Consider the following 232,500-nt stretch of genomic DNA (forward strand, 5'->3'; position numbering starts at 1 on the left):
GAGTGTTAGACGTGCACGTGACACACTAGAGTGTTAGTCGTGCACGAGACGCTCCAGAGTGTTAGACGTGCACGAGACACACTAGAGTGTTAGACGTGCACGTGACACACTAGAGTGTTAGTCGTGCACGAGACACACTAGAGTGTTAGACGTGCACGAGACACACTAGAGTGTTAGACGTGCACGTGACACACTAGAGTGTTAGTCGTGCACGAGACACACTAGAGTGTTAGACGTGCACGAGACACACTAGAGTGTTAGACGTGCACGAGACAGACTAGAGTGTTAGACGTGCACGAGACGCTCCAGAGTGTTAGTCGTGCACGAGACACACTAGAGTGTTAGACGTGCACGAGACACACTAGAGTGTTAGACGTGCACGAGACAGACTAGAGTGTTAGTCGTGCACGAGACGCTCCAGAGTGTTAGTCGTGCACGAGACACACTAGAGTGTTAGACGTGCACGAGACGCTCCAGAGTGTTAGTCGTGCACGAGACGCTCCAGAGTGTTAGACGTGCACGAGACACACTAGAGTGTTAGACGTGCACGAGACGCTCCAGAGTGTTAGTCGTGCACGAGACGCTCCAGAGTGTTAGACGTGCACGAGACACACTAGAGTGTTAGACGTGCACGTGACACACTAGAGTGTTAGTCGTGCACGAGACACACTAGAGTGTTAGACGTGCACGAGACACACTAGAGTGTTAGTCGTGCACGAGACACACTAGAGTGTTAGACGTGCACGAGACACACTAGAGTGTTAGTCGTGCACGAGACACACTAGAGTGTTAGACGTGCACGAGACACACTAGAGTGTTAGTCGTGCACGAGACACACTAGAGTGTTAGACGTGCACGAGACACACTAGAGTGTTAGTCGTGCACGAGACACACTAGAGTGTTAGTCGTGCACGAGACGCTCCAGAGTGTTAGTCGTGCACGAGACGCTCCAGAGTGTTAGTCGTGCACGAGACGCTCCAGAGTGTTAGTCGTGCACGAGACGCTCCAGAGTGTTAGTCGTGCACGAGACACACTAGAGTGTTAGACGTGCACGAGACACACTAGAGTGTTAGACGTGCACGAGACACACTAGAGTGTTAGACGTGCACGAGACACACTAGAGTGTTAGACGTGCACGAGACGCTCCAGAGTGTTAGTCGTGCACGAGACACACTAGAGTGTTAGAAGTGCACGAGACACACTAGAGTGTTAGACGTGCACGAGACGCTCCAGAGTGTTAGACGTGCACGAGACACACTAGAGTGTTAGTCGTGCACGAGACACACTAGAGTGTTAGGCGTGCACGAGACACACTAGAGTGTTAGACGTGCACGAGACACACTAGAGTGTTAGACGTGCACGAGACACACTAGAGTGTTAGACGTGCACGAGACACACTAGAGTGTTAGACGTGCACGAGACACACTAGAGTGTTAGACGTGCACGAGACACACTAGAGTGTTAGACGTGCACGAGACGCTCCAGAGTGTTAGACGTGCACGAGACACACTAGAGTGTTAGACGTGCACGAGACGCTCCAGAGTGTTAGACGTGCACGAGACACACTAGAGTGTTAGACGTGCACGAGACACACTAGAGTGTTAGACGTGCACGAGACACACTAGAGTGTTAGACGTGCACGAGACGCTCCAGAGTGTTAGTCGTGCACGAGACACACTAGAGTGTTAGACGTGCACGAGACACACTAGAGTGTTAGTCGTGCACGAGACGCTCCAGAGTGTTAGTCGTGCACGAGACGCTCCAGAGTGTTAGACGTGCACGAGACGCTCCAGAGTGTTAGACGTGCACGAGACACACTAGAGTGTTAGACGTGCACGAGACACACTAGAGTGTTAGTCGTGCACGAGACACACTAGAGTGTTAGTCGTGCACGAGACGCTCCAGAGTGTTAGACGTGCACGAGACACACTAGAGTGTTAGTCGTGCACGAGACACACTAGAGTGTTAGACGTGCACGAGACACACTAGAGTGTTAGACGTGCACGAGACGCTCCAGAGTGTTAGACGTGCACGAGACACACTAGAGTGTTAGTCGTGCACGAGACACACTAGAGTGTTAGACGTGCACGAGACGCTCCAGAGTGTTAGACGTGCACGAGACGCTCCAGAGTGTTAGACGTGCACGAGACGCTCCAGAGTGTTAGACGTGCACGAGACGCTCCAGAGTGTTAGACGTGCACGAGACGCTCCAGAGTGTTAGACGTGCACGAGACGCACTAGAGTGTTAGTCGTGCACGAGACACACTAGAGTGTTAGACGTGCACGAGACGCTCCAGAGTGTTAGACGTGCACGAGACGCTCCAGAGTGTTAGACGTGCACGAGACGCTCCAGAGTGTTAGACGTGCACGAGACGCTCCAGAGTGTTAGACGTGCACGAGACGCACTAGAGTGTTAGACGTGCACGAGACACACTAGAGTGTTAGACGTGCACGAGACGCTCCAGAGTGTTAGTCGTGCACGAGACGCTCCAGAGTGTTAGTCGTGCACGAGACGCTCCAGAGTGTTAGTCGTGCACGAGACGCTCCAGAGTGTTAGTCGTGCACGAGACGCTCCAGAGTGTTAGTCGTGCACGAGACGCTCCAGAGTGTTAGACGTGCACGAGACGCTCCAGAGTGTTAGACGTGCACGAGACGCTCCAGAGTGTTAGTCGAGCACGAGACGCTCCAGAGTGTTAGTCGTGCACGAGACGCTCCAGAGTGTTAGACGTGCACGAGACGCTCCAGAGTGTGAGTCGTGCACGAGACGCTCCAGAGTGTTAGTCGTGCACGAGACGCTCCAGAGTGTTAGTCGTGCACGAGACGCTCCAGAGTGTTAGTCGTGCACGAGACGCTCCAGAGTGTTAGTCGTGCACGAGACGCTCCAGAGTGTTAGTCGTGCACGAGACGCTCCAGAGTGTTAGACGTGCACGAGACGCTCCAGAGTGTTAGTCGTGCACGAGACGCTCCAGAGTGTTAGACGTGCACGAGACGCTCCAGAGTGTTAGTCGTGCACGAGACGCTCCAGAGTGTTAGACGTGCACGAGACACACTAGAGTGTTAGTCGTGCACGAGACACACTAGAGTGTTAGACGTGCACGAGACGCTCCAGAGTGTTAGTCGTGCACGAGACACACTAGAGTGTTAGACGTGCACGAGACGCTCCAGAGTGTTAGTCGTGCACGAGACACACTAGAGTGTTAGTCGTGCACGAGACGCTCCAGAGTGTTAGTCGTGCACGAGACGCTCCAGAGTGTTAGTCGTGCACGAGACGCTCCAGAGTGTTAGACGTGCACGAGACACACTAGAGTGTTAGACGTGCACGAGACGCTCCAGAGTGTTAGTCGTGCACGAGACGCTCCAGAGTGTTAGACGTGCACGAGACGCTCCAGAGTGTTAGTCGTGCACGAGACGCTCCAGAGTGTTAGACGTGCACGAGACACACTAGAGTGTTAGTCGTGCACGAGACACACTAGAGTGTTAGACGTGCACGAGACGCTCCAGAGTGTTAGTCGTGCACGAGACACACTAGAGTGTTAGACGTGCACGTGACACACTAGAGTGTTAGTCGTGCACGAGACACACTAGAGTGTTAGTCGTGCACGAGACGCTCCAGAGTGTTAGTCGTGCACGAGACACACTAGAGTGTTAGTCGTGCACGAGACGCTCCAGAGTGTTAGACGTGCACGAGACGCTCCAGAGTGTTAGACGTGCACGAGACGCTCCAGAGTGTTAGTCGTGCACGAGACGCTCCAGAGTGTTAGTCGTGCACGAGACACACTAGAGTGTTAGACGTGCACGAGACGCTCCAGAGTGTTAGTCGTGCACGAGACGCTCCAGAGTGTTAGACGTGCACGAGACGCTCCAGAGTGTTAGTCGTGCACGAGACGCTCCAGAGTGTTAGACGTGCACGAGACGCTCCAGAGTGTTAGTCGTGCACGAGACGCTCCAGAGTGTTAGACGTGCACGAGACGCTCCAGAGTGTTAGACGTGCACGAGACACACTAGAGTGTTAGTCGTGCACGAGACACACTAGAGTGTTAGACGTGCACGAGACGCTCCAGAGTGTTAGTCGTGCACGAGACACACTAGAGTGTTAGACGTGCACGTGACACACTAGAGTGTTAGTCGTGCACGAGACACACTAGAGTGTTAGTCGTGCACGAGACGCTCCAGAGTGTTAGTCGTGCACGAGACACACTAGAGTGTTAGTCGTGCACGAGACGCTCCAGAGTGTTAGACGTGCACGAGACGCTCCAGAGTGTTAGACGTGCACGAGACACACTAGAGTGTTAGTCGTGCACGAGACACACTAGAGTGTTAGACGTGCACGAGACGCTCCAGAGTGTTAGTCGTGCACGAGACGCTCCAGAGTGTTAGACGTGCACGAGACACACTAGAGTGTTAGACGTGCACGAGACGCTCCAGAGTGTTAGACGTGCACGAGACACACTAGAGTGTTAGTCGTGCACGAGACACACTAGAGTGTTAGACGTGCACGAGACGCTCCAGAGTGTTAGACGTGCACGAGACACACTAGAGTGTTAGTCGTGCACGAGACACACTAGAGTGTTAGACGTGCACGAGACGCTCCAGAGTGTTAGTCGTGCACGAGACGCTCCAGAGTGTTAGACGTGCACGAGACGCTCCAGACGCACAGACACACCTGCCACGGTTCGAAGCTGCTGATGTCGGCACAACTGTTGCCGTGAAACGGTCCTTGACCCGGAGCGCAGTGTTCAAGGTCGTGCAGAGCGTGAGCGACGGCGTACACGGCCTTGTACACGCTGAGAGGAAGACGACGTGGTTAAAGTGTTTCCTGCTTCTTCAGAAGATCAACTGAGATGGTCAACAGGGAGGGGCTCAGCAGAACAGCTGCTCCTCAGAAAGAACAGAAACTAGAGAGATCTACAGTCATGTTGGGAGGAAGACACGGGGCAGACCCAGAACTCACAGAAGGAGAAGAGATCTTAAAACTGGTCTAGGGTCAGCTCTGTTTCCTCAGAAGGATGTTCCTTCAAGGGCTACGACCTTCAGCCTGAACCATTTTAAACCAACATTAACTACATTGAACCGTACAAACCTGTAGGTGACGCGCAGCTGCGACACGTCAGAGTAGGTGTTGTTCAGTTGAGCCAGAAGTTCTTGACCTGAGCAGAGACCAGCAGGAGTTCCTCTCGATCCTCTGGACCCGTTCATCTCCTCGGCTCTTTTCAGAGCTTTACCGTAGTCCAGAGTGCAGTTGAACATCTGAGGATCAGAGGAACATTCTTGGAACATCAGAGGAACATCTGAGGAACATTCTTGGAACATCTGAGGAACATTCATGGCACATTTGAGGATCAGAGGAACATTCTTGGAACATCAGAGGAACATCTGAGGAACATTCTTGGAACATCTGAGGAACATTCATGGAACATTTGAGGATCAGAGGAACATTCTTGGAACATCAGAGGAACATCTGAGGAACATTCTTGCAACATCTGAGGAACATTCATGGAACATTTGAGGATCAGAGGAACATTCTTGGAACATCAGAGGAACATTCTGGGAACATCTGAAGAACATTCATGGAACATCTGAGGCACATTCATGGAACATTTGAGGATCAGAGGAACATTCTGGGAACATCTCAAGAAATTTCATGGGTTCAATGAACACGTGACTCACAGTTTCCCAGAATTCCTCTGTCAGCGCGTCAGAGTACGGGTCCAGATCCAGCAGGTGTTGCTCCAGACCAGGAATGTCAGCTCTTCTCACTCCGAAGCCCAGCGTGCCGGCCAGGACGGAGCTCACCTGGACACACAGGTGAGACGTGAGGCTGTGACCTTGAGAGGAGGATCTGGATCTCCTTCTACCCCCGGCTGGTTGATCAGAGCCGAGGTGATCCAGGCCTCGCTGGCGATCCACGTCCGGTTGGAGACGTTGTGTCGGAGGAGCTCCAGGACCAGAGGACTCAGGTCCACGTCTGAGGAGAAGACCACCACGATCTTCGCGCTGGACTTCACGACGGTCCTCACGATGCGCTGGATGGCTTCAGGTGAACTCACCTGGAGAAGAGAGCGACTGTAGTGACACCGTCCGACCACCAGGTGTCACGTGTGGGTTCGGAGCGAGACTGTGACGTCACGAGGTTTACGAGAAGAATAAAAGTTTGCGATGGAAGACGAGGCTGAAGATGGAAGTGATGACGCTGCATGTTTGTGGCGCCCCCGGTGTTAGAACAGTGGAATTACAAGTAGACTCGTGAAAACTAAAGTTCCTGATTTTCTTGACAAAAATAAAAAAACATCAAAATGTAACGTGTTGTTGCTTTAAATCAGGATATTAATGATTACGATTCAAATGTAGAAAATTTAATTATTATTATTTATTTTTTTATTGAAAGTTAAAAGCTAAATTTGATCCAATCATATATTTTTAATTATTAGCCGCTTAAATTCATCAAATGTTTAATATTGACGACAGAAAAGACCAACAAAGCACAGAATTACTGGATCAAACCTTTCAAATCATTTTGAAAAGATTTATTTTTTTATCCAATTATTAAAAAAAAAAGAAAAGTCAACCATTTAATATAGAAATGATTGAAATAAAGAAGAAACATATTTATCTTCTTGACTCGAGGAAACACTTTCATATTCCCTCCAGCACTGACCTTGGGCAGCGTCTCCGAGAAGGAGATACAAACTCCTGCTTCCTCCACCTGAGCCTTGAAGTCCTTGATGCCGTACTTGCCGTAGTCGTCGTCGGCGGCGATGGTTCCGACCCAAGTCCAGCCGAAGTGCAGCACCAGCCGAGCCATGGCCGTGGACTGGTGCTGGTCGTTGGGGATGGTCCTCAGGAAGGTGGGGAACTGGAACTTGCTGTTCAGAGCCGAGCAGGACGACGAGTAGCTGACCTTGAACGGATCACAGTTAATGTCGTTCAATACTTGATGAAAGTATACGAATCATTCGATGAATAGTTTCTGTGAAAGAAATGTTTATCAGAAACTAAACTAATGCATCAAACATTACGTCGTTCTTCTAATTCTAATAATTATCATCATCATAACGACAGTAATAATTAATCACTATTTAATTCACCATTATTTATAAACATACTAAATATTTCCAAGTACCCAGCAAAGTATAAAACATACAGTTTTTTCATTAGTAACATTAAAAATAGTAATAATAATAATAGTAGTAATAACTGATATAATAGAAATACAGTAATAATATAGATGGTAATAATTATCATCATCATAACGACAGTAATAATTAATCACTATTTAATTCACCATTATTTATAAACACACTAAATATTTCCAAGTACCCAGCAAAGTATAAAACACACAGTTTATTCATTAGTAACATTAAAAATAGTAATAATAATAATAATAGTAGTAATAACTGATATAATAGAAATACAGTAATAATATAGATGGTAATAATTATCATCATCATAACAACAGTAATAATTCATTAGTATTTAATTCATCATTATTTATAAACATAATAAATATTTCCAAGTATATTCATAATAATATACTAGTAATAATAGAAATAAAGTTATAATATAGATGGTAATAATAGTAGTAATAATAGTCATAATAGAACATAAATGAACATTTCAACAATAGTAACAATAATAACCTAAATAGTACTTATAAAAGAAATAACTTGTTTTTGTATAATTATTGATCATTAAATATATAATTGTTCATAGAAAAATAGATATTTTCACGTCAACAATAACTAAAAGGTTGAAAACTTTAAAGTTGACTTAATAATAAAATAATTATTTTAACGTAACATTAATATTACAGCGTTGACAACGTTAAAGAAAACAGTAAAGAAAACAATCTAATGTCGCACCAGTGATGGTCACTGAACTGGTCCAGGTCTGCACACGTGAACCAGGTGAGACTCACCTGAGGGAAGTAGTACAGACCCAGGATCCGGGCCGTGGCGATGGACAGGTCGGACCCTCCGGCGCCCACGAGGGCCGCCAACGGAGCTCCGGTGCCGCAGCGGTAGTTTGGCACCGCCTCGTCCTGCCCGGTCAGGTAGGTCAGCGTTCCTTCCACCGCCTTGGAGATGGTGAAGCACGAGTCGTAGATGACGTAGCCCAGCTCGGTGTCTGGCAGAAGGTCGTCCCTGGAGTTGATCTCGTTGATGGCGAACAACATGGTCTGAGTCCAGCGGAACGTCCGGAAGTTGAAGCTGAAACGACAACAGGTGTAACTCGAGAGAAACATTTGAATCAAGTTCAGTCTTTTAATGAAAATATTACATATATCTTTATAGCTTCACCAGCGACGGTTGAAGCTTCATGAAGCAGCAAGTTCTCATGATGTCACCAAGTGCTTAAAGATTAGTCAGCAGAGAGCGCCCTCTAGTGGACTGATCACAGTGACGCTCTTTTAAATCCATATAATTCAACCTTAGTTTGGAAGATAAATGTTCTCATCCTTGATCTATGTTCCTGATCACTGACATCTTTAAGGAACAATATCAACACAAACATCTACTTTAAAGAAAAGGTGTCGAGAGAAGTTTAAGTTAAATTGAGTCAAAACGCTTCATTAAAGTATTTTGCAGAGAATTGTTACAAACTAAGGTTTATTTTAATGAGTCACTGGAGACGGAGTTTCTCAGCCGCAGATGAACTGATAACACGGAGATCTAGAGTCTGATTGGTCCCTGAGGATGTTCCTGCTCCTGGAGGACTGACCAGCTTCTTCAACGTTAAAAGACGTTAAAATATTCAATTAGATCCGACGTAAATCAAAGAGTTTCATGTGATTCATGTTAAGAGAACGACTCACCCCTCGCATCCAGAAGACACGGGAAGTCTGGACGTGTTGCCGTCGTTGGAGGAGATGCGGTTGTGGATGGGAAACATTCCTCCGACCACCACCTTCTTCTTCTCCACATCTTTGTAGCCGTTCAGGTTGAACTTGGCCTTCAGCTTGCACTCAGGTGCGGCAGCAACACACCTGGAGAAGTGAGAGAGTGCGAGTCCAAGAAGAAAGTAATGGACGTCCATGACTGCAGCTGGAGGAGAGTCTGGTGGAGAGTCTGGAGGAGAGTCTGGAGGAGAGTCTGGAGGAGAGTCTGGAGGAGAGTCTGGAGGAGGGTCTGGTGGAGGGTCTGGAGGAGGGTCTGGAGGAGAGTCTGGTGGAGAGTCTGGTGGAGAGTCTGGTGGAGGGTCTGGAGGAGAGTCTGGAGGAGAGTCTGGTGGAGAGTCTGGAGGAGAGTCTGGAGGAGAGTCTGGTGGAGAGTCTGGAGGAGAGTCTGGTGGAGAGTCTGGTGGAGAGTCTGGAGGAGAGTCTGGTGGAGAGTCTGGTGGAGAGTCTGGTGGAGGGTCTGGTGGAGGGTCTGGAGGAGAGTCTGGAGGAGAGTCTGGTGGAGAGTCTGGTGGAGGGTCTGGTGGAGGGTCTGGTGGAGGGTCTGGAGGAGAGTCTGGTGGAGGGTCTGGTGGAGGGTCTGGTGGAGGGTCTGGTGGAGAGTCTGGTGGAGAGTCTGGTGGAGAGTCTGGTGGAGGGTCTGGAGGAGGGTCTGGAGGAGAGTCTGGTGGAGAGTCCGGAGAAGCAGCGACGACCTGGAGGAGGGTCTGGAGGAGAGTCTGGTCGAGGGTCTGGTGGAGAGTCTGGAGGAGAGTCCGGAGGAGAGTACGGAGAAGCAGCGACGACCTGGAGGAGGGTCTGGTGGAGAGTCTGGTGGAGAGTCCGGAGAAGCAGCGACGACCTGGAGGAGGGTCTGGAGGAGAGTCTGGTGGAGGGTCTGGTGGAGAGTCTGGAGGAGAGTCCGGAGAAGCAGCGACGACCTGGAGGAGGGTCTGGAGGAGAGTCTGGTCGAGGGTCTGGTGGAGAGTCTGGAGGAGAGTCTGGAGGAGAGTCCGGAGAAGCAGCGACGACCTGGAGGAGGGTCTGGAGGAGAGTCAGCGACCTGGAGGAGGGTCTGGAGGAGAGTCTGGTGGAGGGTCTGGTGGAGGGTCTGGAGGAGGGTCTGGAGGAGAGTCAGCGACCTGGAGGAGGGTCTGGAGGAGAGTCAGCGACCTGGAGGAGTCGGTCTGAAGCTGCTCTCAGGGGAGCTGCTGCCTCCAGGTAACCTGAGAGTGAAGGAGGGACGACGAACGAAATCACCAGGATTTGAGGAAAGATTTAAAGAATATTGTGGGAAGTTTGACTTATAAAATATAGAATAATAATATTTCCTTTTTCCTCCAAATTGAGATGAACTATTTTTCCAGCAACTATTTCTTCATGAAGAACTAAAATGATAAACCATCACCTCATCATCAGCAGCACCTGACGATGGCCTCGGGCCAAAGTTAATGAGCGTCTGCAGGTGAGAACAGGTGAGAACACGACTGTCACACTTTCAGCCTCGGGCTCCCGGGACCAGGTGAGTTCACGGGCGACTGAACTCGTCGGCGCTTGTCGCTCCGTTTCTGAAACACATCCTCGCGAAAAACATGCAACAAAAAACACGACGGTCAGAAAAGGGATCCACAGGGATCTGGATTTTTAGAATCCTGTTGATTCAAAGATGAAAGTCACATCAAGTAGCATTTTTTTAAAAACAAGATCATGAAACCTCAACACAGTAAAGATTCACATCTTTAACGCGACTCGAGTAGAAACCAGTTTGTGAGCAGAATTCTTTTAACTCATAGTTTCACTGAAGGTGGAGAAGAAAAGTATGGAACACCAGGAGGTCCATGATTGGATAATAAACAGGAAAAAGAAAATATAAATGTAGAAATACATTTAAATAGATATGAATATATTATATTTGTGAACTCCGATCGTTTACAGCTTTTCCAGAGGCAGAGTTTAACGTCCACCAAATATAAATATATAAATATAAATCCTTGTGTACAACAGGAAATGAAAGGAAACACAGAAGCGAGCAGGTGATCGTTGTCGGGATTCACTCGTTTTAAATGCAGTACATCAATCGTTTTTATACTAATGTTCTTATATTTCTTATTATTTACACTTGGACAAATAAATGTGCATTTTTATACATTTAAACTTTTGGATACATTTTTCTACATGAGAGTCTGGACAAAGCATTGCTCAACGGCTGCGAGGAAGAAAGAAAATCACATTCATTCTTAAAAAAGTATCCTTTACCAAAGTATGTTTTAAATTTTGAAATTAATTTTAACATGAAATCAATGAGAAAAATCAACCGAACAAAGAGGAAATGAATAAATAAGGTGTTTAAATATTGTATATTTCAAACCATCACCTGGTGGAAAAGTGCAGCATCTTTTATATTCCCTTCACTGTGGAGGAAGACAGACACACTTCTAACGGAACAAATTTACGATGAAAGGTTTCAACATGGAGATCTTTATTAAAGCTCATTCTTTAATGTACAAATGTCATGAGTGTTGAAACTGCATGCGATGATGTTTGAGGCACGTTACTCAAGAGGAACAAAGACTGAAGGAGACAAAAAAGCAGCTTAATCTTGTGGACATTAATCAAATCAGGTACAAAAGTGTTTTGTCGAGCAGTTCGTGGAGACATTTATTTTCTTTCTGGAACGAACGCACATGTAAAAGGCATAAAAGGAGGCCAGGATGTTGCTAAAAGAAAAGAGGCACGAAGAACGAGCGTCGATCGAAGACCTGCAGGTTCATCCCTCGAGGTAAACCTCAGCGCTTCAGAGACGTTCGTGTGACTTTGACACGAAACAAGACGACGTCTCCACGTCGAGGGCGGGAGGAAGAAACCAACGAATGTGCAAATGTGTCTGCGCGTGATTGGAAGTGACAACGACACGAGCTCCAGTGAAGCCACGAGCTCGTCCGCCAGGATTACAATATTGAAGCATGAAGGAGCAACAGGTGCTTCAGCCTCACATTAAAGATTCTATCAACAAATCAGGCACAAACTAAGTTTCCCCACAGTGTTGGTTTTGCTGCTCGCACGTCTTGATCATTAAACAGTCGTTACACACCTGACACTGATTTTGGCAAATTAAGAAGCTTCTCCACGAGACGTTTGTTCGGGTCTCAGAAGAACTAGTCGAGCTACGATGTCATAAAAACACTTTCTGCCTCACGTCTGCTCGTCCTGCAGCAAAACCTGCAGATTTGCTCTGTGATGTGATTGGTTCACTTCTCCTGGGAGAGAAAATGTTGAAAACGAGTTACATTACGACCCCCCACCCCTTGACGGACAGAAGACGAGAGAGACGATGCTCGAGCGCCGTCACCGCTCGGGTGTTGCCGGAATGTTGCGGAGAAGGAGGAGGAGCAGGAGAGCGAGGGAAGAGTGGAAGGAGGTGAAGGGAAGAGTCCACCAGCCCCCCCTCATGAGTGTCCAGTACGTCTGCACCGAGTGTGAAAGTGTGTCCAGACGGTGATGGTCTTACTCCCACTCGGTCGTTCCCGGAGGCTTGGAGGTCAGATCGAACATGACTCTGGAGATGCCGGGGATCTTCTTGATCTCGTTGACCATCTTCAGCACCACCTGCACACGTGACAAACATCTGGCTTGAGAAACACTTTACTACTCAAGGATTTTGAGTCAGACACACAAAAGAACTGAGTATTAAAACGTGTTTGGTCTTTCAGTTACTGGGGTTTTGTGGTTCAAAGATGAGGTTCAGGAGAAAATATTGATTAGCGTATTTTCCGGACGATAAGTGTCAGTTTTTCTTCATAGTTTGTCCGGGGGTGAGATTATACTCTGGAGCGACTTATGTGTGAAATTATTACCACATTATTATCAGTATATCATTTCACATGTTATTTTTACACTAAACCACCAGAGGGCGCTCTAGGCCTGTGTTGATCATTTCCACGTAGAAGAGGAAGCATCTTCTACCTCCGGAGTTAGTTAGTTGTTTAAAAGTGACACGAGGATGAAGAGTTATTTGGAGTTACACGGATGGTTTGGTAAACTAGTTAGTTATTGATGCTATAGTTCTCTGAATAACTCTTCATATGTTATGTTAACATACCAGGTTCTCACTTCATGTAACGTAACATTATTCTGTTGTTGCCTCTAGTTTTATTTTAATCTTTCAAGATCACATGTCTGTTCTTGGATTTTATCAAATCAATTTCCCCCAAAAATGGGACTGAAACTCCAGTGCGACTTATATACGTTTTTTCCTTCTTTATTATGAATTTTTTGGCTGGAGCGACTCGTGCTCCGGAGACACTTATAGTCCGGAAAATACGGTAATATGTCACAATATATTCAATCAATAACATACTTTAAGGTTTTATCTTCAGGCTTTTAAACCATGTTTTGGTTTCATCAAAAAAGTCTGTAATAATAATTTTTATCACAGCGTTTGCTCCTTCTTGTGTTGTAATTAAACTTCCGGCCTCCAGAAGGCCTTCAAAGCTTGAGGAAGAATGATGACTGAGGACGAGAGGATACAGTGAGTCCAGCAGCTTTTAAAGCTGATGTTTGGACATATTTTGGTTTGAAAACAAATGAAAGCAGTTACGACTTCATCAAGAGTCATGTGTGTAAATACTACAGAGTTGAGAAATAAAAGGTTTGTGTCAAGTCACACGTCGCAAACTCAACCATTACGCTTCTCTCAGGCTGGTTCTCTGCGAGTATAAAGCTCTACCTCTTCTGGGATGTGGTTGCCCGGCGTGGCAGGGATGCCAGTCATGAAGTCGCTGGTGATGAAGGTACGAACGACGACGGAGCGTCGACAAGATGGCTGCTTCTGAAGTGGATCCCGGTCAAAGTGCAGGGGGGTCAGGATGATGGGCATCTGGCTGATCTTTCCAGAGAAGCCTGGAAGTTTGTTTTCAAAAGCATGAACACGAAGCACACACACTTGAAAGAACACTCCCTGATGTGGCCACCAGGTGGCAGAATCTCTGAAACTATATTGTTTCTTACTGTCCCTAAACAAAAAAAGAATATTCAGACTGATGCAGTTCTGAAAACAAATCAGAATAACCTCCATTATTTTGTTCAACAGAAAATTCAACTACGGCCCTGATCGCTGGTGAGAGATGTACAACCTACTGGTGTCAGGAGAGAAAGAATGAGGCAATAAAATCTCTATCATTGTTGGTTAACTTCAGATGTTCAGCTTGTGCAGAAGAAAATGTTTGACATAATAATTCATTTTCACTTCAGCCTGTTCAAGGATCAAGTCACAGAGTCTGTGTGGTTTTGGAAAATATGCAACTTTTCAAGAGGAAAGTATTTCATTTACGCGCCTCAGTGTCAACACTCACCAGACGCTCTGAGAATAGAGTGAGCGACGAAGTCCGCCTGCCGCAGCGTGCTCAGGACGCCTTTGGTCAGGAAGGTGGGCGTGATGTCTGTGGGCGGCTCCTTCACGTGGGACCCGAACACATACACCACTCTGCAGGTGAAGAACCAAAGAGTGCATAAGATGGCTTCGGACTTCATGAGTGAACGAGTGCTGACCTGTTGATGGAGTGACACATTCGTGGGATGAGTCTGGCCAGGAACATGAGCGACTCCCACTGCGGGGATTCTTTGCTGGTCACGCCACAAACATAACTGTAGGAGCGACAGTCGCCCTGTGACACACAAACCAGGTTTTTTATAAATACATGCGTTTGTCGTCTCTGGCTCCAGGTTTGTGGTCGATGCCAGATTTAAAAGTGGCTTTAAACAGGAAGTCACAGAACACACCCAGCACAGACGTCTGCTGACTCAGACAGGAAAGCAGTCGTCGCTCTAAATACGACAACACAAAACATCTCCATAGAAAACAACCTGAGGTCGTCACATGAACAGGAAGATCTGGAGCTCAATGAAGCAGCAGGTGCAGCTACAAAAGTATGTGTCACTAATATTGAATTGATACGGATGAGATCATGTAGTTTTACACGAATTAAGTCAAACTCTGGCTAAATTTGATCGATGCTTTGACAAACACGAGGAAAAACAGAAGATGTAGTTTTGTCACACGAGCAGGAAATGCAAGCTCAGCTGGATTTACCAGTTTTAGAACCATTTTTGCAAAACATGTTGTTTGATAAAACATCATCGGTGGTGACAGTGAATTATTTATCATCTTGAATTCTACAAATGTAATACATGAACTGACGACAGTACGGCAGCGAGAAGGAGAGGCAGGAGTACCTGGACACCGACGGTCTTGATGGGGAGCAGGAAGGCATTGAGTGACTGGAGGCTGGTGATCTGCATGAGCTTCTCTTCTTCATCGTCTGATAAACAAGACTTGACTCTCTGCAGCAAGGCATGAGGCTGCAGACAAAACGTCACAATGAATCAAACAGGATCCGTCAGGAAAAGTCACTGATCATCTTCGCAATAAAAGATTATTAACAATCCTGTTCTAGGAACGTGGCTTTACTTGGAGATGGACTTGAGTATTTTTTTTAAAAGAAAAAAAAGGCACTTGTTAAGAATCCCATAAGTAAATGAAATGACGCCTGACCTTCTTGACACTGGCTGAGAAGTCTGCGACGATCTTCAGGATGTTGTTGGTTTCAGCAAAGTCCTTGCAGATGTACGGCTCCTCGGCACAAATCACTCTGATGGACAGACCAGGACCTGAGAGCAGAGGAGAGGTTTAAGACTCGTGACATCAAACAAGAGTTTCTTGACGCACATACCGGGGAACGGGTGTCGAGACACGATCTCCTCTGGCAGACCCAGCTCCCGACCCAACGCCCTGACTTCATCTTTGTGGAAATCTTTCAGCGGTTCGATGACTTTTCCCTGGAAGAGAAAGTAGAAGAGCACGATCAGCACGATCAGCAACATGCATTTCAAAGGCAGGATTTGTTAGCAACAAACCAAACGATTTGCTACACAAGGATGAAATAATGATTTGACAAACGTATCAGGGGCGTCAAACTCAATTACAATAAGTGAGGGTTTCAAACTAAATATATTTCTTTCAAACAGGTGTTTTGATATCCTTTCAGGCTCAATGCATCTTCAATAACCGTTTGTCCTCCTTCACCAATCACTCCCTTAAGATCCCTTTCCTTCTGATTTGAAGTCTCAGTGTTTAAGATAAGAGATGAAGAATTGGATGTCAAACAATTATACAGAAGGTCAAGATATCAACATAAACGTTAATATACGTTTATTTATTAAACAAAGGACATGAGAAAATATGAATCAAGGTCTACTTGAATTCTTCAGCTTCACAAGTCAATATAATAAAAAACGATCCCTTTGACAAGAAGAAATGATTGACATCATTACCTCATCTCTGAGTTTCCTGATGAGCTCCGTGTCATTGTGGTGCGTCTTGATGACCTCGGCTTTGCCGCTGGCGATATGCGAGGCACTCTCGATAAGATCAGGCCTCAAGGTTCCCTGAGCCAAGAAAACTTCCTCCGGCTTTAGATTCATCTCCCCGATCACTTCATTAGCCACCTGTCAATCAACCAGTCGTTGAGACGATCATGTCCAGCAGAATTAAATGCTTAAAGAAGCTTAAAGAATAGGTTATAAATATCAGAGCCAAATGAAACTGGACTCACATTAACGAAAGTATCTCCGATGATTTTTCTTTTCTCCTCTGGGTTGGTGGTCATGTTGAGGGTTTTGCTAATGCGTTTCCGAGGTGTTTGGTCTTCATCAGAGATGGGGAGTGTCGTCGTTCCGTTGTAGAAAGTGTGCGCTGCGTTGACCACTGAAGAGAAACAAACCATCAACTCACGTTCCTCAATTAAATCATTCTTCAACCAGGACGGAGAAGTGACCTTTGAGTTTGATGCCGAGCTTCGTGAGAGCTTCTTCTACGCTCTGGCTCTCCTTCTTCCTCATGAAGCCGTTGTCGATGTGAACCGCGATCACCTGGTCCTGGTTGAGTGACTTGTTCAGAAGAGCTGTGCAAACTGTGGAGTCGACGCCGCCGCTCAGCAAAACCTGCGCAGCAGAAATCTTTGTTGAGACGTTCACTTCCTGAGGCTAAATAAATACATTACAGAATCTATGGATAAAAAAAAGAAATGGACTATATTCAATATCAGTCAATATTCTGATTTTGAAGAGTTGAACCATTTAAGCATTTAATTATTTTTTAGAATAATTGAATTTAATAATTTGCACATAGAAAGGCTTATTTTGTTGAATTGTCTAATTCAATATGTTCTAATTTGTAGTCTTTTAAATTCAAAAGAAAAATCTGTTGGTGCCGACAGACATCAGCAAGAGAACAAAACTACTCATTCAACCTCTCAATAAACAGATTATGCAATTATTAAAACAATATGCAGTGTTTAAAAAGCATTTCAATAAAAAGATTCAAAGTTCTAACATTTTAAATTTAACGTTCAATATTCTGACGACACTGATATACTTCCATAATTCATTCACTCAATTGATCGCGACACCTCGGCTCAGGTCAGTATTTGAGATTTTCACAGTGTTTGAATAATCATTTAAATGTTGAGACAAAGCTTTCAATCTCATTTGTTCCTAAAGATCTCTCTGGAGATGAAATCCAGTTTAAAGTCACCTTGGGACCAAAGCCAAGTAGCACATTTGAGGGAAAGCAATTAAATCGGTGCTTCTTCATGAAAGGACTTCAGCGCTCTTGCTTGTTGGACTTTTAAAGTATATATTTTATTGAGTATTGTTTTGATTGTTGAAGCGCTTTGTGACCCTGGTCTGGAAAAACGCTATATAAATACAAATTACTTACTTCTAAAAACGAAATGACATTATTGAAAACTGATTTTTACTCACCAGGACTTTCGAATCGCCGACTTTTTCTCTGATTTCGTCGATGCAAGCTTGTTGACGGTTCACCACGGTAAAGTTGCTCGTGCATCCGGCTATTTCGAAGAGGAAATTACGCAGCATCTCCATCCCTCGCTCCGTCAGGTCGACCTCCGGGTGAAACTGTGTCCCGTACAGCTTCTTCTGTTCGTTGGCAATCCCTGGTCGGTCGTGAACATTCGTTAGTGCTTACAAAATTTAAATAATAGTAATTTTTGAAACTGGGACGCTCACCTGCAATGATGTTTCCTGATTGGGCAACTACTTTAAAACCATCTGCCACTTTATCGACACTGTCCCCGTGAGTCAGAAGAACCAGCTCCTCTCTCTGAAGGCCCCTGGATCATCACAATATTAGAGTCATTTAAACAAGTCAGTCTGTTAACCTTTAAACTCGTTACCTGTAAAGAGAACACGTGTTGTCCAGGCCGATACTAAACACTCCGTCCTCTCTGACAGACTTCTTGTGAACCGTCCCACCAAAGACCTTATTCATCATCTGTGGAGCAGAAAGTCATGAGATTTAAGTGTCATCTTTGTCCAGGATACATTTAAATACATTAAAGTTTTAATATGCATGAATTCCCTTAACAATTGAAAACTTTTTTCTATCGAACAACAATCGGTAAAGAAGGCTGTGAGTCATGACGACGCCGGAGCTTCACCCTCTGATGTGGTGAGAAGTGTGTTGGGAACAGACGGCAGCAGGTTTTTAATCTGCAGCTTGTCTGGGAAAGATTGTGTCTCACAGTCGCTGAGAATGTGCCCTTGAAGGCAGTGAAGGAATCACAGACGAGGCAGTGAGGACAGAACGACAAGAATACTCCATGTTTGAACAACTAGCGTCACTGATGATTATATTTGAGTCACTGAGGAAAAAAAATCACCTGCATGCCGTAGCAGATTCCAAGGACTGGTTTGCCGATGGTGAATATAGCCGGGTCGAACCATGGTGCGTCTTCGGCATAGACGGAGGCAGGTCCACCAGAGATGATGATGGCCCTGTGGAGCAGAAGGTAGCCAAGGGTCATCAAGTTCATATCAAGTGTCAAGTGTGGAGAACAAAGTCATTTGTCTCAGAAGTAGATTCATGTTCACATGCAAGGGTTTGAAATAAGGTACAGATTCTAGATGCCAACAATTGTTACAGAGTTCTAACAAGAGTAAAACTTGATGCGACTTGAAAAATGTGAAGGACTTTAGTGTTTGAGGAAAAAGAAAAAAAGAGATAAATCAAGTTAAACGTGCATCAAGATTGAAAAGACAAAATCTTTATCGACTGATGAAATACTTTGGCTCCTTGTGTGAAGATCTTGTCATTCTTACCTGTAACCTTGTTCTCGGAGAGCGAAGGCCGGCGTCTCCAGCGGCAGAATCTCAGAGCGAACACACAGTTCTCGGACCCGCCTGTCAATCACCTTCCCGTACTGGGCGCCTGCATCCAGGATCGCCACGGCACCTTCACACGAGCCATTCTGCTGTGCGCTGATCTCCAGCTGGACACATTCAACAATATAGTTAATCCAGTGTTGAAGGGAAGCAACAAGAAAACAGACTTCTTAAGTCAATTTATAACTCATGGCCTCCGAGCTCTTCACCTCTAACATGCCCCTGAAAATTCAATAAGGACTAACCTAGTTATGGACAATTCTCGAACCACTTAAATCAGAATCACATGAATCTCACATGTTAAATTCAAGGAAACCTTGACAAATCCATTTCAAAGTCATTGAAGGTGAACAGAGACTTTTGTTCTGTTGATTTGTTACAGTGAAGCAGCTGAAAACCCAAACATTCAGTTTACAACCTTGAAAGAGGCTTTAAATGCCAACTTGATCGGTAGATAAAACAGAAACAATAACGTAGTTGAAACGTCGATCGAGTGAGTAGAGAGTGTCGGACAGAAGCATATTCAGCTTGAAAAGTACACTTAAAATTCGAATAACAGTATTGCTTTTCTGAATATACTCGTAGAACTTTGACACATTCGTCTTGCAGGTTAAACTTCATAACACAATATGGTCGTTTATAAGTGAACAATGAAGATGATTTTCCTTAAACCCTGGGGTTACTTTTCTTCTACATTAGGGCTAAATAACCTTTTTTTCCTCACGGACCAGTTAAATGTCTGCATTATTTTCACAGACCGACCCTTCAGTCAATTACAAACAAAAGAAACCATAAAGAGTAGGTTTTTTTCCACTCATTTTCACTAGTTTACAGGTTTATTTTTCCAAGTCATTTTGACAAAAGTGACTTGATGTGTCCAGAGTTACATGATAATGTTCTGAAAAATACCATCTTTCCTCAAAACAAAAGAGCTTCCAGACAGAAATAATCATTTGTCTTTCTGTGTTAACATTATTCTCATTTATCATTCATGGCTGAAACTAACCTCAAACGACAGTTAAACAGAGTTATGTGGAATGTTTTTATGATGCTTTCTTTAGAGAAGTGGAGTCGAATGACGGTTAACAACAATGTTTAGACTTTTAACATGAATTAGTTTTAACTTAACATGGAAACATTAGTGTAAAAAAAGCAACATGACTCCACGTGTTTTACGAAGCCTTTAAACACGTATACATTATTGTTAGCTCGATGATAAACACGAACTTTAACAAGTAATACTTGTAATAAATCACATATTAATGTTTGGTTGAACATGTTTCTCTCGGCTCATGGTGTTTGACAGGTGCTGGTTTTGCCAATAACGTCCATAATAACAGAAAAAGCCTCTCAATAAAAACCTTTCAAACGCCATTTAAATGTTAAATCGGTGGATTTAATAGTAAGTTAGCCTGGGTTAAGCTAACTATATCGCAGGCGAGCAAACGGCATCAACACAAATGCGTGTTAGCATCAGGCTAACTAGCGGGTAGCACCGGCTAAGTTGCGTGTTAGCTTGTTAGCTCGCTAGCTTGTTAGCTCGTTAGCCGGAGCTCCTGGAGGATCTGAGCTCAAACCCACGCGGGGTCTCGAGTCGACATGTCCGGGGAGGATGTGTCGGTGAGACGGAGGCGGACGAGCGGGTATCGCAACACGACCGGTTCTCGCCGCCGGTGCCTCGAGATCCACGTGTGTCGTGCGGCAGAGACGAGGGTAACCGCGGCTACACTCCGGTGTCTCTCCGGTAACGTTTGTCGAACTTTCGCCCGAGAAGAGTCTCTTCAGGCGGCCTTGAGCCGCGCGTCACCCGGTGTACTGACCTTGCCCTCGCCGTTGCACAGAGCCATGGAGGACCAGCGGGTGGAGGAATGTCCTCTTGATCCGAGTCTCTGCGAGGAGTGAGTCCTCCACACACACACACACACACTCTCTCTCTCACACACACACCGCTAGTTAGCAGCACTAACTAGTGACGAGCGCGAGCCGCTGTGAGAGCGTCTGAGAAGTTAGTGACTCTTGAGTCTGGAGGAGGAACCAGGTTAGTGAGTTAATGTGGAGGAGGAACCAAGTTAGTGAGTTAATGTGGAGGAGGAACCAAGTTAGTGAGTTAATGTGGAGGAGGAACCAAGTTAGTGAGTTAATGTGGAGGAGGAACCAAGTCAGTGAGTTAATGTGGAGGAGGAACCAAGTTAGTGAGTTAATGTGGAGGAGGAACCAAGTCAGTGAGTTAACATCTCATGAGACTCGTTAGAAGAACCACTTCTTTAAAGATTCTTCAAACTCTGTCATTAATGTTGCTCTTGATGAGCTTTGATGCTCAATGTTCTCGCTTTTATAGTCAATCATTTGAAATCTTATATGACTGTCATGATGGACTGGTTTATAATAATAATAATAATAATAATAATAATAATAATAATAATCAGTGTTTCTTCAACGAGAAAAGTCACACAAGTGAGTAACAAACTCCACAGTTTTAACAATAAACACAACCTTAGGCAACAATTCAAGATGTTTAAATTCTATTGTTGTATGAAGATGAACATTTCAACTCTTATAGTTAAAAAAAAAGAAGTAATTATATTTGTCAAAATCCAGTTAAAGCAAGAGTGTTTTCATTAAAACTATTCTGATCATTACATGTCATTTCTGTAAATCAAAATAAACTTAAAAGGTATTTATCAAAATATACATGTTATCTTTAGTGAATCTAAATGAACATGTGGCTCTAGATTTTATTCATTAAGTGATTTAATCTGTAATAATGAATTGGTCTAAGATTTTACTCTGATTCTCTAATATTCATCAGTTTACTTTTGGTTGAGCTGGTTTAAAAGTCTTCATCTGACTAGACTGACTGTTTTAAACATATTAACAATACAATACTTTCTTAATTCAACTGTCAAAGTCTCTACAAGACACTTCAGTTAAGTTATGAAAAACAAAGATAGAAGTAACTTTATTTTTTGGGCAGTTTTATTTCCATCACATGCTCCTGGTTTAAATGGTGTGTGTTGTCACATGCTGTGTGTGTGTAAGCAGCTTCACATGCAGACCACGAGCGCGATGTTATCAATTACTACCAAATTAATCAATTTAATTGGTGCATCGTGACCTTCTTCCTGTCACAGTTACACTCACAGTTAGACTCACAGTTAGACTCACAGTTAGACTCACAGTTAGACTCACAGTTAGACTCACAGTTAGACTCACATCTAGACTCACAGTTAGACTCACATCTAGACTCACAGTTAGACTCACAGTTACACTCACCGTTAGACTCACAGTTACACTCACAGTTAGACTCACAGTTAGACTCACAGTTAGACTCACATCTAGACTCACAGTTAGACTCACAGTTAGGCTCACATCTAGACTCACAGTTAGACTCACAGTTAGACTCACAGTTAGACTCACATCTAGTCTCACAGTTAGACTCACATCTAGACTCACAGTTAGACTCACAGTTACACTCACAGTTAGACTCACAGTTACACTCACATCTAGACTCACCGTTAGACTCACAGTTAGACTCACAGTTAGACTCACAGTTACACTCACAGTTACACTCACAGTTTCACTCACAGTTAGACTCACAGTTAGACTCACCGTTAGACTCACAGTTAGACTCACATCTAGACTCACAGTTACACTCACAGTTAGACTCACAGTTAGACTCACAGTTTCACTCACAGTTAGACTCACAGTTAGACTCACCGTTAGACTCACCGTTAGACTCACAGTTAGACTCACAGTTAGACTCACAGTTAGACTCACAGTTACACTCACAGTTTCACTCACAGTTAGACTCACAGTTAGACTCACCGTTAGACTCACCGTTAGACTCACATCTAGACTCACAGTTACACTCACAGTTAGACTCACAGTTAGACTCACAGTTTCACTCACAGTTAGACTCACAGTTAGACTCACAGTTTCACTCACAGTTAGACTCACAGTTAGACTCACAGTTAGACTCACCGTTAGACTCACATCTAGACTCACTGTTTCAGACACAGTTAGACTCATAGTTAGACTCACAGTTAGACTCACATCTAGACTCACAGTTAGACTCACAGTTAGACTCACAGTTACACTCACAGTTAGACTCACAGTTAGACTCACATCTAGACTCACAGTTAGACTCACAGTTAGACTCACAGTTAGACTCACATCTAGACTCACAGTTACACTCACAGTTAGACTCACAGTTAGACTCACAGTTTCACTCACAGTTAGACTCACAGTTAGACTCACCGTTAGACTCACATCTAGACTCACTGTTACACTCACAGTTAGACTCATAGTTAGACTCACAGTTAGACTCACAGTTACACTCACAGTTAGACTCACAGTTAGACTCACAGTTAGACTCACATCTAGACTCACAGTTAGACTCACAGTTACACTCACAGTTACACTCACATCTAGACTCACCGTCAGACTCACCGTTAGACTCACCGTTAGACTCACCGTTAGACTCACAGTTACACTCACAGTTAGACTCACAGTTACACTCACATCTAGACTCACCGTTAGACTCACAGTTAGACTCACAGTTAGACTCACAGTTACACTCACAGTTACACTCACAGTTTCACTCACAGTTAGACTCACAGTTAGACTCACCGTTAGACTCACAGTTAGACTCACATCTAGACTCACAGTTACACTCACAGTTAGACTCACAGTTAGACTCACAGTTTCACTCACAGTTAGACTCACAGTTAGACTCACCGTTAGACTCACAGTTAGACTCACAGTTAGACTCACAGTTAGACTCACAGTTAGACTCACAGTTACACTCACAGTTTCACTCACAGTTAGACTCACAGTTAGACTCACCGTTAGACTCACAGTTAGACTCACATCTAGACTCACAGTTACACTCACAGTTAGACTCACAGTTAGACTCACAGTTTCACTCACAGTTAGACTCACAGTTAGACTCACCGTTAGACTCACATCTAGACTCACTGTTACACTCACAGTTAGACTCATAGTTAGACTCACAGTTAGACTCACATCTAGACTCACAGTTAGACTCACATCTAGACTCACAGTTAGACTCACAGTTACACTCACCGTTAGACTCACAGTTACACTCACAGTTAGACTCACAGTTAGACTCACAGTTAGACTCACATCTAGACTCACATCTAGACTCACAGTTAGACTCACATCTAGACTCACAGTTAGACTCACAGTTAGACTCACAGTTAGACTCACATCTAGTCTCACAGTTAGACTCACATCTAGACTCACAGTTAGACTCACAGTTACACTCACAGTTAGACTCACAGTTACACTCACATCTAGACTCACCGTTAGACTCACAGTTAGACTCACAGTTAGACTCACAGTTACACTCACAGTTACACTCACAGTTTCACTCACAGTTAGACTCACAGTTAGACTCACCGTTAGACTCACAGTTAGACTCACATCTAGACTCACAGTTACACTCACAGTTAGACTCACAGTTAGACTCACAGTTTCACTCACAGTTAGACTCACAGTTAGACTCACCGTTAGACTCACCGTTAGACTCACAGTTAGACTCACAGTTAGACTCACAGTTAGACTCACAGTTACACTCACAGTTTCACTCACAGTTAGACTCACAGTTAGACTCACCGTTAGACTCACCGTTAGACTCAAATCTAGACTCACAGTTACACTCACAGTTAGACTCACAGTTAGACTCACAGTTTCACTCACAGTTAGACTCACAGTTAGACTCACCGTTAGACTCACATCTAGACTCACTGTTTCAGACACAGTTAGACTCATAGTTAGACTCACAGTTAGACTCACATCTAGACTCACAGTTAGACTCACAGTTAGACTCACAGTTACACTCACAGTTAGACTCACAGTTAGACTCACATCTAGACTCACAGTTAGACTCACAGTTAGACTCACAGTTAGACTCACATCTAGACTCACAGTTACACTCACAGTTAGACTCACAGTTAGACTCACAGTTTCACTCACAGTTAGACTCACAGTTAGACTCACCGTTAGACTCACATCTAGACTCACTGTTACACTCACAGTTAGACTCATAGTTAGACTCACAGTTAGACTCACAGTTACACTCACAGTTAGACTCACAGTTAGACTCACAGTTAGACTCACATCTAGACTCACAGTTAGACTCACAGTTAGACTCACATCTAGACTCACAGTTAGACTCACAGTTAGACTCACAGTTAGACTCACATCTAGTCTCACAGTTAGACTCACATCTAGACTCACAGTTAGACTCACAGTTAGACTCACAGTTACACTCACAGTTACACTCACATCTAGACTCACCGTCAGACTCACCGTTAGACTCACCGTTAGACTCACCGTTAGACTCACAGTTACACTCACAGTTAGACTCACAGTTACACTCACATCTAGACTCACCGTTAGACTCACAGTTAGACTCACAGTTAGACTCACAGTTACACTCACAGTTACACTCACAGTTTCACTCACAGTTAGACTCACAGTTAGACTCACCGTTAGACTCACAGTTAGACTCACATCTAGACTCACAGTTACACTCACAGTTAGACTCACAGTTAGACTCACAGTTTCACTCACAGTTAGACTCACAGTTAGACTCACCGTTAGACTCACAGTTAGACTCACAGTTAGACTCACAGTTAGACTCACAGTTAGACTCACAGTTACACTCACAGTTTCACTCACAGTTAGACTCACAGTTAGACTCACCGTTAGACTCACAGTTAGACTCACATCTAGACTCACAGTTACACTCACAGTTAGACTCACAGTTAGACTCACAGTTTCACTCACAGTTAGACTCACAGTTAGACTCACCGTTAGACTCACATCTAGACTCACTGTTACACTCACAGTTAGACTCATAGTTAGACTCACAGTTAGACTCACAGTTAGACTCACATCTAGACTCACAGTTAGACTCACAGTTAGACTCACAGTTAGACTCACATCTAGACTCACAGTTACACTCACAGTTAGACTCACAGTTAGACTCACAGTTTCACTCACAGTTAGACTCACAGTTAGACTCACCGTTAGACTCACATCTAGACTCACTGTTACACTCACAGTTAGACTCATAGTTAGACTCACAGTTAGACTCACAGTTAGACTCACATCTAGACTCACAGTTAGACTCACAGTTAGACTCACAGTTAGACTCACATCTAGACTCACAGTTACACTCACAGTTAGACTCATAGTTAGACTCACAGTTAGACTCACAGTTAGACTCACATCTAGACTCACAGTTAGACTCACAGTTAGACTCACAGTTAGACTCACATCTAGACTCACAGTTACACTCACAGTTACACTCACAGTTTCACTCACAGTTAGACTCACAGTTAGACTCACCGTTAGACTCACAGTTAGACTCACATCTAGACTCACAGTTACACTCACAGTTAGACTCACAGTTAGACTCACAGTTTCACTCACAGTTAGACTCACAGTTAGACTCACCGTTAGACTCACAGTTAGACTCACAGTTAGACTCACAGTTAGACTCACAGTTAGACTCACAGTTACACTCACAGTTTCACTCACAGTTAGACTCACAGTTAGACTCACCGTTAGACTCACAGTTAGACTCACATCTAGACTCACAGTTACACTCACAGTTAGACTCACAGTTAGACTCACAGTTTCACTCACAGTTAGACTCACAGTTAGACTCACCGTTAGACTCACATCTAGACTCACAGTTACACTCACAGTTAGACTCACAGTTAGACTCACAGTTTCACTCACAGTTAGACTCACAGTTAGACTCATAGTTAGACTCACAGTTAGACTCACATCTAGACTCACAGTTAGACTCACAGTTAGACTCACAGTTACACTCACAGTTAGACTCACAGTTAGACTCACATCTAGACTCACAGTTAGACTCACAGTTAGACTCACAGTTAGACTCACATCTAGACTCACAGTTACACTCACAGTTAGACTCACAGTTAGACTCACAGTTTCACTCACAGTTAGACTCACAGTTAGACTCACCGTTAGACTCACATCTAGACTCACTGTTACACTCACAGTTAGACTCATAGTTAGACTCACAGTTAGACTCACATCTAGACTCACAGTTAGACTCACAGTTAGACTCACAGTTACACTCACAGTTAGACTCACAGTTAGACTCACATCTAGACTCACAGTTAGACTCACAGTTAGACTCACAGTTAGACTCACAGTTAGACTCACAGTTAGACTCACATCTAGACTCACAGTTAGACTGACAGTTAGACTCACCGTTAGACTCACAGTTAGACTCACAGTTAGACTCACAGTTACACTCACAGTTAGACTCACATCTAGACTCACAGTTAGACTCACAGTTAGACTCACAGTTAGACTCACAGTTAGACTCACAGTTAGACTCACATCTAGACTCACAGTTAGACTCACCGTTAGACTCACAGTTACACTCACAGTTAGACTCACATCTAGACTCACAGTTAGACTCACAGTTAGACTCACAGTTACACTCACAGTTAGACTCACAGTTACACTCACAGTTACACTCACAGTTAGACTCACAGTTACACTCACAGTTACACTCACATCTAGACTCACAGTTAGACTCACAGTTAGACTCACAGTTACACTCACAGTTAGACTCACAGTTTCACTCACAGTTAGACTCACATCTAGACTCACAGTTAGACTCACAGTTGACTCACAGTTAGACTCACAGTTAGACTCACAGTTAGACTCACAGTTACACTCACAGTTACACTCACAGTTACACTCACAGTTAGACTCACAGTTAGACTCACAGTTACACTCACAGTTTCACTCACAGTTAGACTCACATCTAGACTCACAGTTAGACTCACAGTTACACTCACATCTAGACTCACCGTTAGACTCACAGTTAGACTCACAGTTAGACTCACAGTTACACTCACAGTTAGACTCACAGTTACAGTCACATCTAGACTCACCGTTAGACTCACAGTTAGACTCACAGTTACACTCACATCTAGACTCACCGTTAGACTCACAGTTAGACTCACAGTTACACTCACAGTTACACTCACAGTTAGACTCACAGTTAGACTCACATTGAGACTCACAGTTAGACTCACAGTTACACTCACATCTAGACTCACCGTTAGACTCACCGTTAGACTCACCGTTAGACTCACAGTTACACTCACAGTTAGACTCACAGTTACACTCACATCTAGACTCACCGTGAGACTCACCGTTAGACTCACCGTTATACTCACAGTTAGACTCACAGTTAGACTCACAGTTAGACTCACAGTTAGACTCACAGTTAGACTCACATCTAGACTCACAGTTAGACTCACAGTTAGACTCACAGTTACACTCACAGTTACACTCACAGTTAGACTCACATCTAGACTCACAGTTAGACTCACAGTTAGACTCACAGTTAGACTCACAGTTAGACTCACCGTTAGACTCACATCTAGACTCACTGTTACACTCACAGTTAGACTCATAGTTAGACTCACAGTTAGACTCACAGTTACACTCACAGTTACACTCACAGTTAGACTCACAGTTAGACTCACATCTAGACTCACAGTTAGACTCACAGTTAGACTCACATCTAGACTCACAGTTAGACTCACAGTTAGACTCACAGTTAGACTCACATCTAGTCTCACAGTTAGACTCACATCTAGACTCACAGTTAGACTCACAGTTAGACTCACAGTTACACTCACAGTTACACTCACATCTAGACTCACCGTCAGACTCACCGTTAGACTCACCGTTAGACTCACCGTTAGACTCACAGTTACACTCACAGTTAGACTCACAGTTACACTCACATCTAGACTCACCGTTAGACTCACAGTTAGACTCACAGTTAGACTCACAGTTACACTCACAGTTACACTCACAGTTTCACTCACAGTTAGACTCACAGTTAGACTCACCGTTAGACTCACAGTTAGACTCACATCTAGACTCACAGTTACACTCACAGTTAGACTCACAGTTAGACTCACAGTTTCACTCACAGTTAGACTCACAGTTAGACTCACCGTTAGACTCACAGTTAGACTCACAGTTAGACTCACAGTTAGACTCACAGTTAGACTCACAGTTACACTCACAGTTTCACTCACAGTTAGACTCACAGTTAGACTCACCGTTAGACTCACAGTTAGACTCACATCTAGACTCACAGTTACACTCACAGTTAGACTCACAGTTAGACTCACAGTTTCACTCACAGTTAGACTCACAGTTAGACTCACCGTTAGACTCACATCTAGACTCACTGTTACACTCACAGTTAGACTCATAGTTAGACTCACAGTTAGACTCACATCTAGACTCACAGTTAGACTCACAGTTAGACTCACAGTTAGACTCACAGTTAGACTCACATCTAGACTCACAGTTAGACTCACAGTTAGACTCACAGTTAGACTCACAGTTAGACTCACATCTAGACTCACAGTTAGACTCACAGTTAGACTCACCGTTAGACTCACAGTTAGACTCACAGTTAGACTCACAGTTACACTCACAGTTAGACTCACATCTAGACTCACAGTTAGACTCACAGTTAGACTCACAGTTAGACTCACAGTTAGACTCACAGTTAGACTCACATCTAGACTCACAGTTAGACTCACCGTTAGACTCACAGTTACACTCACAGTTAGACTCACATCTAGACTCACAGTTAGACTCACAGTTAGACTCACAGTTACACTCACAGTTAGACTCACAGTTACACTCACAGTTACACTCACAGTTACACTCACAGTTACACTCACAGTTACACTCACATCTAGACTCACAGTTAGACTCACAGTTAGACTCACAGTTACACTCACAGTTAGACTCACAGTTTCACTCACAGTTAGACTCACATCTAGACTCACAGTTAGACTCACAGTTACACTCACAGTTACACTCACAGTTAGACTCACAGTTATACTCACAGTTAGACTCACAGTTACACTCACAGTTACACTCACAGTTAGACTCACAGTTAGACTCACATTGAGACTCACAGTTAGACTCACAGTTACACTCACATCTAGACTCACAGTTAGACTCACAGTTAGACTCACAGTTAGACTCACAGTTACACTCACAGTTAGACTCACAGTTAGACTCACAGTTAGACTCACCGTTACACTCACAGTTACACTCACAGTTAGACTCACAGTTAGACTCACATTGAGACTCACAGTTAGACTCACAGTTACACTCACATCTAGACTCACAGTTAGACTCACAGTTAGACTCACAGTTAGACTCACAGTTACACTCACATCTAGACTCACAGTTAGACTCACAGTTAGACTCACAGTTAGACTCACATCTAGAATCACAGTTAGACTCACAGTTACACTCACATCTAGACTCACCGTTAGACTCACCGTTAGACTCACAGTTAGACTCACAGTTAGACTCACAGTTAGACTCACAGTTAGACTCACAGTTAGACTCACATCTAGACTCACAGTTAGACTCACAGTTAGACTCACAGTTACACTCACAGTTACACTCACAGTTAGACTCACATCTAGACTCACAGTTAGACTCACAGTTAGACTCACAGTTAGACTCACAGTTAGACTCACCGTTAGACTCACATCTAGACTCACTGTTACACTCACAGTTAGACTCATAGTTAGACTCACAGTTAGACTCACAGTTACACTCACAGTTAGACTCACAGTTAGACTCACAGTTAGACTCACATCTAGACTCACAGTTAGACTCACAGTTAGACTCACATCTAGACTCACAGTTAGACTCACAGTTAGACTCACAGTTAGACTCACATCTAGTCTCACAGTTAGACTCACATCTAGACTCACAGTTAGACTCACAGTTAGACTCACAGTTACACTCACAGTTACACTCACATCTAGACTCACCGTCAGACTCACCGTTAGACTCACCGTTAGACTCACCGTTAGACTCACAGTTACACTCACAGTTAGACTCACAGTTACACTCACATCTAGACTCACCGTTAGACTCACAGTTAGACTCACAGTTAGACTCACAGTTACACTCACAGTTACACTCACAGTTTCACTCACAGTTAGACTCACAGTTAGACTCACCGTTAGACTCACAGTTAGACTCACATCTAGACTCACAGTTACACTCACAGTTAGACTCACAGTTAGACTCACAGTTTCACTCACAGTTAGACTCACAGTTAGACTCACCGTTAGACTCACAGTTAGACTCACAGTTAGACTCACAGTTAGACTCACAGTTAGACTCACAGTTACACTCACAGTTTCACTCACAGTTAGACTCACAGTTAGACTCACCGTTAGACTCACAGTTAGACTCACATCTAGACTCACAGTTACACTCACAGTTAGACTCACAGTTAGACTCACAGTTTCACTCACAGTTAGACTCACAGTTAGACTCACCGTTAGACTCACATCTAGACTCACTGTTACACTCACAGTTAGACTCATAGTTAGACTCACAGTTAGACTCACATCTAGACTCACAGTTAGACTCACAGTTAGACTCACAGTTACACTCACAGTTAGACTCACAGTTAGACTCACATCTAGACTCACAGTTAGACTCACAGTTAGACTCACAGTTAGACTCACAGTTAGACTCACATCTAGACTCACAGTTAGACTCACAGTTAGACTCACCGTTAGACTCACAGTTAGACTCACAGTTAGACTCACAGTTACACTCACAGTTAGACTCACATCTAGACTCACAGTTAGACTCACAGTTAGACTCACAGTTAGACTCACAGTTAGACTCACAGTTAGACTCACATCTAGACTCACAGTTAGACTCACCGTTAGACTCACAGTTACACTCACAGTTAGACTCACATCTAGACTCACAGTTAGACTCACAGTTAGACTCACAGTTACACTCACAGTTAGACTCACAGTTACACTCACAGTTACACTCACAGTTACACTCACAGTTACACTCACAGTTACACTCACATCTAGACTCACAGTTAGACTCACAGTTAGACTCACAGTTACACTCACAGTTAGACTCACAGTTTCACTCACAGTTAGACTCACATCTAGACTCACAGTTAGACTCACAGTTACACTCACAGTTACACTCACAGTTAGACTCACAGTTATACTCACAGTTAGACTCACAGTTACACTCACAGTTACACTCACAGTTAGACTCACAGTTAGACTCACATTGAGACTCACAGTTAGACTCACAGTTACACTCACATCTAGACTCACAGTTAGACTCACAGTTAGACTCACAGTTAGACTCACAGTTACACTCACAGTTAGACTCACAGTTAGACTCACAGTTAGACTCACAGTTACACTCACAGTTACACTCACAGTTAGACTCACAGTTAGACTCACATTGAGACTCACAGTTAGACTCACAGTTACACTCACATCTAGACTCACAGTTAGACTCACAGTTAGACTCACAGTTAGACTCACAGTTACACTCACATCTAGACTCACAGTTAGACTCACAGTTAGACTCACAGTTAGACTCACATCTAGAATCACAGTTAGACTCACAGTTACACTCACATCTAGACTCACCGTTAGACTCACCGTTAGACTCACAGTTAGACTCACAGTTACACTCACAGTTAGACTCACAGTTACACTCACATCTAGACTCACCGTTAGAGTCACAGTTAGACTCACAGTTAGACTCACAGTTACACTCACAGTTAGACTCACAGTTAGACTCACAGTTAGACTCACAGTTACACTCACAGTTAGACTCACAGTTAGACTCACAGTTACACTCACAGTTACACTCACAGTTAGACTCACAGTTAGACTCACAGTTACACTCACAGTTAGACTCACATCTAGACTCACAGTTAGACTCACAGTTAGACTCACAGTTACACTCACAGTTACACTCACAGTTAGACTCACAGTTAGACTCACAGTTACACTCACAGTTAGACTCACAGTTAGACTCACAGTTAGACTCACAGTTACACTCACAGTTAGACTCACCGTTAGACTCACATCTAGACTCACATCTAGACTCACAGTTAGACTCACAGTTAGACTCACCGTTAGACTCACCGTTAGACTCACATCTAGACTCACAGTTAGACTCACAGTTAGACTCACAGTTACACTCACATCTAGACTCACAGTTAGACTCACAGTTAGACTCACAGTTACACTCACAGTTAGACTCACAGTTTCACTCACAGTTAGACTCACATCTAGACTCACAGTTAGACTCACAGTTAGACTCACAGTTAGACTCACAGTTAGACTCACAGTTAGACTCACAGTTACACTCACAGTTAGACTCACAGTTACACTCACAGTTACACTCACAGTTAGACTCACAGTTAGACTCACAGTTACACTCACAGTTAGACTCACCGTTAGACTCACCGTTACTCTCACAGTTACACTCACATCTAGACTCACAGTTAGACTCACAGTTAGACTCACAGTTACACTCACAGTTACACTCACAGTTACACTCACAGTTACACTCACAGTTAGACTCACAGTTAGACTCACAGTTACACTCACAGTTTCACTCACAGTTAGACTCACATCTAGACTCACAGTTAGACTCACAGTTACACTCACATCTAGACTCACCGTTAGACTCACAGTTAGACTCACAGTTAGACTCACAGTTACACTCACAGTTAGACTCACAGTTACACTCACATCTAGACTCACCGTTAGACTCACAGTTAGACTCACAGTTAGACTCACAGTTACACTCACATCTAGACTCACCGTTAGACTCACAGTTAGACTCACAGTTACACTCACAGTTACACTCACAGTTAGACTCACAGTTAGACTCACATTGAGACTCACAGTTAGACTCACAGTTACACTCACATCTAGACTCACCGTTAGACTCACCGTTAGACTCACCGTTAGACTCACAGTTACACTCACAGTTAGACTCACAGTTACACTCACATCTAGACTCACCGTGAGACTCACAGTTAGACTCACAGTTAGACTCACAGTTACACTCACAGTTAGACTCACAGTTAGACTCACATCTAGACTCACAGTTAGACTCACAGTTAGACTCACAGTTAGACTCACAGTTAGACTCACATCTAGACTCACAGTTAGACTCACAGTTAGACTCACCGTTAGACTCACAGTTAGACTCACAGTTAGACTCACAGTTACACTCACAGTTAGACTCACATCTAGACTCACAGTTAGACTCACAGTTAGACTCACAGTTAGACTCACAGTTAGACTCACAGTTAGACTCACATCTAGACTCACAGTTAGACTCACCGTTAGACTCACAGTTACACTCACAGTTAGACTCACATCTAGACTCACAGTTAGACTCACAGTTACACTCACAGTTACACTCACAGTTAGACTCACAGTTACACTCACAGTTACACTCACAGTTAGACTCACAGTTACACTCACATCTAGACTCACAGTTAGACTCACAGTTAGACTCACAGTTACACTCACAGTTAGACTCACAGTTTCACTCACAGTTAGACTCACATCTAGACTCACAGTTAGACTCACAGTTACACTCACAGTTACACTCACAGTTAGACTCACAGTTATACTCACAGTTAGACTCACAGTTACACTCACAGTTACACTCACAGTTAGACTCACAGTTAGACTCACATTGAGACTCACAGTTAGACTCACAGTTACACTCACATCTAGACTCACAGTTAGACTCACAGTTAGACTCACAGTTAGACTCACAGTTACACTCACAGTTAGACTCACAGTTAGACTCACAGTTAGACTCACAGTTACACTCACAGTTAGACTCACAGTTAGACTCACATTGAGACTCACAGTTAGACTCACAGTTACACTCACATCTAGACTCACAGTTAGACTCACAGTTAGACTCACAGTTAGACTCACAGTTAGACTCACAGTTAGACTCACAGTTAGACTCACAGTTAGACTCACATCTAGAATCACAGTTAGACTCACAGTTACACTCACATCTAGACTCACCGTTAGACTCACCGTTAGACTCACAGTTAGACTCACAGTTACACTCACAGTTAGACTCACAGTTACACTCACATCTAGACTCACCGTTAGACTCACAGTTAGACTCACAGTTAGACTCACAGTTAGACTCACAGTTAGACTCACTGTTAGACTCACAGTTAGACTCACAGTTACACTCACAGTTAGACTCACAGTTAGACTCACAGTTACACTCACAGTTACACTCACAGTTACACTCACCGTTAGACTCACAGTTACACTCACAGTTAGACTCACATCTAGACTCACAGTTAGACTCACAGTTACACTCACAGTTAGACTCACAGTTAGACTCACAGTTACACTCACAGTTACACTCACAGTTAGACTCACAGTTAGACTCACAGTTACACTCACAGTTAGACTCACATCTAGACTCACAGTTAGACTCACAGTTAGACTCACAGTTACACTCACAGTTACACTCACAGTTAGACTCACAGTTAGACTCACAGTTACACTCACAGTTAGACTCACAGTTAGACTCACAGTTAGACTCACAGTTACACTCACAGTTAGACTCACCGTTAGACTCACATCTAGACTCACATCTAGACTCACAGTTAGACTCACAGTTAGACTCACCGTTAGACTCACCGTTAGACTCACATCTAGACTCACAGTTAGACTCACAGTTAGACTCACAGTTACACTCACATCTAGACTCACAGTTAGACTCACAGTTAGACTCACAGTTACACTCACAGTTAGACTCACAGTTTCACTCACAGTTAGACTCACATCTAGACTCACAGTTAGACTCACAGTTAGACTCACAGTTAGACTCACAGTTAGACTCACAGTTAGACTCACAGTTACACTCACAGTTAGACTCACAGTTAGACTCACAGTTACACTCACAGTTAGACTCACAGTTAGACTCACAGTTACACTCACAGTTAGACTCACCGTTAGACTCACCGTTACACTCACAGTTACACTCACATCTAGACTCACAGTTAGACTCACAGTTAGACTCACAGTTACACTCACAGTTACACTCACAGTTACACTCACAGTTACACTCACAGTTAGACTCACAGTTAGACTCACAGTTACACTCACAGTTTCACTCACAGTTAGACTCACATCTAGACTCACAGTTAGACTCACAGTTACACTCACATCTAGACTCACCGTTAGACTCACAGTTAGACTCACAGTTAGACTCACAGTTACACTCACAGTTAGACTCACAGTTACACTCACATCTAGACTCACCGTTAGACTCACAGTTAGACTCACAGTTACACTCACAGTTACACTCACATCTAGACTCACCGTTAGACTCACAGTTAGACTCACAGTTACACTCACAGTTACACTCACAGTTAGACTCACAGTTAGACTCACATTGAGACTCACAGTTAGACTCACAGTTACACTCACATCTAGACTCACCGTTAGACTCACCGTTAGACTCACCGTTAGACTCACAGTTACACTCACAGTTAGACTCACAGTTACACTCACATCTAGACTCACCGTGAGACTCACAGTTAGACTCACAGTTAGACTCACAGTTACACTCACAGTTAGACTCACAGTTAGACTCACATCTAGACTCACAGTTAGACTCACAGTTAGACTCACAGTTAGACTCACAGTTAGACTCACATCTAGACTCACAGTTAGACTCACAGTTAGACTCACCGTTAGACTCACAGTTAGACTCACAGTTAGACTCACAGTTACACTCACAGTTAGACTCACATCTAGACTCACAGTTAGACTCACAGTTAGACTCACAGTTAGACTCACAGTTAGACTCACAGTTAGACTCACATCTAGACTCACAGTTAGACTCACCGTTAGACTCACAGTTACACTCACATCTAGACTCACCGTTAGACTCACAGTTAGACTCACAGTTACACTCACAGTTACACTCACAGTTAGACTCACAGTTAGACTCACATTGAGACTCACAGTTAGACTCACAGTTACACTCACATCTAGACTCACCGTTAGACTCACCGTTAGACTCACCGTTAGACTCACAGTTACACTCACAGTTAGACTCACAGTTACACTCACATCTAGACTCACCGTGAGACTCACCGTTAGACTCACCGTTATACTCACAGTTAGACTCACAGTTAGACTCACAGTTAGACTCACAGTTAGACTCACAGTTAGACTCACATCTAGACTCACAGTTAGACTCACAGTTAGACTCACAGTTACACTCACAGTTAGACTCACATCTAGACTCACAGTTAGACTCACAGTTAGACTCACAGTTAGACTCACAGTTAGACTCACCGTTAGACTCACATCTAGACTCACTGTTACACTCACAGTTAGACTCATAGTTAGACTCACAGTTAGACTCACAGTTACACTCACAGTTAGACTCACAGTTAGACTCACAGTTAGACTCACATCTAGACTCACAGTTAGACTCACAGTTAGACTCACATCTAGACTCACAGTTAGACTCACAGTTAGACTCACAGTTAGACTCACATCTAGTCTCACAGTTAGACTCACATCTAGACTCACAGTTAGACTCACAGTTAGACTCACAGTTACACTCACAGTTACACTCACATCTAGACTCACCGTCAGACTCACCGTTAGACTCACCGTTAGACTCACCGTTAGACTCACAGTTACACTCACAGTTAGACTCACAGTTACACTCACATCTAGACTCACCGTTAGACTCACAGTTAGACTCACAGTTAGACTCACAGTTACACTCACAGTTACACTCACAGTTTCACTCACAGTTAGACTCACAGTTAGACTCACCGTTAGACTCACAGTTAGACTCACATCTAGACTCACAGTTACACTCACAGTTAGACTCACAGTTAGACTCACAGTTTCACTCACAGTTAGACTCACAGTTAGACTCACCGTTAGACTCACAGTTAGACTCACAGTTAGACTCACAGTTAGACTCACAGTTAGACTCACAGTTACACTCACAGTTTCACTCACAGTTAGACTCACAGTTAGACTCACCGTTAGACTCACAGTTAGACTCACATCTAGACTCACAGTTACACTCACAGTTAGACTCACAGTTAGACTCACAGTTTCACTCACAGTTAGACTCACAGTTAGACTCACCGTTAGACTCACATCTAGACTCACTGTTACACTCACAGTTAGACTCATAGTTAGACTCACAGTTAGACTCACATCTAGACTCACAGTTAGACTCACAGTTAGACTCACAGTTACACTCACAGTTAGACTCACAGTTAGACTCACATCTAGACTCACAGTTAGACTCACATCTAGACTCACAGTTAGACTCACAGTTAGACTCACAGTTAGACTCACAGTTAGACTCACATCTAGACTCACAGTTAGACTCACAGTTAGACTCACCGTTAGACTCACAGTTAGACTCACAGTTAGACTCACAGTTACACTCACAGTTAGACTCACATCTAGACTCACAGTTAGACTCACAGTTAGACTCACAGTTAGACTCACAGTTAGACTCACAGTTAGACTCACATCTAGACTCACAGTTAGACTCACCGTTAGACTCACAGTTACACTCACAGTTAGACTCACATCTAGACTCACAGTTAGACTCACAGTTAGACTCACAGTTACACTCACAGTTAGACTCACAGTTACACTCACAGTTACACTCACAGTTACACTCACAGTTACACTCACATCTAGACTCACAGTTAGACTCACAGTTAGACTCACAGTTACACTCACAGTTAGACTCACAGTTTCACTCACAGTTAGACTCACATCTAGACTCACAGTTAGACTCACAGTTACACTCACAGTTACACTCACAGTTAGACTCACAGTTATACTCACAGTTAGACTCACAGTTACACTCACAGTTACACTCACAGTTAGACTCACAGTTAGACTCACATTGAGACTCACAGTTAGACTCACAGTTACACTCACATCTAGACTCACAGTTAGACTCACAGTTAGACTCACAGTTAGACTCACAGTTACACTCACAGTTAGACTCACAGTTAGACTCACAGTTAGACTCACAGTTACACTCACAGTTACACTCACAGTTAGACTCACAGTTAGACTCACATTGAGACTCACAGTTAGACTCACAGTTACACTCACATCTAGACTCACAGTTAGACTCACAGTTAGACTCACAGTTAGACTCACAGTTACACTCACATCTAGACTCACAGTTAGACTCACAGTTAGACTCACAGTTAGACTCACATCTAGAATCACAGTTAGACTCACAGTTACACTCACATCTAGACTCACCGTTAGACTCACCGTTAGACTCACAGTTAGACTCACAGTTACACTCACAGTTAGACTCACAGTTACACTCACATCTAGACTCACCGTTAGACTCACAGTTAGACTCACAGTTAGACTCACAGTTACACTCACAGTTAGACTCACAGTTAGACTCACAGTTAGACTCACAGTTACACTCACAGTTAGACTCACAGTTAGACTCACAGTTACACTCACAGTTACACTCACAGTTAGACTCACAGTTAGACTCACAGTTACACTCACAGTTAGACTCACATCTAGACTCACAGTTAGACTCACAGTTAGACTCACAGTTACACTCACAGTTACACTCACAGTTAGACTCACAGTTAGACTCACAGTTACACTCACAGTTAGACTCACAGTTAGACTCACAGTTAGACTCACAGTTACACTCACAGTTAGACTCACCGTTAGACTCACATCTAGACTCACATCTAGACTCACAGTTAGACTCACAGTTAGACTCACCGTTAGACTCACCGTTAGACTCACATCTAGACTCACAGTTAGACTCACAGTTAGACTCACAGTTACACTCACATCTAGACTCACAGTTAGACTCACAGTTACACTCACAGTTAGACTCACAGTTTCACTCACAGTTAGACTCACATCTAGACTCACAGTTAGACTCACAGTTAGACTCACAGTTAGACTCACAGTTAGACTCACAGTTAGACTCACAGTTAGACTCACAGTTAGACTCACAGTTAGACTCACAGTTACACTCACAGTTAGACTCACAGTTAGACTCACAGTTACACTCACAGTTAGACTCACCGTTAGACTCACCGTTACACTCACAGTTACACTCACATCTAGACTCACAGTTAGACTCACAGTTAGACTCACAGTTACACTCACAGTTACACTCACAGTTACACTCACAGTTACACTCACAGTTAGACTCACAGTTAGACTCACAGTTACACTCACAGTTTCACTCACAGTTAGACTCACATCTAGACTCACAGTTAGACTCACAGTTACACTCACATCTAGACTCACCGTTAGACTCACAGTTAGACTCACAGTTAGACTCACAGTTACACTCACAGTTAGACTCACAGTTACACTCACATCTAGACTCACCGTTAGACTCACAGTTAGACTCACAGTTAGACTCACAGTTACACTCACATCTAGACTCACCGTTAGACTCACAGTTAGACTCACAGTTACACTCACAGTTACACTCACAGTTAGACTCACAGTTAGACTCACATTGAGACTCACAGTTAGACTCACAGTTACACTCACATCTAGACTCACCGTTAGACTCACCGTTAGACTCACCGTTAGACTCACAGTTACACTCACAGTTAGACTCACAGTTACACTCACATCTAGACTCACCGTGAGACTCACAGTTAGACTCACAGTTAGACTCACAGTTACACTCACAGTTAGACTCACAGTTAGACTCACATCTAGACTCACAGTTAGACTCACAGTTAGACTCACAGTTAGACTCACAGTTAGACTCACATCTAGACTCACAGTTAGACTCACAGTTAGACTCACCGTTAGACTCACAGTTAGACTCACAGTTAGACTCACAGTTACACTCACAGTTAGACTCACATCTAGACTCACAGTTAGACTCACAGTTAGACTCACAGTTAGACTCACAGTTAGACTCACAGTTAGACTCACATCTAGACTCACAGTTAGACTCACCGTTAGACTCACAGTTACACTCACAGTTAGACTCACATCTAGACTCACAGTTAGACTCACAGTTACACTCACAGTTACACTCACAGTTAGACTCACAGTTACACTCACAGTTACACTCACAGTTAGACTCACAGTTACACTCACATCTAGACTCACAGTTAGACTCACAGTTAGACTCACAGTTACACTCACAGTTAGACTCACAGTTTCACTCACAGTTAGACTCACATCTAGACTCACAGTTAGACTCACAGTTACACTCACAGTTACACTCACAGTTAGACTCACAGTTATACTCACAGTTAGACTCACAGTTACACTCACAGTTACACTCACAGTTAGACTCACAGTTAGACTCACAGTTACACTCACAGTTAGACTCACAGTTAGACTCACATTGAGACTCACAGTTAGACTCACAGTTACACTCACATCTAGACTCACAGTTAGACTCACAGTTAGACTCACAGTTAGACTCACAGTTACACTCACAGTTAGACTCACAGTTAGACTCACAGTTAGACTCACAGTTACACTCACAGTTACACTCACAGTTAGACTCACAGTTAGACTCACATTGAGACTCACAGTTAGACTCACAGTTACACTCACATCTAGACTCACAGTTAGACTCACAGTTAGACTCACAGTTAGACTCACAGTTAGACTCACAGTTAGACTCACAGTTAGACTCACAGTTAGACTCACAGTTAGACTCACATCTAGAATCACAGTTAGACTCACAGTTACACTCACATCTAGACTCACCGTTAGACTCACCGTTAGACTCACAGTTAGACTCACAGTTACACTCACAGTTAGACTCACAGTTACACTCACATCTAGACTCACCGTTAGACTCACAGTTAGACTCACAGTTAGACTCACAGTTACACTCACAGTTAGACTCACTGTTAGACTCACAGTTAGACTCACAGTTACACTCACAGTTAGACTCACAGTTAGACTCACAGTTACACTCACAGTTACACTCACAGTTAGACTCACAGTTAGACTCACAGTTACACTCACAGTTAGACTCACATCTAGACTCACAGTTACACTCACAGTTAGACTCACAGTTAGACTCACAGTTACACTCACAGTTAGACTCACATCTAGACTCACAGTTAGACTCACAGTTAGACTCACAGTTACACTCACAGTTACACTCACAGTTAGACTCACAGTTAGACTCACAGTTACACTCACAGTTAGACTCACAGTTAGACTCACAGTTAGACTCACAGTTACACTCACAGTTAGACTCACCGTTAGACTCACATCTAGACTCACATCTAGACTCACAGTTAGACTCACAGTTAGACTCACCGTTAGACTCACCGTTAGACTCACATCTAGACTCACAGTTAGACTCACAGTTAGACTCACAGTTACACTCACATCTAGACTCACAGTTAGACTCACAGTTAGACTCACAGTTACACTCACAGTTAGACTCACAGTTTCACTCACAGTTAGACTCACATCTAGACTCACAGTTACACTCACAGTTAGACTCACAGTTAGACTCACAGTTAGACTCACAGTTAGACTCACAGTTACACTCACAGTTAGACTCACAGTTACACTCACAGTTAGACTCACAGTTACACTCACAGTTAGACTCACCGTTAGACTCACCGTTACACTCACAGTTACACTCACATCTAGACTCACAGTTAGACTCACAGTTAGACTCACAGTTAGACTCACAGTTACACTCACAGTTACACTCACAGTTACACTCACAGTTAGACTCACAGTTAGACTCACAGTTACACTCACAGTTTCACTCACAGTTAGACTCACATCTAGACTCACAGTTAGACTCACAGTTACACTCACATCTAGACTCACCGTTAGACTCACAGTTAGACTCACAGTTAGACTCACAGTTACACTCACAGTTAGACTCACAGTTACACTCACATCTAGACTCACAGTTAGACTCACAGTTACACTCACATCTAGACTCACCGTTAGACTCACCGTTAGACTCACCGTTAGACTCACAGTTACACTCACAGTTAGACTCACAGTTACACTCACATCTAGACTCACCGTGAGACTCACCGTTAGACTCACCGTTATACTCACAGTTAGACTCACAGTTAGACTCACAGTTAGACTCACATCTAGACTCACAGTTAGACTCACAGTTAGACTCACAGTTACACTCACAGTTACACTCACAGTTAGACTCACCGTTATACTCACAGTTAGACTCACAGTTAGACTCACAGTTAGACTCACAGTTAGACTCACAGTTAGACTCACATCTAGACTCACAGTTAGACTCACAGTTAGACTCACAGTTACACTCACAGTTACACTCACAGTTAGACTCACATCTAGACTCACAGTTAGACTCACAGTTAGACTCACAGTTAGACTCACAGTTAGACTCACAATAGTGTCTTTTCTCTGTACATTAGAAGTTAGTGTTGGTTCGTCATAGAAGCTGCTGGTGAAGCAAAGATGCTTGAAACTCATTATATTTCAACTTAACATCTTTATTACTGGATACTCTTCACTGCCACGACACTGTTTACAAAACATTCTCTGGTTCTTAAACACCTCATTAGATTGACAAACACTTGAGTTAGTGTAGTTTTTAGTGACTGAATTAATATTGTCTAGATATGGAACTTCTTGTCTTGTTTGCTCTGAGACAAATACAAAATCATGAATTCCTCTTATGTGATAATGATGCTCTATTTTATCAAAAATTAATTTAGAATTGTAGACAGAAACATAATTATATTTTACAATAGCATCATCAAGGTTTGGTGCCAGAAATGTAAAGGAATTTAAATCATGTCTGAGAATATGAAAATAATTCAAAGTACTGTGAGATTATTCTTCAAAACAACAAGCTCTGACTATATTTCAAGCCTTGAGAATAAGAAACTATTTAGCCAAATATTTACTGTAATAAAAAAGAAGAATGAAATATATAAAGGCGAACAAAGAAGATGTCATTTCAAATTATTATGATTATCATTATTATGACAAAAACAGTCTCAGTGCTGAGCGGAACCAATGTTCAGTAATGTTTGTACACGTCAGCTGAATTCGCCGGACAGGTTAAGGTGTTGCACCGCATTCACTTCCGACTCTTCCTTCACGGAAAGACACGAGAAAACGTCAATTTTTTTCTATGAAAGAGGAAGAAAAGTAATATTCTGTTGTTCGTCGATTACATCGTGAATCTTTCTTGTTTTACTAAGAGTCGAGTTGAAAGCATTTATCGCCGTGAATGGTGACAGACTATGGATGTGTTTTCTCTGGACTTCACTGTCAGGTGTGTTGTGTTCACGTGTTTTCTTTCTCTATTTATTTACACGGATGGACTTTTAAACATTTGGACACTGACGCTGCCGTGTCTGCAGAACTCTGCGCTGATAAGGAAAATACATCAGACAGCTGTTGTCATGTTTGACAGCATGTTTGGGTTTATTTGTTTTTTGAAGTGTCGTCTGATGGTTTCGTTCACACAGTTACACCTATTATCACTGAAGTCTAGCAACATTGTTAACAGGCACAGAGAAGCGAAAAAGTCCGGTTCATGCTTGTGTGGAAGTGAGTCATCAGATGATCGAGTCTTGCGTAAAGTTTCCTTATCACAGTATTTAATGATTAATACAGTAAATGATCATTAGTGAGCGAGAAACAAGAACCTCAAATACATCAGGGAAGTCGACATTTTGATAATAACCTTCCTTGTTCTCCACAGATGATCTGACCCCTCGGAGCGCTCGACGCCCAGCCTGTCATGGAACACCCAGATTCCTACAAACACATGAACGGACGCCAGAGAAAACTGGCGGGCGTCTACTTTCAAAATGACGGAAGAGGAAGAAGTGACAGAGAAATAGGATCTTCAGACCCTGAAGACCAGCTGAGTCTCATCCCACAGTCGGACTCAGAAGACAGGATGCCTCCTCAGCCTGGGATTCAGGGTGAGATGGGGAACGTCTTGCTTCTCCTCTTTCTGTACGTCTTGCAGGGAATCCCTCTGGGACTGGCCGGCAGCATTCCTCTGATCCTCCAGAGCAAGAACGTCACGTACAGAGACCAGGCCTTCTTTAGCTTCGTGTTCTGGCCGTTCAGCCTCAAGCTGTTCTGGGCGCCTCTAGTGGACGCGCTTTACTTCACCAGGTTCGGTCGAAGGTGGGTTCATGTCGGTCCAAACATCTGCTCTCATGACTAACGTCCGGCGTCTGCAGGAAGTCGTGGCTGGTGCCAACCCAGTACCTGCTGGGCCTCTTCATGCTGTTCCTCTCCATGAAAGTGGACTCGCTGCTGCAGAGTGAAGGAGGTCCTGATGTCGTGACTCTCACGGCGGTTTTCTTCATGCTGGCGTTCCTGGCAGCCACGCAGGTTAGAACCCGTGACCCCCGGCAGCAGGTCCACAGCTCACGCCTCTGTGTCTCAGGATATCGCGGTGGACGGCTGGGCGCTGACCATGTTGTCCAGACAGAACGTAGGATACGCATCGACCTGCAACTCTGTGGGTCAGACGGCAGGATACTTCCTGGGCAACGTGCTCTTCCTGGCTCTGGAGTCGCCAGACTTCTGCAACAAGTACCTCAGGATGGTCCCCAGAGAGACGGGCATCGTGACCTTGTCAGGTACGAGACAGAAGAACTTATTTGTGAACAAGGTTGAATCATTAAAGCTTTAGTTAACGAGCTTTGATGGTTACTGTCCACACACTCAGGAGCGTCAAAGAAAATGTTTATTTACTAAACAATTTGGTGACAAAAAAAACAGAAAATCTCACAATCAGACTTTGAAACACTCCAGTCATCATCACTTTATTTGAATAACTGATGACAAACACAAACACACGTAAACCAGCGTTACATGAATATTCCATGTTGAAGCATCAGTTTATATGCAACGACCCGCAGACTTCCTGTTCTTCTGGGGCGTGGTCTTCCTGGTCTCTACCACCCTGGTCGCCATCTTGAAAAGAGAGAACGCTCCTCGCAGAGGAGGCAGGTCCGAGGACGAGACCGAGGGCGTCATGGAAACGTACAAGCTGCTCCTGTCAATCACCAAAATGCCGGCCGTGTTCACCTTCTGTGCGTTGCTTCTGACCGCTAAGGTAGGCCACGCCCCTCCTCCCTCACGCCTCACTTTGCGTTGGTGTCGTGACCCCCGGTTGTTCTCAGGTGGGGTTCTCTGCGGCAGACGCGGTGACGGGTCTGAAGCTGGTGGAGGCAGGTGTTCCCAAAGAGCAGCTGGCGCTGTTGGCGGTTCCCATGGTGCCTCTGCAGATCCTGCTGCCGCTGGTCATCAGTAAATACACGGCAGGACCGCGACCGCTGGACGTCTTTTACAAGGCTTTTCCCTTCAGGTGAGCTCGCCCTCATGCTCGCCCTCATGATCGCCCTCATGATCTCTCTCGCCCTCATGATCGCCCTCATGATCGCCCTCATGATCGCCCTCGCCCTCATGATCGCCCTCATGATCGCCCTCATGCTCGCCCTCATGATCGCCCTCATGATCGCCCTCATGATCTCTCTCATGCTCGCCCTCATGATCTCTCTCATGCTCGCCCTCATGATCGCCCTCATGCTCGCCCTCATGATCGCCCTCATGCTCGCCCTCATGATCGCCCTCATGCTCGCCCTCATGATCGCCCTCATGATCGCCCTCATGATCGCCCTCATGCTCGCCCTCATGCTCGCCCTCATGCTCGCCCTCATGATCGCCCTCATGATCGCCCTCATGATCGCCCTCATGATCGCCCTCATGATCGCCCTCATGCTCGCCCTCATGATCGCCCTCATGATCGCCCTCATGATCATGATCGCCCTCATGATCGCCCTCATGATCGCCCTCATGCTCGCCCTCATGATCGCCCTCATGATCGCCCTCATGATCATGATCGCCCTCATGATCGCCCTCATGATCGCCCTCATGCTCGCCCTCATGATCGCCCTCATGATCGCCCTCATGATCGCCCTCATGATCGCCCTCATGCTCGCCCTCATGATCGCCCTCATGATCGCCCTCATGATCATGATCGCCCTCATGATCGCCCTCATGATCGCCCTCATGATCGCCCTCATGATCGCCCTCATGCTCGCCCTCATGATCTCTCTCATGCTCGCCCTCATGATCGCCCTCATGCTCGCCCTCATGATCGCCCTCATGCTCGCCCTCATGCTCGCCCTCATGCTCGCCCTCATGATCGCCCTCATGATCGCCCTCATGATCATGATCGCCCTCATGATCGCCCTCATGATCGCCCTCATGATCGCCCTCATGATCGCCCTCATGATCGCCCTCATGATCGCCCTCATGATCGCCCTCATGATCGCCCTCATGCTCGCCCTCATGATCGCCCTCATGCTCGCCCTCATGATCGCCCTCATGATCGCCCTCATGATCGCCCTCATGCTCGCCCTCATGATCGCCCTCATGATCGCCCTCATGATCGCCCTCATGCTCGCCCTCATGCTCGCCCTCATGATCGCCCTCATGATCTCTCTCGCCCTCATGCTCTCCTTCACGCTCTCCCTCATAATCTCGCTAGCCCTCATGCTCACCTTCACGCTCCCTCTCTCCCTCATGCTCGCCCTCTCTCTCCCCCTCTCTCCCTCTCTCTCTCCCTCACGCTCTCCTTCACGCTCCCTCTCTCCCTCATGCTCGCCCTCTCTCTCCCCCTCTCTCCCTCTCTCTCTCCCTCACGCTCTGCTTCACGCGCTCTCTCTCCCTCCCTCTCTCCCTCATGCTCGCCCTCTCTCTCCCCCTCTCTCCCTCTCTCTCTCCCTCACGCTCTCCTTCACGCTCCCTCTCTCCCTCATGCTCGCCCTCTCTCTCCCCCTCTCTCTCTCCCTCACGCTCTGCTTCACGCTCTCTCTCTCCCTCATGCTCGCCCTCTCTCTCTCCCTCTCTCTCTCCCTCACGCTCTGCTTCACGCTCTGCTTCACGCTCTCTCTCTCCCTCATGCTCTGCTTCACGCTCTCTCTCTCCCTCATGCTCGCCCTCTCTCTCCCCCTCTCTCCCTCTCTCTCTCCCTCACGCTCTGCTTCACGCTCTCTCTCTCCCTCATGCTCTGCTTCACGCTCTCTCTCTCCCTCATGCTCGCCCTCTCTCTCTCCCTCACGCTCTGCTTCACGCTCTCTCTCTCCCTCATGCTCGCCCTCTCTCTCTCCCTCACGCTCTGCTTCACGCTCTCTCTCTCCCTCATGCTCGCCCTCTCTCTCTCCCTCACGCTCTGCTTCACGCTCTCTCTCTCCCTCATGCTCGCCCTCTCTCTCTCCCTCTCTCTCTTCCTCATGCTCGCCCTCTCTCTCTCCCTCTCTCTCTCCCTCACGCTCTCCTTCACGCTCTCTTCTTCTCCCTCATGCTCGCCCTCTCTCTCTCCCTCTCTCTCTTCCTCATGCTCGCCCTCTCTCTCTCCCTCTCTCTCTCCCTCACGCTCTCTCTCTCCCTCATGCTCTCCCTCTCTCTCTCCCTCATGCACTCCCTCTCTCTCACCCTCTCTCTCTCCCTCACGCTCTCCTTCACGCTCTCTCTCTCCCTCATGCTCTCCTTCACGCTCTCTCTCTCCCTCATGCTCTCCCTCTCTCTCACCCTCTCTCTCCCTCACGCTCTCCTTCACGCTCTCTCTCTCCCTCATGCTCTCCCTCTCTCTCTCCCTCATGCACTCCCTCTCTCTCACCCTCTCTCTCTCCCTCACGCTCTCCTTCACGCTCTCTCTCTCCCTCATGCACTCCCCCTCTCTCACCCTCTCTCTCTCCCTCACGCTCTCCTTCACGCTCTCTCTCTCCCTCATGCTCTCCCTCTCTCTCACCCTCTCTCTCTCCCTCACGCTCTCCTTCACGCTCTCTCTCTCCCTCATGCTCTCCCTCTCTCTCTCCCTCATGCACTCCCTCTCTCTCACCCTCTCTCTCTCCCTCACGCACTCTCTCTCCCTCATGCACTCTCTCTCTCTCACCCTCTCTCTCTCCCTCACGCTCTCCTTCACGCTCTATCTCTCCCTCATGCTCGCCCTCTCTCTCTCCCTCTCTCTCTTTCTCATGCTCGCCCTCTCTCCCTCTCTCTCTCTCTCTCCCTCACACTCTCCTTCACGCTCTCTCTCTCCCTCATGCTCTCCCTCTCTCTCTCCCTCATGCACTCCCTCTCTCTCTCCCTCATGCTCGCCCTCTCTCTCACCCTCTCTCTCTCCCTCATGCTCTCCTTCACGCTCTCCCTCATAATCTCGCTCGCCCTCATGCTCGCCCTCTCTCTCACCCTCTCTCTCTCCCTCACGCTCTCCTTCACGCTCTCTCTCTCCCTCATGCTCTCCCTCTCTCTCTCCCTCATGCACTCCCTCTCTCCCTCCCTCATGCTCGCCCTCTCTCTCACCCTCTCTTTCTCCCTCACGCTCTCCTTCACGCTCTCTCTCTCCCTCATGCTCTCCCTCTCTCTCTCCCTCATGCACTCCCTCTCTCTCTCCCTCATGCTCGCCCTCTCTCTCACCCTCTCTCTCTCCCTCATGCTCTCCTTCACGCTCTCTCTCTCCCTCTCTCTCTTCCTCATGCTCGCCCTCTCTCTCTCCCTCACGCTCTCCTTCACGCTCTCTCTCTCCCTCATGCTCGCCCTCTCTCTCTCCCTCTCTCTCTCCCTCACGCTCTGCTTCACGCTCTCTCTCTCCCTCATGCTCGCCCTCTCTCTCTCCCTCTCTCTCTCCCTCATGCTCGCCCTCTCTCTCTCCCTCTCTCTCTCCCTCATGCTCGCCCTCTCTCTCTCCCTCTCTCTCTTCCTCATGCTCGCCCTCTCTCTCTCCCTCACGTTCTCCTTCACGCTCTCTCTCTCCCTCTCTCTCTCCCTCATGCTCGCCCTCACGCTCCATAGATGGACACAAATCAATCAATCAATCAATCAATGGATGGATCCAGCATCTCTCTCTCCTGCTGCAGGTTGATCATCAGCCTGTTGTTTGCTCTGCTGGTCTTCTGGACTCCGAGCGTCAAACAGGACGGAGGTTTCCCGATGTATTACTTCGCTCTGGTGCTGCTGAGCTACGCCGTCCATCAGGTTTCATTCTTCTTGACACTTTTAGATCCGATTCAGTCGCTCCTGCTTCAACAGTTGATGCTCGACTCCAGAAGAATCCATGAAGTTTTCAAGAAGAAAAGTCAAGTTCTTTAAAAACATCACGTTTACGATGAAACCTTGAAACTTGAAGAAGGATTTTAAAAACATTTGTCACAGATACTGTTGGATGTTTGGTTTTAAATAGAATAAATTAAATATAAATACATAAAATCTTACGTATATAATAAAATTAAACTAAATAAATGACTCTAAAATAAAATAATTCAATTAAAATAAACTGTTCATGAAGATATGAAATAAAAGTTTCTGTTTTAACTCAACAGAAATGAAGATGGAAAGTTTTGAACTAAGAAAGTTAATTTCATACAAAAACTAGAACAAAGTACAAACTTTAAAATAACAAACATTTACTTATTATTTTATTATGTTACTCAATACTTTCTATATTCAAATACGTTCCAATTATTCAAAAATGAATATTTTTTAATTCGTAGTTTTTAACTTCAATATAAAATGTTGTTATAATAGTGAGTAAATACTGAGCATTTATTTTTAATTAAAAACAAACATTCATTCTGAAAATATTAGTTTTTTATGAAATTATTTAGAATAAAAACAAATTAAATATTTGAATATGCAAATAATGAAATGCTAAAACAACATTTGAATAAAAAATACTTTAATAAAAGTTCTAGTCTTTAAACCACGAGAACAGACTGAATGTTACGTGCTGCTGCTTCAAAGACATCCACTCGCCTGCAGGTGGCGCTCTACAGCATGTACGTGGCCTGCATGGCCTTCCACGCCAAGGTCAGCGACCCCCTGATCGGAGGCACCTACATGACGCTGCTCAACACCGTCACCAACCTGGGCGGGAACTGGCCGTCCACGCTGGCCCTGTGGCTGGTGGACCCCCTGACCCTGAAGGAGTGTCGGGGGGCGCAGGGTCAGAGCTGCGGCTCCTCGGAGGAGGTCGAGGTGAGACCGCGACCCACGGCGCCGCCGCCGCCCGGATCTTACTAACCTGTGCGTCCGCAGCTGTGCGTGAAGGAGGGCGGAGCCTGCGTGACCACGCTGGACGGATACTACGTGGAGTCGGGCGTGTGCGCCGTCCTGGGCCTGCTGTGGTGGCTGTGGCTCGGCAAGAAGATGAAGAAGCTGCAGGACCAGAGCCCGAGCGCCTGGAAGTGCAGAGTCCACTAGAGACCAGGGAACATCAGGTCTTCACTCGATCCAAGAGTCCACTAGAGACCAGGGAACATCAGATCTTCACTCGATCCAAGAGTCCACTAGAGACCAGGGAACATCAGGTCTTCACTCGATCCAAGAGTCCACTAGAGACCAGGGAACATCAGATCTTCACTCGATCCAAGAGTCCACTAGAGACCAGGGAACATCAGGTCTCAATCCAAGCCATTTCAAGCAATCATTCATGAAATCAATTCACTTCACAAAGTGACTCTTGACGTAGAAGCTCGGCTCGAGTGAACGTTCCTTCAAATTGACCTTGAACTGAGAATGAAGATGATTTTTATTTTCCTTCATTGAACTGTTACAAACTTCTTCAACTAACGCTCCTGGAAACTTCAACATAAACTTGAATATAATCTTCAAATAAACCATTTATTTCTGCATCGATTGATTTGAAAAGATTTACGTTTGTATCACCAAAGAAAAACATGTAATTAAATGTTTAAGATATTTTTCTGTGAAGAAAAACTTTCATTTCATTGATCTTTTGTTTCTTGTGGATATTTTTAATGTTTTTAAATGCTTTTAATTGGACGTTTGTTCCGTGAAGGCAACATAGAATCATGTGACATGAAGGGAAACTTGTGCCTTATGTTTGTTTGATGAAAAAACACTACATTATTACATTATTTAACTTTTGTTTTTACTTCAGATGTTGATTTGATCACATTCCTGGGATTTTACAAACTATTAATGTTTGTAAAATCAAATGAAAATATATTTTCCACTGTTTTCTTTCTGTTCATTGAATCATCGACGCATCAGTTTCAACAAAGAACAATAAAGTTGTCTGAGGTCAAAGGTTATTCTCGTTTCCACTGCTTTGTTTTACAAATTTATATTTAAATCAAACTTTACATTTAATTACAAAAAATAATTAATCAAATAATTTAAATTAAATATATTCAATTTAATTCAACGTTATTCATGATCCAGACGATGGACCGGGATGTTCTGGTCCGTTTGGATCTCAGTCCTGAGTGGGTCAGTTGGACCAGGCTCAGGGGTCAGAGGGTCACGACCTTCACGCCTCCACGTCCAGCTCCTGCAGAGATGGAAGAAGCAGCCAATCACCGTCTCAGCAGGACGGATGATTGCTGCTGTGTGTTCTTGTCTGTTGCAGCAGAGAACCACACGCTGATGGATGACGACGGATCCACTATAACAGTGTAATACGATAAACTGCAGCAGCGTCTCGGGTTGATGGTGAGAATCTCTCAGAGACACAAAACAGTTAAACAATTCTTACAATGAGATGGTAGAAACTGCTAGATCTGATTACATCAGGAAAATGGTAGCAGCAAATAAGAAAAACCCCAAAGTTTTGTTTGACACGATTAATTCTCTCGTGTCTCCTGCTCCTCAAATCACGCCTGTCTTCTGTGAAGCTGACAGCAATGATTGTTGAGATTTTTCATTGACAAAATTAAATTGATCAAAGAGAAAATCTCTCCCCCTTTGTTTGGAACCCCTGCTGTCTCTGAGCCCCTCTCCTCCTCTTGGTCATCCTTCACTGCTGTATCTTTGGGTGATATTTCAGCACTAGTGAACAAGATGAAACCCTCCTCTTGCTCAGATGACGTCCTTTCTTGTAGGCTTTTTATCAAAGTATTTGATGTAATTGGCCCCTCGGTTACCAATATGGTGAACCTCTCCCTTTCCACAGGGGTTTTTAACAATGCATTTAAACATGCCATTGTGGAGCCTCTGCTCAAAAAGCCAGTCTTAGACCCAACTGACCTCAGTAATTTCAGGCCTATTTCTAAGCTCCCTTTCTTGTCTAAGATCTTGGAGAAGGTGGTGTCTGAGCAGCTGTCTTTGTTCCTGGATCAAAGCGACATCCATGAGAAGTTTCAGTCTTGCTTCCGTAAACATCACTCTACGGAGACAGCTTTACTGAAGGTGTCCAGTGACATCATGATGTCGGCTGACTCGGGTAAATCCACTGTTCTGGTTCTCTTGGATCTGTCCTCAGCCTTTGACACAGTTGATCACCAGATCCTGCTAAGTAGACTGAGGGATGAAGTGGGACTGTCTGGGTCTGTGTTAGAATGGTTCTCATCTTACCTTTCTGAGCAGTTTTAGTGTATCTGCCAATCAAATGAGGTCTGAATCGGCAGATCTGTTCTGTGGAGTCCCTCAAGGTTCTGTTCTGGGTCCTTTATTGTTTTTGCTGTACTTGATTCCCCTCGGTAAAATCATTCAGAGATTTCCTGATGTTTCTTATCACATTTTTGCTGATGACATCCAGCTCTACTGCTCTGTTGATCCAACTGAGCTCCAGAGGCTGAACTTAGTAAATTTCTGCTAGAAATCAAACAATGAGTGAAAACACTTTACAGCTAAATGTGGACAAAACTGAAACTCTGGTGATTGTTGATGATAAGGTTCCAGGGTTGAGTCAGTACTTGGGTGACTTAGGTCGGTCTGTCAAACTGAGCCTGAGAAACCTGGGTGTTGTATTTGATAAAGACATGTCTCTTGTTCAACACTGAAGAAAACTGACCAGAAACTGTTTCCTTCAACTGAGAAAAATCTCTAAACTTAGGAAAATGTTGTCGGAACATGATCTGGATCTTATAATCCATGCGTTTGTTTCTTCTCGTCTGGACTATTGTAACAGTTTGTTTTCATGTCTTAACAAGAAGGATCGTCTCGTCTGCACTTGATTCAAAACTCTGCAGCGAGAATTCTGAGCCGCTCTAGTAGAAGAACTCACATTTCTCCGATCCTTAAAACTCTTCACTGGCTTCCAGTTTCTTTCAGGATCATTTTAAAATTCTGGTTCTTACTTTCAGATCTATTCATGGTCAGGCTCCTCCTTACATCACTGATCTGATCCAGACTTACACTCCAGCTCGGGCTCTGAGGTCTGTGGATCAGAATCTACTTATGGTTCCACGCACACGGTTCAGGACCAGAGGAGAGAAATCTTTTCAGGCTGTTGCTCCTAAGCTTTGGAACGATCTTCTCTCTCTTTGCGCTTGACGGATCTACTGACTCCTTCAAGAAACATCTGTGTTTGATGATCTACTGACTCCTTCAAGAAACATCTGTGTTTGATGATCTACTGACTCCTTCAAGAAACATCTGTGTTTGATGATCTACTGACTCCTTCAAGAAACATCTGTGTTTGATGATCTACTGACTCCTTCAAGAAACATCTGTGTTTGATGATCTACTGACTCCTTCAAGAAACATCTTAAGACTTTTCTATTTGTTCAGGCTTTTCCTTTATTTTCTAGAACTCCTGTTGTGTTATCAGTTGTATCTTGATCTTATATACTTTATTGAATATTGTTTTGATTGTTTAAGTGCTTTGTGACCCTGGTCTGGAAAAGCGCTATACAAATAAAAATTACTTACTTCCTTACAAGTTTAACTTCTGCTCGTCTTTGTTCAACAAACGAGTCAAGAAACTTTTTCAAGGTTTTATTATAATTATCTTTGACAGGAGTAAGAAATAATCCTGCTCAAGGGTCGAGTGCTGGAGGAAGAGTTCGACTCTTGCAGACCAAACTGGTTCCAGTTTCTTCTCTCGGCCAATCACAGCGCGAGTCGCTGCGACGCTGATCCTCAGAACAGCCGAGGAGTCGTTTAAAAAACAAAATGGATGCCACGTCTGCGCCGAGCCAGAAGTCACATGATTCATCGTATTAAGAGCGAGCGCTCGGCGACGTCGAGTCATCGTGTTTTCAAAAGTACTGGAGCGACTCCTCGAGTCGACGAGTCTGAAGACGTCGAGTGAACCTGTGACGTGCGTCGGTTCTAATCCCAGGTCAGGACGAGCCAAGAGTCGTCGTTTTCAGCTTAAAAAGATCAACGAAGGAGAAACCAACGGAAGAAGGAGTCCAGGCGCGCGGGTCATAGGTTCATACGTAGATGTTCGGGGCGTTTGGCGGCGACGGGGTACGCCTGCTGCTTCATGTGCGCCAGGTTGACGCCGGTCGGCTGACGGATGGGCAGCGGCGCCGACGCCTCGCCGCTGCTGGTCACGTCCATCTGCTCGCCGCCGTCCATGGCCTGGTCCGGTGTCTGCAGGACGCTCGCCGCCGCGCCGGGCAGGAGGGCGCCGCGGTGCCACGAGTCCAGGCCCGAGAACTTGTTGGGGCTGAAAACACAGAAACGTCAGCATTTCGTTCACGCACTGGACGTCCCAGCATGCATTGCAGGAATTAAAGGTTGTGTTTGTTTGTCGTGTCGTCGTCTGAAGATGAATCTTTACTGACGTCAGTGGTTTAAGAAGAAACTTAAGAAGCTCTTTGTGTAAAATAATCATTTACTACGAAAACTACTAATCAAAGTATCAAAAAATAGTTATGAACTGGTAACCTGAGGGGGGTGCGAGGACTGATGACTAAAAACAAGACTGTGATCATAGTTATGAACTGGTAACCTGAGGGGGGTGCGAGGACTGATGACTAAAAACAAGACCCTGATCATAGTTATGAACTGGTAACCTGAGGGGGGTGCGAGGACTGATGACTTAAAAGAAGAACTTGACCATAGTTATGAACTGGTAACCTGAGGGGGGTGCGAGGACTGATGACTAAAAACAAGACCGTGACCATAGTTATAAACTGGTAACCTGAGGGGGGTGCGAGGACTGATGACTAAAAAGAAGACCGTGACCATAGTTATGAACTGGTAACCTGAGGGGGGTGCGAGGACTGATGACTAAAAAGAAGACCGTGACCATAGTTATGAACTGGTAACCTGAGGGGGGTGCGAGGACTGATGACTAAAAACAAGACCGTGACCATAATTATGAACTGGTAACCTGAGGGGGGTGCAAGGACTGATGACTAAAAACAAGACCGTGACCATAGTTATGAACTGGTAACCTGAGGGGGGTGCGAGGACTGATGACTAAAAACAAGACCGTGACCATAGTTATGAACTGGTAACCTGAGGGGGGTGCGAGGACTGATGACTAAAAACAAGACCGTGATCACAGTTATGAACTGGTAACCTGAGGGGGGTGCGAGGACTGATGACTAAAAACAAGACCGTGACCATAGTTATGAACTGGTAACCTGAGGGGGGTGCGAGGACTGATGACTAAAAACAAGACCGTGACCATAGTTATGAACTGGTAACCTTAGGGGGTGCGAGGACTGATGACTAAATAGAAGACCGTGACCATAGTTATGAACTGGTAACCTGAGGGGGGTGCGAGGACTGATGACTAAAAACAAGACCGTGACCATAATTATGAACTGGTAACCTGAGGGGGGTGCAAGGACTGATGACTAAAAACAAGACCGTGACCATAGTTATGAACTGGTAACCTGAGGGGGGTGCGAGGACTGATGACTAAAAACAAGACCGTGACCATAGTTATGAACTGGTAACCTGAGGGGGGTGCGAGGACTGATGACTAAAAACAAGATCGTGATCATAGTTATGAGCTGGTAACCTGAGGGGGGTGCGAGGACTGATGACTAAAAACAAGACCGTGATCATAGTTATGAACTGGTAACCTGAGGGGGGTGCGAGGACTGATGACTAAAAACAAGACCGTGATCATAGTTATGAACTGGTAACCTGAGGGGGGTGCGAGGACTGATGACTAAAAACAAGACCGTGATCATAGTTATGAACTGGTAACCTGAGGGGGGTGCGAGGACTGATGACTAAAAACAAGACCGTGACCATAGTTATGAACTGGTAACCTGAGGGGGGTGCGAGGACTGATGACTAAAAACAAGATCGTGATCATAGTTATGAACTGGTAACCTGAGGGGGGTGCGAGGACTGATGACTAAAAACAAGACCGTGATCATAGTTATGAACTGGTAACCTGAGGGGGGTGCGAGGACTGATGACTAAAAATAATACCGTGACCATAGTTATGAACTGGTAACCTGAGGGGGGTGCGAGGACTGATGACTAAAAACAAGATCGTGATCATAGTTATGAACTGGTAACCTGAGGGGGGTGCGAGGACTGATGACTAAAAACAAGACCGTGACCATAGTTATGAACTGGTAACCTGAGGGGGGTGCGAGGACTGATGACTAAAAACAAGATCGTGATCATAGTTATGAACTGGTAACCTGAGGGGGGTGCGAGGACTGGGACTGATGACTAAAAACAAGACCGTGATCATAGTTATGAACTGGTAACCTGAGGGGGGTGCGAGGACTGATGACTAAAAACAAGACCGTGATCATAGTTATGAACTGGTAACCTGAGGGGGGTGCGAGGACTGATGACTAAAAACAAGACCGTGATCATAGTTATGAACTGGTAACCTGAGGGGGGTGCGAGGACTGATGACTAAAAACAAGACCGTGATCATAGTTATGAACTGGTAACCTGAGGGGGGTGCGAGGACTGATGACTAAAAACAAGACCGTGATCATAGTTATGAACTGGTAACCTGAGGGGGGTGCGAGGACTGCCCACGATGCGACGCGGCGAACGGATCTTTGGCTCGAAGGAGAACTTTTCTTTGATGTTGTCCAGGACCGACGGAGCCACGTAGGTGAAGCCCTGAGGAGGAACACGGGCGTGAGCACGGGCGTGAGCACGAGCGTGAGCACGGGCGTGAGCACGGGCGTGAGCACGGGCGTGAGCACGGGCGTGAGCACGGGCCTGAGCACGGGCGTGAGCACGAGCGTGAGCACGGGCGTGAGCACGGGCGTGAGCACGGGCGTGAGCACGGGCGTGAGCACGGGCGTGAGCACGGGCGTGAGCACGGGAGTGAGCACGAGCGTGAGCACGGGCGTGAGCACGGGAGTGAGCACGAGCGTGAGCACGGGCGTGAGCACGGGCGTGAGCACGAGCGTGAGCACGGGCGTGAGCACGAGCGTGAGCACGGGCGTGAGCACGAGCACCATCGACGACACAAAAGTCACACATGTTACCAGGAAGGCTTGGTTGGCGCTCTCGCTCAGCGTGGAGTCGTCAGGGCTGTCGACCGGCGTCTGACTCGTGAACTTGGAGTCGAACTGACTCACGTCTTCGGCCGATTGCTGCGAAGATCCATGAGTCATTAGTCGAAGTCAGACATGATTTCAGGCAGAAATTAAAACGTTTAAAACATTCATTTAATTATCAACAAACTAGAGATAAAACAAGATTCTACTTCATTCAAAACATCAATATTTTATCCCTTTATTTACGCATTATTCTTATATTATTCTTATTTATTACGGACTAAAAAAAAAGGTTTTAAACAAGTTCTATTTAAAGTTGAACTAGTAATGAATAATAAAACTATTACACTAACTATAACAAGCCTGGACTCACCAGGAAAGGCTTGAACGGCGGCTCCACCTTCCGAGCGAGTAACTCCTCCCAGTTGATGTGACGGAAGAAAGGATGAGTCTGAGAAGAAAAGAGTTTGTTTTCACAGACGGGTTTCAATACGTTCGTCGAATCAAAGAATCAAACACTGTTAAAACTTTAACTTTTAACACATTAAAATAATAATTACATTCAAGGATGTGTTGAATAAGTTTTGTTCTAATGATTGAATTAAGAGTTAAAATTCTAAATAATTAAAAAAAACATTTTCTAAATGAATTATTGTATAATATTTTTTAATGTCTTTTCAAATGTCACAATTATACATAAACATCTTTATATTGAATTTAGAAACATTATTTTAGAATTACAATATCAAACTATATTTGTAAAAAAAAATTGTTTTTAATGAATTAAAGAATAAATTCAAATAAAAAAAAATAAATATTCAATATTTTTAATTAATCAATGATAAAAAAACAACAACAAACTGATCTTTTGTTCGTATCGAAGCATGTTTTCATGAACTTTCAGGACAAATAAATGTTTGAACTGAAGTTCAACAGGTAAACAAATCTCACGATAACGTGGACATAAAAGACTGCACTGCACTACAAGTCCCATGATGCCCTGCAACGATCTCAGGAGCTCACCTGCACTTCGGTGGCGTCTCCGGCTCCGGCTCCCAAACGAGACGACGCGTTTCTCTTCAGCAACTGCACACAGCGAGAGACGCGTCAGACCAGGTCAGGGTCGCGAGTTCAACTCTGAGACTCACCCGCTTGAGGAGGTCTCGGGCTTCTTGCGTGAGGTAGGGCGGGAGGCTGAGCTTGCACTTGAGGATCTTGTCGATGGTCTTCTTCCGGTTCTCTCCGGTGAACGGCGGCTGCAAAGCAACAGACGTGAGAAGACGCTCGCCGGGACGACTTGTGGCTCGCACTGACCGCGCCCGTCAGCATGTCGTACATCAGCGCGCCCAGACTCCACCAGTCCACGGCCCGGTTGTGTCCGCTTCGCATCAGGATCTCCGGCGCCCTGGAGGAGGCACAGGGTCAGGTCTGGTCTTGGGGGGAACACGTGAGGAACACGGGAGGAACACGGGAGGAACACGGGAGGAACACGGGAGGAACACGGGAGGAACACGTGAGGAACACGGGAGGAACACGGGAGGAACACGGGAGGAACACGGGAGGAACACGGGAGGAACACGGGAGGAACACGGGAGGAACACTGGAGGAACACGGGGGGAACACGGGAGGAACACGGGAGGAACACGGGAGGAACACGAGAGGAACACGGGAGGAACACGGGAGGAACACGGGAGGAACACGGGAGGAACACGGGAGGAACACGGGAGGAACACGGGGGGAACACGGGAGGAACACGGGAGGAACACGGGAGGAACACGGGAGGAACACGGGAGGAACACGGGAGGAACACGGGAGGAACACGGGAGGAACACGGGAGGAACACGGGAGGAACACGGGAGGAACACGGGAGGAACACGAGAGGAACACGAGAGGAACACGGGAGGAACACGGGAGGAACACGGGAGGAACACGGGAGGAACACGGGAGGAACACGAGAGGAACACGAGAGGAACACGGGAGGAACACGAGAGGAACACGGGAGGAACACGGGAGGAACACGGGAGGAACACGGGAGGAACACGGGAGGAACACGGGAGGAACACGGGGGGAACACGGGAGGAACACGGGAGGAACACGGGAGGAACACGGGAGGAACACGGGAGGAACACGGGGGGAACACGGGGGGAACACGGGGGGAACACGGGGGAACACGAGAAGACTCACATGTACTCGATGGTGCCGCAGAAGGTGTGAGTCACAGTGCCGTCGTGAATCGACTCTTTACAGAGACCGAAGTCCGTCAACTTGACGTGTCCTGTCGACAAACGACATCTTCAAACTTTCAATATCGACTTTATATTCTGGTCCAGATCTGAAACTCTCCGACTCAATTATGTTCGAGTCATTAAAGCTGCAACAAGTCGTTGAGTTGATTGAACAGATTTGTCTCTGCCGCCCTCTAGCTTTAGACCAGTGACACTGCAATGTTGTAAAAGGTTGAATTCAGGGTCAGTTTGTCGTCGTGTTGATCGTGAGTCTCCGAGTTTCTTTCTACTGACAATATTTACGTCATTAAACCAGTTCAATTCATATGTTTTCTCATCGTAGTGAATTGAAACGAACACATGTCACGCATCAGTTTCAGTTATTTGACCAAACATCTCGTTCAGTCCCTAATGAGGTTAAACGTATTATAGTCATGTGACCAACATGTGACGTCATCAATAATTCTACTCATTGAACTCAACCATTGATCAAATATTAACTGAATGTGTGTAAAAGTTCAATGAAGGTGAAGAACAACATCGACGACAACAATAATGTGAAGGAAAACGAGTCCAAACTAAACGAGGTCAAAGGTGAAAATCCTACCTTGGCTGTTGAGCATGATGTTCTCGGGCTTCAGGTCTCTGTAGATGATGCCCTTCTGGTGCAGGTGACCCAGAGCCATGGAGATCTCAGCCAGGTAGAAACTGAACGACAGCGAGCGACTCTTAACACTGGGCAGGAAGTACAGACGGTTGTCGTGACGACTCACCAGGCCGTGTCCTCCATGAAGATGCCCTCGCGCTCCAGCTGCATGAAGAGTTCTCCTCCTGCGGACATCACACATGAAGAAGAACTCACTCACCAACATCATCATCATCATCTTCATCATCATCATCATCATCATCATCATCATCATCATCTTCAACATCAACATCAACATCATCATCATCATCATCAACATCATCTTCAACATCAACATCAACATCATCATCATCATCATCATCTTCATCATCAACATCATCATCATCATCATCAACATCAACATCAACATCATCATCATCATCATCATCTTCATCATCAACATCATCATCTTCATCATCAACATCATCATCATCATCAACATCATCTTCAACATCAACATCATCTTCATCATCAACATCATCTTCATCATCAACATCATCAACATCATCTTCATCATCAACATCATCTTCATCATCAACATCATCAACATCATCTTCATCATCAACATCAACATCATCTTCATCATCAAAATCATCATCAACATCATCAACATCAACATCATCAACATCATCATCTTCATCATCTTCATCTTCATCTTCATCAACATCTTCATCATCAACATCAACATCATCAACATCAACATCATCATCTTCATCATCTTCATCATCTTCATCTTCATCATCTTCATCAACATCATCTTCATCATCAACATCATCTTCATCATCAACATCATCTTCATCATCAACATCATCTTCATCTTCATCATCATCAACATCATCTTCATCATCATCATCAACATCTTCATCATCATCAACATCTTCATCATCATCTTCATCATCAACATCAACAGTCATCTTCATCTTCATCAACATCATCATCATCTTCATCATCAACAGTCATCTTCATCATCTTCATCAACATCATCATCTTCATCATCAACATCATCATCAACATCATCAACAACATCATCTTCATCATCAACATCAACAGTCATCTTCATCATCATCATCAACATCAACATCATCTTCATCAACATCATCTTCATCAACATCAACATCATCATCTTCATCATCATCTTCATCATCTTCATCATCATCATCATCTTCATCATCATCATCAACATCAACAGTCATCTTCATCTTCATCTTCATCGTCTTCATCAACTTCATCAACTTCATCAACATCATCATCATCATCATCATCGTCATCATCGTCATCATTGTCGTCATCGTCATCATCTTCATCGTCATCATCTTCATCATCAACATCATCTTCATCAACATCGTCATCATCGTCGTCATCTTCATCATCAACATCATCTTCATCAACATCGTCATCATCGTCAGTCCAGCACGCACCGCTCAGATACTCCAGGATGAGGTAGAGTTTTCCTCCGGTCTGGAAGGCGTAGATGAGGTCCACGATGAAGGGATGCTTCACCTCCTCCAGGATGTTCCTCTCAGCCTTGGTGTGAGCCGTGTCCTTGGCGTTACGTACAATCATAGCCTGGAAGTGAAGAAACACATTTAAACGTAAGTGAATGTTTCGAACAAACATAAAAGAACAACAGATTGAAATTATATTTTTTTTATCTGACTTTACGTGGAAGGAATTTAGTTTTTAAATATATTTATACATCGTAGATATATTTTAAACTCATGTTTGAAGATAAATCTGCGTTTAAACCTTGTTTAGTTTTAAATGTTTGTGTTTAAAGTTCTGCTCTATCATTTAAGATTGAAGACGAGACAATAAATCTAAACACTAAATATGGTATATTTTGTCTCTGAGACACTTTTTAAATAAATATAATTGTTTTATTATTATGTACAATGTTTAATATCGTCAACTAGCAACTTCACTTTAATACAAGAGTCTGTTTTCATCATTTAATTGTATTATATTTAATTAATTTTGTTTATTTAATACATTTCATTTTACTCATCTCATTATTTACAATTAAATTGTATTTTATTTCAATTAAATACTATATTTTAAAACATCACAACTATCCCCGTGTTCTTTTATTGATCTTATATTTCATTGTCATTCATATATTAATTTATAATGTATATTAAAACATCAACAATCTTTGTTTTCACATGTTTTCTGAAACAATATGATTTTAAATGTGTTGACATTCATGAAGTTATATTTGTTACTTTAAATCCTGAACTAGTGTTTCATCTGTTGGATCATTAAGAGAATCGTTCAGAGACGTCGGGTCAAGTGAGGACGTTCACACGCGTCCAGTGGGATCTGGTCCAGAGAAGATCTGGTCCAGAGAAGATCTGGTCCAGAGAAGATCTGGTCCAGAGAAGATCTGGTCCAGAGAAGATCTGGACCAGAGAAGATCTGGACCAGAGAAGATCTGGACCAGAGAAGCTCTGGTCCAGAGAAGATCTGGACCAGAGAAGATCTGGACCAGAGAAGATCTGGACCAGAGAAGATCTGGACCAGAGAAGATCTGGTCCAGAGAAGATCTGGTCCAGAGAAGATCTGGTCCAGAGAAGATCTGGTCCAGAGAAGATCACGTTCATCGAACCAAAGATCCTAAAAACGAGGCTTTAATTATTGACGAGACTATTTGCAACCTGGCGTGGATCCAGGTGTCAGCGAGGTCGTGAGGCAAGACTTGGATCAGGTGCCGAGGCTGCGGCACAGATGGCAGCGAACCAACGAGCAGAGAAATCTAACCCGCAACCTTCTTCAAGGACGGACAACGTCAGCATTTTTGTGTCGACACGTTCATCAGTGAACTCTCCCCTTCATTCACGAGATCAACTGAACAAAAGATTGAGATTTTTATTACCTTTTTTAAAACTTTCATGGCAAATATTTTTCCAGCCGCTGCGCCGACGACTTTTCGAACTTGAAAAACCTGCAGAGAAGAGAAGATGGTTCAAAGGTCAAAGGTCAAAGCCAAAAAAGGTGAGCTCACCTTCCCGTAGCCGCCTTTGCCCAGAACTCTCAGCAGCTCGAAGCACTCGGGACGAATGTTCTCCGTGCCCTGGTTCACGTTGTCCTCCGAGATCTCGATCTTCTCGCAGTCGTCCATGTTGCTGAGAAGATATTGACCTTGAATCATCGTTTCTACGACACATCAGTCGTCGACGTGAAGGAACTTACAACTCGAAGCCACTGCACTGGTCCATGATGTCGTTGATCTGGGACTGGAAAGAAATGAGACTTTTAACAACAATTATACGAGTGAGATCGATGAACATATATATTATTTATATTCTCAAGTTATTCAAGATTAAACATCAAATGAACGACATCAGATTATTATTTATATTCTTAAATTATTCAAGATTAAACATCAAATGAACGACATCAGATTATTATTTATATTCTTAAATTATTCAAGATTAAACATCAAATGAACGACATCAGATTATTATTTATATTCTTAAATTATTCAAGATTAAACATCAAATGAACGACATCAGATTATTATTTATATTCTTAAATTATTCAAGATTAAACATCAGATGAACGACAGATTATTGTTTATATTCTTAAATTATTCAAGATTAAACATCAGATGAACAACATCAGATTATTATTTATATTCTTAAATTATTCAAGATTAAGCATCAGATGAACGACAGATTATTGTTTATATTCTTAAATTATTCAAGATTAAACATCAAATGAACGACATCAGATTATTATTTATATTCTTAAATTATTCAAGATTAAACATCAGATGAACGACATCAGATTATTATTTATATTCTTAAATTATTCAAGATTAAGCATCAGATGAACGACAGATTATTGTTTATATTCTTAAATTATTCAAGATTAAACATCAAATGAACGACATCAGATTATTATTTATATTCTTAAATTATTCAAGATTAAACATCAGATGAACGACATCAGATTATTATTTATATTCTTAAATTATTCAAGATTAAACATCAGATGAACGACATCAGATTATTATTTATATTCTTAAATTATTCAAGATTAAACATCAGATGAACGACATCAGATTATTGTTTATATTCTTAAATTATTCAAGATTAAACATCAGATGAACGACAGATTATTGTTTATATTCTTAAATTATTCAAGATTAAACATCAGATGAACAACATCAGATTATTATTTATATTCTTAAATTATTCAAGATTAAGCATCAGATGAACGACAGATTATTGTTTATATTCTTAAATTATTCAAGATTAAACATCAAATGAACGACATCAGATTATTATTTATATTCTTAAATTATTCAAGATTAAACATCAGATGAACGACATCAGATTATTATTTATATTCTTAAATTATTCAAGATTAAGCATCAGATGAACGACAGATTATTGTTTATATTCTTAAATTATTCAAGATTAAACATCAAATGAACGACATCAGATTATTATTTATATTCTTAAATTATTCAAGATTAAACATCAGATGAACAACATCAGATTATTATTTATATTCTTAAATTATTCAAGATTAAACATCAGATGAACGACATCAGATTATTATTTATATTCTTAAATTATTCAAGATTAAACATCAGATGAACGACATCAGATTATTATTTATATTCTTAAATTATTCAAGATTAAACATCAGATGAACGACATCAGATTATTGTTTATATTCTTAAATTATTCAAGATTAAACATCAGATGAACGACAGATTATTGTTTATATTCTTAAATTATTCAAGATTAAACATCAGATGAACGACATCAGATTATTATTTATATTCTTAAATTATTCAAGATTAAACATCAGATGAACGACATCAGATTATTATTTATATTCTTAAATTATTCAAGATTAAACATCAAATGAACGACATCAGATTATTATTTATATTCTTAAATTATTCAAGATTAAACATCAAATGAACGACATCAGATTATTATTTATATTCTTAAATTATTCAAGATTAAACATCAGATGAACGACATCAGATTATTATTTATATTCTTAAATTATTCAAGATTAAACATCAGATGAACAACATCAGATTATTATTTATATTCTTAAATTATTCAAGATTAAACATCAGATGAACGACATCAGATTATTATTTATATTCTTAAATTATTCAAGATTAAACATCAGATGAACGACATCAGATTATTGTTTATATTCTTAAATTATTCAAGATTAAACATCAGATGAACGACAGATTATTGTTTATATTCTTAAATTATTCAAGATTAAACATCAGATGAACAACATCAGATTATTATTTATATTCTTAAATTATTCAAGATTAAGCATCAGATGAACGACATCAGATTATTATTTATATTCTTAAATTATTCAAGATTAAGCATCAGATGAACGACATCAGATTATTATTTATATTCTTAAATTATTCAAGATTAAACATCAGATGAACGACATCAGATTATTATTTATATTCTTAAATTATTCAAGATTAAGCATCAGATGAACGACAGATTATTATTTATATTCTTAAATTATTCAAGATTAAGCATCAGATGAACGACAGATTATTATTTATATTCTTAAATTATTCAAGATTAAGCATCAGATGAACGACATCAGATTATTATTTATATTCTTAAATTATTCAAGATTAAGCATCAGATGAACGACATCAGATTATTATTTATATTCTTAAATTATTCAAGATTAAGCATCAGATGAACGACATCAGATTATTATTTATATTCTTAAATTATTCAAGATTAAACATCAAATAACAAGACGTCAAACATGAACGACTGGACTAGAGTTTTGTGACAAAACTTCTCAGTCATCGAAACAACAGGAAGGTCTTTGTGCAGTTTTTCAGTCGTGAACAGAACAAAAATGTATTTACGTTTAAATAATCTCTGGTCTATAGATTATCACCGTTTTATTTTGGAAAAGGATTTTCTCGACTGTTGACGCGTGAAGATGCTTCGGTTTGTTCCGTCTTCGATATAAAACTTGACAGTCGAGTATTAATTCAACTCACAGGGAACTTTATCAAATATGAAATAAACTAAACGAAACTCACTCTCAGTACAAGTCAGTAAAGTTACAAACTTCAGTAAATGAGCCTGAAAACTAACAAGTGAAACAAACTCTACACGAGAACATCTTCTGCTGACTTCGTGTTATCGTTTCTTCTGACTTTGACTCCTGCTGTCGAGGAATCAAGTCTCTGTGATGAAGATTCTTCAAGACAGTTTGTCTCCATGAAGAAGTTCATTTGAGAAGCAACACGTGTTGATCTTCAACCTGCGTCTGTTTGACGACTTCACTGATCCGAGCAACATCTCAAGCAGGTGCTTCATGAGCGACACCACAGTTGACTATAAATACTGAGTGTTTGACGAGTAAACACGTCCAGGTCCAGTGTTGACAAGAGTCACACAGGCGCACACAGACGCACACAGACGCACACAGACGCACACAGACGCACACAGACGCACACAGACGCACACAGACGCACACTTGTGGCCAGAATGAACTGCAGCCCAAATACAAATGTGTTGCACAGAAACAAACAAATGTGTTGCACAGAAACAAATGTGTTGCACAAAAACAAATGTGTTGCACAGAAACAAATGTGTTGCACAAAAACAAATGTGTTGCACAGAAACAAATGTGTTGCACAAAAACAAATGTGTTGCACAGAAACAAATGTGTTGCACAAAAACAAATGTGTTGCACAGAAACAAATGTGTTGCACAAAAACAAATGTGTTGCACAAATACAAATGTGTTGCACAGAAACAAACAAATGTGTTGCACAGAAACAAATGTGTTGCACAAAAACAAATGTGTTGCACAGAAACAAATGTGTTGCACAGAAACAAATGTGTTGCACAAAAACAAATGTGTTGCACAGAAACAAATGTGTTGCACAAAAACAAATGTGTTGCACAAATACAAATGTGTTGCACAAAAACAAATGTGTTGCACAAAAACAAATGTGTTGCACAAAAACAAATGTGTTGCACAGAAACAAATGTGTTGCACAAAAACAAATGTGTTGCACAGAAACAAATGTGTTGCACAGAAACAAATGTGTTGCACAAAAACAAATGTGTTGCACAAATACAAATGTGTTGCACAAATACAAATGTGTTGCACAAAAACAAATGTGTTGCACAGAAACAAATGTGTTGCACAAAAACAAATGTGTTGCACAAAAACAAATGTGTTGCACAAATACAAATGTGTTGCACAAAAACAAATGTGTTGCACAAAAACAAATGTGTTGCACAGAAACAAATGTGTACAGAAACAAATGTGTTGCACAAAAACAAATGTGTTGCAAAGAAACAAATGTGTTGCACAAAAACACATGTGTTGCAAAGAAACAAATGTGTTGCAAAGAAACAAATATGTTGCACAAAAACAAATGTGTTGAAGTCTCGTCTAAACGAGATGTCATGGTTCGTTTTGACTGACAGCTCTATCGCAGGCGTCATAGCGAGGTAAACATTCTGGAGCAGAAGCTCCAGAGAAGCTCCAGAGACGCTCCTCAAAAGCTCCAGAGAAGCTCCAGAGAAGCTCCTCGGAAGCTCCAGAGAAGCTCCTCGGAAGCTCCAGAGAAGCTCCAGACACAGGCCTGAGGTTCTGCGGCTGCTCGAGGCCGCGGTGCTGACAGGCTACGATGCTAACGATGCTAACGGCTAACGCCGCTGCAAACACACTCCTCGCGGCTTCACCTCAAGTACCTCCTCGATCTCATCGTCGGAGACATTGTCCTCCGGCTGGTCCAGGTCGATGTCAAACACTCCGGCCATCGTGGCTCCTCGATTCGATCGCTCAAGACGGCAAGAGTCGCAGGAGTCTCCCACCTCATGGACACACCGCCGCCATGACCGGCTACTACACTGAGCATGCGCAGTGCGGCGCTACACAAAGGGGCGGAAACTAGAAACAATAAAACAATAATAATAACAAAAGTCAATAAACACTTTTGTTGGTGTTATAAAGTTTAATTGTCTCATTATGCATCACATGATTACATTTGTTGTATAAATGTTATTTTAAACACACGTGAATTAAAGATAAAATAAATAATTTTAGCATTTTTTTGTGTGTGTTTCTTTATGTTAAAACACAATCACAATCTACATTTGTGTTTGTTTCTCGATGTTAATCTACATTTGTGTTTGTTTCTTTATGTTAAAACACAATCACAATCTACATTTGTGTGTGTTTCTTTATGTTAATCTACATTTGTGTGTGTTTCTTTATGTTAATCTACATTTGTGTTTGTTTCTTTATGTTAATCTACATTTGTGTTTGTTTCTTTATGTTCATCTACATTTGTGTTTGTTTCTTTATGTTAATCTACATTTGTGTTTGTTTCTTTATGTTAATCTACATTTGTGTTTGTTTCTTTATGTTAATCTACATTTGTGTTTGTTTCTTTATGTTAATCTACATGTGTGTTTGTTTCTTTATGTTAATCTACATGTGTGTTTGTTTCTTTATGTTAATCTACATTTGTGTTTGTTTCTTTATGTTAATCTACATTTGTGTTTGTTTCTTTATGTTCATCTACATTTGTGTTTGTTTCTTTATGTTAATCTACATTTGTGTTTGTTTCTTTATGTTAATCTACATTTGTGTGTGTTTCTTTATGTTAATCTACATTTGTGTTTGTTTCTTTATGTTAATCTACATTTGTGTTTGTTTCTTTATGTTAATCTACATTTGTGTGTGTTTCTTTATGTTAATCTACATTTGTGTTTGTTTCTTTATGTTAATCTACATTTGTGTTTGTTTCTTTATGTTAATCTACATTTGTGTGTGTTTCTTTATGTTAATCTACATTTGTGTTTGTTTCTTTATGTTAATCTACATTTGTGTTTGTTTCTTTATGTTAATCTACATTTGTGTTTGTTTCTTTATGTTAATCTACATTTGTGTTTGTGTTAATCTACATTTGTGTGTGTTTCTTTATGTTAATCTACATTTGTGTGTGTTTCTTTATGTTAATCTACATGTGTGTTTGTTTCTTTATGTTAATCTACATTTGTGTTTGTTTCTTTATGTTAATCTACATTTGTGTGTGTTTCTTTATGTTAATCTACATTTGTGTTTGTTTCTTTATGTTAATCTACATTTGTGTGTGTTTCTTTATGTTAATCTACATTTGTGTTTGTTCCTTTATGTTAATCTACATTTGTGTTTGTTTCTTTATGTTCATCTACATTTGTGTTTGTTTCTTTATGTTAATCTACATTTGTGTTTGTTTCTTTATGTTAATCTACATTTGTGTTTGTTTCTTTATGTTAATCTACATTTGTGTTTGTTTCTTTATGTTAATCTACATTTGTGTGTGTTTCTTTATGTTAATCTACATTTGTGTTTGTTTCTTTATGTTAATCTACATTTGTGTTTGTTTCTTTATGTTAATCTACATTTGTGTTTGTTTCTTTATGTTCATCTACATTTGTGTGTGTTTCTTTATGTTAATCTACATTTGTGTTTGTTTCTTTATGTTAATCTACATTTGTGTGTGTTTCTTTATGTTAATCTACATTTGTGTTTGTTCCTTTATGTTAATCTACATTTGTGTTTGTTTCTTTATGTTCATCTACATTTGTGTTTGTTTCTTTATGTTAATCTACATTTGTGTGTGTTTCTTTATGTTAATCTACATTTGTGTTTGTTTCTTTATGTTAATCTACATTTGTGTTTGTTTCTTTATGTTAATCTACATTTGTGTGTGTTTCTTTATGTTAATCTACATTTGTGTTTGTTTCTTTATGTTAATCTACATTTGTGTTTGTTTCTTTATGTTCATCTACATTTGTGTGTGTTTCTTTATGTTAATCTACATTTGTGTTTGTTTCTTTATGTTAATCTACATTTGTGTGTGTTTCTTTATGTTAATCTACATTTGTGTTTGTTCCTTTATGTTAATCTACATTTGTGTTTGTTTCTTTATGTTCATCTACATTTGTGTTTGTTTCTTTATGTTAATCTACATTTGTGTTTGTTTCTTTATGTTCATCTACATTTGTGTGCGTTTCTTTATGTTAATCTACATTTGTGTGCGTTTCTTTATGTTCATCTACATTTGTGTGCGTTTCTTTATGTTCATCTACATTTGTGTGCGTTTCTTTATGTTAATCTACATTTGTGTTTGTTTCTTTATGTTAATCTACATTTGTGTGCGTTTCTTTATGTTAATCTACATTTGTGTTTGTTTCTTTATGTTAATCTACATTTGTGTGCGTTTCTTTATGTTAATCTACATTTGTGTGCGTTTCTTTATGTTAATCTACATTTGTGTGCGTTTCTTTATGTTCATCTACATTTGTGTGCGTTTCTTTATGTTTATCTACATTTGTGTGCGTTTCTTTATGTTAATCTACATTTGTGTTTGTTTCTTTATGTTCATCTACATTTGTGTTTGTTTCTTTATGTTAATCTACATTTATGTGCGTTTCTTTATGTTAATCTACATTTGTGTTTGTTTCTTTATGTTAATCTACATTTGTGTTTGTTTCTTTATGTTAATCTACATTTGTGTGTGTTTCTTTATGTTAATCTACATTTGTGTTTGTTTCTTTATGTTAATCTACATTTGTGTTTGTTTCTTTATGTTAATCTACATTTGTGTTTGTTTCTTTATGTTAATCTACATTTGTGTTTGTTTCTTTATGTTCATCTACATTTGTGTGTGTTTCTTTATGTTAATCTACATTTGTGTTTGTTTCTTTATGTTAATCTACATTTGTGTGTGTTTCTTTATGTTAATCTACATTTGTGTTTGTTCCTTTATGTTAATCTACATTTGTGTTTGTTTCTTTATGTTCATCTACATTTGTGTTTGTTTCTTTATGTTAATCTACATTTGTGTTTGTTTCTTTATGTTCATCTACATTTGTGTGCGTTTCTTTATGTTAATCTACATTTGTGTGCGTTTCTTTATGTTCATCTACATTTGTGTGCGTTTCTTTATGTTCATCTACATTTGTGTGCGTTTCTTTATGTTAATCTACATTTGTGTTTGTTTCTTTATGTTAATCTACATTTGTGTGCGTTTCTTTATGTTAATCTACATTTGTGTTTGTTTCTTTATGTTAATCTACATTTGTGTGCGTTTCTTTATGTTAATCTACATTTGTGTGCGTTTCTTTATGTTAATCTACATTTGTGTGCGTTTCTTTATGTTCATCTACATTTGTGTGCGTTTCTTTATGTTAATCTACATTTGTGTGCGTTTCTTTATGTTAATCTACATTTGTGTTTGTTTCTTTATGTTCATCTACATTTGTGTTTGTTTCTTTATGTTAATCTACATTTGTGTGCGTTTCTTTATGTTAATCTACATTTGTGTTTGTTTCTTTATGTTAATCTACATTTGTGTTTGTTTCTTTATGTTAATCTACATTTGTGTGTGTTTCTTTATGTTAATCTACATTTGTGTTTGTTTCTTTATGTTAATCTACATTTGTGTTTGTTTCTTTATGTTAATCTACATTTGTGTTTGTTTCTTTATGTTAATCTACATTTGTGTTTGTTTCTTTCTGTTAATCTACATTTGTGTTTGTTTCTTTATGTTAATCTACATTTGTGTGCGTTTCTTTATGTTAATCTACATTTGTGTTTGTTTCTTTATGTTAATCTACATTTGTGTTTGTTTCTTTATGTTAATCTACATTTGTGTGTGTTTCTTTCTGTTAATCTACATTTGTGTTTGTTTCTTTATGTTAATCTACATTTGTGTTTGTTTCTTTATGTTAATCTACATTTGTGTTTGTTTCTTTATGTTAATCTACATTTGTGTTTGTTTCTTTATGTTAATCTACATTTGTGTTTGTTTCTTTATGTTCATCTACATTTGTGTGTGTTTCTTTATGTTAATCTACATTTGTGTTTGTTTCTTTATGTTAATCTACATTTGTGTGTGTTTCTTTATGTTAATCTACATTTGTGTTTGTTCCTTTATGTTAATCTACATTTGTGTTTGTTTCTTTATGTTCATCTACATTTGTGTTTGTTTCTTTATGTTAATCTACATTTGTGTTTGTTTCTTTATGTTCATCTACATTTGTGTGCGTTTCTTTATGTTAATCTACATTTGTGTGCGTTTCTTTATGTTCATCTACATTTGTGTGCGTTTCTTTATGTTCATCTACATTTGTGTGCGTTTCTTTATGTTAATCTACATTTGTGTTTGTTTCTTTATGTTAATCTACATTTGTGTGCGTTTCTTTATGTTAATCTACATTTGTGTTTGTTTCTTTATGTTAATCTACATTTGTGTGCGTTTCTTTATGTTAATCTACATTTGTGTGCGTTTCTTTATGTTAATCTACATTTGTGTGCGTTTCTTTATGTTCATCTACATTTGTGTGCGTTTCTTTATGTTAATCTACATTTGTGTGCGTTTCTTTATGTTAATCTACATTTGTGTTTGTTTCTTTATGTTCATCTACATTTGTGTTTGTTTCTTTATGTTAATCTACATTTGTGTGCGTTTCTTTATGTTAATCTACATTTGTGTTTGTTTCTTTATGTTAATCTACATTTGTGTTTGTTTCTTTATGTTAATCTACATTTGTGTGTGTTTCTTTATGTTAATCTACATTTGTGTTTGTTTCTTTATGTTAATCTACATTTGTGTTTGTTTCTTTATGTTAATCTACATTTGTGTTTGTTTCTTTATGTTAATCTACATTTGTGTTTGTTTCTTTCTGTTAATCTACATTTGTGTTTGTTTCTTTATGTTAATCTACATTTGTGTTTGTTTCTTTACCTGCTGAATCTAAATAAGACAGCTTTGGATGATGAAGCTTCAGAACAGGTTCCTCTTCAAAACATCAATGACCTCATGTGACCTTGACTTCTTAGGTTTGGTAGAACTTTATTGAACACATTCATGTCAGGCTTGGATGTTTAGACACTGTGTGAACATTTGAAGACATGAATCTTCCTTCATGTGAAGCAGATGCTCGTGATGTCACTAGTTCTTCCAGGTCAAGAAGGTCAGAACAGTAACACCTGAACCAGGTGATAAAGGTGTGAAACAATGATTCAAACAAACTGACGAACCTTCAGCAGTAAAGTTGGTTTACAGTGTGAAGCTGAACGTACGTTCATAAGGTCAAACTATAACACAAGGTCATGTGGAATTATTTCAGACAACAGACTAGTTTAGTAACAAATTACTGTTTAAACGCTAAAAAATATGAATTATTATTTTGTTATTTTTGGTTAAACAGTTAAACAGTGGGCGGAGCTTAAGATCATTTTCCAATGTTAATATTTCAATGGAAAGAGAGTTTTGTACAAACACACACTGATGATACAATAGAGCCACACATCACAACAACACACACACTGATGATACAATAGAGTTACACATCACAACACACACACACACTGATGATACAATAGAGTTACACATCACAACACACACACACTGATGATACAATAGAGTCACACATCACAACAACACACACACTGATGATACAATAGAGTCACACATCACAACAACACACACACTGATGATACAATAGAGTCACACATCACAACAACACACACACTGATGATACAATAGAGTCACACATCACAACACACACACACTGATGATACAATAGAGCCACACATCACAACAACACACACACTGATGATACAATAGAGTCACACATCACAACAACACACACACTGATGATACAATAGAGTCACACATCACAACACACACACTGATGATACAATAGAGTCACACATCACAACACACACACACTGATGATACAATAGAGCCACACATCACAACAACACACACACTGATGATACAATAGTCACACATCACAACAACACACACACTGATGATACAATAGAGTCACACATCACAACACACACACACTGATGATACAATAGAGCCACACATCACAACAACACACACACTGATGATACAATAGAGTCACACATCACAACAACACACACACTGATGATACAATAGAGTCACACATCACAACACACACACACTGATGATACAATAGAGTCACACATCACAACAACACACACACTGATGATACAATAGAGTCACACATCACAACAACACACACACACTGATGATACAATAGAGTCACACATCACAACAACACACACACACTGATGATACAATAGAGTCACATATCACAACAACACACACACTGATGATACAATAGAGTTACACATCACAACAACACACACACTGATGATACAATAGAGTCACACATCACAACAACACACACACTGATGATACAATAGAGTCACACATCACAACAACACTCACACACTGATGATACAATAGAGTCACACATCACAACAACACACACACTGATGATACAATAGAGTCAGACATCACAACAACTCACACACTGATGATACAATAGAGTCACACATCACAACAACACACACACTGATGATACAATAGAGTCACATATCACAACAACACACACACTGATGATACAATAGAGTTACACATCACAACAACACACACAATGATGATACAATAGAGTCACACATCACAACAACACACACACTGATGATACAATAGAGTCACACATCACAACAACACACACTGATGATACAATAGAGTCACACATCACAACAACACACACACTGATGATACAATAGAGTCACACATCACAACACACACACACTGATGATACAATAGAGTCACACATCACAACAACACACACACTGATGATACAATAGAGTCACACATCACAACAACACACACACACTGATGATACAATAGAGTCACACATCACAACAACACACACACACTGATGATACAATAGAGTCACATATCACAACAACACACACACTGATGATACAATAGAGTCACACATCACAACAACACACACACTGATGATACAATAGAGTCACACATCACAACAACACACACACTGATGATACAATAGAGTCACACATCACAACAACACACACACTGATGATACAATAGAGTCACACATCACAACAACACACACACTGATGATACAATAGAGTCACACATCACAACAACACACACACTGATGATACAATAGAGACACACATCACAACAACACACACACACTGATGATACAATAGAGTCACACATCACAACAACACACACACTGATGATACAATAGAGTCACACATCACAACAACACTCACACACTGATGATACAATAGAGTCACACATCACAACAACACACACACTGATGATACAATAGAGTCACACATCACAACGACACACACTGATGATACAATAGAGTCACACATCACAACAACACACACACTGATGATACAATAGAGTCACATATCACAACAACACACACACTGATGATACAATAGAGTCACATATCACAACAACACACACACTGATGATACAATAGAGTCACACATCACAACAACACACACACTGATGATACAATAGAGTCACACATCACAACAACACACACACTGATGATACAATAGAGTCACACATCACAACAACACACACACTGATGATACAATAGAGTCACACATCACAACAACACACACACTGATGATACAATAGAGTCACACATCACAACAACACACACACTGATGATACAATAGAGTCACACATCACAACAACACACACACTGATGATACAATAGAGACACACATCACAACAACACACACACACTGATGATACAATAGAGTCACACATCACAACAACACACACACTGATGATACAATAGAGTCACACATCACAACAACACTCACACACTGATGATACAATAGAGTCACACATCACAACAACACACACACTGATGATACAATAGAGTCACACATCACAACGACACACACTGATGATACAATAGAGTCACACATCACAACAACACACACACTGATGATACAATAGAGTCACATATCACAACAACACACACACTGATGATACAATAGAGTCACATATCACAACAACACACACACTGATGATACAATAGAGTCACACATCACAACAACACACACACTGATGATACAATAGAGTCACACATCACAACAACACACACACTGATGATACAATAGAGTCAGACATCACAACAACACACACACTGATGATACAATAGAGTCACACATCACAACAACACACACACTGATGATACAATAGAGTCACATATCACAACAACACACACACTGATGATACAATAGAGTTACACATCACAACAACACACACACTGATGATACAATAGAGTCACACATCACAACAACACACACACTGATGATACAATAGAGTCACACATCACAACAACACACACTGATGATACAATAGAGTCACACATCACAACAACACACACACTGATGATACAATAGAGTAACACATCACAACAACACACACACACTGATGATACAATAGAGTAACACATCACAACAACACACACACACTGATGATACAATAGAGTCACACATCACAACAACACACACACACTGATGATACAATAGAGTAACACATCACAAGAACACACACACTGATGATACAATAGAGTCACACATCACAACAACACTCACACACTGATGATACAATAGAGTCACACATCACAACAACACACACACTGATGATACAATAGAGTCACACATCACAACAACACACACACACTGATGATACAATAGAGTCACACATCACAACAACACACACACTGATGATACAATAGAGTCACACATCACAACAACACACACACTGATGATACAATAGAATCACACATCACAACAACACACACACTGATGATACAATAGAGACACAAATCACAACAACACACACACACTGATGATACAATAGAGTCACACATCACAACAACACACACACACTGATGATACAATAGAGACACACATCACAACAACACACACACACTGATGATACAATAGAGTCACACATCACAACAACACACACACACTGATGATACAATAGAGTCACACATCACAACAACACACACACTGATGATACAATAGAGACACACATCACAACAACACACACACACTGATGATACAATAGAGTCACACATCACAACAACACACACACTGATGATACAATAGAGTCACACATCACAACAACACACACACACTGATGATACAATAGAGTCACACATCACAACAACACACACACTGATGATACAATAGAGTCACACATCACAACAACACACACACTGATGATACAATAGAGACACAAATCACAACAACACACACACACTGATGATACAATAGAGTCACACATCACAACAACACACACACACTGATGATACAATAGAGACACACATCACAACAACACACACACACTGATGATACAATAGAGTCACACATCACAACAACACACACACACTGATGATACAATAGAGTCACACATCACAACAACACACACACACTGATGATACAATAGAGACACACATCACAACAACACACACACACTGATGATACAATAGAGTCACACATCACAACAACACACACACACTGATGATACAATAGAGTCACACATCACAACAACACACACACTGATGATACAATAGAGACACACATCACAACAACACACACACACTGATGATACAATAGAGTCACACATCACAACAACACACACACTGATGATACAATAGAGTCACACATCACAACAACACACACACACTGATGATACAATAGAGTCACACATCACAACAACACACACACTGATGATACAATAGAGTCACACATCACAACAACACACACACTGATGATACAATAGAGACACAAATCACAACAACACACACACACTGATGATACAATAGAGTCACACATCACAACAACACACACACACTGATGATACAATAGAGACACACATCACAACAACACACACACACACTGATGATACAATAGAGTCACACATCACAACAACACACACACACTGATGATACAATAGAGTCACACATCACAACAACACACACACTGATGATACAATAGAGTCACACATCACAACATCACACACACACAGATGATACAATAGAGTCACACATCACAACAACACACACTGATGATACAATAGAGTCACACATCACAACAACACACACACACTGATGATACAATAGAGTCACACATCACAACAACACACACACTGATGATACAATAGAGTCACACATCACAACATCACACACACACAGATGATACAATAGAGTCACACATCACAACAACACACACACACTGATGATACAATAGAGACACACATCACAACAACACACACACACTGATGATACAATAGAGTCACACATCACAACAACACACACACACTGATGATACAATAGAGTCACACATCACAACAACACACACACTGATGATACAATAGAGACACACATCACAACAACACACACACACTGATGATACAATAGAGTCACACATCACAACAACACACACACTGATGATACAATAGAGTCACACATCACAACAACACACACACACTGATGATACAATAGAGTCACACATCACAACAACACACACACTGATGATACAATAGAGTCACACATCACAACAACACACACACTGATGATACAATAGAGACACAAATCACAACAACACACACACACTGATGATACAATAGAGTCACACATCACAACAACACACACACACTGATGATACAATAGAGACACACATCACAACAACACACACACACTGATGATACAATAGAGTCACACATCACAACAACACACACACACTGATGATACAATAGAGTCACACATCACAACAACACACACACTGATGATACAATAGAGTCACACATCACAACATCACACACACACAGATGATACAATAGAGTCACACATCACAACAACACACACTGATGATACAATAGAGTCACACATCACAACAACACACACACACTGATGATACAATAGAGTCACACATCACAACAACACACACACTGATGATACAATAGAGTCACACATCACAACATCACACACACACAGATGATACAATAGAGTCACACATCACAACAACACACACACACTGATGATACAATAGAGTCACACATCACAACAACACACACACACTGATGATACAATAGAGACACACATCACAACAACACACACACACTGATGATACAATAGAGTCACACATCACAACAACACACACACACTGATGATACAATAGAGTCACACATCACAACAACACACACACACTGATGATACAATAGAGTCACACATCACAACAACACACACACACTGATGATACAATAGAGACACACATCACAACAACACACACACACTGATGATACAATAGAGTCACACATCACAACAACACACACACACTGATGATACAATAGAGTCACACATCACAACAACACACACACTGATGATACAATAGAGTCACACATCACAACATCACACACACACAGATGATACAATAGAGTCACACATCACAACAACACACACTGATGATACAATAGAGTCACACATCACAACAACACACACACACTGATGATACAATAGAGTCACACATCACAACAACACACACACTGATGATACAATAGAGTCACACATCACACACACACAGATGATACAATAGAGTCACACATCACAACAACACACACACACTGATGATACAATAGAGTCACACATCACAACAACACACACACACTGATGATACAATAGAGACACACATCACAACAACACACACACACTGATGATACAATAGAGTCACACATCACAACAACACACACACACTGATGATACAATAGAGTCACACATCACAACAACACACACACTGATGATACAATAGAGACACACATCACAACAACACACACACACTGATGATACAATAGAGTCACACATCACAACAACACACACACTGATGATACAATAGAGTCACACATCACAACAACACACACACACTGATGATACAATAGAGTCACACATCACAACAACACACACACTGATGATACAATAGAGTCACACATCACAACAACACACACACTGATGATACAATAGAGACACAAATCACAACAACACACACACACTGATGATACAATAGAGTCACACATCACAACAACACACACACACTGATGATACAATAGAGACACACATCACAACAACACACACACACTGATGATACAATAGAGTCACACATCACAACAACACACACACACTGATGATACAATAGAGTCACACATCACAACAACACACACACTGATGATACAATAGAGTCACACATCACAACATCACACACACACAGATGATACAATAGAGTCACACATCACAACAACACACACACACTGATGATACAATAGAGTCACACATCACAACAACACACACACACTGATGATACAATAGAGTCACACATCACAACGACACACATACACACTTTAACACACACACACACTGATGTATGATTATTATTATTGTGATTATTATTGTTCTTGTTGTTATTAACATTATTATTATATGTATTGTGTAGTCTCTGTAGAACACACAAGAGAATATATTCTGCTGTGAATCTCACTCAATTATTCATGACATGTTGGGAAACGATGAATTAAAAAGTCAGTAGAAAAGACAACATTTATGACTGACATGTTTCACTGAACATCTCAGAGAGTTTCATATATACGACATATATATATATATATATATATATATATATATATATGACAATGTATTTCAAACTACGTCCTGCAGAGATCTATGAATGAATGAAAATATATTTACAAGAAAACAACTTTAAATACTAATTCAATATCTAGTAATGATACGATACATGGAACCAACTGAATTGATTTATTTTCTGATGACCAGGCCCTTTTATTTTGAAATCCCGCAAGAGGATGTGACGTGTCATGGCGGGGTTTGGCTCAACATCAACCTCAGAGGCGGGAACATAGTTTGGACTCAAAGACTCTTGAATGAAGATCTGGTTCTTCAGGGATGTCTGTGGTCTCGGTCCAGCTCGGTCAGTGCGGCAACCAGGTGGGCCAGGAGCTCTATGACGTCATGTGTTCCGACGCGCTCGCGGCCCAGAAGCAGAGTTACGTCACGGCGAGTTGCGACAGGTTCTTCCGGCGCGACAGACATGGAGGTAAATAACAAACATGGAGGTAAATAACAAACATGGAGGTGAATAATAAACATGGAGGTGAATAATAAACATGGAGGTAAATAACAAACATGGAGGTAAATAATAAACATGGAGGTGAATAATAAACATGGAGGTGAATAATAAACATGGAGGTAAATAACAAACATGGAGGTAAATAACAAACATGGAGGTAAATAACAAACATGGAGGTAAATAACAAACATGGAGGTAAATAACAAACATGGAGGTAAATAATAAACATGGAGGTAAATAACAAACATGGAGGTAAATAACAAACATGGAGGTAAATAATAAACATGGAGGTAAATAACAAACATGGAGGTAAATAACAAACATGGAGGTAAATAATAAACATGGAGGTAAATAACAAACATGGAGGTAAATAATAAACATGGAGGTAAATAATAAACATGGAGGTAAATAATAAACATGGAGGTAAATAATAAACATGGAGGTAAATAACAAACATGGAGGTAAATAACAGACATGGAGGTAAATAATAAACATGGAGGTAAATAACAAACATGGAGGTAAATAATAAACATGGAGGTAAATAATAAACATGGAGGTAAATAATAAACATGGAGGTAAATAACAAACATGGAGGTAAATAACAGACATGGAGGTAAATAATAAACATGGAGGTAAATAATAAACATGGAGGTAAATAACAAACATGGAGGTAAATAACAAACATGGAGGTAAATAACAAACATGGAGGTAAATAATAAACATGGAGGTAAATAATAAACATGGAGGTAAATAACAAACATGGAGGTAAATAATAAACATGGAAGTAAATAACAAACATGGAGGTAAATAACAAACATGGAGGTAAATAATAAACATGGAGGTAAATAATAAACATGGAGGTAAATAACAGACATGGAGGTAAATAATAAACATGGAGGTAAATAATAAACATGGAGGTAAATAATAAACATGGAGGTAAATAACAAACATGGAGGTAAATAACAAACATGGAGGTAAATAATAAACATGGAGGTAAATAACAAACATGGAGGTAAATAACAGACATGGAGGTAAATAACAAACATGGAGGTAAATAATAAACATGGAGGTAAATAATAAACATGGAGGTAAATAACAAACATGGAGGTAAATAATAAACATGGAGGTAAATAATGAACATGGAGGTAAATAACAAACATGGAGGTAAATAATAAACATGGAAGTAAATAACAAACATGGAGGTAAATAACAAACATGGAGGTAAATAACAAACATGGAGGTAAATAATAAACATGGAGGTAAATAACAAACATGGAGGTAAATAACAGACATGGAGGTAAATAACAAACATGGAGGTAAATAATAAACATGGAGGTAAATAATAAACATGGAGGTAAATAACAAACATGGAGGTAAATAATAAACATGGAGGTAAATAATGAACATGGAGGTAAATAACAAACATGGAGGTAAATAACAAACATGGAGGTAAATAACAAACATGGAGGTAAATAATAAACATGGAGGTAAATAACAAACATGGAGGTAAATAACAAACATGGAGGTAAATAACAAACATGGAGGTAAATAATAAACATGGAGGTAAATAACAAACATGGAGGTAAATAATAAACATGGAGGTAAATAACAAACATGGAGGTAAATAATAAACATGGAGGTAAATAACAAACATGGAGGTAAATAACAAACATGGAAGTAAATAACAAACATGGAGGTAAATAACAAACATGGAGGTAAATAATAAACATGGAGGTAAATAACAAACATGGAGGTAAATAACAAACATGGAGGTAAATAACAAACATGGAGGTAAATAACAAACATGGAGGTAAATAATAAACATGGAGGTAAATAACAAACATGGAGGTAAATAACAAACATGGAGGTAAATAATAAACATGGAGGTAAATAACAAACATGGAGGTAAATAATAAACATGGAGGTAAATAACAAACATGGAGGTAAATAATAAACATGGAGGTAAATAACAAACATGGAGGTAAATAACAAACATGGAGGTAAATAACAAACATGGAGGTAAATAACAAACATGGAGGTAAATAATAAACATGGAGGTAAATAACAAACATGGAGGTAAATAACAAACATGGAGGTAAATAATAAACATGGAGGTAAATAACAAACATGGAGGTAAATAATAAACATGGAGGTAAATAACAAACATGGAGGTAAATAATAAACATGGAGGTAAATAACAAACATGGAGGTAAATAATAAACATGGAGGTAAATAACAAACATGGAGGTAAATAACAAACATGGAAGTAAATAATAAACATGGAGGTAAATAACAAACATGGAGGTAAATAACAAACATGGAGGTAAATAATAAACATGGAGGTAAATAACAAACATGGAGGTAAATAACAAACATGGAGGTAAATAACAAACATGGAGGTAAATAATAAACATGGAGGTAAATAACAAACATGGAGGTAAATAATAAACATGGAGGTAAATAATAAACATGGAGGTAAATAACAAACATGGAGGTAAATAACAAACATGGAGGTAAATAACAAACATGGAGGTAAATAATAAACATGGAGGTAAATAACAAACATGGAGGTAAATAACAAACATGGAGGTAAATAACAAACATGGAGGTAAATAATAAACATGGAGGTAAATAACAAACATGGAGGTAAATAACAAACATGGAGGTAAATAATAAACATGGAGGTAAATAATAAACATGGAGGTAAATAACAAACATGGAGGTAAATAATAAACATGGAGGTAAATAACAAACATGGAGGTAAATAATAAACATGGAGGTAAATAACAAACAAATAATAAACATGGAGGTAAATAATAAACATGGAGGTAAATAATAAACATGGAGGTAAATAACAAACATGGAGGTAAATAATAAACATGGAGGTAAATAACAAACATGGAGGTAAATAAAAACAATGGAGGTAAATAATAAACATGGAGGTAAATAATAAACATGGAGGTAAATAACAAACATGGAGGTAAATAACAAACATGGAGGTAAATAATAAACATGGAGGTAAATAACAAACATGGAGGTAAATAACAAACATGGAGGTAAATAATAAACATGGAGGTAAATAACAAACATGGAGGTAAATAACAAACATGGAGGTAAATAACAAACATGGAGGTAAATAATAAACATGGAGGTAAATAACAAACATGGAGGTAAATAATAAACATGGAGGTAAATAATAAACATGGAGGTAAATAACAAACATGGAGGTAAATAACAAACATGGAGGTAAATACACACGTCATTACACAAACTAAAATATCGGTCGTTTCTTCACATGGACACCAGGTGGCGCTCGTGTTTTTAAATGTTCTGAAGATTCAGTTGAAGAAATAGACATTTTTTAATTCACCTTCACTGAGGTTGTTGCTGGTGAAGACTGTCCCAGCTACACAGGGACGCATCCCTAGGATAGTGAGAAGAAAGAAGGAACAGAACCTAAAAAAATGGCGAAAAAAAAAGTTTTTATGTTTTTTATATCAAAGCTAAAAAAGCTATAGTTGTTTTAATTTATATTTTAAAAATGAATTTGAGGAAAAATAACTTTTTACAAAGGAGATCGATTTAAAACAAACAATCATCTCTGGGTCCAGGTCTGGTCGCGAGGTCCGTCCTCGTGGACATGGAGCCTAAAGTCATCAACCAGAGTCTGACCCGGGCGGCGAGGTCTGGACGCTGGACCTACGGGGCCTCGTCTCACTTCAGTCAGAACCACGGCTGCGGGAACAACTGGGCCAGCGGGTGAGTGAGGGGGTCCCTGAGGGTGAGTGAGGGGGTCCCTGAGGGTGAGTGAGGGAGGCCCTGAGGGTGAGTGAGGGAGGCCCTGAGGGTGAGTGAGGGGGTCCCTGAGGAGTGAGGGAGTCCCTGAGGGTGAGTGAGGGAGTCCCTGAAAGTGAGTGAGGGAGTCCCTGAGGGTGAGTGAGGGAGGCCCTGAGGGTGAGTGAGGGAGGCCCTGAGGGTGAGTGAGGGAGTCCCTGAGGAGTGAGGGAGTCCCTGAGGGTGAGTGAGGGAGTCCCTGAGGGTGAGTGAGGGGGTCCCTGAGGAGTGAGGGAGTCCCTGAGGGTGAGTGAGGGAGTCCCTGAGGGTGAGTGAGGGAGTCCCTGAGGGTGAGTGAGGGGGTCCCTGAGGAGTGAGGGGGTCCCTGAGGAGTGAGGGAGTCCCTGAGGAGTGAGGGAGTCCCTGAGGGTGAGTGAGGGAGGCCCTGAGGGTGAGTGAGTGAGTCCCTGAGGGTGAGTGAGGGAGGCCCTGAGGGTGAGTGAGGGAGTCCCTCAGGGTGAGTGAGGGAGGCCCTGAGGGTGCGGCCCCTGAACCGGACTCTGGTTCAGGTTCTGCATGAGTGAGGGGGTCCCTGAGGGTGCGGCCCCTGAACTGGACTCTGGTTCAGGTTCTGCGTCCACGGGCCGAGACACGGAGACGCCATCGAGGACCTGGTGCGACGGGAGGTGGAACGCTGCGACAGACTGGCCGGGGTCGTGACCTTGATGAGCGTGGCGGGGGGCACGGGGTCGGGCGTGGGCACGTACGTGACGCGGCGCCTGCGGGACTCGTTCCCCGCGACCTTCGTCCTCAACCACCTGACCTGGCCCTACAGCAGCGGCGAGGTCATCCTGCAGAACTACAACTCACTGCTGACCTTGGCTCGGCTCTACCAGCTGTCGGACGCCATCGTGGTTCACGAGAACGACGTGTTGCATCAGATCTGCAGTCGACGCCTCGGCGTGCAACACGTGTCCTTCGCTCACATCAACAGAGTCATCGCACACCAGCTCGGCAGCGTCTTGCAGCCTGTGCTCTCCGCAGACTCCCTGGGAACCTGGTCCCGGAACCCCCTTGGTGAGTGTTTGAAGTGAAGCTTGATTATATACTGTATATTATAATATTATAATATTTGTATATGTGTTAGAAATTAAACTTTAATAAACAATTATATTTATATTTTCGAAACATTCTGATGTTGAAGATGTTTCTTGAAGGAGTCAGTAGATCATCAAACACAGATGTTTCTTGAAGGAGTCAGTAGATCATCAAACACACATGTTTCTTGAAGGAGTCAGTAGATCATCAAACACAGATGTTTCTTGAAGGAGTCAGTAGATCATCAAACACAGATGGTTCTTGAAGGAGTCAGTAGATCATCAAACACAGATGTTTCTTGAAGGAGTCAGTAGATCATCAAACACAGATGTTTCTTGAAGGAGTCAGTAGATCATCAAACACAGATGGTTCTTAAAGGAGTCAGTAGATCATCAAACACACATGTTTCTTGAAGGAGTCAGTAGATCATCAAACACACATGTTTCTTGAAGGAGTCAGTAGATCATCAAACACAGATGTTTCTTGAAGGAGTCAGTAGATCATCAAACACACATGTTTCTTGAAGGAGTCAGTAGATCATCAAACACAGATGGTTCTTGAAGGAGTCAGTAGATCATCAAACACAGATGTTTCTTGAAGGAGTCGGTAGATCATCAAACACAGATGTTTCTTGAAGGAGTCAGTAGATCATCAAACACAGAGATGGTTCCAAAGCTTAGGAGCAACAGTCTGGAAGGATTTCTCTCCTCTGGTCCGGAAGTTCAGGAACCATAAGTAGATTCTGATCCACAGACCTCAGAGCCCGAGCTGGGGTGTAAGTCTGGATCAGATCATGAAGGTCTGACCATGAATAGATCTGAAAGTAAGAACCAGAATTTTAAAATTATCCTGAAAGAAACTGGCAGCCAGTGAAGAGTTTGAAGGAGAAATGTGAGTTCTTCTACTAGAGCGGGTCAGAATTCTGAATCAACTGCAGGCGAGACGATCCTTCTTGTTAAGACATGAAAACAAACTGTTACAATAGTCCAGACGAGAAGAAACAAACGCATGGATTATAAGATCCAGATCATGTTCCGACAACATTTTGCTAAGTTTAGAGATTTTTCTCAGTTGAAGGAAACAGTTTCTGGTCAGTTTTCTTCAGTGATGAACAAGAGACATGTCTTTATCAAATACAACACCCAGGTTTCTCAGACTCAGTTTGACAGACCGACCTAAGTCACCCAAGTACTGACTCAACCCTGGAACCTTATCATCAACAATCACCAGAGTTTCAGTTTTGTCCACATTTAGCTTCAAAGTGTTTTCACTCATTGTTTGATTTCTAGCAACAATTGACTAAGTTCAGCCTCTGGGGCTCAGAACAGAACCTTGAGGGACTCCACACTACAGATCTGCCGATTCAGACCTCATTTGATTGGCAGATACACTGAAACAGAAATGTATGAGGAGAACCACTGGAACACAGACCCAGACAGTCTTCTTCCCTCGGTCTTCAGGATCTGGTGATCAACTGTGTCAAAGGCTGATGACAGATCCAAGAGAACCAGAACATCATGATGTCACTGGACACCTTCAGTAAAGCTGTCTCCGTAGATGTTTACGGAAGCCAGACTGAAACTTCTCATGGATGTCGCTCTGATCCAGGAACAAAGACAGCTGCTCAGACACCACCTTCTCCAAGATCTTGGACAAGAAAGGGAGCTTAGAAATAGGCCTGAAATTACTCAGGTCAGTTGGGTCTAAGCCTGGCTTTTTGAGCAGAGGCTCCACAATGGCATGTTTAAATGCATTGGGAAAAACCCCTGTTGAAAGGGAGAGGTTCACCATATTGGTAACCCAGGGGCCAATTACATCAAATACTTTGATAAAAAGCCTACAAGGAAGGACATCATCTGAGCAAGAGGAGGGTTTCATCTTGTTCACTAGTGCCGAAATATGATCCAAAGATACAGCAGTGAAGGAAGACCAAGAGGAGGAGAGGGGCTCAGAGACAGTAGGGGTTCCAAGCAAAGGGAGAGATTTTCTATTTGATCAATTTAATTTTGTCAATGAAAAATCTCTACAATGCATTGCTGTCAGCTTCACAGAAGACAGGTGTGATTTGAGGAGCAGGAGACACAAGAGAATTAATCGTGTCAAACAACCCTTTGGGGTTTTTCTTATTTGCTGGTATTCTGCTACCAGTTTTCTGATGTAATCAGATCTGGCAGTTTCCACCATCTCATTGTATGAAGACATCAGATCCCTGAGATGAAGTCTGTGCACCTCAAGTTTAGTGGACTTCCAGAGACGCTCAGTCTTTCGACAAAGTCTCTTCAGACTCAGTAGATCTTCATTTGTCCAAGGACACCGTTTTTTCTGAATTTTCAAGTTCGATTTAACAGGTGCCACTTGATCCAGTATTTCAACACAATGATCAGTGAAACAGTGAATCAAACTGTCCACGTCTGGGCAGTCATCTGTGTATATTCCTTCCTTGTAGGCTTTTTATCAAAGTATTTGATGTAATTGGCCCCTGAGTTACCAATATGGTGAACCTCTCCCTTTCCACAGGGGTTTTTCCCAATGCATTTAAACATGCCATTGTGGAGCCTCTGCTCAAAAAACCAGGCTTAGACCCAACTGACCTCAGTAATTTCAGGCCTATTTCTAAGCTCCCTTTCTTGTCCAAGATCTTGGAGAAGGTTGTGTCTGAGCAGCTGTTCTTGGATCAGAGCGACATCCATGAGAAGTTTCAGTCTGGCTTCCGTAAACATCTACGGAGACAGCTTTATTGAAGGTGTCCATATATACATATATCCATATACTTATATATATTATATACATACAGTTCTGTGCAAAAGTTCTAAGCAGATGTGAAAAAATGTAAACTAAGAATGTTTCAAAAATATAAATAATAATTGTTTGTTAAAGTTTAATTTCAACACAAAAATGAACAAACGCTGTAAAATATGCATTTTAATTGAAAATAAAACATTTTGACAGTATTATTAGTTTAACAAGGACCACGTAAATAAGTTGTTGATGAAATGTTTTGATGCTGGATCGACTGAAGCTTAACTCTGTGTCCATGGTTCTCAGGTGAGCTGGTCAGTGCTGTGGCCTGTCACCCAGAATACAAGCTGCTGAGCGTGAGTACGATTCCTCAGATCGCGAGCGCGTCTCTGGCCTTCAGCACCTTCAGCTGGCCTGCCTTGCTCAAGCGCCTGCGGCAGATGCTGGTGTCCAACGCCAAGATGGAGGAAGGTGAGTCTGAACGCGTTCTGGACCTGCTGTGTTTGACCCTTGACCCTCTGCCGCTGCAGGGGTCGCGACAGGAAGCGGCTTCAACACGTCGCTGGCGAACCTGCTGGTGCTGAGAGGACGAGACGTGTTCGACGCCGACGCAGGTGAACGTCCAGAACCGGAGTCGCCTCCTCACACTGACGTCTCTCGCCTCCAGAACCGTTTGCCGACGCGTCGCTCTACACCTCGTGGCTCCGCCCCCCCGAGGCGCTCGCCGTGTGGAAGTCGCCGCTGACCTTTGACCGCTACGAGAAGAGCGCAGCGCTGGTCAGCAACGGTCAAGCTCTGCTGCCGCAGCTGCAGCACATGCTGCGACACGCGTGGAACATGTTCGCTTCCAGGTGCAGCCTCGACTGTTATTGATCGTTTATTCATCGTTTGTTGATCGTTTGTTGATCCATGTTTTACAAATGAGACATTTAAAGATGATTCAATTATAATATTTAATGTCTACCGTTTAAAAAGTATTCAAAAGTTAAGCAAATGAGTTTCATCTAATAAAAGCATCATTGTCATCGTTCCAGAGCCTACATCCATCAATACACCAAGTTCGGGATATCAGAGGAGGACTTCCTGGAAAGCTTCACGTCTCTGGAGCAGGTGGTCTCCAGCTACAGTCGACTCGCCTGAAACCCCTGAGTTATGATCATAATCTCAGGTTCTACGTCATTTGGTGCTCCGCCCTCTAACCGCTATAGCGAAGCGGTTAGAGGGCGGAGCACCAAATGACGTAGAACAACCGTTACAATAGAATGTGTTGAAGTGTATTTAGATATGTTTGTCGTTTGAGCTTTGATGGTGTTTGTTTATTTTTATCTATTTATTACACTTTACACTCATTTGTTTGTCAACATTAAACTTTATAACAAACCATCTCTGATTTATTGTTTCAACAAATATAATCACGAGTCACTTTATTAAGATGTAAACATTCATGTTGATGATATTTTTGAACCACGTCTTATCTTGTATTAGATTAGAATTTATTGATTAGACTTAATTGATCCACGGCGAGGACATTCACACGTGCACAGAACATAAACATTCACACGTGCACAGAACATAAACATTCACACGTGCACAGAACATAAACATTCACACGTGCACAGAACATAAACATTGACACGTGCACAGAACATAAACATTCACACGTGCACACAAGAATGGACCACAATATCTGAAGTTAAGTGAGTTTAAGAGTTTATTGTAGAGTCTGACTGTGGCTTGAATGAATGAATTGTATTAATTTAATAAAGATTATAAAGATAAAGTTCTTTGTCGTTCACTCGAAACTCTGACTTCGTTCTCACGTCTGGAACCAGTTTGTCAGTAACTTCAAGTCCGTTTGAAACATTAGAACCAAAGCTTCAACTTCCTGATGTCGAGATGTTTCTTCAGTCTTTGACCATCATGTTCTCATGATGTTGTGATGAGAACCCCTGAGTTATCTATCATAATCTCAGGTTCTACGAATTGGTGCAAAGCCGTCTAACAGCTCCACTATTGTTTTACCCCGAGGCACCGCCTCGTCTTTGAGAAAGCTTAATGAACTTGCCACCCAGCAGGGGGCATTCCACTTCCTATAAAGGCGGGAAACACCCGCCGCACTTCCTCCAACTGAAAACTGAGCGAGAAGGGCGGCCGCTGGGCAACGAGGTTAGAGGGCTTTGCACCAATTCGTAGAACCTGAGATTATGATAAAGAACTCAGGGGTTCTACTTCATATTGGTGCTCCGCCCTCTAACAGCTTCGCTATTGGTTTAAACCCAAGGAGAAGCCCGACGGGATAAACATACCCCCAGCTGGACGCCGCTCCTGAAACAGCATCGCTAGGGCCCCGCCGGCCCAGGATCCAAGTCTACTGGAGCCGTGGGCCTCGAGGGGGGCACAGCAGCACTCAAAACCGTATGAGCTACTGATCCCGCCGTCACGTTGAGGAGATAGGCGTTAGGAAAGGTTGAAGTGGACGCCCAAGAAGCAACTGAGCAGATGTCCTCTGCTGCCACACCCCGCAAAAGAGCCACTGAGGCTGCCACACCACAGGTGGAATGTGCCCTAAGTCCGCTAGGAGCAGATCCACCCGCTGCTTGGTAGGCCCGGATAATGGCCGATTTCACCCAATGAGAAAACCTCTGGGAGGAGATCGCCTCACCCCGTCGGCATCTACCGTGGCAGATGAATAGGGCATCAGAGCGCCTAAACACAGCCACCCGCTGCAAGTAACAGGCCAAAGCCCTCACTGGACACAACAGGAAGTAGTTCCTGACCCGGGTCCGAGTAGGGTGGCGGATGAAAGGCCCGCAGCGTGATGGTCGCCGCCCGGAACAAAGAACTCAGAATCTTCGGGCAGAATGCTGGGTGAGGATTCAATGACACCGAAGACTCCTCGACGCCAAAGGAAAGACACTCAGGGCTAGTGGAGAGCACTAGTCGTAAGTGCCAGAAGCTGATACCTTGAAGACAAGATATCCAGTTGGACTTGGAGAAGAGGCTCGAAGGTCAGGCCTGTGAGAGAGTCCAACTGGATATCCCACTGAGGTCTGGAAGGCCTTGCAGGAGGTCGAAGCCTGCAGGCACCCCGTAAGAAACGCGCCACTAGAGGTTGGGCGCGAGCCGAAGCACCCTCAAATCCGACTTGCCTTGTCGCTATGGCTGATGCGAACACAGTCCGTCCGCTATCCAGCAAATGTTGCAGGAAAGACAGGACAGCGGTGACCAAACAGGAGCTGGGGTACAAGGACCTGTCTGCACACCAGCGGGAGAAAATTCCCCACTTTGAGGCATAAAGCCTGCGTGTCAACGGGCCCGGGCGTTCTCCAGCATGTGGAGAAAGTCCTGCTCAGCTCGTCCCGTGCAGGAGCCACACTTTGAGAGGCTGGCCCAGCACCAGGAGCGCTGTCAGAGTCCCCCCTGCCTGACACAGGGCAGCGGGGGCACAAGGGATGGCCCACTGGTCCCCGACCGCCATGCGCACCAGCTCTGGGAACCAGAGCGCCCCCGTAGAGTCTGGCGCTACCAGTATTAACCTCAGCCCCTCCCGCCTCGTCCTCCGAACTAAGGGGAGTCTTACATGGGAGACTACATTTCCCATGAGCACTTGCTGAACATGGTAAAAGTTACGGTGTTTGCAGCAGTTGATGAATGTTTTGTTTCCAGACTTTTATTGATGAATGATGATACTAATGACGTCATGAATCAGATTGTAATGAAATATGATAAAAATATAACTTTAACTTTGTTTTGCTTCTGCTTTAATAGAAGAAAACGTACATTTCAAGGGTTTATAGAACAAATGATCATTAGAGGGTTTAAAAGAAAATTGTTTCAAAGAAAATGTTTCATGTGTTGATTTGACACGTGATCCAGAAAAGAAGCGACAATAACGTTCATCTGGACTTTATTATTGTTGTTGAAGTTCCACAGCTTCAGTCAGCTCACAGACAGGTGTTGCCTAGCAACAGTCAACAGCCAACACCAGTCTGATAAGCTAGCTGACCCGGCGGGTCCTGCTCCACCTGATGCATCCCATGATGCACCTCACCGCTCACTTACCTCCAATGATTGCACGAGGCCAAGAACAGAATCAGTGATGATTGACACGGTTTTATCATTAGATCCTCAACGTACAGAGTAGGAACGCTCGTGTTCAGAGTAGGAACACGTGCACGCACACAAACACATGTTCAGAGTAGAAACACGTGCACGCACACAAACACATGTCCAGAGTAGAAACACGTGCACGCACACAAACACATGTTCAGAGTAGAAACACGTGCACGCACACAAACACATGTTCAGAGTAGGAACACGTGCACGCACACAAACACATGTCCAGAGTAGAAACACGTGCACGCACACAAACACATGTTCAGAGTAGAAACACGTGCACGCACACAAACACATGTTCAGAGTAGGAACACGTGCACGCACACAAACACATGTTCAGAGTAGAAACACGTGCACGCACACAAACACATGTTCAGCGTAGGAACACGTGCACGCACACAAACACATGTTCAGAGTAGAAACACGTGCACGCACACAAACACATGTTCAGAGTAGGAACACGTGCACACACACAAACACATGTTCAGAGTAAGAACACGTGCACGCACACAAACACATGTTCAGAGTAGGAACACGTGCACGCACACAAACACATGTTCAGAGTAGGAACACGTGCACGCACACAAACACATGTTCAGAGTAGGAACACGTGCACGCACACAAACATGTTCAGACCAACACGTATTGCTTTTCCCACCTTTTTAATCCCAGAAAACAAAGTTAAGACTAAGACGGTCTATCATGAGCGGAGCAGCCGAACCCTGCGAGAGACCAGAACACACACACACACTCATACAGACCAGAACACACAAAAACACTCGTACAGACAAGAACACACACACACACTCATACAGACCAGAACACACAAAAACACTCGTACAGACAAGAACACACACACACACTCATACAGACCAGAACACACAAAAACACTCGTACAGACAAGAACACACACACACTCGTACACACACACTCGTACACACACACTCACTCACTCACACACACTCGTACACACACACACTCACTCACACACACACACTCGTACAGACCAGAACACACACACACACACTCGTACAGACCAGAACACACACACACACACTCGTACAGACCAGAACACACTCGTACAGACCAGAACACACAAAAACACTCGTACAGACAAGAACACACACACACTCGTACACACACACACTCACTCACACACACTCGTACAGACCAGAACACACAAACACACACACACATTTCAAAATCAAGTTAAAATCAAGTGATTCGGTGCAGAAGTGGAAGTTAAGTGTGGACTCGCTTGCATAAGGCTTTGATGCACTTCAGAGCTCGAACCAGCAGGGGTCGCCATGTAACACGTCGAGATCCTCACTCGACACACACAAGCGCGCGCACACACGCACGCACACACACAAGAGTGAGATGAAGAACTACAAAAACGACACACAAACACACACCTTCAGTTAGAACACACACTGGTCTTGGAGCAGCTCGACCGTCCTTGAGAACGCATGAGGTTTGTGGTGAAGTGTGTGTTCCCGCCGCACACACACACCTAGAGTCACTCGATGTTCTGTACAAGGACGTGTCGTCATCACTTGCTCTTCTCCTCGCAGTGTTTCTGCTGCTGCAGCCTCTTGCTGTAGCTCTGAGCCGTGGAGTTGACGATGGAGACCACGAAGTAGACCACCATCACCAGGACCACCTTCTCGAAGACCCAGGACAACCAGTTCTCGTCCTGGAGGAGACACACACGAGTCACTGATGCTGCCGTCAAACCTCACACAGATGCACAACAACCTCACACAGATACACAACAACGACACACAGACACACAACAACCTCACACAGACACACAACAACGACACACAGATACACAACAACGACACACAGACACACAACAACCTCACACAGATACACAACAACGACACACAGACAAACAACAACCTCACACAGATACACAACAACGACACACAGATACACAACAACGACACACAGATACACAACAACGACACACAGACACACAACAACGACACACAGATACACAACAACGACACACAGACACACAACAACGACACACAGACACACAACAACGACACACAGACACACAACAACGACACACAGACACACAACGACACACAGACACACAACAACGACACACAGATACACAACGACACACAGATACACAACAACGACACACAGACACACAACAACGACACACAGATACACAACAACGACACACAGACACACAACAACGACACACAGACACACAACAACGACACACAGACACACAACAACGACACACAGACACACAACAACGACACACAGACACACAACAACGACACACAGACACACAACAACGACACACAGACACACAACAACGACACACAGATACACAACAACGACACACAGATACACAACAACGACACACAGATACACAACAACGACACACAGACACACAACAACGACACACAGATACACAACAACGACACACAGACACACAACAACGACACACAGACACACAACAACGACACACAGACACACAACAACGACACAACTGGAAAATGATTTCAACATCGACAGAATCAATATGAATTCATGGAGATATTTTCTATTTTATCTTCATCTGAACTCATTTGTCTATAAAACAAGAAGTTAACGACCTTTAATGAATATTTTACAAAATGCTGAAAGAAATGATTATAAAAACATTTCTCGTCACCAGACAGTAAAACAACAGAAGAGTAAAAGTAAAATAAATGTCTCAGAACAAATAAAGATCATGAACATAAATTATTATTATTATTGTTGTTGTTATTGTATAAAGTTTAGAATATTCAACTTTATACACAACTTGCAAATAGAGAAAAGTAAATATAAAATTATTGGATTCATCTTTTAAAAACAGTTTTTATACAGTAAGTTTTAAAAGTTGTCTTTTTAGTTTAAATCAGACGAGTTATGAGAATGAAGAGAAAATAAAGTTATAAAGTTATCATAACAAAGTGTGAAAACATTTTTAGAAACAACATCTTTTAAATCAACTCTTTAACAACTTGCTCTTTCATTTTCTGAACAAACATTAGTTCCATCATGAAGATCATGGACATGAACAAACATTAGTTCCATCATGAAGATCATGGAGGTGAACAAACAATAGTTCCATCATGAAGATCATGGACATGAACAAACAATAGTTCCATCATGAAGATCATGGAGGTGAACAAACAATAGTTCCATCATGAAGATCAAGGACGTGAACAAACATTAGTTCCATCATGAAGATCATGGACGTGAACAAACATTAGTTCCATCATGAAGATCATGGACGTGAACAAACAATAGTTCCATCATGAAGATCATGGACATGAACAAACATTAGTTCCATCATGAAGATCTTGATCATGGATATGAACAAACAATAGTTCCATCATGAAGATCATGGACGTGAACAAACATTAGTTCCATCATGAAGATCATGGACGTGAACAAACAATAGTTCCATCATGAAGATCATGGATATGAACAAACAATAGTTCCATCATGAAGATCATGGACGTGAACAAACATTAGTTCCATCATGAAGATCTTGATCATGGACATGAACAAACAATAGTTCCATCATGAAGATCTTGATCATGGATATGAACAAACATTAGTTCCATCATGAAGATCATGGACGTGAACAAACATTAGTTCCATCATGAAGATCTTGATCATGGATATGAACAAACATTAGTTCCATCATGAAGATCTTGATCATGGATATGAACAAACATTAGTTCCATCATGAAGATCATGGACATGAACAAACATTAGTTCCATCATGAAGATCTTGATCATGGATATGAACAAACATTAGTTCCATCATGAAGATCATGGAGGTGAACAAACATTAGTTCCATCATGAAGATCATGGACATGAACAAACATTAGTTCCATCATGAAGATCATGGAGGTGAACAAACATTAGTTCCATCATGAAGATCATGGACATGAACAAACATTAGTTCCATCATGAAGATCTTGATCATGGATATGAACAAACATTAGTTCCATCATGAAGATCATGGATATGAACAAACATTAGTTCCATCATGAAGATCATGGACGTGAACAAACATTAGTTCCATCATGAAGATCATGGACATGAACAAACATTAGTTCCATCATGAAGATCTTGATCATGGATATGAACAAACAATAGTTCCATCATGAAGATCATGGACGTGAACAAACATTAGTTCCATCATGAAGATCATGGACGTGAACAAACATTAGTTCCATCATGAAGATCATGGACGTGAACAAACATTAGTTCCATCATGAAGATCTTGATCATGGATATGAACAAACATAAGTTCCATCATGAAGATCATGGACGTGAACAAACATTAGTTCCATCATGAAGATCATGGACATGAAGAAACATTAGTTCCATCATGAAGATGTTGGAGATAAAGACTCACCGCTGGAGCGCTGCTGCCGGCGTGGTGCAGCTTGTTCCTCTGCGCCTCCAGGTAGTGACTGAAGGGCTTCTGCAGTGAAGGTCCAACTCTGGGCACAGACCTGAGAAGAAAACACAGGAGGTTCTTACCTTGTACAGATCAGAGCAGTGACTGGTCCTCACAGGAGGAGACTGAAGCTTTTATACTCTTCAGCTCTTTGTCAGAGGCTTCAACCAGGAAGTGAGTCGCCATGATGTCATCACCTTTACCAACAGTCTTCTGGGGGGGGGGCTAGATCTGGGTGTGTGATGCCCTTATAAGGACGGTGAGACCACAGAAGGTCCAAGAACTATCAGAACATCTATAGATGAAGAAAAAGGACTAACTTTCTTCGCTCTTGTCAAATGTTAGTTTGTCGACAGCAGGACAAACTCAAACGATCAGGAGTCGAGAGCATCGTCACGAGTCATCGTGGATGAATGTCATGAAGATAAGAAGGTCCAGGACGAGCCTGTGGTTCATGTTTATACTTGAAGACCAGGATGATATGACTAACAGGAACACAGGAGACACTTTGAGGAAGAGGAAACTAAATATGTTTCTTTAAACTGTCAATATTTATTGTGTTAAATGATTTACATTTAAATCTAACAAAAAAAAAAGTTTCATTGAATTGAACAAAAAAAAGAAAAGAAATTAAGGATAGAAAGAAATTATATATATTTTTAACGCATGACTGCTTTAATTTTAAAGAAAAAACTAAACATAACTATAAGTGCGATAGTTTTAAATCAACGTTGGTTGAAAATAAATGTTACAAACACATTTTAATAGACATCTCATCATTTGTGTAATAATATCTGTATTTTGTGGAAAATGGGAAACAAAAAAGTATATTAAAGCTAAAATACAAATCTTTAAAAGATGGTTTCTGGCGCCCCCATATGTCACAACGTGTTACAGCACGTTCTCTTGTTTCCATGACGATAAAGAATTTTGTGTCAGTTGTGGTTTCATTAGTGGTTCAGTGTCAAAGTCAGTAAATATGAAGCTCAATGTTGTCGAACACATGTTGTCCAGTCAAAGTTGTGTAGTTACGTTAATTGTTACAATAATAGAGACATAAGAGTCATGACTGATCAATCGTTACTGTAAATATTCAATTAAAAATATATATCGTGTCAAAATTCTTCACTGAAGTGCTTTAAATATTTAAATGATCTTGTTTAATATTAAAAGATTATTAGATTATTATCTATTGTCTTGTTTGTGTGTCGTTAATCATTAAATGTTCTAAAATGAAATAAATAACCATCTTTAATGATGACACAGTTCTGCTGTAAATTCATAAATAAATCAGTACAAACATCAAGTATTAAACTAATAACTTTCTCTAGTAATAAATATCTAATTATTTGTTAGTTTGGAGTGAATCCAAATGAATGATTAATAAATGGTTAGAAAATAATTAAGATTAAGTGATTCCCTGATCTTTATTTACAGTAACACACGACTGAGGAAATGTTTTATTTTAAGAAAGTTATTGTTGGAAAGTTTGAGTGAAACAAATACAAATCATTTAGAGTTTGTGTTAAACATAAACAATAACTTTATATAATTCATATATTTGTCTGGTTGAATAACTTCACACTCGTTTCTAGAATCTTTTAAATCTAGTCGCATCACTTTTCCTTCTGGATCAAACTTTGAAGGCCTTCAACAGAAATGACTAGATCTTGAACATATGGATCCGTGTCGATCAGAACCAACACTTGACTTCACAGTTAACACCTGTGCAGGTGAAGTCCTAAAACGAAGGCCGGAGGGAACTCACCCGATCAGCGACACCATCTGCTCCACTATGTGTTTGCTGAAGGTGATGATGACGAAGAGTTTCTGGAAGAGGGAAAAAGGTTCGGGTGAGATTTCTCTGCCGAGGCGGGAACGTTGGGAAAATGTTCCACCAACTATGATTATGAGCGTTTTGAGGGAATAAAGCGAAGATAATGACAGAACAGAAGGACACACTCGTCCTCACATGTGGTCGCGCTCCTGCTTTAACTGCACTTTCACATGAAGAAGAAAACATGAAATGATTGAGTCGCGAGAAAGGATGAGAAAACAGTTTGAGAACGAGGGATTCACCTCTGGAAACAATGACCTAAACGTGGGAACGTGAGCTTTGAGTCTACAAAGAGCTTCAGTGTGAGTTCATCCAGGCGGGGGGGAAACCACAATATTCCAGAGAGCTGATTGGTGCAGGAGAGAGTGACACACGACCCCCCGGACGAACCCAGACTGCAGGACACGTCATGTCCACCGGTTCAACATCAGAATTGTTTCATTTCCTCCTCTCGCTCCATCCTCTCCATGCCTCCTACTGATGACCCCGTCAAAGACGGTGAGATCACCGGCTGGTACCAGGGATGGAGGTTTACAATGTCAAGACTCTCAGACGGACCCTCGCAGACGAGCATTACTCACTGGCCTGGAAGTCTCAACAATGTAGTCCCTGATTAGTTTCCCATCCTGAGAGCATCGTTTAAACTCTTTTGAAAAACTCTTTCATCTCCGTTTACGTGGCCTTCATGGGCCCAAAAAACCTAAACTAGAACGAGAACAATCAGCCGAGGCGGATCACAAGTGGACTCGTCTGCTCACTGGTGGAGGCGAGTCAGTGAAGCTGAAGGAACCAAGAACATCAGGTTCAATTCACGCAACTTTTACGGACTTAGCTTGAAAAATATGGACTGTTCAGTGACGTTACATTAACGTGGGGTTAACTTTCATTTGTTCTCCATCTCAGGATGTTAAGTTGTGGGGATTCTTTGAGTTCTTATTGCAAATCCTGTTCTATTGACCATCACTGTCTGAAGGAGTTTCATTTAAATGATTAAGGTCACTCACAACATAAACCTGTAAACCAGTGAAACTAACATATACAGTGCCTTGTGAAAGTATTCGGCCCCTTGAACCTTTCAACATTTCGCCACATTTCAGGCTTCAAACATAAAGATATAAAATTTTAATTTTTTGTCATGAATCAACAACAAGTGACACAATCGTGAAGTGGAACGAAATTTATTGGATAATTTAAACTTTTTTAACAAATAAAAAACTGAAAAGTGAGGCGTGCAATATTATTCGGCTCCTTTACTTTCAGTGCAGCAAACTCACTCCAGAAGTTCAGTGAGGATCTTTGAATGATCCAATGTTGTCCTAAATGACTGATGATGATAAATAGAATGCACCTGTGTGTAATCAAGTCTCCGTATAAATGCACCTGCTCTTTGATAGTCTCAGGGTTCTGTTTAAAGAGAGAACCATGAAGACAAAGGAACACACCAGGCAGGTCCGAGATACTGTTGTGGAGAAGTTTAAAGCCGGATTTGGATACAAAAAGATTTCCCAAGCTTTAAACATCTCAAGGAGCACTGTGCAAGCAATTCTATTGAAATGCAAGGAGTATCAGACCACTGCAAATCTACCAAGACCCGGCCGTCCCTCCAAACTTTCATCTCAAACAAGGAGAAGACTGATCCGAGATGCAGCCAAGAGGCCCATGATCACTCTGGATGAACTGCAGATAACTACAGCTGAGGTGGGAGAGTCTGTCCATAGGACAACAATCAGTCGTGCACTGCACAAATCTGGCCTTTATGGAAGAGTGGCAAGAAGAAAGCCATTTCTCAAAGATATCCATAAAAAGTCTTGTTTAAAGTTTGCCACAAGCCACCTGGGAGACACACCACAAATGTGGAAGAAGGTGCTCTGGTCAGATGAAACCAGAATCGAACTTTTTGGCCACAATGCAAAACGATATGTTTGGCGTAAAAGCAACACAGCTCATCACCCTGAACACACTATCCCCACTGTCAAACATGGTGGTGGCAGCATCATGGTTTGGGCCTGCTTTTCTTCAGCAGGGACAGGGAAGATGGCTACAATTGATGGGAAGATGGATGGATCCAAATACAGGACCATTCTGGAAGAAAACCTGTTGGAGTCTGCAAAAGACCTGAGACTGGGACGGAGATTTATCTTCCAACAGGACAATGATCCAAAACATAAAGCCAAATCTACAATGGAATGGTTCACAAATAGACGTATCCAGGTGTTATAATGGCCAAGTCAAAGTCCACTTCACGATTGTGTCCCACTTGTTGTTGATTCATGACAAAAAATTAACATTTTATATCTTTATGTTTGAAGCCTGAAATGTGGCGAAATGTTGAAAGGTTCAAGGGGCCGAATACTTTCACAAGGCACTGTATTTTGACTGTTTTTATCTGAAGCTGGTAAATACAATGACGTTAAAACACCACAGGTTTCAGCGACTCCTGGTTGTGTCTCAAGAAGATATATTTGAATCATTTCATATCTTAAACTCAAGCAAACATTAGAGATGAATGATCATGTCTCATGCTTGAGCGTAAAGTTAAATAAAGTGAGTCAATGATGGATTCGTTCGATCTGAGCAGCGTCATCCTGAGTCACCAGTTCAGAGGGAATATGTTGGAGTCTATGGTGGGAGTAGTTCAGCAAAGGATGAGCAGCTTGAGCTAGAATTAACATTCCATCATCGTTCCATCATCGTTCCATCATCGTTCCATCATCGTTCCATCATCGTTGTAGCGTCTTATCTACACGTTGACTGGTCAACGTTTGTGACTCTGGTTACTGTAACAAAACCAAGTTGTTGGAACATCTGTCATAAATATTTGTCAATATATTGTTGTCATGGTTACTCTTCAGTGGCCTCTCGACAGAGTTCACTCGAGGAGACTTTATGGATCCGTCAGGAGGTCTCCGTCCACATCATGTTTACTTAACGATGTTCTACGATGGTTTCATAAAACTACTGAAGAACGAATCAGAAACTCGTCACAGTTTTAAGCGAAAGCTTCAAACCTGTATATGCATCTTGACGATGGCTTTCCCGATCAGGGTCGCGCCGAAGAAAGTCCAGAACGGAACCAGGAAATGTCCGCAGGTGATTCCAGCCAAGTCGAAGAGAGGGTTCGGGATCTGAACGATCAAAGCACTTGAGCTTCTTTCTCCAGCACATGAGTAAAGTTTTCACTTACGGAGGCACAAGCCAGGATCCCGAAGAATCCCACCTTCTGCACCATGTGTTGGACGCCCATCTTGGCTCTGGTGACGAAGTCCTACAAGAAGAAGGATCGGAAACGATACATTTAAATTAAACTATGGAGTATAAGAGCCACTAAAACAAACGTAATAAACATAATATAAACAGCTCCGATCGTGTAATAAACATAATTATACAAGTTTGATCATGTATTAAACGTAGTAATACAATGTTAAATATACGACTTGTATGGTTGTGAACTAAACGACTTTGATTTTGTAAATATTGAATAATGAAGCAAACTATCATTTCAAGAGTCACCTGATGGATTTTAAACACCAAAGTCAGGAGAAGTTTGATCTGTGTGTGGATCACGTGGTTTCACTCAAGGAGGGAAGAATCTCTAACTTATTTTCTGCTAAATAAAGACTTTATATTAAATTGACATATATATGAAGATTGATGAGTAAAGTTTAAACGTGGAACAAGAAATAATTGTACAATATTTCTTATATCCATAAACACATAATAACTTACATGAAATACTATTCTTGTAGCTGAGAATAATAACGAGCAGGTTCTTTAAAAGTAAACACAAGATATTTGAATCACATTCAGTTTGAAGAGTCATTAAGTGATCATTAAAAACATGGTGAGGTCAAAGGTGGTCGATGGTCCATGTTTTCCCCTCAGTTCTGCTGACTCAGCATGTGATCTCAGGCGTCTGCAGTCATGTGACGCTTTCCCGACAGAAAGTGTCATTCAAAGGAGGAGAGGCGAGCGGGGGGGCAGCACGGTGGGAGCCAGCGCCCCGGGGGGAGGTTCAGACCAGTTAAGCTCCGGTGACTCACACACACACACACAATTACTGGAAGCAGAAAGGGGGCGGGGCTTCAGCTAAATCACATGGCACTATAGGGGCCTATCGTGGACCAGTGGGGCCACTACTGCATACATTATGATTAAAGGAAAAACCAACACAAATCTGTTTCCCGATTGGAGGAAATTCAGAAAACACTAAAGTCAGGTTTGTTAACCTAACATAATTACTCATTTAAGATATTTATTATAACCATAACTTTAAGTGTTATTTTATTTCTAGGGTTCTTTCAGGCTGAAGATGACGCTCATTGTTGTGGAGGCAAAACAAGCCGTGCTTTAAGATCATTTCGTTCAGGATTGTTAACGGTTCTGAAATCATCTTTATCAGATCACCTGCTGAGACACATTAACATCACCAGGTATGAATGTAAGGTTAACTTCAAACTCTGACCTGTGCACTCTCAGCCTGTTCCAGCATCTCCTCAAACTCCTCGTAGTCCTCGTCTTCAGGATCAGCTCCCGACTGACGAGCAGCTCTGGCCATGAAATATGGAGGCAGCTCTCCGATGGCGGTGCCGGCGCCCTGAGACGTAAAGAACCTTCTTATTTGAGAGAAGAGAATTTGTGTACATGTGTGGTGCCTGCTCTTGACACCGTCAACAAACACCTGTGCGTTACTTCTGGTTAGACGAGCTGAACACTCACCCACATACAGGCCTCCAGGCGGACCTTTGACATGATTGACAGGAGAGAGATGCTGTCCCCGGCTCCTCCAGCCTGAGGACACACAATCTGGTCGGGATATGGAGGCTCCGGGAAGTCGATGGAACCACACTCGTACGCCGCCAGAGTGACTGATGCTATGTGAGGACCCTGAAGGAACGAGGAGAACCTTCAAGTCAACCTGTTGCTAACATACCTCAGTCTTTGTTGACCGAACAGAAACAGATGAGGCTTCATGACACAGTTCATGAGGCTTCACGACACAGATCATGAGGCTTCACGACACAGATCATGAGGCTTCACTACACAGGTCATGAGGCTTCACTACACAGGTCATGAGGCTTCACTACACAGGTCATGAGGCTTCACGACACAGGTCATGAGGCTTCATGACACAGGTCATGAGGCTTCACGACACAGGTCATGAGGCTTCACGACACAGATCATGAGGCTTCACGACACAGGTCATGAGGCTTCACTACACAGGTCATGAGGCTTCACGACACAGGTCATGAGGCTTCACGACACAGGTCATGAGGCTTCACGACACAGATCATGAGGCTTCACGACACAGATCATGAGGCTTCACTACACAGTTCATGAGGCTTCACTACACAGGTCATGAGGCTTCACGACACAGGTCATGAGGCTTCATGACACAGGTCATGAGGCTTCACGACACAGGTCATGAGGCTTCACGACACAGATCATGAGGCTTCACGACACAGGTCATGAGGCTTCACGACACAGATCATGAGGCTTCACGACACAGATCATGAGGCTTCACGAAACAGATCATGAGGCTTCACGAAACAGATAATGAGGCTTCACGAAACAGATCATGAGGCTTCAGTCAGCCGCCAGATTTCACTACCGGTAATTTAAATCAAAAAGCTAAATTATACTTTTCCAGGTATGGAGAGATACCAAAGTCTTGGAAAAAAGACCCAACAGTTGCCGAGTCATAACATTTGCTGCGATGTCTTCATGAAAAGAAAAGGTTTTCCTCGAAACACCTGGACCCAATAACCACCAGCCCACCTGTAACTACCTGCACAGCAACTCTATTTTGTGGCCTGAGGGCAGCAGACGATGATCCAGGTTTGACATGATTATAAACCAATGATGGCAAACGTTCCTTCCAAACCAGACAACACAAAAGTCTCTCATCTCAGACGCAACTTCAACGATGAGTGTGTTCAAGATAACGAGTCACATTCTATCAGATCCCCAGAGACGAGTGCAAGGCACCGTTATTGTCTTCAGAACATGTTACTTGTAAACCAACATATTTCTCTCCTTAAACACCAGACAGTTTCCTAATAGACAATTCCCGGAAGCAGGAAATAAATAATAAAAGCTATTTTAAGAATTGGATCCTAAATTTATCAAACCAGAAAGGGTAGCTTAAAAAATAAATTATTGCAGGACCTGTAATTAAATCTTGACTTTAAAAAGAACATGTGTATTGTATATTTATTTCATCTGCTCCAGTGTTCAAAGTTAATACTTCACTGGTTAAATCCTCAAATGATTAAGTACTTTAATCATTATCATGTCGTGTGTTTCTAACTCCAGTCATTGATGATGAACATAAAAACAATCATGCTAAACACATGCAGCGTAACTATAGAAAAATACAGAACCTTTACAAACAATAACCGGACCAGACTTAGAAAGTTCTGAAGGATTCCCCCAAAACCATCTCAACATGGCTTAAGAAATGGAAATATTTATTATTTTATTATTTATTTTTATTAAGTAAATTATTGAACTAAGACTTACAGATAATAAGTATGTTTTAGATCAAGTTCAAGAAGTTGGATCAGTGAGAACTGTTGATGAGAAATGTCGTCTGGTGAAGAATAAAAAAAATACTTCCTCCTGCTTGATTTACTTCCTGCTACCTTTTCTTATTTATGAATGACCTTGACTTGCATCATTTCATTCAAGGTTTCTTGAAGAATAAAACAGTTTGTTTGTCTTACGACAGCAAGTGTTTACTTCAGCCAAGATATGAATCATTTGTACAAGTGTGTCTGTCACTAAGCAACATTGAAATTTAAATAAATAAACTGAACTTATTCAAAACCTGTTCAACAAACCTTCGCAGATAAATGTTTGAGAGTTTTTTGTTTTGGTCTGAAATCACATGCTTGTGATGAAATGTGACCAAAATCAATCCATTCCTGTTAAAGCTGAATAAAGCTTTTCTATTCTATTCTATTCTAAAGTGAGAAAGTGTACATTGACACAGACCGACTGGTATTTTACTAAGAAAAACAGGAAGAACATACAAATGTAAAAGAAACTCAAGTTGTTTGTGTCGTCTTGCCACAAGTTAGAAACCAAGGGAAGTCACTCATAGTCCATCAGACTCAGAAACAACATCTCCCTCATGAACAGGAAGCCAAGACTTTTATTCAAGATGATTCAGAAACTAAGTGGATAACAAACTAAATGCTTGGAGATGGCAAGAGATGTGGAAGAGGAGAAGTTGCGTGACACATACAGTCACATGACCATGTTTTTCCCTTCTTGGACTGGAGCTAAAGCAGCTGACAAAGCAAATGTAACATCTGTTCAAGATCTAGAACAAGCAGATCATCAACTTTCAAGTCAGTCTGAAGCCTCCCTCTCTCTCTCTCTCTCTCTCTCTCTCTCTCTCTCTTGAACTTATGTGGTTTTATGTTTTATATAAAGTTTTGGTGGAGATTGTTATGATTGACTGGTTTGCAAAACCTTATCAAGCTTTTTAATATCTTTCAGCCATTTGTGTCTAACATGTTTTAATTATTATTTCATTTCAAATCATAGACTATTCATGGTCTGGAAAATAGTTTCCAAAATATTTTTAAAATTAAGAAACAAGTATAAATACATAAATATACCACATGAATGAATTGCCTTTACTTGGTGAACTTTGATGTGTCCTGGAATACTCCACAGAAATACTTATGTGTATCATTGCAGTGCAGGTTATTTTATGGTTAACAGGTTTGCCTAGAAACCTGAAAAATACTTTTAAAAATAGATGCTCCATGAGTTTCTAACCTGAACGAAAGAACAACCTTTTGTCTCAACATATAAATCATTGGTTCATTTTGAAATCAAATCCATTTGAATCAAAAATGTAATGAATAAATAGTTTATTTCACACAAGTACTTGAATAAGAGGTTTGTTTATATTATTATATTATTATTGAAATAGAAGTGATGTCTCACCAGATAAAGCAGGAAGGTGTGCAAGCCTGTCCCGAGACCCACCGAGGAAAGGATCCCCAGACCGACCCAGTAAGCGCACCAGAGGAACCTCTTTTCCAGATACTGAACCAACTGTAAAACAAACAAAACAGTCAAGATTAAACTTTGAGAAGATAATTTAAAATAAGAACAAAGAAGCAAATGATAGACTTAGATTGTATCATCTTGTTCTTTCTCTTTATTTCTTTGTTCTTGTTCTTATTTTATTTTTATTTGTTTTTTATGAAAAATTGCTGTATTTGCTGTGGATAATTGGAAAAAACAATTTCCCGAAGGAGACATATTTAGGGATCAAAGTTCTACCGAACCTAAATGACGTGGCATTAAAAACACATTATTGAATCTATGTTTTGAAAAGGAGGTTTAGCTTTTATAAGGAGGGGCAGTATTGGATCGTCACTCACTCTTCACGAGCTAAAATAAACACTGTGCTCCATAGAAAAGTCCAACATGTGGTTACAGGTCCATGGAAATAGAACTTAAGTGTTTTGTTAATGAACAGTTTGGACACAGAGCCTTCGACCCAGTGACTGGACGACCAAAGGTCACACGACAACAGATTTACCATCTCACTCGCCTTCCATGCTGTCGTTATTATCAGGATGAGATCATTAACAACCCGGTCTTACCATTTGGTGTGAACCCTCCGTGGAGTAGGCGATCGAGAACAGCGACAATATTACAAAAACTAAGAACACGGTGCCTCGTCTTTCCCAGAGCCTGGTGGAGAAGAAGAAGATCATTAAAGATCCTTCGTTCAGTGTCGTCGTTCATAAAGTCAAAGTTCATAACATTTCTTACTTAAAGGTCAACTCCTTGAGCTTGATGAAGGTCTCGAGGAGGAAGTAATGTAAAGTGGTGACCGGTCGCCGCCACAGAACGAGTGACAGACGCTCGTCCTTCTCCTTCTGACGCCGCTCTCTGGCTGAAGACTCCACTGAAACACACAAGTCTCCCTCAGAAGCCATAGAAGCCTGTGATCCACCAACATCGTTCCCAGTGACACCTGATGAATGACGAGTGACGACGTTGAGTGACTGACCTGGTGACCTGCCATTCTGTTTGTCTTTAGGTGCTCGTCTCTGGGGCTGCTCACATCGGGCTCCATTGGCTGCCATGTCCCTCACGCTCAGTGTTGAAGGCGGTCTGAAGAGGACAGAGACAACTCTTGAAGAAGTCTCGATCAGGAGATATTGCAGGTCAAAGGTCACGAAGGACTTCCTATCAGACCCTGCTCAGTGAGTAGTTTCGTGAACATTAGGACTTGTATTTGACATTGTGTGGAAATAAATCCACCAACTGTTAGCAGAAAAGCTTTGTATTCCAGCAACAGCGGTTCCTCGTTCGTGAACTTATGTCGCTGTGACGCGTCTAACCAGACAGACCAGCCTCAGCTAACCGGTTAACCTGCTAATAACCACTAGTCTCGGCGGCGGAATGACAACTTTCAAGTCGACTATGCAGCGACTTACTTGTCAATGTGGGGCTGGAGTCACTCCTTGTTGTGAAAAGGCTTTTACTGCAGTGAAAAACACAGCGTTCGAGGTAAAACAGACAGTATTTTATAAACTATAAGTGACAGTCATACCGCGTTTCCGGTCCCCGTCCGTTCTCACCCGGAAGCAAATCGTATTTCAGAATAAAATAAACCAGAAGTAAAATACCGGTTAACCTTCGCGAGAGGAATAATCTTTGGACTTCGCTCAATAATTTACTCTTTTATGTTGCTTTGCGATTATTTAAACCGCATAGAAAGACGGGTTGTCGCGTGTTCCCAATAGCAATGCCTTTATTGTGAAGTGCAGAAAGACTAAATACGTGTATCGTGGTCCAATCGGATGTTGCCAGATTTTACCAGCCTGTCAATCACGAATCTTTCCGATCTCAAGACTCACAGTAAAACCTGCATCTTCTCTTCTGATCATCTGTCAGTCACTCGTTCACTCGTCTGTTCACGCTGACACTTTTATGATCCAAAACATCAAGGAGATGACGTCATAACAGACACGTGCTCCGGCGCCAGTGACGTAGTCAAAGGTTCCCTTAGTCATAAAGTCGACGCGTCATCGATGATCTATGATTTATTTATTATGACTTTTTTAAGATTCAGGTTTAATAGATATAGAAGAGTATGTGTCCTGAAGCAACACACAAATCCTTTAATTGACTGATCCTTGAGCCCAGACCTCCTGACACTTGAGCATCAGATATAGAGATATTTAGATATAAACACTCTTTGAATCGTTATAACTTATTCAATCGATGTATTCTGACTTTTAAGTACGATTGATACAAGAGAAAGAAAAAACATTTAAATAATTTGAGATGAAAATATAAAAGAAACATAGCAAATACACTTTTAAAAGATAGAATCTACTTGAATGTTACTATAATGATGAGTTCACATCTAGGTAGAACTTTATTTAGGTAAAGTTCACATCTTGTGCTCAAACTGGCTGCAGTTCTGTTCAATACACGTTTCATATCTTGAAGAAATGGACCAACAAATATTATTTGAGCACATTCTTCTTCAATTGTTTCAGGTTTCCTGCTGTAAACTCTGTCTTTTAGAAACATTTTAACTTTTGTTTTTTTTGTTTATATTCTGTCTATTAGTTGATTATTTTTTTCATTTTGTTGGTTATTTATTTTCTTGAATGTCTTAATTTCTGTTTAAGTCTTTTATTGTTTTAAGCGTTTAATGTCTTTAATGTTTTGCATCATGTCAGACAGAACTACACTGTACGTCTCAACACATGCATCCGTCTCCACATCTGTTTTGAATCTTTCCAGACAAGTTCTCACATCACAGTGAAAGTGAGGAGGAGGTCCAACCATCTGGCTGGAGGAAGAATATATCAATATATCAACATCTCCAAACTGTTCAAAATGTGAAACGCTAGAGAAAAACAAACAATTCCCTGAAGGAGCCTCCAGAGGGATCAATAAAGTTGCATCTATCACTTCTTTCTCTCTTGTTGATGATCTGTGTCGTCAACAATGGCTCGTTCTCATCCACTCAGAGCTCACTCTTCAAAGCTCACTCTTAAGTTCGCTAAGATGCATGAAATAGTGACACGTTATGGTGCGTTTCTGTGGAACTTTCTTGTGAAGCGTCAGTACTTGTTGGAACAAACACACAAGGAGAATACAGCAGCATGTGTGCGCACTAATGGCTCCATGTTCACAGCATCTTTGTATCAGAAACTTACTTCTGTGGACATCATTCAGAATCAATTGCATAAAGAAACATTGATCCTTCGTTATCAACACAATGAATATATGTGTCTTTGCTTTATTGCAACATTGAGCAGCGAGTGCGACTCTGTAGTCACTCACTAAACCAAAAGCTTTACATTTTTCTTATAGAATATTCACATTGTTCATTTCACATTTGGAAAACAAGTAAAAACGGCGACTAATATGATAAAATGTGTTTTTCTATCAACGACGAAAGCCGTCAGAAGTCGTCAAATAAGAGCCACCGGTTCGGTCGTGTTGGTCGAGCGACTGAAACACAAACCTGCAGAGATTCTTCACGCGTGAGAACAACGAGCGTCGACAGTGGACGCGGTGAATCAAAGTGCAAAGCGAACCACACTGTCGCCGTCAGACCACGACCGGGAATCAAGGCCTGATCGGCTGAAGGAGTCATGATGAGGCTTATAAGGTCAGGTTGCTGGAAGGAACCAAAGGCACTGGTTCAGCAGATGGCTTCTTCTATTCCTGGATTGTAACCCAAGTGGCTCGTGTGGTGATGGAAGTCTGTCCACGAGTTTCTTTCACTCGTCGTAGTGTAACGACGACAGGAACTTGTCCACGTCCAGGTCGAGAGGAAAGCAGTCGACAGGTTTCTTCTTCTCCTGCGGAGGATAACAAATATTTACCACAATGAAAAAGACTAACAAAGTGTTCAAGCTGTTGATGAAATGCACGTCGATTAAATGTAATCTTGAAAGAAAATGGTTCAGGTTATAAAACTAATACATCAACTATATATAAACTAACTGTCCACTTGTGTCCCAACATCTTGGTCAACTTCAATGTTTCCTTTAGTCTGAAAGAGCCGTCATGAGGTTATAATGTTTATCTACATTCATGTTTGACTTATGCTTTACACATATAATATAATAATAAAGGTTTCACTTCATTGATCGCGAGTGAAGAAATGAAAGGAAACAAAAGTTTCTTAATACATTAGTATTGAACTTGTTTTTAAGTGTAACTGTTGCTGCACATGAATAAAAGAATAACATGACATTGATCATAAACTACATAAACCTTTATTCTTCCCACATCTGGGATATTTAAGCAAATCACATAATGTGCGTTTTCACTAGTTTACTAGTTTATTTCTTGAGTAGACTTGATTGAAAGTGTGTCAAGAATCACATGATAATGTTATTTCAGAGAAAATACACTTTGTTTCTTCAAAATCAAACATAAATTATGTTAAATATTATTTTCTACTGGTCCATGGACTGGGTCTACTGGAACTAAACTCATGCTGCTGCTTATGTTATTTTTTATTTTAGTTTCTTTATTTAGTTGAAAATCTTACATTAAAAAGATGCTGCACCAGATTTAGCAAAATGCTATTTTCCATCTTTATTCCTACGACAAACAACCATTAACGGATCTGACACATGTTTGGAACAAAAGTAACTTCATCGTAACTAATCTAATCTCAGGTTTTGTTCTGCTCAATAAAGTTCCATCCATCCATCCATCTATATATCCATCCATCCATCCATCTATATATATATATCTATCCATATATATATCTATCCATCCATCCATCCATCTATATATATATATCTATCCATATATATATCTATCCATCCATCCATCCATATATATATATATATCCATATATATATCTATCCATCCATCTATATATATCTATCTACCCATATATATATATATCCATCCATCCATCCATCTATATATATCTATCCATCCATCTATATATCCATCCATCCATCCATCTATATATATATATCTATCCATATATATATATATATCCATCCATCTATATATATCTATCCATCCATCCATCCATCCATCCATCCATCTATATATATATCCATCCATCCATCTATATATCTATCCATCCATCCATCCATCCATCTATATATCCATCCATCCATCTATATATCTATCCATCCATCCATCTATATATCCATCCATCCATCTATATATCTATCCATCCATCCATCTATATATCCATTTATATATCCATCCATTTAAATATCCATCCATCTATATATCCATCCATCCATCTATATATCCATCCATCCATCTATCAATCTATCCGTCCATCCATCCATCCATCTATATATCCATCCATCTATCCATCTATATATATATCCATCCATCCATCTATATATCCATCCATCCATACATATATCCATCTATCCATCCATCTATATATCCATCCATCCATCCATCCATCTATCCATCTATATATATATCCATCCATCCATCCATATATCCATCTATCCATCCATCTAACCATCTATCCATCATCTATATATCCATCCATCCATCCATCTATCGATCTATCCATCCATCCACTCACCCGTTCCTTCTTCTTCAGGGTGGACTTCTTGGCCTCCTTCTCTGGGGGGGGGCTGTTGGCCGGCGACGCCTGCTTCCTCTTCTTGGGGGTCTTGGAGCTGGACGGAGACTTGTCTCCGACCTCCTCCTGGCGTAAGCTGTCCTTCAGCGGCGAGCCGGTCCTGGCGATGGCGGCTCGTGACAGGATCATGAGCGTGTGCGCCGCCATGTTGATGCTGTTCTCACTGCCCGCCTCGCTGGCAGGACTGCAGCCCGGAACATCTGGGGTGTGAGGGAGCATCACGTGTTTGGGGGTTCCCTCCAAGTCTTTCCCCCTCCTGGTTCGTGAAGGAGTTCTGGGGCTGCTGAGGTTCTCCTCCGGGTGACAGGCGGTCCCCGGTGTTCGAGGGGCCGCGGGCTCGGCTCTTCTTCCTGGTCTGACGGGAGAGTTGACCCCCTGGATGTCCTGCAGCATCTCCGCCGCCTGTTTGGCCAGAGAGCTGGTCTTTGAGGGAACTTTGGCGGTCTTGGATTGAGACGTGGATAAACGAGGGCATACGTCAGGAGGGCTCGGATCCACCGGAGCCGTCGTCTGCTGCTGATCCTGTGAGCTTCCTTTCACTTCGTTCTCCTTGTTCGCCGTCACATTCGGGACGTCGTGCGTCCTCTTGTCGGGACGACCGTCCCTCAATTTGGCATTTCCTCGTTCTCCCGCGTCCTTGCTCTCGTCCTTGTCCTTCTGAGCTCCTACAGACTCGGTCTGCGAGCGAGTGCGAGGGTCCGGAGCTGCTGCTGCGTCTTCTCTCTTCTCGCTCGGCTTCCTCTCTTTAGAGGCAGATGTTCTCGCCGAGGTCTTTGCAGGAGACGACGCATCAACTTTATCGCTCACTTTGGTTTGGGAGTCACGTTTCTGAACGTTGTGTTCCTGTTTACGGGAGTTCTTCTTCTGGGGTGGCTGCGGTGGGGACGTGGTCTTCTCGGCCTGGCTCCCGAAACCTTCTCCGATCCGTGAGTCCGCGGCACACCTGACCGTCTCCACCCTCCGCTTGGGTTTGTTCCCGCTGAGGATGTTGGGCTTCAGGTGAGGCGGCGTCCGCTCGTCCTCGCTGGGTTTGACGGACCGAGGCGGAGACTTGTCAGGCGTGTTCGTCGTGGTCTGTGGTTCGACTCCAGCAGACGCATCGAAGCACAGGATTCTCCGGTGACCTGGACTCGAGTCTCTGGTGATATTCTGCTGTTTCTGTTTCGTCAAAGCACCGTGAGCTCGCTTTCCTCTCGCACGTTTGGCAGCACCTGTCAGAGAAGAGAGTGAGGTGAAGGCATCAGAACACTCGTGAAGGTCAAGAACACGACTCACCTGCAACTAATGAACCTTTGACCGGTGAAGGTTTGGGCTTTTCAGCTCTGGCTATCGGCACATGACTCTGGATGGCAACGATCTGTGAAGACAGTTATCGTTTTAAGAAAGTAATCCTACTGTTCAGCACTGAAGTCAACATAACAACTCTAACATTACACAATACTGAACATTTCCCACACAAAACACTCAGGAGGGTTGAACCCATGTGTCTCTGGCGCCCTCCACTGTTACACAAATGTAACTACAACCAGTGTTTTATTGATCGTTCCAGTTTGAGGTGAAAACATACAGTATTTTCTCCAAAGTAAGTGAGCTTTGTTTGTGAAGCTCCTTTCACAGTTAAATCAGCCTGTTTTTATCCGAAGGTGGTTACATGAGTATAATGTCGATATTAAACCGGCGCGCTGTGCAATAAGCTTGAGGCTCCTGATGTACGACATGTTACAGGTTCTGTGTTTAAATAAAATCAAACAGAAAAACAGCTCTCGGTTGTATATATTTCTGGAAACATAAGAACTCTCAGCACATAATGGAAGTTAATGGAACCATCGTCTCCGAAGCCACTGTCAGCAGTTTGATGTTCACATGATGAAAGTTAACTTAGTTTCATTGTCTAATGCAACCGTTATAACTATTGAAAAATAAAAACCAATCATCAGAGAAAGTATGAGAAAAAAGTTGTTTCTTAAATATAGTGTAAATAAGAATTGACATGTTATAGTAACAACGGTGTTCGTCAGTCAAACCAGCATCACAACATCACACTGAGGTTTTCTTCTTAGGTCTGTGGAAACTTCCTCAAGCGAATGGAACTTCATACATTACCTGGTTGGGCATCACCTGCACAGTATTCTGTCCCGTCACAGACACGGGCAGCATCATGGGCTTCCCAGGAGACGGTAAAATGAACGTAGATCCTGTGAAGTGACATTGAATCGTTGATGTTCATCTGAATCAGTCGAGTGTGTTTCAATCTCTAAGTGTCTCACCAGGAGTGAAGCCTTGAGCCAGACTCGTGCTCACGCCAAACTGACCCATCGTGGGCAGCGACGGTGCGTTTGCAGCAGGAACAAGAATCTGCCTGGTCTCCCCGTCGGCCCCGGCGGGCTCCGTGACCAGGAAGTAACTGGCTCCTGGTGCTGAAGCGCTGGATGGATCCAGGGGCAGCTGGATGATGTAGTTCTGCTGGGCCTGTGGTGCCGTGGACGCCGTCGCCGGGACGACCACACTCTGCACCTCAGAGTTCTGCAGGCCGTTGACGGCCAACGCAGCCTCGTCCAGGTGAGATCGGGCCGAGGCGGCGGGAGACTTGGCTGGAGACGACAGGTAGATGGTCGGGATCCTGTCTGCAGGGATGCTGGAGACCGCCTGGTTCAAGGCCGCGTCTGACGCCGACTCCTGCTCGTTGTTGTCGCTAATGATGATCTTCAAAGAGACGATGTTGCCAGAGTCGGCCGCTTCCTTGCTCGGGGTGTTTGGGCTTTCAGTCTTGGAGGCATCAGAAGCAGTTGGTGGAGCGACAGAGGAGGGCGGAGCAGCTGTGGAGGAGGTGGATGCAGGAGGTGCTGGTCCTTCACAGTTGGATGCTGCAGGGGAAAAAGAATCCGCTCGATCATTGACCTGATCTTGGTCTTCAGATGGTTGGACACCATCAGAAGATTGTGTCTCTGGTGGAGGAATCATCAACGATTCACTGAGAACACTTAAGGTGGATAAGTTGTCATCGTGAACATGTGAAGCCAGAGTCATGTCCTCGGAGGAAGGAAGAGGAAGTGGAGCTTCGTCGACGTCCATCTGTGACACGTCTCCTCCGGACGTCCCTGAGCTTCGCTGTCCAGGGTTTATCAACAGTTTGGCCGAACTCTTCTCAATCCTGGACGACCTTCCGCTCGTGTCCAAGAGAGTCTTCTTCAGCAGCGTCGTCGTCTTCCTGGTCTTGCGCGGCTGAACGGCTCTGGTCGCCGACGGCGACGCGTCTGGATGAGCCGGCGCTGAGAGAGAAGGAAACACTTGTTTGAAAATACACAAGTTTAAAATGAGTCCATTATTGTTTTATCATGATTTGATGTATATATTTTTAATATGAGTTTTAAACGCATACTTCATGTCCTAATATATTATGAATGTATGCATCGTTTTTACTGCTGAAGCAACTGATATTTGGGAAGAATCAAGTAACATCAACATGTTCTATGTTAGTAAACCAGTGCCATCAGAATAATTAATGGTTGAACTTGTTAAAATTATTTATAATCATTATATATGTTCCTATTTTTTAATTTAAACATTAAGCATTTTCATTTTCAATTTCTATATTGAAAGGTTTAATTTGTTTCTTTAATAATTTAATTGAAAAATGTTATTCTATTAAAAAATGAATGCATTTTTAAACATAGACTTTGATATTTTAATCCCAATAGTTCAAGAATGTTTTCCTTAATTCAATATTCATGAAGTTTTTACTTCAATATAAAATGGTAACAGTCGCACCATCAGATCATTGGGTTACCTTGAGCATTATTGTGAACTTGTTTCTCGGCCGTCGAGGCTCCAGGAGCTTCTGTGTCCTCAGGGTTCACATCTACACTCGACGCCTCATGTGTCGCTTCACAGCTGGTCGTCTTGTTCTTATCTGCAACATGTCAGGTTCAAACGTGAGGAGAAGAAAGAAGACATTGAAATCATAACAACGTTGTAGTCGTCTTTACTGTATTCAAAGAGGTCGAACAGGGCTTGAAACGCAGGGTCAGACTCTGTTTGCTCCAGGATGTCATGGATGGCATCATCGCTCATGTGGATCTCGCCCTGTGACCCACGACAAGTGTTTACAACTCTGTGAACTCTGAACTCTGTGAACTCTGTGAACTCTGTGAAGCAGTGAATCGTTACCTGCAGACCCAAGATTTCATCTATGGACGGGTCAGCTTCGATCGTGGTGGATGTTTGAGGAACCGGTTCACTACAAACCAAACAAGAATCGAGTTTAAATTCTTCCTTTCAATCAAAAACCAGAAGAAAGCTCATCAGAACGATGTCAGTACTTGGCAAGGATTTTGTTGATGTTTTGAGCAAGTTTTTCTTGAAGAGATTTGTCCCCGAGGATCTTGTCGCGGGCACTTTGGATCACCAGGTGCTGTGGAAATAGACATTTAAACTCAAGTTGTCTCTTCAACAATAAACATAATATTAGTGTATGTTTCAATGAAACAAGTGACCAAAAGTTGGCCGATGTTTTTTGAACATATCCTTCCAACTAAGCTTTTTTTAATGGTTCTTACCGGGAACTTCTCATCAGAGACTTCCTCAGGCTGAGGCGCCTCAGTGGCGTCGCCGGCAGATGTGCGAGCAGCAGTCGTTCCACCGACAGCAACACTTCTCTTCCTAGGCGTCTCCCTGTCGGTGGTCGACAGAACCCAGTTAGAATCTTGACAACGAGATCATTTACATTTGAACCTCTCATGACACCAGAACATCCAGATCCTTAATCCAACTGTACGTTTCTAATAACCCTCGTCACTCACTTCTACCCTCAATTACGAGGATGTTTATTTCCTCTGACGGTGATTATCAAGAACAAACACACGTCAACTTTCTCCAGTTTGCTACAGACACAAAATGGTGATTTTTAATAAATACAAATGAACAAACCATTTTCTCCGTCCAGGAGACATGGGACCAGGATTCATACGAGTTTCTGAAACCGAGATCTGGAGAGGAGAGTCTCCTGAAACCAGAATGAAAAGTAAATGATTTAGAAAAGTTTTTCATCCAATTCATAATAAAACATTGTTAGATCGAGACGAGATTTATTCACTTTATTACAGAAGATAATCATACGTGTCAGTAGTTGTAACGTGTTTTGTTAAGATTCTGTTGATATACTGCAAGTATCACGATACAGCGTCAACATTACTATATATAGTGATAGATAGTGATAGTGTAGTAACAAGTATATATGTGTAGTATTGTCCAGTACTTGACTCTGGTGTTGTGATAGTGTAGTAACAAGGATATATGTGTAGTATTGTCCAGTACTTGACTCTGGTGTTGTGATAGTGTAGTAACAAGTATATATGTGTAGTATTGTCCAGTACTTGACTCTGGTGTTGTGATAGTGTAGTAACAAGGATATATGTGTAGTATTGTCCAGTACTTGACTCTGGTGTTGTGATAGAGTAGTAACAAGTATATATGTGTAGTATTGTCCAGTACTTGACTCTGGTGTTGTGATAGTGTAGTAACAAGGATATATGTGTAGTATTGTCCAGTACTTGACTCTGGTGTTGTGATAGAGTAGTAACAAGTATATATGTGTAGTATTGTCCAGTACTTGACTCTGGTGTTGTGATAGTGTAGTAACACGTATATATGTGTAGTATTGTCCAGTACTTGACTCTGGTGTTGTGATAGTGTAGTAACAAGTATATATGTGTAGTATTGTCCAGTACTTGACTCTGGTGTTGTGATAGTGTAGTAACAAGTATATATGTGTAGTATTGTCCAGTACTTGACTCTGGTGTTGTGATAGTGTAGTAACAAGTATATATGTGTAGTATTGTCCAGTACTTGACTCTGGTGTTGTGATAGTGTAGTAACAAGTATATATGTGTAGTATTGTCCAGTACTTGACTCTGGTGTTGTGATAGTGTAGTAACAAGTATATATGTGTAGTATTGTCCAGTACTTGACTCTGGTGTTGTGATAGTGTAGTAACAAGTATATATGTGTAGTATTGTCCAGTACTTGACTCTGGTGTTGTGATAGTGTAGTAACAAGTATATATGTGTAGTATTGTCCAGTACTTGACTCTGGTGTTGTGATAGTGTAGTAACAAGTATATATGTGTAGTATTGTCCAGTACTTGACTCTGGTGTTGTGATAGTGTAGTAACAAGTATATATGTGTAGTATTGTCCAGTACTTGACTCTGGTGTTGTGATAGTGTAGTAACAAGTATATATGTGTAGTATTCTCCAGTACTTGACTCTGGTGTTGTGATAGTGTAGTAACAAGTATATATGTGTAGTATTGTCCAGTAATTGAGTCTGGTGTTGTGATAGTGTTGTAACAAGTATATATGTGTAGTATTGTCCAGTACTTGACTCTGGTGTTGTGATAGTGTAGTAACAAGTATATATGTGTAGTATTGTCCAGTAATTGAGTCTGGTGTTGTGATAGTGTAGTAACAAGTATACATGTGTAGTATTCTCCAGTACTTGACTCTGGTGTTGTGATAGTGTAGTAACAAGTATATATGTGTAGTATTGTCCAGTAATTGAGTCTGGTGTTGTGATAGTGTTGTAACAAGTATATATGTGTAGTATTGTCCAGTAATTGAGTCTGGTGTTGTGATAGTGTTGTAACAAGTATATATGTGTAGTATTGTCCAGTAATTGACTCTGGTGTTGTGATAGTGTTGTAACAAGTATATATGTGTAGTATTGTCCAGTAATTGACTCTGGTGTTGTGATAGTGTAGTAACAAGTATATATGTGTAGTATTGTCCAGTACTTGACTCTGGTGTTGTGATAGTGTTGTAACAAGTATATATGTGTAGTATTGTCCAGTACTTGAGTCTGGTGTTGTGATAGTGTTGTAACAAGTATATATGTGTAGTATTGTCCAGTACTTGACTCTGGTGTTGTGATAGTGTAGTAACAAGTATATATGTGTAGTATTGTCCAGTACTTGACTCTGGTGTTGTGATAGTGTAGTAACAAGTATATATGTGTAGTATTGTCCAGTACTTGACACTGGTGTTGTGATAGTGTAGTAACAAGTATATATGTGTAGTATTGTCCAGTACTTGACTCTGGTGTTGTGATAGTGTAGTAACAAGTATATATGTGTAGTATTGTCCAGTACTTGACTCTGGTGTTGTGATAGCGTAGTAACAAGTATATATGTGTAGTATTGTCCAGTACTTGACTCTGGTGTTGTGATAGTGTAGTAACACGTATATATGTGTAGTATTGTCCAGTACTTGACTCTGGTGTTGTGATAGTGTAGTAACAAGTATATATGTGTAGTATTGTCCAGTACTTGACTCTGGTGTTGTGATAGTGTAGTAACAAGTATATATGTGTAGTATTGTCCAGTACTTGACTCTGGTGTTGTAGTATTTACAGACCACATGACTCTTGATGAAGTCTTAACTACTTTCATTTGTTTTCAAACCAAAATATGTCCAAACATCAGCTTTAAAAGCTGCTGGACTCACTGTATCCTCTCGTCCTCAGTCATCACTGTAATCTCATTTTATTGTCGTTTCATGTCAATTGTAAGTAAAATATGAAAATAATGGACTTTTGTTAAACACACTACATTGAACAAGAAACCATTAAAGAATTTTGCTAAAGAATGAAATATGATTTGAAATCATAACAAATACATTAAAAAATATTTTGAAAAAATAAATGTTGTGATTAATCATTGAAAGATTTAGCAGGTTATTTTAAATAAAAAATCCAGGGGTGTCAAAATGAATCATAAGAACAACTTTAAGCAGTACAAGCTGAAAAATAAAACGATATTAAATGTCTGCTCTTCCTCACATATTGAAAGTCCACATCTGATCACTAGATCTTTATAAGTCACAATATCAACTATTTAGTTCTGAGAATCATATCAGTTTGGGCTGAAAATGAAAAGATGTTGAAACACTGACGTGGCACCAGCAGCCTGACGCTGCTGTCGCAGGGAGAACTGGTCCTGATGTTGGGGGCGGAGAAGCTCAGTGGGGTGGAGTGGCTGAGGACGCTCGGAGAACCTGGTGCTGGACACGTGATGGCGCTGCTTTCACTGAGCGTCGAGCAGATCACGGCGCTGGCGGAGGTCAAGGTCAGAGCCTGCTGTCTCACCAGGTTCGCCACGCCGACCCGCGAGCGCACTGAAGGTCACAGGGAGTCACAAGGTCATCGTGTTCCATGTTTTCACTTCAAGCCTTTGATGAACAGACTCTTGTGTCTTCAACACGTCAGACTTTATACGTTAATCACAACAATATACTTTTACTACTATTATTATTACTATGAAAGACACAAGTAATCTTTAGGATAAATCCCTGAACGATATAATATACAATCATTTCTACACAAACAAGAGAGAGAAACATCTGAGAACATCTTCAATCAGGTCTGTAACAAATCATCTCCAAACCTCTCTGGGATCCTGACGTTGCAGGCGAAGTTTGCAAAGACCTGGAGTGAAAAAAACAAAACGCTGGTTAATGAAGAACATTTCATGCAAGAAGAAAATGTAAAATCAAATATAATCATCATGACAAGTTCACAGCTTTAATTTAAGTACTTTATCTGCTTGAGTGTAAAATCCAGCTTCTTCCACAGCGAGGTCATCACGGCGGGAACTTCATGAGACGACTCTGGAAATCGATGGATTTTAAAATAAAATGTCAATATTTACAATATCCTGAAAGGTTGAAACATACAACAACACAAAAACAATGCAAATTAAACACAAGAATGTGCCTTAAATGAATAAGTTTGTGTTCCTGTTTGGATGGTTATTAAATATTGATTATGTCTTACGATAGTTTTGTATTTGGTCTGATACACCAGCTTTTTTAAACTTCCTCCTCGGAGCAAATGAACGTCCAGAGCTGGAGAAACATCAGCATGGAACGTAGAGTAACTTAGACCTGACAGGTCGTCTCCTGCCAACACTGACCAGATGATTGAGTCTCTTTGAACTCCTGGTCCAGGTGACGTAGGATGTGTTGGACACACAGACGACAGAACATTCTGACGGCAGCAGCATCACTTGTCTTATCCGTGCATTAACTCTGTTTATTAGTGGATTATTGAAGTTTGTTGTTATTTATTTGTATTTATTTTCTTGAATGTCTTAATTGATGTCTGTTTAAGTCTTCAATTGTTCATTCTTTAATGTCTGTTGTTAAGTTTTCATGTTTTGCATCGTGGGTCAGAGAACCACACTTTCATTTATGTATGTCTTAACATATGCATATTTGACAATAAAAGAACTTGAACTTGACTATCTATCCATCCATCCATCCATTTATCCATCTATCCATCCATCCTCCATCTATCATCTATCAATCCATCTATTTATCCATCCATCCTCCATCTACCATCTATCCATCCATTTATCCATCTATCCATCCATCTATCCATCTATTTATCCATCCATCCATCCATCCATCTACCATCTATCAATCCATCTATCCATGTATCTATCCATCTATCTGTCCATCTATTTATTCATCCATCCACCCTCCATCTATCAATCCATCCATCCATGGCCACGTTGATGATATCCTCAGTGTTGTGAGTCGTTTCTTCTTCTCTACAAGTTCGTTTTTCTTCCAAATCATCATCACTCGTGGACACTCACAGATGACACGACTCCTCAGTAACTGATCACTTCACTAACCTGTTAGTAACTTATCACTTCACTAACCTGCTAGTAAAAGAGTCAAACTAGAGACGAGAAACCCACCTTTAGTTTTGGTTGCCATGTACTCATTCAAGATGGTCGTGAGACCCTTTCCGAACACCGACTGTAAAGGAGACCATGAGAGTCAGTGTTGATGTTGAAGCTCCAGTGACTCCAGATCCACTCACGAACACACAGGCTGGGATGATGCCATCCTCCACAGAATACTCCAAGTATTCCTTCAGGTTCGGACTCTCGTTGATGAAGGTTCGACTGGTGGCGGTCAGTCCTTCCTCCTGCAGGTATCCTTCAGTAACACAAGTTCTTTCAGTGACTTTCATTCGTTCATGTCAGACTGGAGGTTCTAGAGCTAATGCTAATGCTAATGCTAATGTTGTCACTCACCCAACACAAGCCGCGCCACGTCTGACGGCAGCAACATGGCTGCCCCCGCAGCGCAAACCTATCTTCTTCACTGGCGTCAGCAAAGTGCGCAAAACTACTTCAAACCCATGTTTGCGGCTCTTGTTCGATAAGGTCAGCGGTATTGTTGTGAAGACGTCCACTGGCAAAAGGCGGGGAACTCAAGCACGTAGATCCCGGAAGTGTCGACAAATCTGCCGCAATGACTTCTGGTCCCTGTAGTTTAGTCTAAAAATGACACCTGCTAGTTTCTCCTAAAGGCGACTCTGAATTAAAAAAAATAAGTTATTGATTGAATCTTACAAGAAGCAAAAATCCCGAATGAACTCGGCGATAAGAAAATATATAGTTGTTGAGGTTCATTTTGGATTAATCTAAAACGCAAGAACGCATCGTTGAAATGACGCCCCGGTAGTGACGTAAATGTTCGGCGTCCGGGGCGGGAGGTTCCTGCAGAGAACAAGCGTGAAACACGTCAGGATGTCAAAGTTGGAAGTTTCGTTTTGCAGATAAGATTTGCATCCACGTGTGCGACAACATTAAGATATTATTATTATTGTTATTGTTGTTGCAGTTTGTCCTGAGGTGAGTCGAGATTCTGTGTTTGTTCGAGCTTTTAAATGAAGAATCGAGATGTAAACATTAGCTTCTCCTGAAGGTCTGAGCTTCTGACACCATGAGTCTGAGCTTCTGATCCTTCACGTCTGGCTCTTCATGACCTGAAGGTCTGAGCTTCTGATCCTTCACCAACAGTCTGGCTCTTCATGACCTGATGGTCTGAGCTTCTGATCCTTCACCAACAGTCTGGCTCTTCATGACCTGAAGGTCTGAGCTTCTGATCCTTCACCATGAGTCTGGCTCTTCATGACCTGATGGTCTGCTGCAGGGGGCTGGAGAACGACAAAGCCACGGAGAGGAAGGTAAACATGGTCATTGTTTACAAACAAAACTTGTCATGACATCACTGCGACATGGAACCATTAGATTCTACTCTGAGTCTCTCCTGAATGACTCACTTCGTATTCATTGGCCTGTGACCAATATATTCAATACTGAGTCCAGATGTAAAACTTTTGTCATTTGAATGATCCCCAGATTCTATTAAGATACTATTAAGAAACTCTGTTGTTGTTTACAAATAGGTAGGTAGAACTTTATTGATCATCAGGAGGTCTACTTTGGGAAAGCAATAAAGTTGTGTCAGAAGTGGGATCAATACAATACAATACAATACAATACAATACAATACAATACAAATGTCTTTTATAAAATGAATCATAACATTTTCTCAATTAAGTTCCTTCACTTTTTGATGTCATTCATTCGTCGTTCGGTTCACAATATTCTCAACATGCAACTCTACGACATATGAGGAAAAACTATTTGCTTATTAAACATCTTCATTAAAAGTGAGTTAAATCGTAACACGCTAACTAGCAAGTATAACTAGCTGTGCCCGGTGCTAGAACTTTTCTTTTTGAGGTTTTATCTTTGTATATTTTAAACATTAGCATCTAAAGTGAGTCAATCTCCAAATGAACGACGAACATAGATATTTGTCCAGAGAAGGATGAATGTGTTTGAACGAATCATAAACATGATGTTTCAAGCGTGTCTTGAAGAAGATGTTTTGTTGTTCATGTTGGCAACGACAGAAAGAAGCAGAACGTTTCCGGCGACTGCTTCGAACCCCAGAGATCGTGCAGGAGCTGGACAAGTGCTCGGCATCCAAAGATAAAGCCTCCAAACAGCTGACATGGGACGCAGTTTTCAGGTACTGGTTCTGGTTCTGACTCTTGAAGAAAATATGTGAAACGGTTCCTTGAATTAAAGATTCAACCCAGAAGTGTCTTCATGGTTGTAGTTGTCTATCTACACTAATAATAATAATAATGATGATGATGATGATGAATATAATGAAAACAATAATGATGATGAATGTGATGAAGGTGAAGATAATGATGATGATGATGAAGATGATGATGATGATGAAGGTGATGATAAAGATGATGATGATGAAGGTGAAGATAATGATGATGATGATGAAGATGATGATGATGATGAAGGTGAAGATAATGATGATGATGATGAAGATGAATATAATGAAAACAATAATGATGATGAATGTGATGAAGGTGAAGATAATGATGATGATGATGAAGATGATGATGATGATGAAGGTGATGATAAAGATGATGATGATGATGATTGTCAAGATGGTGATGATGATGATGATGGTCAAGATGGTGATGATGAAGATGATGATGATGATGATGAAGGTGATGAAGGTGAAGATGATGATGATGATGGTGATGATGATGATAATGAAGGAGATGATGAAGGTGATGATAAAGATGATGAGGATGGTGAAGATGATGATGATAATGAAGATGATGATGATGAAGGTGATGATAATAATGAAGATGATTATAATAATGAAGATGATGATGATGATGATGAAGATGATTATAATAAAGAAGATGATGATGAAGATGATGTGAATGAAGGTGAAAATTAGGATGATGATGATGAAGATGATTATAATAAAGAAGATGATGATGAAGATGATGTGAATGAAGATGAAAATTAGGATGATGATGATGAAGATGAAGATGATTATAATAAAGAAGATGATGATGAAGATGATGTGAATGAAGATGAAAATTAGGATGATGATGATGATGATGATGAAGATGATTATAATAATGAAGATGATGATGATGATGAAGATGATGTGAATGAAGATGAAAATGATGACGATGATGATGAAGACGATAATAATGAAGATGATGATAATAATGATATTTGGTTCATCTCTTCAAGGTTCTTGCAGCGCTACATCCAAAAAGAGACGGAGAACATGCAGTCTGGCAGATCCAATGTTGCGTCAACAACGTTGTCCACGCGGCAGAAGAAGATGGCAGACTTGTGTAGTTTGGTCAAATACTTCATCCGCTGTGCAAACAAACGTAAGAAAACCTGTCAATATTCTTCTTAAGAATCCCATCATGAATGTTACCGGTGTCTGCAGGTGGACCTCGGCTGAAGTGTAGTGAACTTGTGAAGCACGTGATGGAGATTCTGCAGAACTCGTACACGTGCTCGGCGTACGGGCAGGACTACAGCAGCCTCCTGCTGAAGGACGTGCTGTCCATCAGGAAGTACTGGTGTGACATCAGCTCCCAGCACTGGAAAAGTCAGTGGATCAGGTTCTTGGTTCAAAACCGTCAGTGGATCTGATGATCAGGTTCTCTTGCAGGTCTTCTGGATCTGTACTGCAGCTTGTTGGTGTCTTCATCCACATCCATCAACCGTGTGTTGGCGAGCAGAGTCGTGCTCAGGCTGGTGAGCGGCTGCTGCGAGCAGACGGACGCAGACAACGACTCCATGTTCCGCTTCTTCTCTGCTGTGTTGACGAACGCCAGGTGAGTCTCCTCGACCCCCCCCCTCGTGAACTGAGGGTTGTCTTCATCTTCAAGGCAGGAGAAGCACCTGAGCGTGGTGGAGCATCTGGTCTCGGCTCTCAACGTCTTCCTGAGATCTTCGGCCGTGAACCGTCGGATGAAGGTGTGTCGTCTGGGAGAGGAGCTGCTGCCTCCCCTGGTGTCCGTGTGGGCAGATATGAGGCCCAGCTCGTCCCTGAAGGAGGAGATCATCCACTTCTTCAGCCTCCAGATGTGTGTCCACCACCCGGGAGGAGCCAGGACTCAAGACAACGGTGAGGTTATGGTTGTTTGATGGTCTGACCCGGACCTGGAGCAACTCGCTTGACTCCATCTTTGAAACCTCATGAACACTTTAAAACTCACCTTTAATCATTATATATATTATTGATAGTTACGAGTTCAAATCTACATGTTGTTAAAGATCTTTTTTATCATGTTTTATTCATGTTCATGGTGTTGTCTTATATTTTTCATATTGTTTTTATGGTTTTATTGAAGTTAAACATTACACAATGTATTTAAAAGCTATGAATCTGTCTTAACGCTTTTACTTCAACAAAGAATAGAAATCAGATCTGGTTTAAAGTCACGTTTTACTAGTTCAAGGGAAAAAGAAAAACACACAGAACTACTTGGATGCATGAAAGTGGTTGAAATATAATAATGATAATATTAATAACATAATATGATAACATTATTCATAATATTATAATATTATTCATGGTAACATAATGTGATAATATTATTCATGATAACATAATTATAATATTATTCATGATAACATCATATGATAATATTATTCATGGTAACAATAATATGATAATATTATTCATGATAACATAATAATATGATATTATTCATGATAACATAATATTGTAATATTATTCATGGTAACAATAATATGATAATATTATTCATGCTAACAATAATATTGTAATATTATTCATGGTAACAGTAATATGATAATATTATTCATGATAACATCATATTATAATATTATTCATAGTAATAATAATATGATAATATCATTCATGATAACATAATAATATGATATTATTCATGATAACATAATATCGTAATATTATTCATGCTAACAATAATATGATAATAATATTTTGATAACATAATATTATAATATTATTCATGGTAACAATATTAGCTCATTGTTTTCAGACATATTAACAATTTTCTGATGTTTTTAATTAAAGCATATTTTAAAATGTCCTTTTATTTATAACATTTTAAAATTCTCCATTATATTTATTGAATTCTTCGTCCCTTGACGGCCTCGTACGACACTTGATTATACATGGAGGCCCCTGAGCGTCACCAGCCCTGGTTAACTTGAACAAACAAGAATGAATCTAAATCAAATGATGAGAACAAATGATTCCACGTCTGCAGGTGTTGAAGACCATCTGGATCAAGCAGTCATTTGAAGGTTAAAACAAGCTGCAGTTTTGTGCTTTCATTCTCGCTCTTGTGTACAGTGTGTTGTTGTGTAGATCTCTGAGCTCATGGGAACCAGAATATTGTTGGAAGAGTTTGAATGAAACAAGTGTGTTAATGAGTTGCTCGTTAAGATAAATTAAAGGTTGTTATAAAAAAATACTGCAAATCATAAAACACAAGAACGTGTCACTAAAATATTCTGATGCCACTGATACAATTATAATTATAATAATAATAATACATTTGATTTAAGAGCGTCTTTAAGAAAACTGAAGGTCGCTTCACAAAAATAATATTACAATAAAAGCAGGAGTTGGAGGATGAAAGCACATAATAAAACAAGGTGGTAGCAGCAGATGTTATGAAAGTGCTGAAGCTAACACTGAGTCTGTGATGCTGATGTTCTCAGGCGCTCACGCTGACGACTGGACGCGGTGGCGAGGACAACTCTACGGTCTGTACGATGCTTTGGTGCGAGAGATCAGCAACATCGGCAGCAGAGGGAAGTACGTGACGGGAACACGGCACTTCGCGCTGAAGGAAAACATCGTGCGCGTCACTGCAGACATCTGTCACCAGGTGAGTCTTTACCTGCACAACATCTGTCACCAGGTGAGTCTTTACCTGCACAACATCTGTCACCAGGTGAGTCTTTACCTGCACAACATCTGTCACCAGGTGAGTCTTTACCTGGTGACAGATGTCTGCAACTCGTATCAAGACGCTTTCTCTCCTCCAGCTCTTCACCAACCCTGACGAGAGTCACTTCTCACAAGTCACTCCGACAACTCAGATGTCCAGTCCGTCACTGGGAGCGGCGAGCAAGCGGCGCCGGGTTGAAGTGGGCTGGGAGGTTCTTCTGGACCACCTGCTGCCCCAGCAGAGCGACTTCGACATCATACCCTGGTAACTATGTCTATGACAGTCTCTGGTTCAATGCAAGTTGAAAACGAATACGAGCTGCCGTCCTTCTCAACAAGCCTCTCAGTAACAGTGATCTAAACACCTCTCGCAATGCTTTGCCGCCCAGCCGAGCCAACACAGCTGTGGATGTATAATTTAAATACATTATTGTATCGACCAATCAGCCGTCACTAAATACAGCAGTGTGTAGAAAGGCATTATGGGAGTTCAGTGTTTTGTGGGCACCATAGTTAAGGTGGGTGTGGTCAGTGACCAGTAAAGTGTCAGTAAAGCCCTATTCGCACGGGTAAGTATTACCTGTGGACCTCTGTTTTATAAGCGATGTTTGTAAAATAGTCATTTTTACTGCCATTACCTGGAGATAAAGATGTAAAAAGCAGTTACTGAAAGATAAAGTTAGTGTCATCAAGCGTTCTTCGTTTAGAGAAGATAAAGTGAACAACCGTTTATTTTCTTTCGTTTGTCAACTTGTGCAGACGCTCAACAGAGGGAGCGCTGCCCGGCACATAAATGTGCCCCAACATTGTTCTTACAGAAGAGACACTGTTACAGTAGTGGAGCCGAGTGTATTCGTGTTGGAAACAACGAGGCTGGAACTTAGTTTGTAGCTGTGCAGCGCGTACATCTTCTTTACTGTCGTCATGTGGAACAACAACAAACTCGATCAACTTCCCTTTCAACCCCTTCAAAATAAAATGGCGGAAGTTAATAGATCACGATGGCGAGTGCATAGAAGTGCGTTACAGTGGCCTTGATGCCGCATTCAGAATTACAAACACAGACATGCGGATTCACACGGGACTGTGTTTGGTGAATTACAGAAGGTCGTTCGCGGCGGAATTACTACATTACAAATCCCAGACATGTCTCATTCGCACGGGATTAAAACTCAGAGATTCTCCGTAATTATTACAAATGACCAGAGGTCCTCAGGTAACACTTCTCCCCTGCAGGGCTTAAGTGTTTATCTGCTGTTCAAATGAATGTTGGCGTGAACACAGATGATGTTCCTGCAGCTTCATGATAGACATGTGGTGCTGTGAGAAAATAACAAAACAAGAATCGTGAGACGTGAACAAGGATGTGACGACGGTTCTCGTGTCTCAGGCTTCAGATCACGGCTCAGATCATCTCCCAACATCCGTCCATGATCCCGGCCAAAGATCTGGCGAAGCTCCTGTCCATGTTGCAGCAGCTTCTCGCCGAGCAGCGCCGCGGAGAGAGAGGTCCGTACGTGATGCGCTGTCTGATGGTGGTGAGCAGGTGTCGGGCTCGGGGGGTCAGCACTGAGCTGGGTCGACTCTGGGCTCGAGTCTGGACTGTAGCTCTGCGTGGTGTCAGCTCCCCCCAGACCGAGGCCCTGAGTCTGGACCTCCTGGCTTCCATCGCCCAGGGTGGACTGATCGCTGTGGACCGAGAGTTCTGGAAACTCTTCACTGGATCTGCCTGTAAACCATCCCAGTGAGTTTGACTGATCTTTCGTAGGAAAACTGAATGAATTGAACCTTTATTGCATTTTTATTTTCTAGTATTGAATTATTTTTAAAATAATTATAGTCAGTAATTTATATTTTGAAAGTTTGCATTATTTTACAATTGTATTTTAATAATTAAAAGGGTAATAAATAATTAATAAATATTTTAAATTTTTATAAATATTTTTCCAATTATTAAAATTAAATGATAAAAAAAACTTTTAAAAACCGTTTTGAACTGAATTATTGGATTTTTTTCTTAAGTTAAATGAATGGTTTTGTTGAACATAGAGTTTAATGTTCATACAAATCAAAAATAAATTGTCTTCGTTATGTTTTAGTTCCATATAAAAATAGTGTCTCTATTAAACCAACATGTTATATTGAATTTAAAAGGAAAACAAATGAAAAGTATTACATTTACAAATGTCATTTTAAATGATTGTAATAAGAATATCAAAGAAAATGGGGTTTGTAACCTGTAACTTTTGAATGAAATGATTAAAATAAGATATTTTGCTCGTGCTGCAGCTTGAAACTCCTTCTCTTCTAACACAGGAGTGCAGCTCATTGTCTGGCTCAGGCTCTGCTCTCGTCTCCGGTCCCTAAGAGTCTCGGTCCGAGCTGGACCCACATGGACTCTCCTGAAGGATCCGGATCCCTGAACGTCAAAGAGACTCTGGTCTCCTGGCTGCTGATGTCGGATCAGAACGACGACACCGAGGACAGATCCAAACCTCACCCTGTGATCTGCAGGTTAGTAAAGGTCGAGACAGTGATCGACCTTTAGTTTGACCTTTAGTTTGACCTTCATCGATCGTTCGTTCTTTCTGTTCCTTCCTTTCAGAGATTTCTCCAACAATCTGATCGCAAACATTCTGGTCTCACTCACCTTCAAAGACACCAGGGCCGGTCTACGAGTTCTGTTGGGCCCAGAAGACGTTGGCAGGTGAGTCCATGAGAACATATTCTAATGACCGAAAATTCTCCCATTAATTATTATTATCGTTTTATTATTTGTTACCGAGCAGATTCATTCGTCTTTGTCAACCAATCACAGACAAAATAGATTTCAGACATAAATTCCTTTGTTTTCTTGCGCTTAAACATTCCTAAAAGAATTCCTAATGTACCTTGCTGGTTTGAGACCTTGGCTCCTGCTAAGGCTTGAGGGATGTTTTAGGATTATCACTGGAAAAAAGCCATATGTCAGTGTTTTGAGGTATTTTTATTAAAAGTGCTGGATTGGATTAAATCATTTACTTTCTTTTTATTTTGTGTTTCACCTCAAGAATCGTCTTCATTTCCTGCTGTTCAAGTGTAAGACATGTACAAACATGGATGAATAAACTTCATTTATGAAATTATATTTTATTAAATCAATATTTCATGAACAAAAATGTTGTTCAATGTTAAATATTGTCAAATTAGCATCTTAACTTTTACACATGTTTCATCAGAGTGACTTATTCTGATGTTTTATTTCATTGATGTTATTTAATATTTTATTTGAAGCCCCACAATACTTCCTGTTTCTTCACAATACAACAAACCTTTTCTATTTCTGATCCTAAATAAAATAATCTTATTTGAAAATAAAGCTGAAAATTGGGTAAGAATTGATTTTGAATCAGTTTTTCAAACAAAGGAAAATATTCCATTTGTTAAACTGAGAAGAAACGTGTGATTCATGATTGACTTTGACTCAGAAACAGAAGAGTTCTTATGATGATTCATGTTTCCATTTTCCTTCCAGCTCCGCGGATCAGGAACGTCCTGAAGACAAAGAAACCGTGACTGAGATGGAGAACCTCTACCTGCGCTTCAGCTTCGACGCCTCCATCAGACGCACCGAGGACGAGGTGAAGAAACCGACTTCGACTGGACAGTTCGCTGTCGTCCCTGATCTCAGAGAGAAGCTGCAGCGAACGCTGGAGAGTGTTGCTGACCAGCTGCTCAACTGCTACGGTCCTGAAGTGAGTGGTGTGTGTGTGTGTGTGTGTGTGTGTGCGTGTGTGTGTGTGTGTGTGTGTGTGTGTGTGTGATGTCATCTCACCGGTGTCCTCTCAGTCTCAGAACTCTCCCCCAGACTGCCTGGTGCGCTGCATCACTCTGCTCACAGGAGTTCTAGCAGGTGACGTGTTCACTGGCATCAGGACTCAGGACGACGCCTGTCGCTCGCCTCTCTTCAGTAAAGCTAAGGTGACTTGGAATCATCGACACACACATGATGGAAGTAAAAAAAAGAAATAATCAAAAGTGTTGTTAATTCATATTAAAATGTTATTTTTACCAAGATATTCTCCAAACAGTATATATATATATGTGTGTGTATATATGTGTATATATATATATATATATATATATATATATATACATTCCTTGAGTATTTTTTTTAAACTAGTCTTCACTTCTCTGATGATAAGTTAAGGTTTACTCCTTTCACTAAAGTGTTCATCTATGTTTTAGTTATTACAAAGACACTGTTTCTTTAAATAACATAATAGACGGTAGATAACATTAACCAAACCCTTGCAGGATCCAAGGCCTCAAGTATGTTTCCACACCATTTATTAATTTGCTGGATTGACAGTTTGAAATCGAGCATCTTAAGCAGCCTGTGATGATGTTCTTCTTCTTCTTCTTCTTCTTCTTCTTCTTCTTCTTCTTCTTCTTCCAGGCTCTGGTCCAGGAGCTGAGCGGCTTCGTTTCCACCGTCAAACTCACCGTCAACGACGACAGGACTCTGGACGCTCTGAAGTCCGTTATGAGAAAATGTACCTCTGTGGCCTCGGCACAGAAGAGGAACGAGGTGACATAGACTCTTCTTCTTCTTCTTCTTCTTCACTGCCGTCACATCCTCCTCGACTCACCCATGAGTCTGGAACACTGTCGCCCTCAGGAGAACGTTGCTTCCATCTCCTCAAGTCTTCTGATGCGGATCCTGCCGTCCTGCCTCCTCGCCGAGCTGGCAGAGATCACCAAACTGCTGGTGAGAGCCACGAGTAGCCATTTCAAAATAAGAGCGTCCTTCAAACCATTCTTCTCGGCAGGTGAGCAGTGCCAAGAAGGTGAGTGTTCTGGACGAGGACGAGCACATGGATGAAGACCTGGAAGTGAGCAGGACGCAGCATGACGACGACCTCTTCGATGACGACGAGGCGTCTCACAGTAAAGAAGCGGTGGTGAAGAAGAAGAAAGGAAACGACCTTGAAGCGCCTTGTGGGCCGGGTGAGTATTCACTGAATGTTTAGACGTGAAGTCCCAGAACCTTTTCAGTGACCAGTGACTGACCTTCACATAAACTTAGTAAAAATGAACCATTTACAGTTTGTGTTTCTGTCATTTTCCCTCGTTTAGAGGTTTATTCTTCAACTAAAGTTCAACGATCATCTTTACTGTGTGGTTCCACTGATGCAGCTCATTTGGATGAAAACACTGATTTAATCCTTAAAATATCCTCAAGTCAACGTTGGACCATCTTTGATTCTTGCAGGCGCCAAGAGTCTCTTGGCAGGCGATCATCTGGCGCCTCAGGATCAGGCCGTCCTCGCCGTCCTGGAGTTCCTGTGTGCGTGCGGTTCTGTGCGCGACGAGCCCGGACGACTCTTCACGCCTCAGGAGGTGCGGCGGCGCCTCCTGGTGCTGGTGCTGCAGCCGGACCTGAGCAGAGCCCTCCATCTCCACATGGTGAGAGACTTCCTGTCGTTGTTGCTTGTTTCAAAGGTCTTGAACTCGTCTCCGCCTCAAGTACCTCGTCCTGTTGAAGAAGCTTCCGGCCGAAGACACTCTCGCTCCCGAGGAGTTCGACTCTCTTCTGAAACCTCTGGCGTAAGTCTTCGTGATCTGGTTCGTGTTTTGCATCCTAAGTATCTTCACCTGCTGCGTCCTCAGGGACCTGTGCTCTCTGTACCGTCAAGACCAGGAGGTTTGTGCCGCCGTCCTGCTGGCTTTACTTCCTGCCATCAGAAGTCTGGGCGCCACTCGCCACTCGCCGCAGGACATGAAGCACGTTCAGGGGTCGCTGCTGCAAGTGCTGTCGGGGTTTTGGTTCGTTTCTCTCCTTCTAATCATTCTTTCCTGCTTTATCAGTTAATATTGACATTTCATTTGAACTTAAAATGTAACATTTTAAATGACACTTTCCACAAGTTTGTTTTAAAGCATTTTAAATAAAACGATTTAGTTTGAAACGTTAAAAAAAATAAAAGAATTAAATATATGTATATTTTCGTAGTTTTATTATAATGTTGGGATTTATTTAAAGCATTCATTTCTTTCAATTACATTTGTTTTTGTTTATTTATATGTTAATATTTGGTGGCACTTGCATTTTTATATGGAATTAAAAGTTTAACTTCTACAATCATTATTATTCCATGTTCACACGTCATCTTTGTTTCAGTTTCCTGAGCCGGTCGGGGCGATGTGTGGCGTCCGTTCGAGCTGCTCTGGTGAGATGTCTCGTCGGCCTCCAGGAGGTGAGTCGTGGTCCGTGGTCACTCTGATGGATCACATTTCTACGAGAAACCCTCTGATCCAATAGAAACACATTCATTCGTAGTCTCATGAAAAGCGGCTGCAGTCCCTCCTGACTGTAACAAGAAAGAGGATCCCTACTCTCTGCGTCTGTCCCAGGGCCTCCTCCTAGAATGTGGACATTGTTATAACCTCGTCACACATTTTCAGATGAACCGTTTAAATGCAGCTCACAGGAATTCATCTCTGCTGAAGTTAGATTTTATTTTCTGATGAGATAATATACTTCCATATGTCAGGAACATGGAAATCATTCTCTGGAACTCTTCTTCTACCACGTCAGGCGGATCCTAGCGGTCAGTGGGCGTCGCTGGACCTGAGAGGATCTGACTCTGAACATGGAACTCCAGTGTCCAACATTCTTCCGTCGCATCTCGCGGACGCCGACCACAGAGTCCGTTTGCTCGTGGCCACGTCCGTGGAGAGGTGAGGGACCCGTGAGTGTAGATGTTCTTTTTCCTATGTTCTCCTCTCATGGCTTCAGGTTGTTCGTGGAGTCGAGGCTGGACGGCTGCGGCAGGAAGGAGATGCTGCCGCTCCGACAGCAGCAGGCGGCGTTTGAGAACATCTACCTGAAGGCCCAGGAGGGGATGAGACCACCGGTGGGTTCATGACACGTCTGTGGTCCTGGCGAGAGCTCGCGGCTGATGATCCCTCACTCGCACAGAGAGGCGAGGAGGCGGACGAGAAGTTCAACAGGAAGGTGGCGCTGTTGAGGAGCGTGTCCACCGTGCTGTGCTGCAGCGCCGTCTGCGAGAAGCAGGCGCTGTTCGCTCTGCTGCAGTCGTACAAGGAGAACGACATCGAGGAGCAGCTCATCAAGAAGGTGGTGTTCATTCGTGAGTCCTCTTCTTCTTCTGAACACGTGTGTGTGTGTGTGTGCGTGTGTGTGTGCGCAGGTGTTGTGCAGTGTGTCGTCCACGCTGGGCTACAGGAGTGTGACGCTGTTCATCAGCTCTCATCTGGACTATCTGGTGAAGGAATGGCTGAAGCAGAGAGAGTCGGACGATCGCTACACACTTGGATCCTTCCCCATCTCTCTGCTGGACCACAGCACTGTGAAGGAGTACTACAGGTGAGGCAGGTGGGCAGGTGGACCTGGACCAGGAGGAGCGTCTTCAAAACAAAGAGGACACTGTATAGAAAAGAGGTTTTTTAAGGGGTGTTTTTAAAAGTTAAAATCACATTTTTAAGTCTTAAAAGAAACTTAATCAGCCCTGATTTTGTTTATAAACGATGAATAAATGCATCTAAAGCATTTCACAAAAAAATGATCATCTGAAATCATCTCCTCAAACAAGGGATGTTGTTCGATAGTACATCTTGTCTTTCAATTCTGTAATGTAAGGATATAATCAATGTCTAAACAAAAAGATAAAAAGTTACAAGTATGTGGTGTTCGAACCCATGTCCTCAAGATCAAACATGTTGTTCTTTACCAATTACACCTTCTGGAAACATGGTTATAGGTTAATAACAGTTAAATATTCCTGTATTTAGACCAGTTCCTGTCAAAGGTCCTGATGATAGAGCTGTGAGTTCATTCATATTTTACATCTTAACAATTAAATGAACAGCATTTAAAGATGTTTTTGTTGAAATTAAACCTCCGGCCTCTAGATGGCAGCAGTCATTATGTTCTACGCAGCTAAAGGAAGAATGAAATCCCATAAAATCCTGGCGATGACTGAGGACGAGAGGATACAGGCGACTCCGGCAGATTTTAAAGCTGATGTTTGGAAATGTTTTGTTTTCAGTTCTATTAGTTAAAAAATAGAATCACAAGACGTCACAGAAGTTCAGTGTTGCTGAAGCAAAGACTCGTACGTGACACGAACAGAACTTAAACCATTATTTTCAAGCAGATTCTCAAAGGATGATATCTTTCAGCTCCTGCTACCAAGTCCTGGTGCCGCACCTGGTCTTCCTGGACGACTTCGAGCAGGTGCGCTCCATCGGCAGGTGTCTGGAGAAGGACTGGAAGGAGCTCTTGGCAGATTGTTTCCCGAAGATCATGGTCAACATCCTGCCGTACTTCGCTGTGACGGAGCAGGACGCCGACGTGGTCCGGCACCGAGAGAAGGCCCACCGGGTCTACGAGCTGCTCAAGGACGCCGACTGTCTGGGCAAACAGGTACGTCAGCCAAAACATTATGACCAGTTCTATCAAGAGTGCTCCAAGGATGACAAACTCACAAGACTCACACTTTTATTCCATGTTCATCACAGGAAGTGACATTTAAGTCTTGAAATGTCTTTATTGTCTCCTTGTTTGGTCCCATTTAACAAACTCTTAAATCGCGTCCTTTTAACTTTAGTTTTACATTCATTTGATGTTTTTGTTAAATTGTTGACGGAATATTTCTTTCTTATCTTCAACACCGACGTCTTGATAGGTCGTTTGAGCGTGAACATCAATCTGGTGTTTGTCGTGTCACGTAGAGAACCTGCAGAAACACTTGCTCTTCACAACAATAACCAGAGTTAAGATAAACATGTTGAGTTTAGTGAGAAAACGTGCAAAAAGTGAATTCTAAAGGCTCAAAAGTCAAAGTTTGTTCATTTAAATGTGTTCAACTGTTTCGATGTATCTTCTCATGTTGCTTATGTAACAATCTTACCACGATGATAACGTGTTTTTCATTCATTACACGGTAAAAACCCGGGATTTAAGATAATTGTCAGATACTTAAAGTGTTTTTAATCTCAAAATCATTTTTCTTTGACACTTATTGATCCATGAAAGTAAAATAATCCACTTCTTGCTGTGAATATAATGCTGACAACAGTGGATGGATGGATGGATGGATGGATGGATGGATGGATGGATATATAGATGGATGAATGGATGGATGGATGGATATATGGATGGATGGATGGATGGATGGATGGATGTATAGATGGATGGATATATAGATGGATGGATGGATATATGGATGTATGGATGTATAAATAGATGGATGGATGGATGGATGTATAAATAGATGGATAGATGGATGGATGGATACGTGGATGGATAGATGGATGAATGGATGGATGTATAAATAGATGGATGGATGGATGGACAGATGATACGTCACAGGTTTGAAAAAACATCTTCAAATCTTCTCAGCGCATCGACCGTCTGATCCACGACAATCTGCCCGACATCGTGGTTGAGCTTCTGCTGACTCTGTATGAAGGACCTGCTGGACCTGCTGGACCTGCTGGACCTGCTGGACCTGGAGACCTGAGGCAGTTTGTCGGGTCAGTTACAAGTGTGTGAGTCACAAGTGTGTGAGTCACAAGTGTGTGAGTCACAGGTGTGTGAGTCACAAGTGTGTGAGTCACAAGTCACAGGTGTGTGAGTCACAGGTGTGTGAGTCACAAGTGTGTGAGTCACAAGTCACAGGTGTGTGAGTCACAGGTGTGTGAGTCACAGGTGTGTGAGTCACAGGTGTGTGAGTCACAAGTGTGTGAGTCACAAGTGTGAGTCACAAGTGTGTGAGTCACAAGTGTGAGTCACAAGTGTGTGAGTCACAAGTGTGTGAGTCACAAGTGTGTGAGTCACAGGTGTGTGAGTAACAGGTGTGTGAGTCACAGGTGTGTGAGTCACAAGTGTGTGAGTCACAAGTGTGTGAGTCACAGGTGTGTGAGTAACAGGTGTGTGAGTCACAGGTGTGTGAGTCACAAGTGTGTGAGTCACAAGTGTGTGAGTCACAAGTGTGTGAGTCACAAGTGTGCGAGTCACAAGTGTGCGAGTAACAAGTGTGCGAGTAACAAGTGTGCGAGTAACAAGTGTGCGAGTAACAAGTGTGCGAGTAACAAGTGTGCGAGTAACAAGTGTGCGAGTCACAAGTGTGCGAGTCACAAGTGTGCGAGTCACAGGTGTGTGAGTCACAGGTGTGTGAGTCACAGGTGTGTGAGTCACAGGTGTGTGAGTCACAAGTGTGTGAGTCACAAGTGTGTGAGTCACAAGTGTGTGAGTAACAAGTGTGTGAGTAACAAGTGTGTGAGTAACAAGTGTGTGAGTAACAAGTGTGTGAGTAACAAGTGTGTGAGTCACAAGTGTCTTGTGTGAGTCACAAGTGTGCGAGTCCAAAGTGTGCGAGTCACAAGTGTGCGAGTCACAAGTGTGCGAGTCACAAGTGTGCGAGTCACAAGTGTGCAAGTAACGAGTCACAAGTGTGCGAGTCACAAGTGTGCGAGTCACAAGTGTGTGAGTCACAAGTGTGTGAGTAACAAGTCACAACTGTGCGAGTCACAATTGTGTGAGTAACAAGTCACAAGTGTGCAAGTCACAAGTGTGCGAGTAACAAGTCACAAGTGTGCGAGTCACAAGTGTGCGAGTCACAAGTGTGCGAGTCACAAGTGTGTGAGTAACAAGTCACAAGTGTGCGAGTCACAAGTGTGTGATTCATTGAAGCTCACGTTAAGTCCATCGGTCCCTCAGGGAACTGGACCCGGTACCAAACCCTCCGTACTTCAGCGCCGCCGTGATCAAGGCCACCATGGACTACCTCAGCAAGTGTCACAGCGCCAACAAATCATTGGTGGCCATTTTGTCCAAGACTCCGGTACCTTTGAGCAGATTGACGGGTGTGGTTTGTGTGTTTGACGTGTGTCGTGTGTGTAGATGTCCATCCAGAGGATTCTTCTGGCCGTGTGCGAGAAAACTGCAGAAACCACCAACAGATACGAACGTCATCGAATCCTCATGATGTATCATCTGTTCGTGCGTCTGCTGCTGCAGGAGGTCAAGGACGGTCTGGGAGGAGCCTGGGCGTATGTGCTGAGAGACGTCATCTACACACTCGTGCACCAGCTCAACACCAGGTACACACTCGTCTACACACTCGTGCACCAGCTCAACACCAGGTACACACTCTTCTACACACTCGTGCACCAGCTCAACACCAGGTACACACTCGTCTACACACTCGTGCACCAGCTCAACACCAGGTACACACTCGTCTACACACTCGTCTACACACTCGTGCACCAGCTCAACACCAGGTACACACTCGTCTACACACTCGTGCACCAGCTCAACACCAGGTACACACTCGTCTACACACTCGTCTACACACTCGTGCACCAGCTCAACACCAGGTACACACTCGTCTACACACTCGTGCACCAGCTCAACACCAGGTACACACTCGTCTACACACTCGTGCACCAGCTCAACACAAGGTACACACTCGTCTACACACTCGTCTACACACTCGTCTACACACCCGTCTACACACCCGTCTACACACTCGTCTACACACTCGTCTACACACCCGTCTACACACTCGTCTACACACTCGTGCACCAGGTCAACACAAGGTACACACTCTTCTACACACTCGTGCACCAGCTCAACACAAGGTACACACTCGTCTAAACACTCATCAACTTCATCTACACACTCGTGCACCAGCTCAACCGCAGGTACACAAGCACAGACCTACACACATAGAAAACACGCACCTACACATGTGCATATATATATATATATACATACACACACGCACACAGACCTACACACACGCACGCACACACACACACACATCTACACAATCACAAACGGCCACTCTCACACACTCACACACACACTCTCACACACACACACACACTCACACTCACACTCACACTCTCTCACACACACACACACACTCACACACACACACACTCACACTCTCTCACACACACACACACTCACACTCACTCACAAACACACACACTCACACTCACACTCACACTCTCTCACACACACACACTCACACTCTCTCACAAACACACTCTCTCACACACACACACACACACACTCACACACACTCACACACTCACACACACACACACACACACACACACACACACACACACACACACACACACACTTACCTAAACCCTAGTGACCGTGACCCTCAGGTATGTTCCTCCTCAGGTGTGTCCAGAGAGACGAGGTGTGGCTCAGGACTCTCAGGCTCTGCTGCGACCTGTTGAACTGTGTGTGTCGAGCAGCTCTGCAGTTCTGTGATGACGCGCTAGACTGCCACCTACAGGTCATTGTTGGGACTCTCACGGCTCAGGTGATCAGCTGGCCTGCAGTGTCACAGCAGGTAAGAAACTCACATAGAAAATACATATAAATATATACATACATTTACGATTACAATATATTTTGAATAATAACAATGTTCACTCGATTTTATGTCATCATTTCTGAATTGAATCTGTTTTTTTAACTTCATGTAGCATTTATTTAATGGTCACTCCTTTAATTGAACATTTCTTATTCAAATAGACATTTAAATGTTTTAAGTATTCAATTATTTTGAAATGATTGCTTTAAATAATGTATATTAAAAGATTTAATTTATTATTATACCAACATTTTATGAACTTAAAAGACTTTGAATTAAAAAATATATAATTTTGAATAATTGTAATTAATTCAATTAAACAATATTAAAAGAAAACTTGTTTTTAAAAAAATAAATAAAAAATAATATATTATAAATAACAAAATTAAATTTCATTTGAATCATTTCTGTGTTGATAGTTTAATTTTATTGAATTCAAACTTTGAATGTAGAAATTTACTGAAAAAAGAAATGAAAACATTAAAATAAAGTGTCAACACGTGAAATGTTTAATCAAACGTTCATAATTATGATGTCACTCAAATATGACCTTCAAATGTTTTGGTCGAAGGTCGTTTGTAGACGTTCGACCAAAACCTTTGTAGTTCTGTCTCTAGAACTGGTTCTTCTTTAGGTCCAATGATGGAGCAGAAGCACATACACCTGCCAAGGAGCTCCTTCCACCCGTTTATGAGAATAAATGAAGATTCGTTAATGAGTCTCAGTCGTGTCTCAGCCTGACGGCAGCTGAACCTGCGCCTCAGTGAAGGTCGTCTCCAGTAATATATATGTTTTCAGGATCTCACCTGAGTTTTGTTGCAGTTAAAATCATCTTTAGCTAGAACTCTCTGGAACACAGAAGTTTCACCATGTTTTGAATGTTGATCTGAAGGTCGTTCACTATCATCCACGTGTTCTTCTCCAGGTTCTCCATCTGTTGCACTTCCTCGTCATCGACAATCAGGACAAACTGAAAGAAGCCATTTCTCTCCTGGAGCCGTTTCCGGACCTTCCTGAGTTCAAGGAGCTGCGATCGCAACAGAACCTGCTCAAGTACAACGACCGGACCTTCAGCCTCAGAGAGGTATGAAGGTCGTGACCTCATGTTTGTTGGGATTCAACTGACTCTGGTCTCGACCTCCAGGAAAATGACTCCATAACCACATGTTTGAAGGAAAATAATGCGACAGAAAGTCTGGAAACAGACCAGAATTGAAGTAAAACAAAGTTTCAAGAAAAGATTCTAAGACGTCAGAATTAAAATGATATCATCTAATGTAATCTAATGTAATCTAATGTAATCTAATGTAATCTAATGTAATCTAACGTAATCTAACGTAATCTAATGTAATCTAATGTAATCTAATGTAATCTAACGTAATCTAATGTAATCTAACGTAATCTAATGTAATCTAATGTAATCTAATGTAATCTAATGTAATCTAACATAATCTAATATTAGATCACATATTACATTACAATAGATAACAACATTTGAAATGTTCAATTCAAATGTTGAGGCTATTTTGAAGCATTGAATACTTTTTTAACAAACTAAACTCAATAATTAGTATTTTTTGAAAGGTTGACTTTCAAAAAATAATTGAATGTAAAAGAAATGAAAGATTTTTTTGATGTTGTTGTAACATTAATTATTCAAAATATATTTATGTATTCAAAGCTGATCAATTAAAAATAAAAATGTATATCTATGTGTAAAAGAAATTCATTCATTTTGAAAAAATGTTTATTATATTGTTTCTCTTAATGAATGTGTTTTGTTATTATTATTATCATTAGTATTGATGTCACGACTGCTGTCCTTTAATGACGAGTGAAAACATAGAACTATGAAAGAAAACGATCAAATAATGAATATATTGATGATCAATAACAGCTGCTCTACTGTGTTGTCAGGAGATCTCTCACTTCCTGTCCATCCAGTCATGTGACTCGCTGCCGCTGACCAGGCTGGAGGGCGTGAGGCAGCTGAGCAGGAAGCTGCACGACCACAAGGATCAGGTCCGGGATCTGCTCCGCGAGTGTCAAGGTGGGAGAACCTGAACCGGTGCTGGAGTCCTGGTCCTAACCGTGTCTCCTTCAGTGGACTCCAGCGACAGCGTCCTGGTCAAGCTGGTCCTGAACCTGCTGCGGCTCTGCAAGCTGGCGCTGAACCACCCTGGAGGAGCCGACGTCTTAGGTAGAGCGCCTGTTGCTGCGTGGTCCTGGTGTCCTGACCGTGGTCTCCTCACAGAGGCAGCAGGCCGGTGTCTGGGCGAGCTGGGCCCGGTCAACTTCCCCACCATCGCGCTGCTTCACGGCAGGAACCGGCTGCACAAGAAGGCCTCGTCTCTCTTCTCCTGCCCGGAGCTGCAGCGTCTCTTCGTGGTCCTCAGCTGCATGAACGACGCTCTCACGGACCCCAGGTGGGTCCAGGCACAGCCTCACCTGCAGCAACATCTCATCTTCTCCTGATGCTTCCAGCGTCGAGGTGAGACGAGCAGCCGCTCAGTGCCTGAAGAACATTCTGGCCTCAGCGTCTGGTGTCAACTTCTGGGAGCAGCACAAGGACAACAGAGATCCCATGCTGGCCTATCTTAACCTGTTCAGGAGAGCCAAGACGAAGGTGCTTCATCATCATCTTCATCATCTTCATCATCTTCAGCTTCATCTCCATCATCATCATCTTCATCATCTTATGTTCATCATCATCATCTTCATCATCTTCAGCTTCATCTCCATCATCATCATCTTCATCATCTTATGTTCATCATCATCATCTTCATCATCTTCAGCTTCATCTTCATCATCTTCATCATCTTCAGCTTCATCTCATCATCATCATCTTCATCATCTTATGTTCATCTTCATCATCTTCATCATCTTCAGCTTCATCTCATCATCATCATCTTCATCATCTTATGTTCATCATCATCATCTTCATCATCTTCAGCTTCATCTCCATCATCATCATCTTATGTTCATCATCATCATCATCATCATCTTCATCTTTATCATCATCTTACGTTCATCATCTTCATCATCTTATGTTCATCATCATCATCATCATCATCTTCATCTTTATCATCATCTTACGTTCATCATCTTCATCATCATCATCATCATCTTCATCATCGTCTTCATCATCATCTTACGTTCATCATCATCATCGTCGTCTTCATCCTTATCTTCATCTTCAGCTTCATCTTCAACTTCATCTCCATCATCATCATCTTCATCTTATGTTCATCATCTTCATCTTATGTTCATCATCTTCATCTTCATCATCATCATCATCTTCATCTTATGTTCATCATCTTCATCATCATCTTCATCATCTTCATCATCCTCCTTCATCTTACCTACATCATTATCATCATCTTCATCATCTTCATCATCTTCATCTTCCTCAACTTCATCATCATCTTCATCATCATCATCTTCCTCAACTTCATCATCATCATCATCTTCATCATCATCACACATCCATCAATCGTTTGAGGTGTGAGATTGAGTGACAGGTTGCTCCTCTGTGTAGGTGGAGTCCGTCACTGTGGAGGAAAGTTCTGAAGCTGCAGAGAAGCTTCGAAGTCCTGAGTTCTGGATTCCTCAGGGTCGGGGTCACAAGACTTGGCTGAAGTCTCTGTGCTGCTCTCTGCTGGACGGAGCAGTGAAGTGCGAGGCTCTGCTCCTCTGCAGACCCTTGTGTCTGGTAAGAACCGGATCGTGTGTCGACGGAGATGATTGACGTATAGAAGTTGTTTCTTGTTATTTAATCACAAATAAAAAAGAAAATCCTTCCAAATAAAAGTGGCTTCAACAGGAACAAATACTTTTTTTCTTCCATTTCAAAGAATAAATCATTTTAATTAAAAACAAAAAGGTCCTGAATAAAAAATTAAAAAATCAATAGAACAATTACTATTAATTAAAGCTTCAAATCAAAATAACAAACATTCAAATAAAAGTTACTTCATTAGGAACTAATAACACATTTTTTTATGGAAACTGTTTTATTTTATTGGAGTAACTTTTATTGTGTTTTAGCCATTTATAGTAGAACATTAGAGTCTTTTCTATTTTATTGAAGACATTTTTCTTATTCAAATTTTGTTGATTTCTTTTTATATATAAATATATATACAGTATATGTGTATACAATACAATTTTTTTCTGATGTAAATGATTTTGATTGAAGCAACTTTGCTTTTTGATTGACAGTATTATTAATAATATATTTTTGTGATTAAAGCAACTATTGTTTTGATTTATAAAAAATGTTTGATTGAGTGTGTGCGTGTGTGTGTGTGTGTGTGTGTGTGCGTGTGTGTGTGTGTGTGTGTGTCTGCAGGTGAGTGTGGACTGCTGCCAGAAACTGCTGCCACTCATCGTCCACTCCGTCCTGCTGGACGACTCGGGCGGATCTTGGCGGCAGCTTCTCTCGTCTCGCATCCAGGACTTCTTCAGCTTCTGCTCGCGCAGCGCTCAAGCTAGCAGCCGCTCGGCCACGCCCCTCACGCCGGCCACGCCCCTCGCGCCGGCCACGCCCCTCACGCCCGACGCAGGTGGAACATGGTTCGCTTGTAGCTCACGACGTGAGGATCTCAAGATTCTCAACATGTTCCAGAGTCCGACGCTGCCCGTCCCGGCCTGTTGGACACGACTTCTCTGCGGACTCTGCTGACGGTGGTGGACTACCTGCGACACCAGCCCCGCCCATCGGACGCCAGCAGGTGAGTATCTTCTGTACGTGGATGAAAGTCTCTCGTTGACCGTCCTCGTCCCTCAGAGACGCCCCCGGGACCGTGTGCGAGTCCAACTTCTGGCTGGAGCTCAACTACCTGGAGGTGGCCAAAGCCGCTCAGTCCTGCTCGGCCCACTTCACCGCGCTGCTCTACAGCGAGCTCTACGTGGACAAGATCAAGGCCAACATGGAGGCCGACACCAGGTGAACGTCCAGCGACGAGAACGTTTAACAACCTTTGACATTTTCTTCAATCGTTACATGGAAATCCAACATGTTCACTATTAAAGGAAACCAGCACATAAACAACAACAATTACAAATATATATTATAAAATATACTATTCTTTTATTTTCAACATTTTCTAAATTTAAACCACATTTTTCCAGCACTTTTTAATGAAACAAATCTTCTTCAATATGTAACATTTGGTCGTATTATTATTATTATTGTTTAATCTGCACGAGACCTGATGTCTCAGATATAAATAGCTGAGGCTTCGATTACGACACTTCCACTGACTCTACAGTAGGTGGCAGCAGAAGGTGTTTTTATTTCCTTCTTTCTAGTATTAAATGGTGCAAAGAAGGTCATTGTAAAAAAGTCCACTGCAAGTGTGTTGTGTATTTACTTTTACGACCAGAATAGATCAATTAAGATATTGTTGAAATAAAATTAATAAAAAAGTTAATTTAAAGTATTTCTTAACGTTCCTGCTCTGATCCGTGTCTTCAAGTTTTTAAGTTCAACCTTTGAACCCTTTGAGTCGTCACCAGTCGCCAGTTGTTCCTCAGACTGTTCCAGTGAAAGGTTCTTAACCAGAGACTCTTCGTCTCCGTCCCAGAGGGAGGTCCAGAACGTCCCGGAGGATCCATTTTGAGGAGAGCAGCCAGAACTTCACCATCTCCAGCCTGACGGAGAAGAGCGTGGAAGACACGAGCATCAGTCTGCAGGTCTGACTTCAGACAGAAAAGATGTTTATTTAAATGTTAGTTAAGATCAATGTGTTGTTCTGTGAGAGCAGGAGCTGCTGATCGACGTGTACAGAAGCATCGGTGAACCCGACTCTCTCTACGGCTGTGGTGGAGAGACCATGACGAGTCCTCTGACCAGGTGCTTCAAACCAACCATTGATGGGTTTCTGTCTCTCATCGTCTGAACACACACACATGTGGTCGTAGCTGAGTGTGTTGTCTGTACACACCAGTACCAACCATGATGGCACTGGTTCTGGTTCTGGTGCTAAATACTAGACCAGAAAGACAAGCAAAGGACATGTGATTTTACAAGATAGGTTTCTTTGTTTCTTCTGTGGAACTCAATCAGAATCTTCTGTGTGGTCTTCGTTCATCGTCTAGGATTCGAACCTATGAGCACGAGGCCATGTGGGGCAGAGCTCTGGTGACGTACGACTTGAATTCTTCTCTTCCTGAAGTCACGAGACAAGTTGGGATCGTGGAGGTCAGTGTTCAGTTCATGACGAGTTAAAACAAACCTCGAGTTAAAACAATCGTCGAGTTAAAACAAACCTCGAGTTAAAACAAACCTCGAGTTAAAACAAACCTCGAGTTAAAACAATCGTCGAGTTAAACCAAACCTCGAGTTAAAACAAACCTCGAGTTAAAACAAACCTCGAGTTAAAACAAACCTCGAGTTAAAACAAACGTTGAGTTAAAACAAACCTCGAGTTAAAACAAACCTTGAGTTAAAACAAACGTTGAGTTAAAACAAACCTCGAGTTAAAACAAACCTCGAGTTAAAAGAAACCTTGAGTTAAAACAAACCTCGAGTTAAAACAAACCTCGAGTTAAAACAAACCTCGAGTTAAAACAAACGTTGAGTTAAAACAAACCTCGAGTTAAAACAAACCTCGAGTTAAAACAAACCTCGAGTTAAAACAAACCTCGAGTTAAAACAAACCTCGAGTTAAAACAATCCTCGAGTTAAAACAAACCTCGAGTTAAAACAAACGTTGAGTTAAAACAAACCTCGAGTTAAAACAAACCTCGAGTTAAAACAAACCTTGAGTTAAAACAAACCTCGAGTTAAAAGAAACCTTGAGTTAAAACAAACCTCGAGTTAAAAGAAACCTTGAGTTAAAACAAACGTTGAGTTAAAACAAACCTCGAGTTAAAACAAACCTCGAGTTAAAACAAACCTCGAGTTAAAACAAACCTCGAGTTAAAAGAAACCTTGAGTTAAAACAAACCTCGAGTTAAAACAAACCTCGAGTTAAAACAAACCTTGAGTTAAAACAAACCTCGAGTTAAAACAAACCTCGAGTTAAAACAAACCTCGAGTTAAAACAAACCTTGAGTTAAAACAAACCTTGAGTTAAAACAAACCTTGAGTTAAAACAAACCTCGAGTTAAAACAAACCTTGAGTTAAAACAAACCTCGAGTTAAAAGAAACCTTGAGTTAAAACAAACCTCGAGTTAAAACAAACGTTGAGTTAAAACAAACCTCGAGTTAAAACAAACCTTGAGTTAAAACAAACCTCGAGTTAAAACAAACGTTGAGTTAAAACAAACGTTGAGTTAAAACAAACCTCGAGTTAAAACAAACCTCGAGTTAAAACAAACCTCGAGTTAAAACAAACCTTGAGTTAAAACAAACCTTGAGTTAAAACAAACCTTGAGTTAAAACAAACCTCGAGTTAAAACAAACCTTGAGTTAAAACAAACCTTGAGTTAAAACAAACCTTGAGTTAAAACAAACCTCGAGTTAAAACAAACCTCGAGTTAAAACAAACCTTGAGTTAAAACAAACCTTGAGTTAAAACAAACCTTGAGTTAATATGGCGACAAAACTTCAGTAACAAGTTCAAATAAAAAGCTTTTCTGAGTTTGTGTCAAGAACGTGATATGATCGCGATCAACGACATGTTGAACAAACATATATTGAGTTTCTTTTAAATCATTATTCGTAGAAAAACTACAACACAGTTACATGATGAACATCAGCTTAAATCATTTCAACAGAAGGATCTTTGTCTTTACAAGAGAATAAATACAATCAAAATGTTTATTTTGAATGTTTTAAATCAATAAAGTGCTGTTGATTATCGATCATATGAAACACAGGAACGTTGTTGATCAAAGTCTCAAAAGAAAGTCACTTAAGTTAAGAGTTGATCAAAAACATCAAGAACATCTCAACTGGTGAATTAAAAGTACTAGTCATAGTAGTAACTAGTAGTTTCACTAGTGAGTGTACGTATAGAGCCTTGATCTTCTTACGACCTCCAGTCAAGACATTGTAAAACTCTGTTTGAATGTCCAGGATCTTCTCTCTTACCTGCTCTGGTCCAACAGGGTCTGCAGAACTTCGGCCTGAGCGGCGTCCTGACCACCTACATGCGGGGCCTGGAGAGCGAAGGTGTGGACTGGGGGGCCGAGCTGAGGGAGCTTCGCTTCCAGGCCGCCTGGAGAAACTCTCAGTGGGACTGCGATGTGCTGGATCGGTAAATCTAGTCCTGGCCAGATGTTGAACGTGTAGCTCAGTAGCTTCTGTTGCTCCAGGAGCGAGAGGTCCAAGCCAGGGATCCACGAGTCGGTGTTCCTCGCCCTGCAAGCGTTACGGGACAAAGAGCCGACCACGTTCGATGACGCGTTGACTCGGACTCGGTGAGTGAGATGGACTTGTGTGTCGTCGATCTTCATGACTCCAGGGTCGACTCCCGCAGGAGAGCTGAGGTGGAGCAGGTGTGTGGAGGGAGGCTGGAGGCCGTCTCCTCGCTGTACCCGACGCTCAGGAACCTGCAGAGCCTCAGCGAGCTGGAGAGCATCAAAGCCCTCTTCTCCAGGTAAAGCTGCTGCTGGACCTGTTGCCATGACTGGAGCCTCATGACTCTTCTCCAGACCCTTCTCAGAGCTTCTCCTGAAGGACGTGTGTCATCAGTGGAGGCAGCACTCGCTGCTGCTCGTGGACAGCGACTTCCTGTTGGTGGAGCCCATCCTGGCCGTTCGCTCCGTCGCCATAACGACCCTGATGTCCAGGATGTCCGACCCGGACGGCGTCCAGCACCTCAGCTCCATGTTCACCGAGCACCTGCTGGACCTCTGCCGGGCGGCGCTGAAGGCCGGGAACACCCAGGTGTGTTTCTCTCCTCCTGGTTCTGTGAAGCAACTCTTGACCTGGTCCATGTCCAGCTGGCAGAACGGGCCGTGTTCCAGATGAAGACGCAGGACGTCGGACCGGCCTGGACGTCAGCGCCGGTGTCTCCGTGGCAACTGGAGGAGGTGCGGGTGTTCTGGGCCAAGGGTGAGCAGGGTCTGGCTCTCGGTCTCCTGAGGCAGATGACGCATCGCCTGGAAGAAAAGGTGAACGTGGATCTTCATCGATCATCTGATCATCTGATCACAAAACTATTGTCTTCTCAAAAACACTTCATGTAGCATTAAGCTAACGTTAGCGCGACATATTTATCTCACACTTCAGTCAAACTTCCACATATAAGAACCTGAATCGCTCAATGGTGAGGAATGATGTTTGGATAGAAGGTCCTGCTGTCTCCAGCCACATGTAGAGCTTCAGTAGAAGATGAACAAGAGACGCAGACGAACAACAAAGTGGATCCAGAACAAACGATTAAAACAAAGCGCGGAGTCACGGGGCGTTTATTCGCCGCTTCAAGTCAAACGAAATACAAGCTTTACGATCGTGACCGGACACACTTTTTGTACAGGTCAGTAGTCGCGGAGAAAAGGTCCCGATCTGTAGAAACATCGCTATATTTAAGGAACATTTCCCGCCCAGGGGGTCGTCCTTTCCGGCCAAATGGTCCTTTCAAGTTCCCTGTGTCACGATCCCCTATTGAGAGACATCCTGATTTGTTTTCTTGTAATCTAATCATTCAAGTCTTCTCGGGCGAGGGTTATCTTCTCTTCCGTCTTTTATCCCCCCTTTCACAGGTGTGTCTTCGTTCTTTGATCTACGATTTAAGGTGTGATTTGCAGATAAACAGATCAATAACTGGTGTCGTATCTAATTCTGATCCGAGCTTGTCTTGAACCAGTGGATCAGTCTGAGTGGATGTTGATGTGAATGTAAAGTCAAACGTTTAAACTCTTAGATCAAGCAGTATTTTATACTTTATATTTGGATTATCTTTTAGCATTAAGTTAAGTATGGCGTATACGTATAAGTGTATAATAATTTTAATCTAACACGATGTATTCGTAATCAATGTTTCTCTCAGTGAAGAAACGATGATGACTCCAAGTGTCTTGGTCTCGCAGGTGGACTTCAACCCCGCCCTGGCCCCGGTCTACACCGAGTGTCTCCGGCTGTGTGGGAACTGGCTCGCTGAGACCTGCCTGGAGAGTCCTGGAGTCATCCTGGAGAAGTACCTGGAGAGGGTGAGATGGAAGCCTCCTCCTCTGGACGAGGTTCGATTCTGGTTCATCTTCTCAGGCCGTGGAGGTGATCGAGGAGGACTCGGAGAGGCAGGACTCGCGGCTGCAGGGTCAGCGTACTGAAGCCTTCCTGTCTCTGGCTCGCTTCTCCGACGCTCAGTACCAGAGCATCGACAAATACATGAACTCCTCGGAGTTTGAGAACAAGCATGCTCTCCTGGAGAAGGCCAAGGAGGAGGTGGACCTGATGAAGCAGCGTGAAGTCCGGTCCAACAGGTCAGTCCTGGAGCCACTCGCTGTACATGACTCCTTCTGTGACTCCTTCTGCGACTCCTTCTGCGACTCCTTCTGTGACTCCTTCTGTGACTCCTTCTGTGACTCCTTCAGTGACTCCTCCTGTGACTCCTCCTGTGACTCCTCCTGTGACTCCTTCTGCGACTCCTTCTGTGACTCCTTCTGCGACTCCTTCTGTGACTCCTTCAGTGACTCCTTCAGTGACTCCTTCTGTGACTCCTTCTGTGACTCCTTCTGTGACTCCTTCAGTGACTCCTTCTGTGACTCCTTCTGTGACTCCTTCTGTGACTCCTTCTGTGACTCCTTCAGTGACTCCTTCAGTGACTCCTTCAGTGACTCCTTCAGTGACTCCTTCAGTGACTCCTTCAGTGACTCCTTCAGTGACTCCTTCTGTGACTCCTTCTGTAACTCCTTCAGTGACTCCTTCAGTGACTCCTTCAGTGACTCCTTCAGTGACTCCTTCTGTGACTCCTTCTGTGACTCCTTCTGTGACTCCTTCTGTGACTCCTTCAGTGACTCCTTCTGTGACTCCTTCTGTGACTCCTTCAGTGACTCCTTCAGTGACTCCTTCTGTGACTCCTTCTGCGATGACTCCTCCTGTGACTTCTTCAGTGACTCCTTCAGTGACTCCTTCTGCGACTCCTTCACTGACTCCTCCTGTGACTCCTTCTGCGACTCCTTCACTGACTCCTCCTGTGACTCCTCCTGTGACTCCTCCTGTGACTCCTCCTGTGACTCCTTCTGTGACTCCTTCAGTGACTCCTTCTGTGACTCCTTCTGTGACTCCTCCTGTGACTCCTCCTGTGACTCCTCCTGTGACTCCTTCTGCGATGACTCCTTCACTGACTCCTTCTGTGACTCCTTCTGTGACTCCTTCAGTGACTCCTCCTGTGACTCCTCCTGTGACTCCTTCTGCGATGACTCCTCAGGTACACAGTGAAGGTCCAGAAGGAGCTGGAGTTGGACCAGAAGGCTCTGTCCAACCTGCAGGCCGACCGCCAGCGCTTCCTGATCAAGGCGGTCCAGAACTACATGCAGTGCCTGCAGGAGGGCGAGGAGCACGACTGCTGTGTGTTCCGTCTGGCGTCGCTGTGGCTGGAGAACGCAGACGTGAAGGAGGTGAACGACTCCATGAAGGTTGGAAGATCAGCATCATCTGGAAGAACCACTGCTTGACCGAGTCTCTCGTGCAGGACGGCGTGGAGAAGATCCCGTCCTACAAGTTCCTGCCGCTCATGTATCAGCTCGCGGCTCGCATGGGAACCAAGATGGCCGCCGGGTCTTCTGAGGACGTGGGCTTTCATGACGTGTTGACTGAGGTGAAGATCTGTGTGGATGATGCTGGTCTGAGGGGTCATTCATCTCAACATGAGTCACCACAGTTAGCCACAAGCTAAGCTAGCAACTGAACTAAAGTTTACATTCACTGTCTTTCAAAGTTGAAAAATACTATATAAATATATATGTATATATATATATATATATATATATACATATATATACACACGTACACACACACACACTCACACTCGCACACGCACGCACACACGTACACACGTACACACACACGCATACACACACACATACACACACTCACACACACACACATACACACTCACACACGTACACACTCACACTCACACACACACGTACACACATACACACGTACACACACATACACACTCACACACGTACACACTCACACTCACACTCACACACACACGTACACACATACACACGTACTCACACACACTCACACTCGCACACGCACGCACACACGTACACACGTACACACACACACGCATACACACACACATACACACTCACACACTCACACTCACACACACACGTACACACATACACACATACACACGTACACACACATACACACATACACACACGTACACACACATACACACATACACACACGTACACACATACACACATACACACATATACACACATATACACACATACACACACATATACACATATACACACATATACACACATACACACACATATACACACATACACACATACACACACACACGTATACACACACGTACACATATGTACACATACGTACACATACACACATACACACATACGCGCACACACGCACACACATACACACATACACACATACACACATACACACATACACACATACACACATACACACACATACACACATACACACATACACACATACACACATACACACACATACACACATACACACATACGCGCACACGCGCACACACGCACACACGTACACACATACACACATACACACATACACACATACAGTATATAAACACTATTTTACCACCAAAAATGTGGAATAAATCGTGTCAAATGGTGTGGGAGCTTGAGACTTTGGCTCCGACCAGACTTTACGTGACGTCCTCAGCTTTCTGTGATTTAAGTAAGAAAGTAATTTATATTTATATAGTACTTTTCCAGACCAGGGTCACAAAGCGCTTAAACAATCAAAACAATACTCAATAAAGTCTATACTTCTTAAAGAAACTGTGCATTTGTAAAAGCTCACAGAAGGGTTTGTCTGTGATGTCAAGTCATTGATTTATGTGTGGTTAAAAGTATCACAATTTAAAATATGTGAATGAAAGAAAGGATACTTCAGTATCAAGTTGTTCACCTTGAAGGAACATGACCATCATGACCTTGAACCTGCAGCTCCTCAGCCGAGCGTGTCTGGATCATCCTCACCACACGCTCTTCAGCGTCTTCGCTCTGGTCAACGCCAACAAAGACGAGAGCGTCTCGAGGTCGCGTCCGGCGAGGAGCGCTCCGGCGCAGTCGCCCTTTGACCTGGTGAGCCGGTCACGACCTTGACGGACACGAGTGTCTGGTGAGACGAGGCTTCTTCTGTGTGCAGGAGAGAACGAGTGTCGCGCAGAAGATCATCCACTCGGTGAAGAAGAAGAGAAGCAACATGATCCGAGGGATGGAGCGACTCTGTGACGCTTACATCGCTCTGGCCTACATGGACGTCAGTCGACACAAGACGGAGAAGAGTGAGTCCACACACACACACACACACACGCACACACACACACACACACACACACACACACTCACACACTCACACACACACACACACACACACACACACACTCACTCACACACTCACACACACACACTCACACACTCACACACACACACACACTCACACACTCACACACACACACACACACACACACACACTCACTCACACACTCACACACACACACACACACTCACACACACACACACACACACTCACACACTCACTCACACACTCACACACACACACACACACTCACACACACACACACACACTCACACACTCACTCACACACACACACACTCACACTCACACGCTCGCTCGCTCGCTCGCACACACGCACACACATACGCACACATACGCACACATACACACATACGCACACACGCACACATACACACATACGCATACACACACACACACACACACGTACACACTCACACTCACACACACGTACACACACACACACACACACACACACACGTACACACTCACACACACGTACACACTCACACACACGTACACACACACACACACACGTACACACTCACACACACGTACACACACACACACACACACACACGTACACACTCACACACACGTTCACACACACGCACACACTCACACACACGCACACACACACACGTACACACGTACACACACACACACACACACACACACTTACACACTCACACGTACACACGTACACACACACACACACACACGCACGCACACTCTCACACGCGCACACACACGCGCACACACACACACGCGCACGCACTCACACGCGCACGCACTCACACACACGCGCACACACTCACACACACGCGCACACACTCGCGCACACTCACACACACGCACACTCACACACACGCACACACACGCACACTCACACTCACACACACGCACACTCACACACACGCACACACACGCACACTCACACACGCACACACGCACACACGTACACACACACGTACACACACATACACACACGCACACACGTACACACGCACGCACGCACACACACACACGTACGCACGCACACACACGCACGCACACACGTGCACACACGTGCACACACACGCACGCACACACGTGCACACACGTGCACACACACGCACACACGTACACACGCACATACGCGTACACACGCACACACGCGTACACACGCACACACGCACACACGCACACACGCACACACACACGTACACACGTACACACATACACACACACCCCCACACATACACACATATACACACATACACACACATACACACACATACACACATACACACATATACACACACACACACGTATACACACACGTACACATATACACACTCACACACATACACACATATACACACACACACACACTCGCTCACACACACGCTCACACACACGCACACACGCACACACACACCCCCACACACACACTCGCACGCACACACACACACACGCGCACACACTCACACACACGCGCACACACTCACACACACTCGCACACACGCACACTCACACACACGCACACACACGCACACTCACACACACGCACACACACGCACACTCACACACACGCACACACACACACTCACACACACGCACACACACACACTCACACACACGCACACACGTACACACACGTATACACACACGCACACACGTACACACACACACACGTACACACACACACGTACGCACGCACACACACGCACGCACACACGTGCACACACGTGCACACACGTACACACGCACACACACGCACACACACACGTACACACATACACACATATACACACACCCCCCCACATACACACATACACACACACGTACACACATACACACACACGTACACACATACACACATATACACACATACACACATATACACACATACACACATACACACATATACACACACACACGTATACACACACGTACACATATACACACTCACACACATATACACACACACACGTATACACGCACGTACACATATACACACACACACACACACTCGCTCACACACACGCTCACACACACGCACACACACACACACACCCCCACACACACACTCGCACACACGCACACACACTCACACACACACACACACACACACTCGCACACACACACGTACACACACACACACACGCACACACACATACACACATACACACACGCACACACGTACACACGCACACACACGTACGCACACACACACACACACACACACGCACGCACACACGTACACACGTACACACGTACACATACACACGTACACACGTACACACACACACACATACACACATACGCACACATACACAGACACAGACGCACACATACACAGACACAGACACACACACACACACACACGTACACACACACGTACACACACACGTACACACACACATACACACGTACACACACACATACACACACATACGCACACATACACACATACGCACATACGCACACATACACACAAACGCACACACACTTGTTCCATGTAGTGAAGAAAACTCATCTGTTGTGTTGAAACTAGAAGCTCTTCCCATCCCTGCTGATCAACCCATCTTGAAGATCAAAGACCTGGAGGACGTTTCTATCCCGACCTTAGAGATCAAGGTGAGTGTATAGTGATAGTGTAGTATATATTATATATATAAGTACTTGACTCTGGTGTTGTAGTATTTTCAGACCACATGACTCTTGATGAAGTTGTAACTTCTTTAATTTGTTTTCAAACCAAAATATGTCCAAACATCAGCTTTAAAAGCTGCTGGACTCACTGTATCCTCTCGTCCTCAGTCATCATTTTTCCATTAGCTGTGGAGGACGTAACGACTGCTGCCATCTAGAGCCTGGAAGTGTTTATTACAACACGAAACTGAACAAACGATATGGATATTTGAACGTTATTTGTAAATAAAAACATATTATTTTATACACTATAGAAAAATCAACCCCAAAAATATGATGTTAAAGCCCAAAAAAATATGAATATTTAATGTTATTTATTCTTTACAGTAACATCATAAACTAGTGTAACGATATTTCCTTAAACACCTACTTTTGATACGTTCGTGTTCAGACACTAAATGTTTTCTTCCAAACAGGTCGATCCCTCTGGTTGCTATGACGACCTGGTCACTCTGAGGTCCTTCACCCCCCGCTATCATCTCGCCGGAGGAGTGAACCTGCCCAAGATCATCGACTGTGTGGGTTCAGATGGAAGGAGCAGAAGACAACTGGTCAAGGTGTGTGTAGGTGTGTGTGTGTGTGTGTGTAGGTGTGTGTGTGTGTGTGTTCCTTTGAAGCTGGCGACTGTCGTGTGTGATTAACAAGCTTCACTCTCTGGACAGAACGAGGTCATAGGTCACAGTTTGTCTTGTGTTCATAATTAATCCAGGATTGTTTGTGGGATTACAAATGTACTTTCACACTCTTTGAAAGGAGAACATTCTTGAGTGTGTGTGTGTGTGTGTGTGTGTGTGTGTGTGTGTGTGAGTGTGTGTGTGTGTGTGAGTGTGTGTGTGTGTTTACTGAAACACTCAGGAGTCTCTTAAAAGCTAATCATTGGTCAATACACACTTAAGCTTAAACGATCCTTGATTTCTATCCAAACATTTTCTTTGTATGATTCATGTTATATTATTATATTATATTATTATGTTATTATATTATGATATTATATTATTATATTGTTATATTATTGTATTATTATATTATTATATTATTATATTATTGTATTATTGTATTATTATATTATTGTATTATTATATTATTATATTATTGTATTATTGTATTATTATATTATTGTATTATTATATTATTATATTATTATATTATTATGTTAGTGTTTCCCTTGTGATGACACGACAATAATGTCAATGTTCTGACGACAACTACTTCACTAACAACATGTTTATAATATGTATCAAGTATTTACAAATACATAAACATACAAATACTAACTAAAGACCAGTCGTTCAGTTCAATCCATGTCTTTGTGATTGATTGACACTTGGACTCTTGTCTTGATGTTTTATATTTGTAAACTTGTAACTAACTTTAACAGTTTTAGTCTCATTAGAGTTTAATTTAATATCATTGTTTGATTCTTCTTGACACGAGTTAAATCATCACAATATTAATTTAACTTTTCAAATGTTTCAACTGTTATTAAGCGTTTTTGTTGTTCTTTTCAAGCATTGAATCTTGAAATATGTGAAAATGAATTTTACTTTTGTATACACAGATGTTGCTGTAATAGTAAGTAAATAAGTAAGTGTTTTAAATTTAAATTAGTATTTATAGAGCACTTTTCCAGACCAGGGTCACAAAGAACTTAAACAATCAGAACAATATTCAATAAAATATATACTTAAAAGATCAAGATAAAACTGAGACAAACACAAGAGTCTCAGAGAATCAAGGAAAAGATTAAATAAAAGTGTCTTGAGATGTTTTTTGAAGGAGTCAGTAGATCATCAAACACAGATGTTTCTTGAAGGAGTCAGTAGATCATCAAACACACATGTTTCTTGAAGGAGTCAGTAGATCATCAAACACAGATGTTTCTTGAAGGAGTCAGTAGATCATCAAACACAGATGTTTCTTGAAGGAGTCAGTAGATCATCAAACACAGATGTTTCTTGAAGGAGTCAGTAGATCATCAAACACAGATGTTTCTTGAAGGAGTCAGTAGATCATCAAACACACATGTTTCTTGAAGGAGTCAGTAGATCATCAAACACAGATGTTTCTTGAAGGAGTCAGTAGATCATCAAACACAGATGTTTCTTGAAGGAGTCAGTAGATCATCAAACACAGATGTTTCTTGAAGGAGTCAGTAGATCATCAAACACAGATGTTTCTTGAAGGAGTCAGTAGATCATCAAACACAGATGTTTCTTGAAGGAGTCAGTAGATCATCAAACACAGATGTTTCTTGAAGGAGTCAGTAGATCATCAAACACAGATGTTTCTTGAAGGAGTCAGTAGATCATCAAACACAGATGTTTCTTGAAGGAGTCAGTAGATCATCAAACACAGATGTTTCTTGAAGGAGTCAGTAGATCATCAAACACAGATGGTTCTTGAAGGAGTCAGTAGATCATCAAACACAGATGTTTCTTGAAGGAGTCAGTAGATCATCAAACACAGATGGTTCTTGAAGGAGTCAGTAGATCATCAAACACAGATGTTTCTTGAAGGAGTCAGTAGATCATCAAACACAGATGTTTCTTGAAGGAGTCAGTAGATCATCAAACACAGATGTTTCTTGAAGGAGTCAGTAGATCATCAAACACACATGTTTCTTGAAGGAGTCAGTAGATCATCAAATACAGATGTTTCTTGAAGGAGTCAGTAGATCATCAAACACAGATGTTTCTTGAAGGAGTCAGTAGATCATCAAACACAGATGTTTCTTGAAGGAGTCAGTAGATCATCAAACACACATGTTTCTTGAAGGAGTCAGTAGATCATCAAATACAGATGTTTCTTGAAGGAGTCAGTAGATCATCAAACACAGATGTTTCTTGAAGGAGTCAGTAGATCATCAAACACAGAGATGGTTCCAAAGCTTAGGAGCAACAGTCTGGAAGGATTTCTCTCCTCTGGTCCGGAAGTTCAGGAACCATCAGTAGATTCTGATCCACAGACCTCAGAGCCCGAGCTGGGGTGTAAGTCTGGATCAGATCACTGATGGAAGGTCTGACCATGAATAGATCTGACAGTAAGAACCAGAATTTTAAAATGATCCTGAAAGAAACTAGTGAAGAGTTTGAAGGAGAAATGTGAGTTCTTCTACTAGAGCAGCCAGTGAAGAGTTTGAAGGAGAAATGTGAGTTCTTCTACTAGAGCAGCCAGTGAAGAGTTTGAAGGAGAAATGTGAGTTCTTCTACTAGAGCGGCTCAGAATTCTGGCTGCAGAGTTTAGTATGAACTGCAGGCGAGAAGATCCTTCTGGTTTAGACACTAAATAAACTGTTACAATAGTGTAAACGACACAAACACATTATAAAATCCAGATCATGTTGCGACAACATTTTCTTGAGTTTAGAGATTTTTCTCAGTTGAAGGAAACAGTTTATATTCCTTCATCTGTAGTGACAGCAGTGTAACGACTGACGCACCAGCATGTCGTGATTGTTTGTCCTTCTGTCTTAAAAGCTAAAGACTACGGTTTAAAATAGAGACTTGAGAAAATGTATTTAAGAATTATTGTGATTATAATATTGAACTGTACGTGTGAAAAAGTGATTGAATAATTCAAAATAATAATGAAACGTATCAACATGTGATTCAGACTCTGATGTTCTTTCACAGAACAAACCTTCAAATAACAAGTAACTGCTGGTTAAAGGGTTAACTAACTGGTTAACTAACTGGTTAACTAACTGGTTACTAATGTGTTGTGAGAGTGTTCTACCAGGAAAGAGATTCTGCTTCCTGGAAAATCTTTCTCCTTGTGATCTGGTGACCTTTGCCCTCTGGCCTAGGGCAAGGACGACCTGCGGCAGGACGCGGTGATGCAGCAGGTCTTCAGCATGTGCTCCACGCTGCTGCAGAGGAACCTGGACACGCGCAGGAGGAAGCTGAACATCCGGCGCTACAAGGTCTCGTTGGTCACGACACCAGAGGCTCCTCTGCTCACGCCTGGTCCTCTCAGGTGGTGCCGTTCTCTCAGCTCAGCGGCGTCTTGGAGTGGTGCTCCGGCACCGTACCCCTGGCTGACCTGCTGGTGGACGCCAGGCAAGGAGCCCACAGAAGATATCGCCCTGAAGATCTGACCAGCCTGGAGTGTCGCAAGAAGATGATGGTAAGTGTGTTCCAGGAGTGATCACGTGTTCAGGAGTGATCACGTGTTCAGGAGTGATCACGTGTTCAGGAGTGATCTCCTTCAGTGATCACGTGTTCAGGAGTGATCTCCTTCAGTGATCAAGTGTTCCAGGAGTGATCTCCTTCTGGGATCATGTGTCCCAGGAGTGATCATGTATTCCAGGAGTGATCTCCTTTAGTGATCAAGTGTTTTAGGAGTGATCTCCTTCAGTGATCATGTGTCCCAGGAGTGATCTCCTTCAGTGATCATGTGTTCCAGGAGTGATCTCCTTCAGTGATCATGTGTTCCAGGAGTGATCTCCTTCAGTGATCATGTGTTGCAGGAGTGATCTCCTTCAGTGATCATGTATTCCAGGAGTGATCTCCTTCAGTGATCATGTCTTCAGGAGTGATCTCCTTCAGTGATCATGTGTTCCAGGAGTGATCTCCTTCAGTGATCATGTATTCCAGGAGTGATCTCCTTCAGTGATCATGTCTTCAGGAGTGATCTCCTTCAGTGATCATGTCTTCAGGAGTGATCTCCTTCAGTGATCATGTATTCCAGGAGTGATCTCCTTCAGTGATCATGTCTTCAGATCATGTCTTCAGGAGTGATCTCCTTCAGTGATCATGTGTTCCAGGAGTGATCTCCTTCAGTGATCATGTCTTCAGGAGTGATCTCCTTCAGTGATCATGTCTTCAGGAGTGATCTCCTTCAGTGATCATGTCTTCAGGAGTGATCTCCTTCAGTGATCATGTGTTCCAGGAAGCACAGAAACTGGGCTTCGACGTGAAGCTGCAGATCTACATGGACGTGTGCAGGAGCTTCAAACCAGTCTTCAGATATTTCTGCATGGAGAGGTTTCTGGACCCGGCCGTGTGGATGGAGAAGCGACTCGCCTACACTCGCAGCGTCGCCACCTCGTCCATCGGTAAATACTTTCTACCAACTCTGGTGTCATTAAACATCAACTAGTATCTACTCTGGTGTCATTAAACATCAACTAGTATCAACTCTGGTGTCATTAAACATCAACTAGTATCAACTCTGGTGTCATTAAACATCAACTAGTATCAACTCTGGTGTCATTAAACATCAACTAGTATCAACTCTGGTGTCATTAAACATCAACTAGTATCAACTCTGGTGTCATTAAACACCAACTAGTATCAACTCTGGTGTCATTAAACATCAACTAGTATCAACTCTGGTGTCATTAAACATCAACTAGTATCAACTCTGGTGTCATTAAACATCAACTAGTATCAACTCTGGTGTCATTAAACATCAACTAGTATCAACTCTGGTGTCATTAAACATCAACTAGTATCAACTCTGGTGTCATTAAACATCAACTAGTATCAACTCTGGTGTCATTAAACATCAACTAGTATCAACTCTGGTGTCATTAAACATCAACTAGTATCAACTCTGGTGTCATTAAACATCAACTCGTATCAACTCTGGTGTCATTAAATATCAACTAGTATCAACTCTGGTGTCATTAAACATCAACTAGTATCAACTCTGGTGTCATTAAACATCAACTAGTATCAACTCTGGTGTCATTAAACATCAACTAGTATCAACTCTGGTGTCATTAAACATCAACTAGTATCAACTCTGGTGTCATTAAACATCAACTAGTATCAACTCTGGTGTCATTAAACATCAACTAGTATCAACTCTGGTGTCATTAAACATCAACTAGTATCAACTCTGGTGTCATCAAACATCAACTCGTATCAACTCTGGTGTCATTAAATATCAACTAGCATCAACTCTGGTCTCATTAAACATCAACTAGTATCAACTCTGGTGTCATTAAACATCAACTAGTATCAACTCTGGTGTCATTAAACATCAACTAGTATCAACTCTGGTGTCATTAAACATCAACTAGTATCAACTCTGGTGTCATTAAACATCAACTAGTATCAACTCTGGTGTCATTACACATCAACTAGTATCAACTCTGGTGTCATTAAACATCAACTAGTATCAACTCTGGTGTCATTAAACATCAACTAGTATCAACTCTGGTGTCATTAAACACCAACTAGTATCAACTCTGGTGTCATTAAACATCAACTAGTATCAACTCTGGTGTCATTAAACATCAACTAGTATCAACTCTGGTGTCATTAAACATCAACTAGTATCAACTCTGGTGTCATTAAACATCAACTAGTATCAACTCTGGTGTCATTAAACATCAACTAGTATCAACTCTGGTGTCATTAAACATCAACTAGTATCAACTCTGGTGTCATTAAACATCAACTAGTATCAACTCTGGTGTCATTAAACATCAACTAGTATCAACTCTGGTGTCATCAAACATCAACTTGTATCAACTCTGGTGTCATTAAATATCAACTAGCATCAACTCTGGTCTCATTAAACATCAACTAGTATCAACTCTGGTGTCATTAAACATCAACTAGTATCAACTCTGGTGTCATTAAACATCAACTAGTATCAACTCTGGTGTCATTAAACATCAACTAGTATCAACTCTGGTGTCATTAAACATCAACTAGTATCAACTCTGGTGTCATTACACATCAACTAGTATCAACTCTGGTGTCATTAAACATCAACTAGTATCAACTCTGGTGTCATTAAACATCAACTAGTATCAACTCTGGTGTCATTAAACATCAACTAGTATCAACTCTGGTGTCATTAAACATCAACTAGTATCAACTCTGGTGTCATTAAACATCAACTAGTATCAACTCTGGTGTCATTAAACATCAACTAGTATCAACTCTGATGTCATTAAACATCAACTAGTATCAACTCTGGTGTCATTAAACATCAACTAGTATCAACTCTGGTGTCATTAAACATCAACTAGTATCAACTCTGGTGTCATTAAACATCAACTAGTATCAACTCTGGTGTCATTAAACATCAACTAGTATCAACTCTGGTGTCATTAAACATCAACTAGTATCAACTCTGGTGTCATTAAATATCAACTAGTATCAACTCTGGTGTCATTAAACATCAACTAGTATCAACTCTGGTGTCATTAAACATCAACTAGTATCAACTCTGGTGTCATTAAACATCAACTAGTATCAACTCTGGTGTCATTAAACATCAACTAGTATCAACTCTGGTGTCATTAAACATCAACTAGTATCAACTCTGGTGTCATTAAACATCAACTAGTATCAACTCTGGTGTCATTAAACATCAACTAGTATCAACTCTGGTGTCATCAAACATCAACTCGTATCAACTCTGGTGTCATTAAATATCAACTAGCATCAACTCTGGTGTCATTAAATATCAACTAGTATCAACTCTGGTGTCATTAAACATCAACTAGTATCAACTCTGGTGTCATTAAACATCAACTAGTATCAACTCTGGTGTCATTAAACATCAACTAGTATCAACTCTGGTGTCATTAAACATCAACTAGTATCAACTCTGGTGTCATTACACATCAACTAGTATCAACTCTGGTGTCATTAAACATCAACTAGTATCAACTCTGGTGTCATTAAACATCAACTAGTATCAACTCTGGTGTCATTAAACACCAACTAGTATCAACTCTGGTGTCATTAAACATCAACTAGTATCAACTCTGGTGTCATTAAACATCAACTAGTATCAACTCTGGTGTCATTAAACATCAACTAGTATCAACTCTGGTGTCATTAAACATCAACTAGTATCAACTCTGGTGTCATTAAACATCAACTAGTATCAACTCTGGTGTCATTAAACATCAACTAGTATCAACTCTGGTGTCATTAAACATCAACTAGTATCAACTCTGGTGTCATTAAACATCAACTAGTATCAACTCTGGTGTCATCAAACATCAACTCGTATCAACTCTGGTGTCATTAAATATCAACTAGCATCAACTCTGGTCTCATTAAACATCAACTAGTATCAACTCTGGTGTCATTAAACATCAACTAGTATCAACTCTGGTGTCATTAAACATCAACTAGTATCAACTCTGGTGTCATTAAACATCAACTAGTATCAACTCTGGTGTCATTAAACATCAACTAGTATCAACTCTGGTGTCATTACACATCAACTAGTATCAACTCTGGTGTCATTAAACATCAACTAGTATCAACTCTGGTGTCATTAAACATCAACTAGTATCAACTCTGGTGTCATTAAACATCAACTAGTATCAACTCTGGTGTCATTAAACATCAACTAGTATCAACTCTGGTGTCATTAAACATCAACTAGTATCAACTCTGGTGTCATTAAACATCAACTAGTATCAACTCTGGTGTCATTAAACATCAACTAGTATCAACTCTGGTGTCATTAAACATCAACTAGTATCAACTCTGGTGTCATTAAACATCAACTAGTATCAACTCTGGTGTCATTAAACATCAACTAGTATCAACTCTGGTGTCATTAAACATCAACTAGTATCAACTCTGGTGTCATTAAATATCAACTAGTATCAACTCTGGTGTCATTAAACATCAACTAGTATCAACTCTGGTGTCATTAAACATCAACTAGTATCAACTCTGGTGTCATTAAACATCAACTAGTATCAACTCTGGTGTCATTAAACATCAACTAGTATCAACTCTGGTGTCATTAAACATCAACTAGTATCAACTCTGGTGTCATTAAACATCAACTAGTATCAACTCTGGTGTCATTAAACATCAACTAGTATCAACTCTGGTGTCATTAAACATCAACTAGTATCAACTCTGGTGTCATCAAACATCAACTCGTATCAACTCTGGTGTCATTAAATATCAACTAGCATCAACTCTGGTCTCATTAAACATCAACTAGTATCAACTCTGGTGTCATTAAACATCAACTAGTATCAACTCTGGTGTCATTAAACATCAACTAGTATCAACTCTGGTGTCATTAAACATCAACTAGTATCAACTCTGGTGTCATTAAACATCAACTAGTATCAACTCTGGTGTCATTAAACATCAACTAGTATCAACTCTGGTGTCATTAAACATCAACTAGTATCAACTCTGGTGTCATTAAACATCAACTAGTATCAACTCTGGTGTCATGTAGTGAATGTTCTTCAAGACGCAGTAACTTCTCATCATGACCATGTTTTAATTATTACTTTATAAAGTTGCTCTGAAATCTGGACGAACGAGAGGTTACGAGAGTCCATTATGACGTTATAATGATCACGCTTTGTTTATACAATAAGTCCTTTGGAGGTGGAGACCATTGATGACGCGCAGTGACAAACACACTGATGATACAATAGAGTCACACATCACTTTAACACACAAATACACACTTTAATAAAAACTGATTCAACATGTTATGGATCGAGTGAAACGTGAAGATAATTGATATCAATCCAAACCTGATTTAAATAAATATATATTATCTATGGATCTTAAAATAAACGTGACGGGTTTGAGTTTCAGTGGAGAAAGAAACAATGTCTCTGTAAGAGCCAGAACATGCCAGAGGTCTTTCAATTGTTGGATCTACATGTTTAAGTGTATTATATATTTAATGTTATGTCTTTAAACCTCATTTTTTTCCCAGTGGGTTACATCGTTGGACTCGGCGATCGACACATCAGCAACATTCTGGTGGACGAGCAGACGGCGGAGCTCGTGCACATCGATCTAGGTGTGTGTTCTTCTGTGGTATCATGACCCATACTTGACATGTACTTCTGTGTGGGTATAACATAAACATTTGTCTTCTCAATTAACATGTCAATATTCACAGCGTTTGTTCATTTTTGTGTTAAACTTGAAATGACTGGCAGCAGTCAAAGCTAAATGAATCCTATGAGATCCTGGCAATGACTGAGGACGAGAGGATACAGTGAGTCCAGCAGCTTTTAAAGCTGATGTTTGGACATATTTTGGTTTGAAAACAAATGAAAGTAGTTACGACTTCGTCAAGAGTCATGTGGTCTGTAAATACTACACCAGAGTCAAGTACTGGACAATACTACACATATATACTTGTTACTACACTATCACAACACCAGAGTCAAGTACTGGACAATACTACACATATATACTTGTTACTACACTATCACAACACCAGAGTCAAGTACTGGACAATACTACACATATATACTTGTTACTACACTATCACAATACCAGAGTCAAGTACTGGACAATACTACACATATATACTTGTTACTACACTATCACAACACCAGAGTCAAGTACTGGACAATACTACACATATATACTTGTTACTACACTATCACAACACCAGAGTCAAGTACTGGACAATACTACACATATATACTTGTTACTACACTATCACAACACCAGAGTCAAGTACTGGACAATACTACACATATATACTTGTTACTACACTATCACAACACTAGAGTCAAGTACTGGACAATACTACACATATATACTTGTATCGTGACACTATCAACACACATCTTGACTTCACAGCAAGAAAGTTGCTGGTTCACATCCAGCTGATCTTTCTCTGTGGGGTTTGTTTGTTTGTTTGTATGTTTGTATGTTTGTTTGTATGTATGTTTGTATGTATGTTTGTATGTTTGTTTGTATGTATGTTTGTATGTTTGTTTGTTTGTTTGTATGTATGTTTGTATGTATGTTTGTATGTATGTTTGTATGTTTGTATGTATGTTTGTTTGTTTGTATGTATGTTTGTATGTATGTATGTTTGTATGTATGTTTGTTTGTATGTTTGTATGTTTGTATGTATGTTTGTATGTTTGTATGTATGTTTGTATGTATGTTTGTATGTTTGTATGTATGTTTGTATGTTTGTATGTTTGTTTGTATGTACGTTTGTTTGTACGTTTGTATGTATGTTTGTATGTTTGTTTGTATGTATGTTTGTTTGTACGTTTGTATGTTTGTTTGTATGTTTGTTTGTATGTATGTTTGTTTGTATGTATGTATGTATGTTTGCATGCATGTTTGTTTGTATGTATGTTTGTATGTATGTATGTTTGTATGTGTGTATGTTTGTTTGTTTGTATGTACGTATGTATGTTTGTATGTATGTTTGTATGTATGTTTATTTGTATGTATGTGTGTATGTTTGTATGTATGTATGTTTGTATGTATGTTTGTTTGTATGTATGTTTGTTTGTACGTTTGTATGTTTGTTTGTATGTTTGTTTGTATGTATGTTTGTTTGTATGTATGTATGTATGTTTGCATGTATGTTTGTTTGTATGTATGTTTGTATGTATGTATGTTTGTATGTGTGTATGTATGTTTGTTAGTGTGTATGTTTGTTTGTTTGTATGTATGTATGTATTTTTGTATGTATGTTTGTATGTATGTTTATTTGTATGTATGTGTGTATGTTTGTATGTATGTATGTTTGTATGTATGTTTGTATGTATGTTTATTTGTATGTATGTGTGTATGTTTGTATGTATGTATGTTTATTTGTATGTATGTGTGTATGTATGTATGTTTGTATGTATGTTTGTATGTATGTTTATTTGTATGTATGTGTGTATGTTTGTATGTATGTATGTTTGTATGTATGTTTATTTGTATGTATGTGTGTATGTTTGTATGTATGTATGTTTGTATGTTTGTATGTTTGTATGTTTGTATGTATGTTTGTATGTATGTTTATTTGTACGTATGTTTGTATGTATGTATGTTTGTATGTATGTTTGTATGTATGTTTATTTGTATGTATGAGTGTATGTTTGTATGTATGTATGTTTGTATGTATGTTTGTTTGTGTGTATGTATGTATGTATGTATGTATGTATGTATGTATGTATGTATGTATGTATGTATGTTTATATGTGTGTATCTTCACCTCATGCTTCTCTGACACATGTCTCCAGGCGTGGCCTTCGAACAAGGCAAGATTCTTCCGACTCCAGAGACGGTTCCGTTCAGGCTCTCCAGGGACCTGGTGGACGGGATGGGCATCACAGGCGTGGAGGGAGTGTTTCGACGGTGAGTGTCGTCGTGTCTTTGGAAAGAAGAGAAACTGACGATGAATTGATGGCAGATGTTGTGAGAAAACCATGGAGGTGATGAGGAACTCTCAGGAAGCTCTGGTCACCATCGTGGAGGTGAGTATTTATGGAAGTATTCAGAGATACAAGTACATGTATGTGTCAGTGCATCACAATATTGAATTCATTCAACATTTTTATTAAAATATTGTTTTTTGAGCATTGACTTTTTAAAATGATTTCTATTTTAAACTGTTTTAAATAATTCAATAAAACATTTCAAATATTTTCCAAATTATTTATCTGTTTTAAAAAGTTTACTTTTCTAATTCCAAATAAATAGTCGTCATAATATTGACAAACAAGATGAAAGAAAAGTACTTAAACTATCACTTATACTCATATTAAAACATTTTTATTAATTCAACATTCTTTATTTCAAACTGTCAATCATTAACTTCAGCGTCTTTTCCTGATTGACAGTTTGATCAAGTACTTCTGACCTCTTTTTATTTCCTGGTGACACAAAACAAATACTAAGTATTTGAAAAGATTCTCTTTATCATAAAATCATACTTTCATTATTGTACATTTACTATAAACTGATATATATATATATATATATATATATATATATATATATATATATATATATATATATATATATATATATATATATATATATATATATATATATATATATATATATATATATATATATATATTTATATTTATATGTTGAAACTAAACGCCCAAACATTCCTCCTCCTCAGGTTCTTCTCTACGACCCTCTGTTCGACTGGACCATGAACCCCTTGAAGGCCTTTCATCTGCAGCAGGACGAGCAGCAGGAGCTCAACGCCACCCTGGCCTCCACGCTGGGGGGCGAGGACCTGGGCAACCCTCGCAAGTCCAGGTGAGTCCCTGAAGGCGGCGCCCCTGCAGGATCTTGATGTTCTCCACGTTCCTCAGCGACAGCCAGAGCTTCAACAAGGTGGCCGAGCGAGTGCTGCTGCGTCTGCAGGAGAAGCTGAAGGGCGTGGAGGCCGGGACGGTGCTGAGTGTGGGGGGGCAGGTCAACCTGCTCATCCAGCAGGCCATGGACCCCAAGAACCTCAGTCGACTCTTCCCGGGCTGGCAGGCCTGGGTGTAGATGATGCGTTCAGGGACTCGCGATACACACACATTTGCACTATTTGAACCTTCTTGGCTGTGAACAAATAAAGTGTCTCAAGAACCTTCTGGTCACTCATTCACTCTCCACACCTTCTGCGTCAACACTCGTTCCTTCTCCTCCTCCTCTTCTTCCTCCTCCTCCACACCTCCTCCTGCGTCAACACTCGTTCCTTCTCCTCCTCCTCTTCTTCCTCCTCCTCCACACCTCCTCCTGCGTCAACACTCGTTCCTCCTCCTCCTCTTCCTCCTCCTCCTCCTCCTGCGTCAACACTCGTTCCTTCTCCTCCTCCTCTTCCTCCTCCTCCTCCTCCTCCTCCTGCGTCAACACTCGTTCCTCCTCCTCCTCCTCCTCCTCCTCCTCCTCCTCCTCCTCTTCCTCCTCCTCCTCCTCCTCCTCCTCCTCCTCCTCCTCCTGCGTCAACACTCGTTGTTCCTCCTCCTCCTCCTCCTCCTCCTCCTCCTCCTCCTCCTCTTCCTCCTCCTCCTCCTCCTCCTCCTCCTCCTCCTGCGTCAACACTCGTTGTTCCTCCTCCTCCTCCTCCTCCTCCTCTTCCTCCTCCTCCTCCTCCTCCTCCTCCTGCGTCAACACTCGTTCCTCCTCGTCGAGGAGATCTTCACAGTCCACACGCTCTCGGCTCAGGAGGACTCGTCGCCTGCTCTGGACTTCACTTCTTCTTCACCTTCCAGACACGATGGCCTCCAGTCCCGTGAGTGACTCGTGAACTATGACCTTGAACATCTTCTCATCTTCTGTGGATTCTTATCAGTTTCCTGACGTGAAGCCTCAGTTGGTTCATCACTTGAGCGTCGATCCTGCTCCAGACGACCTTCACGGCCCAGAGAAGAAACCAGGTTTTTAACCATCGACTCGAATAAAACGAGTAAATGTTTAGATATTTATGTCTTTTAAATCAAAAATGTGACGCAAACTTGTTTTTAATCTTATAAATATGAACATTAAAGATAAATATTTGTAGCTTTAACTTCATTTATTTATGAAGGAAGTTTTTCTTCTTTATTATTCAATGAACAGAAGATTTTTGGTTAAAAAAAAAGCTTCTTAAAAATAAAATAAATAAAAACTTTTCACTTTCGATCAATGACCGAAAAACATTATTTTTATCAAATAAATTTGGTTTTTATGTAATAATTAAGACACAAACAAAAATATGGTTTCAATCGCTTTTCAAGTTTTAAAATGTTGTATTGAAACTATTTTTTCTTGATTAAGATTTTTTAATTAAAATATTATTTTTAATTGAATAAACTTGTTGTAGATATAAAAATATCGTTTGTTTGAAGAAACATATTTTTATTTTGAATTTATTTTTTATAGTTTTATAACGTTTTTTTTATTTAAGACACTTTTTAAAATTTGAAATGTATTTTTTTCAACTTTCTTTTGACAAATTGAAAGTACTTTTATTTTGAAAATATTTCTCTTCATTGAAGCAACTTTGTTAAATGAAGAAACAAGCATCATGTCAAACATCATCATGTCAATCATCATGTCAGTCATCATGGCAGTGATTGACAGGTGGTTGACGGGCAGGAAGTGACGTCTTGTGTCTTTCAGGTGTGAAACAAAGGTGTGTGAAGTTGCTGCTGGTGTCTCTGGTGTGTTTTCTGCTGCTGCTGCTGGTGACGCTGGTGCTGCTGAGTTATTACCGTAGGTTCTGTTGGGTTCTGTTGGGTTCTGTTGGGTTCTGTTGGGTTCTGTTGGGTTCTGTTGGGTTCTGCTCGACCATCAGGTCATAACCTCTGGTCTCCAGTGTCGTCGGCGTGTGTTGGAGGTCGTCCGTGCGGCGACGGCAGCTGCGTGTTGGACTCACAGTGGTGTGATGGAGTCAGTCAGTGCTCCACGGGTCTGGACGAGGCCCAGTGTGGTCAGTGTGTGTTTGATGTTTGTCTGAAGATACACACTCGTATATACATCAATATATACATCAATATATACATCAATATATACATCAATATATACAACAATATATACATCAATATATACAACAATATATATATCAATATATACATCAATATATATACATCAATATATATATCAATATATACATCAATATATACATCAATATATACATCAATATATACATCAATATATACAACAATATATATACATCAATATATATATATATATATATATACTGTATATATATATATATCAATATATATATATATATATACTGTATATATATATCAATATATACATCAATATATATATATATATCAATATATATATGTCAATATATACATCAATATATACATCAATATATATGTCAATATATATATCAATATATATATCAATATATACATCAATATATACATCAATATATACATCAATATATACATCAATATATACATCAATATATACATCAATATATATATCAATATATACATCAATATATACATCAATATATACATCAATATATACATCAATATATACATCAATATATATACATCAATATATATACATCAATATATACATCAATATATACATCAATATATACATCAATATATACATCAATATATTCATCAATATATATATCAATATATATACATCAATAAATATACATCAATATATACATTAATATATACATCAATATATACATCAATATATACATCAATATATTCATCAATATATATATCAATATATACATCAATATATACATCAATATATATATATCAATATATACATCAATATATATATCAATATATATATCAATATATACATCAATATATATATCAATATATACATCAATATATACATCAATATATACATCAATATATACATCAATATATATATATCAATATATATATATACTATATATATATATATATATATATACATCAATATATATATATATATATATTAATATATATGTCAATATATATGTCAATATATACATCAATATATATATCAATATATATATATCAATATATATGTCAATATATACATCAATATATACATCAATATATATGTCAATATATACATCAATATATATATCAATATATATGTCAATATACACATCAATATATACATCAATATATATGTCAATATATACATCAATATATATATATCAATATATATATCAATATATATATCAATATATATGTCAATATATACATCAATATATATATCAATATATATATATCAATATATATATCAATATATATGTCAATATATACATCAATATATACATCAATATATATGTCAATATATACATCAATATATATATATCAATATATATATCAATATATATATCAATATATACATCAATATATATATCAATATATTCATCAATATATATATCAATATATACATCAATATATACATCAATATATACATCAATATATACATCAATATATACAACAATATATATACAACAATATATATACATCAATATATATATCAATATATATATCAATATAAACATCAATATATACATCAATATATACATCAATATATTCATCAATATATACATCAATATATACATCAATATATATATCAATATATACATCAATATATACATCAATATATATATATATATCAATATATATATGTCAATATATACATCAATATATACATCAATATATATGTCAATATATATATCAATATATACATCAATATATACATCAATATATACATCAATATATACATCAATATATATATCAATATATACATCAATATATACATCAATATATACATCAATATATACATCAATATATACATCAATATATACATCAATATATATACATCAATATATACATCAATATATACATCAATATATACATCAATATATACATCAATATATTCATCAATATATATATCAATATATATACATCAATATATACATCAATATATACATCAATATATACATCAATATATTCATCAATATATATATCAATATATACATCAATATATACATCAATATATATATATCAATATATACATCAATATATATATCAATATATACATCAATATATATATCAATATATACATCAATATATACATCAATATATACATCAATATATATATATCAATATATATATATATCAATATATATATATACTATATATATATATATATATATATATACATCAATATATATATATATATATATTAATATATATGTCAATATATATGTCAATATATACATCAATATATATATATCAATATATATGTCAATATATACATCAATATATACATCAATATATATGTCAATATATACATCAATATATATATCAATATATATGTCAATATACACATCAATATATACATCAATATATATGTCAATATATACATCAATATATATATATCAATATATATATCAATATATATATCAATATATATGTCAATATATACATCAATATATATATCAATATATATATATCAATATATATATCAATATATATGTCAATATATACATCAATATATACATCAATATATATGTCAATATATACATCAATATATATATATCAATATATATATCAATATATATATCAATATATACATCAATATATATATCAATATATTCATCAATATATATATCAATATATACATCAATATATACATCAATATATACATCAATATATACATCAATATATACAACAATATATATACAACAATATATATACATCAATATATATATCAATATATATATCAATATATACATCAATATATACATCAATATATACATCAATATATTCATCAATATATACATCAATATATACATCAATATATATATCAATATATACATCAATATATACATCAATATATATACATCAATATATATACATCAATATATATACATCAATATATACATCAATATATACAACAATATATATACATCAATATATACATCAATATATACATCAATATATACATCAATATATACATCAATATATACAACAATATATATACATCAATATATACATCAATATATACATCAATATATATATCAATATATACATCAATATATATACATCAATATATACATCAATATATACATCAATATATATATCAATATATACATCAATATATATACATCAATATATACATCAATATATACATCAATATATTCATCAATATATAGATCAATATATATATCAATATATACATCAATATATATACATCAATATATACATCAATATATAGATCAATATATATATCAATATATACATCAATATATATACATCAATATATACATCAATATATACATCAATATATACAACAATATATATACATCAATATATACATCAATATATACATCAATATATACATCAATATATATACATCAATATATACATCAATATATACAACAATATATATACATCAATATATACATCAATATATACATCAATATATACATCAATATATATATCAATATATACATCAATATATACATCAATATATATACATCAATATATACATCAATATATACATCAATATATATACATCAATATATACATCAATATATACAACAATATATATACATCAATATATATATATCAATATATATATATATATATATATACTGTATATATATATATATATATATATATATATATCAATATATACATCAATATATATATATATATTAATATATATGTCAATATATACATCAATATATATATCAATATATATATCAATATATATGTCAATATATACATCAATATATATGTCAATATATACATCAATATATATATATCAATATATATATCAATATATACATCAATATATACATCAATATATACATCAATATATATATCAATATATTCATCAATATATACATCAATATATACATCAATATATACATCAATATATACAACAATATATACATCAATATATACATCAATATATATATCAATATATACATCAATATATACATCAATATATACATCAATATTTACATCAATATATATATCAATATATACATCAATATATACATCAATATATACAACAATATATATACATCAATATAAACATCAATATATACATCAATATATACAACAATATATATACATCAATATATACATCAATATAAACATCAATATATACATCAATATAAACATCAATATATACATCAATATATACAACAATATATATACATCAATATATATACAACAATATATATACATCAATATATATATATCAATATATATATATATATATATACTGTATATATATATATATATATATACAACAATATATATACATCAATATATACATCAATATATACATCAATATATATACATCAATATATACATCAATATATACATCAATATATACAACAATATATATACATCAATATAAACATCAATATATACATCAATATATACATCAATATAAACATCAATATATACATCAATATATACATCAATATATACAACAATATATATACATCAATATAAACATCAATATATACATCAATATATACAACAATATATATACATCAATATATACATCAATATAAACATCAATATATACATCAATATAAACATCAATATATACATCAATATATACAACAATATATATACATCAATATATATACAACAATATATATACATCAATATATATATATCAATATATATATATATATATACTGTATATATATATATATATATACAACAATATATATACATCAATATATACATCAATATATACATCAATATATATACATCAATATATACATCAATATATACATCAATATATACAACAATATATATACATCAATATAAACATCAATATATACATCAATATATACAACAATATATATACATCAATATATACATCAATATATACATCAATATATACAACAATATATACAACAATATATATACATCAATATATACATCAATATATATACAACAATATATATACATCAATATATATACATCAATATATATACATCAATATATATACATCAATATATACATCAATATATACATCAATATATATATCAATATATATCAATATATACATCAATATATATATCAATATATACATCAATATATATACATCAATATATACATCAATATATACATCAATATATACAACAATATATATACATCAATATATACATCAATATATACATCAATATATACATCAATATATATACATCAATATATATATCAATATACATCAATATATACAACAATATATATACAACAATATATACATCAATATATACATCAATATATACAACAATATATATACATCAATATATACATCAATATATACATCAATATATACATCAATATATACATCAATATATACAACAATATATACAACAATATATATACATCAATATATACATCAATATATACAACAATATATATACATCAATATATATACAACAATATATATACATCAATATATATACATCAATATATATACATCAATATATATACATCAATATATATACATCAATATATACATCAATATATACATCAATATATATATCAATATATACATCAATATATACATCAATATATATACATCAATATATACATCAATATATATACATCAATATATATACATCAATATATATACATCAATATATACATCAATATATACATCAATATATATATCAATATATATCAATATATACATCAATATATATATCAATATATACATCAATATATATACATCAATATATACAACAATATATATACATCAATATATACATCAATATATACATCAATATATACAACAATATATACAACAATATATATACATCAATATATACATCAATATATATACAACAATATATATACATCAATATATATACATCAATATATATACATCAATATATATACATCAATATATACATCAATATATACATCAATATATATATCAATATATATCAATATATACATCAATATATATATCAATATATACATCAATATATATACATCAATATATACATCAATATATACATCAATATATACAACAATATATATACATCAATATATACATCAATATATACATCAATATATACATCAATATATATACATCAATATATATATCAATATACATCAATATATACAACAATATATATACAACAATATATACATCAATATATACAACAATATATATACATCAATATATACATCAATATATACATCAATATATACATCAATATATACATCAATATATACAACAATATATACAACAATATATATACATCAATATATACATCAATATATACAACAATATATATACATCAATATATATACAACAATATATATACATCAATATATATACATCAATATATATACATCAATATATATACATCAATATATATACATCAATATATACATCAATATATACATCAATATATATATCAATATATACATCAATATATATATCAATATATACATCAATATATACATCAATATATATATCAATATATACATCAATATATATATCAATATATACATCAATATATATATCAATATATACATCAATATATATACATCAATATATACATCAATATATATATCAATATATACATCAATATATATATCAATATATATCAATATATCTCCAAAGAAAAGTTTCTCCATTTAAAGAAGGAATATTTTTAAAAGTTGCTTCAAACGGAAAAAAATATTTTATTTTAATAAAAAAAATCAAAATGAATATTTTCAACCAAACAAATCATCTACAACAAATTAAAATATGTTAAAAAATGTCATTTAAAAAAATAAATGGAGCTGCAATCTAAACAAAAAAGGCAAAAAAGTGTATATATAATATAATAACATAATAATATAATAATTTGATAATATAATAACATAATAATATAATAATATAATAATATAATAACATAATAATATAATAATATAATAATACAATTATACAATAACATAATAACATAATAATACAATAACATAATAATATAATAATATAATAACATAATAATATAATAACATGATAATATAACAATATAATAATATAATAACATAATAATATAATAATATAATAACATAATAATATTATAATATAATAACATAATAACATAATAATATAATAACATAATAACATAATAATATAATAACATAATTATATAATAACATAATAATATAATAATACAATAATAAAATAACATAATAACATAATAATATAATAATATAATAACATAATAATATAATAACATAATAATATAATAACATAATAACATAATAATACAATATCATAATAATATAATAACATAATAATATAATAATATAACAATATAACAATATAATAATATAATAACATAATAATATAATAATATAATAATATAATAATATAATAACATAATAATATAATAATAATACAATAATACAATAATATAATAATACAATAACATAATAACATAATAATATAATAACATAATAATATAACAACATAATAATATTATAACATAATAATATAATAGCACAATAACATAATAATATACTAACATAACATAATAACATAATAATATTATAACATAACATAAAAATATAATAACATAATAATATAACAACATAATAATATAATAACATAATAATATATTAACATAACATATTAACATAATAATGTAATAACATAATAATAGAATAGCATAATATTACAATAATATACTAACATAACATAATAATGTAATAACATAATAACACAATAATATAATAACATAATAATATAATAATATAATAATATAATAACATAGTAACATAATAACATAATAACATAATAACATAATAATATACTAACATAACATAATAACTTAATAACATAATAACATAATAACATAATAATATAATAACATAATAATATACTAACATAACATAATAACTTAATAACGTAATAACATAATAACATAATAACATAATAACATAATAATATACTAACATAACTTAATAACATAATAACATAATAACATAATAATATACTAACATAACTTAATAACATAATAACATAATAATGTAATAATATAATAACATAATAATGTAATAATATAATAACATAATAATATACTAACATAACATAATAACATAATAACATAATAATATAATAACTTAATAATATAATAACATAATAATATACTAACATAACATAATAACTTAATAACGTATTAACGTAATAACATAATAACATAATAACATAATAATATAATAACATAATAATATACTAACATAACATAATAACTTAATAACATAATAACATAATAACGTAATAACATAATAACATAATAATATAATAACATAATAATATACTAACATAACATAATAACTTAATAACGTAATAACATAATAACATAATAACATAATAACATAACAATAAAATCTAACTTTGATCAGTGAACAGTTTCGTCTCGTCCTCCTCAGTTCGGTTCCGAGGCTCTGGTTCTCAGCTGCAGGTGTTCTGGACTCAGACCCGGACCTGGAGGTCCGTGTGTTCCCTCAGGTGGTCTCAGCTTCAGGGTCGCAGCAGCTGCAGGGACGTGGGCTTCGGCTGGTGAGTCACGTGACTGTGGTCCGTGGAACGATCACGAGCTCCCTCTGCTGTCAGGAACACGTACTACAGCTCGGGGCAGGAAGTCGCTGCTGATGAAGGTCATGGGTTCTTGACCCTGAAGTCCAACGTGGACCATGAAGCTCCCATCATGCAACAGCTCGTCCCCAGGTGTGTTCTCACAATATTGTTTATTTACAACGTTCTTCATAACATTGAGTCAAATTAACATTTTAAATTCAACTTTTTTTTTGTGAGTCATTAAATTCATGTTTTTCATATTTAAAAAAATATATATTTAGCTTAATAATTGAATTAAAAATTCAACGATTTAAAAAACGATTTATCTTCAATGACACATAGTTTGATATTATAATTACAATAATTTGAAAATAAATAAAAAAGGCTACTGAATAAAAATAATAAATAAAAGTAAAAATGTTTATTATTTGAATGAGAATATTTAACTTAACAAATGTCTTTATTTGAAAATAATTAAATTAAATTAGTAAATAAAAAACAAGTACATTTAAATAATTAAATAAATCAACATTGGAAATATTAAATGAATTAAATAACATTTAAAATATTATATTAAATATTGACTTTCATTGGTTAAAGACTATATTCAAGGATTTAACCCCATGTTGTGTCTGCAGCGACACCTGCGTGAACAACTCTGTGGTCACGCTTCACTGCACAGGTGAGTCGTGGTGTCTGCTGACATCACTTCCTGCCTGCTGACATCACTTCCTGTCCAGACTGCAGCAGATCTCCTCTGGGCTCGTGGCAGGTGAGTCTGCAGGTGGGCGGGTCTCACCGCTGCGGCGGCGCCATCGTCTCGCCCTCGTGGATCGTGACGTCGGCTCACTGCGTGGACAGGTGAGGTCTGGAGCCGCTCACCTGGACACCTGCTGACCTCTGACCCCCCGCAGCTTCTCTGACCCCGGGCAGTGGCTGGTGTACGCCGGGATGCTCGACCCCCTCGACGTTCTCTTCAGCCCCGCCCACGCCGTCGACCTCATCGTCAAACATGGCGGCTTCGTCCACCAGACTCGCCAGAACGACGTCGCTCTCTTGAGACTCTTGTCGCCGCTGGACGGTCAGTGTCTCCAAGAACATGAAGCTCATTATTATTGTTGTTAATGACATTATTATTGTTATTAATTACATTAATATTGTTGTTATTATTCACATTATTATTGTTATTATTCACATTATTATTGTTATTAATGACATTATTATTGTTATTAATTACATTAATATTGTTGTTATTATTCACATTATTATTCACATTATTATTGTTATTAATGACATTATTATTGTTATTAATTACATTAATATTGTTGTTATTATTCACAACATTGTTATTGTTATTATTCACATTATTATTGTTATTATTCACATTATTATTGTTATTATTCACATTATTATTATTTTTATTAATCACATTATTATTGTTATTATTCACAATATTATTATTAGTCACATCATTTTTGTTGTTATTCACATTATTGTTATTATTCACAACTTTATTATTGTTATTAATCACATTATTATTGTTATTATTTACAATATTATTATTATTTGTCACAATATTATTATTTTTCACAATATTATTATTAGTCACATCATTATTGTTGTTATTCACATTATTATTGTTATTATTCACATTATTATTCTTATTAATACCATTATTGTTGTTATTAATTACATTAATATTGTTGTTATTATTCACATTTTTATTGTTATTATTCACATTATTATTGTTATTAATGACATTATTATTTTTATTAATCACATTATTATTATTGTAATTATTCACAATATTATTATTATTTGTCACAATATTATTATTTTTCACAATATTATTATTAGTCACATCATTATTGTTGTTATTCACATTATTATTGTTATTATTCACATTATTATTCTTATTAATACCATTATTGTTGTTATTAATTACATTAATATTGTTGTTATTATTCACATTTTTATTGTTATTATTCACATTATTATTGTTATTAATGACATTATTATTGTTATTAATTACATTAATATTGTTGTTATTATTCACATTATTATTCACATTATTATTGTTATTAATGACATTATTATTGTTATTAATTACATTAATATTGTTGTTATTATTCACAACATTGTTATTGTTATTATTCACATTATTATTGTTATTATTCACAATATTATTATTAGTCACATCATTATTGTTATTATTCACATTATTATTCACATTATTATTGTTATTAATGACATTATTATTGTTATTAATTACATTAATATTGTTGTTATTATTCACAACATTGTTATTGTTATTATTCACATTATTATTGTTATTAATGACATTATTATTGTTATTAATTACATTAATATTGTTGTTATTATTCACATTATTATTCACATTATTATTGTTATTAATGACATTATTATTGTTATTAATTACATTAATATTGTTGTTATTATTCACAACATTGTTATTGTTATTATTCACATTATTATTATTTTTATTAATCACATTATTATTGTTATTATTCACAATATTATTATTAGTCACATCATTATTGTTGTTATTCACATTATTGTTATTATTCACAACTTTATTATTGTTATTAATCACATTATTATTGTTATTATTTACAATATTATTATTTTTATTAATCACATTATTTTTATTGTAATTATTCACAATATTATTATTATTTGTCACAATATTATTATTTTTCACAATATTATTATTAGTCACATCATTATTGTTGTTATTCACATTATTATTGTTATTATTCACATTATTATTCTTATTAATACCATTATTGTTGTTATTAATTACATTATTATCGTTATTAAGGACATTATTATTGTTATTAATGACATTAATGTCTTTATTTTTGTTATTATTCACAATATTATTGTTGTTATGATTGTTACTAATCACATTATTATTATCGTTGTTGTAATTAACATTATAACTGTTATTAATGACATTATTGTCTTTTTTATTGTTATTATTCACATTATTATTATCGTTGTTATTATTAACATTATTGTCTTTGGTATTGTTGTTATTATTGTTATTATCACCGTTATTATTAACATTATTACTGTTATTAATGACATTATTATTGTTGTTATTGTTGAACAGCCTCCAGGCAGTTCGGACCAGTTTGTCTCCCCAACACTGGACTGAACGTGTCGAACCTTCAGAACATCTGGACCTCAGGGTTCAACGGCTCAGCAGGTAGAGGCTCGTCTGGGCCACTAGAGGGCGCCACTGTCTTCATGAGCGTCACTCGTGATCATAATAGGTCACTTTAGTTTCAACAACGAGCTCCGAGAACATTTCTAACAGGTCACCTGATGTTGTTGATATGTTTATTAAATAAAGAATCAACTTTAACTTCTTCACAGTTTAGTTTTTGATGACTTCGAACATGTTTTACATCATATTTACTTTTATACAACTTTAAAAATAATGATTTAAACAAGTTCGAAAGTTCAAACTTGAAACGATGTGTTTGTTCCAGACTCTGAGGCTCAGGTGAGTCTCATGGAAGCTCAGGTGAGTCTCGTTGAAGCTCAGGTGAGTCTCGTGGACGTCGACGCCTGCAACGACTCGTACTCTGGACGGATCTCTGAAGACATGATCTGCACACGAGCAGAACACGGAAGCAACACGTGTGCGGTGAGAATATTAGTTAAAGTTATGATGAAGGTCGTCGAGTTAAAATAAGACAATTAAGTTAGAAATTATATTTTTTATTGATCCATTATTTCCATCATTTAAAACATACTTAATGATTTAAGAACTGATGTCAATCAATACATGGATCAGTAGGTGAATCTCTGTGTTATGTTGAGACTTAAATCAATATAATAATGATTTATTTTGAAGGATCTTCTCACATCAAACCAGAACAAGACGAAGTAAAAAAATAAAAATAGTCAAATATAAACAAAACGAGTAAAAACTACAAAACTTGACGTTTGTTTAAAACCCCTGAGTTATCTTCATAATCTCAGGTTCTACGAATTGGTGCTCTGCCCTGAAACATCCGCCACACTTCCTCCAACTGAAAACTCAGCGAGAAAAGCGGCTGCTGGGCGACGAGGTTAGAGGGCTTCGCAGCAATTCATAGAACCTGAGATTATGAAGATAACTCAGGGGTTCAACTTCAAAGTTTTGTTTGACACGATTAATTCTCTTGTGTCTCCTGCTCCTCAAATCACGCCTGTCTTCTGTGAAGCTGACAGCAATGATTGTTGAGATTTTTCATTGACAAAATTAAATTGATCAAAGAGAAAATCTCTCCCTTTGCTTGGAACCCCTACTGTCTCTGAGCCCCTCTCCTCCTCTTGGTCCTCCTTCACTGCTGTATCTTTGGGTGATATTTCAGCACAAGATGAAACCCTCCTCTTGCGCAGATGACGTCCTTCCTTGTAGGCTTTTTATCAAAGTATTTGATGTAATTGGACCCTGGGTTACCAATATGGTGAACCTCTCCCTTTCCACAGGGGTTTTTCCCAATGCATTTAAACATGCCATTGTGGAGCCTCTGCTCAAAAAACCAGGCTTAGACCCAACTGACCTGAGTAATTTCAGGCCTATTTCTAAGCTCCCTTTCTTGTCCAAGATCTTAGAGAAGGTTGTGTCTGAGCAGCTGTTCCTGGATCAGAGCGACATCCATGAGAAGTTTCAGTCTGGCTTCCGTAAACATCTACGGAGACAGCTTTATTGAAAGTGTCCAGTGACATCATGATGTCGGCTGACTCTGGTAAATCCACTGTTCTGGTTCTCTTGGATCTGTCCTCAGCCTTTGACACAGTTGAACCAGATCCTGCTGAGAAGACTGAGGGATGAAGACTGTCTGGGTCTGTGTTAGAATGGTTCTCATCTTACCTTTCTGGGCGCAGTTTTAGTGTATCTGCCAATCAAATGAGGTCTGAATTGGCAGATCTGTTGTGTGGAGTCCCTCAAGGTTCTGTTCTGGGTCCTTTATTGTTTTTGCTGTAATTGATTCCCCTCGGTAAAATCATTCAGAGATTTCCAGATGTTTCTTATCACATTTTTGCTGATGACATCCAGCTCTACTGCTCTTTTGATCCAACTGAGCCCCAGAGGCTGAACAGCTTAGTGAATTGTTTGCTAGAAATCAAACAATGAGTGAAAACACTTTACAGCTTAATGTGGACAAAACTGAAACTCTGGTGATTGCTCCTGATGATAAGGTTCCAGGGTTGAGTCAGTACTTGGGTGACTTAGGTCAGTCTGTCAAACTGAGCCTGAGAAACCTGGGTGTTGTATTTGATAAAGACATGTCTCTTGTTCAACACTGAAGAAAACTGACCAGAAACTGTTTCCTTCAACTGAGAAAAATCTCTAAACTTAGGAAAATGTTGTCGGAACATGATCTGGAGCTTGTAATCCATGCGTTTGTTTCTTCTCGTCTGGACTATTGTAACAGTTTGTTTTCATGTCTTAACAAGAAGGATCGTCTCGCCTGCAGTTGATTCAGAACTCTGCAGCCAGAATTCTAACCTGCTCTAGTAGAAGAACTCACATTTCTCCGATCCTTAAAACTCTTCACTGGCTTCCAGTTTCTTTCAGGATCAACTTTAAAATTCTGGTTCTTACTTTCAGATCTATTCATGGTCAGGCTCCTCCTTACATCACTGATCTGATCCAGCCTTACATCCCAGCTCGGGCTCTGAGGTCTGTGGATCAGAATCTACTTATGGTTCCTCGCACACGGCTCAGGACCAGAGGAGAGAAATCTTTTCAGGCTGTTGCTCCTAAGCTTTGGAACGATCTTCCTCTCTCTTTGCGCTTGATGGAGTCTACTGACTCCTTTAAGAAACATCTATTTGTTCAGGCTTTTCCTTGATTTTCTGGAACTCCTGTGTTGTTCTCAGTATTATCTTGATCTTTAAAGTATATACTTTTTTGAGTATTGTTTTGATTGTTTAAGCGCTTTGTGACCCTGGTCTAGAAAAGCGCTATATAAATAAATATTACTTACTTTACTTACTCATATTGGTGCGAAGCCCTCTAACCGCTTCGCTATTGGTATAAACCCAAGGCGAAGCCCGATGGGATCAATGTACCCCCAGCTAGACGCCGCTCCTGACAGCAGCATCACTAGGGCCCCGCCGGCCCAGGATCCAATTCCCTTGGGGGAATGGAATGGCTCATAAACAGTATGAGCTACTGATCCTGTCGCCATGTCAAGGAGATAGGCTCTAGCGAAGGCTGAAGTGGATGCCCAAGAGGCTCCCAAGACAACACCCCGCGAAAGAGCCATTGAAACTGCCACACCACGGGTGAAATGTGCCCCTAATTCGCTAGGAGCAGATCCATCCGCTGCCTGGTAGGCCTGGATAATGGCCGATCTCACCCAATGAGAGACCTCTGAGGGAAGACCGGCTCACCAGGCCAACATCTACCTTGGCAAAGAATAGGGCATCAGAGCGGCAGAGCAGCCATCAGAATGAGGCCAGGCGCCGCAAAACAAAACTTGCACAGGACAACAGGTGAAGGCGGTCTTGGAAGGCCTGCAGAGTGAGAGTTGTTGCCCGGAAGGACCTGAACCTTCGGACGACGGAACGCAGAGATCGGACACAATGACACTGATGACTCCTCGACTCAAGGAAGACACTCTAATGGCTAATGGGGAGAGCACAAGCTCACTCGTTCTCTTCGTGGATGTCAGGTCCAGAAGGAGTGAAACCTTAAAGACAAAATGTCACTCATTTGCAGCAAGCCCAGCCGCCTGTAAGCTGCTGCCATGAGTCCCAGGGGGGACACACAGCACCTGCTGACGTCACATGACGTCAAGCTTCCAAGAACTGTGTTGTCAACCGGACTAATGGAGAGAGCTTGAGGCTCGCTTGCTCTCTTCGTGGGTGTCTGTACCAGAAGGAGTGAGACCTCAAACAAAATGTCCAGTGGGACTAGGTCAAGAGGCTCAAATGTCAGGTCTGCGAGAGAATCCAGCACCAGCTGGAGATCCCACCGAGGGCTGGAAGGCCTCACCGGAGGTCGAAGCCTATAGGCCCCAGCAAGAAACGCACCACCAGAGGGTAGGTATGTGCCGAAGCACCTGCCTTGTTGCAATGGCTGATGCGAACGCTTAGTGTCGCCACAGTCCGTCTGTTATCCAGTAATGCTGCAGGAAAAAACAGAACAGCAGAGACCAATCAGGAGCTGTGGTCCAGGGACCTGTCTGCACACCAGTGACAGAACATCCCTCATTTGGAGGCATAAGCCTACGTGTAGGCGGGGGGGCCCAGGCATTCTACAGCGTGTGGAGAATGTCCTGGTCCAGAGTCCCGCTCAGCTTGTCCCATGCAAGAGCCACACTTTGAGAGTGCGGTTGACGGTCAACTGGAGCGCATAGCCCCTCCTGATTACTTCCCTCTGCAATCTGGAATGAAGTAAAACCAGGGGACTCCAAGCCGAATAATTTTCCGTCAGAACCACAGCCCTGACGAACTTGTGACCGGGTTGTCCTCCGGCCCGCCCCCGCCATTGTCATAGGGAGGGCCGTTGACGAAATGGCATCACAAGAGTCGCATCTCCATCTCCTGAACCAACAGCGCATGTACTCGAGCTGGATTCACTAGAACCCCCCTTTCGCTGAGTTGTAAAGGAGTAAGTGCGGCGGGTGTTTCCCGCCTTTATAGGAAGTGGACTGCACCAGCTGGGTGGCGAGTTCATTAAGCTTTCTCAGAGACGAGGTGGGGCCTCGAGGATAAACCAATAGCGAAGCGGTTAGAGGGCGGAGCACAATATGAAGTAGAACTACAAAACTTGACGTTTGTCACAAATATGACGTTTATTTAATGTATTTTAAATTTAAAGTAAATAAAGAACCACTGACAAGTAAAACCTAAAGCTTTTGTTTAAAATAATGAATTTAATATACGTATAATTCATCATTAATACATGGAAATAAACAAATGTTTATGAATAAAAAGATATGAATCAATAAATGACTATATTTTACTTCAATGACACATTTTACAAAAGTTCAATTAAAAACAAACCAGTGTGTATTAACTTTAATCCAAACATAACTTCTTTGACCTCCAGCGCGGCGGTGGGCGACCTCTGGCTGCGTCGCTGGGCGGAGTCTGGTGGTTGCTCGGCAACAACATCTGGGATCAAAGCTGCTCACACTCGTCCAAACCTGACGTTTACGGAAACGCCACGAACTTCCTGGACTGGATATTCCGTCAGATGAAGGTCAACGTCAAGGTCGCGACCTGAACGTTCGTTAAACGTTTGTTTGAAACATCGAGACGGAGATAAACATGTTTGAATCTAATGTACATTTTTATAAACAATCTTTAAACAATCTTTATCTACCGCTTTTGATGATTAAAAACATTTATTTAAAGATGTTCGAGGCTTTATTTCATTAACATTCAAATGTTCCTCAAACTGAACATGACGAAGGAGGTTCTTCAAGACAAACTTCTGAGGTCCTTAAAAGTTTGATGAGCAGCTGTCAATCAATCAAAGTCTTCCGCGTCAAAATTAACTAAAAGACACGTTGCATTTAAATAGAATAATAAGTAACAACAAAACTATGATCGTTTTGATCGTTTCAGCAACAAAGTGCAGCTCAGCAGCGCCTTGACGCTGTCAATCACTTTTGATTGACGGTCTTCAGATGAAGTGTCATTTGTTCGTCGACAAACAATCTGTTGAATCCTCGTCGGAGACATCGTCCTCGTGTCTCTCGAAGGTTCTGTCAGGAGGGCTGGTGGTTCTCCGGGTCGCAGGGTTGCTGGTTCAAACGCAGCATCTTCTTCTCCACGACGGTGGACGAGCTCAAGTTGCTGCTGCTCCGGCCCGGCCCACTGCCGCCGCCCCGCCCCCCTCCTCTCAGTCACTTGATGCGGTTCCGAACCAGCGACGACTGGTCGGTGATCTCGCCCGAGCGGCGCCGGCGCCGACACGGCAGCACCAGCAGCAGCAGCAGCAGCACCAGGATCAGGGCGCACACGGCGATGAGCGCGTACGACACCAGCCACATCAGGTTCTCGCGCCGCAGCCCGGTCGAGCAGTCGCTCGCCACGTCCGCCGCCGAGAACGGCCCCGAGATCTCCGACAGAGAAGCTGAGGAATCGAACCGGCAACTCTTTAGTGCATGTTATCAACTCTGAGCGGACACATCATCGAGTCATCACGGGGTGGGATTAACGGCGCACGTCACATCATGGTGGACGTTTCTATGGAGTAATATTACCGCCACCGGTTTGAGCAAGTGTGTCTTGGTTTTTGTACACTCAAAATCACTCTGCTGCACTCAACCAGTCATACAGAGGGCGCTCTAGCCGTCATACACGCGCTCAACTTCTCTGCTGCTCAACATTTGTCTGCTCACAACACCAGCCTCACGCGCTGCTGCTTGAAGCCTTTTTAACATCATTTGAACATCGTTACCATGGGAGGGAACGGAGTGAACGCTTAATAAAGTTTGACTTTATCTGACCGTTTTGTTGACGTTCCCTTTAGCACAGCTTTATCTAGTGGATGATAACACAACACGAGTCAAACACTTGACTGTATCTTTTATTCTATGCGTCTTATAATCATTATAGTGCGGACAATACGGTAATGTTTTTATACTTTGAGAAAACTATTTAATTCTTAATCTTCTCTAGACTCGACAAAAGATTTCTCTCTGGGATCAAAGAAAGTAAAGTGTAAGAAGAAAATGTACGTCATTGTCGTGTCGTTGTGTTGTTGTGTTGTATCTGGTTTTCATCTCAGACCTGACGACGGGACAAAGAGTTTGTATGAAAATGTTTTATATAAAAAAAAAAACGAACCTCAAATGTTCAAAAAATAAGGCTTGTGTGATTATTTATGCTGTTTTAACTTGTTATTGTTTCCACTGATGTTTGTTTCCTGGACAAACACGACAGTTGTTGATTTGATAATATTTTTATCACAAACTAGTTTCCACCTGAAGAATCACTGCTAAGATGTGACGTCCTGGCGTGAGGTCAAAGGTCATACCTGCGCAGCTGCTGACGGCGAACCCGACGCGTCGCCGAGCGCGGTCGAAGGTCACGTAGAATCCCTCCATCACGGTGGCGCCGATCACCAGACCGTTGGCCGAGGACGAGACGCCGAAGCGGAAGCAGTCGAGGGTTCCGTCCACGTCCGTGACGGCCTGGACGTAGAGCTGAGGACGGGAGGCGTGAGACGACGGTCGACCCGGCGCCGCTCGGACCGACTCACCTGAGGCAGGATGGTGACGCGGAACGACTCGCTGGTGTTGCTGCCGCGGAGGAAGAGCGAGAGTTTGGGGAAGAACCTCCAGGGAGTCTCTCCCTTCATCCAGCACGCCAGCTTGGTGCCGTCCCAGAAGCCCGAGGAGAAGTCCTGGATCTGGTGGAGGAGACGCCAGTGGGTCACGTGTTCACGTGTGAGGCGTGTCACGTGTTCACGTGTTCACGTGTCACGTGTTCACGTGTTCACGCGTCACGTGTGAGGCGTGTCACGTGTTCACGCGTCACGTGTTCACGCGTCACGTGTTCACGTGTCACGTGTTCACGCGTCACGTGTGAGGCGTGTCACGTGTTCATGTGTGAGGCGTGTCACGTGTTCACGCGTCACGTGTTCACGCGTCACGTGTTCACGCGTCACGTGTTCACGCGTCACGTGTTCACGCGTCACGTGTTCACGTGTCACGTGTTCACGCGTCACGTGTGAGGCGTGTCACGTGTTCATGTGTGAGGCGTGTCACGTGTTCACGTGTGAGGCGTGTCACGTGTTCATGTGTGAGGCGTGTCACGTGTTCACGCGTCACGTGTTCACGTGTCACGTGTTCACGTGTGAGGCGCGTCACGTGTTCATGTGTGAGGCGTGTCACGTGTGAGGCGTGTCACGTGTTCATGTGTGAGGCGTGTCACGTGTTCACGTGTGAGGCGTGTCACGTGTTCATGTGTGAGGCGTGTCACGTGTTCACGCGTCACGTGTTCGCGTGTGAGGCGTGTCACGTGTGAGGCGTGTCACGTGTGAGGCGTGTCACGTTTTCACGTGTCGCGTGTGAGGCGTGTCGCGTGTGAGGCGTGTCGCGTGTGAGGCGTGTCACGTGTGAGGCGTGTCACGTGTGAGGCGTGTCACGTGTGAGGCGTGTCGCGTGTGAGGCGTGTCACGTGTGAGGCGTGTCACGTGTGAGGCGTGTCGTGTGTGAGGCGTGTCACGTGTGAGGCGTGTCACGTGTGAGGCGTGTCACGTGTGAGGCGTGTCACGTGTGAGGCGTGTCACGTGTTCACGCGTCACGTGTTCACGCGTCACGTGTTCACGCGTCACGTGTGAGGCGTGTCACGTGTGAGGCGTGTCACGTGTCACGTGTCACGTGTCACATGTCACGTGTCACATGTCACATGTCACGCGTCACGCGTCACGTACCAGAGAGCTGCGAGTGATGGCTTCCACCACGTGTGAGGCGTGTCACGTGTGAGGCGTGTCACGTGTTCACGCGTCACGTGTGAGGCGTGTCACGTGTCACGTGTCACATGTCACGTGTCACATGTCACATGTCACATGTCACATGTCACATGTCACATGTCACGCGTCACGTACCAGAGAGCTGCGAGTGATGGCTTCCACCACGGCGTTGAAGACGTTGACAGGAAGTCTCAGCAGAGTCGTGCCGCTGTCCACGATGGCTTTATCAGTGTTGTACTGAAGAGAAGAAGAGAATGAAGAAGAAACTCCTGAACCTTCATGCGATCACTTCAAACTATCCTTCATGCAGACGAACATATTAAAGTCTCTGCTTCACTTCAGGAGATTCTTCCTGAAAAACTACTGCATTAAATAAAACAATATTTATTTTTTCAAACATTTATTTGACCTTTGACCTCAACATCATATACGAGGTGTTGTCTCTCTAGACAACCCTCTCAGTAACGGTGACCTGAACGGCTCTCGTAATGCTTTGCCGCCCAGCCAACCGATCACATTAAAATACAGTATCGTCACAATCAGACGTCACTGATTAGAGCAGCGTGTAGAAGGGCATCATGGGAGTTCAGTGTTTTGTTGACCCCATAATTTAGGTGTGTGTGTTCATAACTGTTGAAGTGAATCTGTTCAAAATACACATGTATGAACAAAGACACGTTGATGTTCCTGCAGCTTCACATGTTTAAACTGTGAGGAAGAAACTAAATCTTAAAATGACTGAGTTTAAAAAATGTTGATTGTGAAGATAGTTTTGGTTTTTTTTTATGATCCTGAAGAACCAACAAGTCTGAGGACCTGATATGGAAATGAACGCAACCGACCCATGTGTATCCGAAGGTCATGATCGCAGTAGACGTTTACTTTTAAATACTTTTTTCTGAAAATCAGGTTTAAGTCACGTGACGTGAAAGTGGGCGGGGCCAGACGAGTCTTTCCTCACCTCTCTGCAGTCCAGGTTCAGGTTCTGCTCGCCGACCTCCAGCTTCAGGACCTCCACCTGGTAGTACCACTCCTCCACGATGGGCGTGAACCACATGTCGCCCTGGAACAGAGTCGGCTCGACGCCGCCCAGGATCTGTGGAGTCGACACGTCAGTGGAAGGACATCTGATGTAAACTGTCGAATCTAGACGTGAAGCTGCTTCACTTTTTATCTTTATATACATTATATATATTGTATATTAAATAGTTTATTTTTACTTTGTTTGCTTTGAAAACCTTAATGTATTTAATATTTCATTTTTCACGTTTCTGCTTCCTTTTACAATATCAAATATTTTAATAAACATTTATTTAAATCTACTCGATCATATGTTAAAAAAACATTAAAAATCTTTGTTTTATTTACATATTTTAAAATCCTCGATATCGTCATAATAACCTCATTTAAAAATACGTTAAAAATACATTTGATTCCGTCCAAGTAGGATCTGTTCTCACCTGCAGTTCATACAAACTCTTCTGAGCCGCTCTAGTAGAAGAACTCACATTTCTCCTTCAAACTCTTCACTAGTTTCTTTCAGGATCATTTTAAAATTCTGGTTCTTACTTTCAGATCTATTCATGGTCAGACCTTCCATCAGTGATCTGATCCAGACTTACACCCCAGCTCGGGCTCTGAGGTCTGTGGATCACAAGCTACTGATGGTTCCTGAACTTCAGGACCAGAGGAGAGAAATCCTTCCAGACTGTTGCTCCTAAGCTTTGGAATCATCTCTGTGTTTGATGATCTACTGACTCCTTCAAGAAACATCTGTGTTTGATGATCTACTGACTCCTTCAAGAAACATCTGTGTTTGATGATCTACTGACTCCTTCAAGAAACATCTGTGTTTGATGATCTACTGACTCCTTCAAGAAACATCTGTGTTTGATGATCTACTGACTCCTTCAACAAACATCTGTGTTTGATGATCTACTGACTCCTTCAACAAACATCTGTGTTTGATGATCTACTGACTCCTTCAAGAAACATCTGTGTTTGATGATCTACTGACTCCTTCAAGAAACATCTGTGTTTGATGATCTACTGACTCCTTCAAGAAACATCTGTGTTTGATGATCTACTGACTCCTTCAAGAAACATCTGTGTTTGATGATCTACTGACTCCTTTAAGAAACATCTGTGTTTGATGATCTACTGACTCCTTCAAGAAACATCTGTGTTTGATGATCTACTGACTCCTTCAAGAAACATCTGTGTTTGATGATCTACTGACTCCTTCAAGAAACATCTCAAGACACTTTTATTTAATCTTTTCCTTGTTTCTCTGAGACTCTTGTGTTTTTCTCAGTTTTATCTTGATCTTTAAAGTATATATTTTTTAATGAGTATTGTTTTGATTGTTTAAGTTCTTTGTGACTCTGGTCTGGAAACATCTTTACAAATAATTACTAACTTATTCCTGTAATATTTTTTAAAAAATTGGTGCGACTTTAATATCAAGATATATTTAAACTCTTGAATCTCGTATCAAAGTACAGATGAAAACTCACCAAACTCCCTCCTGCAGGATCAGCGGAGCTACTGGCCGACAGACCAGCTCCGCACATCTGGAGCGAGAAGACGTCGGGGATTTCCAGCTGTTGCACGAGCGAGTTGAAGAACGGCTGCACGGACGAGTCCGGCTGATGAAGAACAAACTGAGTCTCAACGATAGAAGTGACGACAACAGGAACTTCTTAAAAACACCAACATAGGAAACATGTTCAACAACAAAAGTCAAACGTTAAAAACACTTCAAACTAAAGTCATAAACATTTGTCCTCAAACTTCCTGCAGAAATGATGAAAATCAGGTTTTTAATCGTAAAATGAGCCTCAAATAAAAATGTTGATACTTTTGTTTCCAGTTAAAGATTCTTTAAATCGATATTTAGTTGAAAGTAAAGTATTTTATTTATTGATCGAGTGAAACGACCTCGACATGAAGAAAGATGTAAAAGTCATTTTTTAACTCATGAAACTGAACTTTTCTCCTTCTTTTGTGGTTTTCTCTCCGTGTCGACGCGAAAATAATCAAATCTGGTCTTAAATGTTGCATCGACTCACGAGGTCGAACTAGTTCAAGATCTGAACTGTTGCTGTTGTTGTCGACACTTGATGAGATTTAAGTCGACGTCCACGAGTCTGAGATTTAACACTTTAACTGTTGTTTATTTTACACTTTAACTGTTTATTACACAGTGAAGTGAGTTCACTCTCACATGCAGATATTCAACTTTATCTTTTGAAGAAATGACACTTTGACAACGAAAACTGACTCAAAATAATTCAAAATACATTCATGTCTAAACCAGCAGCAACAAAAGTGATTCAACTCTTAGTGAAAGTTCCTGAAGTGTCAATATTTGGTGTGGACACCATTGTTCTCCAGAACTTAAGTCTCCTGGAGTTGATCAGATCTTCACAGGTTGCACTAAAATGTTGTTCCACTCGTCCATGAAGACTTCACAGAGCTATCATATACTCCAGACTTTGAGATCCTCCACCTTCTGCTTGAGGACGAAGAGGTTTTATTGGGTTCATGTCCGGGAACATGCTCGACCTTCACCCTCTTATGTAAAGGTCGTCTTAGGTGTTAGGAGTCAACATAAATGTTTTGATTTCCTTTTAAACTTAAAGTTTTAACATTTAAAACATTATTATTTTTATATAATTACATTCACCCTCCCACAAAATAAATGATACCATTTTAGAAACGATTTTGCGGCCCATTTGCAGTACCTTCGCTGTCCACCAGGGGGCCGCAGCACACAGGTTAGGAATCACTGCTTTACACTAGTTTCATTGTTTCGTCATTTCTTCAGTTTTATGAAAAGATAAAGTTAAATATCTGCAGAAATGTGAGAGTGAACTCACTTTTGTGACAGACTGTATATGTTGAACTGATTTTGTTTTTATGATCTTAATGATATAAATAGTATCTGTATTTAAAGTTTATTATCAGTTTCGTGGTTGTTGAGGCAACGACTCCTTTAGTGTCAGTTTACAAGTTTATGAACACGGAAGTGAATGAAGAAGATTTTATGAGACTTATGTCCTCAATGCAAGTTGTATCCTATTATAGATGATTATATATATTAGTATCTTTGACAAGGTCACATGACTAAGATGGTTTTAAAAAATATATAATTGAATCAATAAAGTCTTTATTGAATTGATATATTGTGTGATGTTAGTCTACGTCCTCTAGATCTACGGCAGTGATCGGTTGTGGATAAATATTGATTTAAAGCTTCATAAACATCATCTTTGATTTAAGAGTCAATATTATCTTTAATCATCAATTTATTAAAGTTATTTATTCAAAATCTTATATTTAATGATCTGAGACCTTTAATTGGCTGAAAATCTAAATTAGTTTTAAACAATCAATAGATGTAGAAAAAGATGATCTAATAAATAATTGAAAAATGATTAACGTGGATTTAAACAGTTTATATTATGAACGTGATAATAAAGGATCACAAGGAAGACGCAGCGGATTTAATGCTCTTAATTTGAAGGCCAAGCGTTTATTTCCTGCTATTCAATTGTGGAATTTACAGTAAAGTTTATCGAGAACTGATTTGATGAATAATAATAAATAATAAATAGAACTGATTGGTCACGAGTGTCACCACATGGTCTTCGTACCCGGGCCAGCGTGGGGTAGGCCAGACCCAGGATCCCCTGCCAGTTGACTCCAGGGAGGAAGAATCCGTCCGAGAGCTTGATGGCGGCGATGTTGATGAAGACGGTCCCGTTCGGTCCGTCTGTGATGGAGACGAAGTCCAGACCCAGTTCTCCTTCCCAGTTCCCCTGAGTGTACCGGACCGCCACCGTCAGGTCTGTGGGAGACCAGGTGCTGGACCTGAGGCAGGAGGAAGATCTTAAGGGTTCAGAGGAACTAACTTGTTGTTGTCTTCATTTGGAAAAACACATTTTCAACGAATCCCTCTCTAGGTCTCCGAGATGTTCCCAGGCCAGCTGAGAGACAAGTGTGTCGTGGGTCTACTCCAGGTCTGTCACGGCTGCTTTTATTTAAATTTAAATATATATTTATTTCACTCTGGTATTTGTTGGATGTGAAAATGAATTTAAAAGAGACTTTCATGATCTTTATTGAGTATTTTTTAAGTGAAATGAAAGGATTGAAAAACAGGAAGTGAAGGAATAAAACAAATCTCACGGACTGCTTACTTCCACCTTCGTAACATTTCAAAAATCAGGCACTTCCTTCCTTTAGATGCTGAGAAGCTCATCCATGCTTTTGTTACCTCCAGACTATTGTAAGTAAGTAAGTAAGTAAGTAATATTTATTTATAAATATAATTATTTATAATTATAATATTTATTGTAAGTCTCTTCTGTCAGGATGTTCTAGAAAGTCTCTCAGGATCTTCAGCTCATTCATCTGCAGCTCGTGTCCTGACTAAGACTAAGAGGCGCAAACACACCTGTACTGTCTTCACTACATTGGCTTCCTGTAGAATTTAGATACAATTTAAAATCCTTCTCCTAACCTATAAAGCCTTCCATGGTCTATCACCAACATACATTAAAGATCTAATCCAAACTTACCAACCCTCAAGGACCTTACGATCCTTAAACTCTGATCTATTAGTTATACCACAAATCTCTAAATGTAGATTTGGAGCCAGGGCCTTCAGTTTTCAAGCCCCTCTGCTGTGGAACCAACTAGCGGCTTCAGTCCGGAGGGCAGACACCCTCTCTATGTTTAAAAACAATCTTAAAACCTTACTTTTCCATAAAGCCTATAACTAACTTGTTTATCTTTAGCTGCTATAACTAACTTAACTGTTTATCTTAGCTGCTATAACTAACCTAACTGTTTATCTTAGCTGCTATAACTAACTTAACTGTTTATCTTAGCTGCTATAACTAACCTAACTGTTTATCTTTAGCTGCTATAACTAACTTAACTGTTTATCTTAGCTGCTATAACTAACTTAACTGTTTATCTTAGCTGCTATAACTAACCTAACTGTTTATCTTAGCTGCTATAACTAACTTAACTGTTTATCTTAGCTGCTATAACTAACCTAACTGTTTATCTTAGCTGCTATAACTAACCTAACTGTTTATCTTTAGCTGCTATAACTAACTTAACTGTTTATCTTAGCTGCTATAACTAACCTAACTGTTTATCTTAGCTGCTATAACTAACCTAACTGTTTATCTTAGCTGCTATAACTAACTTAACTGTTTATCTTAGCTGCTATAACTAACTTAACTGTTTATCTTAGCTGCTATAACTAACCTAACTGTTTATCTTAGCCGCTATAACTAACTTAACTGTTTATCTTAGCTGCTATAACTAACTTAACTGTTTATCTTAGCTGCTATAACTAACCTAACTGTTTATCTTAGCTGCTATAACTAACTTAACTGTTTATCTTAGCTGCTATAACTAACTTAACTGTTTATCTTAGCTGCTATAACTAACTTAACTGTTTATCTTAGCTGCTATAACTAACTTAACTGTTTATCTTAGCTGCTATAACTAACCTAACTGTTTATCTTAGCTGCTATAACTAACTTAACTGTTTATCTTAGCTGCTATAACTAACCTAACTGTTTATCTTAGCTGCTATAACTAACCTAACTGTTTATCTTTAGCTGCTATAACTAACTTAACTGTTTATCTTAGCTGCTATAACTAACCTAACTGTTTATCTTAGCTGCTATAACTAACCTAACTGTTTATCTTAGCTGCTATAACTAACTTAACTGTTTATCTTAGCTGCTATAACTAACTTAACTGTTTATCTTAGCTGCTATAACTAACCTAACTGTTTATCTTAGCCGCTATAACTAACTTAACTGTTTATCTTAGCTGCTATAACTAACTTAACTGTTTATCTTAGCTGCTATAACTAACTTAACTGTTTATCTTAGCCGCTATAACTAACTTAACTGTTTATCTTAGCCGCTATAACTAACCTAACTGTTTATCTTAGCTGCTATAACTAACTTAACTGTTTATCTTAGCTGCTATAACTAACCTAACTGTTTATCTTAGCTGCTATAACTAACTTAACTGTTTATCTTAGCTGCTATAACTAACTTAACTGTTTATCTTAGCTGCTATAACTAACTTAACTGTTTATCTTAGCTGCTATAACTAACTTAACTGTTTATCTTAGCTGCTATAACTAACCTAACTGTTTATCTTAGCTGCTATAACTAACTTAACTGTTTATCTTAGCTGCTATAACTAACTTAACTGTTTATCTTAGCTGCTATAGGCTGAGAATGCTGGAGAGTTTTAGACACCAGCTCTGTTTATCCTTCTTTTCTTCATTACATTCATCACCTGTTTAAACACCTTTTTATTTCTCTCAGGAGCTCCAGGACCTCCAGAGCTGCTGCTGATCCAGGATCTTCACCACGTCATCAGATCCCGAGTTCTCTTCAGCACCTCCATGGACTCTCCTACACTCTCCTCTTTTTTTCTCACTATATCCTCCCTCACTCCTCTCCTTGTCCATCTGTCTACCGTCTGAGTCTGGTTCTGCTCCAGGTTTCTTCTAAAAGGAAGTTTTTCCTCACCATAGCTCACTGTACAGTGTTTCTCTCATTGTTGAATTGATCTGTTTTCCTTAATCAACTATAGTTTTACTTCAACTGTAAAGTGTCTTGAGATAACTTTGTTATGATGAGACACTTGAAATAAAACTGAACTGAACTGAACTGAACTGATGCTCAGAGACGAGAGCAGGAAGTGACTCACAGCGACGTGTCGAAGAAGTGAGTGATGAACGGGTGCGAAGACGCGGCGACGGCGAAGTTGCTGCTTCCAGTATCCACCAGGATGTTGAGCTGCAACACAAGTTGACTTTAGGATTGTTTGAGGAGAAACTCGCCTTCGTCAAACTAGATCATGTGACTTCAAAGACAAACATCAAGAGGCATCGAGAGAAGAAACTTGATCATAAATCACTGGAACAATCGTCGCTTCACCAGAAAGACATTTTCAAGATCATCTGAACAACAAGAGTCGTCATCTGAGAAACTTGAAACATAATTTAAAAACATATATTTATATATAAACGTCAGAGAAAAACACTTCATATCATCTGGAAAATAAAGATGAATAAAGTAGATAAATTATTACTTTAGTGTTTATTATTTAATTTTACAAACCATTCATTTAAATATATAATTATGCAAATAATTTATAAATACACTGAGAAAAAGAAAAAGCACAAAATCTACTGATTCAGCAAAATCTAAAGTTGAAAAATGTAGAAAATAAAATCATTTTTTCAGAAACATTTCTTGTTTCACTCTGACCTCATGAGGATTTGATCGAAGGGATGAACATCGTCAAGGTCAGTCACTCATCTTCATGTTCAACGTCGTTTACACAAAACCAGTCGAGCAGGAAGTGTCGCTCAGATCGTAAATCAGTTAATCCAGAATAATCCATGTTATTCTTTATGGCCGTCACCATCATTTCTGTTACTATGGCATGTGTTGATAAGCATGCAGTGCATGATGGGAGTTGTAATGAGGCCTACATGCTAGTTAGCCTTTTCGCTACACTTCATTCTAGTTAGCCTTCATCCTACCCTTAATGCTTGTTAGCCTTTATGCTACCCTTCATGCTATTCTTCGTGCTAGTTAGCCTTCATGCTACTCTTTGTACTAGTTTGCCTTCATGCTACCCTTAATGCTAGTTAGCCTTCATGCTAGTTAGCCTTCGTGCTACCCTTCATGCTACTCTTCATGCTAGTTAGCCTTCATGCTACCCTTCATTCTAGTTAGCCTTTGTGCTACCCTTCATTCTAGTTAGCCTTTGTGCTACCCTTCATTCTAGTTAGCCTTTGTGCTACCCTTCATGCTACTCTTTGTGCTAGTTTGCCTTCATGCTACCCTTAATGCTAGTTAGCCTTCGTGCTACCCTTCATGCTACTCTTCATGCTAGTTAGCCTTCATGCTACCCTTCATTCTAGTTAGCCTTTGTGCTACCCTTCATTCTAGTTAGCCTTCGTGCTACCCTTCATGCTACTCTTCATGCTAGTTAGCCTTCATGCTACCCTTCATTATAGTTAGCCTTTGTGCAACCCTTCATTCTAGTTAGCCTTTGTGCTACCCTTCATTCTAGTTAGCCTTCGTGCTACCCTTCATGCTACTCTTCATGCTAGTTAGCCTTCATGCTACCCTTCATTATAGTTAGCCTTTGTGCTACCCTTCATTCTAGTTAGCCTTTGTGCTACCCTTCATTCTAGTTAGCCTTTGTCTTACCCTTCATGCTACTCTTTGTGCTAGTTTGCCTTCATGCTACCCTTCATTCTAGTTAGCCTTTGTGCTACCCTTCATGCTACTCTTTGTGCTAGTTAGCCTTCATGCTACCCTTAATGCTAGTTAGCCTTCGTGCTACCCTTCATGCTACTCTTCATGCTAGTTAGCCTTCATGCTACCCTTCATTATAGTTAGCCTTTGTGCTACCCTTCATTCTAGTTAGCCTTTGTGCTACCCTTCATTCTAGTTAGCCTTTGTCTTACCCTTCATGCTACTCTTTGTGCTAGTTAGCCTTCATGCTACCCTTAATGCTAGTTAGCCTTCGTGCTACCCTTCATGCTACTCTTCATGCTAGTTAGCCTTCATGCTACACTTCATTCTAGTTAGCCTTTGTGCTACCCTTCATGCTACTCTTCATGCTAGTTAGCCTTCATGCTAGTTACAAGAGCCTTTATTTGGTTTGTGTCAACAACCAGATCACAGATCATGAGGAGTCAAAACTGGAGACACTTCAGTTTTCACAACAGTTTGTAACTACTGGCTTCTAACACTAGGGGGAGCCGAAAACAATAACAACCTTTTCAAATTTTCATTCGTATGGATAATATCTCAGATCAACGGATCCAAGAGTCTCTCGTCACGTCAGTAAACTGTAGATTATAATGAGATTATAATCCACAAGAAGCTCATATGTTTTATAATCTGTATTGTTGCTGATCAACAGCTGGACGACGACGACCCTCGACCTCAGAGCCAAACATTGCATCAGGTCCATGAAGGAGTCTGACGGATCAGAACCAACACATGGACCACTTTAGTGACCAGTCATGAGTCATCAGTTCCTGCTCGTCGCTCCTGATCCGTCACCGAGCATCAGAACCTGGCGCCGGTCCAGTGGACCAGAACCCGGAGCAGACTGGACGAGACTCTGGTGAGTCCTGGTGAGTCCTGGTGGTCCCTGGACCCCCTGGAGCGCCGGCCTCGGATCTGAGGCGACGACACGCCTCTGTTTCCTGTTGGTAACAATGATCCGACGACTGTGTCGTTCAACACTCGCCGTCATGACATCATCGTGACGAGGCGTTCAAGTCCTTCAGTTACACTTTAAACACATGTCTCGACACAAACACACACGTGTGTTGATGATAAATATGAAGAACACACTGATGTCTCGACACAAACACACACGTGTGTTGATGATAAATATGAAGAACACACTGATGTCTCGACACAAACACACACACGTGTGTTGATGATAAATATGAAGAACACACTGATGTCTCGACACAAACACACACGTGTGTTGATGATAAATATGAAGAACACACTGATGTCTCGACACAAACACACACGTGTGTTGATGATAAATATGAAGAACACACTGATGTCTCGACACAAACACACACGTGTGTTGATGATAAATATGAAGAACACACTGATGTCTCGACACAAACACACACGTGTGTTGATGATAAATATGAAGAACACACTGATGTCTCGACACAAACACACACGTGTGTTGATGATAAATATGAAGAACACACTGATGTCTCGACACAAACACACACGTGTGTTGATGATAAATATGAAGAACACACTGATGTCTCGACACAAACACACACGTGTGTTGATGATAAATATGAAGAACACACTGATGGTCTCGACACAAACACACACGTGTGTTGATGATAAATATGAAGAACACACTGATGGTCTCGACACAAACACACACGTGTTGATGATAAATATGAAGAACACACTGATGTCTCGACACAAACACACACGTGTGTTGATGATAAATATGAAGAACACACTGATGTCTCGACACAAACACACACGTGTGTTGATGATAAATATGAAGAACACACTGATGTCTCGACACAAACACACACGTGTGTTGATGATAAATATGAAGAACACACTGATGTCTCGACACAAACACACACGTGTGTTGATGATAAATATGAAGAACACACTGATGTCTCGACACAAACACATACGTGTGTTGATGATAAATATGAAGAACACACTGATGTCTCGACACAAACACACACGTGTGTTGATGATAAATATGAAGAACACACTGATGTCTCGACACAAACACACACATGTGTTGATGATAAATATGAAGAACACACTGATGTCTCGACACAAACACACACGTGTGTTGATGATAAATATGAAGAACACACTGATGTCTCGACACAAACACACACATGTGTTGATGATAAATATGAAGAACACACTGATGTCTCGACACAAACACACACGTGTGTTGATGATAAATATGAAGAACACACTGATGTCTCGACACAAACACACACGTGTGTTGATGATAAATATGAAGAACACACTGATGTCTCGACACAAACACACACGTGTGTTGATGATAAATATGAAGAACACACTGATGTCTCGACACAAACACACACGTGTGTTGATGATACATATGAAGAACACACTGATGTCTCGACACAAACACACACGTGTGTTGATGATAAATATGAAGAACACACTGATGTCTCGACACAAACACACACGTGTGTTGATGATAAATATGAAGAACACACTGATGTCTCGACACAAACACACACGTGTGTTGATGATAAATATGAAGAACACACTGATGTCTCGACACAAACACACACGTGTGTTGATGATAAATATGAAGAACACACTGATGTCTCGACACAAACACACACATGTGTTGATGATAAATATGAAGAACACACTGATGTCTCGACACAAACACACACGTGTGTTGATGATAAATATGAAGAACACACTGATGTCTCGACACAAACACACACGTGTGTTGATGATAAATATGAAGAACACACTGATGTCTCGACACAAACACACACGTGTGTTGATGATAAATATGAAGAACACACTGATGTCTCGACACAAACACACACGTGTGTTGATGATAAATATGAAGAACACACTGATGTCTCGACACAAACACACACGTGTGTTGATGATAAATATGAAGAACACACTGATGTCTCGACACAAACACACACATGTGTTGATGATAAATATGAAGAACACACTGATGTCTCGACACAAACACACACATGTGTTGATGATAAATATGAAGAACACACTGATGTCTCGACACAAACACACACACGTGTTGATGATAAATATGAAGAACACACTGATGTCTCGACACAAACACACACGTGTGTTGATGATAAATATGAAGAACACACTGATGTCTCGACACAAACACACACATGTGTTGATGATAAATATGAAGAACACACTGATGTCTCGACACAAACACACACGTGTGTTGATGATAAATATGAAGAACACACTGATGTCTCGACACAAACACACACGTGTGTTGATGATAAATGTGAAGAACACACTGATGTCTTGACACAAACACACACGTGTGTTGATGATAAATATGAAGAACACACTGATGTCTCGACACAAACACACACGTGTGTTGATGATAAATGTGAAGAACACACTGATGTCTCGACACAAACACACACGTGTGTTGATGATAAATATGAAGAACACACTGATGTCTCGACACAAACACACACGTGTGTTGATGATAAATATGAAGAACACACTGATGTCTCGACACAAACACACACGTGTGTTGATGATAAATATGAAGAACACACTGATGTCTCGACACAAACACACACGTGTGTTGATGATAAATATGAAGAACACACTGATGTCTCGACACAAACACACACGTGTGTTGATGATAAATATGAAGAACACACTGATGTCTCGACACAAACACACACGTGTGTTGATGATAAATATGAAGAACACACTGAGGTCTCGACACAAACACACACGTGTTGATGATAAATATGAAGAACACACTGATGTCTCGACACAAACACACACACGTGTTGATGATAAATATGAAGAACACACTGATGTCTCGACACAAACACACACATGTGTTGATGATAAATATGAAGAACACACTGATGTCTCGACACAAACACACACGTGTGTTGATGATAAATATGAAGAACACACTGATGTCTCGACACAAACACACACATGTGTTGATGATAAATATGAAGAACACACTGATGTCTCGACACAAACACACACGTGTGTTGATGATAAATATGAAGAACACACTGATGTCTCGACACAAACACACACGTGTGTTGATGATAAATATGAAGAACACACTGATGTCTCGACACAAACACACACATGTGTTGATGATAAATATGAAGAACACACTGATGTCTCGACACAAACACACACGTGTGTTGATGATAAATATGAAGAACACACTGATGTCTCGACACAAACACACACATGTGTTGATGATAAATATGAAGAACACACTGATGTCTCGACACAAACACACACGTGTGTTGATGATAAATATGAAGAACACACTGATGTCTCGACACAAACACACACACGTGTTGATGATAAATATGAAGAACACACTGATGTCTCGACACAAACACACACACGTGTTGATGATAAATATGAAGAACACACTGATGTCTCGACACAAACACACACGTGTGTTGATGATAAATATGAAGAACACACTGATGTCTCGACACAAACACACACATGTGTTGATGATAAATATGAAGAACACACTGATGTCTCGACACAAACACACACGTGTGTTGATGATAAATATGAAGAACACACTGATGTCTCGACACAAACACACACACGTGTTGATGATAAATATGAAGAACACACTGATGTCTCGACACAAACACACACACGTGTTGATGATAAATATGAAGAACACACTGATGTCTCGACACAAACACACACATGTGTTGATGATAAATATGAAGAACACACTGATGTCTCGACACAAACACACACGTGTGTTGATGATAAATGTGAAGAACACACTGATGTCTTGACACAAACACACACGTGTGTTGATGATAAATATGAAGAACACACTGATGTCTCGACACAAACACACACGTGTGTTGATGATAAATGTGAAGAACACACTGATGTCTCGACACAAACACACACGTGTGTTGATGATAAATATGAAGAACACACTGATGTCTCGACACAAACACACACGTGTGTTGATGATAAATATGAAGAACACACTGATGTCTCGACACAAACACACACGTGTGTTGATGATAAATATGAAGAACACACTGATGTCTCGACACAAACACACACGTGTGTTGATGATAAATATGAAGAACACACTGATGTCTCGACACAAACACACACGTGTGTTGATGATAAATATGAAGAACACACTGATGTCTCGACACAAACACACACGTGTGTTGATGATAAATATGAAGAACACACTGAGGTCTCGACACAAACACACACGTGTTGATGATAAATATGAAGAACACACTGATGTCTCGACACAAACACACACACGTGTTGATGATAAATATGAAGAACACACTGATGTCTCGACACAAACACACACATGTGTTGATGATAAATATGAAGAACACACTGATGTCTCGACACAAACACACACGTGTGTTGATGATAAATATGAAGAACACACTGATGTCTCGACACAAACACACACATGTGTTGATGATAAATATGAAGAACACACTGATGTCTCGACACAAACACACACGTGTGTTGATGATAAATATGAAGAACACACTGATGTCTCGACACAAACACACACATGTGTTGATGATAAATATGAAGAACACACTGATGTCTCGACACAAACACACACGTGTGTTGATGATAAATATGAAGAACACACTGATGTCTCGACACAAACACACACACGTGTTGATGATAAATATGAAGAACACACTGATGTCTCGACACAAACACACACACGTGTTGATGATAAATATGAAGAACACACTGATGTCTCGACACAAACACACACGTGTGTTCTGTGTTTGCTCAAAAGACAAAGACTGACATCTAGACTGACATCTGGACTGACGTCTGGACTGACATCTGGACTGACATCTAGACTGACATCTAGACTGACATCTAGACTGACATCTGGACTGACATCTAGACTGACATCTAGACTGACATCTAGACTGACATCTGGACTGACATCTGGACTGACATCTAGACTGACATCTAGACTGACATCTGGACTGACATCTAGACTGACATCTAGACTGACATCTAGACTGACATCTGGACTGACATCTGGACTGACATCTAGACTGACATCTAGACTGACATCTGGACTGACATCTGGACTGACATCTGGACTGACATCTGGACTGACACCTGGACTGACATCTAGACTGACATCTAGACTGACATCTAGACTGACATCTAGACTGACATCTAGACTGACATCTGGACTGACATCTAGACTGACATCTAGACTGACATCTAGACTGACATCTGGACTGACATCTAGACTGACATCTAGACTTACATCTAGACTGACATCTAGACTGACATCTAGACTGACATCTAGACTGACATCTGGACTGACATCTAGACTGACATCTAGACTGACATCTAGACCGACATCTAGACTGACATCTGGACTGACATCTAGACTGACATCTAGACTGACATCTAGACTGACATCTAGACTGACATCTAGACTGACATCTAGACTGACATCTAGACTGACATCTGGACTGACATCTAGACTGACATCTAGACTGACATCTAGACTGACATCTGGACTGACATCTGGACTGACATCTAGACTGACATCTAGACTGACATCTAGACTGACATCTAGGCTGACATCTAGACTGACATCTAGACTGACATCTTCTTAATGACTTTGAAGGCATCAGATCAACGTCACTCAAGAGGTTCTTCAACTGAACCAGGATCTTCAGAGTCTTTCAGCTGAAACCTCATTGGTTAAACTGCACCTGCCTTCGAGGACGGGTCTGGAGACCCCTGGTCTACAGTGTGACCTCACATGAGGGTCACATGAGGGTCATTCACATGAACCAAAGGGTCTGGAGACCCCTGGTCTACAGCGTGACCTCACATGAGGGTCACATGAGGGTCATCAACATGAACCCAAGGGTCTGGAGACCCCTGGTCTACAGTCACATGAGGGTCATCAACATGAACCCAAGGGTCTGGAGACCCCTGGTCTACAGCGTGACCTCACATGAGGGTCATCAACATGAACCCAAGGGTCTGGAGACCCCTGGTCTACAGTCACATGAGGGTCATCAACATGAACCCAAGGGTCTGGAGACCCCTGGTCTACAGCGTGACCTCACATGAGGGTCATCAACATGAACCCAAGGGTCTGGAGACCCCTGGTCTACAGTCACATGAGGGTCATCAACATGAACCCAAGGGTCTGGAGACCCCTGGTCTACAGTCACATGAGGGTCATCAACATGAACCCAAGGGTCTGGAGACCCCTGGTCTACAGTCACATGAGGGTCACATGAGGGTCATCAACATGAACCCAAGGGTCTGGAGACCCCTGGTCTACAGTCACATGAGGGTCATCAACATGAACCCAAGGGTCTGGAGACCCCTGGTCTACAGTCACATGAGGGTCACATGAGGGTCATCAACATGAACCCAAGGGTCTGGAGACCCCTGGTCTACAGTCACATGAGGGTCATCAACATGAACCCAAGGGTCTGGAGACCCCTGGTCTACAGCGTGACCTCACATGAGGGTCATCAACATGAACCCAAGGGTCTGGAGACCCCTGGTCTACAGTCACATGAGGGTCATCAACATGAACCCAAGGGTCTGGAGACCCCTGGTCTACAGTCACATGAGGGTCATCAACATGAACCCAAGGGTCTGGAGACCCCTGGTCTACAGCGTGACCTCACATGAGGGTCATCAACATGAACCCAAGGGTCTGGAGACCCCTGGTCTACAGTCACATGAGGGTCATCAACATGAACCCAAGGGTCTGGAGACCCCTGGTCTACAGCGTGACCTCACATGAGGGTCATCAACATGAACCCAAGGGTCTGGAGACCCCTGGTCTACAGTCACATGAGGGTCATCAACATGAACCCAAGGGTCTGGAGACCCCTGGTCTACAGTCACATGAGGGTCATCAACATGAACCCAAGGGTCTGGAGACCCCTGGTCTACAGTCACATGAGGGTCATCAACATGAACCCAAGGGTCTGGAGACCCCTGGTCTACAGTCACATGAGGGTCACATGAGGGTCATCAACATGAACCCAAGGGTCTGGAGACCCCTGGTCTACAGTCACATGAGGGTCATCAACATGAACCCAAGGGTCTGGAGACCCCTGGTCTACAGTCACATGAGGGTCATCAACATGAACCCAAGGGTCTGGAGACCCCAGGTCTACAGTCACATGAGGGTCATCAACATGAACCCAAGGGTCTGGAGACCCCTGGTCTACAGTCACATGAGGGTCACATGAGGGTCATCAACATGAACCCAAGGGTCTGGAGACCCCTGGTCTACAGTCACATGAGGGTCATCAACATGAACCCAAGGGTCTGGAGACCCCTGGTCTACAGTCACATGAGGGTCATCAACATGAACCCAAGGGTCTGGAGACCCCTGGTCTACAGTCACATGAGGGTCATCAACATGAACCCAAGGGTCTGATTGTGTTTGTTGTTTAGTTTGTGTCTCTCAAAGTCACTTGAACTTTGAACTTGAAGACCAACCCACAGAACTTCTGAAATAATATCTCTGTACATTTAAATAATCTCACCCTAACTGTGAATTGACAGGAGCCCAAGACGGTGCCATGTGGACTTTATGTTTGACCTACTTTCACTAGTTAGTCAGTTAGTTAGTTAGTTTTAAGTGAACTTGACCGAAATATGGTCTCGACGTGTCAAGAGACTCGTTCGTGTATCACTTATGTGAGAAAATCGGGTCTTTTTGTTTTAAATAAAACACATTCCAGACAATAAACAACACAATAAACAACACAATACACAACACAATACACAACACAGAATCAACAATCATTTGATAATCAACACAAATGCCACACAGACCGGACTTTGACTGTTTTTACCTGAGTTTAAGAATGTTTGTTTGGATGTTATCCATTATCTATCCATCCATATCTAAATCCATTCATACATCTATCATTCATATCCATGTCCATCTATATTATCCATCCATCCATCTATATATATCATCCACCCATCTATCATCTTTATCCATCCATCCATTCATATCCATCCATTCATATCCATCCATCTATCTATATGTATATCCATCCATCCCTATATATATATATATATATATATATATATATATATATATATATATATATATATATATCCATCCATATATATATATATATATATCCATCCATCTATATATATATATATATATATATATATATCCATCCATCTATATATATATCTCCATCCATCCATATATATATATCATCCATCCATCATCTCTAGACATCCATCCATCCATATATATACATATACATAGATAGATAGATAGATAGATAGATAGATAGATAGATAGATAGATAGATAGATAGATAGATAGATAGATAGATAGATAGATAGATAGATAGATAGATAGATAGATAGATAGATAGATAGATAGATAGATAGATAGATAGATAGATAGATAGATAGATAGATAGATAGATAGATAGATAGATAGATAGATAGATAGATAGATAGATAGATAGATAGATAGATAGATAGATAGATAGATAGATAGATAGATAGATAGATAGATAGATAGATAGATAGATAGATAGATAGATAGATAGATAGATAGATAGATAGATAGATAGATAGATAGATAGATAGATAGATAGATAGATAGATAGATAGATAGATAGATAGATAGATAGATAGATAGATAGATAGATAGATAGATAGATAGATAGATAGATAGATAGATAGATAGATAGATAGATAGATAGATAGATAGATAGATAGATAGATAGATAGATAGATAGATAGATAGATAGATAGATAGATAGATAGATAGATAGATAGATAGATAGATAGATAGATAGATAGATAGATAGATAGATAGATAGATAGATAGATAGATAGATAGATAGATAGATAGATAGATAGATAGATAGATAGATAGATAGATAGATAGATAGATAGATAGATAGATAGATAGATAGATAGATAGATAGATAGATAGATAGATAGATAGATAGATAGATAGATAGATAGATAGATAGATAGATAGATAGATAGATAGATAGATAGATAGATAGATAGATAGATAGATAGATAGATAGATAGATAGATAGATAGATAGATAGATAGATAGATAGATAGATAGATAGATAGATAGATAGATAGATAGATAGATAGATAGATAGATAGATAGATAGATAGATAGATAGATAGATAGATAGATAGATAGATAGATAGATAGATAGATAGATAGATAGATAGATAGATAGATAGATAGATAGATAGATAGATAGATAGATAGATAGATAGATAGATAGATAGATAGATAGATAGATAGATAGATAGATAGATAGATAGATAGATAGATAGATAGATAGATAGATAGATAGATAGATAGATAGATAGATAGATAGATAGATAGATAGATAGATAGATAGATAGATAGATAGATAGATAGATAGATAGATAGATAGATAGATAGATAGATAGATAGATAGATAGATAGATAGATAGATAGATAGATAGATAGATAGATAGATAGATAGATAGATAGATAGATAGATAGATAGATAGATAGATAGATAGATAGATAGATAGATAGATAGATAGATAGATAGATAGATAGATAGATAGATAGATAGATAGATAGATAGATAGATAGATAGATAGATAGATAGATAGATAGATAGATAGATAGATAGATAGATAGATAGATAGATAGATAGATAGATAGATAGATAGATAGATAGATAGATAGATAGATAGATAGATAGATAGATAGATAGATAGATAGATAGATAGATAGATAGATAGATAGATAGATAGATAGATAGATAGATAGATAGATAGATAGATAGATAGATAGATAGATAGATAGATAGATAGATAGATAGATAGATAGATAGATAGATAGATAGATAGATAGATAGATAGATAGATAGATAGATAGATAGATAGATAGATAGATAGATAGATAGATAGATAGATAGATAGATAGATAGATAGATAGATAGATAGATAGATAGATAGATAGATAGATAGATAGATAGATAGATAGATAGATAGATAGATAGATAGATAGATAGATAGATAGATAGATAGATAGATAGATAGATAGATAGATAGATAGATAGATAGATAGATAGATAGATAGATAGATAGATAGATAGATAGATAGATAGATAGATAGATAGATAGATAGATAGATAGATAGATAGATAGATAGATAGATAGATAGATAGATAGATAGATAGATAGATAGATAGATAGATAGATAGATAGATAGATAGATAGATAGATAGATAGATAGATAGATAGATAGATAGATATATATATCCATCCATCTATATATTTATCTCCATCCATCCATATATATATATCATCCATCCATCATCTCTAGACATCCATCCATCCATATATATACATATATATATATATATATCCATCCATCCATCCATCCATCCATATATATATATATATATATATATATATCCATCCATCTATATATATATCCATCCATCCATATATATATCATCCATCCATCATCTATATCCATCCATCCATCCATCCATCCGGTCACATGATCCAGTGGTAACTGGTGAAACATTGACGACACTTTCACGACTGAGCAGAAACAAAGACGTTAAATGTTACGTAGTGTTGCTTTAACTATACTTACAATAATAACCAAGTGTTTTAAACGAGTCACGGCTTCGAGAGTATTTGTAACATTTAGTTCTCGTCCTTGTTTGACTCTTAGCACAGAAGATAAAGTCCAGATATTGTTTCTCGTCAATGTGTCGGGGTCACCTCTCGAGGAAGCATGAGATGATTGACCTTTAACCCCTGACATCAGAGTGTCACACCTTCAGCAGATGCTTCTCCAGCATGAATGTGAGGCTGTTGAACACGTTACACAACAGCTGCTTCCAGAACACTCATGATTCTCCACACAGTGCAGGAACTATGTGTGATGCCGGGTCGCTGCAGGAGCCTCATAATCCCGGTCAGCTGCCTCAGACCCGCATCATGTGAGACCGCAGACTGAGGAGAAGCTTCAGCTGAAGACATGTCTCGAGGTCAAGAAGCTTCTTGTGACCACGATAAACGTTTCTCTCTTCTGTGTCTGTCGTTCCACTGGATTCTCACGCTTTTATTTCACACTTTTCAATGAGTCCGTTTCATTCACTCAACAATGGTGTGCTTGTATCAGGACCCTTTCAAAATAAGAGCTTGTTTTTTGAATGAAGGAGATTTTGGTGAATATTAAGTGAATTTCCAACATTGATTGATTGATGTTAAAAATGCATATTTACATTTACGGTTTGTAAAAATGTACTATTTTTTAATTTGATTATTATTATGTTCCAAAAATAAATTTCATTTTTAACCTTTTTTATAATCATATGACAAATTTACATTCAATACTTTTAACCAGACGTCAGATAATGTTGGTTCTGCTCCAGGTTTCTTCCAACAGGAAGTTACTCCTGTCGCCGTGATTCATTCATTGTTGAGTTTTTCTTTTCTCCAATATAGTCTAAAACTGTAAAGTGTCTTGAGATGACTTTAAGTGTTTGTGTTTCACTCATTTTCAACTGTTTCAGCAGCAAATCATTTGCCTCGGTGTTGACGACAAAGCAATCATGTGATACAATCATGTGACACACCATGTGACACACCATGTGACACACCATGTGACACACCATGTGACACACCATGTGACAATCACATTGTTCCTTTACAGACTAGAAGAGAAGGTCACGTGACCATCAAGGGCAACATTGAACCAGGTCCAGAGAATTCAAGGAAACATTTATACATCTCATCTATATAAAGTATGACTCAGTGAAGTTTCATCTATATAAAGTATGACTCACAGAAGTTTCATCTATATAAAGTATGACTCACTGAAGTTTCATCTATATAAAGTATGACTCACTGAAGTTTCCTCTATATAAAGTATGACTCACTGAAGTTTCCTCTATATAAAGTATGACTCACTGAAGTTTCCTCTATATAAAGTATGACTCACTGAAGTTTCATCTATATAAAGTATGACTCACTGAAGTTTCCTCTATATAAAGTATGACTCACTGAAGTTTCCTCTATATAAAGTATGACTCACTGAAGTTTCATCTATATAAATTATGACTCACTGAAGTTTCATCTATATAAAGTATGACTCACTGAAGTTTCATCTATATAAAGTATGACTCACTGAAGTTTCATCTATATAAAGTATGACTCACTGTAGTTTCATCTATATAAAGTATGACTCACTGAAGTTTCATCTATATAAAGTATGACTCACTGAAGTTTCATCTATATAAAGTATGACTCACTGAAGTATCATCTATATAAAGTATGACTCACTGAAGTTTCATCTATATAAAGTATGACTCACTGAAGTTTCATCTATATAAAGTATGACTCACAGAAGTATCATCTATATAAAGTATGACTCACTGAAGTTTCATCTATATAAAGTATGACTCACAGAAGTTTCATCTATATAAAGTATGACTCACTGAAGTTTCATCTATATAAAGTATGACTCACTGAAGTATCATCTATATAAAGTATGACTCACTGAAGTTTCATCTATATAAAGTATGACTCACAGAAGTTTCATCTATATAAAGTATGACTCACTGAAGTTTCATCTATATAAAGTATGACTCACAGAAGTTTCATCTATATAAAGTATGACTCACAGAAGTTTCATCTATATAAAGTATGACTCACTGAAGTTTCATCTATATAAAGTATGACTCACTGAAGTTTCATCTATATAAAGTATGACTCACTGAAGTTTCATCTATATAAAGTATGACTCACAGAAGTTTCATCTATATAAAGTATGACTCACAGAAGTTTCATCTATATAAAGTATGACTCACTGAAGTTTCATCTATATAAAGTATGACTCACTGAAGTTTCATCTATATAAAGTATGACTCACTGAAGTTTCCTCTATATAAAGTATGACTCACTGAAGTTTCCTCTATATAAAGTATGACTCACTGTAGTTTCATCTATATAAAGTATGACTCACTGAAGTTTCATCTATATAAAGTATGACTCACTGAAGTTTCATCTATATAAAGTATGACTCACTGAAGTTTCATCTATATAAAGTATGACTCACTGTAGTTTCATCTATATAAAGTATGACTCACTGAAGTTTCATCTATATAAAGTATGACTCACTGAAGTTTCATCTATATAAAGTATGACTCACTGAAGTATCATCTATATAAAGTATGACTCACTGAAGTTTCATCTATATAAAGTATGACTCACTGAAGTTTCATCTATATAAAGTATGACTCACAGAAGTATCATCTATATAAAGTATGACTCACTGAAGTTTCATCTATATAAAGTATGACTCACAGAAGTTTCATCTATATAAAGTATGACTCACTGAAGTTTCATCTATATAAAGTATGACTCACTGAAGTATCATCTATATAAAGTATGACTCACTGAAGTTTCATCTATATAAAGTATGACTCACAGAAGTTTCATCTATATAAAGTATGACTCACTGAAGTTTCATCTATATAAAGTATGACTCACAGAAGTTTCATCTATATAAAGTATGACTCAGTGAAGTTTCATCTATATAAAGTATGACTCACAGAAGTTTCATCTATATAAAGTATGACTCACTGAAGTTTCATCTATATAAAGTATGACTCACTGAAGTTTCCTCTATATAAAGTATGACTCACTGAAGTTTCATCTATATAAAGTATGACTCACTGAAGTTTCATCTATATAAAGTATGACTCACTGAAGTTTCATCTATATAAAGTATGACTCACTGAAGTTTCATCTATATAAAGTATGACTCACAGAAGTTTCATCTATATAAAGTATGACTCACAGAAGTTTCATCTATATAAAGTATGACTCACTGAAGTTTCATCTATATAAAGTATGACTCACTGAAGTTTCCTCTATATAAAGTATGACTCACTGAAGTTTCATCTATATAAAGTATGACTCACTGAAGTTTCATCTATATAAAGTATGACTCACTGAAGTTTCATCTATATAAAGTATGACTCACTGAAGTTTCATCTATATAAAGTATGACTCACAGAAGTTTCATCTATATAAAGTATGACTCACAGAAGTTTCATCTATATAAAGTATGACTCACTGAAGTTTCATCTATATAAAGTATGACTCACTGAAGTTTCATCTATATAAAGTATGACTCACTGAAGTTTCCTCTATATAAAGTATGACTCACTGAAGTTTCCTCTATATAAAGTATGACTCACTGTAGTTTCATCTATATAAAGTATGACTCACTGAAGTTTCATCTATATAAAGTATGACTCACTGAAGTTTCATCTATATAAAGTATGACTCACTGAAGTTTCATCTATATAAAGTATGACTCACTGTAGTTTCATCTATATAAAGTATGACTCACTGAAGTTTCATCTATATAAAGTATGACTCACTGAAGTTTCATCTATATAAAGTATGACTCACTGAAGTATCATCTATATAAAGTATGACTCACTGAAGTTTCATCTATATAAAGTATGACTCACTGAAGTTTCATCTATATAAAGTATGACTCACTGAAGTATCATCTATATAAAGTATGACTCACTGAAGTTTCATCTATATAAAGTATGACTCACAGAAGTTTCATCTATATAAAGTATGACTCACTGAAGTTTCATCTATATAAAGTATGACTCACTGAAGTATCATCTATATAAAGTATGACTCACTGAAGTTTCATCTATATAAAGTATGACTCACAGAAGTTTCATCTATATAAAGTATGACTCACTGAAGTTTCATCTATATAAAGTATGACTCACAGAAGTTTCATCTATATAAAGTATGACTCAGTGAAGTTTCATCTATATAAAGTATGACTCACAGAAGTTTCATCTATATAAAGTATGACTCACTGAAGTTTCATCTATATAAAGTATGACTCACTGAAGTTTCCTCTATATAAAGTATGACTCACTGAAGTTTCCTCTATATAAAGTATGACTCACTGAAGTTTCCTCTATATAAAGTATGACTCACTGAAGTTTCCTCTATATAAAGTATGACTCACTGAAGTTTCATCTATATAAAGTATGACTCACTGAAGTTTCATCTATATAAAGTATGACTCACTGAAGTTTCATCTATATAAATTATCACTCACTGAAGTTTCATCTATATAAAGTATGACTCACAGAAGTTTCATCTATATAAAGTATGACTCACAGAAGTTTCATCTATATAAAGTATGACTCACAGAAGTTTCATCTATATAAAGTATGACTCACAGAAGTTTCATCTATATAAAGTATTACTCACAGAAGTTTCATCTATATAAAGTATGACTCACAGAAGTTTCCTCTATATAAAGTATGACTCACAGAAGTTTCATCTATATAAAGTATGACTCACTGAAGTTTCATCTATATAAAGTATGACTCACAGAAGTTTCCTCTATATAAAGTATGACTCACAGAAGTTTCATCTATATAAAGTATGACTCACTGAAGTTTCCTCTAAATAAAGTATGACTCACTGAAGTTTCATCTATATAAAGTATGACTCACAGAAGTTTCCTCTATATAAAGTATGACTCACAGAAGTTTCATCTATATAAAGTATGACTCACAGAAGTTTCATCTATATAAAGTATGACTCACAGAAGTTTCATCTATATAAAGTATGACTCACAGAAGTTTCCTCTATATAAAGTATGACTCACAGAAGTTTCATCTATATAAAGTATGACTCACTGAAGTTTCCTCTAAATAAAGTATGACTCACTGAAGTTTCATCTATATAAAGTATGACTCACTGTAGTTTCATCTATATAAAGTATGACTCACTGAAGTTTCCTCTATATAAAGTATGACTCACTGAAGTTTAATCTATATAAATTATGACTCACTTAAGTTTCATCTATATAAAGTGTGACTCACATCTATATAAAGTGTGACTCACTTCTATATAAAGTGTGACTCACATCTATATAAAGTGTGACTCACATCTATATAAAGTGTGACTCACATCTATATAAAGTGTGACTCACATCTATATAAAGTGTGACTCACAGCTATATAAAGTGTGACTCACATCTATATAAAGTGTGACTCACATCTATATAAAGTGTGACTCACAGCTATATAAAGTGTGACTCACATCTATATAAAGTGTGACTCACAGCTATATAAAGTGTGACTCACATCTATATAAAGTGTGACTCACATCTATATAAAGTGTGACTCACAGCTATATAAAGTGTGACTCACAGCTATATAAAGTGTGACTCACAGCTATATAAAGTGTGACTCACAGCTATATAAAGTGTGACTCACAGCTATATAAAGTGTGACTCACATCTATATAAAGTGTGACTCACATCTATATAAAGTGTGACTCACATCTATATAAAGTGTGACTCACAGCTATATAAAGTGTGACTCACATCTATATAAAGTGTGACTCACATCTATATAAAGTGTGACTCACATCTATATAAAGTGTGACTCACATCTATATAAAGTGTGACTCACATCTATATAAAGTGTGACTCACATCTATATAAAGTGTGACTCACAGCTATATAAAGTGTGACTCACATCTATATAAAGTGTGACTCACAGCTATATAAAGTGTGACTCACATCTATATAAAGTGTGACTCACATCTATATAAAGTGTGACTCACATCTATATAAAGTGTGACTCACAGCTATATAAAGTGTGACTCACAGCTATATAAAGTGTGACTCACACCTATATAAAGTGTGACTCACTTCTATATAAAGTGTGACTCACATCTATATAAAGTGTGACTCACAGCTATATAAAGTGTGACTCACATCTATATAAAGTGTGACTCACATCTATATAAAGTGTGACTCACAGCTATATAAAGTGTGACTCACAGCTATATAAAGTGTGACTCACATCTATATAAAGTGTGACTCACAGCTATATAAAGTGTGACTCACATCTATATAAAGTGTGACTCACAGCTATATAAAGTGTGACTCACATCTATATAAAGTGTGACTCACATCTATATAAAGTGTGACTCACATCTATATAAAGTGTGACTCACAGCTATATAAAGTGTGACTCACATCTATATAAAGTGTGACTCACATCTATATAAAGTGTGACTCACAGCTATATAAAGTGTGACTCACAGCTATATAAAGTGTGACTCACAGCTATATAAAGTGTGACTCACAGCTATATAAAGTGTGACTCACAGCTATATAAAGTGTGACTCACATCTATATAAAGTGTGACTCACATCTATATAAAGTGTGACTCACATCTATATAAAGTGTGACTCACATCTATATAAAGTGTGACTCACATCTATATAAAGTGTGACTCACAGCTATATAAAGTGTGACTCACATCTATATAAAGTGTGACTCACAGCTATATAAAGTGTGACTCACAGCTATATAAAGTGTGACTCACATCTATATAAAGTGTGACTCACAGCTATATAAAGTGTGACTCACATCTATATAAAGTGTGACTCACAGCTATATAAAGTGTGACTCACATCTATATAAAGTGTGACTCACATCTATATAAAGTGTGACTCACATCTATATAAAGTGTGACTCACAGCTATATAAAGTGTGACTCACAGCTATATAAAGTGTGACTCACATCTATATAAAGTGTGACTCACATCTATATAAAGTGTGACTCACATCTATATAAAGTGTGACTCACAGCTATATAAAGTGTGACTCACAGCTATATAAAGTGTGACTCACAGCTATATAAAGTGTGACTCACATCTATATAAAGTGTGACTCACATCTATATAAAGTGTGACTCACATCTATATAAAGTGTGACTCACAGCTATATAAAGTGTGACTCACATCTATATAAAGTGTGACTCACAGCTATATAAAGTGTGACTCACATCTATATAAAGTGTGACTCACAGCTATATAAAGTGTGACTCACATCTATATAAAGTGTGACTCACATCTATATAAAGTGTGACTCACATCTATATAAAGTGTGACTCACATCTATATAAAGTGTGACTCACAGCTATATAAAGTGTGACTCACATCTATATAAAGTGTGACTCACACCTATATAAAGTGTGACTCACATCTATATAAAGTGTGACTCACATCTATATAAAGTGTGACTCACATCTATATAAAGTGTGACTCACATCTATATAAAGTGTGACTCACATCTATATAAAGTGTGACTCACATCTATATAAAGTGTGACTCACATCTATATAAAGTGTGACTCACATCTATATAAAGTGTGACTCACATCTATATAAAGTGTGACTCACAGCTATATAAAGTGTGACTCACATCTATATAAAGTGTGACTCACAGCTATATAAAGTGTGACTCACAGCTATATAAAGTGTGACTCACATCTATATAAAGTGTGACTCACATCTATATAAAGTGTGACTCACAGCTATATAAAGTGTGACTCACATCTATATAAAGTGTGACTCACATCTATATAAAGTGTGACTCACAGCTATATAAAGTGTGACTCACATCTATATAAAGTGTGACTCACATCTATATAAAGTGTGACTCACATCTATATAAAGTGTGACTCACATCTATATAAAGTGTGACTCACATCTATATAAAGTGTGACTCACATCTATATAAAGTGTGACTCACACCTATATAAAGTGTGACTCACAGCTATATAAAGTGTGACTCACATCTATATAAAGTGTGACTCACATCTATATAAAGTGTGACTCACATCTATATAAAGTGTGACTCACATCTATATAAAGTGTGACTCACATCTATATAAAGTGTGACTCACAGCTATATAAAGTGTGACTCACATCTATATAAAGTGTGACTCACACCTATATAAAGTGTGACTCACATCTATATAAAGTGTGACTCACATCTATATAAAGTGTGACTCACAGCTATATAAAGTGTGACTCACATCTATATAAAGTGTGACTCACAGCTATATAAAGTGTGACTCACACCTATATAAAGTGTGACTCACATCAATATAAAGTGTGACTCACATCTATATAAAGTGTGACTCACAGCTATATAAAGTGTGACTCACATCTATATAAAGTGTGACTCACAGCTATATAAAGTGTGACTCACATCTATATAAAGTGTGACTCACATCTATATAAAGTGTGACTCACATCTATATAAAGTGTGACTCACATCTATATAAAGTGTGACTCACAGCTATATAAAGTGTGACTCACATCTATATAAAGTGTGACTCACATCTATATAAAGTGTGACTCACATCTATATAAAGTGTGACTCACATCTATATAAAGTGTGACTCACAGCTATATAAAGTGTGACTCACAGCTATATAAAGTGTGACTCACATCTATATAAAGTGTGACTCACACCTATATAAAGTGTGACTCACATCTATATAAAGTGTGACTCACATCTATATAAAGTGTGACTCACACCTATATAAAGTGTGACTCACATCTATATAAAGTGTGACTCACATCTATATAAAGTGTGACTCACATCTATATAAAGTGTGACTCACATCTATATAAAGTGTGACTCACATCTATATAAAGTGTGACTCACAGCTATATAAAGTGTGACTCACATCTATATAAAGTGTGACTCACAGCTATATAAAGTGTGACTCACAGCTATATAAAGTGTGACTCACAGCTATATAAAGTGTGACTCACATCTATATAAAGTGTGACTCACATCTATATAAAGTGTGACTCACATCTATATAAAGTGTGACTCACATCTATATAAAGTGTGACTCACAGCTATATAAAGTGTGACTCACATCTATATAAAGTGTGACTCACAGCTATATAAAGTGTGACTCACAGCTATATAAAGTGTGACTCACATCTATATAAAGTGTGACTCACAGCTATATAAAGTGTGACTCACATCTATATAAAGTGTGACTCACAGCTATATAAAGTGTGACTCACATCTATATAAAGTGTGACTCACAGCTATATAAAGTGTGACTCACATCTATATAAAGTGTGACTCACAGCTATATAAAGTGTGACTCACATCTATATAAAGTGTGACTCACAGCTATATAAAGTGTGACTCACATCTATATAAAGTGTGACTCACATCTATATAAAGTGTGACTCACATCTATATAAAGTGTGACTCACATCTATATAAAGTGTGACTCACATCTATATAAAGTGTGACTCACATCTATATAAAGTGTGACTCACATCTATATAAAGTGTGACTCACATCTATATAAAGTGTGACTCACAGCTATATAAAGTGTGACTCACAGCTATATAAAGTGTGACTCACATCTATATAAAGTGTGACTCACATCTATATAAAGTGTGACTCACAGCTATATAAAGTGTGACTCACATCTATATAAAGTGTGACTCACAGCTATATAAAGTGTGACTCACAGCTATATAAAGTGTGACTCACATCTATATAAAGTGTGACTCACATCTATATAAAGTGTGACTCACAGCTATATAAAGTGTGACTCACAGCTATATAAAGTGTGACTCACATCTATATAAAGTGTGACTCACATCTATATAAAGTGTGACTCACAGCTATATAAAGTGTGACTCACATCTATATAAAGTGTGACTCACAGCTATATAAAGTGTGACTCACAGCTATATAAAGTGTGACTCACAGCTATATAAAGTGTGACTCACATCTATATAAAGTGTGACTCACAGCTATATAAAGTGTGACTCACAGCTATATAAAGTGTGAATCACATCTATATAAAGTGTGACTCACAGCTATATAAAGTGTGACTCACAGCTATATAAAGTGTGACTCACAGCTATATAAAGTGTGACTCACAGCTATATAAAGTGTGACTCACATCTATATAAAGTGTGACTCACAGCTATATAAAGTGTGACTCACAGCTATATAAAGTGTGACTCACAGCTATATAAAGTGTGAATCACATCTATATAAAGACTCACTATAGGCCTGACGACTCGTGACGAACAGAGAACAATTGTTTGAGTCACTGGAAGTGATTCATGACAAATGATTCATTCAAGTGTTAAAATCATCTAATAAATACAGAAGCTTCATTAATGAAGGCTTGAGAGACATTCCTCAGCCAGAGTGAGTTAATGATGCTCTTGGTTAGTTTCAGTTCAAGTTTAACTAACTTTGGTTAGTTAGTGTTCATAGTGTTGGAATCATGACTCAAGGTTACAGACTCACAACTCAACACAGTACAGACTCACAACTCAACACGGTACAGACTCACAACTCAACACGGTACAGACTCACAACTCAACACAGTACTGACTCACACCTCAACATGGTACAGACTCACAACTCAACACAGTACAGACTCACAACTCAACACAGTACAGTCTCACAACTCAACAAAGTAGAGACTCACACCTCGACACAGTACAGACTCACAACTCAACAAAGTAGAGACTCACAACACAACTCAAAACTGTACAGACTCACAACACAACTCAACACTGTACAGACTCACACCTCAACACAGTACAGACTCACACCTCAACACAGTACAGACTCACACCTCAACACGGTACAGACTCACACCTCAACATGGTACAGACTCACAACTCAACACAGTACTGACTCACACCTCAACACAGTACAGACTCACACCTCAACACGGTACTGACTCACACCTCAACACAGTACAGACTCACACCTCAACATGGTACAGACTCACAACTCAACACAGTACTGACTCACACCTCAACACAGTACAGACTCACACCTCAACATGGTACAGACTCACAACTCAACACAGTACAGACTCACAACTCAACACAGTACAGACTCACAACTCAACAAAGTAGAGACTCACACCTCGACACAGTACAGACTCACAACACAACTCAACACAGTACAGACTCAAAACACAACTCAACACAGTACAGACTCACACCTCAACACGGTACTGACTCACACCTCAACACAGTACAGACTCACAACTCAACACAGTACAGACTAACAACACAACACAGTACAGACTCACAACTCAACACAGTACAGACTCACAACTCAACACAGTACAGACTCACAACTCAACAAAGTACAGACTCACACCTCAACACGGTACTGACTCACACCTCAACACAGTACAGACTAACAACACAACACAGTACAGACTCACAACACAACTCAACACAGTACAGACTCACAACTCAACACAGTACAGACTCACAACTCAACACGGTACTGACTCACACCTCAACACAGTACAGACAAACAACACAACACAGTACAGACTCACAACACAACTCAACACAGTACAGACTCACAACTCTACACAGTACAGACTCACAACTCAACACAGTACAGACTCACAACTCAACACAGTACAGACTCACAACTCAACACAGTACAGACTCACAACTCAACACAGTACAGACTCACAACTCAACACAGTACAGACTCACACCTCAACACGGTACAGACTCACAACTCGACAAAGTACAGACTCACAACTCAACACAGTACAGACTCACACCTCAACACGGTACAGACTCACACCTCAACACGGTACAGACTCACAACTCAACAAAGTACAGACTCACAACTCAACACAGTACAGACTCACAACACAGCACGGTACAGACTCACACCTCAACCCAGCACAGACTAACAACACAGTACAGACTCACAACACAACTCAACACAGTACAGACTCACAACACAACTCAACACAGTACAGACTCACAACTCTACACAGTACAGACTCACAACTCAACACGGTACAGACTCACACCTCAACACAGTACAGACTCACACCTCAACATGGTACAGACTCACAACTCAACACAGTACTGACTCACACCTCAACACAGTACAGACTCACACCTCAACATGGTACAGACTCACAACTCAACACAGTACAGACTCACAACTCAACACAGTACAGACTCACAACTCAACAAAGTAGAGACTCACACCTCGACACAGTACAGACTCACAACACAACTCAACACAGTACAGACTCACAACACAACTCAACACAGTACAGACTCACACCTCAACACGGTACTGACTCACACCTCAACACAGTACAGACTCACAACTCAACACAGTACAGACTAACAACACAACACAGTACAGACTCACAACTCAACACAGTACAGACTCACAACTCAACACAGTACAGACTCACAACTCAACAAAGTACAGACTCACACCTCAACACGGTACTGACTCACACCTCAACACAGTACAGACTAACAACACAACACAGTACAGACTCACAACACAACTCAACACAGTACAGACTCACAACTCAACACAGTACAGACTCACAACTCAACACGGTACTGACTCACACCTCAACACAGTACAGACAAACAACACAACACAGTACAGACTCACAACACAACTCAACACAGTACAGACTCACAACTCTACACAGTACAGACTCACAACTCAACACAGTACAGACTCACAACTCAACACAGTACAGACTCACAACTCAACACAGTACAGACTCACAACTCAACACAGTACAGACTCACAACTCAACACAGTACAGACTCACACCTCAACACGGTACAGACTCACAACTCGACAAAGTACAGACTCACAACTCAACACAGTACAGACTCACACCTCAACACGGTACAGACTCACACCTCAACACGGTACAGACTCACAACTCAACAAAGTACAGACTCACAACTCAACACAGTACAGACTCACAACACAGCACGGTACAGACTCACACCTCAACCCAGCACAGACTAACAACACAGTACAGACTCACAACACAACTCAACACAGTACAGACTCACAACACAACTCAACACAGTACAGACTCACAACTCTACACAGTACAGACTCACAACTCAACACAGTACAGACTCACAACTCAACACAGTACAGACTCACAACTCAACACAGTACAGACTCACAACTCAACACAGTACAGACTCACAACTCAACACAGTACAGACTCACACCTCAACACGGTACAGACTCACAACTCGACAAAGTACAGACTCACAACTCAACACAGTACAGACTCACACCTCAACACGGTACAGACTCACACCTCAACACGGTACAGACTCACAACTCAACAAAGTACAGACTCACAACTCAACACAGTACAGACTCACAACACAGCACGGTACAGACTCACACCTCAACCCAGCACAGACTAACAACACAGTACAGACTCACAACACAACTCAACACAGTACAGACTCACAACACAACTCAACACAGTACAGACTCACAACTCAACACTGTACAGACTCACAACTCAACAAAGTACAGACTCACAACTCAACACAGTACAGACTCACAACACAGCACGGTACAGACTCACACCTCAACCCAGCACAGACTAACAACACAGTACAGACTCACAACACAACACAGTACAGACTCACAACTCAACACAGTACAGACTCACAACTCAACACAGTACAGACTCACAACTCAACACAGTACAGACTCACACCTCGACACAGTAAAGAATCACAACACAACACAGTACTGACTCACACCTCAACACAGTACAGACTCACAACTCAACACAGTACAGACTCACAACTCAACACAGTACAGACTCACACCTCAACACGGTACAGACTCACACCTCAACACGGTACAGACTCACACCTCAACACGGTACAGACTCACACCTCAACACGGTACAGACTCACACCTCAACACGGTACAGACTCACACCTCAACACGGTACAGACTCACACCTCAACACGGTACAGACTCACACCTCAACACGGTACAGACTCACAACTCAACACAGTACAGACTCACACCTCAACACAGTAGACACACAACTCAACACGGTACAGACTCACACCTCAACAAAGTACAGACTCACACCTCAACACAGTACAGACACACAACTCAACACAGTACAGACTCACAACTCAACACAGTACAGACTCACACCTCAACACAGAACCGACTCACAACTCAACACAGTACAGACTCACACCTCAACACAGTACAGACACACAACTCAACACAGTACAGACTCACACCTCAACACAGTACAGACACACAACCCAACACAGTACAGACTCACACCTCAACACAGTAGACACACAACTCAACACAGTACAGACTCACACCTCAACACAGAACCGACTCACAACTCAACACAAAGCCATGAAGAAGCAAAAGTTCTTTGTGGTGAAAGACAAGTGAATAAAGAAAAATGGTATGAATTCTATGAAAGAGTGAACATTAGAAACAAGAACTTCCATCTCGTCAAAAACATCCATCAAAGCATGACGTGGAGTCGATTTTCCTCGAAATTCTCTCTAGAGTTACAGACACACCTGCGCCAGAGTGTAGTAGTTCAAATGTGCATTTACAAGACAGGAAGTTTGATTCTGTCTTTTCTACCTTTAAGGCTCAATGGAGCCTGATTCTCTTGTTTACAATAACTGGTCAAATAGTTCTTGACTAATAAGTCCAGTATCTCTAGTTTTCATACAGTACAATTTAAAGAGTCCAGTATCTCTAGTTTTCATACAGTACAATAGAAAGAGTCCAGTATCTCTAGTTTTCATACAGTACAATTTAAAGAGTCCAGTATCTCTAGTTTTCATACAGTACAATAGAAAGAGTCCAGTATCTTTAGTTTTCATACAGTACAATTTAAAGAGTCCAGTATCTCTAGTTTTCATACAGTACAATTTAAAGAGTCCAGTATCTCTAGTTTTCATACAGCAATACAAAGAATCCTGTTTCTCTAGTTTAAATACAGTACAATAAAAAGAGTCCAGTATCTCTAGTTTCCGTACAGTACAATATAAAGCCAGGCTTGTGTTGAAGTGATGATTCTAACATGATTTAAAGTAGATTATCATACATAGATAGAACTTTATTATAATGTAGATTTAAAGTGATTTATTTCCGTGATTCACACAAACATATCATAGATAAGTTGTTTTATCTTTAAATGACGAAAATCATTTATTCTAAATAGTTTACAAGATGATCGACAAGTTAGTGATTATATTTGAAGCCAGACTACGTTAAATAAATAAACGGTGTCAATATAAAGATGTTTGTCTGAGGTTTGGTTTAAAGTCACTTAAAGTCACAAAGAAAACTTAACACGTTCAACTGTTCGCAACACTACGTTTTATATACATTTATACATTTATATATTTATTCATTTCACGTTTATTTAGAAACATTCAAGTAGTTATTTTAACGAGTGTTTTTCCTTCCGAGCTCACATGTTCGTGACGTCACTCACTGATGATCCTGAAATAAGTGTAAGTTTGTCTGAAAGTAAAAAGTGATGAAAGTGAAGAACCTTCTGTCCAGGAGAGCCCAGAGACATCTCGATGTAATATCCTCGTCCAGAGTCTCCTCGCAGGTTGTTGACCATGTCCAGGAAGTTGACCCCGCTGGGGTCAGAGGCCAGAGACAGACCCTCACCTGCCACCAGGTGAAGCGGAGCCGCGCGCGCCTCGGAGGAGGACACGCTCACCTTCCCGCGGTAGAGCGTGAGCGGGAGCGCGAGCAGGGCGTGCGTGAGGCCGAGGCTCAGGAGCGCGACCCCGAGACACGCGAAGACCCCCAGAGACATGACGAGGATCCGAACCTGCGACTCAAAGTCTCCAGAAGAGAAAACTCGTTTATTTCCGTTCGTCCGTCATGGAGTCGTCAGCTGGGCTGTGACGTCACTGGAGAAGTTTGAGGTTCACTTGTTTGACTGACGGTTACTTTCCAGATGCTCCGCTGAGCGCACACGGACACTTCCTGTGTTCCCTCCAGTATAAAGGCATCTTTCGTCTTTTTTGTTTTGTTTCAGAGAATAAACTGTAACATTGATACGAAATATAACATTAAGACTCATCGGAAAGGATTCTTGAATCAACACTGATTTAAAAAAAACTATTTTCAGAATATATTATCCGAAGCTATCTTTTATTTTGAAAGGTATGTCTTCGTAGGTGTGTTTGCTTCATCGCTTCCTGTCAGGCCAGCGTTAGCTTGACTTTTATAAAGTCTTTTAATGTATTTTAATGTATTTTAATGTATTTTAACGTATTTTAATGTATTTTAACGTATTTTAATGTATTTTATTGTATTATTCTGACCCTCAGCGTCTCTTATTTGAACGATTTTATTTTATTTTCAAGAACTCAGGAAGTTCGACCAGACGATGATGATGTTTGATTCAATGTTTTATTGATCAGTCTCTGGACGACACACGTGGATCAATAATCGATCAATAATCGATCAGATCAGATCTCTGGTCTTTCAACTTGAATATTTTAAACTTCCTGGAAAGATATTCTTGTTGAGCTTCTAGATGTTTGTTCAGACAAACTGTAAAAACTCATGTATGTTCAAGCAAATACTTCTGTAGTATTTGATGAAACTACAGTTCATATATATTAATGAGTTCATCTGTGAAAACTGAACGAAAACGTTATTTTCTCAACAAACATTTGAAACTGAAAACATCTCATTGTGTCGATTAAGTTTTTCTTAATTCATTAATTATTTGTGTCTAGCTTTACTATCATAGTTCTTTGATATTTCAATTCAGTGTGTGTACAATAAAATAATCTGTGTTTGATCATTTTTGTGTTGCAATTAAACCTCTGGTCCCCAGATGGCAGCAGTCGTTACTTTGTAATCGTAGGTGTGGTAGAAAAATAGTACAGACTCACAACTCAACACAGTACAGTAAGTATTTTTCACGAGTATTTCATTGTTTACAAGTCATTAGGTGTGTTTGAATAAAATAATTTAGTTTTTCTTCACCATTCATAATCACACCGTTCTTAAGACCTCCGGCCTCTAGATGGCAGCAGTCGTTACGTCCACCACAGCTAAAGTAAGAATGATGACTGAGGACGAGAGGATACAGTGAGTCCAGCAGCTTTTAAAGCTGATGTTTGGACATATTTTGGTTTGAAAACAAATGAAAGTAGTTACGACTTCATCAAGAGTCATGTGGTCTGTAAATACTACACATATATACTTGTTACTACACTATCACAACACCAGAGTCAAGTACTAGACAATACTACACATATATACTGGTTACTACACTATCACAACACTAGAGTCAAGTACTGGACAATACTACACATATATACTTGTTACTAAAGTTTAGTTTTACCTTACTACACTATCACAACACCAGAGTCAAGTACTGGACAATACTACACATATATACTTGTTACTACACTATCACAAAACCAGAGTCAAGTACTGGACAATATTACACATATATACTTGTTACTACACTATCACAACACCAGAGTCAAGTACTGGACAATACTACACATATATACTTGTTACTACACTATCACAACACCAGAGTCAAGTACTGGACAATACTACACATATATACTTGCTACTAAAGTTTAGTTTTACCTTACTACACTATCACAACACCAGAGTCAAGTACTGGACAATACTACACATATATACTTGTTACTACACTATCACAAAACCAGAGTCAAGTACTGGACAATATTACACATATATACTTGTTACTACACTATCACAACACCAGAGTCAAGTACTGGACAATACTACACAAAGTGTAACTGTAGCGGACGCTCTGTTGTGTCATTTGCCAAAAACAGCATCAATTATTTCACTAAAAAGAGATAAAAGCTCTTGTTTCTTCATGATCAATGAGTCTCAGTCGTTACTGTTT

At 40.1% G+C, this 232,500-nt stretch overlaps 10 protein-coding genes across 18 annotated transcripts in view; 4 read left to right on the top strand and 6 right to left on the bottom strand.

Moving 5' to 3' along the window:
• The window catches only part of vmn2r1 (vomeronasal 2, receptor 1), a 26,849-nt gene extending 17,945 nt beyond the window's left edge, over nucleotides 1–8,904 (bottom strand). The window contains exons 1-7 of the mRNA XM_087795422.1: nucleotides 8,813–8,904; nucleotides 7,916–8,207; nucleotides 6,656–6,898; nucleotides 5,856–6,047; nucleotides 5,668–5,793; nucleotides 5,081–5,247; nucleotides 4,664–4,784 (exon numbers count right to left, since the gene is read on the bottom strand). Of these exons, the coding sequence (XP_087651548.1) occupies nucleotides 4,664–4,784; nucleotides 5,081–5,247; nucleotides 5,668–5,793; nucleotides 5,856–6,047; nucleotides 6,656–6,898; nucleotides 7,916–8,207; nucleotides 8,813–8,889 (1,218 nt within the window). The 5' untranslated portion in view covers nucleotides 8,890–8,904. The remainder of the gene's footprint in view (nucleotides 1–4,663; nucleotides 4,785–5,080; nucleotides 5,248–5,667; nucleotides 5,794–5,855; nucleotides 6,048–6,655; nucleotides 6,899–7,915; nucleotides 8,208–8,812) is intronic.
• Nucleotides 8,905–11,334: 2,430 nt separating this feature from the next.
• Nucleotides 11,335–21,144, bottom strand: gmps (guanosine monophosphate synthase). Its single transcript, XM_087795740.1, has 16 exons — nucleotides 20,935–21,144; nucleotides 19,052–19,221; nucleotides 18,613–18,727; nucleotides 18,127–18,224; nucleotides 17,960–18,063; nucleotides 17,693–17,886; nucleotides 16,705–16,870; nucleotides 16,483–16,634; nucleotides 16,202–16,375; nucleotides 15,601–15,706; nucleotides 15,423–15,538; nucleotides 15,104–15,229; nucleotides 14,420–14,535; nucleotides 14,224–14,354; nucleotides 13,599–13,771; nucleotides 11,335–12,478 (listed from the first exon to the last, which is right to left on the bottom strand). Exons 1-16 carry the CDS (start codon nucleotides 20,959–20,961, stop codon nucleotides 12,377–12,379), a joined length of 2,070 nt encoding a protein of 689 aa, XP_087651866.1. The 5' UTR covers nucleotides 20,962–21,144; the 3' UTR covers nucleotides 11,335–12,376.
• Nucleotides 21,145–44,181: 23,037 nt separating this feature from the next.
• slc33a1 (solute carrier family 33 member 1) lies at nucleotides 44,182–52,202 on the top strand. Of its 2 annotated transcripts, none has more exons than XM_087795452.1 (9): nucleotides 44,182–44,389; nucleotides 44,822–45,258; nucleotides 45,315–45,468; nucleotides 45,524–45,719; nucleotides 46,002–46,198; nucleotides 46,266–46,450; nucleotides 50,007–50,124; nucleotides 50,908–51,123; nucleotides 51,184–52,202. In XM_087795452.1, the coding sequence occupies exons 2-9, from the start codon at nucleotides 44,861–44,863 to the stop codon at nucleotides 51,346–51,348; spliced, it is 1,629 nt and encodes a 542-aa protein (XP_087651578.1). In that variant the 5' UTR covers nucleotides 44,182–44,389; nucleotides 44,822–44,860; the 3' UTR covers nucleotides 51,349–52,202. The 2 variants fall into 2 exon arrangements, with proteins under 2 accessions (XP_087651578.1, XP_087651579.1); XM_087795453.1 differs by having other exon boundaries at nucleotides 44,197–44,262.
• Nucleotides 52,203–54,814: 2,612 nt separating this feature from the next.
• rps6kb1b (ribosomal protein S6 kinase B1b) lies at nucleotides 54,815–69,066 on the bottom strand. 2 transcript variants are annotated; one of them, XM_087795455.1, is made up of 15 exons: nucleotides 68,929–69,066; nucleotides 64,380–64,423; nucleotides 64,192–64,312; nucleotides 64,063–64,131; nucleotides 62,609–62,756; nucleotides 61,279–61,336; nucleotides 61,113–61,213; nucleotides 60,465–60,555; nucleotides 59,595–59,685; nucleotides 59,429–59,536; nucleotides 59,304–59,366; nucleotides 58,654–58,731; nucleotides 58,269–58,376; nucleotides 57,782–57,894; nucleotides 54,815–55,507 (listed from the first exon to the last, which is right to left on the bottom strand). In XM_087795455.1, exons 1-15 carry the CDS (start codon nucleotides 68,995–68,997, stop codon nucleotides 55,261–55,263), a joined length of 1,509 nt encoding a protein of 502 aa, XP_087651581.1. In that variant the 5' UTR covers nucleotides 68,998–69,066; the 3' UTR covers nucleotides 54,815–55,260. The 2 variants fall into 2 exon arrangements, with proteins under 2 accessions (XP_087651581.1, XP_087651580.1); XM_087795454.1 differs by having other exon boundaries at nucleotides 68,920–69,066.
• Nucleotides 69,067–82,038: 12,972 nt separating this feature from the next.
• tubd1 (tubulin, delta 1) lies at nucleotides 82,039–91,039 on the top strand. The gene is made up of 7 exons (XM_087796297.1): nucleotides 82,039–82,237; nucleotides 85,882–86,029; nucleotides 86,673–87,121; nucleotides 90,188–90,352; nucleotides 90,412–90,495; nucleotides 90,549–90,732; nucleotides 90,916–91,039. Exons 1-7 carry the CDS (start codon nucleotides 82,087–82,089, stop codon nucleotides 91,019–91,021), a joined length of 1,287 nt encoding a protein of 428 aa, XP_087652423.1. The 5' UTR covers nucleotides 82,039–82,086; the 3' UTR covers nucleotides 91,022–91,039.
• Nucleotides 91,040–94,642: 3,603 nt separating this feature from the next.
• On the bottom strand, nucleotides 94,643–110,284 carry vmp1 (vacuole membrane protein 1). Of its 4 annotated transcripts, none has more exons than XR_015711843.1 (13): nucleotides 110,200–110,284; nucleotides 109,347–109,450; nucleotides 109,106–109,241; nucleotides 108,934–109,024; nucleotides 108,266–108,376; nucleotides 105,023–105,190; nucleotides 104,769–104,900; nucleotides 103,491–103,571; nucleotides 103,315–103,431; nucleotides 100,238–100,299; nucleotides 98,425–98,524; nucleotides 94,973–95,693; nucleotides 94,643–94,927 (listed from the first exon to the last, which is right to left on the bottom strand). XR_015711843.1 is itself a non-coding variant. In XM_087795406.1 (13 exons), the coding sequence occupies exons 3-13, from the start codon at nucleotides 109,420–109,422 to the stop codon at nucleotides 95,550–95,552; spliced, it is 1,218 nt and encodes a 405-aa protein (XP_087651532.1). In that variant the 5' UTR covers nucleotides 109,423–109,450; nucleotides 109,777–109,823; nucleotides 109,893–109,931; the 3' UTR covers nucleotides 94,643–95,549. The 4 variants fall into 4 exon arrangements, 3 of the variants coding, with proteins under 3 accessions (XP_087651532.1, XP_087651530.1, XP_087651531.1); XM_087795406.1 differs by lacking the exon at nucleotides 110,200–110,284 and adding exons at nucleotides 109,777–109,823; nucleotides 109,893–109,931 and having other exon boundaries at nucleotides 94,643–95,693; XM_087795404.1 differs by having other exon boundaries at nucleotides 94,643–95,693.
• Nucleotides 110,285–111,562: 1,278 nt separating this feature from the next.
• npat (nuclear protein, ataxia-telangiectasia locus) lies at nucleotides 111,563–124,268 on the bottom strand. Of its 2 annotated transcripts, none has more exons than XM_087795408.1 (17): nucleotides 124,043–124,268; nucleotides 123,834–123,944; nucleotides 123,701–123,761; nucleotides 122,531–122,603; nucleotides 122,381–122,421; nucleotides 121,890–122,111; nucleotides 118,872–118,947; nucleotides 118,502–118,616; nucleotides 118,265–118,356; nucleotides 118,113–118,182; nucleotides 117,932–118,028; nucleotides 117,733–117,855; nucleotides 116,213–117,214; nucleotides 116,049–116,140; nucleotides 115,221–115,302; nucleotides 113,886–115,156; nucleotides 111,563–112,167 (listed from the first exon to the last, which is right to left on the bottom strand). In XM_087795408.1, the coding sequence occupies exons 2-17, from the start codon at nucleotides 123,849–123,851 to the stop codon at nucleotides 112,087–112,089; spliced, it is 3,516 nt and encodes a 1,171-aa protein (XP_087651534.1). In that variant the 5' UTR covers nucleotides 123,852–123,944; nucleotides 124,043–124,268; the 3' UTR covers nucleotides 111,563–112,086. The 2 variants fall into 2 exon arrangements, with proteins under 2 accessions (XP_087651534.1, XP_087651533.1); XM_087795407.1 differs by having other exon boundaries at nucleotides 123,826–123,944.
• Nucleotides 124,269–124,513: 245 nt separating this feature from the next.
• On the top strand, nucleotides 124,514–171,491 carry atm (ATM serine/threonine kinase). Of its 3 annotated transcripts, none has more exons than XM_087795262.1 (63): nucleotides 124,514–124,645; nucleotides 124,719–124,980; nucleotides 125,716–125,834; nucleotides 126,884–127,029; nucleotides 127,092–127,256; nucleotides 127,320–127,485; nucleotides 127,540–127,778; nucleotides 129,368–129,537; nucleotides 129,698–129,864; nucleotides 130,990–131,343; nucleotides 131,916–132,113; nucleotides 132,205–132,306; nucleotides 133,114–133,333; nucleotides 133,428–133,559; nucleotides 134,038–134,169; nucleotides 134,260–134,349; nucleotides 134,411–134,588; nucleotides 134,854–135,047; nucleotides 135,109–135,188; nucleotides 135,252–135,407; nucleotides 135,763–135,838; nucleotides 136,180–136,322; nucleotides 136,381–136,498; nucleotides 136,564–136,722; nucleotides 136,796–136,971; nucleotides 137,787–138,030; nucleotides 139,009–139,142; nucleotides 140,329–140,452; nucleotides 140,512–140,711; nucleotides 141,811–141,985; nucleotides 142,935–143,093; nucleotides 143,927–144,059; nucleotides 144,114–144,209; nucleotides 144,264–144,435; nucleotides 144,494–144,635; nucleotides 145,548–145,721; nucleotides 146,361–146,574; nucleotides 146,637–146,742; nucleotides 146,799–146,957; nucleotides 147,598–147,706; nucleotides 147,778–147,866; nucleotides 148,112–148,214; nucleotides 150,069–150,217; nucleotides 150,276–150,380; nucleotides 150,440–150,559; nucleotides 150,615–150,849; nucleotides 150,906–151,076; nucleotides 151,995–152,114; nucleotides 152,170–152,387; nucleotides 153,335–153,542; nucleotides 153,599–153,724; nucleotides 155,109–155,246; nucleotides 155,311–155,449; nucleotides 158,021–158,103; nucleotides 158,595–158,735; nucleotides 161,984–162,100; nucleotides 162,154–162,303; nucleotides 163,069–163,234; nucleotides 167,860–167,946; nucleotides 170,138–170,252; nucleotides 170,308–170,371; nucleotides 171,028–171,170; nucleotides 171,227–171,491. In XM_087795262.1, the coding sequence occupies exons 2-63, from the start codon at nucleotides 124,909–124,911 to the stop codon at nucleotides 171,405–171,407; spliced, it is 9,261 nt and encodes a 3,086-aa protein (XP_087651388.1). In that variant the 5' UTR covers nucleotides 124,514–124,645; nucleotides 124,719–124,908; the 3' UTR covers nucleotides 171,408–171,491. The 3 variants fall into 3 exon arrangements, with proteins under 3 accessions (XP_087651388.1, XP_087651390.1, XP_087651389.1); XM_087795264.1 differs by having other exon boundaries at nucleotides 153,335–153,524; XM_087795263.1 differs by having other exon boundaries at nucleotides 124,539–124,645; nucleotides 124,814–124,980.
• Nucleotides 171,492–172,048: 557 nt separating this feature from the next.
• Nucleotides 172,049–190,213, top strand: LOC148074606 (transmembrane protease serine 2-like). Its single transcript, XM_087796013.1, has 12 exons — nucleotides 172,049–172,137; nucleotides 172,198–172,282; nucleotides 173,007–173,099; nucleotides 173,203–173,316; nucleotides 181,799–181,928; nucleotides 181,983–182,096; nucleotides 182,585–182,628; nucleotides 182,687–182,807; nucleotides 182,861–183,027; nucleotides 185,083–185,178; nucleotides 185,465–185,622; nucleotides 190,030–190,213. The coding sequence occupies exons 1-12, from the start codon at nucleotides 172,123–172,125 to the stop codon at nucleotides 190,204–190,206; spliced, it is 1,314 nt and encodes a 437-aa protein (XP_087652139.1). The 5' UTR covers nucleotides 172,049–172,122; the 3' UTR covers nucleotides 190,207–190,213.
• A 66-nt stretch (nucleotides 190,214–190,279) lies between these two features.
• bace2 (beta-secretase 2) lies at nucleotides 190,280–230,480 on the bottom strand. The gene is made up of 9 exons (XM_087796012.1): nucleotides 230,131–230,480; nucleotides 201,166–201,254; nucleotides 198,066–198,282; nucleotides 195,924–196,055; nucleotides 194,369–194,503; nucleotides 193,543–193,644; nucleotides 192,193–192,342; nucleotides 191,968–192,136; nucleotides 190,280–191,061 (listed from the first exon to the last, which is right to left on the bottom strand). The coding sequence occupies exons 1-9, from the start codon at nucleotides 230,404–230,406 to the stop codon at nucleotides 190,832–190,834; spliced, it is 1,500 nt and encodes a 499-aa protein (XP_087652138.1). The 5' UTR covers nucleotides 230,407–230,480; the 3' UTR covers nucleotides 190,280–190,831.
• Nucleotides 230,481–232,500: the final 2,020 nt, after the last annotated feature.

The sequence above is a fragment of the Callionymus lyra genome, chromosome 7, assembly GCF_982586985.1.
Source record: "Callionymus lyra chromosome 7, fCalLyr1.hap1.1, whole genome shotgun sequence".
Taxonomy (NCBI): Eukaryota; Metazoa; Chordata; class Actinopteri; order Syngnathiformes; family Callionymidae; genus Callionymus; species Callionymus lyra.

Coding starts and splice junctions, on each gene's coding strand:
- npat (XM_087795407.1), bottom strand. CDS start 124,079: ATGTTGCTGCCGTCAGACGTGGCGCGGCTTGTGTTGG. Junction 122,604..123,700: donor CATGGCAACCAAAACTAAAG/GTGGGTTTCTCG, acceptor ATCGATTTCCAG/AGTCGTCTCATGAAGTTCCC. Junction 118,617..118,871: donor TCTCCTGGACGGAGAAAATG/GTTTGTTCATTT, acceptor GACCACCGACAG/GGAGACGCCTAGGAAGAGAA.
- atm (XM_087795262.1), top strand. CDS start 124,909: ATGAGTCTGGCTCTTCATGACCTGATGGTCTGCTGCAGGGGGCTGGAG. Junction 132,114..132,204: donor CCTCACCCTGTGATCTGCAG/GTTAGTAAAGGT, acceptor CCTTCCTTTCAG/AGATTTCTCCAACAATCTGA. Junction 170,372..171,027: donor CTCTGGTCACCATCGTGGAG/GTGAGTATTTAT, acceptor CCTCCTCCTCAG/GTTCTTCTCTACGACCCTCT.
- vmp1 (XM_087795404.1), bottom strand. Junction 109,025..109,105: donor CTCAAGGAGTTGACCTTTAA/GTAAGAAATGTT, acceptor CTTCTCCACCAG/GCTCTGGGAAAGACGAGGCA. Junction 105,191..108,265: donor ACACCTTCCTGCTTTATCTG/GTGAGACATCAC, acceptor TCGTTCCTTCAG/GGTCCTCACATAGCATCAGT.
- gmps (XM_087795740.1), bottom strand. CDS start 20,961: ATGGCTCTGTGCAACGGCGAGGGCAAG. Junction 17,887..17,959: donor ATCAGGAAACATCATTGCAG/GTGAGCGTCCCA, acceptor ACGACCGACCAG/GGATTGCCAACGAACAGAAG. Junction 14,536..15,103: donor TCAAGACCGTCGGTGTCCAG/GTACTCCTGCCT, acceptor TGTGTGTCACAG/GGCGACTGTCGCTCCTACAG.
- rps6kb1b (XM_087795454.1), bottom strand. CDS start 68,997: ATGGCCGGAGTGTTTGACATCGACCTGGACCAGCCGGAGGACAATGTC. Junction 61,337..62,608: donor CATCCTGGAGTATCTGAGCG/GTGCGTGCTGGA, acceptor TGATGTCCGCAG/GAGGAGAACTCTTCATGCAG. Junction 58,377..58,653: donor CGCCGTTCAAGCCTTTCCTG/GTGAGTCCAGGC, acceptor GGATCTTCGCAG/CAATCGGCCGAAGACGTGAG.
- LOC148074606 (XM_087796013.1), top strand. Junction 173,317..181,798: donor TCTGGACGAGGCCCAGTGTG/GTCAGTGTGTGT, acceptor CGTCCTCCTCAG/TTCGGTTCCGAGGCTCTGGT. Junction 182,629..182,686: donor GGTCACGCTTCACTGCACAG/GTGAGTCGTGGT, acceptor CTTCCTGTCCAG/ACTGCAGCAGATCTCCTCTG.
- bace2 (XM_087796012.1), bottom strand. CDS start 230,406: ATGTCTCTGGGGGTCTTCGCGTGTCTCGGGGTCGCGCTCCTGAGCCTC. Junction 201,255..230,130: donor TGGGCTCTCCTGGACAGAAG/GTTCTTCACTTT, acceptor CTTGTGTTGCAG/CTCAACATCCTGGTGGATAC. Junction 194,504..195,923: donor ATCCTGCAGGAGGGAGTTTG/GTGAGTTTTCAT, acceptor TCGACTCCACAG/ATCCTGGGCGGCGTCGAGCC.
- slc33a1 (XM_087795452.1), top strand. CDS start 44,861: ATGGAACACCCAGATTCCTACAAACACATGAACGGACGCCAGAGAAAA. Junction 45,259..45,314: donor TTCACCAGGTTCGGTCGAAG/GTGGGTTCATGT, acceptor CGGCGTCTGCAG/GAAGTCGTGGCTGGTGCCAA. Junction 50,125..50,907: donor TGAGCTACGCCGTCCATCAG/GTTTCATTCTTC, acceptor ACTCGCCTGCAG/GTGGCGCTCTACAGCATGTA.
- tubd1 (XM_087796297.1), top strand. CDS start 82,087: ATGTCTGTGGTCTCGGTCCAGCTCGGTCAGTGCGGCAACCAGGTGGGC. Junction 90,496..90,548: donor CGTGTTCGACGCCGACGCAG/GTGAACGTCCAG, acceptor TCTCGCCTCCAG/AACCGTTTGCCGACGCGTCG. Junction 90,733..90,915: donor TGGAACATGTTCGCTTCCAG/GTGCAGCCTCGA, acceptor TCATCGTTCCAG/AGCCTACATCCATCAATACA.